Below are 247,329 nucleotides of genomic sequence, written 5' to 3'. Positions count from 1 at the left end.
AAATATAGTCTCCCATCATGTTTTCGTTATATGCTCCCAGGTCATAAAAGTAAAGTTTGAAGAGAAAAATAGGTCTTTTTTATTCACTTTAGGCATAAGCAATAGGGAAATAACACTCTCCATCCAGGAACAAAAAAAAAGTAAAAATTTTGTTACATAGTGTTATAAATCTGTCAATGATTCTTAATGGTAAACATAATTAAATTATTGTTTATAAATATATTAAACTTATTATTCCACGAATAGGAAGCTAAGTACTGTTATACGTTCATGATTTCAGACTGCAAGTTAAATTAAAACATCAATTAGCCGCCACGTACTCTGTCAACTAACATGCTCGCCCCTTTTAGCTGTTATAATGTGATGGTCAGTCCCATTATTCACAGCTCACTTAGGGACGGATTGTTTAAATAGTTCTCGAAATTTGTGTAAAATTCCAAATAAACAAAACTGAATCATTTATTACGGGTTAAAACACGAGACTTCGAAACTCTACTCCCACTATTGGTGTTGCACAAATAACGCATTGTGTATAACTAGCTAGCCACATTGTTTCATTGATCAAATTTTCATTTTTGTGTTACCTCGTGTTGACATATTCATATTATAATATTGGTATATTTTTAAAACAGCTTCCCTTTTCTTTGCGGAACCTCTTATTTAAAATAGATAATGTTAACTGACATTTTTATTGTTGCTTGTTATATTTCCAAATAAAATAAAGATAATAAACATATTAAGGTAAATCTAATGTTGAGCCTCAACATGCAGAAACAAGTCATCATTGTGAAGTCGTAACATTTTTAATCGTTGCTCAACAAGCAACTCGAACTAAACTTTTAGGCTTAGAACTTAGTTTTGATTTTCTTAATTAGATAATAATATGACACGTTAAAGCAGGGGTCACTACTTGGTAAATTGTGGCCAACGAAAATATTGAGTCAAATTTTAACGTTGATTTTAATTTTTGGAATCACAACAGTGATGGCTGAAAAATGCAAGTTCGAAATGCAATTATTTGATTACACATAAATGGATTTTTACATATTGGAAACATATTTTTGAAATACATTTAAAAAAATTAAATTCATTTTCAAAGGATATTATCCTGTTTGCTTAGTTATTTACTATTTATACCCTTTGATTGCAATTCCAAGATATCTTTACCGAATAAAGGTTAGCGATAGTAGTCTAAATTTGGAACTGTTGCATAAAGCTGGATTTGGGCCAATACAACTAGTAAACCCAGACAATTTTTTTTTCAAGTTTACATTACTCAAAATATGTCTCTAAACAACCTCTAAAAATATTAGTTTATAAATTATTTTTGAGAAAATAATAAATTACAGTTTCTAATATTTTTTAAACATGCAGACTTTTGACTCAGAATGAATATTTGATTTTTTTAATTGTTAAATAAATATTGTAGTATTGTCTCAAAATATGAATTATCCACACAAATCGCGGTGCCACTTATGATAGTGTGTTTTCTTACAGCAAAGCCAGATTGGGCTATTTGCCGAGTCCACGGAGGGAATCGAATCCCTGATTTCAGCATTGTAAATCTGTAGACGTACCGCTGTCCCAGCAGACTTCGTGACAGGTTTGGATATTTAAAAATTGTAATTGTACGATTAACTACCTATTTAAGAGTATGAGTGGAAATGCTGTTGATATTTTCATAACTATGAATAAAACTCTGCAACTAATTAATTTTATAATCTTTTATAACTCAAATGATATAACCTGTTCTGTTTCTCGCTTTACTTATAAATATATCAGTTGTGACCGGAATACAAGTATGAATATTTGGTTCATTCATTAACGCCCATATTATCAAAGTCATTGATATAGTTACAGGTTCTAAAGTTAAGAGTTTGCCATAAATCAGATCCTTCTCTCAAAATTATGATACATGTTTAATTAATTCCAGTATTTTGTTTGTTTTGAATTTCGCGCAAAGCAACACGAGGGCTGTCTGCGTTTCCAGCATCAGTACTTTATATTTTTCATACCCGATTTTATGATCATGGTGTAGAACAAATCTGACTCCAAACTATTTCGAATCACAAATGTAAACATATCTGAACAGTGAACCTACATAAACTGGATACAGAACAGATATGGAAAAAAGATTTGACCATATCCACAATCACCACTGGAAGAACAAATGCAAAGACTAAGTAAACAGCTTGTTTCATAAGCTTAAGCAGAATAAAACCCGACTCTATGCTGAAGGGACATTCACAGTTTATTAGAACATGGCTATTAGAGGTATTTACTCTTAATAAGAATTGTGACTAATGAGGTATACACATTTTGTATATTTGACTACTGTGGGCAATTAACCTAACCTTAATTTAAACTGTATTTCAGGTTCCCTACTGTCCTGTGAAGTATTTCTTTCATTATTTATCGTGCTCATTGTGATGGTCATTATTGTCCGATGCCAAAACTTCCACGAAACATAGTGACGTCATTCTTATACCATAGAGTTTGACAAACGTTTTACACACTTTTTAAAATCCACGTTTAAGCAGACCAAAACCACAGAAGTTCACTACAGCTGAATTAAAGGACTTGACAGGTGTGTGATATAATGAATTGTTGTACTCTGTTCCTTTAGCCACGTTTCTCCTGAAAACAGACAATTTCTAGCTGTGGTTGTAAGTTTATGAACCTTTCTCAACTTCAAACACTGCTTAATTTATCTGGTTAAAGATACTAGAAATTAAGCTAAATGCATCACATGGTCTGAGTCCCCTGTTTACAGTTAGAATGATTTCTTTGTGAATATGGTTACAGAGTTAGTTTGCGAATTAAACGCCCTCCACAATAGTTTTACAATCTTCATGGAAGAAAAGGAAAAACAAGTTTCCCAAAATTTAGTTCTTTTATAGTTGTACAGTTTTGAACAGTCTTACTGTATAAATGTTCTTTACTTGAAAGTTGTGTAGATATGCAGGAAATAATGTTACTAATCCAATATCTGATAATTGTAAAATGTGTTTTCTTATAGCCAAGCCACATTGGGCTATCTGCTGAGTCCACCGAGGGGAATCGAACCCCTGATTTTAGCGTTGTAAATCCGGAGACATACCCCTGTACCAGCAGGGGGGCAATTGTAAAATAACAAACAGGTGGCATTGTTGTTACTTCTTAGGAAATGCTCATTACACATCCTGCAAGCCACAAATTTATCTGTAGCAGCATTAAATGTTGAATGACCAGAATTTTGTGTGAAAACACACACACACACACACACATATATATATATATATATATAAACAATAACCATATCACTCATGGTGTCAGAACTCTCATCTACTGCAATCTGCCACTTAACTTTTCTAAAGTTAAATATATTATTCATATACAAGTACCACTTTATATTTTTAGGAGAAATCTATTTTAGAAGTTGGTCTTTTATTTCATAAGTAGATTTTCCCTTTTTATTAGGTTTTTATAAACGTGTAAACCTTTTAACCTGCAGATACTTTCTAAAAAAAAAAAAAAAACTTAAAACTCCTATAAAATGAGATTAGTCCGTAGCATACTAGCATTATATCAGTTGGTGTTGAGTAGCGACTTCAATTCCAAGTTCATTTTAATGTAAGCCATAGGTTATCAAAAGTTTCTCTATTCTAACCTATAAAGAAAGTTTGACCATGGACTAATATTATTATTTCTCAGAGGAAAAGTGTTTGTACTTTTATTATGTTTGAGCAATAGAAACTGATGTAGAATGAAACATAACCAGAATTTATATAACAATATGTCTACCATGACTAATATTTCTGTATTATTTTACAAAATGTTACTACAGTAAACAATGCTGAATATAGCTTTACTACATTAACATTGATCTACTGTCGTATATTACATTAACTAAATTAATAAACCTCTGGTTAATTAATAAGGTTAGTTCAGTCCTTTGACAAAATTATACTGTAAAAATAACTGTAAACATGTCTATAGAAGCAAAATATAGTATAATAAAAACAAACTTCACAGAAATCATTTCCTTGACTGTCAAATAAGAAAATGGAAGAGAGCTCGCAAAGCTTATAACATCAATTTATTTTTATGAATACAATGTACAAAACTTTCTTTCCAACACAAGTTTGCTGAATCTTCTGTTGTTGTTGGATGAAATTGTACGTATATAACAACAATGAAAGCATAGAAAATTAACAAATAAAAAATAACAAAATTAACATTTGAAGAATGATTTACAATTAAATCATGATTACTGTTTATTTCTTTTATAAACATTATGTCACAAACTAGGCTCAAGGAAATAGTTTTTATTTATTTATTTCAATTAAAATTAAAACCAACTGGTATTTCTAACAAATTATGAGTTACCTCTAAACAGTCTCTTCTAATTAAGAAAAAATTCCCTTTTGAATTTAAAAAAATAATTCGTACAAGAGTCGACACTTTGTAATTTCTGGCACCAAGGTATAGGTATGTATTGTCAGAGCACTTTTAATCAACTTCCAAGAACTTTCTTTCACAATAATCCTTTATTTTCTCTCTTCCTTCCATAGAAAAACTAGATACTTATTTCATAGTATACTTACCTTTCTACTTAAAACAAATTACAAAAACTAAAAAAAAAAACTCTTTTTATGATATTAGGATAACTCTTTTAAAATCCTAGTATTGTTTATCGTTCTTTTTGTATTCCATTTTCAGATGTTTTTACTGTTTGCTTTTACTTTTAGACTTTAATGGTGGTAACAAACAAGAAAACTTATAACCACAGTTCCTTATTCCAGTGATCTCTCACTAACTAAACTGCCAAACTCTGTCAGTGAATCTCGTTTTTAATACAAATATTTTTCTTTTAGCAACAAAACATGATGCTGAATAGATGAAACCACAACTATCCAGTAACTGAACTTAGTGATCAAGTGAACAATATTTCATTCAGGGATCAAAATATTACGTTCATACATTCTCGAGGAATTTTGTTTTGTTTGATGAAATGGATCTTTCTAGTTAGCTTTCCCAATCAGGAATGCAGGGTACGCCCATATTCCTTCAGTTATGACGATGAAAGTGAACATATTGCACGAATGAAATAAAAAAACAATGAGGAAACGCAGCTTTACCATAGCTCTCCCTCGAGTGAGTGTAATTTTATTATTTTAATTACTGTCAATAGGAGATGCTAAAAACAAAACTCACATTCATTTCTCTCTAAGTTTAGGATCAACTAATCAACACAGTAATGTCATAGGATTAGGTGATTATTTTGGACAGTGCTCTATGATTGATTTTACTGTGGTTGAAAGCCAAGATCCAATTTGGATTTTACTACTGTAAAATTAAATGGACCATCCAACAATAGAATTTACTAGAAACAGAGAGGGGAATAAATACTGTTACTAGTTGGGACTTATGGAACACATCTATTATCTTAGCTGCTCTGATAAAAATAAACTTAGCTTTTGCAATTTTTCCTTTAAATATTCTTTGTAAATGAAAGATGTAGATCTGTAAATTAATTTTGTATTAGTTTAGTTGTTGCTTTATAAACTGCAATAAAAACAGTTAAACAAACCTCATAACAATGATGACTACACAATGGATCTATCTATAAATTAACTGTGAAAGTTTTAGATGTATTAGGTAGCTATTAAAAAAAAAACACTTGAAAGGAGGACCATATATAAAACAACAAATACTAAACTCCTAATTACAGAATAACTTGCAGAACTAAAAACAAAAGGTGGGTAAAAAGAACAAGACTTGTAAGAGAAAAACTGTGGATACATTATTGTTAAAATTGTCTCCAGAAATGAAGTGGTTTAAAGTTCAACAAAGAGAAATGTTGAAAAGTGCCTTCACTTCTGGAAACTTTTCTATGTAACATGATGTCTGAGGAATTGGTACTAAGGAAGACAGTATCTTGGGAACTGACACTGTGCAGAAACAAAGATGTGAAGCCAAACTTGCTTCAAAACCTTTAATTAAAAAATCTCTATGGTTTATTCAACACTAACATCACCAATGATTGATGTATGTGGTTGGTTAGTTTGGTGTTTTATGGTACAAAGCAACTAGGCTATCTGTGCCTGATGCATGTGAAACCAAATAGATACTCTTTCAAACAGTTTCACAGTCCGTAATAAGAAGATCTCTGTGGCCTACTCAACGCTAATATCACCACAGATTAAATTTCTAGCAAAAATAACAGAAGCATAAGTTAGTAACAACAATAAACTAAAACGCAATAGACAAGAATTCAAAAAGATCTAAGCCAAAGGCCAATCACCATAATCCATGAACTATAATTTTGAAGAAAACACACCCCACTGAAATTATAGCAAATTATGATAAAGGACCAGATATCATCTCATTTTTTTATCACTGGTCATGGAAAAGAAAATTAACAAAAAATATTTTGGTGACAGAATAGCAGAAGAACAACGAGCATGTGTTTATTTAACCAGAACTGTATATAATTCAATATTGATTTAGTGATTGTAATGTATAGATATAAATTAATATCAAATGTTGTTAATTTTCAAGAACTACTTTATTGTTAATTATGAAAACTCAAATTTAATGCCATTGTTTTTCTTCAGTAATCTGATTATTCAAGAAGCCTTAAAATTCAGGAAGGGTGCAGTAGAATGTTGTGGGGCATTTTGTAAAAAGTGATTTCTTGAAAAATTTATGTTGTTTAATTAGAAGGAAGTTTAATTAACTGACAGACAATCTGTTGACTAAAACGCTACTGAAATGTTAGGAAAATGTTATTTGAGACACGGAAATTAATAGAACTTGCTTTTTTAAGATAAATAAGTCCATTGAATGATCTCACAATTTGCTAAAATCAATATATAGGTGACTAAAATATACTTTAGTTTATATAAACTATAAAACATATACATAGAAATGTATTTCACTCTTTATACGTCAGTAGTCAGTTACAAAAGTTGTCATTTGTTACGGAACTAACGTTAGTACTTTAATATACGTGTTGTCATTTGTTACGGAACTAACGTTAGTACTTTAATATACGTGTTGTCATTTGTTACGGAACTAACGTTAGTACTTTAATATACGTGTTGTCATTTGTTAAGGAACTAACGTTAGTACTTTAATATACGTGTTGTCATTTGTTAAGGAACTAACGTTAGTACTTTAATATATGTGTCCAGACAGCATCTGAGATGCAAAAAACTCAAAAGAGCTGTAGTTAAATATAGAACATTTTTAACAGTTGCTTTTGTTGTGGTTCTAGTATACTCACAATGTACTTGGTTTACAATAAAGCTGATTTATATGGGTAAATATAATCTTACTACAAGTTATTAATCTTAGAATCAAGAATACCTTAAAAGAAAGCCTTATGTGACAGACATAGTTCTTTCAAGTTCAGCAAATGAGATACACAATTTTCTTAACTTTCCTTTCATTCCAGTAAGTGGAAACAATCTGTGAATAACTCGAAGATCTACACAATACCATTTTGTAATTCTTTTCATTCTCTGTCTTCTGGTGCCAAGTTCTATTACTTTCTCCTTTGTATTCACTGCTCTCTAGTTATAAAATTGTGGAGATGTTACCGAATTTATTTCAAAATTTTATTCTTTAATGAAAATAACAACAACTAAGACATTAAAACAATCACCACCAGTAAAAAAGTAGGTAAAATGAATATTGACTGAGTACTGAAGCAATTCTCACCCTTAAACTTGCTTTATAATCATGACCAAGTTAATGATTAACAATCGTACAGTAAAAATGTCACATTTTCTCTTTTGAAGAACTGTGACACAGATTATACACACACATGTCAAGCTGTAGGTTAAATTCTCAACATTTGAAAATATGAAAAGCCTACTTCGTAGTTTGGAGGTTATTTTAAACAGGGTAAAAACGGGGGACATAATGGCAGGATTTGAAGTTAGACACAGTACTTGTAGGTAGATAAGTAGTAGATATAAACATAATGAACACTGAACGGGTTTCAAACTGGTGCCGATAAAGAGCTACAGGAGAGAAGGGGTAAAAAAGGACAAGAATGAAAAAAAAGAGGTTATAGTTATAGAAGGATCTTTAGTATAGCATATAAATAAACTACTCTGTGGAGTGAATAGGGAGAAAAGAGTTAAGCTTTGCTACCCAAGGGCAAGGTTGGAGAACATAACAGACAAAGGAAGTAATATAGTAGACAAATGACAATGCTAGCAATGACGCTGTCTCTAATGTGTAAAGGAGAATACTGAGTGAAGGTCAAGAAGCTAATTGATAAGTATGAGGGATTGGTGATGACATTCAAAGAAAAGGACCATAAAAACTCAATTCTGTAAGGGATAATACTGAAACTTTATTGTATAAATGAAAACACAGGTCGGTCGCTAGGAATGAATAATGGCCTTAGGTTAATTCGGAAGGAGGAATAGGTTGACTGATTCAATTTGTGGGATCAGTTTAATGGAAAAACTGTTTTGGAAATGGATGATTTACATTTAAATAGCATAGGTTTGCTAGGACTATTAATTAACATAACTCTAAGAGCAGCTTTAGAGTAAGACCAGAGAGTGGTGATGACCAGAACAATGAAGGATACATAACGTAAAGATTATTCATGTAAACACATTCACCCAATTCAGTCAGGTAAGAAAGGTTTACAACTAAATTATTCCCAGTTACAAAACTGAGGTAGAAATTCTTGTTCACAAATTATTAACTTAGGTGTTTTTCAGTATAAATGTAAAATATATGAAGATTAACATATGTTTACAAATTTGCCAGAATCCATAAATAAGTAATGTATGTATTATTTTAGATGTCTATAAGCTATAAAACTTACGTGAACCAAACCAGTTGTTCTGTTAAATTATTAAAAACGAATTTTACTGTGAGACTGAGTCTATCACAAAAACATGTACCAGTAATCTGATGTAGAAACTTTTAGTTCAACACCTAACTGTCTAGACCAGGTGTGGGCAAAAATATTTGCAGGCATCCACTCCACAAATTTTGGTAAGTCTTTGTGGGGCATACATTTCTACAATATTAATTAAATTACTTTAACATCAATTGTATAAATACTCTGTTATGTTTCTTCCACAAGTGCCAGCAGTCATGGCAGGCAGAAAGAAAATGTTAGATGGACCAAATCCTGCCCAATGGCAGTATTTGGCCTACTTCTGGTCTAAAAGAGTGATTAATGTGGTTAAAACTGAAAATATAATCGAAGTAAAATAAAGTTGATTCATATACATTTATAAATATATTTCTTTTACTTAAAAAAATAAATATTAAAGTGTATATATCTAAAAATATATAAATATTTAAAGCTAAAGTTTCCTTAAGTTACATAGTATTAAAAACAACAATTACTCCTTCTGTAGTCTTTTAAAATATTAATAATGATTTTTACTAATGGAATAAGCATGTATAATATATACCACAGTTTCCTGTAATTTATTTTAAAACTATCTAAATATTGTTTGACTTGGATAAAACTTGCATCACAAAAGCATCGTTACACAAGTACATGCTATCCAATTATCAAAAACGAGAAATTCACATAACGAGATATACCATAAAAAATTCATAAATATTATAAAAGCAAAATCTAAATTTTTATTACTTACACGTTTTTTAAATTGTATTTTATTTTTAGGTTTTTCCAAACTCATTGAACAATCCTTAAGGTATTGCAAGTATTCTGAACTTGAAATTTTCATAAGTTTAGGACAGACAATGGTGTTGCCACAATACCGGTATATAACCCTTCTCTTTGTTTTCCTTCTACTGCTCATCTGTTAAAAACAAATTAATGCATTCATTTCAACTGTTTTAATTTTTCCCAGTTTGGAAATTTTGAAGAAATTATTTTGGCCACTTAAAAAGAAAAAAAGAAGTGAAAACAAAAATAAACATAAATTTTTGACATTATTCCACAAACTAGCTACAATTTTTTCCAATACATTTAAGTAAAGTTCTCACAATTTTGGTAAATCAATATATTTCAAATATAAGGTCAATATTAAACACATTTCTAATCTATGAATACAAACTCAAATTATCATCACAGATACAAAAAAGAAAAAAGTTATATGTAAACAGATCTGGAAAACATCTTAGGAAATTGTTCTTTATGAACCTTACAAACAGTTGTGATTGTAATTACGATCTTAAATACATTGTAAAAATTGATAAAATGTCTGAGCCATTCTAGTAACAAAATCTGAACAATGAGCAAAAACACTTTAAAAACTGTGAATAATTTTTAAACGTAAACAAAAGTATACTTGTTGAACACTTATAACTAACAAACTGCTGGAATAACTCTCACCAAATCTGTCACGTATTTCTAGGGCCCTGGGGGATGGACACAGGTGTTCAAACCTGACTTCATTTATTTCTTGTGTGTGTTGAACTCTGACCACCATGACCTCTTCCAAATGTTCCAAATTTGACCCCCCCCCCTCATTCCAATCTTCCCCATGCATGTAATAAGTGTATCATGTAGCATAAGTTAATCAAATTTTAGTCTTAATGGGCTTTTAAGTAACTAACTTTCACTGATATTCACAACAGGCTTAACTTCACAAATATTGAAATAAATAGTCTCTTGTTTGTTCAATTTCTCTCAGCCTCCTCTAGCCAATAATAATCACAAATATCTACACAACAAAATTTTGCAAATCTAGCCAACAACAATATATATATATATATATATATATATATATATATATATGAGAAACAGTTATAAACATGTTCAGGGAAAACATTGGATTGTTAGTAAATAAATTTGTTTTGTTTTAAATCCAATCGGCAGAGATTTATTAATTTTGTTAATGCCAACTGACATTTCAAAAATTATTTATAACATGATGACAATATATAAGGAGAAAAGATGTGCTCCTTGAGTCAATGACTTAGATTGTGACTCATTTCTCCTATAAACACATTTTGAGTAATCTTCAAATTTAATCTGATTACGAGGTTGTACAGATGTTTCATTGCACTATTTATACCTTGTTTTCTCACTTTTTGGTGCACCCATTCTTACAGTTTCAATTTTATTTTAAACATTTTTTCCATTTATTCTTATTGATGAAGTGTGGGTATGATGTTGGAGATTGTTGAAACAAAAATCAGCAAAATGAAAAGCTTTGGATGTTGGAAGTAACATTCATAAGCCTCGCAAATGCATTTTATAATATCATTATACTGGTGATGAAATTTTATTTTCTCTTTTGATGAACTTAAAAAAACTGCAAAAGGTGGTTAAAAAATCTTTCACCTCACACGTATCTATTGTATAAAAACTACCTTAATATTAAAGGAGTATTACATAATACCTTAAGTTTTCAGGTAGAGCCATTTTAATTCATTTTATTAAGCTTGTAAAAAAATAATTCAGAGAAGAATTTTGTTAGAAAAATATAAAGAATATTAACTTTGTCAAAATTATCAAATTTATTAATTATGTCACATGAATGTGACACGTTTATGATGAAAATGTGTATATATAGAAAGATGCAGGACATACTTAAGATTTATTTCACTTACAAGCATGCGAATAATTTTATGAATATCTTGCACAGCAGCTTCAACACCCTGCTCGTATCCAGAAACAATGACTCTGTTGTCTTGTTCCTCGTTTTTTGGAATGTGTATGTGCACCTTACGTTTTCGTTGGATTCTGGATATCACATATCCTCTAGGTCCAATGATGTGTTTATACTTAACTTTGAAGGGCAAATTAATTCTATGTATCACCTGTATTACAAAAAACTTTACAAATAAGTTTAAGATAAACGTTATCTATTTATCTATACAGCAGAAACATCTTAAACCTAAATAATATAAAATAAGAAAACATTCCTGTCAGTTGATGCACTTTTACGTGTGCATACTTGACTTCAGTTTTTATGCTTATAAATCACTGAAAAAGTTAAACCATTTTACATAAAAAAAGACAGTTACCACTCAAATCACACAAATTATTTGCTTACACTTTAAAGCAGAAAAATTAATTACAATAGTCTGCTGTTACTTCATTATAAATGGAATCAATCTGGTATTTACAGTAAAGGGATTATTAGATGAACCTGTTTAATTTCATTAAAAAACCAAAGTTACTTTTATCTTATCAAACTAAGATCTATATTCCAACTATCAGTTGACTTCTTAAGGTTTGAAAACTAGTTGTAATATATATGTATTGAGATTCTTAAACCAATGATATTAGGATTAGAAGTCATGGAATGTTTTTATGAATTGGACTGTTTCTCACAATGCAATTTCAGAAAAAGTTCTTGTTAAAAGCAAGATTTTTTTTTTGAGAAATTGTTTTCTACACATTATTTTAAGTATAAACAAACACAAGAAAGATTCCAACATGGAAATGTTATTACATTTGATGCAATCAAATATTTAAACTACAAAGATTTAAGAAAATGAATAAAAAACTAAAAAATTGGACAAAAGTAATAATTATTCTTTAAGACACGTGAACATTAAAATATATCAAATTTTGGAATGTTTTTTTGAACAATAACGTTTAAGTGGAATAAATTATTCTAGAATTATTACAAATAATTAGATAAAATGTTTCCATTTTCTGTTAATCTTTCTGTTAATATTATCCTAATATCAAAACAAATAAAGCTTTATCAGACTATACTGATATTACAAGTTTTTTCATTCATAAATTTGATTACTTCTGTTATTCTGTTATATAAAGTCTCAAGGCAGTTTTTAATTTTCAGATGTTTCCCAGAGCTAAATGAAAAACCGAAATCTCATTAAAAGGAAACAAATAAATAGGACTAGAAATTAATTTATAATAATCTGAAATCCAAAATATTGTGTTGTTACTATCTATTTATTTATCCAATGATTTTTTAATTAACTTATCCAAGTTTATTATTCTTATTTAATATGCTACATAGCATGTGTCACAAATGTGTCAAAGTATGGTCCAGGGAGCATCTTAAATAATATTGAACATTCTGGAAGGATAATCTTTTAAGATTTTCTTTTGTTTTTGTACTACGATGCTTGGTTCCAAATAATTACATTTTGGAATCCATCACTACACTACATCTATAAGTGAACATCCGATAGAAATCTGTTGTCATGGTTAAAAAAAAAAAACATCAACATGACTTCCCATTTTGATGATTACATCCTTAGATACCTCTCCAATTCAGCAGTTCTTCCTAAAACCACAGTATAATTTTTATGCTCAGGACCATGAGGTGATACATAACCAGTGTAATATTAAAAATGTTAGTGAAAGACTAGAAAATGAGCTTTTACACCTGAACTGGTGTAATATCAAGAATGTTGATAATAAACCAGAAACAGAGATCCTGGACTGGTGTAATATCAAGAATGTTGATAATAAACCAGAAACAGAGATCCTGGACTGCCGTAATATTAAGAATATTGGTAATAAACTAGAAACAGAGATTCTAGACTGGTGTAATATCAAGAATGTTGATAATAAACCAGAAACAGAGATCCTGGACTGCCGTAATATTAAGAATATTGGTAATAAACTAGAAACAGAGATTCTAGACTGGTGTAATATCAAGAATGTTGATAATAAACCAGAAACAGAGATCCTGGACTGCCGTAATATTAAGAATATTGGTAATAAACTAGAAACAGAGATTCTAGACTGGTGTAATATTTAGAATGTTGATAATAAACCAAAAACAGAGATCCTGGACTGCCGTAATATTAAGAATATTGGTAATAAACTAAAAACAGAGATTCTAGACTAGTGTAATATTTAGAATGTTGATAATAAACCAGAAACAGAGATCCTGGCATAATATTAAGAATATTGGTAATAAACTAAAAACAGAGATTCTAGACTGGTGTAATATTAAGAATGTTGATAATAAACCAGAAACAGAGATCCTGGACTGCCGTAATATTAAGAATATTGGTAATAAACCAGAAACAGAGATCCTGGCATAATATTAAGAATATTGGTAATAAACCAGAAACAGAGATCCTGGCATATTATTAAGAATATTGGTAATAAACTAGAAACAGAGATTCTAGACTGGTGTAATATTAAGAATGTTGATAATAAACCAGAAACAGAGATCCTGGACTACCGTAATGTTAAGAATATTGGTAATAAACTAGAAACAGAGATCCTGGACTACCGTAATGTTAAGAATATTGGTAATAAACCAGAAACAGAGATCCTGGCATAATATTAAGAATATTGGTAATAAACTAGAAACAGAGATTCTAGACTGGTGTAATATTAAGAATGTTGATAATAAACTAGAAACAGAGATCCTGCCGTAATATTAAGAATATTGGTAATAAACCAGAAACAGAGATCCTGGCATAATATTAAGAATATTGGTAATAAACTAGAAACAGAGATTCTAGACTGGTGTAATATTAAGAATGTTGATAATAAACTAGAAACAGAGATTCTAGACTGGTGTAATATTAAGAATGTTGATAATAACCAGAAACAGAGATCCTGGACTACCGTAATGTTAAGAATATTGGTAATAAACCAGAAACAGAGATCCTGGACTACCGTAATATTAAGAATATTGGTAATAAACTAGAAACAGAGATTCTAGACTGGTGTAATATTAAGAATGTTGATAATAAACTAGAAACAGAGATCCTGGACTGCCGTAATATTAAGAATATTGGTAATAAACTAGAAACAGAGATTCTAGACTGGTGTAATATTAAGAATGTTGATAATAAACTAGAAACAGAGATCCTGGACTGCCGTAATATTAAGAATATTGGTAATAAACCAGAAACAGAGATCCTGGCATAATATTAAGAATATTGGTAATAAACTAGAAACAGAGATTCTAGACTGCCGTAATGTTAAGAATATTGGTAATAAACTAGAAACAGAGATTCTAGACTGCCGTAATGTTAAGAATATTGGTAATAAACTAGAAACAGAGATTCTAGACTGGTGTAATTTTAAGAATATTGGTAATAAACTAGAAACAGAGATCCTGGACTACCGTAATATTAAGAATATTGGTAATAAACTAGAAACAGAGATTCTAGACTGGTGTAATATTAAGAATGTTGATAATAAACTAGAAACAGAGATCCTGGACTGCCGTAATATTAAGAATATTGGTAATAAACCAGAAACAGAGATCCTGGCATAATATTAAGAATATTGGTAATAAACTAGAAACAGAGATCCTGGACTGCCGTAATATTAAGAATATTGGTAATAAACCAGAAACAGAGATCCTGGCATAATATTAAGAATATTGGTAATAAACCAGAAACAGAGATCCTGGCATAATATTAAGAATATTGGTAATAAACTAGAAACACAGATTCTAGACTGGTGTAATATTAAGAATGTTGATAATAAATTAGAAACAGAGATTCTAGACTGGTGTAATATTAAGAATGTTGATAATAACCAGAAACAGAGATCCTGGACTACCGTAATGTTAAGAATATTGGTAATAAACCAGAAACAGAGATCCTGGCATAATATTAAGAATATTGGTAATAAACCAGAAACAGAGATCCTGGCATAATATTAAGAATATTGGTAATAAACTAGAAACAGAGATTCTAGACTGGTGTAATATTAAGAATGTTGATAATAAACTAGAAACAGAGATTCTAGATTGCCGTAATGTTAAGAATATTGGTAATAAACTAGAAACAGAGATTCTAGACTGGTGTAATATTAAGAATGTTGATAATAACCAGAAACAGAGATCCTGGACTACCGTAATGTTAAGAATATTGGTAATAAACCAGAAACAGAGATCCTGGACTACCGTAATGTTAAGAATATTGGTAATAAACCAGAAACAGAGATCCTGGCATAATATTAAGAATATTGGTAATAAACCAGAAACAGAGATCCTGGCATAATATTAAGAATATTGGTAATAAACCAGAAACAGAGATCCTGGCATAATATTAAGAATATTGGTAATAAACTAGAAACAGAGATTCTAGACTGGTGTAATATTAAGAATGTTGATAATAAACTAGAAACAGAGATTCTAGACTGCCGTAATGTTAAGAATATTGGTAATAAACTAGAAACAGAGATTCTGGACTGCCGTAATATTAAGAATATTGGTAATAAACCAGAAACAGAGATCCTGGCATAATATTAAGAATATTGGTAATAAACTAGAAACAGAGATTCTAGACTGGTGTAATATTAAGAATGTTGATAATAACCAGAAACAGAGATCCTGGACTACCGTAATATTAAGAATATTGGTAATAAACTAGAAACAGAGATTCTAGACTGGTGTAATATTAAGAATGTTGATAATAAACTAGAAACAGAGATCCTGGACTGCCGTAATGTTAAGAATATTGGTAATAAATTAGAAACAGAGATCCTGGCATAATATTAAGAATATTGGTAATAAACTAGAAACAGAGATTCTAGACTGGTGTAATGTTAAGAATGTTGATAATAAACTAGAAACAGAGATTCTAGACTGCCGTAATGTTAAGAATATTGGTAATAAACTAGAAACAGAGATTCTGGACTGCCGTAATATTAAGAATATTGGTAATAAACCAGAAACAGAGATCCTGGCATAATATTAAGAATATTGGTAATAAACTAGAAACAGAGATTCTAGACTGGTGTAATATTAAGAATGTTGATAATAAACTAGACACAGAGATTCTAGACTGCCGTAATGTTAAGAATATTGGTAATAAATTAGAAACAGAGATTCTGGACTGCCGTAATATTAAGAATATTGGTAATAAACCAGAAACAGAGATCCTGGCATAATATTAAGAATATTGGTAATAAACTAGAAACAGAGATTCTAGACTGGTAATATTAAGAATGTTGATAATAACCAGAAACAGAGATCCTGGACTACCGTAATATTAAGAATATTGGTAATAAACTAGAAACAGAGATTCTAGACTGGTGTAATATTAAGAATGTTGATAATAAACTAGAAACAGAGATCCTGGACTGCCGTAATATTAAGAATATTGGTAATAAACCAGAAACAGAGATCCTGGCATAATATTAAGAATATTGGTAATAAACTAGAAACAGAGATTCTAGACTGGTGTAATATTAAGAATGTTGATAATAAACTAGAAACAGAGATTCTAGACTGCCGTAATGTTAAGAATATTGGTAATAAACTAGAAACAGAGATTCTGGACTGCCGTAATATTAAGAATATTGGTAATAAACCAGAAACAGAGATCCTGGCATAATATTAAGAATATTGGTAATAAACTAGAAACAGAGATTCTAGACTGGTGTAATATTAAGAATGTTGATAATAAACTAGACACAGAGATTCTAGACTGCCGTAATGTTAAGAATATTGGTAATAAATTAGAAACAGAGATTCTGGACTGCCGTAATATTAAGAATATTGGTAATAAACCAGAAACAGAGATCCTGGCATAATATTAAGAATATTGGTAATAAACTAGAAACAGAGATTCGAGACTAATGTAATATTAAAAATGTTGATAATAAACCAGAAACAGAGATCATGGACTACCGTAATGTTAAGAATATTGGTAATAAACTAGAAACAGAGATTCTAGACTGGTGTAATATTAAGAATGTTGATAATAACCAGAAACAGAGATCCTGGCATAATATTAAGAATATTGGTAATAAACTAGAAACAGAGATTCTAGACTGGTGTAATATTAAGAATGTTGATAATAAACTAGAAACAGAGATCCTGGACTGCCGTAATATTAAGAATATTGGTAATAAATTAGAAACAGAGATCCTGGCATAATATTAAGAATATTGGTAATAAACTAGAAACAGAGATTCTAGACTGGTGTAATATTAAGAATGTTGATAATAAACTAGAAACAGAGATTCTAGACTGCCGTAATGTTAAGAATATTGGTAATAAATTAGAAACAGAGATCCTGGCATAATATTAAGAATATTGGTAATAAACTAGAAACAGAGATTCTAGACTGGTGTAATATTAAGAATGTTGATAATAAACTAGAAACAGAGATTCTAGACTGCCGTAATGTTAAGAATATTGGTAATAAACTAGAAACAGAGATTCTAGACTGGTGTAATATTAAGAATGTTGATAATAACCAGAAACAGAGATCCTGGACTACCGTAATATTAAGAATATTGGTAATAAACTAGAAACAGAGATTCTAGACTGGTGTAATATTAAGAATGTTGATAATAAACTAGAAACAGAGATCCTGGACTGCCGTAATATTAAGAATATTGGTAATAAACCAGAAACAGAGATCCTGGCATAATATTAAGAATATTGGTAATAAACTAGAAACAGAGATTCTAGACTGCCGTAATGTTAAGAATATTGGTAATAAACTAGAAACAGAGATTCTAGACTGGTGTAATATTAAGAATGTTGATAATAAACTAGAAACAGAGATTCTAGACTGCCGTAATGTTAAGAATATTGGTAATAAACTAGAAACAGAGATCCTGGACTACCGTAATATTAAGAATATTGGTAATAAACTAGAAACAGAGATTCTAGACTGGTGTAATATTAAGAATGTTGATAATAAACTAGAAACAGAGATCCTGGACTGCCGTAATATTAAGAATATTGGTAATAAACCAGAAACAGAGATCCTGGCATAATATTAAGAATATTGGTAATAAACTAGAAACAGAGATTCTAGACTGGTGTAATATTAAGAATGTTGATAATAAACTAGAAACAGAGATTCTAGACTGCCGTAATGTTAAGAATATTGGTAATAAACTAGAAACAGAGATTCTGAACTGCCGTAATATTAAGAATATTGGTAATAAACCAGAAACAGAGATCCTGGCATAATATTAAGAATATTGGTAATAAACTAGAAACAGAGATTCTGAGACTAATGTAATATTAAAAATGTTGATAATAAACCAGAAACAGAGATCCTGGACTACCGTAATGTTAAGAATATTGGTAATAAACTAGAAACAGAGATTCTAGACTGGTGTAATATTAAGAATGTTGATAATAACCAGAAACAGAGATCCTGGCATAATATTAAGAATATTGGTAATAAACTAGAAACAGAGATTCTAGACTGGTGTAATATTAAGAATGTTGATAATAAACTAGAAACAGAGATCCTGGACTGCCGTAATATTAAGAATATTGGTAATAAATTAGAAACAGAGATCCTGGCATAATATTAAGAATATTGGTAATAAACTAGAAACAGAGATTCTAGACTGGTGTAATATTAAGAATGTTGATAATAAACTAGAAACAGAGATTCTAGACTGCCGTAATGTTAAGAATATTGGTAATAAACTAGAAACAGAGATTCTAGACTGGTGTAATATTAAGAATGTTGATAATAACCAGAAACAGAGATCCTGGACTACCGTAATATTAAGAATATTGGTAATAAACTAGAAACAGAGATTCTAGACTGGTGTAATATTAAGAATGTTGATAATAAACTAGAAACAGAGATCCTGGACTGCCGTAATATTAAGAATATTGGTAATAAACCAGAAACAGAGATCCTGGCATAATATTAAGAATATTGGTAATAAACTAGAAACAGAGATTCTAGACTGGTGTAATATTAAGAATGTTGATAATAAACTAGAAACAGAGATTCTGGACTGCCGTAATATTAAGAATATTGGTAATAAACCAGAAACAGAGATCCTGGCATAATATTAAGAATATTGGTAATAAACTAGAAACAGAGATTCTAGACTAATGTAATATTAAAAATGTTGATAATAAACCAGAAACAGAGATCCTGGACTACCGTAATGTTAAGAATATTGGTAATAAACTAGAAACAGAGATTCTAGACTGGTGTAATATTAAGAATGTTGATAATAAACTAGAAACAGAGATTCTAGACTGCCGTAATGTTAAGAATATTGGTAATTAATTAGAAACAGAGATTCTGGACTGCCGTAATATTAAGAATATTGGTAATAAACCAGAAACAGAGATCCTGGCATAGTATTAAGAATATTGGTAATAAACTAGAAACAGAGATTCTAGACTGGTGTAATATTAAGAATGTTGATAATAACCAGAAACAGAGATCCTGGACTACCGTAATATCAAGAATGTTGATAATAAACTAGAAACAGAGATTCTAGACTGCCGTAATGTTATGAATATTGGTAATAAACTAGAAACAGAGATTCTGGACTGCCGTAATATTAAGAATATTGGTAATAAACTAGAAACAGAGATTCTAGACTGCCGTAATGTTATGAATATTGGTAATAAACTAGAAACAGAGATTCTGGACTGCCGTAATATTAAGAATATTGGTAATAAACCAGAAACAGAGATCCTGGCATAATATTAAGAATATTGGTAATAAACTAGAAACAGAGATTCTAGACTAATGTAATATTAAAAATGTTGATAATAAACTAGAAACAGAGATCCTGGACTGCCGTAATATTAAGAATATTGGTAATAAATTAGAAACAGAGATCCTGGCATAATATTAAGAATATTGGTAATAAACTAGAAACAGAGATTCTAGACTGGTGTAATATTAAGAATGTTGATAATAAACTAGAAACAGAGATTCTAGACTGCCGTAATGTTAAGAATATTGGTAATAAATTAGAAACAGAGATCCTGGCATAATATTAAGAATATTGGTAATAAACTAGAAACAGAGATTCTAGACTGGTGTAATATTAAGAATGTTGATAATAAACTAGAAACAGAGATTCTAGACTGCCGTAATGTTAAGAATATTGGTAATAAACTAGAAACAGAGATTCTAGACTGGTGTAATATTAAGAATGTTGATAATAACCAGAAACAGAGATCCTGGACTACCGTAATATTAAGAATATTGGTAATAAACTAGAAACAGAGATTCTAGACTGGTGTAATATTAAGAATGTTGATAATAAACTAGAAACAGAGATCCTGGACTGCCGTAATATTAAGAATATTGGTAATAAACCAGAAACAGAGATCCTGGCATAATATTAAGAATATTGGTAATAAACTAGAAACAGAGATTCTAGACTGCCGTAATGTTAAGAATATTGGTAATAAACTAGAAACAGAGATTCTAGACTGGTGTAATATTAAGAATGTTGATAATAAACTAGAAACAGAGATTCTAGACTGCCGTAATGTTAAGAATATTGGTAATAAACTAGAAACAGAGATCCTGGACTACCGTAATATTAAGAATATTGGTAATAAACTAGAAACAGAGATTCTAGACTGGTGTAATATTAAGAATGTTGATAATAAACTAGAAACAGAGATCCTGGACTGCCGTAATATTAAGAATATTGGTAATAAACCAGAAACAGAGATCCTGGCATAATATTAAGAATATTGGTAATAAACTAGAAACAGAGATTCTAGACTGGTGTAATATTAAGAATGTTGATAATAAACTAGAAACAGAGATTCTAGACTGCCGTAATGTTAAGAATATTGGTAATAAACTAGAAACAGAGATTCTGAACTGCCGTAATATTAAGAATATTGGTAATAAACCAGAAACAGAGATCCTGGCATAATATTAAGAATATTGGTAATAAACTAGAAACAGAGATTCGAGACTAATGTAATATTAAAAATGTTGATAATAAACCAGAAACAGAGATCCTGGACTACCGTAATGTTAAGAATATTGGTAATAAACTAGAAACAGAGATTCTAGACTGGTGTAATATTAAGAATGTTGATAATAACCAGAAACAGAGATCCTGGCATAATATTAAGAATATTGGTAATAAACTAGAAACAGAGATTCTAGACTGGTGTAATATTAAGAATGTTGATAATAAACTAGAAACAGAGATCCTGGACTGCCGTAATATTAAGAATATTGGTAATAAATTAGAAACAGAGATCCTGGCATAATATTAAGAATATTGGTAATAAACTAGAAACAGAGATTCTAGACTGGTGTAATATTAAGAATGTTGATAATAAACTAGAAACAGAGATTCTAGACTGCCGTAATGTTAAGAATATTGGTAATAAACTAGAAACAGAGATTCTAGACTGGTGTAATATTAAGAATGTTGATAATAACCAGAAACAGAGATCCTGGACTACCGTAATATTAAGAATATTGGTAATAAACTAGAAACAGAGATTCTAGACTGGTGTAATATTAAGAATGTTGATAATAAACTAGAAACAGAGATCCTGGACTGCCGTAATATTAAGAATATTGGTAATAAACCAGAAACAGAGATCCTGGCATAATATTAAGAATATTGGTAATAAACTAGAAACAGAGATTCTAGACTGGTGTAATATTAAGAATGTTGATAATAAACTAGAAACAGAGATTCTGGACTGCCGTAATATTAAGAATATTGGTAATAAACCAGAAACAGAGATCCTGGCATAATATTAAGAATATTGGTAATAAACTAGAAACAGAGATTCTAGACTAATGTAATATTAAAAATGTTGATAATAAACCAGAAACAGAGATCCTGGACTACCGTAATGTTAAGAATATTGGTAATAAACTAGAAACAGAGATTCTAGACTGGTGTAATATTAAGAATGTTGATAATAAACTAGAAACAGAGATTCTAGACTGCCGTAATGTTAAGAATATTGGTAATAAATTAGAAACAGAGATTCTGGACTGCCGTAATATTAAGAATATTGGTAATAAACCAGAAACAGAGATCCTGGCATAGTATTAAGAATATTGGTAATAAACTAGAAACAGAGATTCTAGACTGGTGTAATATTAAGAATGTTGATAATAACCAGAAACAGAGATCCTGGACTACCGTAATATCAAGAATGTTGATAATAAACTAGAAACAGAGATTCTAGACTGCCGTAATGTTATGAATATTGGTAATAAACTAGAAACAGAGATTCTGGACTGCCGTAATATTAAGAATATTGGTAATAAACTAGAAACAGAGATTCTAGACTGCCGTAATGTTATGAATATTGGTAATAAACTAGAAACAGAGATTCTGGACTGCCGTAATATTAAGAATATTGGTAATAAACCAGAAACAGAGATCCTGGCATAATATTAAGAATATTGGTAATAAACTAGAAACAGAGATTCTAGACTAATGTAATATTAAAAATGTTGATAATAAACCAGAAACAGAGATCCTGGACTACCGTAATGTTAAGAATATTGGTAATAAACTAGAAACAGAGATTCTAGACTGGTGTAATATTAAGAATGTTGATAATAACCAGAAACAGAGATCCTGGACTACCGTAATATTAAGAATATTGGTAATAAACTAGAAACAGAGATTCTAGACTGGTGTAATATTTAGAATGTTGATAATAAACTAGAAACAGAGATCCTGGCATAATATTAAGAATGTGGTGAAACACTAGAGAAGGAGATCCTTGTAATTTCTTGTTATTAAACGTAAAGTTACAAAAATAAAACTTACCATATTTTCCACCATATCTTCAAGTATCTTTTTGGCTTCCATCACTGCATCTTCATTTCCAGTAATCCTGATTGTTTCTTTATTCTCATCCTCAATTGTCGGAAAAACAATCCTAGTTCTTGTGTTTCGTCTCACCTTCCATCAAGTAGTGCATCATTATTAACAGCATTGAAATTATTAGAAGCTTTATGAATGTGTTATCAGGAACTTCAATTTCTCATGTCCCTAATCAATAACCAATAATATTATATAATACAAGTCCAACTTAAGTGCTGATTTTTAAACAAATGTGTTACAGAAAACCACTTTGTACCTAAGAAAACTTCCTGATGAGACAAATGACAAAAGGAATGACATACAGAAAGCATAAGTTTAGATGCCATATTCCTAAAATTATTGATACAAAACACCACACTATAGAACATTTACCACAAAACATAACATCCTACATTGCATTTACTTGCATGAATATTAAGCTTTTCTTCACAACTTATTTCAATGAGAAATTGTCCAGGGGTTCAGTTTTCCATCAGTGCCCACAGAACATCAAGATATAAACATGTAGTAATAGTTTCTATCTCAGTGATGACGAGAAAACCCAGTTGTAGAGAAAAATATATATGGAAACCAGATTCACAGAATACAAAAAGTCACCTTCGCACGTTTTCGAACACTGCAAATCAAATAAACACGACATAACCAAAGAAAACATTCAAATACTAAATAAAGAAACAAACGTAAACAAACCCAAAATGAAAGAAGCCTTACTTATACAACAACTCAAACTCAAAATAAACCAATACAAAGGAACACCTTTATACCTATATTAAATATATATACATATACACACACACACACACACACAAACATCTAACCATGCCCTATACATTCCTACACTCAGTTACACAACCCCCTTAAAACATGTGGTCAGCTACCTCTTTCTTTCTTTGTGAACCTGATGATGACCGAAGAAGGTCAAAACATTGTTCGCTCCTCTATATAAAAATTTTCTCAACCCAAACAAACCATTTTTACATGTATAGTTTTCATCTGTACAAAACATGCTTGAATTTAAATTATAACAAAAAAATGTTTCTCTTTGTAACAGTTGAATTAGTTTCTAAAAATTTGTTAGCTGTAATTTATCAGTGTTTATGTGTATCACACCTTCCTGTGTATCAACTGTAGTTTACAGAAAGGTATACTTTCGTGTATTAAGCCTATCTATGGATAACACTAAGTCAGTCTTTAGGCCTTGCTTTCAGTGGGTTTTATTTCACTATGACCTAAAACATTTAAAATTTTTGCTTTATGCATGTGAAGAAGAAGAAAAATATTTATTTTCTCTCAGAAGATCACAAAAATTCTCTAAGTTAGAAGGTTCATTTTCTTCAAACTCAACAAAATAAGAAAGACCAGAACTGACTTAATAGAAAGAGTCAACAATGATTCAGTTTTCACACTTGGCAAACAATTTTTACATTGATACAAGTGTTGACTTTATTTTGTTTATTTATTTTAAATATGAATGTTTAGAATGTATGCTTATAAAAGTAAACTAACATCCAGGGAGGTCAATCTGCTCAACGATACACATGTGCATTTTGTTTTTCTTTCATTTCATTTAATCTTTCATAATGAAACATTATTTCTTTACTTTAATTTTAGGTATTTTACTTTCAATAATAGTGTTGTGGTATTGCTGTCTGATATCTAGATGTCCATCAAAGGCAGCAAAAGCATGTAATTAAGACAAACTTCTAAAAACGTATTCTTACTCTCAACTGAGAAAAGATGTTTAAAAAGAAACAAGTCTAAAGAAAAACAGAACAGAAGAGGAATTAACCTTCAGGTGTGGGACAGGCACTGAAAACCAGGTCTGATGTTTATCTATCCATAAATCAGTCAGTATGTACGTGTAATTAATTTAAATACCAAATTTTTAAGTCTCAGAGAGAAAAAACTAAAACTGTAAAATATATACTTGTGAATACAAAATCTGTTTTTAAAATATCTAACTTAAGATTAAAATAGTGTTAAACAAATAACAAAAAAAAAAAAACACTGAATGAAGACATTGTCTGGACATGAATAAATGAGGAAACTGCATGAAGTATACTGAAGATTGGCTATAATCATTTTTTTATTTACCTTTTTAATAGTAAGCCCTTTTCTTCCAATCAAAAATCTGTGGTACTCGGGTTTGACTTTCAGTTCTACTGTGCATCTAGACTGTTGCTGTAAGAAAAACACCAGCTGATCTTCAGATAAATGTTTATTTCTTTACTCTGATACACAAACTTCACTGCATTCTTACTTCTATTTCACAGATTCATTAATTATCACAATATTGTCATACTAACTCTCATTACCAATCTTATCTCTTTCACTGTAACATATACAGGGTGAGCCAAAAGTAGGTGGACAGCATTTGGAATAGGTTTATGTATCGGTTATATTAATGCAATTGTATATTATAACTATGTTGCAACTATATTATTTGTGTTATATAATTACAATTTTATAATTACATTTGTTTTAATTTAATCTGTTTTCTTTTTTTTTTTTTAGATTGTTAATAGAACCCATAATGTCAAATACTTTAAATATAGATAAAAGAATATGGGTGTTAAAAGAGTATTGGAAATCTCTTTTAGGAAGGAAAACAATTTGAGCATTTGCATTAATAAATAACATTTTATTTTCATTAATATAATTGTCTTATTACATATAGTTGTACGTATATGTGATCTCTAAATAAATGTTTTTTTACTGTCCACCTACTTTTGGCTCACCCTGTATAAACAAACAACCTTTAAAGTATTAAGCCTATTTTTACATACACATAGGATGTATACAGTGTTTTACATAACATTTATAACATGTCCTATAAAAAAGAAAATAAGAGAGAAAATTGAGATAACCATCCAAGAAATATTTCTAACTAGCTTGCATTTTACAAGAAAAAAACAAATTTTATTTTACACAATCAAAACAAATTTATTTATTTTATTCACAAATGATATGTTTGTTTTTGACAGAAGAGCAATGAGATAATTAAGAGGAGGTAATTAATACCCAATTCTACATAAAATATCTTGAATCACAGCTTTTCAAGATATCTAAACACAAATTACTTAACATACAATTACAACCAAAATATAAAATGTATTCATAACTTATAAAAACCTATAGCTTGTGGTAACTAAATGAACTTTAGAGAGCTACTTAACATAAGCATCAATCAACTTTGAATAACTTATTTCACACAAGAAAAATGAATGATGATCTAAAGTTTGGAAAATCCAGAGCATTAAATGAAGAGATTATTATATTCTTTTTTTAAAAAACAGTATCCTCACTATAGATGTAACAATACTGTTAAGTTTTATGTGTTTTATTTAGGGACTCTGAACACTTAAGAGACAGATTCAAAAGTATCCTCTCATTCTGAATTTGTCAAGTGTTTAAAACAAACAGTTCAACACTAGCTATTCCTTGTGTTAGTTAAGGTTTCGAATCACTGTTTACAAACTTAACTGTAGAAAAAACATTTATCTCTGCCATACTTTTTCATTTATAGAGAATGAAACTAGACAGATGTTTTTAAACCATTTTTACATTGTTTGATGATAAAATCTCATTTTATATGCACAACATGAAAATCTATCAGCAGACTGATGAAATGAATGTATGTTCTAGCTTTGCTTCATAGTGTGCTAACCTGTTTCTGTGGTTCTACAAAACAAGTTAGTTACAGTCCTGTTCAGATTGTTTTTAGTCAATGTTTTACAGAAGATACATTTATAACACTTTTGTGTTGTTTAACAGTGTTGAATTGGTTAATGAATCTATCCAGTTTTTAAATGGTAAACATCTCAATACAAAATTTACAGTTGAAGATTTAAAAAAAATCACAAACTATCCTTCTCAGATATTCCTGTCCTAAATAATCACAGTCTACTCTCCACAAAAGTATATCAGAAACTGACATTCACTGGACTTTATTAACATTCCACTCCTTCAATCCATAAAGAAAACTCTGCTACAGAAAGCCTTCAAAAATATCAGGAAATCAAAACGTTTCAAAACATGAAATACAACAATCAGAAAAAGTTGCTTTCTGTTATCCTTCCTAAACAGAACAATCCACACAAAAACTAAATATCCAATCTGTTGCTACTCCAAAGAAAACTGTTACTTTAATCATATCCTACTCGAACACTATTTCACACGATTATGAGAAAGATTAAAACAGCTGTATCCAGAAGTTTAGTTTAAAATGTCTTAAAACAATCTTAGCTAAAAGGACTATTCAATTTTAAATGGCCAGGTGGTTAAGGCCCTCTACTCTTAATCCAAGGATCACGGGTTTGAATCCCCATCACACCAAATATGCTTGCCCTTTCAGCCGTGGGGCATTATAATGATACAGTTAATCCCACTATTCATTAGTAAAAGAGTAGCCCAAGAGTTGGCAGTGAATGGTGATGACTAGCTGCCTTCCCTCTAGTCCTACATTGCTAAATTATGGATGGATAGTGCAGATAGCCTTCGAGTAGCGTTGAGCGAAATTCAAATCAAACCAATTTTAAACACAAACAACATTCCTTAAACACCTCATTAATGGTATATGAATCTGGTGTGATACTGTAAAGCTAAAACCTATAATGCTAGTAGCATTACCAGCCACTCTTTAAATTATGAGAGATTGAGTCCACTGCCATTTTCTTCCATATCATCTCCTAAATCCCTGAAGAATTCTGATTTACAATGGTAGAATTTTTTGCCATTAAACTAAGAAAGTCGTTTCTTAATGAGAAGCATCTTTGATTGTGAAAATGTAATGAAAGAATAAAAAAATAAAGTTTGACCACTGAAGATGAAGATAAAATTTAGTGAATATAAACCTAAATTAATCAAGTCCAAGTCTCTTTTAAAAACTCTTTCAAACAAGTATGTGTAGCAGATACATACAAGAGAAAATTACCAATAAGAACTGATATAGTAAGTTTCAATAATAAAATATTGAAATATTGGTCTGATAACATTCATAAAACTAATCAGAATTATTACAAAACCAATTTGAATAAACTTCAGTTTCATATGTACGGTAATATTAAAATCACACTAAATAAATTCTTTCATAGTTCACAAACAATACAAAATTTAAACAGAAACTAGGTCTGACATTTCACACATAAAAATCAATCCAACAGAAAAGGATGTGTGAAATGTTGAAACTAGTTTCTGTTTAAACTTGACATTGTTCTGTTAGTGTGGATCTAAACTTTGTTACAAGTTACTTTAAACAATATTGTGTATTTTCCTTCATAGTTTGTCTAAACATTAAAAATGGTTTATTTATCCTGAAACCCTCTACAAAACTAATAAGTTTATTAGTGAACATATAACATTTTAAGTAAATACTTGTGTGTGTGTGTGTATTAAATACCAGCAACAGTATTCACACAAAAAAAAAACAACTTATTTACACAATTAAATACAATTTATTTACAAAATGTATTCTACATGTATTATTTAACTTATTTAAAACCACTGGAGAACATTTATGGTTGGAAATGTCATTAATACTGAGTAATTCCAACTGTTCTAATAACTCATTTTGTTCTTTATTGGCAAGGACATAAGAAATGTATATTTAACTAGTTCAAAGCCAGATTGATTTTTTAAAAATTTTGCTCCATTCAGTAGTTACTGATAATTAAAAGTAAAAAGAAACCCGTGTTACTTACAAATTGTTCTCTTACATTATCTTCTATGTTTTCTGTATCATTCACTGTTTCCACAGTTTCGAGATGGGAGTTAAATCCTACAGTGAGAGGAGACCGGACTGAAGAAGACTGATAGCAGCCAATGAACATGTTTTCGTTACCTCTTCTCATCATAATCTGTCAAGATTAAACGAGTAACTATCTGTTTCTGGTTTAAAAAATAATAAAAACCAGAAATATTATTGTGCAAGAAATTATAATTTCTCAATCTAGTAAAGTAGAATCTCACAGTTTTTGCATAATATACTTGAAGTACAAATTAAATAAGACAAAACACAATCCTCTTATAATAAGATTAAGCCTGATGTTATACTTACAATAAAAATTACAATTGTATACATAATTACCACATAAACAACTTTTTTTTATTATATCAGTTACTATTGTTACAAAACAAGTTAATATATTCTTAAGAAATACGTTTTATAAAAATGGGAATTAACTGTAGCCAAAAAGACACATTAGACATCAAACCCTGGATTTTAGTATTGTAAGTTCACAAACTTGCCACTGTCCAACCAGATACAACCCAGAAATAGCATTCAGAGCAAGAGTACCCAAGTGATGAACTAATGTTTTCTCATTTTTACATCATTTTCTGCTTTTGAACAATGGTATATTCGAGTCATAGCACTGTATTAACCATCTGAATTATTTCTTTGGTTATTTTTATGTAACTTACTTTTATTACAAACTAAGTGAAGAAAATAGTGAGAAATGAATAATACGACAAATAAGTTCTGTTACGAGTTTGAAGTTGTGCATTCGAATCCTTAGATTTGTCTTTCAATCATGACCAAATTACTTACTGGAGATCTGACCATTTATATAAACACACTTTCTTTCGTTTTGAAACATATGCAGTGTAGGTTACATGGTAGAAATTGTTGTATCATATTTCATAATTCAAGAAGTCAAATACTTTCTTAAGTATTTCCAAATTTTGTATTTTATAGCTGGACAAACAACTATTAAAATATCAGCCAATTATTATGTTTTTTAAATCCTAAAATGCTTGGTATCCAAAACATGGAAAAGAAAAATACTTCTCTTTTAAAACAAAAGTCTCCTGCTATGACAAATGCATAAACTTCTCACACACACACACACACACATATATATTACACAACTTAATGATAGGTAGGTATGGGTGTTAAACAATGAAATATCAGTCATAAAAACTACCTGTTGTACTCTGCATAATTTTCATTTAATGTTAAACTCTGAACATAATTCCAAAGGATAATAATACAAGATACTTGCTGCTATCACTTCAGAGACACAGAGGTGGACTCAACAAAATACTGGGGTGGGCTAGGTGGTATCAGTACTATACCTCCTGAAACATACATACTACTAAATTTAGGAAGTGAACCAATTCATCCAGCATTTTTTGTTGGCTGAAGGAGCTATAGTTGAGATTAACATAATTTTGAAGTAGATCCAGTCCCAGTAAGCATCTTCCCTCTACTACCTCTCTTGATTGACACTTAGCTTCCTCTATACATCTCTTAAACACATATACTGAACATTAATTTGAGAAACAATTTGTTTTACGTGTATTTAAGATTAGAGGAATTTTAAAAACTGATCCCCTAAAGACTAAAACCTAATTTTAAAATTTCGTTACTTACATGCTTTTGTCTGAAGTTCAGCAAGTAATCCTTACAGCTTTTGACATTATCTTTCATTCCGATTATTGTTACCACATTAGGTCTGAAGTCAGTGATGCTACCAAACTCGAGATCCACATCAAACTCCTCCATGATTTTCTTCATGATGCACCTTCTGGTGCCAATCAGTCGAAAATGGAAGCGAAAGTTAATTATTACTTCCTCTGTAGCCATCTCTTCCTAGATTTAAAAAAAATTGAATACATACATTATTAAATTTAACAGGAGAAAGAAAAGATGTCATTAAAATAAATGTCAATAATGATTTTCTTTGACAGCAATTTTCAATCAAACATTAATACAAACTTTCAGCCTGTCTAAGTACAATTCCCATGTATATTATTAGGTAAATAAAGAAATACAAAGTATGTACTTAATATTATTTCATGATTCTGATTTATGAGTTTGGAGATGAACACAATGTACCATCATCAGCTAAAGTTTTATGATACAACTATTTTCTCTATTATATATTATTATTCTGGAAATAAACGTTAACAGAGGTCTGAAAAACTCCCAGAACCCACATCTCCATGGCAACTAAAATATTATATATCTAGTATTAGCTCCCATTTTATTCGTGTATAGGGCCATGCTAAATAGAATTTAAGTCAAGAACAATTTTATTGTTCTTCAGGACCTAAATCAAACATTGTTTCAAAGATTCTAATGTTGATTTGTTTGAACTTTGCACAAAGCTACACAAGGGTTATATGCACTAGTTATCCCTAACTTAGCAGTGAAAGACAAGAGGAAAAGCAGCTAGTCATCACAACCCACTGCCAACTCTTGGGATACTCTTTTACCAAAGAATAGTGTAATTGACCATCACATTATAATGCTCCCAAAGTTTAAAGGGCAAGCATGTTTAGTGAGATGAAGAGTCACCCTCAGATTGCAAGTCAATCACCCTGGCCATCTGGCCATACTGGCGCTCTTTAATGGTGGATTAAACACTTCGTATTTTTTTGGGAATGAAGTGCTGAGATTGCACTTCGTACCATTAACTTTACACCATTTTGTTTATCTTCTTTCTCTCAATTTAACCAATCACTGCACATGTTTAGAATTAATTAGACAAAACCAAAGGCAGTTAGTTCATTCAATACTATTAAGTCATTGTTGATATCATGTAATTATTTAGGAATCACTCATTGCTGTGAAAGTAAATAAATACACACTAATTCCTTGGTTATCCATGATTGTCCAAGAAAAGCAAAAAATCTTGGATAACGGAAACAGCAGATAACTGAAGCACAAATATACATCACTAATTAGACCACTGTTTAAATTAAATTTTTCAGTACACTTAAGTTATCTATTTTAAAATATCTTTTTTTTACCAACATTAAATCCATTTTCATGAAAAATTATGAAGGTTGTCCCAATTTGATAAAAAAAAAAAGACAATAGTCAGTTATCACACTCGATTTCACTAACTTTTGCGAATTATACAATTCCAAATCTACTTTTTCTCCAATGACATATCATTTTTTGATTGCCAATTTCTGTTTTAGAAAGTTAATTGCTAATAGTGGTTAATTTCTCCTAAATTTTGACACTTTTTCCACTATAGACACAAAAGTGCATTCACAAAATGTCAACACCTGTGAAAAAGTGCAAATCTGTGCTTAAGAACTATTACAAAAGTATTTGTTAACACAGACAGAAGATACCAGTTACCTGTTGGGAAGAGAACAATACTTAACTAAGTGACACCATAACACAACCTGAATGTTCGTCTGTGGTTACAAGGAATCAGTCATGCAGCAGAGAATGGTAGATGTAAACCAAATTTGATTGAATTGTTTAAGAAATATTAATGTCTGTTTTACAAGTTTTTGTATACTATGTCTTTAATCACTAGTCAAATAAAGTTAACCAATCTATAAGTATTTTATATTCCTGTTTTAAAAGCAGGTAAGACTAGGTTTGAGCCAGCCAACTTAAAATTTGATTGCATGCCAAATCCTGGACTCGAAATCCACAGATATCATGCAACACCTGAACTGTTGCAACTAAAATTATGAGCAACAACTTATCAAAAGCATGTAAATTATTGTCTAGCATTGTAGTGGCACAATTATTTTGAGAAAATTTGGGGAAAAGAAAAACTGCAAATAATAATGGATCATGGATAACAAGGGTGCAGATAAGAGAGGCACTAAAGTAAGTCCCTTTTTCTGGCACAAACAGTAATTATGTTAGGTTAGGCACACCTGGTTCCTAGATATTTGTTAAGGCTTAACTGATGAGTACAATTTTCAACACTTTAAAAAAAAAGATATGAAAACAGCTACCAGTGTAGAATAAATAATATGGCAATTGTAAACTGGCTAGTAGTTACGGTTTAATCAAAACTTACTCTTTTCTTTAAATTACAAGTATACTAATTACACAACCATGTACAAAAGTTTTGTCACTCTGAGACAAATATGAAGAATACATAACAAAAACAATGGTTTAAGTAAAAATACTTAGAAAAATTATGAGGTTTAAAAGGTTTAAGATTTTTTGAAGCTTATCTGACCATAATAAAGATAACAATGTTTTGGGACAACATGGGGCTTGTTGGTTCATATCAGCTGCCCCACTTAAACTATTAATATATTTACAAAAACAACCTTACAGCCAGCCCTTAGCATTCAGTATGTATCAACCTTTTTCTTGAACTCACTTAAATTTACTGTCTCTACAAACATCTGTAGGCAATTCATTCTAAAGGCCAACCACCCTATTAGAAAACTAAAACTGTTTTAGCTGAAGATGACTCCTACCCTGCCAAAATTTATATTTGTGTCCCCTAGTCATATTGTTCTCACAGTGTTTTAACATTATCATTTCCCTTTACACCTCAATCAGATCCCCTCTAATTCTTCTTATATGACAATCCCTCTATCTTGGACACCATTCTTGTAACCCTTTCTAACAATTTGATATCTTTCCCAAATTAAGGAGCCCAAAACTGAACAGAATAGTCTAAATAGTCCTTCATAACATTGTTAAGGTTAATTCCATCCAAATTATATTTATAATTCAAATTATGGTAACCTGTATGCATTATCTTACACTGATTGTAATTAAAACCCAACCCACTAAATGATCTAAATCCTTTTTTTTCTCACCAGAATCCTCCTCACAGCAAGCAATGCCCACAACCTTAATATAATAAGCAAATTTAAATAATGTATTGACCACTTATGTCATTGGTCTAAATCAGAAAGTGCAAAGGTCCTAAGACTGAGCCCTGAAGTACCCCACTTGTAACACATTAATCCAGTTTGACTTAACTTTTTTATAACAATATTCTTCACTTCCATCAAAACATTCTTCTATCCAATTTTTTAACTTATCCCCCGCATGTGTATACATAATTTTCTACAAGCCTTTGATGTGACACCTTGTTAAATTCTTTCTGAAAATCCATCAAATGTAAACCCTTTCCACTCATTGTCTACGTAAACAATAACCTTTTCAAAGAACATCAAAAGATTTGTAAAGCAAGATTTTCCTCTAGTCTAATAAAGTTGTAAACTTCATTAAATGACTTTGCAAAGCTTATCTTACCAGACTTTCATAAACTTTTCCCACAACTTACATATGACTAATGGCCCTCTAATTACTTGGATAATTTTTCTCATCTACCATGAAAAAAGAAATAACATTAACTAACTTCCAATCCTCTGGCACCTGACCACTATTCAAAGAAAACACTAGCAGATGGCTCTCACATCCAATCCTTAACTTCCTTCAAAATCCTTGGGGAAATATGTGGCCCAGGAGCTTTATGACTATTTAAAACTTCCCAATTTTGTTTCTTCACAAGCTCAGAATTAATGCAGTCAACTCATTCCTGTCTACCAACTGTTTCAAGAAATAGAATACTCTTCCATTTTTCATAAGTAAAAAATGAAGAAAAAGTAAAATTTAATAATCTGGCTATCTCATCATCATCCAATACAAGCCTTACTCTATCATCCCCCAAGGGTCCTCTTCCAATTCGAAAATTTTGTTTTCCTTGACGTATTTAAATAAAATGTAAGATTACTAAAAGTATTAACACTGAAGTGTTGAGACATCACTCTTGAAATGAGTGAAATCAGAGAAATTTATTTATTCATCACTTGAAGAGATTACATTTCCTAGAAACTAAGACCTCTTCCAATTCGAAAATTTTGTTTTCCTTGACGTATTTAAATAAAATGTAAGATTACTAAAAGTATTAACACTGAAGTGTTGAGACATCACTACCTTGAAATCAGTGAAATCAGAGAAATTTATTTATTCATCATACAAGTTGATTACATTTCCTAGAAACTAAGACGTTTTCTCGTGTACAGAAGTACATTTTGCTAATATAACAGTATATTAATAACTGATGATTTCAAGCACCACAGCAAAGGTAAATTACGTCCACTCTAGCTCCAAGCTTTTAGCAAATGGACAATGCTAAATGGTTGACATTTGTTAAAAATACATTGAAACTAACATAAAATAATTTTAAATTGAATGAAGAGAAACTGTTGTAACACTTATGCTCTAACATCCTATATCAGAAACATTAACCATTCATGGATACTATTGCATAGTTATATTCCTATGGTTTGTTGTTTAACTCATTGTTTAACAGATCGTCTTAAGAAAGATAGAATTAGAGGCAATTTGTAGAACTACCTATAATTTATGTAATATGAACTTCCACTAAAATTTTCAACTATGCATTTTAAAAACATTTTTCTCAGTAATAAGTGTAGAAAAGTTCAGCTTGGGTTTTCCACATTTGTTTATTTATTGAATTTCACATAAAAGCCAGACCACCTGTGTAGCCATCCTTGGGTTTTCATTTGTTTATTTATTGAATTTCAGATACCTGTGCTCATCCTTGGGTTTTCCACATTTGTTTATTTATTGAATTTCATATAAAAGCCAGACCACCTGTGCTAGCCATCCTTGGGTTTTCCACATTTGTTTATTTATTGAATTTCAGATAAAAGCCAGACCACCTGTGCTAGCCATCCTTGGGTTTTCCACATTTGTTTATTTATTGAATTTCATATAAAAGCCAGACCACCTGTGCTAGCCATTCTTAGTTCTTAAGGGATAAACAAGAGTTGAAATGGCTAATCAATACCACCAACTATTGGGCTACGTTTCACCAATAAAAAGAAAGACTGACAGTCACATTGCAATACTTCATGGGTGGAAGAACAAGCATTTTCTCGATGAGATATGATCCTAAGACCCATACAATGTAAGCTGAGGACTATAACAATCAGGTCAAGCAAATCTAACATTCCAGGATGCAAAGTGCAAATATAAAAAATAACATCCCTATGAAAAGTTAAATTTCTCTAAGTTCCATAACATAATACTTTAAATAGGTGGTTATAGTCCTGTATTACAGCAAGTCCTTAAATGTTTTTTGCAATATGGTTTGGACAAAGCCTGTAAGTGTAACTTCAACAAAATTAACGTAAAACACAATCAACTCTTATTACTTGACATAACACAACACTTCGCCCCCAGCTAGTACAGCAGTATGTTTCCGGATTTACAACGCTAAAATCAGGGGTTCGATTCCCCTCGGTGGGCTGAGCAGATAGCCCTTTGTGGCTTTGCTATAAGAAAAACACAAAAACACACAACACTTCAGTCTAGACAACTTTTGTGTTTTCACAGGCAAAAACACTATTTCAAATGACACTGGTTACAATATTTATGAAATATCTAAATCATCTTTTAAAATAACATGTTAGAAAATCCTCATGAAAAACGTACCAGTGTTGTTAGAACACTGTTTTCATAACTCAAAATAAAATTTAACATCACATTTTGTTTATTTAGTTTTGGTCCATCAGTGAGGAAGGTTAATCCATGAAAATAACAGTCAGAGTCACAGTTATCTTCATATACTTTATCATATTTACCTTATGTTTCACCCATTCGTATATAGCATAGAAAATTAAAATTATACATATATGTATTCAGATGACGTTTTTTGTTTCTAATTTTTTGCAAGTTGCTCTGCACAAAGTTGAACTATTCGTTAAAACTAGGTGTACAAAATATACAAGCTAGTATTAATTCTCTACTTTGAAAAGATCAAACAACAACAATTTTTTGCAAGTTGCTCTGCATAAAGTTAAACTATTCGTTAAAACTAGGTGTACAAAATATACAAGCTAGTATTAATTCTCTACTTTGAAAAAGATCAAACAACAACAATTTTTTGCAAGTTGCTCTGCATAAAGTTAAACTATTCGTTAAAACTAGGTGTACAAAATATACAAGCTAGTATTAATTCTCTACTTTGAAAAAGATCAAACAACAACAATTTTTTGCAAGTTGCTCTGCATAAAGTTAAACTATTCGTTAAAACTAGGTGTACAAAATATACAAGCTAGTATTAATTCTCTACTTTGAAAAAGATCAAACAACAACATAATTACGTCATATTTCAGCTTATTCAAGTTCTCACAATTTTAGATAAATATACAGAAAACCATTTATCATACAATACGTTACAAATATTATTATAAGTTAAAGTTATCATATAGAAAGGTTCAACGTGAACAGTTTTATATCTTAGAAAAGTGTTAATACATTCTCAAAACACATTACACTGTATAAAACAACTATCTACTAAAATTCCTTAAAACACTGTAAAATACGAACAGTTAGAGTCATGCCCCTCTTTGTACAAAGAGCAGCCAAATCCAGATCAAAATATTTTGAATTAAAACGTCGAAAAAAATTCCAAACATTAAGTCATGAAAAAAAATTTTTTCCTGCAACGAAAGTATTTAATCCATATAAATTTTTCTTTACTACCACTTGTAAAAAAAATATCACATTAAGCAGCACAATAATTCTCAAGTCCAACACAAATTCTAATAGATTTAACACACTGTCTTGTGATTTTTGTACTAATAATGAAACTTTCTTTTGAATTTTAATGTAATAAAAATTACCATAAATTAGAAAAACCTCTTTTTCATTTCACATTCTTGTTTACAGAAACTGCTTTTATGTAAAAGTAATCTATCAATCACTCAGTTCAATAAAAAATGATACATGGGTTTTGAGGTAGAGAAGAGCCGTTTTAATTAAGTCTCTCAAGTTTTTAAAAATAAATCACTGAAGAATATAGTTTGAAAAATATAGAGAATACTGACGTAACCAAAATCACCAAATTTTATTAATATTATATATGCTTGATGAAAATGTGTGTGCTTTAAACAGCATATATTTAAAGTTATTTTTTCACTTACTCGTCTGCAAATAATCTTATAAATATCTTCCATGGCAGCTTCAGCGCACTGCTTATATCCAGTAATGGTCAGGATTCTGTTGCCTGGATCTTCATTTTTTGGAATGTAGATATGCACCTTATGTCTTTGTTTGATTCTGGATATCACAGATTCTTTCAGACGAACGATGTGTCTATAATGATTGTCACTGAATTTCTTGTGCAGCTGAAAACTACGTAACATCTACATCATAAAGTACAATACATCAAGTTATTATACCCAAAAATATCCGATTTAAAAAAATAAAAGAGGCAAAACAACAAAATATTAGAGAACATAAATATATGCATGTACAGCCTAATCAGACCTAAAGATGAGAAACTAATGAAATTGCCATAGAACTTGAAATAAAAGAAATGCAAATTGTAAAGGTTAAGTCATTTAGATTAAAAAGGGGTTAAATCTTTATCACTGATGGTTAAGCTTCTGTAATTAACTCAGGATTTTACCTCATGTTCAAAGTAATAACTAATATTATAAATATATTTCTAAGTACATTAGTATTACCTTCAAATAAAAGTACAAACAAAACAAGACTGGTTAGTACTGAGAATGTTAGTGAAGGACCAGAAACATAGTTCCAAGAAATTGCTTGTCATCAAACATAGAACTACTTTACAAAAAGAGCACCTACTATATCTTCCACCATGTCTTCAAGTATCTTTTTGGCTTCCATCGCTGCATTCTTGTGGCCAGTAATCCTAATTGTCTCTTTATCCTTGTCCTTGTTTGTCGGAAAAACAATTCGAGCTCCCGTCTTTTGTTGTACCTAACACAAAGCAATAAAGTTCTTTGCAATATTAAAACTATCACAAGTTATGTACATGTTATACAAAGTCGAAATTACTCGTTGTTTATAAATGAAAATAAAAAGAATATTAAACTAATGCATCTGAATAGTTTTTAAAGCATTAATTTAACAGTGAAACTACTGTAGAGTTAGAAACAAAGATAAAAATTTTCTAAGTAGATTATTTACATGAAATACTAACCATGTAGACTTTGGTACATGAATGATGTAATCCGTTTTTTTCTTTTACTTACCTTTTTAACATTAGCTCCTTTTACTCCAATTAATAACTTGTGATACTCAGACTTGGCTTTCAGTTCCACTGTGAATCTAAATTTCTGCTTTAAAATAAAAAAACGAGATGATATTTTAATGATTATCCACATTTATATAAACATAAAATGTTATAAAGGATTAACATATGATGGTATTGTTTTTGATAAAACTTTGGAAAATGGACGACAACTGCCTGTTGTGGAGACACAAGTGTAGAGGACGACGTTTCGAAAGTCTTGTGCCTTTCGTCTTCAAGACTTAAAAAAAAACTCGCAAGATTAATGACCAAAAGTTAGTATCAGACCAATTAATATTCAGTTTCCCTCTCACTGAAAATATATATTAAAAATGTAACTTTTGACAATAAATTTTGGTCAATAGAGACAAAAAAAATTTAATGACATTCTTACCAGAAAGGGCACTATTGTGTGCAAAAATGATTTTTGCACATAAAAATGATTAATTATAAGTCATTTTTGCATGTTTGACTACAAATATAAGAGAATTTGAAATAGATTATTATTCTATCACAATTTTTTTACAGTTTTATTTTGGAAACCAAACAAAAATTAAAATATAATAAAAATTAAAGTATTTTCCCAATGTCTACCACAATGTTTGTTACATATACACAACTGTTTGTTTTATTTCTAATACAAGAACATTATTTAGTATATATTTTGTGAGTATTAAAGTTAGTTACTTTTCTAAGTGACAGTCACAACAAATTTTGTTACATAACTCTGTATGAGATGGACATTGTGTATGTATTTTGATTGTTGTATTAAGCTTCTGTAACACATTATTGATGTCATCTTACTTGAAACTAAGTTTTCCTTGCTACATCCAATGTTGTTGTTACCAGAGAACTAGATATTTCTAGATTTTTCTGTTGCATGTTATAAATAATGCAAATACAGTTAAGTTAATAAAAGTAAAAGTAAAATTAGACTGTTATTGTCAGTTTAGATGTAACAGCTGGTTTCTAGAGTGACTTTCACAGCTTATATAGTAATAACAGAGATATGGAAGAAAAATTTGTCTTATCAATTGGATTCCAAAGTAACGACCAGCTTACGTGGATTTTTAATGAAAGAGAAAATTATTTAAATCTCTGGATACAATTCTGGTAACCCAAGTGTAACAAAGTTTTGTACATATGTTTGACTGGTTTTGAATATATTATCCTAAAATTAGTGAATTGGGTACTACTGTCCATTTATTATTGAAATTTACTGCTAAGAGTCATAGACTACTATGAAACGTGACAATGGTAAATCCATACTTTTTAGTGTTCAAACTATATTTTAACAGCATATCCATTCAGTATTTCATGACATATCAAAACATCTAAAGAATACAAGTTAAAATGGGTTGAAATGTGTGTGTTTGGGAAGAAAATCAATAAATCTATACAAATAAGATGAAGAAAAACCATATAGTACCATGAATGTAACTTACATGTAAATTTGATCTTTTGGACACAGTCAATTTGACTGACCTTGTAAACATCATGAAACAAGAAAGACAATAAATCTCAATTACTCGTTTTTCCTTTCTAAAATGACAGCAGATTGCAACAGAAAACTAAAACTGTTTATCCTAAATATCTCAAAGCTCATAACAGCCTACTTATGTTTATACTTAATGTTATTGCCTAATTTCCCTTTGAACTTTGTTTCACTAATAATCCTGCCACACAAGTTGTAAAATCAATAACCAAGTATGTTTCTCATTTTGAATGGCAGGACCTGCTCGCAACTGTATCGTGAAGAACTTTTATCATTGCCAGTTTTTATTATTTAATGGATGAGAAGAAAGGAAACAACAAACAGGATCACATATTTAACAAATTTATAATTATGTAAATAATGTGCGAGTTACCCGCACCCTGTCCACTGCAGAGAATCCATTCCAAGACCATCCATACAATGTATTCATTGTACTCATTACTAACTGAAGGTGTATTAAGGACAGTGCAAATGTTTTTGCATCTTTGAAGGATAGAATTTATATCTTACAAACAATGCCATCAATAATTAGTAGGATTTATTGTCAACAGGTTATGTTAGATGTAAAAAACAATAACAAAGAAATAGAAACACATCACAAGATAATATTACTACCTGTTAAAACAACCTACCTTTTTCTGTAAAAGCTCAGTTAACCGATGTTTAGCTTTATCTATATCCTCTTTTCGACCTCTGAGAATGACTTTCTCATTTACAGATCCTCTTTGAGGAATTGTAATTCTGACCTTCCCACTGGTAGCTGAAATAGAACGGATCTGTTTGCCTTTGGTATCAATAATAAACTGACAAAACTCAGCTGGAATGATAATATCCACTTCTTGAACATCATCCTGCACAATAAATATAATAATACCATACATTTTAAGTGCAAATATCTTAGGGAACTTTTGAAAAAATTAAATAGCAATAAAAGCTTGCTCTAAAACAAAATTTCTAGATTATGTCAATACTGATAGAATTAAGATACTACAGCAGTGTCAGTAATATCACTAATTAATTTTCAGAAGCAATGAATAGGCTGACAGTACATATTAGGTTATAAACGTTTAGAAAATTTAACAAATAATTTTTATACTATTTGTTCAATGTGGCTACTTTTAATTATTAATATTAAAATCATGTCTTTGATAACTGAAAATCAATCTAAGTAATTTATGTTAGAAAATACAGAAAAATTCTGGATTGTAAGATGTGTTTTTAATAATGGAATCTCCAATATTTTCGTAAGGAAAAAACAAACAAACTTGTATATGTTTACCAATTCATCCTGAACAGTTGTAGTACTTTTTTTCAATGCTCCACCATTTTCTTTTTGGTCAGTAATGATTAAAGTATTAGTTTTACTATTCTTTGTAGGCAGTACAGTTTTGGTCTCTGTTTCAGTTTCAATCTGAAAGAAAAATCTTAATTTAAAAAGAAAATATAAACCCCTATATATAAAAAAACATCTTAAAAAAACAAAACTGTAAGAGTAAAGAAAAACAAATATCACTCAATTAAATGTTTCTTTGAAATCTACCTTACTGAAAGGAATTTGAAAAAATACTCGTACATGCAATTTTAAAATACAGAAAAGAAAAACAACAAAGAACAAAGTATATCTCTTAAAATTTGAACTTGACTCTTAATTGTAAACATATATGATACACAAAAATACATAAATACTGTAAGGAAAATAACCTGATAATCAAATATGATATTCACCTAAAAAAAAAAAAAAAAGAGCATTTAGAAAATTTCTCCTTTAAATGAATATGGATTTAGAAATTAACTTTATTTTGTTTGTAATGTAAGATTTGTACATTAACAAATATTTTAACACTCAAATAGATAGTTTTTGTGCAGGTGATTTTTTTCTTTTCTAATTAATAAAATTAAATAATGTACATCAAATTATTTAATTTTGTTTGAAAAAGTAAACCCTCATAATGCACTTTTGAGTAAACAGTAGATGAAATTTGTTGAATCTGGCAAATTTAATGGTGAATTAAAAGAAGATATTTTGGGAAAATATGGTAAATTGACATAAACTAGATTTGAAAAAAATTAACGAACCTTAAAGTCCAATAAGTGAACATTAACCATATACTCAGGGATTTAACAAAATATTCATAATCAATTTGTATTAATCTACAAATTATTAATGATGTTCATTACCTTTATTCTATTTATCAAGTAAAAAAGAAAGAAAAATGCTAAGTTTATACTGTTTTCCATAATTATGCATAAAGTAGAAAACTAAAACAAGTCTGTAAAACACTTAAAATAATTCTCATTTTAAAATAATTATCTGGTTAAACTAATAATTTTATCAGAAAAACTATCGTACACTCTTTTGTAATTTCTTTGTTCTGTAAAAAAAAACAAAAAAACATCCATTTCTGAAAGCATTTTTATTTTTTTTTACAACAGATGTCCTCGACCTGTATCAGCAAGCATCTTGCCAATGTTAAAAAGTATTACATTGGTAGTAAAGCCGAGACTAATAAATCGAACGTTTTCCTGTTCATGTCACTTTTTCTCTACTTGTTGCAAGTAAGAAGGATTTAGGCTTACTACATCCTTAATCTTAACCAATAACTATAACTTACAAGTATTGATTTAGAAGGAATTTTGAAGATACGTAAAGTGCATCAAACTTTACAAACTTATTTTATTTCTAGAATAAACTACACATAAATCCATCACAAAATAAAGTGTCAAAACTTGTCAAGTTCACTAAATATTTCTACTTTTACCATTTCCTGAACCAGTCCAAGAAGTTCCTGCTTTACACGTGTCACATCAGCAAGATTTCCTTCAATCCTGATGAGATTTCCTTGCTCAGAATCAGAGGAAATACGAGGCAACATTAGAGTTTCCTCCTGAAGTCCATAAACTATCAGGGTGAGATTTTATTAATTACATGTTATCTACAGCAACTAAATAACAAAAGTGCAATGTTAGTTAAGATTCTTAGGTTTTCAGTCATGGCATTACTCTCTATCCATCATGATTCATTTTACATGATTTGAAAGAGCCAAGATTTGCCTATATAGTTTAGTCTTTTCCTTTCTGCATGTTTAATAAAGTGGTTATCAAACATAGATGGATTCTACTTTTACGATACTTGGTTTAATATTTTATTGCCTTATATTCAAATAAAAGATTTTTTTTCACTCCAACAGTCTTGCTATCATTGCAATCAGTCAGTTTGCATTTCATTATTCCATTTCATTCTATAAACAAACTGTTCACTTTTTGTTTCAACTTGGCACAGATTTATTTTCATTATCCTACCTGCAGAATCCCTGTGCCTTCCTTTCCACATACTTGGTCCTATACTGGTCCCAAATATCAAGTAACTGCGTGTCAGGTGTGTAGAGGTAATGAATTAACTTTACTTCTCTCAGTTTCTACTTTTTAAAAATATTTTATATTTTCAAATATCTTTACTCTAACTTAAGCAGTTTTCAGTAGAATTTCTTGTACATTCACTCAACTTTCATTTTAAACACTCCTTTACTATTCTTAAAATTCAAATTTGTGGCAGGTAGTTATGCATGGTCATAATATAACTGCAGCCACAGCACAGCTGCTAGAAGAGAGGCCTAGAGCTTTAGGTTTTTCCCCAGTCTACCTGATATAGCCATACATCTGAACATATCACTCTCCACCTCTGCTGCCTATTAGCATCTCTTCAGTGCTGGGCATGTTTTCAACCCTCTGCACACAAGGCTCGACTGTGGCAACTTTGAAAATCAGTTGCTTCTCAAATTGAATAAGAAATCATGTGTATAATGTAGCTTGCTGAATTCATACACGTGTTTTTTGTTTTATTTTAATTCCTTATATAGTTTATTCTAAAACAATATTCATTATTGCCATTGGTGTTGTAATAAGTTCATGCACAGTTACCTGTATGAGTTGGCCAAAACCCAAAGTGCAGTTGTGAATTCAGTGGTAATCACTTATATACAATAAACATGTTCTAGATAACTAAAATAATGACAAGTCTTACACAACTGGCAATTTACACAGTTTGACAGATCCTTTCCATACAGGGTTTTGTTGTTTAGACTTCACGACTGACAACTCGTGTAGGGTTTGAGAGATCTCCAGATGAGTGTACTTTTTACTTTTATTACTTTAATACTTATCCAGTAAATATTTTTTTACTGTAACTTAAGTAAACTTCACGATGGATACTTGTATTAGAGTAACGTTTTGACAAAGTATTCTTTATTTGAACCTGATTAACATATTTTAGTAATTTTTACATCTGTGCTGTGTGTTCAGGTTATCTTTAAATTACTAAACACAACTAAGTTTGACTTACACATTAGTGGTGCATTTTGATATACTAACTCATTGTCTTTATTTTTGTTTTTGTTTTTTTCAAGAGGAGTAACTAGCTGTATAAAACTGATGTGGCCCAAGAACAATCATTTGTTCCTTATTTTAAAATATAATGTATGTGATTCTTGGAAACCAAATTAATGGTATATTCTCATCTTGTGTACATAATATTTAATAAACCCCTTAATAAGAAAACTTTTTTAAATAGTAAAGAAAAACTAAGTTTGTAATACAAAGGAAAAATTGACATATTTTTAAGCAAAAAATAAGCATATCTGTACGGTACCACTACTAATCTAGAAGTGGTTAACGGATGGTAATGTGAAGAGAGTGCTGGTTAAAACAAGGGTTGTGTCACACTCCTATTGGTGGAAACCTGCTGCATAATCATTTACATGTGGATATGTAGAAACTGGAGGTAGAAGACTATTGGTGAGTGTTGAAAAATTTGTGCTGATAGAGGGCAGTACTAATCAAGAAAGTTCTGTTGTGTAAGGAGAGGTATGATAAAGAATTAGCTTTTGCACCAGAACCAATTTCACTGTTCCAATTCTGTAACCTTTGCCTTGGTTACATTTATTTGCCCTACATATGTGACATAGTCTTCTGGGATGGTTTTATACATTTAACATCTTTAAATCAATTATTTATAAAACTGTCCTGAAAAGTAATAATCTTTACCATTGTCTCTATATTTCTCTGCCACATGCATATGGTATTTTGGATCCACGAAAATTTCTTCACATGAAAAGGATGCCTTCAAGTCTGCAATCATGTTTTCCAAAGTCTTACTAGCTCTCTCAAGTGCACCTTGAGGTCCTTCCAACTTGATTTTGTTTGCCCCAATGTTGAACTCTACAATAATCTAAAGAAAACAAAGATTTTAGAAAATTATAGATACATATCAATGCTTATTTCATAATTTTTCACCTTATGGTAACTATTACGATTGTAATGAAAGTCAAATGGTCCACTTCACAATAACCAAATGTTATTTGAATATTTGTCAGTGAGGTAGAAATACAGCTGAAAGAAGGTTGTGAATAACATTAACTTCAGTGATAACAATTCCAAGCATTATTCAGTATTCTTACTATTAACTGTAAGTTGCCATAAAACAGTCTATATGAATCACTGAAGTTGGTTTTTGAGGAGTTATAAGTGCAAATAAATAATGGAATGCTGTAAACAACTGTGGTTTTCTGACCCTTGGATACACTTACACTCAAATGTGAGATTTCTCTTATATAAACACTGTTCAAAGGGAACACAGAGAAAATACAGAAAGCTCTGTAGATGTTTACTTGTTTCATGGCCAACTGTTTTGTTTTGATTCTTTACCATAAGTAAGTCTTCTGAATGTTATTTAACTTATTTTAGCAACACCAATGTCTCATACAAAAGATACTATCTAGATCCTTGGCTATGTTTAAATTTTGTTTATTTATTTGAATTTTATATATATATATAAACAGCAACTACAAACCTGACTAATTATACAATTTATTTTAACTCAAAACAAGCCAAAACAAAATCAAATCAAACAAAAACACTGCAACAATCTCACATTGTAGATCATATCCTGGGATCTTTTCAGTTGATGCAGCATTTTTTGTTTCAGATTGTTTTTGTTTCGGATTGTTTTTGAGTTAAAATAACAAATTATGTATATTACTCTAGTATAAGTATTGCTGCAAAAAATTCAACATTTTCTGTTACTAACAGAAACATTGGCTTCAAAACCAGCTTTAAAATAATTTTAAACTTTAAAAATTCATAACAAAAATAAATAAATTGCTATTTTTGTGATTAAAATTTCTTTCATTTACACGTTGCCATACATTATGCTCATAGAATTCTATTAGCAGAAAAGAAAATTTACAGAAACCAAAGATGTCTAAGTTGCTGCAATTACAACGTAACTTCCTGTATTTTCACATATTAAAATTCTAGAATTTGATTTTGGCAGAAAAGGACTATTGTATTTTCTCAGATACTAAACATGAGATGCACTATTCAATTAAACCCTGTTTCCACTCCCCATTACCATCAGTTCCAATTTTGTTTTTGAAATAATGTAACTAGACTTAAAGATTAAAAAGTCTGACATAAAAGGAGTGAAGCTCAAGACTGTATTAACATTAATTTCCAAGTTCAAGTGACAAAACTTCAAAAAAGTTCTACAGGGAATGTTTCTTGCTACCTTAATTTTGAACCCCCTGATTGATTCACATCACACAAAATGGGTGAGTGACAACGGTACAAATTTAGTGATTTACTGCATGATGTAATGAAGTGTGAGCTACAAATACCCTGGATTTTTATATTTTGATTTCTTAAATGTAGAACAGCAGGTAAAATATTTAGTCTTTTCAAATTGTGAGACTTAAATGAGTAGATGTGAATATAAAAAAAAAAGTAAAATCTGAACTTTTTTTTAAATTCTGTAAACTTTTTTTATTTTACTTAGCAAACCTATTTTAAATCATTTTTCTAAAACATTATATACTATTAACCCTAAAAAGCCAACATAACATTTTCAATCATGGTGGAATTTTAGGGTTAACAAGGGTATACTTGCCAATGTGGAACACACTTAATATTTATATGCAAAAATGGCTCGTTTGGGTTGAGAAAATATTTTACATAGAAGAGCGAACAACGTTTCGACCTTCTTCGGTCATCGTCAGGTTCACACACACACAAACAAAAAAAAATTTTGTGAAACTGACGATGACCGAAGAAGGTCGAAACGTTGTTCGCTCTTCTATGTAAAATATTTTCTCAACCCAAACGAGCCGTTTTTGCATATAAATTTCTCAACAAGTGGGTTTCTCGACATCACTGATTACACTTAATATTGTTCGTTTTAGGCTTTCCTTACTGTAAATCAATAAAAATAAGATTCTTACCATAGGGAAACCTTGAATCACGTGTTTAACACTTGCTCCTTTCCTTCCTACGATATGTTTATGAAGCCAACCAGGTGCACTTAGTTCAGCCATCACCACTTTAGTAGCCTATTGGCCAAATTACAAGACACATCAAATATTGTCCATTTATGTGCCTGCATCAATATTTCATAAAGTAACAAATAACTATTTTGTTGATAACAATTAAGTGCAAACTTTAATTTGATAAATAAATAATCACAAAATAACATATTTCTTGTTATTATTTTTAAATAACATAATACACAATTATTTATAAAAATACACACAATACTTTAACATGGCCAGGCTTCCAGAAAAAAAAAAGCATATAATGAGACAATTTTCACATAAAACACACATTTTATCGTGTAATTACCTTAACATGCTATGGTACGCTTCCCATAAAAAAATGAGTAATCATTTTCAAATCCCATCTTCATTGTAAGTACAGATAGAAATGTTTTACTTCATCAATATATTCAAAAGGTATGATAACTTGCATACTGATATACATACACTGCAGTAAAAGTTCAGCACAAGTGAACACTTGTTTCTTTGTTTTTGAATTTCGTGCAAAGCTACATGAGAGCACATGTATTTCTACCATAAATACCTGGGTATGAAGTTTAATTTTACTGTTGGAAAAGTAGGTTAAAAAACAAATATCACGACCACATTACAACCAATAACAAGTTACAAGTATCCTGCTAGTTAAAACCTGGTAACAAACACTTGGTGTTATTAAACAGTCACACCTTTTCAATTAAAAGAGATGGTGTTGCTCCTAATTTATCACATCTTCGCCAGATGGTAGTTTCAGACGGACTTCGTAAGGAAGGTACTTCAACTGACACACCTGTCTGAGATAAGACCTATTGTTTAGCTTATCTAACATCAATATACATGATCAGAAATTTCTGATGCTAAAAAACAATTCCAACTAATATTAAAAATTCACTCTTAGAATAAAACTCTGGTATGAAGTGTTCTTGAGAACAAGCATGAATGATAGTTCAAGATATTTTTGCATGCAAGTGCGTGTGTGTTCTCTGGATTACTTCGAGCTGTGCAGCTAAACGAATATGCAAATTTATATTATTTCATCAAGGGAAGAGTACATGCAAAATATAAATTATTATTGCTGTACAAGGAAAATATACAGATGATATTCCAAATTAATACAATCTGACATCACAAATGAATTTCTCAGCCCAAACTCTGTTACATGTGCCAATTTAGTTGTAGTATATTCTTGAGTAAACAAACACCCCTACATCTGATAAAGCCAATTACATAACAGATTAGTAATGTAACATTAAGTTTATAACAGACAGCACTTTAATATATACACACACACACACAGTCTTATCACAGCATGTTCATGAAATGTTTTTGCTGCCTAACATTTTCCTTCATTATGACTCAGCAGTTCAATAAGTCACATTTGAGTTACACTTGAAAACTACTGTTGTGGTGAAACAAGGGAGATGCTTTTCACTGAATTTGGAAACTTTTCTAAGTTCTCTAAATCAGCCATGAATCAGACAAGATTGACAAATCTGGCTTTACTTTCAACTGAACACGTAAAGAAGGTGAATTTTGAAGAGATCATTGATTAATATACAAAAATTAAGGCTCAGGAGCAAAAACTGTGAATCCTCTCTATTTACCTTTGAAGAACAGGCTGAGCATTGAGACTGACTTTCCTGGAATTTTTTTATAAAATAAAATGCAGTATTACCTGTTCACTGAATTTTTAATATCCTGCACTTTTCTTGTTTCCAATTTGCTTGTGACAGCACTGTACTGTTTAAAACTCTTCTTGCAAACATAATATATTTCTCTCTGTGTTTAAATTTTAAAATCATTCATTAGGAAGAGGGGGGGGAGGTCCAAAGGAAGGATTCACCCTGAGTGCCAAATACTTTACATGTGCCACTGAAATACATTTTATCCACCACAAGGAAACACTGTTAACTGCATAATCTATGATACTTTTAAACCTCTTATATAAATCTTTCTTACATTTATTTTATGAATTAAACAAATTTTTACAAAGCAGTTAAAACTGAACTCATATAAGAATTACTGGTCTTTGGCTACTGTCTTTTCTAAGGTTTATGAATTTTGTCCTGTCTCAGCAGTAAAAACAAATACAAAATCTAATCTAAATACAGAAGAATAAAGATATATTTCACAGACCGATAGATTAGAACACACATAATGAAGCTACTGAGAACATTAAGTCACACAACATAGCACACGACAAGTTCTGACCAATACCGTGTCTTTTTGTTAAAGTTTAATCTAAATGTCACAGTTTCATTGACAGGAAGCCAAAGAAAGTTTTAATAAGTAATCCACATAAATGTAATCCACATAACAAATCCACATAAATGAGACTGGCCACATTAATCTCTGATTTTAGAGTTAGATATGAGATGAAAGGGACAGACCAGAATGCCACCATCCAGGTGGTTCTGAGGTTTGGTAACAATCAGCCCAGTGGTTTGCTGGTTATTAAAAGGCAGATACACACCTAAACTTTAAAAAAATAATGATTTAGATAATACTGTTAAAATGCTCTCCTTTAAGAACTATTTGTTCTTTTAACAATCAAGACAAAACATTGTACCTTAAAGCAATTGTCAAAATGTACATTATAAACCATTTTATTTTATAATATAACTATCTTTACTACCCTATTCTGGTTTCAATTATTTCATATAAAAACTAGTACTAGTTTCACAAATTTCCAATCCTAAGAGATTTCTTACTGTTTTATCAATAATAACTTGAATTTCACGTGCAGCCTTTTCAATGCCTTCTTTAGTCCCAGTGATTTTAATAATGTCACAAAGGTTTTCAGGTCTAGGAATGGAAATCTTAGTATTGGTGCCTCGCTCAAGTTTGACGAGTTTTTTGCCTTTGTTTCCCAAAATGAATCGATGATATTCTTTTGGAACGGACACGTTCACAACATCCTAATAAAAATTCAGTTCAGCATTACTTCCACCATAATTCTTTTCATTTTGAGAAAATACACAGTAATGTTTCTCAACACCAGTAATAAATACCCTGTGATCAAAGATAATATTGGAGAAAACTCAGTTTTCTCAAAATGCATCTGCCTGGAGTTTTCAAAATTAAGTATTCTTTTTTAAAGTAAGAAACATACAAGAATTAGAAAACATTAATAAGCATATTGGTTTATATACAATAATTTTAATGTTACCAGTAAACAAGACATTGTTTGATAGAAATCAATCAAAACAGTAATTTCTTCATAATTTTGTTTTAAAAACATACCTGAGATTTCAATTTATTCACAAACTTTCGCTGAGCTCTCAATACAGCATCACCTTTGCCCATCACTACCATAATTATGTAAAGGCTGCTTAAAGAAATAACCTCAATATGAACACCAGTCTTCTTTGTGATATCTTCACAAATAATCTTTAGTTTTCTCTGTTCATTAACACAATGACAGCTAATCTCTTGGTATTTTTGTTCTTCTATAGAAACACTAAAAATCTACAATAAATTTCATGGATATATTGTTTCAGGTATAAAAGTATAACAACAATAATTATTTTCATAGCATTTCATATGCTGCTACAAGTACACAGGATGCGATAGCATTGATGCAAATTCTTTGCATTTTCTAACAAAACTAAACAGTTAAGAAGCAAATTTGGCAACTCAAGTTATGCCTGCTTCACTCCTGCCATCATCTGTTATCCTTATTTTTAAATAAACAGTAATTCAAGAATAAACCTGCAAACAGTTTCAAGGATTTAAGATGTGAAAGGATGAGTGCAGTGGTCTATTGCAAGTGGACTGAAAAATAAACTTAGGTGAATGGACCATATTTAAACAACAGAAATAAAAAGGTTTCTAGTACCAAGTGGGTGGTTACATTCACAGTACCAAATGGGTGGATACATTCAGAGAAACAGATATAATCAAAGGCAAGTGCAGTAGAAGCACAAAGTACAGCAAAGACAGGACTTCAGAAGAGAATCTCAGCCCTCTTGGACATAAGTCTTTCTCATCAAAGTTCAACAAGAAGTTATTCAAGACCAATTCAGAAAGAATCTTCCTTTCTTTTACTGACCAATCAGAAAGGAGGAACTGTAATTAACATTACTGTACCAGTAGCTTTTGAAAAAAGAATAGCAGATAGTTTGTCTTTTTTTCCCATTTAACTTTACTGTTGTCATTTTACATCTTCACACATGTAACACAAGACTGTGCATTTCTTTAAAGCAAAACCACATCAGGCAAGCTGCTGTGTTTGGCAAGGAGAATCAAACCCCTGATTTTAGCTCTGTAAATCCATAAACTTACCACTATCCCAAAGCTGTTCTCAAACATCTTTAGACATTCCCGACATTAGACAGAGAGAAAATAAAAAACAAAACTTGAATATTTATTTTATTAATATTAGAAACAAAAGGCAAACAATCTTAACAGCCTGATGGTAATAAATTCTGGTATCATTCTTCAAGCTCTAAAAAGTCTCTATTAAATTTAACTCACAGAATTGTATTTTTTACAATATTTTACTTGTATCTTAAGAACAAGATCATAGTTCTTTCTTGTTTTAAATCTGAAACTTATAAGTATGTATACTTTTGTGGTACACCAACATTAGTGTCTGCATTATCACAATGATTCATTTATACCTCTTATTTCTCACTTTACTTGCACCCAAATAAAAAAATATTTAAAATATATGTCTTTGCTTTGTTCTAGTTCCTTAAAAGTTTTGAAAAATCAACAAGTGCACCTCTTTCTATAAGCATAACAAGAACTCATATCTAGTTCACTACATCAGTGAACAGGTCAGAACAGTCAGAACTAAAATACCCGTGTAACAAAAGAGCTTCCACATTTAACTTTTTTATTCCACTGTCTTGCAGAAGCTTGTGAAGTCACCTGGAGGAGACTCTTTTCTGGAAGAACTATGAGAAAGTTATCACAGTTGTAAACAGACTGAGAAATACTATCTTCACTGTTCTCGAATGACAATGTCTGCACATTCCAGTTAGGAATTGGTATTTCTGTGCCTTCAAAGAATGCTGGGGATTGAGATGCATTCATTTTGAAAATTTTCCACATGTACTATGTTCCACAATATACCTAAAAGACAAAAGAAATTTAATAATACAACCTAATTAATAATAAAATTTATTCCAAAACTTGTCTTTTTTATTCTTTTTTAATTAAGCAACCAAAAGTTTTAAAGGTAAAACTAGAAGGGAATTTGTTTTCCCATCAAAACTAGAATGACTTAGACTTTAGTACATTAAAAAACATTTCTTTAGCCTTCTTACTCCCAGTGTCCATGTTCATCCAGTTAAAATTAACTATAACATTAGACACCATTCTTTAATTCATACTTTATTATGAATCTCTTTATGCAAACTTTTACCACTGAGTTACCTTAATTTCTTTGAAGAACATGCAAATTGGGTAGAATATGATAAAAGGTTATTACAAATGGTCAATAAATTATTTAACATTTGCTGATGATATCAAGATCTTGGATGTTGCTGGCTGTGAAGAGGATACTGATGATGAACAAAAAAATTTAGATCATTTTGTGAGTTTAAAATATAAATGACAAATGGGTTTTAATTACAATAAATGGAAGATAATGCATGTGTGTTATAATCAATTTAATTATATTTTGGATGGAAATAACCTTAACAGTGTTACAAAGGAAGGGATCTTGGTGTAATAGTTGATCAGTCTCTAAGGCCATCCAACAGTGCTATTGCTAGTGCTATAAATTAAGGTTGCATCTACAGAAATATTGAATACTGAGCTAAATAGATTACAATTTCATTCTGCACACCACTGGTTAAGCCACATTTGGAATACTGTGTTTAGTCTTGGGCTCCTTACCTTAGGAAAGACACTGGCTTGTTGGTAAGGGTTCAGAGAAGAGTTACTAGATTGGTGCCTGGGATGGAGAGACTGAAATTTCAAATTTTCTCTTGGAAAATGTTAGCGAGGATCTGATTTGGGTGTTTTAAACTGTAATGAAAAATGTGTAGATGCTTCATTTTTAGTTCATATTTAACTGTGAGAACAATAGGACTAGGGGGACTCAAATATAAATTTTGGCAGGGTAGGAATCACCTTTAGCTAAGACAGTTTTATTTTCCTAACAGAGTGGTTAGCCTTTGGAATGGGTTGCCTTCAGATATTGTACAGACAGTAAAATAAAGTGAGTTTAAAAAAAAGCTTCATGAGTATATGAATGATAAGGGTTTTTAAAAATTATTTTAATTAATAGAATATAAAAACTGCCCCATGTTGTCCCAAGATGTTGTATCAAGATGACCTCTTACTCCACTTTGGTAGCCTTTCCTCAATAGATCAATACCATTCCTAAGATAAGTATACCAAAACCATGCATAGTATTCCAAGTGAAGTTTAACTGTTGATTTGTATAGAGATACGTACCACAATTTCCCAAATATGCATTATAATCTTCACAAATGAAGAGTCAAATTTGTCTGTCACCTTAAATAATACACAAAGACTTTTTTTCAATACTGTGGTTAAAGCAATCCTTTGATGAAAACAATGTTGAGTGTCTGTATAATTTCTAATTTTCATTAGTTAAATCAGTCTTTCTTAATATTATCACATCATATTTCACTAAATAATTTTGTACAAGTTGTTTTTTTTTTTAATATATATCAGACTGTATTGAATTTTCCATTATGGAAGGAAGATAAACTGGCCTATAATTTACAGAGTAACTCTAACATTTCCTGCATCTCTAAAAATTGGTATAACAAAAGAAATTCTCTAATTCTCAGTCAACCTAAGTACTCTAAATCAACCAACTTAAAGTGAGACACTCACACATCTGATATTTTACCTTCCATGGATAGTCAGTGCATTACTTTTATTATCTCTATCTTTGAAAAATGTGCTCAATAGTTCTTAATGAAAAGGTTTTTACTTTCTCTGTAAAATAATAGAAATAACTGTAATAATCACACTCCACACATGACTCACAGTCAAAACCATTTGTTAACATCATTTCATTGTCTTGAATACAATCTTGCCATCAATATCCTTAACAGGTCTCAATATCCATTTTAGCACTCTATCCATCTCTAATATCCTTAAAAGAATTTTTGTGGTTAATGTTCTCAGCCATCTGTTTGTTAGAAGTCCTTATTCTATTACTGGCCTGATCCTTATGTTTCATTTCCTACAAACCTTCTAACCTACACATAAATATAAATATCTAGAGCTTTATGCATTTATCCAAAACTTTCTTCTTTATTTAACCAATTGAGTTTTATTTTCCATGTTGTAATTTCCTTCTTTCATAAAAAAGTATACATTGAATTAAAAGCATCTTTTTTCTTTTCTTTTTTAATTCCAAAGAGGGTTCACCAAAGACTTATTCAAAAAAATTAAAGCTCTGGGTGTGGAAACAGGAAATTTAACTGAGTTTAAGAAAAACTGGATGAATACACAAGTATTAAGGGGTGGGTATAATTAGGAGCTGGAAGTGAAATCCGTGATGGGCTAACAAGTTCCTTTCTGTTCCATAAAAATTATGAATATCTGTTCTACATCACTTTTAACTTATTATTCAGATTCAATAGATCTTGCCTCATAGCCTTAAAATTGGTTTACAAAAATTATTTACTAGAATTTTTATTTCTACATCAACATGCACCAAAACATCAAACCTAATTATGCAATGATTAATAACATACTAATCTTCCTGTACTTCAGTTCTTGCAACCACACCTGCATCAGTAATAATGTCAAATCCAAAATAGTATCATCTTCCATATGGTTGTCTCTCTGACTGTTTGGTATAAATACCATCCTAAATCATTGCAAATATATCTCTCCCTCATTATTTTAATTCACACAGTTTGCAATCGATACATTTAAAATTAAAGTACCTCATAACTATCGTATCAGTGTTCTTACCTGTATAAATCTAAGTATATCCTTGACAATCTTTTAAGGCAAGTGATTCTTCACTCTGTCCACTATCTAGTTTGAAGTAACATTCTTCAAAGAGATACATTTCTATTTGCATCTTTAACATATGAATGAGTTCTACATACTTTTTAATACACTCTTCTGGTTTAGTTTTCCTGCAAAATCTGTTGCTACATACCTTACAAATAAGACTCAAGAGTATGTTCCTTGGTATCAGAAATTATGGTCATACTCTTACCATTTATACCAACACAAATAACTTGACCAATGTGCACATTTGAGCTTCTGATAAGTAGCTAACGGTTCAGCTCTAATCTATTAGAGTCACGTACTTGAACTACGCAAATAACTATGTTCTGTGTTGTCTCAGCCTTTTCAGTTGTTAAACCACCATATGTTAAATCATTCATATCTTCTGGTTTCATAACATTGTTTTTCAATTAACAATATAAACTTACTATCAGGTATTTGAGTTTATTTATCTCTACTTACTCCATAATAACGAGAAACACACTTGAAAGTAAAAATATATTGGAGAGATGAGTAGTATGGTTATTAAAAACTTTAATTAAAGTGAAATACAAAAATAACGTTCCAACCTCCTCGGGTCATCTACAAGTTAACAAAGACAAATTTTAATACGCACACCAACTATCTCTGCAATGCATTTTTATCCTTACTAGTTTCAGCGTATAGCAACAAGATTAAGCACAAAGCAACATAACGAGATACGTATTGTGCCTTACTGAGTGTGTTTTTAGTGTTTATTCTTATAAGCCCGCAAACTAGCGGTTAAGGTAATTTATTATGTTGAAAGAAATATTCTACGTGTAATATTAATCAAGTGTTAACTCACCTGATACCTATAACCCCAACTACTAATAGTGGTACTACGTATTGTTGTTATCTATCACTAACAGTAACAAAGTTCATCCAACTAAAGAACACGTTTTCAAACTTTCCACATTACACGTATAATTCACAAAACAGGATTTAAGTGTTACTTGTTTGTTTTTACTAATTTCATAATCTATACGAAATGTTTCTGTTAATTTAATAATCAAATAAACAACGACGTAAACTTAAATAGTAACACGGTCTTCTACAAAATACAAAACAAAGCTTGGGAACGGATGTCTAGATCATAAAGATAAAATTTTTATCTGTGGTCTCGACTCATATCGCTTCATTTACTGAAAATAAGAGTTTGTTTTAAACGTCACCAATTGTTTGGTGAACCATTTTAGATACTTAAAAGGAATACATTATGGATGTTGATTCTCTGATGTTAAACTTCATTTTCATTTTAAATACGTTAAATATTTGTACTACAGAATTTTTGACTCAGTAAATAAGTTGTAAAGAAATTTTCCGAGTTTATAATAGCATAAAATAGCTACAAATACATAAGGTTTCCATTATACAAAATTGTTGTAAAGTATATGTATTATATTGTAATTTGATTGCTAGCGAGAGAATACAAAAGAACGTAATGATGGCCTTAAGCTTTGTTTGTTAGTTGTCAAGCGCAAAGCCATACAGTGGACTAGCTCTGCTGTGCAACCATGGGTATCGAAACCCCGTTTCTAGCGTAATACTCCACAGACATATCGCTGTGTCACTGAGGAAAGGAGCAATAGAAATATTTAATTATATAAGCCAAGAAAATTCTACAGATTTGACGACAATTTTTCTTATAAATTACAGGGTAAGTTACAGAAACAATGTTCGAAGGACATAGTAAAAACGATATAGAGTTGCTTTCTAGCTCACATAGTTAATCATTGTTTATTATTTTTTTTTATTTGTGCTTTGTAAAATGCAGCGCATACTAAGTTTCTTTGTGCAGGTTAGTTTATTTTTCACATAGTGTTGTGCAGTTAGCGTCATTTATAAACGTTGCCTGAAAGCTAACGGCCTGGTATGGCCAGGTGGTTAAAGCACTCGATTCCTGATCTGAGGGTCGCAGGTTCAAATCCTCATCACATCAAACATGTGCGCCCTTTCAGCCGGGAGATGGGGTGTTATAATGTTACGGGATTCCCATAATCAATCCCACTATTTGTTGGTAAAAGAGTAGCCCAATACTTGGCGGGGGGTAGTGATGACTAGTTGTCTTTCCTCCAGTCTTACACTACTAAATTAGTGACGACAAGTGCAGATATCCCTTGTGTAGCACTACGCGAAGTGTGCTCACATCCCATATCCTCACAGAGTTTTTTTTTAGAAACGTTGTCTTCTGTGGCCGAGTTTTTATAAATTTCACCACTTTTAACCCACTTTTTAGGACTAGATTCCATGGAAGACTCAGGTACTTTGACGCAAGGCATTCCTGTGGAATATGCAGTGAATCCACAGTGCATCGAGAGCTTTGCTTCGTACGAGTGCCTGCCAACGCATTTACCCCAGTCTAAGTTGTTTTCACACATAAAAGTATCAAGGAACTCAAACAAGTCTTGAGCCTTTGTACCTGCAGTGATACTTTTACAAAAGAGAAGATCTTCTACATTTTTGTCACCATCCACGAACCGAGTGTAACAAATCAAATGAACATCCTTATTACTATCCGTCACCTCATCCAGCTGTTACCCGAATTCCTTCCCTTTTATTTTTTTTTTCAATTATCTAATTGTTGAGGCGTTTGACCATGTATTGGATTCTATAACTGATAGTATTGTTGGATAAAGGCAGATTTACCTACCATAATGTTCACCATATCCACTGCAGCTGGTAAAATAAGTTATTCTACGATGATGTGAAGTTTTTTGTTTTTTTTTACATTTCCCGATTCAACATTTACATGGATTCTATATGCCACCTTATAGGATGCTAGTAAAGCATTGCGTGATATTAATGCTTGTTTCAAAAATGTACCTTTTAGTTCTTTCAATTATTTTAACTTTCTGGTAAAAAATCACGAGATTTACTAGTCATGTTAGAATGATTGGTCTCAAAGTGGCATTTTAGTTTACTTGGAAGCATGCGTTCTGGAGCCAAAACTTTTAGACACAGTACACATTGCAGTCAATCTTCATGATTGACATCTACCGAAGTAAAACCAAAATCTAGATAACTATCATCATATTTCCATTTCTTCACAAGTTTACCACTGGTCTGTGGTTCGCCATCCTTTTCTTAACTCCCACACTTCTTATTAATGTTAAAAAATCTTTCCATTTTTATACACAAGGACTAAAAATAAACAAAATAATTCACTGAACTTCGCTAGATACTTGATCACAACACCCTTCAGTTATTTCGATTACTGACGGACACGGAGAATCGACAAGTATTTATACACTACGAAACTAAAAAGTTCGAAAAGTTACTGGTGTGGCCGAAAGTACAGGTAAACAAAAACATTCGAGAACGTCATCAAAAGTAATGTAGCGTAATGTAAGACAGATGTCGATATCGCTGTGTTTCCCTCGAAATTTTGAAATATCCAGCAATGCACAGTTTTGGAACCGCTGGTATAAGGGTCAGCAGCAGATGGAATCTAGAGTTCAATTTCCATTAGTCGTAGATCTTGAATGTAAAACTCGTCCATGTTAACCTGAAGATGACGTAAGAATATTCTGTACTTTATTTTAAATAAAGTGCTACAACGACACCAATCGTCTTGAGAATGCATCCATGTCAGCGTATTTTGTTATTGCATATAAAACCATATTTTATGTGATAAGAACGACTTTTAAGAGTTACAAAACTTTAAATAATCTTTTGAAAATTATGAATATTTCATAATTGAATAACTTTGAATCTTTTCCCTTGTGGAGTGCAGTGTTTTGATTTTTATTTGCTTGTTTGTTTGAACTTAATCTTTAAAACTTGGTTATCACTTTAAATGTGCTTGGTGAAAGCTAACAGTAACTTTAACCATAGACAAGTTCTGTTTAATTCACTGCATAGTGTAATGCTTAATAGACAATAATTATTGCTTTGCTATAATTTTACCTTGATGGTTTCATTATTGATTTAAACCGGGTTTTCAATTTTATTAAATTATAGGTGAGGCACACCGGATTAGTAGGCTTCACTGACTGGTGTACTGAAAATACACAAACACTTAATAGTACAGATTGAATAAGGATATATTATTTTTCTACCACTTTATAAGATTGTAAATAAACGTATCTGTTTGTTTTTTGCTTACTTTCTGCACTTTGTCCAACTTAGAATATTTAACTCCGAATTTTATTATTGTAAAATATTTGTGGTATGTTTATTTTTAAAAGTATTTTAACACTATACTTACAATTGTGCAGCTTTGTTCTTAACTTCAAACGAGAAACTGCCCCTCATAACAGTTATTGACCAGTAACATCTTATTAATTGTTCCCTACAATGTAACTTTATATGAGTTTAATATCAGATATAAATTATTGTTATCGTATTAAAGGTATCAAAAAGTAAGTCCAACTTCATTGTAAACGTTTTTAGATTGGAAAATAAACGAATTGTTTTTATTTGGTGATTGGATTGTCATCTTTAACGCTCTCGAGTGTAACGTTGTTCTTCAACGCAAGCCTTTGAATTGGATTGAAGTATTCTTTTGGATTTGGTGTACTTGTGCAACACATTGTCATCTTCAACGCATTATTCTACGAGTGTTTTCGTTCTCACTGAGTGCGTTGAAGATTTTTTTACTTCAAAACGTTATGTCCATTGACTGTAAATCATTATACAATCTCGTCCTATGGCTATTTTGCTTCGTTAAGAATTATCACATAACCTTTCAATCATAATTGTTTAATGTTATCACTGAACAATCAAATGGTCGTGTATTCGCCAAGAACCCAAAATATAATTATCAGACTTGCTTTCAAGGCGACACAACTGGTTTGGTTTCGATTTTTGAAATAATGCACAAAGCTACTCGAGGGCTATATGTGCTAGCCGTCCCTAATTAAGAAGTGTAAGACTAGAGGGAAGGCATCTAGTCCTCACCACCAACTCTTGGGCTATTATTTTACCAACGAAAAGTGGGATTGACCGTCACATTATAACGCCCCCACGGATGGAAGGGCGAGCATGTTTGGCGCGACGCAGACACGAACCCGCGACCCTCGGATTACAAGTCGCGCGCCTTACGGGCTTGGCCATGCAGGCGACACAACTAACCACTACAAGCTATTATTGTATAATGCAATCAACCCTTTGCTTGTAATAAATGTTTGCTTAACACTAAGTTCATTCAGAATTACGTATATTCATTCTCGTCTATATTTTAGAGCATATCTTCCCTGTTATAACGCCAGTATATTTAAAAAGTCACAATGCACCAGAATAGCTTTTAAAAGTCTTAAATTTTGACAGTGAGGTAAGATTATGACGAACAAACTCATACGCATCAGGTGATTTGTTTCACCAAAACATATTAAGAGTTTATTATTTGATAAAAAAATTGTTCAAGTATTTATAAAGAACTTGTGCTTAATTTAGAAATTTATATTTTAAATTATTCTGCATTATTTTCAGTTTTTGCTACATATATGTATGTAACATATATATATTAATTCTTGCATAATTTGATAGTTAGGGCACTCGACTCTCTGTCACAAAACATGCTTACCCTTTTCTGTATTGATAACATAATAACCAGTTTCACTATTCGTTGGTAAAAGCGTAGCCTAAAAGGTGGATGGTGTTAAGCTAACTGCCTATCACTGTTAAATTAGGGACAACAAGTGCAGATAGCCCTCAAGTAGTTTTGCTCGAAATATAAAACAAACAAACAATCTTTATTCATAAAACTTTTGTTCACCTTTGCTCTCAAACTTTAACAAACCGTGAATCTTACATTTAATTTAAAAAAAAAATATTCACAAACAATCATTTATTTTAGCTTTCTTTTGATTTTTGAAACTGTTTTTGTTTGTTATTATTAAGCGCAAAGCTACACATAAGGTATTCTTTACTAAGCTCACCGTGGGTATCGAAACCCCGTTTCTAGCAGTAAAAAGCTGCAACATTACCACTGGGCTACTGGAGGGGTGCTTTCGAAACTGTCAGTTGTAATCACACCAATCATATGTCGATCTGAGACAGATTTGCCCCAGTGTCTATTATTGTAGCAGGTTTAATTTACTTGGGTCTTTTTACCTTTCAGTTATATTGTTATAATTATCAATCACTTTTTGTATTTCCTACACTTAGGTGTGTTTGCTTACTGTATATCTGAAAGATGTAAAAACTGGAAGTATAGAGACCTCTAAGCTACTTTTAATTGAATCTGTCCTGTAATACCACCTTTAAATTATTTCTGCAAACTTTTTCTTGTTCCTGGGCAGAAAGTGTTATTTCCCATTTGCTTATGCATAAAGTGAATGGAAATGACCTATTTTTCTCTTCAAACTTCGCTTTTGTGACCTGGGTAATGAAATTTTCAAATCTACCAATTTTCTAGAACATTCCAAATAAATTCAGTGCTGAGTAGCTGACAGAGAATTTTCTCAAACTTACAAGAATTTTCTAGAACCTATTAGAATTTTCTTGAACTTTCCATAGTAATATATATACAGGGGCTCACCACTTCAGTTTAGTTCTAGCTGCTTAAATGAACACATATACCTATCTGATTTTATCAGAGTTGGAATTAAGAAGATGCAAGCATTCTCCAGACTCATTCTGCTATGTATATGTTCAATTTATCAAGACAAGAGCGAAAAGTACTCTGTCACAACATCTGCTAAAATATGTTCAAAATGAAAGGTATATTTCGGCATGCCTGTCGGGGATCACAACAAACCCTGGGTATTTTACCTGTAAGCATTGCAAAAAACTCTAGAAGGTAAGATGGACAATTTTTACTTGTTGAATAGTAATATTTTATATTATACAAATTTTAGACCTTTACAATTTAAATATCTTTCAGTGCACCTCAAAGAGGAATACAACAGTGTTAAGACCTTGCTAGAAACCTTGAAGAATTATGAGTATGGCTGGGAGGTTATTGGAGACTTCAAAATGGTGGCATTCCTGATGGGTCTCCAAGGATGCTTATCAAGTTTTCCTGTTATCTTTGCCTTTGGGACACCACAGTGCACTGGCCACAACAGACCGAGTTCTCTTTGTGAAGGCACAATATCAAGTGTGAGCATAGTGGACCTCCAGAAAGTGTTGTTAACTTTTAATTGGGTCTCATGAAATAATTTCTCACAGCTCTTGATAAGGAGTCTGCAGCCTTCATGTACCTTCGAGACTTCTTCCCTAAGCTGTCTGAGGCAAAGGTCAAAGCTGGTGTTGGACAACACATAAAGAAGTTCCTGGAGTGCATAAAATTCCTGAAGACGTTCAGTGGGAAGGAAAAAAAGCTTGGGGCAGCTTTGTCGCAGTAGTTCGGGGCTTCTTGGGCAATCACAAGGCAGAAAATTATGTGGAACTGGTTGAGGCTCTGGTGAAGAACTATAGCAAAATGGGCTGCAGGATGTCCCTGAAAGTCCATATCCTTGACGTTCATCTTGATAAATTCAAGGATAACATAGGAGGATACTCAGAGGAGCAAGGCGAGTGCTTCCACCAAGATATACTGGACTTTGAACGCCGCTACCAAAGAGCGTATAACGAAAACATGATGGGAGACTATAACTAGGGCCTGATACGTGAAAGTGATTTACATTACAGTCGCAATCTCGAAAAGTTACTCACTTCTAAACATTTTTGTTCATATTTGCATAACTTTAATATAAATACATGTAAATCTTCATTCATATTATTTATTCAGACCTTATACAAATGAAAATGTGCAAATTTGCCCGTTTTTACATAGAAAATAGGTTAATTTCTAAATTTCATTATCCAGGTCACAAAAGCAAAGCTTAAAAGGAATAATGGCCATTTTCTGTACTTTTACAACATAAGCAATTAAGAAATAACACATACTATCCAGGAACAAAATTTGTGTTACATACTGTTATCAAGATTTCAATTTGGACACAATCCATTTGTACAGAAGTTGTTTATGGCACTAAATACCCAATAAACCTTTGCATACCTCATGTAGATGGTTTGTTTTGTTTTTTGAATTTCGCGCAAAGCTACTCGAGGGCTATCTGTACTAGCCGTCCCTAATTTAACAGTGTAAGACTAGAGGGAATGCAGCAAGTCATCACCACCTACCGCCAATTCTTGGGTTACTCTTTTACCAACGAATAGTGGGATTGACATTCACATTACAATGCCCCCACGGCTGAAAGGGCGAGCATGTTTGGTGCGAACTCGCGACCCTCAGATTACGACTTGAATGCTTTAACGTGCTTGGCCATGCCGGGCCTTAAACAAACGGTTATTTATTTTTTCCCTTTTTATTTCAGCCTTATAATTTGTTACAGTTTAAACATTTAAACAAATTAAAACTAAAACACAGCACAAAAAAAAAAGAATCCCAGAAGTAATAGGTTATACATGTTTTTAAAATATTTAGGTTAAGTGTATTTGTAACCTTTACCATCGAGTTCTCATATGTTGCGTGCCTAATTTTTTCATTTCAATGTTTCTTGTTAAAATTATATTGGGTTGAGGAATAATTCGTGAGCGTTTTGTCAAGTTAAAAAAATATATTCATAAATGAAACGCCTTCGCAAAATATTTCATGTCATTTGGTAGATAATTTTTTGCTCTAATAGATGGTGTGTTTGATTTTCATATGTCTTTAATTTTTGCTTTCATTTTCAGCTCATTAAATGGAATGTCAAGTGGACAAAATCGAGCATTTTCGACACCATCTGCTTTTCGCATTTAATTTCTTGCAATTTCGTTTAAAACAATGCATACTATATACCTAGGTATTACATGAAATAAAGTATCATAATAAATGTTTTGGGTGTAATGTGTTCATGCATTGAAGTATTGTATAGTCTTGCATGTAATGCTTGAATGAAATTATTTAAAAACGCTCACGAATTATTCCTCAACCTTATAGTTTAAAAAAATCTCAGAAAACACCAGTGTATTTCAAGACAACGTTACAGTATCTCATTGCTGAATAATACACTAATTTCAAAAATGTATTTACTTTCAGCAAACATTTATTATACAGGAGTAACAAACCAGTTAACCATCTAACAGTTCTACACTGTCAATCAGTTTAAAGGGCTATCAGGTGTGAATGTACATTTTGTACATCTCAAGTCTCTCTTACAAAAACAAAACAGAGAGAGAGAGAGTTGGCTATCAATCTAGACATTTGTTTTAATTGGCCATTCAAAATCACTATAGGAAATAAATATATTATTACATTTACTAACATAGAAAACCACATTTTAATCAAGTGTTCTGTTTAGTTTACAAATGAGAATTATTTTATTTATAAAAACAAAATATCCAGTTCCTTACATTTTACTTTTACTTACACGATGTCATTTTAAAGGTCTGTCCACAGCTTACAAAACACAATTTTGTTTACTACGTGTAAAATGAGTTATTAACAAGGAAGCACTTGAAATAAACAAAGGCAACAGAACTTTAGTTTTCTAAATTATTTGAATCATCACAACTTTGGAGCACTTTCTTATTGTTGTAATAACTGTTACACATTACCTGTGACCACTACAAAACTATAAACACAACCAGAACTCTCTCAAAACGTTTTAAAACTGTTCCATACCAAAACCTTACTGACATCAACATTACTGTGTCAACTGTAAAAATTGAGAAATTCAATATAATTGCAGTGTTCAACAAATAATATATAAATTATTAGTTTTGGTTGTTGAACATAAAGCTACACAATGGACTATCAGTGCTCTGTCCACAACAGATATCAGAAATCCAGTTTAAACAAGAAAACAAAACCTGCATATTTACTGCCAAGATACAGGTGGTTGCATTACTGATATGCACCAGTGTGTGTATTAAAATGGGATAATGTTATGGTGAGCTCCACATTATTAAGTAATTTCTAAGATAATGATAATTACATAAGAACTACATGCATCACTTACAACAAGTTCATTCACATACTTAATGTTTTTTTTTGGAGGGGAGTCCATAAAAAAAGTTTCTTAATAGTTCCCTACATGAAAATCATGATAGTTATTTGTTCATACAAATCATTTCTCGTTTTATAAAAACTTTCAAAAGAACAAAGCAGTTACCTTTTTTCTTAAAAAAACAACAAAACAAACTAAAACATCCATCGATTTTGGTAAAAAGAAACCACGGAGTTACAGTGAAAGAAGTTCATAATTATTAATACTCCTGTTGTATTTCCTTCAGCTGCATACCACTACCATAATAACAATCTACCAAAAACATAGAGAAGTTAAAAAAAAAGTCAAACCTGAAAACAATTTCCCCAAATTCCTCAGATTAAAAAAATGCATTAACATCACATTGGAATATTAAAGATTTTAAAAGAATCCAGTTTTCAATTCTTTTCAGGTATTAATAAGAAAACAGTGCGTACAAATTCACATTTGAAAGGTGAAAGAACAATAAGGAATGTTTGATCTGGGTGTCAGATTTGATGTAATTTCACTTTGCAATAAACCCTGTTCAAGATGCCATCAAACACAACCCAAAAAGACTGGTAGAAGATGCTATTCTTTTCACAAGAATATCTCTGACCAAAACTTTACTAGAATTACTACATTTCTGTCTGAATTTAATAATTTTATATACAGCAACATTGTTACTAGTGTTATGCCAAATTAACATGGACATGTTCAAAAGTATACCAAGAAGTGATTTTAGCTCCACCTTTTGACTTTGCTACATCAGCAACACAATTCTCACCTGACAGATAAAAACCCTACTAATTTCTTTTCTAATGTTAACTATCAAAACAGAAACATACAATTCACTGAAGAAGATGGCACCATTAAAGATCTTAGATGCACTGATACATAAATATATGATTACTATTAAAGTCTATAAAAAAGTTACACACACAGACCCTCACACCCACTATTACTTAAATCAGGAATTTGAAATGTCTTATAAGAAAAGTAAAGCTTGTGGTTTGACCAAGATCACCTACAGCCCAAACCTAAGAAACTACACTCTATCTTCCAGATTCAAACTTTAATAGATTAGTAGAACAAAGAAACAGTGCTACTGAAAAAACTAATCAATGTGTAGTTTGTATATATACATGTTTCAGGACTCCGTGAGAGATTTCAACACGTTAAAAACAACAAGGTTAACATTATACATACACCAATTATAACATTACTTCTAAACTCAGACATCACTTGTCGGTGTATATTTGATGCAAGGAACTCACAAAACCTTCTTCAATACCTGTCAGATTAATGTACCTGCTCTATTCACTGCAAAGAAAGTAACTCCAGATTTAGAATTGTAAGACTATAAGTTACCCTGCCAGATTAATGTACCTGCTCTATTCACTGCAAAGAAAGTAACTCCAGATTTAGAATTGTAAGACTATAAGTTACCCTGCCAGATTAATGTACCTGCTCTATTCACTGCAAAGAAAGTAACTCCAGATTTAGAATTGTAAGACTATAAGTTACCCTGCCAGATTAATGTACCTGCTCTATTCACTGCAAAGAAAGTAACTCCAGATTTAGAATTGTAAGACTATAAGTTACCCTGCCAGATTAATGTACCTGCTCTATTCACTGCAAAGAAAGTAACTCCAAATTTAGAATTGTAAGACTATAAGTTACCCTGCCTGATTAATGTACCTGCTCTATTCACTGCAAAGAAAGTAACTCCAGATTTAGAATTGTAAGACTATAAGTTACCCTGCCAGATTAATGTACCTGCTCTATTCACTGCAAAGAAAGTAACTCCAGATTTAGAATTGTAAGACTATAAGTTACCCTGCCAGATTAATGTACCTGCTCTATTCACTGCAAAGAAAGTAACTCCAGATTTAGAATTGTAAGACTATAAGTTACCCTGCCAGATTAATGTACCTGATCTATTCACTGCAAAGAAAGTAACTCCAGGTTTAGAATTGTAAGACTATACGTTACCCTGCCAGATTAATGTACCTGCTCTATTCACTGCAAAGAAAGTAACTCCAGATTTAGAATTGTAAGACTATAAGTTACCCTGCCAGATTAATGTACCTGCTCTATTCACTGCAAAGAAAGTAACTCCAAATTTAGAATTGTAAGACTATAAGTTACCCTGCCAGATTAATGTACCTGCTCTATTCACTGCAAAGAAAGTAACTCCAGATTTAGAATTGTAAGACTATAAGTTACCCTGCCAGATTAATGTACCTGCTCTATTCACTGCAAAGAAAGTAACTCCAGATTTAGAATTGTAAGACTATAAGTTACCCTGCCAGATTAATGTACCTGATCTATTCACTGCAAAGAAAGTAACTCAGGTTTAGAATTGTAAGACTATAAGTTACCCTGCCAGATTAATGTACCTGCTCTATTCACTGCAAAGAAAGTAACTCCAGATTTAGAATTGTAAGACTATAAGTTACCCTGCCAGATTAATGTACCTGATCTATTCACTGCAAAGAAAGTAACTCCAGATTTAGAATTGTAAGACTATAAGTTACCCTGCCAGATTAATGTACCTGCTCTATTCACTGCAAAGAAAGTAACTCCAGATTTAGAATTGTAAGACTATAAGTTACCCTGCCAGATTAATGTACCTGCTCTATTCACTGCAAAGAAAGTAACTCCAGATTTAGAATTGTAAGACTATAAGTTACCCTGCCAGATTAATGTACCTGCTCTATTCACTGCAAAGAAAGTAACTCCAGATTTAGAATTGCAAGACTATAAGTTACCCTGCCAGATTAATGTACCTGCTCTATTCACTGCAAAGAAAGTAACTCCAGATTTAGAATTGTAAGACTATACGTTACCCTGCCAGATTAATGTACCTGCTCTATTCACTGCAAAGAAAGTAACTCCAGATTTAGAATTGTAAGACTATAAGTTACCCTGCCAGATTAATGTACCTGCTCTATTCACTGCAAAGAAAGTAACTCCAAATTTAGAATTGTAAGACTATAAGTTACCCTGCCTGATTAATGTACCTGCTCTATTCACTGCAAAGAAAGTAACTCCAGATTTAGAATTGTAAGACTATAAGTTACCCTGCCAGATTAATGTACCTGCTCTATTCACTGCAAAGAAAGTAACTCCAGATTTAGAATTGTAAGACTATAAGTTACCCTGCCAGATTAATGTACCTGCTCTATTCACTGCAAAGAAAGTAACTCCAGATTTAGAATTGTAAGACTATAAGTTACCCTGCCAGATTAATGTACCTGATCTATTCACTGCAAAGAAAGTAACTCCAGATTTAGAATTGTAAGACTATAAGTTACCCTGCCAGATTAATGTACCTGCTCTATTCACTGCAAAGAAAGTAACTCCAGATTTAGAATTGTAAGACTATAAGTTACCCTGCCAGATTAATGTACCTACTCTATTCACTGCAAAGAAAGTAACTCCAGATTTAGAATTGTAAGACTATAAGTTACCCTGCCAGATTAATGTACCTGCTCTATTCACTGCAAAGAAAGTAACTCCAGATTTAGAATTGTAAGACTATAAGTTACCCTGCCAGATTAATGTACCTGCTCTATTCACTGCAAAGAAAGTAACTCCAGATTTAGAATTGTAAGACTATAAGTTACCCTGCCAGATTAATGTACCTGCTCTATTCACTGCAAAGAAAGTAACTCCAGATTTAGAATTGTAAGACTATAAGTTACCCTGCCAGATTAATGTACCTGCTCTATTCACTGCAAAGAAAGTAACTCCAGATTTAGAATTGTAAGACTATAAGTTACCCTGCCAGATTAATGTACCTGCTCTATTCACTGCAAAGAAAGTAACTCCAGATTTAGAATTGTAAGATTATAAGTTACCCTGCCAGATTAATGTACCTGCTCTATTCACTGCAAAGAAAGTAACTCCAGATTTAGAATTGTAAGACTATAAGTCACCCTGATGATCCACTGGAGGAGATATTTAGAAAAGAAGAATCAAAGAGACTACTTATATCCAAAGAAACTCCAAAGTGAACTGTGTAAAAGAATCAACAGAGATTGTGACTTAGATACAAGACCTACAAAAAACACTTTACAATTGTTTCAGGTGTTTATTATTTTTACCACCATTAGTCAATGTTATAATGGCTATCATTATTATAATCTTCACATCTCTTTAACAATCTTGTTTGTTTTACCCCTTTGAGAGTAATTACAATTGTTAAATGTCAATTTCATGCCATGAATTTTAATCTATTTACTACATTTTTATTTCTAGCCCTCTGCTTTCGTTGTTTTGTCTCAATGGTACTACGTACGCTGTACCAGAAAAGGATGTTCAAAATGCATTTAGCATCATTGGCTTCACCTTCTCAGTACAAATTTGTGTAAAGCATTGTTCATTAGTCCTGAAAAGAATTGAAAGCTAACTGCTATTAACATCTTCAACATGGTGCTACCAGCTTTTAACAATGTGTATCAACAAAACATATTGTGATAAAATTCTGTTAAACACAACTAATAATCATTATAAAAATATTTCTGTTACTCGTAATTTAATATATAAACTGGTTGATATGTGGTAGTAAGTGAAGGAAGAGCATTAGCTGAATATCATTCGTACAAAATCCTTATCTAACAACCAGGCAACAACTGGTATTTATTAGCCAATCACCCTGGTAATCATTAACAGTTGACTTGTATGTTGTTTCTCAATTCATTGTATGTACATGCAAAATCAGAAAAAAACAACAAAACCTTTGCTCTTGTAAACAGTTTAAAATTAGTGACAGCAGCACATGACCCTTCTTGGTTTTCTACAACAAAGACAAGGTGAGTTTAGTTACAGGATTTTGGTTACTTGGATGTTAATAAAACAGTAATAATCAGAAGACCTGATTTTGGTCATCTGGACATTAATAAAACAGTAATAATCAGACCTGATTTTGGTTACCTGGACATTAATAAAATGGTAATAATCAGAAGACCTGATTTTGGTTACTTGAACATTAATAAAACAGTAATAATCAGAAGACCTGATTTTGGTTACTTGAACATTAATAAAACAGTAATAATCAAAAGACCTGATTTTGGTTACTCAATTATTTTTGTAACAATAAATTTAATTGTAATTTCAATTAATAAATTCTTGGAATAATCAAATAATTGATGAGTTCATTATTTTCATGTCAATTAATATAATTAGAACTTTGCTTAATAAATCATTGAAATAACCTAAAACTGTAATAATTGGACAAACTAATTTCAATTAACTGATTAGTTTATGCGACATTAAATGGCGTAACTGCCACTTATAAGTGGTCAGTTATATCAATTAATTAAATGATGTATGATGACAATTAAAATGAAGCTTTCTCACAATTTTAGTTCTATATGTAATGTAGTTTTAAAAAAAATATTCCACTATTAAGTTAGAGATAAATTCAATGATTTCCAAAACGCATCAGTTGGGTTACAAAATCCATTTTACTAAAAGCAAAAAAAACTGATTCTCAAAACATCTTAAATATTTTTGTATATAGGTGTGAAGACTATTGGGGGGTTAATTACCAATAGAATAAACAAAATGGGGGGAAGAATTGCTGCTCCCTTTTATCATAGCAGAAAAATTAGTTTTCAAACGTTACATTACGTGATGCATATGAAAATAAAACTATTGGGCTGATTACAGAGTAGCAAGCACTCCAAGTATTTTTTTTTCTTTTTTCAGAATGGTTTGGTGAAGTTCAGTGTTAACACAAGTGGAATAAAACAACATAATTTCTATAATTCTTTTTTACTATTATTCTTATAAATCTTTAGTTTAATATGGAACATAATTTCTATAATTCTCTTTTACTATTATTCTTATAAATCTTTAGTTTAAAATGGACCTTTTCAACCATATAAAAAAAATATATTTTTAGATTTAGTAAAATTCCGTAGGTCTTGACTTCATCAAAACACGTTATTCATCATTACTCCTATAGAAGTTTACATTTTCTTGTTTTAATCCTTTAGGTTGTGACATTATGACTGTAGACTACACAGAACACTTGGAGACCTATACATCACATGCAACTTTAGCTAGCTTAACAATCCAACAAAGAATAAAAACTGCAAATATATACCACAAATGGTACAAGAATGCCATGATTTTCCCTTGTATTGCTAAAAAACGTACATTATATACAAACTAAAACAACTACTACTTTTGTACAATTGCCTGAGGGAGCTGTACTCTGCAGTATTTACAAATGTTTCTGAATCAAGATGGAGGACAGACAAATGTGGTCCAACTCTTCCTCTCATTTAATCCTACAAATATTATATACAATACATGAAGTATGACAGTGATCATGACTGGTATGACTCCCCTTTGAACTCCTCTTCCAACTACTATCATTTTATTTTGTAACCACAGTCTATTACCATTTTTATTTTTTACTTCACTGGGTGAGACTTTTTTGTCACTATTAAAAACATGTATCTCAGCATTAACCTGTTCAGTGCCGTAGACGAGATAACTCGTCCAAGCCAATCGGTAACACAGTGCCACAAATGAGTTAATTCGTTCTCAATGATACCTAACTTCAACGCTAGATGTCAGCACCATACATACATTTGACCTACTTACAAATTGTTTCACTTTCGATCCAAAATGGCGTCACGAAAAAAGTTACAAAATGAAGAAGTATTAGAGTTGTATTGTAGCAGCTGAAATATTTGGAAGTCAACAGGTTAATGTTATTAAGTGTTCACTGAGTTTTAACTGCACCTTAGAGCTTGTTTTACTCTTCTCCATCATTCGTTAGAACTACGTGCTCGGGTTTGCCAGAAGACCATCTTCAATCAGGTGAAACTTTTCAACTTGGTTTTTTCTTTCTTCATCACTGTTCAGCATCATTAAATGGCTTCTTCATAGGAAATTCAAAATAAGACTTGTGTTGATGTATCAAAGGAGATCCATCCTACCCTTCCTGTTTTGTAAGTACAAATAAGACATGGAAACTTTCGACATCTTTGATATGCTACATCTAACAGGATGGATAGTCATTTTGAGTATAAAGATCCATGACAAAGCTCAGATCTTTGTTTCTATGTTTTCAGCCTACAAGGAAAGAATAATTACAAACATCAGTTCACAAGAAATTTACTGGAATACAATTTTCTGTGTCAATTTTCAGACTTGAAAAGATATGGAATCTACATTACATATGATTACAACCCTTCTGCAATTGTTGTAAATTAACAGTTATTAACTAGTGTAACAAGAATATAGCTTAGTTGAAAATACTAGGAAGAACTGTACAACTGCTTCTTACACATAAAAAAAAAAGAACTTACTTCAACAGCAGCATCATTTCATCAACAAATCATCTACTTCTGAACCTAACACTTTACAACAGACTAAAAACTAGATGTTTACACTACTGTTTACCATGAATCAACAATGTCCGAACACCTAATAATGTTGTTTACCATGAATCATCAATGACTGAACACCTAATAATGTTGTCCATCTGGAATAACCAACAACTGAATACCTAATAATGTTGTCTACCACAGATCATCATTGATTCAATACTTAACAATGTTGCCTACCATAGATCTTCAGTGATCGAATACTTAATGTTGTCCACCACAGATCATCAGCGTGATTAAACACATGAGAATGTTGTCTACCACAGATCATCAGTGATTGAACACTTAACAAATTTGTCTACCACAGATCATCAGTGATTGAACACTTAACAAATTTGTCTACCATGGATTATCAGTGATTGAACACTTAACAAAGTTGTCTACCATGGATCATTAGTGATTGAACAGTTAGCAATGTTGTCTATTATGGAACACCAGTGATTGAACACTTAATAATGTTGTCTACCATGGAACACCAGTGATTGAACACTTAATAATGTTGTCTATTATGGATTATCAATAATTTGATATTTAACAACGTTGTTGTCTATCAAGGACCACCAACAAATAGATATTTTACCATTTTCTACCATGCAATATCATATGGATGGATATTTAACATTGCTGTCTACAATGGACCATCTATAATTACATATTTAACAATGCTTTACCAAGGACCATTAATGAATGGATAATTCAGTGTCATTTATCATGGATAATCAATGAATGAAGTTCTCTACCATGGATCTACAGTACTATTAGCTATCTTAGATCCTCAAATGTGTACTTGTATACAACTTTTTTCCTCCTAATCACAGATTACCAAGTGATATTTAAGTATTTTGTCTTTAATTCATAAAATCTTGAAAATATAACTAAAAAAGAAAAACACTTTTCAAAGCACTTACTACAAATTATTAAATTACATAAAAAGTGCTTAACACAGGTTATCTTATTTTACATTTTGTCAATTTAATATCCCAAGCTTCTATTATGCATGTATATCATGATTGCTCTGTATCCATAATCTCAAGTACCATTCTATAGAACTCTCACATTTGTTTAAGAACTGGACCGATGAGGGCTACCACATGTGGTGTAGATGTAAGTTTCGACTTAAAACTGATCGAACGTCACTGGTAAACCTCAAAGCGTCAAGGATAGGTAATAGATTCAGCAGAGCTATATCCGTAGGATCAGAAAACCAGGATCTTATTGGGATGGCATTATCTTAAAAAAGGAGAAACTTGCAATAAACAAATCACAATATACATTTTTTTTTCCAAAAAACAAACTACCTGTAGAAATGGATGTTTTCATTGTGGGATATACAAGTTACTGAAATCAATGGTTGCTTTAACAATTTGTCTTGTGATGCCAATGTAAATGATTAATTATGATTTATTTTTTATGATTTCTATATTAATAATATGAAAACTGTTTCAGTAATATATAGTATAGATAGCTGTGTGTTTTCTTATAGCAAAGCAACATGGGGCTATCTGCTGAGCCCCCCCGAGGGTAATCAAACCCGATTTTAGCGTTGTAAATCCGTAGACATACCGCTGTAGTAGCGGGGGGGCTTGTATAGATAACTAAACCAGATTGTAATTTTTATTATTTGGAAGTTAATCATATTAGAGTTATAAACCAGCATTTCTCAATCCCTGGCCTGTAGAACAGTGCAGATCTGTCACAATTACTCTGTGAAATTTCAAGAAAACAAACAAAAATATTACTTGCATTTTAGCAGTCTGTAACAGTTTGAGGAGGTGGTGAACCAGTTGCTGGTATTGAAATGGTAAACAACGAAATGCTGTAAGTTCATCATAAACATACTTATATGACTGGTAAGAGTTTTAATTCTGCTTTATCACCATGTTGTACTTACTACAATGTTCAGTTGCTGGATTACAAGAAATAAAGATAGTCAACACAGTGTCTTGTAAGGTATGTTATAGTAACAAAAATGTAGGCAGAAACTCAACTTGTTAGGCATGAAAACAGTGTTAATAAACAGTACAAGTCTAGTATTTCCAAACTAGGAACTGGAATTTTTCAGTCTGATGTATTTAATTTGAGCAGTACAAGTAATGATTCATCTCAACATAAACATTATATGACAAAGTTTAAACATAAAAACTTTACATATCAATAAATTTTATTACCCAGAAAGATTTTTATTAAATAAAGAAACATTTTTCTTTTGATCAACAAAATTAACTTCAACTTTCACTGATAACAGCTCTTTAAGGAATAATTTGTTAATTGATAGTAGACTAGAAAAGGCACATAGTTTAAAACCATCAGTCTAAAAATAAAAACACCAACCTTTTAATTAAAAGGTTTTATATATTCATATCAAGAATTATACAATTATTTTTACGATAACTGCAAACAATTCTACATAAACATTTGTACAACCTTCCTCCCTATGTCATCAGTGCTGGCGACTCTTAATCCAAGAAAACCTAACAGTGTTAAGCCTCATTTGTGATATTAACAAGTGTCGAAACTTAACTATTACATATAAGAGTTCTTGCTCTATGTCTATTACATTTGGTCATCTTGATTATTACTACTTAAAAAACTTAATGTTATATATTAATCTAGCCAACTAATAAATAACTAACATATATATTGAATTATTTAAATTGAATAAACTTGTATAAATTACTAAAACAGTTTACTTTCTAAAAAATTATAAAATTCACCTAGATGATGCTCAAAAGTAATTTTATTTCTTAAGTAGAATAAAGGTTGAAACATGCACTACAATAAGTCAATCAAAATTAGAATTTATATAAAATTTGCAATTGTTAAAATTAGATAGTTAAATCAACTAGGACCCATGCTTATTTAAATTAGAAGGTCGAGGGTCATGTTACTTTCACCATAAAATATTTCTTTGCCCAAAATAATAAACCCAATTTTTTACTCTACATAATGTTTTAGTATCATGAATGTGAAATGAAAAGTTTTGGATAGTTTGACTATTAATCAAAATTATGTAGCATATAAAAGAAAAATTAACAGGGAAAACATAGGAGCTTAAATAATTCTGAAACCTTGGTCAAGAACTTAGAATAATCTACCAACATAAAGTGTAACAGAGAATGAAAAGATTTTGATAGTAATAAAATGTTAAATTGCTAAACTGACATGTAGAATACTTAAAGAAAGCATCTTTCTTATACTTTCTACCTTAAGGCCACGTAACAAAGGCACTCAAATTGTAATCCGAGGGCTGCGGGTTCGAATCTCCGTTATACCAAACATACTCGCCCTTTCAGCCATGGGGGCATTATAAAGAGATGGACAATCCCACTATTTATTAGTAAAAGAGTAGCCCAAGAGTTGGCAGTGGGTGGTGATGACCAGTTGCCTTCCCTCTAGTCTTACACGGTTAAATTAAAGACAGCTAGCACAGATAACCCTCGTATAGCTTTGCATGAAATTCAAACCAAACCAAATTTTCTACCTTGGTGTCACATTTCCGTGACCATTTTTCATGAAGTTTTACTTCACCATTTCCACCCTTTGAAGTGAAAAAGGAAAGTAAATATATACAAAACTGTGTTGAGGAAAAATGTAGTTATATTAGAAACGAAAAGTGAATACCTGGATAAGCCCTGTATGCTCCAGGAGAATTATCTAAAATAAAAATATTGGATAAATCTTCGGTTATCGCTAACAACTCTTTCGTGTAGCTACCATATTCCACAGTACAATGCTGCAAGTAAAAATAAATAGAACAGAAATAACCATGACTAAAGGATTTTAATACTCAAGTCAATGGTTTTACACCTTAGTCATTCAGATAGGTGTTAAAAAACATATTTTATTATTGTATGTACACACATAAAATATGCAATTAAATCACTTATACCCAAATAATAAGAGACAACAAAGTTTCAAATAATAGGAGACATATTATACAACAACAAAGTTCCAAATAATAAGAAACATATCATACAACAACAAAGTTCCAAATAACAAGAGACATATTATACAACAACAAAGTTCCAAATAATAAGCAACACATCATACAACAACAAATTTCCAAATAATAAGAGACATATCATACAACAACAAAGTTCCAAATGATAAGAAACATATCATACAACAACAAAGTTCCAAATAATAAGAGACATATCATACAACAACAAAGTTCCAAATGAATAAGAAACATATCATACAACAACAAAGTTCCAAATAATAAGACATATTATACAACAACAAAGTTCCAAATAATTAGTCATATCATACAACAACAAATTTCCAAATAATAAGAGACATATCATACAACAACAAAGTTCCAAATAATAAGATACATATTATACAACAACAAAGTTCCAAATAATAAGATACATATTATACAACAACAAAGTTCCAAATAATGAGGCATATTATACAACAACAAAGTCCCAAATAATAAGAGACATATTATACAACAACAAAGTTCCAAATAATAAGAGACATTATACAACAACAAAGTTCCAAATAATAAGAGACATATCATACAACAACAAAGTTCCAAATAATAAGAGACATATTATACAATAACAAAGTTCCAAATAATAAGAGACATATCATACAACAACAAAGTTTGATAAGTGAATTGCATATTACATATTTAAATCTTTACAAATGTCTATCAGATTTCATTCAAGTTTTACAGAAATATATTTTAAATTCTGGTAATAAACAAATTTTACAGTAAGATAACAAGCCAACAAGAAATTAAAATACAGATATACACGTAGTGTGAGAAACTATAATTAGAATAGAAATAACTATTTGATCTTAAAAGTCAATAATGTAAAACAGCCAAGACATTTAAATTAAACAAAAATAAATCAGTTCTTAAAGTTGTCATTACTTCCCTCAAAATAAATATTTCACAATTAATTTAAGGTCATCTGCATCTTCTGAACTGTTTATATAAATAAATAATTAATTAACAAAAAAACAGTATCAACCTCATAAATTGATATTTTTCCATTTTCTTCTTACAACTATCTACCACTATAAACTTTTCAGTACAATTAATTATTTTCCATGACATTCATTACATTAATTCACAAAAGCATACCACAACTACTAACTGGAAAGTAACAGTGTAAATAATCTGGTTATTTCTACAAAATAAACTGGAAATGTTTTTATACTTGTCTATAGTATCTTTTTCTTAAAATTCCTCTGTTGTTGTCTAGCTTGTCTGCTACTGCTGCTCCATAGATTTCCATGCTGGCCGTGAAAACTACCAATTCATACCACTGGCTAACCTAGAAAACTCAAATATTTCATCCAATACTTTATTTGAGGAAAAAAAAAACATTATAGTAAAATGAATGTCATTTAAATAAACACAAACTTTTTACAATACAAACAGACTGCAAATAAACATTAGTAAAACCCTGGTATTTCAATTATAATTAGTTTGTTTTCAGGTAATTAAGCAAAGCCACAAGGGGTTACCTGCTATGTCAATCATGGGGAATTAAACCTTGGATATATGCACTATCAGCCAACAAATTTACAGCTGTCCCACAAGGTAACATTTTTTTTTATCTGAACAACCATTTTTTAGATAAAATTTATGATGTGAACAATAAAATCAGAATATCAATTATTTGCTTTTATAAAGCACTGAAATTATTCAAGTTTAACCTGTTGACTGCCAAGTATTTCAGCTGCTACAATACAACTCTAATGATTCTTAATTTTTTAACTTTTTTCGTGACGCCATTTAGGATCGAAAGTGAAACAATTTGTAAGTAGGTCAAATATATGTATGGTGCTGACATCTAGCGTTGAAGTTAGGTATTACTGAGTACGAATTAACTCGTCCATGGAACTGTGTTAAATTGCTCACCAGTTATACGAGTGATTTTTGATTGCCATGCCACACATAATTATATTTAAGTAAAAATGTTCCTTTGTGTGATAATTTCCTCATAAATGACATTTTCTTCTTGTTTTTTAACCTTTAACTTAAAAATATTTTATAGCCCCAAAAAGAATTATGTGAATAATTTTCTGATGAAGTTCACTGAATATATAGCTCAAATAAACATGAAATATTTCTTGTATCATTCCAAAAGTGGAATTGTCATCTGAACAGTAAAGTCACAGAACATGGCATAACATAAGCCTAACTGTCATTAAAACTCATTGTGCAGTATCATATTTAAACACATTCACAGCTCTATCCAAAAAGGTTTTTTATTCCTTAGTGTAGCCTAAACTTTATTACACCTTGCTGCATCTATGTGAAACATCTGTCAGAAAACAAGTTACTGGATGAAACAGCTTGAAACTAGAGAAGATATGGTATTTGTACGAATCTACAGCTTTCAAATTTCAAAATTATTTCATCATTATATAATTTTTAACAAACAATTAGAATTCCTTATCTTTCTTGTATATTTTGATTACTGTTTTTTATATCTTCATACCTTCGTTTAAAATTTTCTATACTTTTTTTTATCTTTGTTTTATTTCCTAAAACACTGCACACATTTTTACTCTGTTTATGATCACTGTTATACAATAAAAATAACTTTTAACATTCTAACATTTCAATCAAACCAGCTTTTTTTACTGTTAATCAGAAGGTTTCATGTAACACATTAAACTCATTTTGTATTTGAATATACCTGTATTTCTTCCCAGCAATTTCCTTTACCCATTCTATCAGTGATTTAGACTAATTTGACCTAATGTAAACAAGGCTTAACATAGTGGCCTTATCAGCAAAACATATCTTGAAGTGAACAGGTGCAAAATATTCAATTCTGCCTTCTTTATAACGCTTAAAAATCTTTTCCTGTTACATTTTAACACTGTAGTTCAGCTGAAATATTAAAATCAGTTCTAAACAACAACTTTGAAATGTAGCTTTAATAATACAGGGTGTTCGCAAAGTCACTGTGCACTTATATATTTATCAACATACAAAACTGCACAGTGACTTCCCGAACACCCTGTACTTTGAAATCAGTAGTTAATCATTTCTCACAGCCAAGACACCACTGATAATCACTGTTAAGAAACAGTGACTGGCTATATATATAAAAGTTGTATTCAAGTTACTAGGACAAATTAGCCCTAATTTGTTTAAAACTATTATTATTTCCTTCCTAGGGGACTTCGAGTGCCATATGACATTAACAGCAAATTCATAAACACTATATAAAATAAAAATTGAGGATTAGGTTAGGTCTTTTTACTGAACAAATCCAAACTCCATGATGCTTCACATTATTATGTACAGAAGAAATAACAAGTTATATTCCTCAACTTTTAAAATTCAATGAAGCATGATGTGTCAAAATTATTCAAACAAAAAATAAAAGACATAAAACAAAAAGTACAGTAACAATGGAGTTAAAACTTGGTATAGTTGTAACTAACAGTATCAGGTTGCTGCAAACATGGTTACAACTCACGATGATCAGAACTGTCTGTGCGACACACGTCAAAGATATAACATGCTTTCACTTTTGAAACTCAATACAGAGGGTCGCACACATTCCCTTCTACTGCATGAATGCCACACAGTGACAAGAAATATAATACTCTCAGCACCAGTGATCTTGCGATTTTTGTTGTTGAAGTTTTTATTACTTCTGGACACACAATTTTCAACTGTCCTATATGATTACATATCTGATTAAAAGAAAAACGTTACTTACAATATCAAGGAAATAATCAACGTGTGGTCTCTTGTGTACAAAGAACCGGACAGGATGTCTGTCTATCGTGACCTTGAAAAAGAAGAAAAAAACAACACTATCCTTAAATTCAAAACTACAAAGGTTTTCTCCATATTTTTACTTTTTAAGGGAATAAATTATAGTCTATTTATATGTAAATATTTTTATTTGAAAACAAACATACTCAAACCTTAACTAGAATAAAAAGTATTTGTGAATGAAAGTCAATATGAAATAAAATACAGGATTTTGTGTCTGACATATTTCACAAAAATGACTTTCAGACAATTCTTAATAATGTTGTGTTGCCAAAGTGAATGGAGGAGAGCAGTGAGGGGCTCGGACTTCTTCATCCAAATCGCAAATGAACTTGTGTTCATTTGTTAAACCGGCACAGAGTACACTTTAAAAAAAAGGTCTCTTATGTATATGAACACACACACACACACTACCTACCTTGGTGTCTGGCCATTTATCATGAAGTTTTATTTCACTCTTTCCACCCTTTGAAATAGAAAAACAAAACTAAAACTTTACTCAGTCACTCTTCAAATTAAACATCTGTCGATGCAAACTAGCATAAGTTTCAAATGTTGAATATTCTAGTTTACCATCAAGATCTGTATCTATATGCTATGTGTTTTTGAAAACATTTTATTGAAAAACAAAACAACCAAAATAAACATAGCAGTTTTCAAAAATACTTTACATTTCAGTATTGGATTTAAAAAAAAATCACATTAAGGTCATTCTTTTCATGTGAAGTTGCAGGCAGTAAGATCAGAGTACACAATTTTATTATTTGGAAAACTCGGACATGAATCCAATTAAGACAGTATTACTTTTCTAACGGTCAGCCGTGGAATAGTTTGCCTTCGGATGTGGTAGAAGATACAACATTAAAAAGAGTTTAAGAATAAACCAGATGAGTAGTTTGGTAAAGTTTTGGTCACTGGATATAAATTATTGTGGTCAGTAGCCTATATAATCACTAATTAGTTATTAATTTTTTACCACATTACAAACCAGTACTTATCTATCTGCTTAACTGCTGCCATCGGTAAAGGACTATCTCTGTGGTGGTTTTGGTTGTGGTTCAATTCTGGGTAATCTTGATATGGAGACTTGTGTTCAATGTGTCCTCTAATTGTTTTGGGTGGTGAGAGTTATTTTTAAACTATTGACCCTGTAGAGGTTTTGCGTGAACCTATTAGTGTCACGTGACCACAACGAGGTTTGTAAACATACCACCATATTTGGTGGCAAGTGTCCCGCACGACTGAACGAGTTAACAACTGCTGTATTCAGTACTATTCACATGTAAATGGTTGCCACTGGCTTTTCAGGCAAAATAAAATTTAAGATATGAATTTCTAGCATACATTACGTATTATTTAAGATTTCCAGAAGTACAATTTTTTTAACAAGGTAGTTTTAAACTATGCAAAAGTGTAACTCTTAAACAAGCACCCATGAATGAATACTGAAATGTAAACAAAATGAAGGTGTGTCTTATGTACAATAAATATATATAGGACAATGTCAATCAAATGGCACAACAGATGGAGAGATGTTTGTTAGAGCACATGCCACTCTTACTATTTTGTCTAATGTTGTTAAATTACAACTTTGATCAGTTTGTAACAGTGTAATTGGAATATTACTTTCAAGCATAGAATACTTTTGGCGTACCATGCCGATCACCCTCTCAACATGTATTCTCGCAGAAGCAAGGACATGTGAAGTTTCAACATCCAGTGCACTAAGCTGTTGTTTTCCTTTTGTAAAAGCTGGTATTTTAAGTTCTGCATTACAGAAAGCAACAGATTCAGATACAGTGAACCCACAGTCTGCCAGTATAACATCATCAGGAATTATATTGGCTAAAAACCCACAGTTTTCGGTAAGATGGACATCACTTGTTCGTCCTTCCCATCCCTTTGAGATAAAAATTATAACTCCTTGCGGAGCAATACCTATGAGGTATTATGGGACTTGTAACTTGAATAGGTGTCTGCTCGTGCCTGGAGGTCTGACGGCCGCTGTATGAATATTTCGAAACAATCAATGATGCAGGCACACTTTGAAAACTTCTCACAAAAACACACGAACAACGTCATTCTTGGTTCCTCTCTCTCAGGCCAGAAAACAAATGTTGGTACCAGTCGAATATTCATGACATTTATGACCTCCTGAAATATGCATGATACTGTTGAGGTGTGCAATCCAAATATATATCCTAAGAGCTGCAGTGGCACATCCAATCGCAGTCTCATGAGTGTCAATATGAATTGTTGAAATTTAGAGACTGACAGTGTATCTCAGAAATATCTGTAAATTTGGTTGAATATAATTATCATCACTGCATATGACGGCAGACCTGTACAGTATTTGACTTTCTCGTCGTCATTTGCAAAAGTAGCATCTTCGGAAACAGTTCGCTTTTGCTATACTTTTATAGTGGAGGACTTCATTCCGCAACTGTTGGCATTCAGGTTCAAGTCTAACTAAGTCTGTGAATGATATTTCCATCTGCATACATGTCTCAGTTGTATATTGTGATGTACACAAGTCAAAATTATCACATGTAGCTTCAAGTTCATCAGCAGAATCAGTACAGCTGCTATCAGTGGCAGCAGTGCCAGCAGATTCTATGAAAGCAAGGTCAAGCAGCCCAGCAGCAACTTCATGTCTCTTTTGTTGTTCTTTTCTCCTTTTGGTCACTTCTTTCCTGTTTCATATTTACACAATTCAGCAGCTTTCCTTCTCTTAAGAGGAGAACGTGTAAAATGAAATATGGAAGGTACATAGTCAGGTGATAGGGGATCATCACTCTTCTAGCCTGAAACAGAGTACAATAATTTAGTTAAGATATAAATCTACAGGCATCATCAGATAATATTTATATATATAACAGATACACTGTACACTTTTAATTGAATATATATATATATATATATATATATATATAACTGAATATGCTGAACATTGTTTAACAACTGAATGTACAGCCAACAAAGTAATTATTTGCACACTTTTTAATCTTGTGCCAGTTGTGGTTTTCTGATGAATCACTTAAATTGGTCATTTAAGAGATATTAACATTTTGTCTTAATGTACAAATGGCTATATAACCTATTCATCATGAATGATATTGTTCCTTCAGTAAATTTACTATTCAGTTATTTAAAAGTAAAAGAAAAGCATGCGAAAAAATTTCTTTGACTAATGCTGCAGTGTGTTCTGCCATACATATATCATGCATGTAAGTTTCAATTTATTCAGCCTGGCTATAGATGAATTATACATACCTGACACAAAATGTTTACTACAAAGTCTGGTGTGCTCTGTGGGTGTCCAGTTTTTCCTATTGACAGCTGCAATCCATCGTCTTCTTCGGTCGGGATCTTTAGAAAATCTGTAGTATGACACATTTTCCACCTGTCCATGTCGATTTGAACAGTTAAATGCACAACACGAGTGTACCATCGCGCACTTTTGACTATGAATCACCCTTGTGTTGGAATATAAACACGCCGAGCGTGCCACCCATCATGGCAGTCAGCAGTAACTAGGTCAAGAGTAACGTCACACGCAAAACCTCTATTGGATCATCAAGCTGCTTTGCAATGCAACCAGATGGTTATTTGGGCTTTAGGCCTATTGACTCCCAGGATCATTATGCCCATCAACATGTTGAGACTCCTAACCACTACTGAGTAGGTACATGGCTGGCATGATTAGTTTTTTAGCATTTGATTGGTTCTTGTGTGACCAGACAGCTTAGAGGGAACACTGCTGGTGTTCCTCTCATTAAAACTTGAAACCACCAACACACATGAGTGCTGTCAAAAAGTGGTATCCATGCTTTTCTGACTTTAGCTCTAAGTTGAGTAAATGCGTTATCAATTAGATGGATATTATTTATCTACTAACTATGATTTAACAAGAAATGTAATTTCTATGTGTAATTTGGAGTAGAATTGTTGTAGAAAGTACATTAACCCTGACAGGTCAAAGGCTCTTTCTTATCCTCTGTTAACAGAAAGAAAGAAATCTTGACTAAAAACCCACCTTTAAAACAAAATCAGGTGGGGTCCCTGGCTTGACCATATTTCTTATAACTCCATCGTGTTGAGAATGTATTAATGTCTCGTCCAAATCTAAAACCATGATTTTTCTCTTCACTAGGTCTGCAAAATGGGTTTAAACATTAGAACAAAAAAAAGGATACAATAATAAGTGCCACAGAGGCAAAATTATATTTTTTACAATGACTGCAAATGCAAATAAACAGTGATTTTAAACACAGTAAGAGGAAAGGAATAAGAAAAAGGGTATAATGAACAGCATTAGACTAAAAGCAAAAACCACTGTTCATCAGGCTAAAACTGATTAAATATGACAAAAAGCGGTTGCTCAAAAGATGGTTTAATAATTGTTTTTCTGTTAAATTTGGTATTGCATCATAACAACCATTCTAGTGAAAACTAACGTTTTAATAGTCATGTGGATTTTACTGTCAATTATTATCACAGTAACTTTCAACCCATTATGTATTCATACTTTCCATTTAATCTGAAAAAATGTAACACCTCTTTATATCTTCAACTTCACATCTGGAAATAAACTTATTAAATGTATGTCAATCAGAATTCACAGTACAAATAAGGGTAATTGGCCATATAAAAATTAGGTCGAGACCTTAGAGGCAATAAGCCTTGTAAGAAAACGATTCTGTGAGCTGCTTGGCAGTTACTCAAAGAAACAGCATACCTGAAACATGGTTAGATATTATATTCACTTAGAATTGATAACCTAAAGTTCATTTTAGCTTCAAAAAGGGAAACAGAATGTTTCAATAATGCCATTCAATAAAGTATCCGATTCTTCTCACTGCTCCCTGGTGTACTGTTTACAAGCACCAACATCAACCCCTGCTATGACCGTAAAAGCTGCTAAGTTTATGGTATTCCATCGATTATTAATTTAGGCTTGTATCCATAGCACTTCACTTTAAAACCCTTGGGCAGGCAGTTATTAAATGCTGGCTAACAACATGCTTTTGAATACTTACTTTAATTTCATTGCAACTTGTTCTTTGAGAACAAAATGCATAAATAATGTACCATGGTGTATAGTTATGTTTATTGCAATAATAAAACCCTAGTTGAAAATACTGTTTTGGCATGTGGAGGAAGGTTTTACAGAGACTACATCCACTCATACTGAGGTTTTTTGATATTTCACAGATCTTGTTTGGCAGCCAAACAAAACCACCCAATTGTTTTCTTTCCACGTATTTTTTCATTTAACTAGTTAGATATAAATCACATAATACTACTGATACACACACACACACACACAAAGATGTTAACAACAAATATACATTCAATCAATTAATAAGAATGAAAAGACACACAAGTGTTTCTATTAATTTAACATCCAGTTATTTTTCCTTTTTCAAAAATTATTCACTTGTAATAAAAATGTGTCTCCAACCAAGATGTTTTGGTAATGAAAAAAATATAAACATTAGAGTAGTTGCACAGGGCTGTGATGGTTTTACTGTCTTGAAATTTTTACATGTCCTTCGGCAATTCCTGTACGACCAATCCAAAATGACATCCATTTTTCTCCATCACATGTAGATTTTTCACAAAACGTCGCATGTACTTTCACACGAGTGAATAATTTTCTTTAAAACTGAGTCACATTTTGTTATGCTTAAAATGTTGACAACAACTGGCTACAGATTTCTTTAGACTAATCACAACTAGTCTTATTGATCATTCTAGAACCCACAAGTGACACACCACTAGGATATAAACTGTTAAAGGCTGCATGATGTGTCATTTCTGGATTATTTGTTAGTATGTGCACTGTGACATTACATTTTTCTTTTCACTATTATTTATTCATCACTATGGCAACAAGATGTTGTGTAAATTACCCAAACGTATTCTGTTATATACATCATAAGTTTGATGTAAGTGTTTTTTTTAATTTGTAACAAAAAACTTGTATGATAAAAAACAAGGAATATTATTTTCAAAATTACTGCATCACTGAATTTCCAAGCCTATGTAGCTTACATTTTAATTTATAAAGATTAGAATATATTTCTTTCAGATAGTCATACTTAAATTGGTGCTTACAAAAATAATAAAGGCATGAATGTACATAGACACATACATACATACATATAAATCCACATAATTAGGGGAAAAAAAATGTAATAGATGTATGATAAAATAGACACAAGCATAGGATTACATATTTAGCTCCATAGTGCTATCATCATCAAAATATTAGAACTGCTTAGCAACCACGAACATTTTTTAAACACAGTTTTGTGCGAAATTTCTCGCTTACAAAATATGGATGTGGATCTCCACTCAAAGATTGAAAATACACTTTAAATAATAGCAAAAAATTAACAGCTTGAATGAAGGATGTGTTAGTACAAGTATAAAATAATTGATTTAGTGTCTCCCATGGAACAATTCCAATGTGATGACAGTGATAACCATAATGAAATACATATTTACCCCTTTTCCAGGACTTTACATTGCAATCTGAAGTGGACTGCAAAGTAGATTTTAAACCAACTTATGTGTATCTATACATAAAAATGATTTATTCATATACTGCACATTTCCAGAACTCTTCCATAGTTTATACAACCTCTGCCACTTGTTACACCATCCCATCTCACAACCATCCCAATCTTAGTCCTCATTGTGTTTAACAACACGTCACGTAACAAAGAAACAATAAAGCTATGGAAATTGTGAAATTTATTTATAAGTACTCAGTTAGCAGTAACACACTTGATTTCATTAGTCCTGTATATAGAGTAAGTTACATAAATAAAACCATTTGATCTTAGAAGAAACTAATTTTGTGTAATATCTTTGTTGCCCATTCATTAAGAGGTACTAGTGTGCCATTTCAGCACATTATGCCAAACAAAAAACACTATTCATATGCATAAATGACAACTTACTTAGTCTATGTCTGGATAAAGGTGAAAAGGGTATGATATCATATCTCACAGTCTGATGCTGAATTATCTGAAGAAAAAATACATTGTAACCACCATTAGATCAAACATCTTTTTTTTTTTCTCTATTAGTCTTTACAATAAAAGAAATGAAACTATAAAACTATTACAAAGAAGTACATTGTATTCACAGTGACTCAGGTGTTACAAAGAGACTATTAAAATTGTTACAAATGAAAAGTTGTAGACAAGGGTTAGGTCAAAATACAAAATCTTAATATCAGATAGATAAGATGGAATATAATTTAAAGCATAAAAGACATCTCTACCTGTCTTGAAATTCTTTACTAGCAAATGGTTTATGTTATTAAGAATCCTAAGTTAATACAATCAACAGTCTACAACATAATTATTAATAACAATCTTTTCTTGTTAGAATTTAAATATTCAGAAATTAACATTGCACCAAAGTTTACTTAACAGTTATAAAATGTTCAGTTAAACCACACTTTTATTTCAAATAATGCAAATGTTATTTAAAAAATGATTTCTATTCAGGTTTTTAATTATTTTAATAAATATCTTTTTGACTGTTGCACATAAAATAATTCTGACTTCTAACTCTCACACAAATATAATTTACAAATGTTACAATAATTAGTGACAAAGTCATCATCAGTTATACCAGCTTTTATTTATAAGAAAGCGATAAATTAATAGGCTGTAAACAAGTACCTGAGGACTGGAAGGTTGCTAATGTCACTAATGATTACAAGGAGGTGATAAGAGTTGCCAGTTAGTCTTAATTTTGTAGTTGTAAAAAAAAATCAAAACTGATTAAAGAAGCTACGTAACATAATTTATTGAAATAAATCATAAAAGAAAATCAGTACAGTTTTCACAAAAGGAAATCTTGTCCTATAAATCTGTTAACCGTGCTTTTGAGGTCGCTACTTATCATCTGATGGAATATGTATAGACTTGGTATTCTTAGATTTTTCAAAAAGGTGCAGCATACAACATGAGCTAAGAAAATCACATTAATATGGGTTGGAAAAAGACAAGTGGGTTGTAATATAGTTGCATATGAGAAGACAGAAGTTGGTTAATAATAGCTCACTAACACTGAACCCTTGCAAGAATCAGTGCTCGAGTCTTTACATTTTTTTTAACTTAACATAATTGATGTTGATAGCATCATGATTAGTGAGGTTTGTCAATAACATTTAATTCTTGGATATATTCTGGTTATCATGAAGTACTACAGAATAACTTGGACAAACATCAAGTAAATTACATTTAATTACAGCAAGTGAAAAGGTTATTATGATTTGCTTCACGTCTTTAATATAAACGGAAACCTATTAAATGATATGACCAAAGAAAAGGAAGTCAACACAGTAATAGGTATATCACTCAAGCCAATGAAGAAGTGTTATATTTCTAGCAATAAAACTGACAGAAATTTAATGCATTGGATGGAAAAAACAAATGAAGGGTAAGAGATGATCTTATTGAGGTTCAAGATATTAGTTAAGAATTCATACAATAAAAGTCTGATTTCTTTGTACTCAATTCTGGTAACAACAGGACAAAAAAGATGCAAATTTAAGATTTGGAAGTGAAAGGCTAGATCCTAGTTAAGTGTTATTTTTATAATAGGGTGAGTTGAAGAGGGCAATAGGTGATTTCCAGAAAAATAAGTACTTGATCAATTTTTTTTTTCAGGGGCTCACAGGTGGCAGCCTAGATATAGTGTTATTTTTTTATAAACTAATTAGTTATATCTGATGGCAGGTTGATCTAAGCCTTGGCATAATGACATAATAGAGATGTTACACTTCTAAATCTTATTATTATTAAGCTCTTTAAACTTAATTACTTCCTATTTCCCGGTTTATGTATTTTGTTAAGTGATAAAGGCTAGTTAACATAACAGTAGTTGTGTTAGACAACCTCACAAAATTAATCTGTTTTTATGTAGATTCTGTAAAAAGAAGTTCATTTAAAAACATTTTTAAAAATAGTTCAATATGCTCCCAAGATACATGACTGCTAGTTGGTGATTTTTATATGATAATCTCTGTTTCTTTTCTTGTTTAAAATCTTTTGTGTGTGTGTGTGTGTGCAGCTGTCATCTATTATATTGTAGCTAGTTTAGTGCAAGCACCTGAAGAAACTTAGGGCCAAAATCTGTGCTACTAATAAATCACAGTTTTTATCTTACTGAGCGTACTGATTGCTATATCTCTATTTTGAAATGACATAATGTCATATGTAGATAACTAAACATAATAAAGCTTCAATTAACAAGACGTACAACTGATGATGGTCAATATACTAAAGAGTTCACTATTACCCTAACAAATTAAAATGTAACTGTGAAAGTTTTTAAAAACATTTGGTATGCTCTAAAACTTCTAAACGTATAATTGATAGCAAGAACATTGTTGAAAGTCTTGCAGAACTGAATAAATAGTGTTTAAAAAGAAATGGTTGAAACATCGTATGAGTAAAATAAGAGAAAGTCTATGAGGTATATCCAAGAAGTTCAACATTATTTGACACATTGTAGCATACATAATAAGGTGCGATCAGAAAATATTTCAAATAAGTTATTTTGTAAACACATTTTAATTACAGAACCAGTGTTCTATCTAATTAATGGATGATTCAGGTATTCATTTAATTTCTTACTTTATACGTTGTATGTTTATAAATAATATTTTCTGGCTGTACTATTGGAAATACGCTGCTACTTAACTCCACATTTAATGCGACATAAATAGTAAAAATTGTCATAGTAGCTTATCTCAGATACTACGTTTCTTTAAATGAACACTATTAGGGATGTTTAAAGAGTTTTCAGTGGTCACCCAAACATTTTAAAGAAAGGACAATGTAAACTTTTGCTTATATACAGTAATACTGATGTTACATTGCTCAGAAACTATTAAATCTATAATGGCACTTAAAACTTATAGCTAGTGTTTGCATGATCCACAAGTGAGATACAGTGTATTTTTTATTACCATTAATTAATGATATGGTTATAATTTTAATATACACGTGTGAAAAAAGCAAAAACTCAAGCACTGATCCCTCAGGCACTCCACTAGTAACAAATGTCGAACTTAACTGGTCTCCATAAAAACATTTTGCTCTCTCTCATCCAAGCACCTTATATTCCAATTGCACCCATGTAAATATAATAATAATTTTCTCAGGTTTGTAGTCATTCCTACAAATAAAAAAAAAGGTGAAATGAATGTTGAAAAGTAACTTTAATTGTTAAAGTATTAATGTTTGTTGAGGAATCTGTTGTAACTCAAAATCACAGCTCTTAATCAGTTTTTTTTTATTTTTGTACTAATAATAGTACTACCATAAATTAGAAAAAAATTTAAATTGAAAATACATAATAAAATGAATTAATAGTAATAAACTTAACCTTTTGGTCTCCCCACAGCAACGCAACTATCACAGTTGTAACACCAATATTTTTAAATATCTTTCATCTCCTTCTCTTATAGCTTTATTTTAGAAAGTAAAGTGAACTTACAGGCGTAACTCACTAATGTATATGTTCCAATCAATATAATATTTTCCAAAAAAATTATTCATAATACGTATAACACTTTACGGTTAACAAATTATACTTATAGTTACTGAACTGTTAAAGTATAAAATACAAAAAAATAATAGTAGTAAAACTTCGAAAGTATACATTTAGTTGTTTCTGATTATGTATACATACATATACACACACATACACAGCTGATTACTAAATTTTAAAACTTTAACATCCTCTAGTAAGTGTAACTGTTACTAGTGTTAGCCCTAGGCTTACCGTTCTTATTTGCTTTCGCAAAACATAGCAAATAAAATTCCAAATCTTCGATGCCAACAACAAAAACGCACGAAGTCCCATCTGAATTTGCTTCAACATTGATCTGAATTTAGTTTATTCTGTTTTTACTTTAAAACAAGGAAGGTAACTTACATTTTTAAAACACATTCACATTTACAATTTTCAAATGTTATCCGACCGCCATGAAACCATATCCTTTCGCTATTTTTAGACAGTAGTTCCCCCTGCTGTGTAATAACTATATATTTTTTTTTCATTTTAAAACATTTCTTAATTTTTTTTAAGTATGCCGCACAATAACTGAAGTACCACATAGCCTTTTTTATCATCCTTAAAACACCCCCAGAAACACAGCGACATGTCTGCAGACTTAGAACACTAAATATCGGCAGTACAGATAGCCTGTTGTGTAGCTTTGTGCTTAACTACAAACATGCTAACAAAAGCATCCTTAAAAATTTGTTGTTAAAAACCTGTTTAGCATCAGTTAAATTTAAAGCATCAGTACCATTATTGGTACCTTAATGGATTAATACCTTAACAATAATCAGTATCATAACTCTATTTTTTCATGTTTTAACACTGTAGTTTATATTTAAAAAAAATATCTTTATGTCTTATTTCCATATCATGGATAACATTATTAATTAATATGAACCGATTTCCCGAATGGAAAACCACATACGCACAGTTTCTTCTTTTTTTACATGTAAAAACAAATAAAGGATAAAGTGATTTTGCTACGTACCTGTCATTAAGTTATTTTAACTAAATCTAAATCATTTGATAATTAATAATTTCTGACTTTTTTACAGTTTCTTTTCCTTCCCCAAATTAGATTTACAATAATTGTTTGTTTTTTAATTTCGAGCAAATCTATACTTGGGCTATCCGTGCTAGCCGCCTCTAATTTAGCAGTGTAAGACTAGAAGGAAAGCAGCTAGTCATCAACACCCACCCACCACCAACTCTTAGGTTACTCTTTTACCGACGAATAGTGAGATTGACCACCACATTACAACGTACCCATGGCTGAAATGGCAAGCATGCTTGGTACGACGGGGATTCGAACCCGTGACCCTCAGATTACTAATCAAGCGCCCTAACCCCTTGTTCATGTCAGGCCTTATTGTGTCGACTAATAATTTATAGCTGGATATGGTTTAAAGATGCAATGCCATTTTGGTTTGCCATTGAACTTTGATAAATATTAAATTAAGTATTTCAAATCTACAATAAAGTACGATTAAAACTGCAAAGGAAGAGGTGAAAACAAAAATAATTTGTATTTATTGTTAGATTTCCGCTGCCTCATTATTCATGTGTTTATTAACAGTAAAATAAGTCGCATACATTAAAATTAAGTTGTTGGAAAGTTTATCGAATACCACTGTTTTCATTTTTATTTTTTATTGTATCATATGTATTTGTGGCGAAACCTTTCCTTTGTAGTCACAAAATAAAATAAGTTACATACATTAAAATTAAGTTGTTGGAACGTTTATCGAACAGCACTGTTTTCATTTTTATTTTTTATTGTATCATATGTATTTGTGGTGAAACATTTCCTTTGTAGTCACAAGATAATATAAGAAGTTATGATTGACCAATTATTTCAGTGATATGGGTTTCGAGTAGAGTTTTCATCAGTGGTCTTGTAACCTATATGGTGTTAATAAAATGATATTTCAGGACTTACGTGTACAGCTTATTTCACTTAATTTTGAACTTTTTGTTATAAAGTTTTTTGCTATTATTAAGTTCAGCATTCATTTGCCCATATCTGTTATTTGTGACTTTTGTGTAGGTGCCGCTTGTGTGAATATATATACACACATAAAAGAATGAAGAGGCATCTAAATGAATATTATATTTAATAGCAGTCAGTAGGAGCGCTTTCCCGACAATAAAGATGCTCTTTAGATAACAACGATCCGAATTAATATTTAATTCCTAGGTTAAATGTACATGTAGACTGACAATTAGACTTTTTACTTCTAACAATATTTGGGAAAACAATTGAGATCTGATATGAGCTTATAAGTGTTTTTTCGTAAAAGAACCATACATATATACACCACATTTAAACGTTTCATACAAACTACATACGGAAGTAGGAATTCCACTCTATGAAAAGTTTCTACACAATTGTAAGTTTGTAAAACACTGTACTAATTGTTTCTAAAATTCATTACTCGATATTATTAAATCTGATGTAGACATATTTATTTTACCTTCAGCACTTGTTCTTCAGAGGCATCGGAACCCCACATTTACATATTTGACTTATATTAGTTTTCTGGGAGACATGTCCCCAGATCCCTCTCTCGACTGAGGTGACTTTTACCGAAGGAGCTGCCAAATCAGCTACTTATACTTTCAAACTATCAATGTAAAGCCTTCATGTCTTATCAAACTCTCAATGTAAAGCCTTCATGTCTTATCAAACTCTCAATGTAAAGCCTTCATGTCTTATCAAACTCTCAATGTAAAGCCTTCATGTCTTATCAAACTCTCAATGTAAAGCCTTCATGTCTTATCAAACTCTCAATGTAAAGCCTTCATGTCTTATCAAACTCTCAATGTAAAACCTTCATGTCTTACCAAACTCTCAATGTAAAACCTCCATGTCTTACCAACTCCTCTACTTTGCAACTCTTCCCTGAACTACTGTTGTTGTTATTTGTTTCAACAGGTTTTCAGTACGACTTCCAAGAACAGCTATGGCCTGGTAGTTACGACGCTCGACACACAATCTGCATGTCGTAGGTTTAAATCTCGTCACTAAACATATTTGTTCTTTCAAACGACTGGTCGTTATAATGTGACAAACAGTAGTTCGAGAGTTGTCAGTGACTAATATTGACTAGCTGCCTTCCCTATAGTCTGTCATTTCAAAACCACAAATGGTTTTTTTGTTTGTTCCAGAACAAATCAACATTGGACGATTCGTAGTATCCATAGCAATGAATCAAACCCTAAATGTTAGCGTTGTAAGTCAGTAGAATTACTACTGTCCCGTAGGGAGACTACGGGATGGCTAGTGAAGATAGCCATCGAAAAGATTTTCACTTAATAGAACAGAGAAATGGAAAGATTGAAAAACGAAGTAATACTTCCATATTTTGTAAAACTGATAAGTTCTTTGTCACAAAAAAATTCCTCATAAAATTAACTTGTGGAAAGTGAAATTAGTTTGTTTGAAATTAATCACAAAGCTGAAAAATGGGCTATCTGTGCTCTGTCCACGATGGGTATCAAACGCAAGTTTCTAGCGTTATTTTTAGAAGAAACCACATTGTGTATACTAAAAACTATAGTGCCAAAACTTTGAAGTGTCATTTAAATACATAACTGAGCTTTTCCGTCTGCAGTGAAACTATATTGGAATTAAATCATTTCCTTCGTTGAAATATATGTAAAACTACTTTAAATCTATTCTTGAAACTAGTTCTATACTTTTGTTGAGATCTTTGAGTTATTTTAGAATAACATTTTTGAAATACATTTTAAAGGTTTTTTTCCCATTATGACATTCATATTTTCTGTGAATGGTTTGTTTCTTCAAGATAAGAGTTTATAATAAAAATTGTACCAACGGTAATCAATTTAAAAAGAACGAATTAGAACTGACTGACAATAAAAAAGTTAACGATTTTCTATAAAGAAAGTGAGATGTCACTACAACACTTTTAGACTGCTTCATTTTGTTTTTTGTTTTAAAGTTGGATTTGTAATCTGTGAATCAGTGTTAACTACTGTTGTGTTATTCAGGTATACTGTTGTTAAATATTCAAGGTTAAGCTTTACAATAAGCCAGATGGTCGGTAATTGTTTAGCAAAGAAATAAAATGGGTAAATAGGAATGGGAAAAGGACCTGAAAAATGCGTACAGGTGATAACAAAACTAGTTACTCCATACAGTCTTAAATCAACAGTTATTATTAAAAGTGATAACAAAACTAGTTACTCCACACAGTCTTAAATCAACAGTTATTATTACAAGTGATAACAAAACAAGATACTCCACACAGTCTTAAATCAACAGTTATTATTACAAGTGATAACAAAACTAGTTATTCCACACAGTCTTAAATCAACAGATATTATTACAAGTGATAACAAAACTAGTTACTCCACACAGTCTTAAATCAACAGTTATTATTACAAGTGATAACAAAAGTAGTTACTCCACACAGTCTTAAATCAACAGTTATTATTACAAGTAATAACAAAACTAGTTACTCCATACAGTCTTAAATTAACAGTTATTATTGCAAGTAATAACAAAACTAATTACTCCATACAGTCTTAAATCAACAGTTATTATTACAAGTGATAACAAAACTAGTTACTCCACACAGTCTTAAATCAACAGTTATTATTACAAGTAATAACAAAACTAGTTACTCCACACAGTCTTAAATCAACAGTTATTATTTCAAGTAATAACAAAACTAGTTACTCCATACAGTCTTAAATCAACAGTTATTATTACAAGTGATAACAAAACTAGTTACTCCACACAGTCTTAAATCAACAGTTATTATTACAAGTGATAACAAAACTAGTTACTCCACACAGTCTTAAATCAACAGTTATTATTACAAGTGATAACAAAACTAGTTACTCCATACAATCTTAAATCAACAGTTATTATTACAAGTGATAACAAAACTAGTTACTCCACACAGTCTTAAATCAACAGTAATTATTACAAGTTATAATAAAACTAGTTACTCCATACAGTCTTAAATCAACAGTTATTATTACAAGTGATAACAAAACTAGTTACTCCACACAGTCTTAAATCAATAGTTATTATTACAAGTGATAACAAAACTAGTTACTCCATACAGTCTTAAATCAACAGTTATTATTACAAGTGATAACAAAACTAGTTACTCCACACAGTCTTAAATCAACAGTTATTATTACAAGTTATAATAAAACTAGTTACTCCATACAGTCTTAAATCAACAGTTATTATTACAAGTGATAACAAAACTAGTTGCTCCACACAGTCTTAAATCAACAGTTATTATTACAAGTGATAACAAAACAAGATACTCCACACAGTCTTAAATCAACAGTTATTATTACAAGTGATAACAAAACTAGTTACTCCACACAGTCTTAAATCAACAGATATTATTACAAGTGATAACAAAACTAGTTACTCCACGCAGTCTTAAATCAACAGTTATTATTACAAGTGATAACAAAAGTAGTTACTCCACACAGTCTTAAATCAACAGTTATTATTACAAGTAATAACAAAACTAGTTTCTCCATACAGTCTTAAATTAACAGTTATTATTGCAAGTAATAACAAAACTAGTTACTCCATACAGTCTTAAATCAACAGTTATTATTACAAGTGATAACAAAACTAGTTACTCCATACAGTCTTAAATCAACAGTTATTATTACAAGTGATAACAAAACTAGTTACTCCATACAGTCTTAAATCAATAGTTATTATTACAAGTAATAACAAAACTAGTTACTCCATACAGTCTTAAATCAATAGTTATTATTACAAGTAATAACAAAACTAGTTACTCCATACAGTCTTAAATCAATAGTTATTATTACAAATGATAACAAAACTAGTTACTCCATACAGTCCTAAATCAACAGTTATTATTACAAGTAATATAAAAACTAGTTACTCCATACAGTCTTAAATTAACAGTTATTAATACAAGTGATAACAAAACTAGTTACTCCATACAGTCTTAAATCAACAGTTATTATTGCAAGTAATAACAAAACTAGTTACTCCATACAGTCTCAAATCAACAGTTATTATTACAAGTGATAACAAAACTAGTTACTCCACACAGTCTTAAATCAACAGTTATTATTACAAGTGATAACAAAACTAGTTACTCCATGCAGTCTTAAATCAACAGTTATTATTACAAGTGATAACAAAACTAGTTACTCCACACAATCTTAAATCAACAGTTATTATTACAAGTTATAATAAAACTAGTTACTCCATACAGTCTTAAATCAACAGTTATTATTACAAGTGATAACAAAACTAGTTACTCCACACAGTCTTAAATCAACAGTTATTATTACAAGTGATAACAAAACTAGTTACTCCACACAGTCTTAAATCAACAGTTATTATTACAAGTGATAACAAAACTAGTTACTCCATACAGTCTTAAATCAACAGTTATTATTACAAGTGATAACAAAACTAGTTACTCCATAGTCTTAAATCAACAGTTATTATTACAAGTGATAACAAAACTAGTTACTCCATAGTCTTAAATCAATAGTTATTATTACAAGTGATAACAAAACTAGTTACTCCATACAGTCTTAAATCAACAGTTATTATTACAAGTGATAACAAAACTAGTTACTCCATACAGTCTTAAATCAACAGTTATTATTACAAGTAATAACAAAACTAGTTACTCCACACAGTCTTAAATCAACAGTTATTATTACAAGTGACAACAAAACTAGTTACTCCATACAGTCTTAAATCAACAGCTATTATTACAAGTGATAACAAAACTAATTACTCCACACAGTCTTAAATCAACAGTTATTATTACAAGTGATAACAAAACTAGTTACTCCATACAGTCTTAAATCAATAGTTATTATTACAAGTAATAACAAAACTAGTTACTCCATACAGTCTTAAATCAACAGTTATTATTACAAGTGATAACAAAACTAGTTACTCCATACAGTCTTAAATCAACAGTTATTATCACAAGTATTATCAAAACTAGTTACTCCATACAGTCTTAAATTAACAGTTATTATTACAAGTGATAACAAAACTAGTTACTCCACACAGTCTTAAATCAACAGTTATTATTACAAGTGATAACAAAACTAGTTACTCCACACAGTCTTAAATCAACAGTTATTATTACAAGTGATAACAAAACTAATTACTCCACACAGTCTTAAATCAACAGTTATTATTACAAGTGATAACAAAACTAGTTACTCCATACAGTCTTAAATCAATAGTTATTATTACAAGTAATAACAAAACTAGTTACTCCATACAGTCTTAAATCAACAGTTATTATTACAAGTGATAACAAAACTAGTTACTCCATACAGTCTTAAATCAACAGTTATTATCACAAGTATTATCAAAACTAGTTACTCCATACAGTCTTAAATTAACAGTTATTATTACAAGTGATAACAAAACTAGTTACTCCACACAGTCTTAAATCAACAGTTATTATTACAAGTGATAACAAAACTAGTTACTCCACACAGTCTTAAATCAATAGTTATTATTACAAGTGATAACAAAACTAATTACTCCACACAGTCTTAAATCAACAGTTATTATTACAAGTGATAACAAAACTAGTTACTCCATACAGTCTTAAATCAATAGTTATTATTACAAGTAATAACAAAATTAGTTACTCCATACAGTCTTAAATCAATAGTTATTATTACAAGTGATAACAAAACTAGTTACTCCATACAGTCTTAAATCAACAGTTATTATTACAAGTAATATCAAAACTAGTTACTCCATACAGTCTTAAATTAACAGTTATTATTACAAGTGATAACAAAACTAGTTACTCCATACAGTCTTAAATCAATAGTTATTATTACAAGTAATAACAAAACTAGTTACTCCATACAGTCTTAAATCAATAGTTATTATTACAAGTAATAACAAAACTAGTTACTCCATACAGTCTTAAATCAATAGTTATTATTACAAATGATAACAAAACTAGTTACTCCATACAGTCCTAAATCAACAGTTATTATTACAAGTAATATAAAAACTAGTTACTCCATACAGTCTTAAATTAACAGTTATTAATACAAGTGATAACAAAACTAGTTACTCCATACAGTCTTAAATCAACAGTTATTATTGCAAGTAATAACAAAACTAGTTACTCCATACAGTCTCAAATCAACAGTTATTATTACAAGTGATAACAAAAGTAGTTACTCCACACAGTCTTAAATCAACAGTTATTATTACAAGTAATAACAAAACTAGTTACTCCACACAGTCTTAAATCAACAGTTATTATTACAAGTGATAACAAAACTAGTTACTCCATGCAGTCTTAAATCAACAGTTATTATTACAAGTGATAACAAAACTAGTTACTCCATACAGTCTTAAATCAACAGTTATTATTGCAAGTAATAACAAAACTAGTTACTCCATACAGTCTCAAATCAACAGTTATTATTACAAGTGATAACAAAAGTAGTTACTCCACACAGTCTTAAATCAGCAGTTATTATTACAAGTAATAACAAAACTAGTTACTCCACACAGTCTTAAATCAACAGTTATTATTACAAGTGATAACAAAACTAGTTACTCCATGCAGTCTTAAATCAACAGTTATTATTACAAGTGATAACAAAACTAGTTACTCCACACAATCTTAAATCAACAGTTATTATTACAAGTTATAATAAAACTAGTTACTCCATACAGTCTTAAATCAACAGTTATTATTACAAGTGATAACAAAACTAGTTACTCCACACAGTCTTAAATCAACAGTTATTATTACAAGTGATAACAAAACTAGTTACTCCACACAGTCTTAAATCAACAGTTATTATTACAAGTGATAACAAAACTAGTTACTCCATACAGTCTTAAATCAATAGTTATTATTACAAGTGATAACAAAACTAGTTACTCCATACAGTCTTAAATCAACAGTTATTATTACAAGTGATAACAAAACTAGTTACTCCATAGTCTTAAATCAACAGTTATTATTACAAGTAATAACAAAACTAGTTACTCCACACAGTCTTAAATCAACAGTTATTATTACAAGTGATAACAAAACTAGTTACTCCATACAGTCTTAAATCAATAGTTATTATTACAAGTGATAACAAAACTAGTTACTCCATACAGTCTTAAATCAACAGTTATTATTACAAGTAATATCAAAACTAGTTACTCCATACAGTCTTAAATTAACAGTTATTATTACAAGTGATAACAAAACTAGTTACTCCATACAGTCTTAAATTAACAGTTATTATTACAAGTGATAACAAAACTAGTTACTCCATACAGTCTTAAATCAACAGTTATTATTACAAGTGATAACAAAACTAGTTACTCCACGCAGTCTTAAATCAACAGTTATTATTACAAGTGATAACAAAACTAGTTACTCCACACAGTCTTAAATCAACAGTTATTATTACAAGTGATAACAAAACTAGTTACTCCACACAGTCTTAAATCAACAGTTATTATTACAAGTGATAACAAAACTAGTTACTCCACACAGTCTTAAATCAACAGTTATTATTACAAGTTATAATAAAACTAGTTACTCCATACAGTCTTAAATCAACAGTTATTATTACAAGTGATAACAAAACTAGTTACTCCACACAGTCTTAAATCAACAGTTATTATTATAAGTGATAACAAAACTAGTTACTCCACATAGTCTAAAATCAACAGTTATTATTACAAGTGATAACAAGACTAGTTACTCCATACAGTCTTAAATCAACAGTTATTATTACAAGTAATAACAAAACTAGTTACTCCACACAGTCGTAAATCAACAGTTATTATGATAGTTGTTCATCAACTACTGATCAGCTTCTCTGGCTTCTGAAGTTACAGAAAAAAAATCCATATTGTCTTAAAGTTAATACAATAATCATTGTATGTTGTTTGTCTTAAAGTTAATACAATAATCATTGTATGTTGTTTGTCTTAAAGTTAATACAATAATCATTGTATGTTGCATGTCTTAAAGTTAATACAATAATCATTGTATGTTGCTTGTCTTGAAGTTAATACAATAATCATTGTGTGTTGCTTGTCTTAAAGTTAATAAAATAATCATTGTACGTTGCTTGTCTTGAAGTTAATACAATAATCATTGTATGTTGCTTGTCTTAAAGTTAATAAAATAATCATTGTACGTTGCACTGGTAAGTAAGAACCGAAATATTCCCAATTTTAAATTACCGACGTTTGTTACTTTTGAATAGTATACATTCAAACAAAGACAAACCTTCCTCAATTTATATTAAATTGTGCGATACCGACCTTAGAGTCGGGTATGAAACAACCCCTGTCCACTATTGAATAAGCAGTGAGTTTACAGACGTACAACACCAAAATCGGGGTTAGATTCCTTGCAATGAACAGTCAGCATGTGGTCCATTGAATAACTTTGGACTAAAACACAAACAAACAAAACAAAAGAAAACACAGAGGGGAGCGATAAATAGACATAGTCAGGCAAGTATAAACACCAAACAACAGTTGGTTTGGGAAACAATTAGCCAATGGCAAGATTACTTCAAGTTTACCATCGTTCACGAGAGTACGGCCTAAATACAGAACATCTACACAGAAAATTGATAAATTAACCATAATAACCACATATGTTTTGTGTTATAAAAGTGTAAAGAAATGTCAGTTTTCCAATTTATAAATTTGGTTTAGTTGTGGGCTATCCGTGCTTTGCCCAATATGGGTAGCTAAACTCGAATTTCAGCATCATAAGTTTGCAGGCTGACCACAAAGTCACTGAGTTTATAATTTTAGAGTTACTGTATTTTCAGTCAAATTATTGAGATGAGAAATTTATAAGACATCATAAAAACTATATTTGAGAAAATTAAAACAATCTGTTAGTTTCGTTCTAACACCTTTGTACAGATTACTATTTCCAAGATGATATATGTCTTTTCTATATACTTTTCAACAAGTATAAATTTGTTTTGCTTACCTTTACAGCTCTTAATGAGCTCTTATCTATGCTACGTATATGATTTGTTTGTTTTGAAGTTCGCGCAAAGCTACACAAGGACTATCTGCATCAGCCGTCCATAATTTAGCAGTGTAAGACTAGAGACAAGACAGCTAGTCATCACCATCCACCACCAACTCTTGGGTTACTCTTTTACCAACGAATAGTGGGACTGATCGTAACATTATAACGCCTCCACGGCTGAAAGGGCGAGCATGTTTGTGTCACGGAGGTTCAAACCTGCGGGTTACGATTCGAGTGTCTTACCCACCTGACCATGCCAGGCCACATATACGAACACAATGTACAACGTCACTTAAGATTTGTTTGTTTTGAATTTCTTGCAAAGCTACACGAGGGCTATCTGCGCTAGCCATCCCTAATTTAGTAAAGTAAGACTAGAGGGAAGGCAACTAGTAATTACCACCCACCGCCAACTATGGGGTTACTCTTTTGTTAACGAAGATAGGGATTGACCGTCACATAATAACGTACCCACGGCTGAAAGGGCAAGCATGTTTCGTATGACGGGGATTCGAACCCACAACCCTCAAACTCACCTAAGAAATGATACTTCTTTAGTCTGTATTTCATGTGTATTTTAATAGTTTTTATTATTCCTAATTACCGTAGCTTTTTGGTCAGATGCGTGTTTTCAAATATTAAAATTCTATGAAAAACAAAAACAACTACAACAATAAAACGGCAAATATTTCATTAATTCGACTTGTTTTTGAAATCATAAAACAGAAACTGTTTCAACTTTCTTTTATTTGACTAAAGTTACGAAATGAATACAATAATTTATGGGCACAAATCAAAATAATTGCTTATTTCCAACTGCATAATCAAACACATGGCGTCTGCTAGACCAACCGATTGCTTAGGTAAATATACGTAATATGGCCACAATATACGTTGAGGATTAACTTTGTTGACAATCGTTGACAAGTTTCTTCATGTAGTTTTATTCTCCTGTCATCATCTCCATAAACTCTGGTGAAAGGAAAGAAAATATGAAAAAAGACAATTTGGTTTGTTTTGAATTTCACGCAAAGCTACAAGAGGGCTATCTGCGCTAGCCGTCCCTAATTTATTAGTGGACTAGAGGGGAGGCAGCTAGTCACCACCACCCAAGACCAGCTCTTGGGCTACTCTTTTTCCAACGAATTGTGGGATTGATCGTCACATTATAACGTACCCACGGCTAAAAGGGGCGAGCATGTTTGGTGTAACGGGGATTCAAACCCGTGACCCTCGGATTACGAGTCGAGTGCTTTAACCACCTGGCCCTGCCGGGCCAAGTGAGACGAAGCAGTAAAAACAGAAAGTGCCCTGTGCATGAAAAAGTGGTAGAAACAGAACGTTTTAATCTGTTAGAGGTTAATACTAAATGTGTGTGTGGCTTACACTGAGAAACTGTTAACGTAGTTAAAATGGAAACACTTTAGACAACAATCGTTGTCATGTGCATATCAAACTTTAACAATTATACAATACAACTATGTTTCTGAAATATAAACGTTACTCCACGTGAGACAACGGTAAGTCTGAAGACTTGAAACGTTAAATTCCAGTGTTCCGACGTATCTACCCTCCACTAGTACAGCGGTAAGTCTACGGATTTACAACGCTAAAATCAAGGGTTCGATTCCCCTCGGTAAGCTCAGCAGACAGCCCGATGTGGCTTTGCTATAAGAAATACACACAAATACACACGCCCTTTGCATCGATAGATGATTATTGCGGGTATAGAAGTTTACTATACGAATGCAATTCCCTGATTAATTAAGTTACAATTCTTTAATAGGGTGAAAGTTAACAACTACACCTACCGTCGAAGTCAACGGTACCGCTTCCATCTGTGTCAATTTCAGCAATCATTTCGTCCAATTCATCTTCTGTCAACTTGTCATCCAAGGCCCTCAAGATGTCCCGCAGATCAGACACATTAATATAACCTTGTCCTTGTTTGTCATACAACCGAAACGCTTCACGCAGTTCCTCTTGCATAGCCTCAGCGTCCTCTTCAACCAAAAATCTAGCTGCCAGAGCCATGAATTCTTCGAATTCAAGTTCGCCACTTCCTGTAGAAACGTTATGCAAATCTAGTTAAAACTTTCACTACCAGGATATTATGTTATGTAATAACATAAGTAGGATGATTGCATACAATGTATTTCAAATGTAAAAGCATAAGTAGGATGATTACATACAATGTATTTCAAATGTAAAAGCATAAGTAGGATGATTACATACAATGTATTTCAAATGTAATAACATAAGTAGAATGATTACATACAATGTATTTCAAATGTAATAACATAAATAGGATGATTACATACAATGTATTTCAAATGTAATAACATAAGTAGGATGATTACATACAATGTATTTCAAATGTAATAACATAAATAGGATGATTACATACAATGTATTTCAAATGTAATAACATAAATAGGATGATTACATACAATGTATTTCAAATGTAATGACATAAGTAGGATGATTACATACAATGTATTTCAAATGTAAGTAGGATGATTACATACAATGTATTTCAAATGTAAGTAGGATGATTACATACAATGTATTTCAAATGTAATGACGTAAATAGGATGATTACATACAATGTATTTTATATGTAATAACATAAGTAGGATGATTACATACAATGTATTTCAAATGTAATAACATAAGTAGGATGATTACATACAATGTATTTCAAATGTAATAACATAAATAGGATGATTACATACAATGTATTTCAAATGTAATAACATAAGTAGGATGATTACATACAGTGTATTTCAAATGTAATAACATAAGTAGGATGATTACATACAATGTATTTCAAATGTAATAACATAAGTAGGATGATTACATACAATGTATTTCAAATGTAATAACATAAATAGGATGATTACATACAATGTATTTCAAATGTAATAACATAAATAGGATGATTACATACAGTGTACTTCAAATGTAATGACATAAATAGGATGATTACATACAGTGTACTTCAAATGTAATTACACTATTTATTCTCGTTTTTTATTTTTTTATAAATACTTTATGATATTCATGATGGCGCTATGAAACATCTAACACTAGTTTAAACACAAATTAATTCATCAATCATTCTTCAAATAACGACAGATTAATCTCATCGACAACAATCTAATTATGCAAAACAGTTTGCATAATAGCTGCATCAGTTTGTTAAGTCCTTTGGAAACACTAGCCTACTGACAGTAACAGCGAACTTAAAGGATTAGGCCTGTGCTGCACTCGTAGATTAGTTCATCTGTTCATCGTTGTCACAGTTTCAGGAGAAAAAACAACATAATTTATAGTAAACATTCTTGTACAATGGTCGTATATTTCTTAGTGTTGCAATAATAACAAATACATTTAAAATGGCATATTTCTACAACGACACTTCCTAGAAAGCTCTCTCTTTCGTGATTAGCGGCCCGACATGGCCAGGTGGGTTGAGGCGTTGGACTCTTAATCCGAGGGTCGCGGGTTCGAATCCCCTTCGCGCCAAACATGCTCGCCTTTTCAGCCGTGAGGATGTTATAATGTGACGGTCAATCCCACTATTCGTTGGTAGAAGATGAGCTCAAAAGTTGGCGGTGGGTGGTGATGACTAGCTGCCTTCCCTCTAGTCTTACACTGCTAAATTAGGGACGGCTAGCGCAGATAGCCCTCGAGTAGCTTTGTGCGAAATTCCCAAACAAACAAACAAACAAACAAAAAAGTATCAATTTCATGCGCAGTTTTTTAACGCAAATTAAGAATTGTTTTCTGCCATGGAGAGTACTTTAGTTATATTTCGTATTTCTGTAGAAAGATGTTGTGCTAATTACATGAGGTTTTTAACTGTCTTGGATTACAGTAAATCAAGAATCATCTTTCTTAGTTTATACGTTGTATTATTTTTTAATTCAGACATCTATGAATATAAAGTTATCCAAGTTAAAATACATTGTATGTAATCATCCTATTTATGTTATTACATTTGAAATACATTGTATGTAATCATCCTACTTACATTTGAAATACATTGTATGTAATCATCCTGCTTACATTTGAAATACATTGTATGTAATCATCCTGCTTACATTTGAAATACATTGTATGTAATCATCCTACTTATGTTATTACATTTGAAATACATTGTATGTAATCATCCTACTTATGTTATTACATTTGAAATACATTGCATGTAATCATCCTATTTATGTTATTACATTTGAAATACATTGTATGTAATCATCCTATTTATGTTATTACATTTGAAATACATTGCATGTAATCATCCTACTTATGTTATTACATTTGAAATACATTGTATGTAATCATCCTATTTATGTTATTACATTTGAAATACATTGTATGTAATCATCCTACTTATGTTATTACATATAAAATACATTGTATGTAATCATCCTAGTTACGTCATTACATTTGAAATACATTGTATCTAATCATCCTACTTACATTTGAAATACATTGTATGTAATCATCCTACTTATGTCATTACATTTGAAATACATTGTATGTAATCATCCTACTTATGTCATTACATTTGAAATACATTGTATGTAATCATCTTATTTATGTTATTACATTTGAAATATATTGTATGTAATCATCCTATTTATGTTATTACATTTGAAATACATTGTATGTAATCATCCTACTTATGTTATTACATTTGAAATACATTGTATGTAATCATCCTACTTATGTTATTACATTTGAAATACATTGCATGTAATCATCTTACTTACATTTGAAATACATTGTATGTAATCATCCTACTTATGTTATTACATTTGAAATACATTGCATGTAATCATCTTACTTACATTTGAAATACATTGTATGTAATCATCCTATTTATGTCATTACATTTGAAATACATTGCATGTAATCATCCTACTTACATTTGAAATACATTGTATGTAATCATCCTACTTATGTCATTACATTTGAAATACATTGTATGTAATCATCCTATTTATGTTATTACATTTGAAATACATTGTATGTAATCATCCTACTTATGTTATTACATTTGAAATACATTGTATGTAATCATCCTATTTATGTCATTACATTTGAAATACATTGTATGTAATCATCCTATTTATGTCATTACATTTGAAATACATTGTATGTAATCATCCTACTTATGTTATTACATTTGAAATACATTGTATGTAATCATCCTATTTATGTTATTACATTTGAAATACATTGTATGTAATCATCCTATTTATGTTACATCAGCGTTTTATCAAACCTTCTTAATATATATTTTTTCCCTTAAACGAGAAAATTATAACTTTATTTCTAAACACAAACCATCTTGATCGATTTCGCTTATCAGGTCTTTCAAATCCTTTTCTTCAAAGGTTTGGCCCAAGGTTCTAAGAATGGTGGACACCATGTTGGTGTGGATGACTCCTTTCTTTTCTCTGTCAAACATGTCAAAGGCTTTCCTCAGCACTGTATGAAAGAAGTTTTAAAGATATTAGAAAACAAAAGAATGTTGAAACAGTTTGTGCTATTATTTTTTAATGTCAGTTTGTTCGGAAGGTAATTTTATACAAAGGTTTTGTTGACATGATGTTATGTTTCTTCAGAGAAAGATCAGTGTATCAGGGGCGTAGATTTTTGCTACCACTTATGTGGACTGTTCAATTTACAAATTGGTAATCTCTGATTACGTGAACCTGGAAGCTGTAAACATGCAGTCACAGAGTAATCTTGTTGCCACGATACTTGCATGTATACTTAGGCTTACTGCCTGATACTTATGAACTATCGCTTAGATCGAAAAGCTTAGAAGCACGCCTATATTAAAGATGTACATTTCGGCTACTGAAAGAGCCTACATCTAGGCCTAATTATGTAATTCGATTGGTAAGAACACGAGAATCACAAGAACAAACACACAATTTGTAGGCCTGTGATGCAATAAAACAATTCAACAGACCAAACTGTAAGGGGGGTGATTGTATGCACCATAACACTACTTAAAATGAAGGGAGAGATGTATACCCCATTCCCCAAGGATCTACGCCCCTGGAGAGTATTATGTATTTATATAAATATTTATATGAAAACTCACAAATATACTGGTGTAGAATATTTAATTGTTTTTATACGTTTGGGATGGACGATCAGACTTTATGAATAACACAGGTGCTAACGTAGCAGGAGTTTGAAAAGCTTTGGAGTTGCGTCAGATTGGAGCAACGCTAAATGCAGACTATAAACACCTTAAGATTTGCCTTAGCCACCCCAGTCAGCATATTGGGCACACCTATACATCTCGAAAGCAAAGTCCCTAAACATTCTGTTTGGCCCGCCACTTATCTGGGAAAAGCTGGCACCAGACGATAACCTATCACAGAGGAGAATAACTAATTCAATATTTATTATAAAATATAATGATTTCTTAATAACGCTTATGAAAGGCTATGTTAAATAATATTACACAGGCTAACTCACTCCACAAAATTATTCTTTCAAAACCGTGTTAGTTCTGCTCTGGTGTGGGCGCTCGTTATAAGACAAGATTTCATTAAAATCAAATTAGGCCTATTGATTTCCAAACTTTATCCAGCTTCCAACACTCAACGTCTAAGTAATGTTGGATGCATAGTTGGGAAAAAATCATTGAAGTTTCATATTTTGATACCTGTCCTTCTTTGGAAGTTGGAGGTCAGCGCAACCCTGGATTAAGGCATGGCCAAAGACCAGGAATTCACACTAATTAGGAGGCCTCAATAAGTTGAAAAGCCTAGGGCCAATAAAACCTTTAATCTGGCCTTGGAGGTCAGGCATGGACACTATGGTTAGTTTACAAGAATGCGTTTCGTAAAGTCTAAAGTGAGATTTGCCAAACAACATTTAACTCATCTTAGGATATATATAACAGTGACAGTCCATGAAATGTGGTTGCATGTGCTGGCTAATTTAACAGGATATCGGTAGTAATATGTTCGTTGTTGTTGTTGATTTGAATTTCAGTAACTGATAGATTCGTTTTATATAGTAGCAACATTCCTCTGTTTTTATCTTGTTTAGTTAGTCGGTCTTTCCTTATAGTTGTGTAGTATGGTATTTTATATCTATTGGTTTTGTATAGCAAGGTTTCATTTAATATTACAATTTCTGGGTTAGTTTGTTGAATTACGTCTTCGACCTCATGTTTCTTGGAAGCCAGTGCACCTTGGATGTTGATATATACAACAGTGAATTTAAGTTGATAGCAGGTATCCTGTAAGTGTTGTTAATATTTGTGGTACGTAAGGTATGATGTGTTTTGTTTTGTTTTGCTGTGTCAAGGCAATTTGTTGTTTGTGAGGGTTTTGTGCATTCGGCTAAAACGTTTGTCATGAAATTTGTAATTATATTTACAAATAAGTTTATTTGTGGTGTTCCTAAACTGTTCGGTTTGTTTGTTTTTAAATTTCTCGAAACGCTACACGAGGGTTATATGCGTTAGCCATCCCTAATTTAGTAGTGTAAGACTAGAGGGAAGGCGATTAATCATCACCACCTACCGCTAACTATTGGAATACTCTTTTACCAACGAATAGTGGGATTGACTGTAACATTATAATGCCCCCACGGCTGAAACGGTGACCATGTTTAGTGTGACGGGGATTTGAACCCGCGACCCTCAGATTACGAGTCGAGCGTCCTAACTATCTGGTCATGCCGGCCCCTCCTAAACTGTTACACAGTAGAACATAAATATTCCCCGTGGTGCAGCGGTAAGTTTACAGACACAAAAATCTATGGTTCGATTCCCCACGACAGAAATAGTCCCATGTGGCTTTGTTGTAAAACAAACAACTATAACGTACGTTATACCCATTCCTCACTAAGCCAGTTTTACCAGAAAATTATCCGTCCATGAACTCATAATACAAGTACTGTAAACAAAATAAGGGGGTGAACATGAACTCATCACACAAGTACTGTAAACAAGAGAAGGGGTGAACATGAACTCATAACACAAGTACTGTGAACAAGAGAAGGGGTGAACATGAACTCATAACACAAGTATTGTGAACAAGAGAAGGGGTGAAGAGCTTGTATAACCATGGCGCGTATGTTCTGAAAGGTTCGACACGTTGTTTTTGTCACTTTGTTATCGTACTGACTCTACAAATTAATTAAATAATTGGGAGGTAATATATTTTAATATAAAATTCTTTAACTCAATGAACACGTTAAATATAAATGTAACGCTACATAATAGCTAGTACAAGCTCATAATACAGTTATGTTCCGAAGTAATTTTTCGCTAACCAAACACTAAATAGTGTTTTGTCGGTGGGGGGTGGGAAGAGTCTTGTACAGTTGCCTTATAACTGAAAATGTTGTACTGGGGAACGTACTTTTTATTAAATGCTTTAGGGAAAGCACACAACTTTCAGAGAAGGAGGTTACATTCCACTTACTGTCATTACTGTATAAACACTTGAGCATATTTTGGGGCTCCCCAGTGGTACAACGGTATGTCTACAAACTCACAATACTGGAAATCGCATTTCGATACCCACGATGGGCAGAGCACAGATAATCCTCTGTATAAGTTTGTGTTTAGTAAGAAACAACAGCATATTTTGGGCAAGATACAACAAACAGATAGATATAAAAAAAGGTTTATTTACACACCTGCTAAAACTTTCAATTTGCTGTGCTCATTTTCAGCCGTGGTATAGCGGTTCAAGGAACGGTTTTGAGATTTTGGTTTTGTTTTTTTCCCAAGTACAAACTTTAGCTTTTAGCGCCATCTCTTGACCGATTTGAGATTTAATTACAGCCGCAGCTGTTGAGGATTCCTTTTTGTCATAGTTTCGACAGTTCACTGCTAGATTCTTGTAATGAATTAAATTTCAGCTACATTTAAAAAATAAAGTAAAATATGTTTCTGAACAAATGTCTTTTATTAATGGGTTAGATTTTTTTTTCCCAAAGATTGGTATAATTCGTAAATATCCTTATACTATCTTCCGCCATCTCTAATTTTGAACTACTAACCATCCCGTGAATAGAGCCCTACAGACACTTTCGACACTAAAAAGACTGACTACCACATTGAATTTTAACATAACTATCACTTAAAGTGCGGGTAATATTTGGCGACATTGCATGGAATCGAACCCGATTCACCAGCTTCGAGCTCTATCGCAGGACACGTGCCAACTGGTCTCCTTTTTTTTTTTAAATGTCGAGTCACGATTAGTTGATAATAAAAAGTGCTCACGTGTCATGAGATAATTTCAGAACCTGTGAGGTGACCTATTTCGCATTGTATTTGATCCGCATCAGTTTTATTTTTCAATCCATGAAGAGTCCCAGGAAAACGTGTCAACTCATGTCTAAAACTGGTACAGTAAACGAACGAGTGCTTTCTTTTCCAAGCCTTGTACTGCTTTATTTAACTACCCATTGTCATTTAAACAATGGCATGATTGCTCAAATAAACGCGACTAAAACGAGTGTAGCACGTTCACTGTTACTAGCGGTTTATTATCATCACAGGAGCTCCCCGGTGGAACAGCGGTAAACTTATGGACTTAGCAACGCTAAAATAGCCCGGCATGGCCAAGCGCGTAAGGCGTGCGACTCGTAATCCGAGGGTCGCGGGTTCGCGCCCGCGTCGCGCTAAACATGCTCGCCCTCCCAGCCGTGGGGGCGTATAATGTGACGGTCAATCCCACTTTTCGTTGGTAAAAGAGTATCCCAAGAGTTGGCGGTGGGTGGTGATGACTAGCTGCCTTCCCTCTAGTCTTACACTGCTAAATTAGGGACGGCTAGCACAGATAGCCCTCGAGTAGCTTTGTGCGAAATTCCAAACAAACAAAAAAAAGCAACGCTAAAATCGGGGGTTCAAAACACGTCTTAATAGGATGACAATTTTAAAAAGTTGTTATTACGTTTTATGAGTCTGAAGATTGTAAATCAAAATTTAATAGGCACATAAAAGCACGAGAACTGCTCTGAGGTTCGGACAAGCGGACATCTTCAAACTGGAGGTTTAATATACATATTATGTCTTCATTCTCCAGGTCCCATTGTTCTTGTGACAGAGACAAACGTTGAAACAAACTAAGTTTATTGGAGATTTTTTTCCAGATTGGTCCTATGACTTGATCAAAATACAAAAAATCACTGGTCACGTGGTACACACTGTAAATCATTTTGATATATTGAGAATCCGTTGCTCCTTTGGGCAAATACTTGGGTTTTGGGCCCCGTCCCCACCTAACATTGCATTCCCAAGGTCTGTCTGCCACACACACCAAACATGCTCGCTCTTTCAGCCGTGGGGACGTTACAATGTTACGGTCAATCCCACTATTCGTTGGTAAAAGAGTAGCCCAAAAGTTGGCGGTGGGTGGTGATGACTAGCTGCCTTCCCTCTAGTCTTATATTGCTAAATTAAGGACGGCTAGCGCAGATAGCCCTCTTGTAGCTTTGCGCGAAATTAAAACACAACCAACCCAAGGTCCATGAATGTATACTTAAGTATTAATGTGAAAATACGTAGATTGCAGGTTTCTGAACTTCACTAATATCTTTTAATAACGTGTTTGTACAAGTAAATATAGAGCAGTGTTTGTTTGGTGTGTTAACTTCACAAGATGTTGTAAGGAAACTGACTCAACTAATTGTGGCAGAATTTCACAGAGAAACTCAAACGAACCCACCAAAAACTGGTCTCTAAAGAGGCACATAATCGGACAAACGGTTCAAGTTTGGTGTCTATTTCAAATTTTATCACGTGAAGCCAATGTCACGCGAAGTAATGTTTGATGCCACGCGTAGCACAGGCGCTTTTTTTTTTTAAAACCCTATTAAGTAAACTGTATAATGCGTGCACACGTACACTGTTTCGTCAGCTGGATGTCAAGAAGTATTTATATATTTAGTATATATGTATGTGTGAGGATATATATATATGTTTCATTAAATATTTAAAGCTTTATGTGAGGGTATATTTTAAAATTGTTAGCACTATAGTAAACGTTTGGGTTGAGAACTAGCTTTATAATCTTCAATTTTAGTAGTAACGTGTGTAACGCAACATCCCAAGAATAGTGCTTAAGATTTTTAGTAGTAACGTGTCTAACACAACATTCCAAGAATAGTGCTAATGATTTTTAGTAGTAACGTGTGTGACACAACATTCCAAGAATAGTGCTAATGATTTTTAGTAGTAACATGTGTGACACAACATCCCAAGAATAGTGTTAATGATTTTTAGTAGTAACGTGTGTAACTTAAAACTCCAAGGATAGTATTAATGATTTTTAGTATTAACGTGTGTAACTTAAAACTGCAAGAATAGTGCTAATGATCTCAAACTCACCAGTCTTTACTTGTTAAATAGGGACCAACTGGGTCAACCAAGGTTGATGTGAAATAGGTTATTAATCTTTGTCGTGATGCTATTACCACTGGCATTTTGAACCTCAACGGCACCTTATGCGACACAAGGACTAAACAGCCAATCATAATCCCCTGAGGTTCAGGCAAACTCATTCTTAACTTTGAGCTGCTAACCATATAGAGGAAAGCCACTCAGAAAACACTGATGCTTACGCAGCAACTATAAATAAAAAATGGAACTGTTGCAGTTATAACACTTTCACTTCACGGTTTAAAAAGAAGAGCATGCTCAGTGATACATAGCGGCGAGAGTTTTGTACTCTTTTGAACCACAGTTATTTGTGATATAAAATCACGCATATATTTGCTAGAAAATTTCATCTTTCACCAGCTAAAGCGTTATTTTATTCTAAGATTATTAATACTTTCATAAGCTATATTTACAGTGGTTTAAATTAGACGTTTGGTAGAGCGCGCAAGAGTTTAAGGTCTATAATAATTCAGACTTAGATCGTAGGTGTACACACAGACTCGGCTCGGCTGGCCATATTATTCCACTTTATTTTGACGAGTAAATAAACGTTGCTTTTGACTGCGTACGGTGAAGGTGGTTAAAATGTTAAATTCCCATCTGTATGCCTTCAAGTCAGTGTGTTGTGTTAAATTATTTTTAAAAATGTTATTTTTTAATTAACTTTATAGAGTAGTTATAATAACAAAGCATTGAAGCCAATAATCACCAGTTACACCATATTATCATCCAGCAATTATAGGCCTATTAGTCTTATATTATGTGTGGGAAAAGTTTTGGAATGTATGATTGAATCATTAACGTGGTTTCACTGATGGAAAATCTTTCTTTACAAATCTTTCAACGTTTTTTGAAAAAATTTCTGCTTATGTAGATGAGAGTAAGGGTGTACATTTGTTGTATTTGAATTTTCAGAAAGAATTTGACAAGGTGTCACATAAAAGGCTTGTAAAATTATCTCTAAGTCTGGGGGATAAGTTAGAAAATTGGAAAGATGAATGGCTGTAGAGAATAAAATAGAATATTGTAATAAATGGAGTTCAGTCAAGCTGGTTTAATATCACAAGTGGGGTACCTCAGAGTTCAGTCAAACTGGTATAATCTCACAAGTGGGGTACCTCAGAGTTCAGTCAAACTGGTATAATGTCACAAGTGGGGTACCTCAGAGTTCAGTCAAACTGGTATAATGTCACAAGTGGGGTACCTCAGAGTTCAGTCAAACTGGTATAATGTCACAAGTGGGGTACCTCATAGTTCAGTCAAACTGGTATAATGTCACAAGTGGGGTACCTCATAGTTCAGTCAAACTGGTATAATGTCACAAGTGGGGTACCTCAGAGTTCAGTCAAACTGGTATAATGTCACAAGTGGGGTACCTCAGAGTTCAGTCAAACTGGTATAATGTCACAAGTGGGGTACCTCAGAGTTCAGTCAAACTGGTATAATGTCACAAGTGGGGTACCTCAGAGTTCAGTCAAACTGGTATAATGTCACAAGTGGGTACCTCATAGTTCAGTCAAACTGGTATAATGTCACAAGTGGGTACCTCATAGTTCAGTCAAACTGGTATAATGTCACAAGTGGGTACCTCAGAGTTCAGTCAAACTGGTATAATGTCACAAGTGGGTACCTCAGAGTTCAGTCAAACTGGTATAATGTCACAAGTGTGGTACCTCAGAGTTCAGTCAAACTGGTATAATGTCACAAGTGGGGTACCTCATAGTTCAGTCAAACTGGTATAATGTCACAAGTGGGGTACCTCATAGTTCAGTCAAACTGGTATAATGTCACAAGTGGGGTACCTCAGAGTTCAGTCAAACTGGTATAATGTCACAAGTGGGGTACCTCAGAGTTCAGTCAAACTGGTATAATGTCACAAGTGGGGTACCTCAGAGTTCAGTCAAACTGGTATAATGTCACAAGTGGGTACCTCAGAGTTCAGTCAAACTGGTATAATGTCACAAGTGGGGTACCTCAGAGTTCAGTCAAACTGGTATAATGTCACAAGTGTGGTACCTCAGAATTCAGTCAAACTGGTATAATATCACAAGTGTGGTACCTCAGAGTTCAGTCAAACTGGTATAATATCACAAGTGGGATACCTCAGAGTTCAGTCAAGCTGGTATAATATCACAAGTGGGGTACCTCAGAGTTCAGTCAAACTGGTATAATGTCACAAGTGGGGTACCTCATAGTTCAGTCAAACTGGTATAATGTCACAAGTGGGTACCTCATAGTTCAGTCAAACTGGTATAATGTCACAAGTGGGGTACCTCAGAGTTCAGTCAAACTGGTATAATGTCACAAGTGGGTACCTCAGAGTTCAGTCAAACTGGTATAATGTCACAAGTGGGTACCTCAGAGTTCAGTCAAACTGGTATAATGTCACAAGTGGGTACCTCAGAGTTCAGTCAAACTGGTATAATGTCACAAGTGGGGTACCTCAGAGTTCAGTCAAACTGGTATAATGTCACAAGTGGGGTACCTCAGAGTTCAGTCAAACTGGTATAATGTCACAAGTGGGGTACCTCAGAGTTCAGTCAAACTGGTATAATGTCACAAGTGGGGTACCTCAGAGTTCAGTCAAACTGGTATAATGTCACAAGTGGGGTACCTCAGAGTTCAGTCAAACTGGTATAATGTCACAAGTGGGGTACCTCAGAGTTCAGTCAAACTGGTATAATGTCACAAGTGGGGTACCTCAGAGTTCAGTCAAACTGGTATAATGTCACAAGTGGGTACCTCAGAGTTCAGTCAAACTGGTATAATGTCACAAGTGGGTACCTCAGAGTTCAGTCAAACTGGTATAATGTCACAAGTGGGTACCTCAGAGTTCAGTCAAACTGGTATAATCTCACAAGTGGGTACCTCAGAGTTCAGTCAAACTGGTATAATATCACAAGTGGGTACCTCAGAGTTCAGTCAAACTGGTATAATGTCACAAGTGGGTACCTCAGAGTTCAGTCAAACTGGTATAATGTCACAAGTGGGTACCTCAGAGTTCAGTCAAACTGGTATAATGTCACAAGTGGGGTACCTCAGAGTTCAGTCAAACTGGTATAATGTCACAAGTAGGGTACCTCAGAGTTCAGTCAAACTGGTATAATATCACAAGTGGGGTACCTCAGAGTTCAGTCAAGCTGGTATAATATCACAAGTGTGGTACCTCAGAGTTCAGTCAAGCTGGTATAATATCACAAGTGGGGTACCTCAGAGTTCAGTCAAACTGGTATAATGTCACAAGTGGGGTACCTCAGAGTTCAGTCAAACTGGTATAATGTCACAAGTGGGGTACCTCAGAGTTCAGTCAAACTGGTATAATGTCACAAGTGGGGTACCTCAGAGTTCAGTCAAACTGGTATAATATCACAAGTGGGGTACCTCAGAGTTCAGTCAAACTGGTATAATGTCACAAGTGGGGTACCTCAGAGTTCAGTCAAACTGGTATAATGTCACAAGTGTGGTACCTCAGAGTTCAGTCAAACTGGTATAATATCACAAGTGTGGTACCTCAGAGTTCAGTCAAACTGGTATAATATCACAAGTGGGATACCTCAGAGTTCAGTCAAGCTGGTATAATATCACAAGTGGGGTACCTCAGAGTTCAGTCAAACTGGTATAATATCACAAGTGGGGTACCTCAGAGTTCAGTCAAGCTGGTATAATATCACAAGTGGGGTACCTCAGAGTTCAGTCAAGCTGGTATAATATCACAAGTGGGGTACCTCAGAGTTCAGTCAAACTGGTATAATATCACAAGTGTGGTACCTCAGAGTTCAGTCAAACTGGTATAATGTCACAAGTGGGGTACCTCAGAGTTCAGTCAAACTGGTATAATGTCACAAGTGGGTACCTCAGAGTTCAGTCAAACTGGTATAATATCACAAGTGGGTACCTCAGAGTTCAGTCAAACTGGTATAATGTCACAAGTGGGGTACCTCAGAGTTCAGTCAAACTGGTATAATGTCACAAGTGGGGTACCTCAGAGTTCAGTCAAACTGGTATAATGTCACAAGTGGGGTACCTCAGAGTTCAGTCAAACTGGTATAATGTCACAAATGTGGTACCTCAGAGTTCAGTCAAACTGGTAAAATGTCACAAGTGGGGTACCTCAGAGTTCAGTCAAACTGGTATAATGTCACAAGTGGGGTACCTCAGAGTTCAGTCAAACTGGTATAATGTCACAAGTGGGGTACCTCAGAGTTCAGTCAAACTGGTATAATGTCACAAGTGGGGTACCTCAGAGTTCAGTCTAGGACCTTTGCTCTTTTTGATTTACATCAGTGACATAGATGAAAGAATGGTCAATAAATTAATTACATTTATAGATAACATCAAGACCTTGGATGTTGCTGGCTGTGAAAAGGATGCTGCTGATATACAAAAGGATTTAGATCATTTAGTGAATTGGACAAATAAACGCTATATGGGTTTAAACTACAATAAATGTAAGATAATGCACGTGGATTATCATATTTAAATATCAAGTATAATTCGATGGGAATAACCTTAACAGTGTTATGAAAGAAAGGTACCTTGATGTAATAACCGATCAGCTTCTAAAGCCATCTAAGCAGTGTGTTGTTGCTAACAGTAGGGAACGAGGAGTGTGGGTTGTAAATACAGAATACGAATCTGATTCTATCATTTTCATTATGCACCAATCGTAAACACCTTAGTTAGACCTCCTCTAGCTATTTATTTTCAAAAGAAAACAATTTAAGATATCTTTACCTTTCCTCGTACGATAACCCCTCCATCCCAGATACCATTCTAGTAACCCTCCTCTGAACCCTTTCCAACAATCCAATGTCTTTCCTATGGTAAGAAGCCCAAGACAGAACATAATACTCCTAATGTGGCCTAACCAGTTACTTATACAATGAAATTATAACCTAATTAGACTTGTGTTCCACTTGTGACATTAATCCAGTATGACTGAACTCCATTTATAATAACCCTCTGTTGTTGTTGTCTTTTATCCATCCACTCTTCTGACCATCTTAGGTAACGTATCTCCCACGCTTATAGAGACAATTTTTTTGTGCAAGGTTTTTATGTGACACGTTGTCAAGTGATTTCTGAAAATTTAGAAACACCAAATTTACGCTGTTGCCCTAATCTACGTAGGTAGTAACATTTTCCTATATTTATATTTGATTTTGTTTTAAGTCCTAGAAATTGTCAATATATTCTGAAACATAAACATCAGAATATAATGAGAACGAACAGCTTGAAGTTATATGGAATAGATATGTTTATATACAGCGAGAGTTGATTGTTAACTACAATATAATCCTAAATAAACTTCGATTATCGCCTGTGCTTATTCTACTTACTTTCCTATTAAAAGAAACGAATGCACTATTAAGCCTTACCTCTGAAAGGAGTGAAGTTTGATAAATTATATTTGTGTGTGGATTTGAATAATCTATATTGACTGGCACTCTACTAAGTGAATACTTAACTCAATATTTCACTAATTTTCTAACTTATACTGCAACTTGTTTCTAGATATTTCGCATAGTATTTCGATCATTAACATTCACAAACATGTTAGGTATTCTAGAATTACTTTTATAAGCTTACTTGATTTTAACTTCATGCGCCTTCTAGCAAAGATCTAAAAAAATATAGCCTACCACAATATTTATACATTTTGTAAACACCTATGACCTCCACGAGCAAATCTAATATTGTTTAAACATGTTTCTAAGAACATAAACAAAAAAGTCATTAAAACTAGTTTATGTTAACTGTTGTCGGTTAAGGTGCACATCTCGTAATTTGAGAGTTGAGGATTCGAATCCCCGTCATCGAACATGCTCGCCCTTTCAGTTGTGGGAGCATTATAATGTAACGGTCCATCCTATAATTTGTTGGTAAAGAAGTAGTCAAAGAGTTGGCTGTGAACGGTTTTGACCAGCTGCCTTCCGACTTGTCTATCACTAAATGAATTACAGACGGGTAGCGTATATAACCCTCGTTTAATGCTGTACGAATTCCAAACAAACCAAACTAAGTGTTGTCTACACTCCAAACAAACCAAACTAAGTGTTGTCTACACTCCTTTCGACAAACCCGTCATCGATATTTTGTATCATTCTGGTGCGTTGAAAATTACTAGAGGCTATAAAAATAACATTAACTCCACAACACTAAGCTCACTACACCACAATAACAAGCGTAGACTGACCGATATGACATTGTGATAACTGACCATATCTACGTTGTTTGGGTATGCGACATCATAATCATCAAAAACAGATATCTTAAAGAACATTACTGTCAATGCTATTGATTTCACATTGTTTTCTCTCCTCCGTGAGCAAATAAAATACAGCAACGTTATTATTGGATTCTACTAATGGAACTTCGGGTTTTGAAGCAAACAATACGAAGTTTTCCCTGAAATCTTGTATATAGTTCTTGCCAGATTGTAGTTAAACTTAAACGCAATTAACATACAGAGAGGAAAAAGCTGTTAAGATGTAGCTAATGTATGTTAGCTGAGTGATCAAATTTTCTGCAAGAGTTTCTCTATGGGATCAGACAAGACCAAGGTTCGAACCGTGATACACTAATGAAAACGCAGTGCACGTTCAGCTTTACAAATGTGGCATTCAACTCCACTACTCGCTTAAAAGTAACTGTGTAGACGATGGATGTTGCTCACAGTTCGCACTCCATCTGATAAAACTTCACATAGGGATAGCCATGACTAAGTCTTAGAAGTCTGTCGCATGGCCGCTTAGCTAAATATTTAGCATCAAGCAGCATTCTGATTGAAAACACAAAAAGACAGTTTATAGAAAAGTTCATGATTTAGGGCAGTTTCAGACTAAAACACACAACACCATAACTAGAGAATATATAAAGTTATTAATTGTTCACCGTAGAGAATCAAACTCCATATTTTAGCGTTTTAAATCAGTAGACTTATTGTCATCCGCACACTAAAATATATATTTGTAAGTTTCAGTAGCTACAGAAAGACACAAACGATGTTTTTTAACTTACTTTGTACTTGTTCTTTAGTTAAACCTACAGATACAAACGATGTTTTTTGACTTACTTTAGACTTGTTCTTTAGTTAAACATATAGACACAAACGATGTTTTTAACTTACTTTGTACTTGTTCTTTAGTTAAACCTGTAGACACAAACGATGTTTTTTAACTTACTTTGTACTTGTTCTTTAGTTAAACCTGTAGACACAAACGATGTTTTTTAACTTACTTTGTACTTGTTCTTTAGTTAAACCTGTAGACACAAACGATGTTTTTTAACTTACTTTGGACTTGTTCTTTAGTTAAACCTGTAGACACAAATGATGTTTTCTAACTTACTTTGGACTTGTTCTTTAGTTAAGTCTTCGGCCTGTTAGAAAGACGAAAAAATAAAAATATAGATCTGTTCACAAGTATACTTTATTAAAACTAAATCTACTACACAATCTGTATGTTTAAATACTTTTGTTTATTCATTGCATACCATTTCAGATATTCCTGTTCAACTTTCAAGCAAGCGAACAAGTAAATCTCACAAACAACTCTGTTCCAGAGAAAAATATTTCAGGGAATAACTTGTCCCGGTGGCTTGGTTTTATTCTAGTTGATGTAGTCGCTAGTTGAGAAAACTCGCTACTAGAGGGTGTTGGGAAGAAGAAAAAGCCTTGGCGTTAAAATCTGATACGGGAATTCAGATGAGAACTATTTTCGGCGAAATCATACGCTCACTCATTGTTGTAGAACCATTTGGTGTACTCAGATGTGTGTGTATTTTTAGATTTTTTTTTTCTATGACACCAAACTTTGCTTTATGGTTTGCAACAGTAAACAACAACATTCGAGCTTTGCTTGAAACATGGGTCCAAGAAGAAGAGAAATTATTTTTAACCCTTAAACAGCGAGGATGTTGTAGGGTAACAGCATCAATCAATGAAGGCCCCTGGTTAAAGGTTAAAGTTCATAGAGAAAAGTAGAAAACGTATACTGAAAAAGTTATTACTCTGTCTTTGTTCTCATTCATGGTGATCTAAAAAAATTATAAACGTTCTTTGTTTTGCTGGATTTCGCACAAAGTTATTCGAAGGTTAGAAAAAATGCAGCTAATCACCACCATCCTTCGCCAACCCCTGAAATATTCGTAGTCTGAGGGTCGCGGGTTCGAATCCCCGTCATACCAAACATACTCACCCTTTCAGTCGTAGGAGCGTTATAATATTACGGTCAATCCCACTATTCGTTGGTAAAAGAGTATCCCAAGAGTTGGCGGTGGGTGGTGATAACTAGCTGTCTTACACTGCTAAATTAGGGATAGCTAGCGCAGATAGCCCTCGTGTAGCTTTGCGTGAAATTCAAAAAACAAATAAACCTAAAGTCTTTATATAGTATGAATTAGCTAGGTAGTATTTAAAAACGTTGGCTGTTTTGATAGGTTGTTCTATCTCTTAGCGTTTACCGATAGACTATTGGAAGACAGGAAGAAATCTCATTTATGGTATAATCTAAACGACACTGGATCTATACCTTCTCTCTGGAGTGTTGATTTATTATGTCTTATTTATCAAATTAACCACAATGACTAGGCAAATTTATCTCTTCCTTTTTAATGTGATTTCAATAAAAATACAATAATTATATGTTCATGGAAATATTGTAGGTTCTCTCAACTGACTAAGTGGAATTTCCAGAATAGCTTTTTATTAATAATTATAATAGAGTCTTGATGAAATCAATAGTGTCCTACAAACACGTTAAAGGCATCCTTCTACAGTAAATAAAATTGAAGTACAAGGCTAACCAATAAAAAACGCGCAATGTGTATGACGTCAGTTTCGCGCAGCATCTTATTATCAGTTTATACGTTTTATTTGTAATAATTTGCAGGTTCATCATTGTACTTCTGAACTAATACTAACAAGTTTAGTAGCATATTTCAACGGTAGTAACGGTGGACGTTAAGTAGTTTTATTCAAATGGAGGTTATTAGGCACAAGTGTGTAATTACTTGTTTAATTTTACTGATATATTAAATAAAATAACAATTACAAATTTATTGGAGTGTCACTAAGCCTAACCAGTATGGCAAGTGCAATGAAATTTGTTAAGCTCTCCCTGGATAAACTGTGCCCGAAAATTCTAAGTCTTAGAAGCAAAACTAGTTCAAAGGTAACGTGTAAACTTCATTGTTACGTAAGCCTTTTATGCATAGACAAAGGTTATACTTATGATTAATTTCGCTGGTGGATGATTTCCAGTAATTGTTGTTGTTGCTTTTCCTTGTAATATATAGTTTCAAAAACATTGTGATCGACAGATTGTTTTTATTAATGTCCGTTTTCACAATCCGATGATGTCTTGCATGTCCTGATAGAACATAGTTTTTATTTAAGACGTAACTTTGTGGTCTTTTTGTAACTAAGTATCATTAAAAACAAATAAAAATACATAATAGAGTATTATGTAAGAATAACACAAGCCACGATACTGCAAACGAGGGTTAGATAATTATCACCAGAATTTTATAAAGTTTAAATAGCATACACCATTTGACTTGGTATCTAAAAATACAGTTCTCCAAAACTTATTGAAAAACCTATTGAACGGGGTTGGTGCTTTGTTAAAATGACTCAATATATATTTAAACAAAAAATGCGTTTTCAAGTTTCTTTACTTGTTTTGTGTTTGTTGGAGGGTCGCGTGTCACACACATACTGTGTACTAACAATCAAACATAATTTTCTAATTTTTGTAAATAATAACCGTGTGCAGGTGGTTATAAAAATTATATAATCTTTATTCCGCCCCACTTCTTTAATGTTGATACAATCATTTAAACTATAATCGTGAGATTTTCTTTACATATATTGTGAGATATTGTAATACCTTATTCTTTAGTAATAATATATTTTATACCTGTGTGGCAGATGGGAAATTAATATTAAGTTAGTTGTTGATTATTGTATAATAATTCACGACCAGGAAAACTAAGAAGATTGAAGTGTTTCAGTTTTAACCAGATGAACGTCTATCATACGATTACTTTGTGTAATCTTCAATGGGAATTGTTATTGTTTCAGAACGTAAGGCTATCATACGATTCCCAGCCGTGGGGTGTATTGTGTCCCAATATTCGTTGGTAAAAGAGTAGCCCAAGAATGGGGAATCTAGTCTTATTGCTTTAGGGACGGCAGACAGATAGCCCTCGAGTAGCTTTGTGCGAAATTTCCAAACAAACAAACAAAAAAACAGATCTGGCATAGCCATGGACTAGGGCGCTCGACTCGCAATCCGAGTGGAGGTCGCGGATCCGAATCCCCGTCATACCAAACATGCCCTTTCAATCGTAGGGGCGTTATAATGTGACGGTCAGTCCTACTATTCGTTGGTAAAAGAGTAGCCCAAGAGTTGGCGGTGGGTGGTGATGACTAGCTGCATTCCCTCTAGTCTTACACTGCTGAACTAAGGACGGCTAGCGCAGATAGCCCTCGTGTAACTTTGCACAAAATTCAAAACAAATCAAACCAAGCATCCCTCGCAATTACGGGTGGTTTCCAAGTCAGAAAGAGGATCTACAATGTAACCACATAACTACAATTACAGAGTAATAAATTTATTGGGGATCTAATTACTTTTTCTGTGGTGAGTGCATATTTTGTAGTTACTCCAACGTTAGCAATTAACTGTATTTTCAGAGGGTCAAAAAGTTGGATGAGAAATGACCAGTAGATGTTTTCATAGCTCACCCTTCTGCACCAATGACCAGACAAAGAAGTGTTTTCATGGCTCACCTGTTTACACCAGTGACTAGGCTACCAGACAAAGGAAGTGTTTTCATGGCTCACCTGTTTACACCAGTGACTAGGCTACCAGACAAAGGAGGTGTTTTCATGGCTCAGCTGTTTACACCAGTGACCAGGTTACCAGATAAGGAAGTGTTTTCTTGCAAGATAGGGTGTATGCTCAATTATGCCCGAGTCATAAAACGAATGCAGGCTTGAATATTAGAGCATTACCGCTCCTTCGTGGTCAAATACGAACTCAGTAGAAAAGTGTAATTCATCCTTGACTGTTCCTTTAGAAAGTGTCCCAAACAAACAACTTCTAGGAACAGCTTCATCCACGCTCTTCACAAAAAGCGGCGGAGTGCAATCCCACAGATATGAATTTCAAATCTTGTAAATAAAATGCGCAGTTATCTTGCATATTGTAAAAGGCAGAACCAACAAATATCCATGAACTTGTACCAGTGGATTCATGTTTGACCGTTTAATAAAACTGCATTATGTTTGGAGTATATGTCTACTCGTTGACGGTAGTATGTGTGTAACACTACAGACCTGTGCTAAGAAAAACCAAACCTTGTACTATACAAAACATTTTCCCCCCACGCACAGTGGCACAGCGGTATGTCTGCGGACTTCAATGTGCAAATCCGGGTTTCGATACCCGTGTTGATCAGAGCACAGAAGGCCTGACATGGCCAGGTGGGTTAAGACGTTCGACTCGTAATCTGAGGGTCGCGGGTTCGAATACCGGTCGCATCAAAGTTCTTCGCCCTTTCAGCCGTGGGGGTGTTATAATGTTACGGTCAATCCCACTATTCGTTGGTAAAAGAATAGCCCAAGAATTGGCGGTGAGTGGTGATGACTAGCTGCCTTCCCTCTGGCCTTACACTGCTAAATTAGGGACGACTAGCGCAGATAGCCCTCGTGTAGCTTTGCGCGAAATTAAAAAAAAAGCCCATTGTGTTGCTTTGTGCTTCAAACAAGCAACAAAAGTCAGTTTAAACAGTCACACATCATGTCACTTTACTAAAATGTACTATTTACTAAAAACAAAATTGATAAAAAATATTATGGAACCACATCTCATTTCCAACAAGAACACAACGAAATTGTTTCCTGATACAAAAAAAAGGAATAAAAAAGATAATTGATTCAGTCCATGACCCAGGTGGCAGTAATATGGCGGGGAAGTGAATGAAATCTTATCCACGATTTATTTACTGTATGCATAACCGTCGTTCAACAGGACAACCCGCGCGTTATAGAATATCATATAAAAAGTATGATTTGTTTGTCATAAAGCACAAACAAAACTACACAAAAAAAACTGTACTTTGCACGCCGGAAGTATAGAAACCAGAATTTTATAGTTATAAAACCCACTGACTTACCGTTAAGCCACCAGAATTTCGAACGTAAGGATAGCGTTTCTGACACAAAACCTTTACATGGTTACTTCGTTTACGACCCAATACAGAAACATATAAGGTATTACGCGTGTGTATTTTTTCTGCAGTAATAAACATGCAAGTCAGTTTATTCGTAGTTGTGTCACAATCATTAAGTGGCCTTGTATTAAAATATAATTTCTTCACGCGTCACGTTCTGTCATTAGTAATGGTGTTTATACAACCAACCACGGAGATACTAGACGAACCTGTGCAATAAAAAATAATGAAAGTGAAACAGCATAAATGTTCTTCCAAGGTTGCACGCGCATAACATAGACACCCGTATAACTGTTCTTATTACATCAGAAATCTGTTGTGCATAAGTTAGTTTGCAATAGTAACTTAAGGAAATTAAAATTAATACAAAAACAATTATGTAACTACTGACACTTGTAAACTGATTTATGTTCAAGTGATGGTGACCACAAACTGGTTAAGAATTCGATTAGTTTATGGAGATCTCATGAGGACATTGAAGTAAGCAACACATTTATTCACCCCCTGATAAATCGTTTATTTGCAGTGAAGCAGTTTTTTCTTTACATTTGACAAAATTCTTAAAATTACCTTACTTGACTATTGTACCACTATTACCATACAAACATTATAAATGTCAGCCTTATCACCCCGAATAGCAAATAAACTGTAATGTGGGGCAATGCGAATATATAAACCAGAAATCTTTTAGATTATCAACATTTTAAAAACATACTATCTTTAGTGTGGTGCACCTCTGCAGAGTTCGAAACTTGTTTGAAGAACTGATTGTTTGTTTGTCTTATAGCAAAGCCACATTAGGCTATCTGTTGAGTCCACCTATGGGAATCGAACCCCTAATTTTAGTGTTGTAAATCTGTAGACTTACCGCTGTACTAGCGGGATACTTGAAGAACTGAAACCAAACTGGATGCGAAACCTAGTTTTAGTCTTTACTTCAGTGGATATAACTTTGCAGAACTATTGGTCTATGTCAATGGGATTATAAAATTCAAAATCGTTCATTCATTTTTTTCGTGGTTGTAAATGGTGGTTTAAAGTATTATACTAGTATATATATATATTTTTTTTTTGATGTTGTAATGCTGCCTCTAAGTTTTGAAAAAGGCAGTTAAACTACTTAACACTTGTGGCTTTAAAATATCATTTTGGGATTCGTTTTCCTTCTTATATCAATGTAAGAATTGGAAAGGATTACCGCAGGATTTCTGAAAAACTAATAACTACGTATCTTTGGATATTTGACAAACTCAAGTATGTATATGCAGACACCAAGAGAGAAATGTAGATCCGTGGGAAACATATAGTCTCAGTGAGTTTCGGCTGCACATACATTCAGAATTCGGTACTATCACGTGAAACAAAACATAATATTCGGAAAGCTGATAAGAGTTAATAAAACATTTTGTTTTTAAAGACTAGATAAAACAAAAACCGGTTTTCATATTTCTTGATGACAAGAAACCCACTTGAAATAAAAATGTATCCCAGAACAGCTGGTATGGGTATTGAAACTTTTATTGATAAGGAGAGAAAAACATTTTGACCTTTCTAGGTCATCTTCAGCCGTTCTGAGATACAGGTTTTCATATTTGTTTGCCTTTTTCGTTGTAGATCTTTTCGTGTTGTTTTTTAAATATTACTTTTTCTTTCGTCACGGGTGGTTTGTCCTGACTACACTTTTTTCTGATCAGTATTACATTTTTGATATTATATAAACCTCATCTTCTTTCATAGATGTTATTAACACAAGATAAAAAGACCACTTGAGGACGAAGTTACATTTGTTTGTTTTAACAATAAAATAATGTTTATTTGTTTTCTTGCTTAACCATTGATTCAGTTTTATAAATATTAATTTTATAAACAGTTCAAGGTCTAAACATATGACAACTGGAAGAGATAGCGAATACAATCGAATATCTCATGTTTTTTGTTTACACGATATCTTTTTGGCCTGGACTTTATAGCGCTGGACTTGCAGTCTGTATGTTCGAGTCCCATTATCAAACATGCGCTTTTAGCCGGGAGGACATTATAATGTTACGGTCAATCTCACTAGTCCAGTGGAATAGTCCAGACGTTAACAGTGAGTAATACTGACAAGTTACCTTCGTCGTTGTGTATCCCTTTTGAAATTAGGAAAGACTGGTACACTATAGACCCAAAGTGAGTTAGCACAAAATTCAGCTAACAAACATGGCTTTTTTAATTGTTTAATGAAAACTGGAAAGAAAACAAACGCGAAAACTAACATGTTCTAAGTAAAAAAGAAATAACTACCGCCCATATACATGGAAACGCTTATTGGGTTCGTCACTTTTTTTTAATCACATGTAATATAGGGGTACTGCCCTATTATTATTTATATGGTGACTGTTGTTATCAATAAAGGTAGAAAAGTAGAACTTCAAGACAGTCAAACTTGCTAAATTTACGTGAATAATGTGCATTTATTTAATGTTGGAAAATTTAAGAAAAACTTTAATTATGTGTTGTTGTTTTTTTTTTACTTAGTCTTGGAGATGTTTACGTATATATATCTCAGTCAAGTTTGAAAAAATAATTTAAAATCAGTATTTTACCATCGGCTTCTTTTGAAAGTTGTGCAATACCGTTATTTTAAAAGTCATTACATATACGATAAAATAAAATAACCAAACTTCGCAACCCACGTATGATAATATGTGTTTGTAATAATACACTGGCTAAAAATTATTGATGTAAGTCTAAATTATTCAATCTGTGTGATAATAATAAAAAACACGTGTGAACAGTGTCTAAAAAGGAACATTTTAAGAAGCATCAATAAGTATTAGAAAAATACAAATCAACGCTTTGTGCGATATTTTAAGAATTATAAAATTCTGTATGCGTGATAAGTTTCACTGGTGCCTGATGAAAAATCCCAGTGCCAATAATTTGTGGATCCTCTTTGAATAGTGTTGTCACTACATTACAAAGTTGTTGGTAAAATAAAATATGTCATATTTTACAATATAGAGTTGAACAATTAACTTACCTTTTCTTTATAGCAGATAGAGCACGGGCTTACAGAGGAACAAATAGCAGGTAAGAAGTAGGCCTAAGGCTAATAATGAAATCCATTTAATTAAACAAAACTTGTTGGTGGATAAATAAATATGAATTAAATTACACATTAACAGAAATTCAGTTGATGCTCTTCCCATTTTTTTCTCCATTGTGTTAACGTATACTACAATGATAAAAAAATACAGGTTTTTGTTAAAAATAATTTTATCTGCAATAGTGCGAAAATGCTACCTGCCATCATTAATTATAATAGATAAATAAAAATTAATTGCTATATTTACTAATTCATTTGTTCTGTATAACACTATAAGTATGTACACATTTATAAGATAACAATAAAATAAACTAAAACACAAGTAAAGAAAACCAAGTTAACGAAATCTTAAGATTCCGTTTTATTTTAAAATAATATTAACTTTTCACTTTATTCAAATTCGCCACCCTTTGTGGCTTTCGCTAGTCAAATTTTTTTGAAAATATCAGAAATTTTGAATTCATGCACGTTTATTTAAGGATTTTTTTACCTTATTAATATCTTGTACAACATTATGGCAATAAGTAACTTTTTGAAGTTTGATTACAACATAATTTAAAATAATCTATGGACAGAATGTAATATAACACATTTCGCAAGTTAGACCAAGTTAGACTTAAAATCTGTTTGCTGTTGGTCACTCATCACTCTAAGGGTTAGGTAGGTAGGCATTGCCTCCTTATTTATTTATTGTTTTAACGTAACCGTTACTGCCGATAATTCCTCTGTGTACAAAGTACGTATGTATTTGTATGTGTATGCAGAGGGTTGCTGGGAGGGGTGGACTGTCGAATGACAGTCCCAATATTATAAAAGGTCCATTATCTTAAGATTTTTTGTAAGTTCCCAACTTTCACCTAAATAATTTAAATTCTTTGTGTGTTTCTTTTTAAAGATTCCTCATATATCTTGTAGTATTGGTTAAACCCTTGGTATGATGTATGTATATGCACGCACTCATACATAGTGTGGTTGTAGTGCTTTATTCGTGTATATTTGCGTATATTTTTCATTTCAGTCTTTTCTTTTAAACTTAGTACTGTCCTTTTACTTTTTCAAGCTTCTATAATAGTAAGTCAATACTTTGCTTCTTGCTGAATATTTCAACATATAACACTGTCTTCTTTGGTGGTTATAAGCTGTACCTTATGTATACTAACGTTTAATTAATATGCAAGTTTTGAAATTTCTATTTTACTCCAGTTCAGATTAGACACAGAGAATGATTCAAGTAAATGACTCAGGTTTTACTTACTCTATTGTGCACGAGACAATAATCCACCAATTGGTCATTACGCATGTTCTCTTCAAGAAAATATAACTGTGATATTACTCACGATGTACAAAATTATACAATTGTCTTTTCTTTACGCGATTCACCTGAAGATGCTGGGACGGAGGAGTGACTTGAAGTCATCTAGACAAGGTGAATGTCATGAGAAGCCTGTATTAAGTAGCATTATTGTATTTTGGTACTTAAAGCCAGGTTCTCCAGTGTCAGGTGGAGCAGAATATATTTGGATTTTATTGTACGTTTTCAATTGGATTTGTAAATATTGGGTTTTGTGAGACTTGTTGACATAGAATGTATTTCAGTGACGTTTTTAAGAGTTTATTCTATTTTAAAATTGTAAATTTTATTTTTATAATTTAACTTTTTAGTGTAATTTATAGGAATGGAGGATCACACTGAACCAAAGAAGCTGTAAAGCGAAATGTTGAATGTCCAATTAAAGAAATATAACAAATCTAATGTTCCAGAGTCGTTTATTACTAGCTAAACTTAAAAACTATACGTAGTATTTTCTCAGTCTGAAAAATCACCTTTTTATATATCTTTGCACACTAAGTCTGATATTTCTTATGAACAATTTTCATTTATATTTTAAAAACATGCAGAATTTCACTATTCATATATTTAGTGCTTTCAAACTTCTGATATTTGTTATTATGCCTTGCACTTTTGGGTTTATTTGTAACCGGAATTGGGTTTGGAGAGACAATGCCTAGATTTCTTTTTCGTCTTCAAGCAAATTCATATTATATCCGCTGAACAAGGAGACAAAGTGAATTGGCGTTGGCTAATAAGAAACAAACATTTTTATTTTAGGCCTTACACTCTGTCGTCCATGCATGAATAGTTTGAAAAAAAGAGGAAAGACAGACCAAGAAATGCGTGAATGAATAATAGGTAGGAACATCATATAGTAACTGTGTTAGAACGGTATAAAGAAGAGAACAATGGCGCCCATGACAGTCAATCTGCTTCAAGCAGATATCACACAATGATGATGATGTTTACAGTTTTTTAAAACATGTCCTTTGTATTTGTACTTACAGAATTACTTGGATTAGTCCATTATGTTCAACTGCTGCATATCTTAGAAAAATCGAGTCAAGAAGATTTAAAGCTTGAGGTTTCAATGAGAGGGAAACTTTATGGTGCAAACGGTCTTTTCTTTGAATGATATATTCGTATTTCTGTGTGTATCAGTTATTGAGCTCAAAGCTACACAATGTGCTATATATTCTGTGCTTACAATTGGTATCGAAACCCAATTTTTAGCTTTATAAACCTGTAAATTTACTGCCGAACCACTGCGGTGTGTCTTAGAAGAAAAATGATTGAAACTAATGTTTTCCGTGGAATGAGTCTGTAGTTTCAGAGATATAAGTGTAAAAAAAAAACAACACTTTGAAACCCGCCTTAGTAATTACAGACGTTACTATCAGTAGACTTAATATAAGAATGCGGGACTTAGGTTTCTGTGTTAGATAAATAGTTGATTTACACTTTTTTGTTTTACATTTTATTTGACAATTCACGATAAGTTATGTTGGTGTAAGTGGATTTGTTTTAATACATAGATTAAGTAAATATATATTTTACTAGTCTTGTATCGCCATTACACTTTAGTAATAGCAGTCTACTGTAAGCAAATATGACGTCAACCATTTAGGGAAAAAAGCTTCTTTTAAATATTGGAGTTAAAAATTTGCAGTGTAAAGTCGAATGGTTTTCTTTTCGTTTGTTTGCTTTCAATGTCTTACATTAAGCACGCCGTTAAACATCCTAGTGGAATCTGTTGTCAACGCATTTTTCATTTACGGCTTTGTGTTAGTAACATGCTCTCATAGTTACCGAGTGCACAGTTTTCATCATATATTCTGCTCAGTGATTTTCAGCACCCTAGTAAAAGAAATGTTTCAGTGGTATGATACTGTACATATTTCATTTAAAAAAATAAACAACTAAGCCTCGATTAAGTAATAATTTAAATCCTTGCATATAAAAATCTGGTTTACTCTTTTTATTTTAAACAGGATAGTCTAACGTGATATGTTTCATGTTATTGTAATGCTCTGATTGTAAGCGTACAATAATGATTTAATATTTTTTCTTATTTTTTTAAAGAATTTAAAGAAGCCTTTATGACATTTGACAAAGATTCAGATGGCGCTATTACAGCGGCAGAACTAGGAATAGTGATGAGATCATTAGGGCAACAGCCGACAGAGAAAGAGTTGCGTAACATGATGTTTATGGTGGATCTAGACGGTAGGTGGTGGTAAAACCATTTCTTTTCTATTTTATCAAACATCTGAATTCAAAATTGTGTTGAACGCTTAAAGTTTTAAGAAGATCGGTTGAAGAAAAAGTAGTGTATTTGTTAATCAGTGATGTCGAGAAAACCCACTTGTAGAGAAATATATATACGTAAAAACGGCTCGTTTGGTTTGAAAAAATATTTTACGTAAAGGAGCGAACAACGTTTCGACCTTCTTCGGTCTCAGGTTCACAAAGAAAGAAAGAGGTAACTGACCGGAAGCTGACCTTACTTATACAACAACTTAAACCCAAAATAAACCAATACAAAGGAACACCTTTATACCTATATTAAATATAATAAAATAAATAATATAAAATTATATATTCAAACATCTAACACCGCCCTCTACATTCCGACACTCACTTACACAACCCCTTTGAAAGATGCGGTCAGAAGTAAAAGCAAAAATAGCATATATTAATAAAGCTAATTCTAATATCTATATATCAAAGTGGATGAGACAAGATGGAACCACCGAACCATGCTTTATTGGTTCCTTTTTCTTACACCCTAACGGCCCGGTATGACCAGGTGGTTAGGGCGCTCGACTCAGTAAGCAATTTTATTCTCACTAGAAACCCGATGAATTATTTGATGAACTTTAAATTTTGTTCTACATTTTTTAAAAATCTATCCATTCACGCATTTCTGTTTTAATCACGGACCACAATAATGGTTCATAACAGGTATCGCATGGAACTGCATAAAACCCTAATACAACTTCCAGGCAAAAAGCACCTTAAACAGTAAAGATTCCGTTAAAACTATACTTTATTACCTTTACTATTGACTACTAAGGCTGTACACGTGTAACATTTTCCAAAAAAAAAAAAAAGCACATATGTTAGACTTGCAAGGAAAACAAAATTCACTCAAAGTGGGCCACTAATTATTATTATTTTCTTGTCAGCCTTGATGAAAACAGCTTGGTATATTATCGAGTAAAAAAATAAAGTATCGCAAAGTCCGTAGTGCATTTAAAAGTCGATTTATTTAGTATGTATTTGTACATAAGCTAAAAACATCATAATTGTAGTGTAAACGATGCTATAATTATTCCTCAAAGAGGCTAAAGTACACAGTGACACAGAAATTACGAACCAAAATAGGTGAACATCAGATAACTGTAACATTTATACACTCAATGCTTTGTACACTATACAACAAATAACTTTAGGCAGCCAACACCCGTATTATGTATGAAACGTAGAAGTAAAAGAAATCACTCTATATAATTTTAAACTTTATTACACACATTCACAAAATAATTATCTTAAGACATGAAAATGTATTCAGAGCGATGTTTTAGACGTATGTTCCATTTCAAAAGACTGCTTTTCCACAGATAAATTTTTATACGCGTTTACTGGTGTCGTGTCTCCGTCTAGGCGCATATATTTGCTTGTTATTATCCATTTTATATAGAGCATTTGGTTACACAGGAACTATAAATGCTCGCTGTATTCTCAAACAAATTTTCGTGACAGTCTTCATCTGCAACTTCACCTGCGATCAAATACTCAATAGCTACAGTAAATCATCACGAACCTTATCAGTTAGCTACCAGTAACGTTTATTATCATTACACTGTATAAGACTACCCACTATATCAAGTAATACTTTACCCTTAGTTGAACACACAAAAAAAAAAACACCAAACAATACAAATAAAGATCTGGAAATTCAAAAATTTGCAAGTAACAGAGTAGCACGGCTTTAAACGTAGGCCTACAACAAGTTATATAACGTACAAGGGTGTAAAGAAACATTAAGGTGGAAGTTAATTATTTTGTTATCCACGAGCCGAACTCTCAATTATTTTCATCAATTTTTTTTTAGAGAACTCGATCATGAAAGAACAACGTATTGATACTTTATGGTCACTATTAAATCTGATGCTTAGTTTGTGCAACTATATACAGTGTGTGTGTCTGTTTCTTTAATATTTATTAGTTTCAAGGAAAAGCCAGATTAAGTTATCTTCTATGTCCACCACTGGGAATGGAACCCCCAGATTGTAATATTGGAAGTCTGTAAACTTACCGCTGTACCAACAAGGAACACTTTTTTTTTTTTTTATATATGCGAGTGTGTTAGGTTTAATATAAAGTTCCTTAGTCACTATGGGATTTTTCTTTTTCTCACTGAAAGTAGATGTTTTGGTAAAGAAACAATAACTTACGTATCTGTTAAGGATAGTTTAGGCTTGTATTTGTTTTGTTTTTTAATACTTCTCAAGAATAAGCAATAACATAGAAGACTAGATTTGTTTCGACATTATGACAGCGTTTAGAGGCAAGACTTTAACAGTTAGTGCCTAAAATGATCCAGTCTTAAAACGAAAATAAAAATAAATAAAGAAGCTCCTCAGTTACATATACATATATATATAAGAACAATAAACAAAACTGCCATCTCAAAAATGCATTTTAAAAACATCTACACCATTTCATGTACATAACTAGTGTATTTAGTGTGGATTTACAGGGTGTTAGATATTTGTTTTTACATTCATTAAGCTATTTATATTTCACAGGCAATGGAACAATTGAGTTCCACGAATTTCTTTTCATGATGACAAAGAAAATAAAGGAGTCAGGAAGGGAAGAGGCCCTTCGGGAAGCCTTTACAGTTTTAGACAGAAATAATGACGGATACATCAGTTTTTCAGACCTGAGGTATTCGATGATAAATCTTGGTGAAAACCTTACTGACGAAGAACTGGAAAACATGATGGAAGAAGCTGATTTGGATGGTGATGGTTTAGTGAGTTTTGACGGTGGGTGAAAAATATTTTACGTATTATATTTCTCAATTGCCTGATTTAAATAATATAGAGAAAACTTACTAATGAACGTTTTTATAGTTTTTTTAATACTTTCTGCAACGCTAAGCCTAACAACGTAGTGAAAGTAACACTAAATTTGCAATGCATAATATATATATAACTAACACTTTAATGTTAAATTAAAAGTTACGTTAAACTTAAATTAATTTATTTTCAACTTAACTAAGATTTCGTAAAAAAAAGGTGGTAAGCTTTATAAGAAAATGATTTTATATTAAGTTTGTTTTCGGTTGTTTTTAAATTATATAGTGAAAATAAATTTAGTTTTAAACAAGTTGGTTTGGTTTTGAATTTTCGCGCAAAGCTACACAAGGGCTATCTGCGCTAGCCGTCCCTAATTTAGCAGTGTAAGACTAGAGGGAAGGCAGCTAGTCATCACCACCCACCGCCAACTCTTGGGCTACTCTTTTACTAACAAATAGTGGGATTGATCGTCACATTATAACGCCCCCACGGCTGAGAGGGCGAGCATGTTTGGTGTGACGGGGATTCGAACCCGCGACCCTCGGATTGCGAGTCGAGTGCCTTAACCACCAACACCTCAAATTTTAAACAAAAACACTCTCTGTTGCTCCCCGCTTGTACAGCGGTATGTCTACGGATTTACAACTGTACGATCAGCGGTTCGATTTCTCTTGGTGGGCTTAGTAAATAGCCTAATGTGGCTATGCAATAAGAAAACACAAACAGACACATTCTCTGTTAATTCAAACGTTATTAAATATACTTTTATTACTTTCATTTGTAGGTCAGTATATAATTACTTTATTTACAAACAGCTAAACACATTTAATTAGTTATGTAGAACACCAGTAGGGAAATTACTGCTTAAAACATAATGCGAATTGAGGTAAGTTCATCCTCAAATAAATATTTTCTAAAACTGTAACTATCGAATAATGTAGCATGTGTTCAGGTATAAATATAGTGTTATAACTTTGTTCTCTAGGAGACGAGTTATTTCAAATTTGGTAAAAATAATTCAACATCCTGTCCACGTCATGATTACAAATAATTTCCTTCTTCAATGTCCTCAAGTGGCACAGCGGCATGTCTGCAGACTTACAACGGTAAAATACGGGTTTCGATACCCGTGGTGTGCTTAACTCCAAACAAACCTCCTTCAACGTTTCTACAATTTAAACACTTTCACACTGTCAGAAGTTGCTGTAGGCCTACCTTTCAAGTGGCATTAGCTAACGAAAAACAAATCAAATCACTGGTAAAAATTAACCGTGACAGTTAACACAATGACTATTCACTCTATATATTGACGTAACCTTATCTGCTATTCTCTTCACTGTGTCTCAACTCTCCCTGTAATTAACTTAACGGTTCTTCCTGCGAGTTATTTGTAATCTACGTTCGAACACGCCAGAGCAAATCTTGAAACCACACCAGACGTTCTATGCTCTGTGCCAAATCACTTACAGCATTAAAAATATACCAACAGATAAAATAAGAAGTCGCTGGTGAAACCCCTAATTCAAAATTAAAACTAACAGTTAGTTGGGCGAATTTAAGTCTTGAAAAAAAGGTGTGTATATTTGTATTAAATATCAAGTAAAAACAAATAAGTGGATATATAGTTTGAGTCAGGGATCAATCAGTTCATTATGAGCGGAAACCATTTAATGAATCATGAAGTTTTACTTGGACAGTTCGATCTAAGTTAATATATTTATTGTACAATGTTTTATGAAGTTATTGGGGGATATTCACGGTTTCTTTGCACATGACATGACCATGATCTAAGTATTACTTAACTTATTTTAAACGAATTTTTATTTGTTTCAACAACGCCCTCTCACGGATTATCAGCTGTGCAGAGCAACCGACTGAAAATTCTCATTTTAAGGACAGACGTTTGGGTTTGAAAACTAACACACCAATAACATCAAAACATTCTTGAAGTATTTGGTCTGTGTGACTAACTGGAGTGCATGAGTTTTAATAATATGCTCATGCTAAAAATTTAAAGAGATTTTGAATTTTTGTATGTCCGTACGAGAACATTAATTGTTTAGCTGTGCGTATTTGTGTGTTAGTAACGAATAGTTGCAGCGCTTAGCGATGGGTTTAGTGATATTTTGTGACACTTCTATAATTTAACAAAGTGTTTCTCTTCTAATGCTTTAAACCTTTTATTATAGATTGAATTTCAGAAGATTCTTTGATAAGTTCGACATTTCACGGTTGATAGCGCCACAAAAATGACTTACATATATCTTCCCTCCTCCTTCCAGATACACAATAGTAAACTCTAGAACTTTACAAATCTAAAACCAGAGATTCAATATTTTCAGTGACCACAGTATTCTTCTCATTTGAACGTAATGACAAACAAACACACCAGTCTAATTTATCGAGAGGCCCGGCACGGCCAGGTGGTAGGGCGCTTGACTCCCAGTCTTCGTTCCACCAAACATGCTCGCTCTATCAGCCGTGGGGGCGTTATAATGTGACGGTCAATCCCACTATTCGTTGGTAAAAGAGAAGCTCAAGAGTTGGCTGCTGATGTTTGTTTTTGAATTTCGCACAAAGCTACTCAAGGGCTATCTGCGCTAACCGTCCCTAATTTAGCAGTGTAAGACTAGACGGAAGGCAGATAGTCATCACCACCCACCGCCAACTCTTGGGCTACTCTTTTATAAACGAACAGTGGGATTGACCGTCACATTATAACGCCCCCACGGCTGAAAGGGCGAGCATGTTGGGCGCGACGGGGATTCGAACCCGCGACCCTCAGATTGCGAGTCGCACGCCTTAACACGCTTGACCATGCCGGGCCCGCTGCGAATGGAGATGACTAGTTTTCTTTCCTCTAATCTTTCACTACTGACTTACGGACTGTTATCATAGATAACCCTAATGTAGCTTTAAGCGAAATTCAAACCATACCAAACTTTCTGATGGGGTGATATAAGTATACAACATAATACTGTGTGTGCATTAGAAGAAAGTTTGTGATTGTTATATAGACTTTCCTCTCTCCTACTTTTTATGCACAGAATTTGTAAAGGTCGTGACACCAGCTAAACGAGGCTTCCCATAGCACGAAACTTGCATGTTGCACATTTCACGAACATTGCCCCATTATTCGTTACGAAGAAGGAGTTACTTCAGCAACAGATACGAGATAATGACCAAGTGATGCGACGCCCTCTGTGATATTGTACTTCTCCATCCAGTTATAAAGTTTTGTTTTCTGTCGTTGAAAATGTTCATACTTATTTGAAGGACATATATGAAACGAATGTTGTTGTTTTAACGAATTTAGATATTTATAATATGAATATAATATTAAGTTCTTGTATAATCATTTTATATTTATTTTTATTAATGTGTAGTTTGGAAATAGTCGTTCGACTTCACGTGTTGATACGTGTTAGTTTGTTTGAATGAACTATATTAGCCTGTAGTCTTTCGAACCTAATCTTTAAGTAAACTATATAATAACAAATGCAAGAAAACATGAAAATTTTATTGACCTTGGTGATTCGTTATTTTATTGTTAGAACCTATATTCTGGGCCTCGGCATGGCCAGGTGGATAAGTCATTCGACTCGTAATATGAAGGTCACGGGTTTGAATCCCCATCACACCAAACATGCTCGCCCTTTCAGTCGTGGAGGCGTTATAATATGACGTTCAATCCCACTGTTCGTTTATAAAAGAGTAGCCCAAGAGTTGGCGTTGGTAATGATGACTAGCTACCTTCCCTCTAGTCTTACACTGCAAAATTATGGACAGCTAGTCCTTGCGTAGCTTTGCGCGAAATTCAAATCAAAACCAAACCCATATTCTGTTGGCTATAAATAAACAAATTAAAACTCTACCAATCTTCATAACTCTTTTAACCTTTATATTTCATTTCATTGTTTCGCTCTTCTGTTACTGGAAATACGTGTCATGATGTTACAAATACTGCGTTAAAGAGAAACAATAACAAATATTTCTTTCTGTTATAATAGAAATTTTGTTTTTTTATGTTCTTGGTTTGTTTTGAATTTAGCGCAAAGCTGCACGAGGACTATTTGCGCTAGCCGTCCCTAATTTAGCAGTGTAAGACTAGAGGGAAGGCAGCTAGTCATCATCACCCACCGCCAACTCGTGGGCTACTCTTTTACCAACAAATAGTGGGATTGGCCGTCACATTATAACGCCCCCACGGCTGAAAGGGCGAGCATGTTTGGACGACGGAGATTCGAACCCGTGACTCTCGGTTACGAATCGAATGCCTTAACCACCTGGCCGTGCCAAGCCATTTGAAATAAAAAGTGTAATAATTGAAAATGAAATGTCAGATGACCTCTGATTTCTCAAAAAAAAAAAAAAAGGTCAAGGTGTGGGTTAAAGCTGTAACAGTCCATTTATATTCAAACTCACTGTCCTAAAATTCCCGTTGGGAGAAAGGTGTTAAGATTACTGCTGTGGTCAAATGACATTAATGTTTATGTATATTTATATTTTGCCTCTAAAACGTATCTTTAACACATATGGACATCGTGACCCACTCAGGATTCATTGAGCTTGACTACAGTTTAGCTATGCTCTCCAAGGTCGCCATAACAAGGGTCCACAACTGTCCTGAAGCCGATCTACATTTGTCTTACTGCTGTATAGTTATACAAAACAGAACGTTGGTTCAGCAGGAAGATAAATGGGGTAACACAAGAATATAAATTCTGGTACCTGCACGAGTTACTAACTACAGAAATTCATTAATGACGCCATCTTGCTTCTCATTATGATGCCTCCCGATGACGTAGCTGTATGTCTACAAACACTAGAAACTGGATTTCGACACAAACATACAAGTTCTTTTTGTCTATTTTCAGATACAAGTCAGTCTAGTTAAAGACGAGTACAAAACAATACTACAAGGGTAATACTTCCTGCCGCCAGGGCACAGTCTGTTTTCTAGTGTATTACAACTTTGGTTCATGTATAAGATGTTTAAAAATGTGTATTCTTTCAGGAATATTTTAACCTTCATAATTGAAAAACGTCTACTTAGAGTCAAATAAAGCATTAAGTACATCAAACTTAACTTTGTCGTGACACCTGCTATCATTTCACCTGGTCCCAAATAACTCAGTTTGTTAGAAGTGAAAAGTCTGTTTGTATGTCTTTTTATAGCAAAGCCACATCGGGCTATCTGCTAAGTTTACCAGGGGGAATCGAATCCCGGTCAAGTGAAAAGTTCTTAGTTACTACCGCCAAAACAAGTGAAACTGTGTTTTATGGTTACTGTATCATGAGTATAACCACTACTCTTATCTTTTCCATGAAAATTAACTAGATGGCAAACATTTTAGAGTAAGGTCCAAAGTATTCCACATTAATTAAAATAAGACTCATTGTCTCTTTAAAGAAAATTTTCTTTCTTCGAGATCTCAACTATTGTAACAGCTTATGAATGTGACTGTTGTATTTCATTCGTCAACAGACCTATTTATCAGGGAACTTAGTATGGCCCCATCCAGCCAGAGCCAAGTGACTTTTGTATCATTGGCATAATTTATAATATTGACCAGTTCCAAGCTTTCTAAATCAACTTATTTCAATTTTCTAATGTGTATTTAATAATATGTGTATGTATATATATTGTAAAATATAATTTGGGTTATATTTTTCTTCTTTGTTTTAAATTTTGCGCAAAGCTACTCGAGGGCTATCTGCGCTAGCCGTCCCTAATTTAGCAGTGTAAGACTAGAGGGAAGGCAGCTAGTCATCACCACCCACCGCCAACTCTTGGGCAACTCTTTTACCAACGAATAGTGGAATTGATCGTCACTTATAACGCCCTCACAGCTGAAAGGTGCGACCGGGATTCGAACTCGCAACCTTCGGATTACAAGTCGAACGTCTTAACACACTTGGCTATTCTCCTCGTTGATTCGTATTGTTTATATTTAGAATAAAATGCAGAACAAAATGAAATACACGAAACAAACTGAAAAATAATAACAACAAGCAATATCATTGTGTCTGTTATGACGTGGCCAACAACAACAACAACTATTATGACGCTTGATTACCAATTTGCACGTCACTATTTCGGATCTCCGTCACTGAACATGTTCAGCCTTTTTGTGTGGTTGTAATAGCGTGACAGTGAATTCCATTATTCGATGGTAAAGGAGAGGCCCAAGAGTTGGCGGCGAGTGGTGTTGAGTTACTGCCTTCCGTCTGGTTTATCCATGTTAAACTATGAACGGCTAGCACAGGTAACCTTCGAGTAGCTTTACGCGAAATCCAGAAACGAAATAAACAAACATTATTATCAGTTAGTTTAAAAGTAATGTGAACAACATTTTATTCTTATAAGTAGTACTTTAATATATTTATAGAATATAGTTTTAGCAAAGGTTTTATGTAGCTAATAAGAGTAACAAATAATAAGATAAAAATATGCATAAGCATATCTCTCTTAGTTGTGTTATAATTCAATATTTTATTTAGGGCCCGGCATGGCCAGGTGGGTTTAGGCGTTTGACTCGTAATCTGAGGGCCGCGAGTTCAAATACTCGTCACACCAAACATTCTCGTCCTTTGAGCGATGGGGTGTTGTTATGTGACGGTTAATCCCATTACTTGTTGGTAAAAGAGTAGCTCAAGAGTTGGTGGTGATGACTAGCTGTCTTTCCTTTAGTCTTACACTGCTAAATTAGGGACGACTAGCGCAGATAGCCCTCGTGTAGCTTTGCGCGAAATTCAAAAACAAAACAACCGTTATAACTATTGAAGCCTCCAAGTGGCACAGTGGTATGTATGCGAACTTACACATTAAAAACCGGGTTTCGATACCCGTGGTGGGCAGAGCACAGATAGCTCACTGTGTAGCTTTGTGCTTAATTCTAAACAAACAAACAAATTAAGTGTTTAAATTTTAAGGATAAGGCTACAATACCATGATAATTATTTGTTGTGTATTATTTAGCTGGATAAGCTGTACAACTTTCCAAGAAATAAACCTTTGGTCTAGTTTGTCATCCATTCTACCACTTTTCGCGGAGTTGTGCTTGTTTCACTAATTTGCAGCGCTTTTTATTGATCTCAGAGAGTATATAACATTTATATATCTGTTCAACTGTATTAAAACATTACAAATATTGTCATACCTACGTTATTTAGATGTTATCGTGGAATCAGTTTTTGTTTAAATGTCTCTAATTATTTTAAAATCTCTTATCTGTAACATTTGATTTTGTGTTAGTTATAAAAAAGTTTAGCGTGAGAAAAACAATAAATGTTTACAAACTGTTATTAAAGAGTTGAAGCAGTATATTTTCACTAAACCTAAGCATGTTCAGTAAACAATAGTCAAGCTCTGTTTCGTTGCATGGTCCACCATAACAACGTACGGTAACACCATAACAACGTTGTGTGTATCTATGCTACATTCCTCAATTTGTAGGGTCACAGTCACTGTGGCATATTGGTTTTTACTTCTGCATGGTGTCGTGGGTCAAGACGATCAATGAATGGACAGGATTTTCCTTGTTGGAAAGGCAGCCTGTCTGCATTACAGGGTTGTGTCCCTGGATAAAACCAAACGAGTCTGTAATGCTCGTGCAGTATTGTAGTCCATCATGATTTCAATGGTTTCTGAATTCTTAAAGCTCATTAGTCATTTCAGTTTTACGTGAACCACTCAAAGGGTAGACTCTTTGCTCTGGAAATAATGTCAAAAGTAAAGACAACAAATGTAAGCCGTTCTTTGTCCTTCATGCAATATCTGCATCCATGGGCAAAGGGTATGAGACTCACACATTTAATTCCATTCCATACTACAACAGGGAGAGCACTTCTCCAGTTCCACTATCACTAACATCAGTATCCAACAATAACTCACAGTTTTATCATTGACAGGCTATCGTGTAAGCTTCCACTAAAGCATATGCAGGGACACAAATGTTTGCTTGCATATCTCAATCCACTTAAAATGCATATCAGCTCTAGACAATGGTGTAGCAATCTTGAAGAAACTGGCCACAAAGTATCGATAATATAAGACAAAGCCAAAACAAATTTCCTATTTATTGCTATGTCGCAGGTATATACCAGTCTCAAAACACTATGATACTTGGAGGATCCATTAAGACAGGGTCTCTCCCGCAACATTTTAGAGAAATTCTGTTTTCATGCACATGAGCATGTACTTACAAGTTTCAACTTCAAACGTTCTAGTTGTATCAACAGTAATACCCAGGACAGGTTCCAAACAGAAACTGACATGTGTGATAAGACATCAAGAGATTATACAAATACACAAACCATTTGTCCCATTGCAAGTTCTTAAATGTAATCTCTGTTAACCTCTCATAAATGATTTGTAACATTATGCAAGCCAAATAGTGTGTTCAAAACCTCAAACAGACTACTTCTTACGCCGAGTGAAGTTTAAGTCCTTCAGTGCATCCAAACAATCATCTGTTTGTGGTAATTGGAAAGCATAAACAACCATCATTGTGTCCATTCATTAAAACTCAATAAAGAACTTTACAACCCATCTTTTTTTTCTGATAATCTCTACTGCAGATGACCAGGTACTCTCCGAGGATGTATAATACCCTTTTACATCATCTGTATCTTAATGCTGACTGTATGTATGGATGGTGCGATGAGATAGCCTGTTTGTTTAATTGGACGGGAATACCCCGTATATATGTGGTAGTGAATGATTTCTATCTCATCCAGTGACTCATTTGATCCCACAAATATATTAGATATTTAACCAACAGGTAATTGAGAACTAGCCTCAGAGTTAAATCCAGGTTGTTTGCACAATCCTTAACCAGTGATGGTGAGTGACCTCAAATGTATCAGTGCCAAAGTATTTTCTCATGAACATTTTACAACACACAGAACCATAAGAGCTGAAGAAGGTTTTTATAAAGCAAGAAGCTTTTGTCAATGTATGTATTTTCCTCTTATAAACTAAACCAAGTAAAGAAAATAAAATGCTAAGTGAAACACGCTCTAAATCCAATGAGTTGGATACCACATTATGTTAATTTGTACAAACACCAAGTGAAATCCAAGCAAGATCTTGGATTTCACCAATTAAGTTTAAACAAACACTTTAAACTTTAAATTGTGTAGCCAAATGCTATATTCTAACTGTTCATAGTTATTGTGAACAAATCGAACAACAACACGTGTTTTTTTTTTTTTAAACATTACATGCTTAAGGCAAGGACGAGAATAACGATATGAGGTATATTTACCATTCACACGAGTTTTAAGAACTAAAATGAACGTATTAAAAATACGTTAGAAATTAAGGTTTATGATAAATACTTACTGACTTACAACTGTTAAAACAATAAAAAAAGGAAAAGGAGAACTTACAACTGTGTAATTTTGCCTTCAAAACCCGAACAAAAATATGAAATAAACTCTTAATACAAGAAAGGGGTAATTGATTCTTAATAAATCAGATGGCCAACATGCAGTGAAGATAAGGGAAATACTATCTCATATCACCAAAAAGAGTATCGTTTGTTTCTGTTTTGTTTTTGAATTTCGTGCAAAGCTACACGAGGGCTATCTGCGCTAGCCGTCCCTAATTTAGTAATGTAAGACTAGAGGGAAGGCAGCTAGTCATCACCACCCACTCTTAGGTTACTCTTTTACCAACGAATAGTGGGATTGAGCGTAACATAATAACGCCTCCACGGCTGAATGGGCAAGCATGTTTGATGTGACGAGGATTCGAATCTGCAACCCTCAGATTACGAGTCGAACGCCTTAACTGACATTGGTCATGTCGGGCCACCAACAAAAGTAACTAATTTCATTAATAATTAAAACACAATGTTATTATTTCTCTAATATGACCAAAAAATAGACTTTCACCTTACTTTGTTTGCCATTAAAAGAAAATGAAAGCTAGTGATCTACTTGAGCGCTTCTTTGTGTCCAGTAGGGTACTACAAAAAAACAACATAATGTAGAAAAATTCAGTTTTTAAGTAAAGAGGTGGAGAACGTATAGTACATCCCTGTATTACAGTATTTTTTCAAAACATAATTATTTTTTCGTTAGTAAATTTTATTTGTGATAGTCTAGTGCCTGTACAAATTCTAAAATACACGTCCTTTAATATAGATATTATGTATTAGTGTATCTCATCGAAAACCTTATTTTATAATAGTTTTGAAGTTTAGAACAGCGGTATGTCTCCGGATTTACAACGCTAAAATCAGAGGTTCGATTCCCCTCGGTGGGCTGAGCAGATAGCCCTATGTGGCTTTTCTATAAGAAAAACACACACAAGTTTAGGAATGAAATCTTTTTTTTTTAAGTATAAGCTTCGCTAGATGGCAGTGAAGGTAGTATGGCGGAAGTTAAGGAAAGTAGGGTTAATCAGGTAATGGCTTGAAGTTTATCGTAGCTTTGCCTAATCTTGGACAAGTTTGGTGACAGAAATTTCAGTGAAGAACGGAACCATCAGATATGTGGTGGATTAAAATAATACGAATACAGTCCATTTAAGTTTTATTAATACTAATTCATAAAATATTTATCATGGTTACGTATATGTAAAGGAAACAGGAGAAAAATGGAACACTTCATGGAGACAGGAACTGATTGTTGATTGACTGGGCAAAAAACAGTCGTATGGCAAATATATACAAATAAAATGTTTTGTTAGCATTATAGTGTATCTTATAAATTAAATGGAGTCGGTGAGACGAGATTGTAGCATAAACCACGAAATCTCATTATGTTATACTCCTAGCTCCAATAAATTTAAAGCACACGGAAGACATGCATAAGGTATTTCAGGGCATTAAACTTACCTCAAGTAATAATAAGATATCGCAAAATTTTGAAACATACGTTATTTTAACTCACAAATAAACTTAATGCTAGATATTGCAAGTATGTAAATATTCTTTGTAATGTTCCAAATTTGATGAACATGACTGGATTTTTATTTCTAAAGTTCATGTATAGCAATGTATCTAAAGCATTACAAATTTGTCATTGTCCAAATAGAGTTAATGGATAAAAATGTATAACTTTCATCTTTGGAACTGAATTATTCCAACTTCAAATGAAGTTTGTTCCTTTAGTGTAATTGAACTACATCAGAAATTCCAATAAATTGTTGAAATCATGTGATGAACTCTTCAGTATTTTTTTTTTTTTTATTATTATTTATGTTAAAATGGAAGGGCTATGAGTGATGACTCCTGTGAATATATCCTCCTCATCAGGAATATCCATGAGGAAACTGATTTTTCTCCCAGGTCAATTATTCAGTTTTCATTTCTTTTAGTTTTTATCATGTTATGTTTTATGGCATTGTAGCCATCTTGCATTACTTATATTTATGTATAATTATTTATATACAAATAGTTATAATAAATTGTATGGGATTGAGGAGCATTGCCTCAGTGCTCTTCAGGCTACGTTGGTGATGGATGCTCATAATAAACGTAAAGCAGTACTACCCATCAGAAACCAGATTTTGAAGAGCTATCTGACATAGTTGGTTTATCTTTGATATATATGCTACTTTTCAGTTATCCAGAGCATTTTAAAGTAAAAAAAACTGCGTTTCCTCAACTGAGATTTTGTATTTTCCTTCATCATCATTTTTCTTCAGTAGTCCTAGCATCAACCTACCTCCAGCAATAACTATCATTTTATTGTCATTCAGTAGTGGAAAAGTCTTCACAATCCTTTACTACCTATTATATTATTTTTTCATAATTTATAATGTTTTAGAATACACTCTATAATCTGGTAACCCATATGTACCATCTTGTGAAAAAAAGTAAATAAATATGTGTGTGTAAAAAATAAGTCACTATATAATAAAGCTGTGTGGGGCTGGCTACTGATGTTTTAATGAAGCAGGGTAGTTGGAAGTGTACATATCACTTAATCTGTCCCAAGTTTATATTACTGGCTTCCTCACTGGAAAACAACAAATAGAACCAGAATTTCTAATTGTTAAATGCTACTCTATTATAAAATAATTGTAAAAGTAGTAATCTAAAGTTAAATTAAGGAGAGGTGTAATGATGAGAACTGAGGTTCTATTCAAACACAAAACTCTCAAAGTGGGAAAGCCAGTAATGTAGAGGTTTTATTATCTGTGTAAAGTTATGATATAGGCTGCCATGTGATCATTAATTGGATCAAGGAATATGTCCATTTCTATCCCTATCTTGTTTGGTTCCTTTTTTTAAGCTCAGTAACCAGTCCCACATAGTTTTCTTATTTAGCAATAAATGGTTTTCTTAGTACTTGATTGTTCATTTAATAATGATAGTTATAATATAGCTGTACAGTATTGCTGTGGATATACTATTTAGTATTAAAAAGATAGAGATGAGTGACTTTATATTTAAAATATGAGTAACATCCTGTTGAAGTAAAGGATATCAGTTGTATATTAAGTGGATGTTTAGTAGAATCTCTTAATGCCATATGAGAGAAACCTTTTAACTTGAATTTGTTACAAATCACCAAATTAAAGTAATGAAAATGGAAATGATAAAGAAATTTGTCATTGATATAAATATTTTATGTATTAATAAGGACATAATTGTACAAGATATTAATTTCAAGCATATAGATAATAAATTTCAAAGTCAGTCATAAGTGAGACATTGGATTTACACAAGTATTGATTATAAATTAAGTATGAGATAGGTTAGAGTTTCAATGTATAGTCCACATTTGTCATATTGTGTTCACACTTGGGCTCTTAACTTGGGAAGGGCATTGAATAATTAGAAAAGGTTCAGAAGAGGGCAACTAGAATGGTGTCTAAGATGAAGGGGCTGTTATACAAAGAGAGGTTAAGATTTCTGGAATTGTTTTCTCTTGAAAAAATAAAGAGTTAAAGGGGATGTGATAAAAGTTTTTAAGATTATTAAGGGCATTCACAGTGTTGATGCATTCTCTGTTCTGTTTTTGTTTTGTACTTAATGGTGAAAATATTAGGAACAACAAACATAAGTACAAGTATGGCAGGTTGGAAGTTATGTTTGGCTAGGACAGTTTTAGTTTTCTAATGGGATGGTTGGCCTTTGGATTGAGTTGTCTTCAGAAGTAACAGTAACAGTAACAGTAGATTTGAGGAACTTCAATGGAAGACTTGATAGATTTCTTTATTATTTTTATGTGCAATTTTTACTAGTTATCTGATAGAAACTAAAGATTGTACCTCGATTGAGGTTTTGTCTGCAGAATGCTAACTCTTCAGTATCACTGTAATCTGACATTTATATTCTTTTTTACTATAAAGTGCTATAATATTAAAACTATCTCTTAATAAGTTTGTAAAAATCAAGGTTTTTGAAACATTTCATTAGTCATGACTGATGAAATAAGCAGTTTATGGTTATGTAGATATTTTAATGTAAACTGTTAATAATTTGAGTGTTCTTAGAATATGATATTGTTTTTCAACACTATTATAAAATGTTTTGATCTTTCACCAGTTGGATGCTGCAGCGTTAGATGAACAGCTGCTTTCGATACTATATGGACGAGTAAATGAAGCTTTGAAATATTTTAAGGTAAGTAGACGTTGAGCCAAATGAATTAAATGCCTCACCTACAAACTAGTTAAACTGTTCTCACTTTACCCTAAATTCAGTATTTTTGTGGATGGATACAATACCAGTTTGATATTTACAGTTGTGATGATCTACACATAAACTGTGAAAATGAACATTTAAATTTATTTAAAGAACCACATCTGATGAGTCCATTGATTACATTTTTATTTTCAAGATTAGGTAACAAGCATCTTAAGTGTACCTTGTATTCATAATGTAAGTAATAGTGATTCATTTTATGTAACAAATCTTAAATGCAATGTTTTGGTGCTAAAAGGTTGTTGATAATTGTTTTTGCTTTTATAGGCTGGACTTTTTACCAGAATAAGACCAGAACTGCAAGCCTTGTTGAAGCTTGTGGTTTGGAAGGTAACTAATAACATTGTTTTCATTTTGACTTGAAGAAAACATTCAACTTTTTTGTTTTAACTTTTAATCAACATCCTGATTAACAATTGAATATTGTTTCCATTACCACATTAGTTAGTGATTATTATACTGATGTGTGGTTACTTATTGAACAAAAACATGATTCATGCATGTATCTTACAGCTGACTCTGTATTCCAATGGCTCCACTATTGGTCAAAACCTGTTAAATCTGGAATATAAACATGCTGACTCTGCCTGTTCTTTGTCACCTAGAAGAGCTGTTTTGTTTGCATTTCTCAATGTTGGACTACCATGGCTAAAAGAGAGACTTGAAGATTTAGTGAGACCATTTGCGACATCTGAACACATGAGCAAGGTTAATTGAGTTATAAAACAATAATACAAAAGTGTTAGTTTTCTACACATGTTTCAGTTTAATATGGTTAACAAAAAAAACAACTTGACTGTATTGCTCTTAAAAATAATGGAGTACAACTTTCACCAAAATTGATATTAGCTCATCAGCTCTGTTTTTATAAATCTCATAAATGAGTATTTTGTTTGTTGTTGTCAATACAGTGCTGTAAGGATGTTTAACTTATTGGTACTACCAAGCTTTAACTTTACTTATTTGGATATTTTTTTACCCCAGTAATTAATTATGTTAATAATCTTGATACGTACGTACTACTGATACTATATTAACAAGCTTGTTTGAGAACTTCTTGAGAGTATTGTCCTTTTGGCTAACCATCTTGAATATTTCTCAAGTCTGGATCCCACAACCAATTTAGAGCATAAACAGTTTAGGAAAATGTGTTTCAAAATCTGATTTGGTCCATGTGGAACATCCAAAAGTAATTCAAAGGTTAACTTAGTAATATGATACAGTGACAACTGTAAAAGAACTAGTCATAATGGGGTAACATACTGTAACTTGTTTGGGTAGATGTTTTTATCACTATACAACAGTAATTGGTTTTATTGTAGACAAACAATTTATTTCCAACTTTATAATTTAATAAAAAGTGATGTAATTTAAATTGAACTTAAATAATTTGTAAGTAATCACAAAGTTTTGTAGTTTAAAATTACTGTCGGGGAAGATTTAATAAGTTTACAACAGGTGAATAATAGCTGGATTTATTTTTGTAATTTTAAGTACCTTGCAGTTTGGAGAGTTGCTATAAAATTAATTAAACACTAAAACAGAACTTTGTATAAGTACATCAGGTAAGGAAGGATTAAAGTTATAAAAGTACAAGTAGCTCTTTTATAAAAACCAAACATTTGTTAAAAACAATTACAGTTATTCAGAGGGAAGTTTGTTTATTTGGTTTTTCCTATAAGACTTCCATAAGTTTTCCAAGTGTTTTGAATGCAGTTATTATGAATTGCATGTAGTATTTGCTGGTGTTTTTTTTTATTTTTTTTTGGCACCTTGAAAACTTTACATTTTGAGAGCAAGTTTAAAATACCAAAAGAGAACCAGTTTTAAACTATACAAGCTACAATAGTAGAACCAGTTTCAAACTGTACAAACTGCAATAATAAAACCAGTTTTAAACTGTACAAGGTACAATAACAGAACCAGTTTCAAATTGTACAAACTGCAATAATAAAACCAGTGTTTAAACTGTACAAACTACAATAACAGAACCAGTTTTAAACTGTACAAACTGCAATAACAGAACCAGTTTCAAACTGTACAAACTGCAATAATAAAACCAGTTTCAAATTGTAAAACCAGTGTTTAAACTGTACAAAGTACAATAACAGAACCAGTTTCAAACTGTACAAACTGCAATAACAGAACCAGTTTCAAACTGTACAAACTGCAATAATAAAACCAGTTTCAAACTGTACAAACTACAATAATACAACCAGTTTTAAACTGTACAAACTACAATAATACAAACAGTTTCAAACTGTACAAACTACAATAATACAACCAGTTTCAAACTGTACAAACTGCAATAATGGAACCAGTTTCAAACTGTACAAACTGCAATAATGGAACTAGTTTTAAACTGTACAAACTACAATAATGGAACTAGTTTTAAACTGTACAAACTACAATAATACAACCAGTTTCAAACTGTATAAACTACAATAATAGAACCAGTTTTAAACTATATAAACTACAATATCTCTCCTTCGGATGATATGTTTATGCTTGTGCTGGTTCTAGTGAAAGACAAAGTGAGGCGATTATTGAGTCACAAGACATGAAAAGTTCTGTTGAAGTAAATTCTATCATCAAATTAGATAATTTGACATTTATTACACAGGTGACCCTGATCAAATGTTTGGAACATGGGATCACATGGAGAGGATATTTTTTAGTTTTTTTCAAATTTGATAAAACATCATAGGTTTCAGCTAGGTTTTCTTGTTACAAGTGCTGTTAAAAATTGTTTATCAAAGCTGCAGGTATAATATTAATACTTAATTTTGGAGATAATTTGTCACAACTTAGGTTCGAAACGGAGTAGAATGGATAGAAACAACTATAAAAATTGGAAACATGGTCAACTTTCTGATCTTTCTTCAGCAAGGAAAGTACTGTTTGCTAAGCGAGCGTGTTCTTCGTATTCGTAACATGAGCTCCACTGTCCAACCCTTACGACAGGTAAATATTAATGTTTTCTTACAAAAACAACAAACTTCCTGAGATTCATGCAAGACACATGGTAATTCATTACTTTAGTGTATTTTTCTTTCAATCAGAATAATTATCTTTGGAAAGGTGGGACAACTGAGCACTTTCCATCTGTATAACAATATATAGATCTTATTTTTATGACTATATTTGGGATACAAAATTTTTTATATAACATGCTGTGATTAAGTATCATAGTAATTAAAGTTTATCTTTAACAGCCTATTACAGTTAAAAATTAAAGTCAGTTTATCTTTAACAGCCTATTAGAGTTCAAAACTAAAGTCAGTTTATCTTTAACAGCCTATTACAGTTAAAAACTAAAGTTGTTTTCAGCTTATCTCATTTGATTTAATCCTAACACAACTGTGTGGTTATCAGTGAATCAGTTCACTAACAAATGCAGTTTGGCTGTTGTTAGAAACATGCTGTTAGAAGTACTTTAATGGGATTTTTTAATAGTTTTCTTTTGAACAGTTTAAGTAGTTCATTTAGCAAAAAAAACCTCAAGGAGATCCATTTTGATTGTATGAATCCTAAACAGCTAATTAAAGAAGAATTTAATGAGTAACCTACCCTTACTGATTTTTTTAAATTTTCTTTATTTACATATAAAATTGATACTTTTGTGAACAGTTGATCAATTTTCCGTTTTAGGTGCAGAATGAATATATGAATCGTGAACTTTTATGGCATGGATTTGCTGTAAGTATTACTTTATATCCATGTTAGAGATGATTATTTGAAATTCCCAGAAAAGCTTGTTTTTTTCATGTTGTCTGTCAGCTATTAAAAATTATGAAATTAAACTTCATTGAAGCACCAAGTAATTATCATCACAATACTGAAGGAAGCTTGCTATTTGCAGGATAAATTAGTTATTTCATTCTGTGAGGAAAGTTCTATCAGTGTGACTTTGTTTGTAAACAAAACTTGTTTTTTTATGCTTGTAACTAATGTTTATAATTATGGTATATTGAAAGAAAAAAAATGTTTGCCATCTCTTTCTTTGTCAGTTGTTAAAAACAAGTGAGTCTTTGCATTAAATATATATCTTCAGAACAGTATCTTTGTTTCCTCAGGAATTCTTGACTTTTGTTTTGCCTCTCATCAATGTTCATCCCATAAAAAACATGTTGTGGCGACTTATATTTTCCTGGAAAGCAACTCCTACATCAGTGGAAGCTAGGACTTATGCAGATGCAACTCATTGTGCTGTTTGTGGGAAATGGCCTATTATACCTTATGATATTGGATGTAAACATGTTTATTGCTATTACTGTATATCTGTAAGTAGCTATATTACTGCTATTGGGTGGTTATGAAGATGTCTAGAGTGGTCATATCTTAAACTGTTCATCCTAAGAAAGCAAAACTTATTAATACCACATTAAGAATCACAAGTCCAGATATAATAGACCAGTTTATTTAATTACAATAGAGATTAACTGAATTTTTCAAATTTCTGTGATATTTTAACTAAAATAATAAAAATTACAAATTTTCATTCATTTACATCTGTTTTCTTTATGAACAGTATTGCACATGACTTATTTTGAATAACAGTTTTAAACAAAGAAAAGTTTCTGTTCTTTACTATCAAGTTTTCTTTTATTTGCAAAATACTTTAATTCTTCTACGGTCAGTTACCTTCATAGTCTTATTGTGTTATTATACACTTTACAAATTATATGTTTAGAGTAACGTTTTGGCTGAAGAACGGTTTAGGTGTCCATCTTGTGGAGTTAGGGCCAATGGAATAAACAGCTTACGACCAGTTAGTGTAATTTCAAACCCATTGCTGACTGGATGAAGGAAGAATTATAAGCAGTTGGTGACAGAAGACGAAAAGGTTACGTGTATATATATTTATATGTATTTGCTTCTTCCCCCCACCACCATAAATAGGAAACAAGGTGTAAGACTCAACAGAAACCAGTGTAAACAATTATTAATTAGAATGGTAATGTATATTTATTTGTTATGTGAATTTTTATCTGCTTTATGAGCAATGATGTAATAGTGTTGAGTGTCTTTGTATATTATGTATCACATCAAATAATAAACATAATTGTTTCATTTCATAATAAAAAGGATAAAGATACTTAACGGGAACAACAATTTTCTCTTATAACAAAAAGTGATTCAAGTAAATGTTTTGTATGGATTTCATCTTTAGTATCTAAAACAAAAACACAAAGAATTATATTAAATATATTGCAACATTGAGGATAATTTAATTAAGACTAAAACACTTAGAAAGTAGAGGACCGACATACATCAATATTGTACATATTAAAGAACGTGCAATTTAAAGTTAGACCATGTGTTATTGAAGGTCAGATAATGCTGTTTTGTGTGGAGGATTTCTTTGATCACTAATTCTAAATCGTTGTTTGTTGCACAATGGATGTTTAACTTTGATAAGATCTTGCTCTGTTTCTTCGTTGTGTTAATGTATAGAGAAAGCACAGAGTTTACTAAACTTTTTTTATGTTTTCAATATAGAAATTCACTTACGCTCATTGGCTTTAACTCGTGTTTGGAATTTGGTTTTGTGAGTATAGTAGGTGTTATAATCTCAACACATGTAGACATATACAACTGTGAGCAATGGGAAATTGGGAGAAGATGGTACAGTAAAATTTTGCACCAGATTTCCTGTCGAGATATATCATAGCTTATGAAGGTGATAAAACTTAACTGGGTAACTTTTTATTTGTTTTACAGAGGTCAAAATAATTTAATAACAGTTTAAAAAATTACTACCTGAAGTTTTGTTTTCTGTCTTGCAGATTGAAAAATAATTAATTTTGAAAGAAAAGGTTTACCAACAAGTACCCCTCGGTGTGGACAGCAAGTACCCCTCGGTGTGGACAGCAAGTACCCCTCGGTGTGGATTCCTGTACGTGATGAGGGGACCTCCCAGGGAAGGTTCCGTTCTTTCAAGTACCCCTCGGTGTGGATTCCTGTACGTGATGAGGGGACCTCCCAGGGAAGGTTCCGTTCTTTCAAGTACCCCTCGGTGTGGATTCCTGTACGTGATGAGGGGACCTCCCAGGGAAGGTTCCGTTCTTTCAAGTACCCCTCGGTGTGGATTCCTGTACGTGATGAGGGAGCCTCCCAGGGAAGGTTCCGTTCTTTCAAGTACCCCTCGGTGTGGATTCCTGTACGTGATGAGGGGACCTCCCAGGGAAGGTTCCGTTCTTTCAAGTACCCCTCGGTGTGGATTCCTGTGCGTGTGAGGGGGGACCTGGAGGTTCCGTTCTTTCAAGTACCCCTCGGTGTGGATTCCTGATGATGGGGGACCTCCCAGGGAAGGTTCCGTTCTTTCAAGTACCCCTCGGTGTGGATTCCTGTGCGTGATGAGGGGACCTGTTCTTTCAGTGATGATGAGGGGACCTCCCAGGGAAGGTTCCGTTCTTTCAAGTACCCCTCGGTGTGGATTCCTGTATGCGTGATGAGGGACCTCCCAGGGAAGGTTCCGTTCTTTCAAGTACCCCTCGGTGTGGATTCCTGCATGCGTGATGAGGGGACCTCCCAGGGAAGGTTCCGTTCTTTCAAGTACCCCTCGGTGTGGATTCCTGTACGTGATGAGGGAGCCTCCCAGGGAAGGTTCCGTTCTTTCAAGTACCCCGGTGTGGATTCCTGCATGGTGTGGATTCCTGTGCGTGATGAGGGAGCCTCCCAGGGAAGGTTCCGTTCTTTCAAGTACCCCTGGGGTGTGGATTCCTGTGCGTGATGAGGGAGCCTCCCAGGGAAGGTTCGTTCTTTCAAGTACCCCTCGGGTGTGGATTCCTGTGCGGATGAGGGAGCCTCCCAGGGAAGGTTCCGTTCTTTCAAGTACCCCTCGGTGTGGATTCCTGTACGTGATGAGGGAGCCTCCCAGGGAAGGTTCCGTTCTTTCAAGTACCCCTCGGTGTGGATTCCTGTACGTGATGAGGGAGCCTCCCAGGGAAGGTTCCGTTCTTTCAAGTACCCCTCGGTGTGGATTCCTGTACGTGATGAGGGAGCCTCCCAGGGAAGGTTCCGTTCTTTCAAGTACCCCTCGGTGTGGATTCCTGTACGTGATGAGGGAGCCTCCCAGGGAAGGTTCCGTTCTTTCAAGTACCCCTCGGTGTGTGGATTCCTGTACTGCGTGATGAGGGAGCCTCCCAGGGAAGGTTCCGTTCTTTCAAGTACCCCTACGTGTGTGGATTCCTGCACGTGATGAGGGAGCCTCCCAGGGAAGGTTCCGCCTCCCAGGGAAGGTTCCAGGGAAGGTTCCGTTCTTTCAGTTTACCTCCTCTGGGATCTAAACATCCACCCGCATGTTTGCTGTGCATGGTGACCCATGAAGGGGAGGAGAGGATCCTGGTGGTTGAGGGGTCCAAACCTAACACCACTTTGGCCTTAAATTCCTGTTGAATCGGCTGGTACACTTGGACCAGTGTCAATCAAGTACCAGTGTTGGATGTTCTCAACAGGTGTTGTGAACATTGTATCTGATGCTGGTATTAGTGCTCACGAAACCCTGGCGTTGCTGCAGTGTCCTTATTTGGCAATGTAGTGCATCCCATTGTAGGGCTCCATGCTGAGTGGGGTCAGTGGGCAGTGAAATATTCCTTTTTTATTATGGATTCTCGAAATAAAAATTTAAATAAAATAGCAATAAACAGTCCATAGGTAAATGACCACATCTTGTAGATTCTGAGCGGCAATCTTCAACATCTGTAACACCTGTTGTACCTCATTTTATTATACTACATTCTCTTTCAGACAAACCTTCAGGGCAAATGTCTCCATTTTTCATTCAGAAGAGACTAGAGGAACTTGCTGGCTCTCCAAAGTCACTAAAGAAGCTTCATTTTGGTGACATATTGGTGGAAACATCCACATCTCAACACTGTGAACTCCTCTTGCATTCAAAGACAAATGTCCTCATTCTGACATTTACATCATCACGTCCACCTGCCACCATCAAGGCAGGTTGTCTTAATTGCAGGGTATGGCTATACATTCCACACTCTCTCAGATGTTTCTGCCTGTTCACCTACACATAAATAAAAATGGCCACCTTGATACAATGGAACTGTCGAGGTTTACGTTCTAATCTGGATGACATTAAAAATACTGATTGCTTCCTACCATCCTGTATGTCTCTCCGTACAGGAAACATTTTTGAAAGCTGCCAATACAGTCACCTTTTGGCAGTTTTCTTTATACAGAAATGACAGGTTGTGTGATGGACGAGTGCATGGAGGAATGGCACTGTTGGTTGATCAGTATGTGCCCACCCTGTCTTTGCCACTTGACACGCCTTTGGAGGCTGTAGCCATCTGTGTTTCCTTGGGTCGAACCATCACTGTTTGTTCTCTCTACCTGTCATGTGGAGAGACATATGATCAATCAGACCTTGATGTTCTCATTGAATAACTGCCATTTCCTTTTTAATCCTGGGGGACTTTAATGGACATCATTTTCTCTGGGGAAGTGCTGATATTGATAGGAGGGGTTGCTCTGTAGAGCGTATGCTCTCTGATCACAACCTTTCTCTTTTCAATAGCGGTTCTTCAACTGATTTTCATGCACCAAGTCAGTCCTTTACTGCTATTGATCTCTCAATTTGCTCCCCTTCATTATTCTCCCATTTTCATGGAGGATTAACAATAATCCACTAGGCAGTGATCATTTTCCTATAATTGAGAGAGAGACTGGCCATTGTCGATGCCACCTGACCTGCATACCCCAGTGGAAGCTGGATCAAGCAAACTGGCCCTCTTTCACTGCTCTCACAGAACTCAATCCTGCCATCTTCTATAAACCACCAATAGATGACTGTGTGCCAGCACTAACTGACTGTATCATAAAAGCTCAATGTATTTCTAAAACCTTGACATGTTTTCCATGATATTTTCATCCTTGGTGTAATTCTGCCTGCCATATGGCATGGAAGGCTCAAAAACAAGCCTGGGATACTTTTCATAGGTATCCCACACTCTCTCACTGCATTGCTTTCCAGCAAGCCTGTGCACATGCTCAGTGGGTAAGACGTCAAAGCGAGAAGGAATCTTGGATTAAGTTCACAAACAGTATATCTTCTACCACTAGTTCCAAAGTAATATGGGACAAGATTCGAAAGGTCAGTGGGCAATATAATTTTATCCCCTCTCAATCTTGTTCTCTGATGGCCAAGAAGAAGCTGATACCCAGAACATCACCAATACTCTAGGTGAAAGCTTTTGCCACTTATCTAGCACTTCTGCCTTTTCCTCTACTTTCTTGGCCATCAAGACTCGGGCAGAGCGATCACATCTTTCCTTTCGAGCTGATTGCCTCTATGACTATAATCGTCCCTTTACCCTGATGAAACTCATACTGGCCCTTTATCGGTCTGGCAGTGCATTGGTTGGACCTGATGATGTACACTATGAAATGCTGTGCCATCTATCTTTTGCTTCTCTTGCTATTCTTCTGACCAGATCTGGCAGGAAAATGTTTTTCTGATGCCTGGCTACAGACTATTGTTCTATCTTTCTCTAAGCCTGGGAAGGATCCCAAGATTCCTTGAAACTACTGTCCAATTGCTTTGATGAGCTGTTTCTGTAAGACCTTAGAGATGATGGTTATTGCCTTTCTGGTTTGTTTCCTCGAATCAAACAACCTCCTCTCGTCCACCTTGTGTGGTATCCAACGACAGCACTCCACCAGGGACCACCTGATTCGACTTGAAACGTCAATCAGAGAATTCTTTCTCAAACGACATCTTGTATCAATATTCTTTGACATTGAGAAGACTTATGATACAGTATGAAGCTTTGGCATTTTTTGAGACCTCTATATATGTGGGTTACTTGGCCATTTATCCATTTTTATTAAAATTTTTTTAATGAACAGGAGATTCCAATTTTGAGTGGGTTTGACACTTTTTCATTCTTTTCTACATGAACTTGGAGTCCTTCAGGGCTGTGTTTTGAGTGTCATACTTTTCAGTGTAAAGATTAATGCCATCACTGAACATCATCTTATTGTTGCAAACGGGCTCTATGGTAACGACTTTCACATCTCATGTCAGTTGTCGAGCATAAGGCATATTGAGTGGAAGCTACAGACTGCGCTCAATCATTTATTGAAGTGGACCACAGCAAAGGGATTTAACTTCTCTCTCTCTAAAACCGTTTGCATGCACTTTTGCCACCAACGGGGTTTTATCCTGTTCCTGCAGTCCGTATCAGTGAATTTGTGTTGCCTGTGGTCCCTGAGACAAAGTTCTTGGGACTTATCTTTGACTGTAAGCTGACCTTTATACCACACATCAAGCAGCTATGGGTCAAATGTACAAGAGTACTGAACATCCTCCATGTCCTCTTTCACCACTTGGGGAGCAGATTGATGTTCTATGCTAAAGATATATCGTGCTCTTATTTGATCAAAACTTGACTATGGATCACTGGTCTATGGCTCTGCCAGACCATTGGCCTTAAAGATGCTGGACCCTATTCATCATCGAGAACTTTGGCTCTGCACTGGGGCTTTCCACACTTCACCAGTTCAGAGCTTATACATAAAGTCTCATGAAACTTCATTCCTTACCAAAGCATCGCACCTGGGGTTGTGTTTCCTTCCTAGGTGGGTCATACTTTTCAGAATAGATGATCTGCCATTGCTCCTTTTGGCCTTTGTATCCAAGTGCAGTTGGATGAATTGGGTCTGCCTTTTAATAACATTGCTGTATCCACTGGTCAGCCCATCTCACCATGGCTTTTGACAGTCCCCAAATGTAACCTATCTTTAAGTCATCTGAGAAAAGCAGACACTCCTGATTGGAAATACTGTTTGTTATTTGCTGAACATCTTTTGAACCATTCTATCCATTCCTATTTATACAGATGGTTCGAAATAAGTTGACTGTGTGGGCTCTGCCATGGTTTGTTATGGTTCAGTGGTTGCGCACAGAATCCCCTCTACAGCTTCTGTGTTCACTGCTGAACTATATGCCATTTCTCTTGCCCTGGATCACATAGAAGCTAAGCAGTACTCAAATTGCACTATTTATATTGACTCACTTAGTTATTTACTGGCTCTGGAATTGCTTCACGTTAGTTCACACCCTATTCTCTCCAATATTTAAAACTAATTGGCCCATTTCTCTTTGACATCTATTTCTATCCAGTTTTTATGGATACTGGGCCACTGCAGCTAAATCTATCTGCTCTGGCACTATCACCACTATGCCTGTTCCATACATGGACTGTGATCCTGTATTCAAGGCTCGGCTCTGTGCCAGCTGGCAGTCGACTTGTGCTGAGCAACATGAAAACAAGCTCTTCCAAATAAAACCCTGTATTGGACTTTGGCTGTCTTGCTTCCATAAGGATCAGGAAAAGGAAGTTGTTCTAACTGGACAACACATGGGTCACAGTTTTTTAACTCATCGTTTTCTCTTATCTTGGACTGGCACCAATGTATTGTCCGTGTAACACTCAGGTCACAGTAAGCCACATTTTACTGTCTTGCTGTCGTTATGACTCTCAATGACGGCACCATTTTAAACATGTTCTGTCCCAAGGTTTGTCCATAACGTTAGACAGTGTTATTGGTGATTGGGACCCTGTCCACCTTGGAAATGTTTTAAGTTTTTTGAAGGCCATTAATCTTTTTAATGCCATTTAAGTTTTTTAATATATACATTACACCTTTTTAATGTGGCTCCATTTTAAAAATCACAGTTCATTTAGTTCGATTTGAAATTAGAAACTAGTCGTAACATTAAATAACTTGAAACCAGGGTGGAAAGGCCAACTTCAGGTGACAAATGCTGCTGTTTGAACTACCCGTTAGTCATCCTGACGAGTTATAATTAAAATTTTGTAACAAATCTTTTAAAACTTTTATTACTTTTTGAAAATGACCATAACGTCAAATAACTCAGAACCAGGACCAGAAAGGCCAACTTCAGGTGACTAACTGTGGTTTTTGTACTTACCTGTTAGCTTTCCTGGCGAGCTAAGATAATTACGATTATGCTACAGGAAGTCCTTTACAACTTGTATTACTGTAGTTTTTCTCTTACTGCTGTAGACTAGATGTAAACTTTGGTTTTATGCTATTTATGTTGTCTTTTTAAACTTTGTTTTGTTTTATCTTAATTTCATTTTATGAATTTTACTAAATTCACTCTAATTTTAACTTTTTACTGGATGTTTTCCACAGCTAGCCTAGTTGCTTTGTGCCATAAAACACCAAATCAACCAACCAACCAGCAAGTAGTTGTATTAATTAGTTATTCAGTTGCAATACAGATCATGCATGACCTAATGATTAGTGTCCTCAGATGTGAATACGAGGGTTCATAGCTTTCGTCCTACTTTTGTAAAACAAAATGAATCTTCTTTACTTTGGGGCTGTGATATATAATGAAAGTGATTGTCATATCTCATTACATGATTAGTTGATAGTGGGTGGCTTTGACTGACAAGACTTTTTTTTTTTTTTTTCATTTGTCAGTTCAGAATTAAGGGCAGTAAGTGCAGATAGTCCTTGTGTAGTTGTGTGGAAATATCCAATACAGCCTTTTATCTCTGTTTCCTATGAATCCTTATTACACAATCAGTCTTCCCAATCCTATTTGGTTCCCCCACCCCAGTTGGTCTGCATCTCGGAGATTCCCACTGACCCACATACTGGCTTGAGTTTCTTGCATGACTTTTTGGCCATGGGTCTTCATTCTCCTTGTTATTGGGTTATCAGTTTTGCTTCCTCTGTTTTTACCATGTTTATGCATTTTTGTCTCAACTTTCCCTTAAAATGTATTTCCTTCTCCTCTTAGCCTATGGATGTTGAAGGTGTGATTTGTATGCCATTGACGTTTCATATACACTTTCCCATCCTACCTGTCTCTTCCTCCATCTGGATTGTGCCTTTCTTCCAAAGGCAGCTAGTTATCACCACCTACCGCCAACTCTTGGGCTGTTCTTTTACCAACGAATAGTGGGATTGACCGTTGCATTATAACGCCCCCACGGCTGAAAGGGCGAGCATGTTTGGTGCGACGGTAATTCGAACCTTAAAAATTTAATATATTTAAAAAATATATAGTTTGAAAAAAGACATCTGAAACAAGCTGTGGTTGCCACGTACCTGAGAGTTTAACACAATACTACCTTGCATATTTTTGTTTGTTTGTAAAACCTTGATCTTAGTAAAATTATTTGCATTTCTGGCCATATTAAAAAAAAAAAAGAAATATTTGGTTAAAATTGTTTTGAGTTATTCCCAGGGACAAATATCTATGCATGAAAGCCCAAATACATAAACAATAAATGTTAGTTATTTGTACTTACAAAAGGGTGAGGAATAGATTATACAAAACCAAAGTACAGAAATGATCGTTAATGAAGAAAACTGAAAAATATACTCCACGATTATTGCAGTTATTAAATATTACGTTGAAACAAGTTTGGTAATATTGGATAAAAATCATGCACTGATGAGCTGAGTGCTGTGTTTCAAGTTAATGAATCAATGCTCATCAGTTTAGTTAGAACACTGATGGAGAATTCTATTAACAAAATAGATTTGGAAAAGGACAAAGTGGAAAAGATTCCCCTTAGTGCGACGGGAATTCAAACCAGCAACCCTCAGATACGAGTCGAGCGCCCCCTAACCACATTATGCGGGGCCATTTTTAATTTACGAATTCTGGTATCCTTAGATTATGAGTGGGGTGCCTTAACCCCCTAGCCATGCCGGGCCTTTTCAGTTTATACCAAGTTACTATTTTAAGTTTGCATATATTAGTTACTGCAAAAGAAGCCTAGAAGAATTAATAAAATAGTTAAGAAATTGTTTTATCTACAACAAGACTTATACTCGTTGAAGTATAAGTTCTCGTGAACAGTTTGAGAACAGATGATTTATACATCTGTTGAGGATACTGCACAACATTGAGTAATACCCATATAATTCATCTTCAAGTGTTATATTCTTCATGTTGTAAGTGTTGCAGCGATTGTATATTTTGGTCTGTATGTATTGTGTAAAAATAATAATAAAATTCTGATTTAAGTCTGAATGTGCTCAGTTTGTACCCGATGTGTATATATATTTTGTCTGTTTTTAAGAATAAAGATTCACAATGAGCTATCTGTGCTGTAATAACGACGGGTATCAAAACCTTTTTTTTTCTGTATAGTATGCAAGCATGCTAGTTGTTTTATACTCCGTCCATTCTGACACAAAAAAAAAATCAAAATTTAGTACATGTAATTGTACGTAGTTTTGACATAAAACTTTGGTCAATGAAATTGGTAAGTTCCTTTCACTCAAGCTTCCTATTAAATTGGGTCATTTACCTGTGGTGTCATTGACTTGCGCTCTTTCATGGGGAAGATTTCCGTGGAATCAAATACAATGTCGAAGTGAACAACGATCTTATTTTTTGATGGAAATGACCAACAGTGACATGAGTAATTTACGCGCCAACTAACAGAATGTCATTATTACATGTTTGTTTTTAATTGTTTATTTATACGGTGAACTTAAATTTATTTAGGATTTGAAGAACATGCAGCATTGTCTTTATTTAATGTTAGTGATGATGAGCAGAATTTCCCCAACTCAGTGATAAGTTGTGAATGTAATGATAGATTTGTTTTTAATAATAGTAATAACTTGTAAGTCATTCTGCTGAATAATTGAGAAGAATAAATTAGCAGCATGAATACTACAAATTATGTATTGATATAGGTTCACTGAGGTATATAAAACACAATTCAAAATACTATGTTACAAGAAGCTCGGTATTATTCTTTTAATTTGCTTTTGTTCGGGGTTGCTCATCAGATACAGAATTCCCTAAAAGCAGTTTAACTGAACTGTCAAGTGGTAAATTGAATGATAGAACAGGCTTCAAACTAAGATTTAAAAATGGTGTTGTTATTTTATTTTAATAACACTGTTTTCTCATTTTTGAACAGTTCTTCTTAGAGATGTAGAGAGATTTACTTCTGCATGTGGCCAAGCGTGTTAAGGCGTGCGACTCGTAATCTGAGGGTCACGGGTTCGCATCTCCGTCGCCCCAAACATGCTCGCCATTTCAGCCGTGGGGCGTTATAATGTGACGATCAATCCCACTATTTGTTGGTAAAAGAGTATCCCAAGAGTTGGCGGTGGATGGTGGTAACTAGCTGCCTTCTCTCCAGTCTTACAATACTAAATTAATGACGGCTGGCACAGATAGCCCTCGAGTAGCTTTGTGCGAAATTCAAAAAACAAACTTCTGCATGTATAGTTCTGAAACCACTATTTGAAGAGTCATAAACACAGTTATTTTGTATCTCGGGACGTATGGTTTGAGTGTTAACACTTTTACTAATAAAGCAGAGAACAACGTTTCTACCTTTTTCGGTCATCTTCAGGTTAACAAGGAGAAAGTTTGAAAACGTTCTCTGCTTTATTAGTAAAAGTGTTAATACCCATACCATCCGTCCTGAGATACATTTTTACTTCAAGTAAGTTTCTCGTCATCAAGAAATACTTATTTTGTGTTTGAAAGATAAAAAAAATATATATTTTAGTTATTTTTCTTTGTGCAATCTATTTTTTGTCGAACTCAGTTAGGAAATTCAGATTAACTATTGCAGAATATTTTTGTGAATCCAACCCCGGATATTAGCGTTACAAATAAATGAACTTATCGCTAATTCACTCAAAGGTCTCTTAGAAGGAATAAGAACACATGAAAATAATACAACTGGTGTGCTTGCTTTTCTTTGAACACTTTATTTACTTTTTTATTGAATAAACGTAAAAAACAAAACATTCGTTTAAATACTGGACCATTCATAACTTATAGAATATACAGTATTCGACTTTCATTTATATTGTGGATGAATAAAGCAAAAAAATAAGTTTTATGCGTTATGTTTGAAAAGTAACTGAATTATTTATTCATTTCAATAAAAAGATAAATTATTTAATAATTTACTCAACTATGTTTAAAATTAATATAACAACAAAAAAGTTCATTTTTTTTTTTATTCTATACATTTAAAATAATATATATATATATGTATTTTACCACGTGTTTTTATATATTCGTCTACGCTTATTCACGTTGTCTTTTGAGGTAGTGGTTATCGAAAGTACTTATTTTACGCATCGTAATAACAGCATAAAAGAAATTGTAAGTATCATCTTTTTGTGCAAAATTTAGTATGGACATTGTTAAACGATACGTTATCGTAAAAAATATATGTAACTCGAAATTTACTTTTAAATGCATTTAGCCTATTATTATAGGATTTATAGTCTTGTAGTGAAAAGTGAATGATTTTGAGTTGTGGCGCCAGATACTGAGTTAATAGTTCTTGTTTCTGTTACTTGTTCGGAAATGTGGCTAGGCCTGAAGCATATGTTTGTCAGCGCGGAAAATATACAACCAAATTAATGTCTTGTTTTAAGTTATTAGTATTATTACTGCATTAAATATATAACTATAAATAACTGGTTGACGTATTTTACTTTAAGTATTAAATTTCTAACGTTACTGAATGTTTTCAACAGCTGTTAGTGTTAATTACAGTGTACACTTGGTGTTAAAGCAACGTTATTGTAGTACTTGTACGGGTAGTAGTACAACTGTGTATTGTACAAACTTTAGCTTTTCAAGTTATTGGGTGTGTATTGAAAGAAAGGTAATTTTATGTTGCAAAGTGTAAATATTTCAACAGAATGACTTCATATACTTATATCGACTATTTAAAAAAAAATCAATGTAAGTGTATTTTGATTTTGCATCATAATTTAGTATTTGGTGATATGTTGTTAGACAATGACATTTTTTAAATTCAAAACCTAGCAATATTTTTCATGCTCAAATATAAAACATAGTAAAAACTAGTATATGCATACTGTTTTGCATTTAACTAATGTATGATATTAAAAATGTGAAGTAAACATTAACAATTAATGGTGGTACTTATTTTAAAATATTTGCATGACTTCAAAAATAAGATATCAATACAAATATTAGATTTTTGTCAGTTCTTGCAGAAGTTTATAGTCTAACCTCCATACTTGATTTCTAAATATACACATATATCCCAAAGTACAATTTCATGGATGTGATCGTTGCTTTCTAACTAATAATTTACATTCATAATGTTTTTTGTCCATTTAATAGGTACTTTTGAGTTCAGATGTGGAATATTGTGACAGGTTGAAGTTTTGGTATCAAAATTGTATATAATAAGGATATATTAGTGGACTGTTTGAGTTTATGTACTTTTAAAAGACAGGTCAAAATTGGTTACATATAATTAGTTACTATGTTTGTGTGTGAGGGGAAGCAAATGAAAAATACCAACAGGGCCATGAATAAATATTAATTTATTAAGCACTAATGTGAATTATTTGATATGTTGATAGAAATGGTTGGACTTGAAGGAGCAAGTAATTTGTATGCTTATGAATTCTTTTATGTTTATTTATTGGATCTTTTATTTTAAAGTCATATTTTTAGAACACAGCATGTTTACTAATTGACTTGAAATTGTAAAAAGTGGGAGTTAAAGTTTTAGGACAATATTGCTTGATCTCACCTGAATGATCTTTTGTCACAAGATGGCTCTCATGTTGTTGAAACAGTTAAACATTAACCTCTTAAAATTTCTTTAAGAAACAGTTTTTATTCTTACAACAACAACAAAAGATCAAGTTCTGGCACCTCAGGAGTTGACTGATATAGCTTACACTGAATACCTTGTAAAAATTCAAACTTTACAAACCAGTGATATGGGAAGTAACTCTTAATTTTGAAACATTTTGTATGATAAAGTGTAATTAAAATCATGAAAAGTTTAGGTGTATATTAAATTCATTGTTAAATATCAGGTTTTGAGATAATATTTGAATAGATATTGTTGAGTGCATTCTTAAAACAGCTTTTTAATAACATATTTTTCTGTTATCTACTGAAAGATATAATGATCTAACAACATTTTCAAGGGGGACTACTTTTTCTATCCCTATATATATATTTTACATTTAAGAGCACAGAGGCCTCATGATTACTGATACTGTTTTACTCACTAAAGTTTAAAAAAGTTATATAATTACAGTAATAGAAAGGAAAAAAAACAAACACAAAACACCTGCAGCTAGCCCTTATCATGTACAAATTTGTAGAGTATTCCCTAAAACTCCCTTTGCCAGATCTGAATCTGAAGACAATCTGTTCTTTAAGTAAACTTCTCTGTCATTTTTTTGGTTAAACAGAGTTGTGGTTTGAAATTTGTCACAACTATATTTACAACCTTTGTAAGTAGTGATCATTCCATAAATTTATATCTAACTAAAGTTTAGTTTTTTTTTCATAGATTGAATTTACATGTGTGCTTTTTAATTTCTAATACTCTGACCACAAATATTTGAGTTTATATTATAGACCTTTTTATCTCTCTATTGAAACAGACCATCTTTGTAAGCATAGGAAAATTGTCCAGACCTCTACTAACCATGCTTATTCAGATTAAACCTTCTTTACTTTATCACTCTTTCACAATGTTAACTTTTCTTTGACGTAAAGAAACCAAATCTGAATACATTTCATCACGAAAAAGTCTCATCCTTTTAATTTGGATTTTTGTAGATAGAACCAAGAATTTTGTATCTTCTCTTTATAACGGCAAAAAAGTCGTGTATATGTTTAAAGGTTTCATTAGTCATTACAAATAAACATTTGTTGTTCTCCACTTCCCCGTGGCTCGGTGGTACGTCTGCATACTTACAACACAGAGTCAGGTTTTGATATCTGCGTGGGCAGCACGTGGGAAGCCCATTGTGTAGTTTTATGCTTAAAAACGTACCTTTTTTTTTCACAACATGTAAATACTAAAGTACTCTTTAATGAATGGCTCAGGTGCATTTCTGATAATTTAAATTTATTATTCATGTCATGGTTCACTCGGAATACCAAGTTCCCTTTGAATTAGAAATGCATTTTCAGAAGAATGTTTTTCTCAGCATAACCAGTGCAGATTATTTGATAAGTAAGAAAGGACTTGAAGAAAGACAAATTGTTAGGCTTTATGTTTACACTAAATATGCATGCAACCTCTACCTCCAGAACACTTTTTTTGTTACAAAACGCTTCACGTTATGGTTTTCGGACTTTCTCTTCATGTAAATACACTAATAAGAATTATTGTAAGATGGAATGTATTTATTGGCAAGCAAAAATGTTTTGTTGTGCAGGAATAACAGGAATTACAATAACAGTATCAAACATTATCATTGTTTAATGTTCTGCTATTACAACAAGAAGTCAACTTAAATTATTAATAAAATTTAACAGGTGTGTGTGTGTGTATATACATATATAAAAACAGCAAAGCCAAACCTCTGACTAATTATATTGGTTTGTTATAACTTAAAAAACAAGCTGCCACAAAAATAAAATTTTAAACAAAAAATGCTGCACGAATTGAAAATATCTTTGGTACAAAATATAATGTGGGATTATAAAATGTACCCTAGGTTTTGGAGGTGACTGATAAAGTAGTTCTCATGTTGTAGTGGGGATACACCATCTATCAGCCTTAACCTCCATCTGTCAGTTTCACATAAGAAATAAATGAGTAGCAATTGAAATAGAAATTAGGAGAGCGAGATGTGGGAGTTAGTTCCACTGGTAGCTGACTATTCTATTAGTTTACCAAATTTATATCTTTACTATTATGAGAATATTTTTATTGAAAAACTACACAAATCCGAATGTTTAACCTAAAGATATATGGATTATTTAATTAGTATAAATAATGTTATCAACACTATTTATCCAGCAGAATTAGAAATTGAAAATACTTCAATATCTAATACAGAAATACATTATTGAGATTTAGAAATTAAAGTAATTTATAAGGATATTAATGTAAATATTTTTGATAAAAGAATATATTTTGCCTTTCCAATTTATGATTTTCTCTCATTTAATAGTAATGTACCATACTCTTTTGTTATACATTTAGACTTTCTTCGGTCATCGTCAGATTCACAAAGAAAGAAAGGGTGACCGACCAGTAGCTGACCACATGTTTGAAGGAGTTTGTGTAATTGAGTGTAGGAATGTAGAGGGCATGCTGAGATGTTTTATTATATTTATTAATATAGGTATAAAGGTGTTCCTTTGTATTGGTTTATTTTGGGCTTGAGCTGTTGTATAAATATGGCTTCTTTAATTTTGCATTTGTTTATGTTTGTTTCTTTATTTAGTATTTGGGTGTTTTCTATGGTTATGTTGTGTTTGAAAATGTGTGAAGGTGACTTTTTATGTTCTTTGAACCTGATTTCCATTTTCTACTTATTTCTCCAATGTTGAAGCCATGGCAGTTATTACATTGTGTTTTATAATTAATGTTGGTGTTGTGTTTGTCAGTGTAGTGTTTACACAGTACAGACCTTAGTTTTGTGCCTGGGTTTTGAATAAATTTGGTATAAACTGAAATATCATATTTTGTTACTACTTTTTGCCAAGATTGCCTTAAAACTCTATATCTGAATCCCTAACCTATCAATAGACATTCCCAGCAACTAATTAGTAACCCTCATAGAATTCACCATAATGAAGACAAACTTCATGTTCAACGATCACAACTGTATACAAACAAACGGCCTAAGCATGGGCAATCCAGTATCACCAGTTCTAGCCAATATTTTTATGACACAAGTTGAAACACAAGCAATTAACACAGCATTACATCCACTACTATACTGGTACAGATATGTAGATAACACAGTTGTAGGATTCACATCTACAGAACACACACTTAATTTTTTCAATCACATTAATGCTACACATCCCAACATCAACTTCATATGTGAACAAGAAGAAAGCAATCAAATATCATTCCTTAACCTCAAAATTACAAGAACCGATACATAATTTAAAACAGAAATCCACTGAAAAATTGCCCATTCCTTGGGACTTAGCACATGAAACAAAAACTCAACATACTAAGAAATAAAATAAACACAGCCATAAAACTATGCTCACCATATAAATTAGATAATTAATGACAAATTAGACAAAATAAAACAATACTTCATCAACATCAAGAAGTTTCCTTCACAACTCGTAGGAAACATTATATGTACACACCTAGACAAAAAGCAAAATCAACCAACAAAAGTAAATATATCCCATGATTTAAACCATATACTGCTGTATACCATATATTCCTGACATCAGCAGAAAAATAACCAACATTTGGCAAAAATTAGTAACAAAATATGACATTCCAGTTAATACCAAATTTATTCAAAAACCAGGCACAAAACTGAGGTCTATACAATGTAAAAACAACACTGACAAACACAACACCAACATTATTTATAAAATACAATGTGATAACTGCCACGACTTCTATATTGGAGAAACAAGTAGAAAAATGGAAACCAGATTCAAAGAACACAAAAAGTCACCTTCACATGTTTTCAAACACTGCAAATCAAATAAACACAACATAACCATAGAAAACACCCAAATACTAAATATAGAAACAAACATAAACAAACCCAAAATTAAAGAAGCCTCACTTATACAACAGCTCAAACCCAAAATAAATGAATACAAAGGAATACCTTTATACCTATATTAATAAATATAATCAAACATCTAAGCATGCCCTCAACATTTCTACACTCAATTACACAACTGCCTCCAAACATGTGGTCAGCTACTGGTCAGTTACCTCTTTCTTTCTCTGTGAACCTGGCGATGACTGAAGAAGGTCGAAACGTTGTTTGCTCCTCTCTTAGTGCTTTCTCTACCCAAACCAGCCATTTTTAAATATATAATTTCTCTACAATTGGGTTTTCTCGTCATCACAGACTTGTCAAGCTTGTTTAATTGCAGCTTTTGTTCAATACAGATGTGAGTTTCTTGTAATTCTGAGAGCAACCTCTTGGTTCTGTGCTAATAGGTGTACTGTAATTAATGTTACCCTCCTACAAATGAACATGTACAAAATCTAGTTGTTTCATTCTCAATGCTGGAAAAGTTGTAGTAGCTTTGGATATTTTAAAAATTTAAAGACTTAAAACTGTTACTTGCTGACATGTGTTGCTTGTTCCTTTGTATCATATTAATCTGTGTTGTATGATATCTTAATTTCAACTCCTCATTCAGTTCACTTCCAACACTATTACTTTATCAATAACTCCACATGTAGTTCAACTCCAATGCACTGTTAATTTATCAGTAACTTCACTTGCAGTTCAACTCCATTGCTCTGTTACTTTATCAGTAACTCTACATACAGTTCAACACACTGTTACTTTATCAATAACTCCATGTGTAGTTCAACTTCAATACATTTCAACTGCATCAATAACTCTAGTTCATCTTCAACACACTTCGACTGTATCAATAACTCCTGTTCAGATCTAACGAAATAAGTCTTTCATGTTATCTGTTTTGTTACTAGGGGTGTGTATGGTTGGATTGATTAAGAACATATTGTGAAGTTTTGAGTACAAACCTATATCCCTTGGACTTAGATCCTGGGAATAAATCTTGTAGAGTGTTGGATTCAGAATATGTTGTGTTCTGGTAGCAGAACTAGAACACTGATCTCGCAACATGTGATTTCTGATGGTAAAACTGGTGAAAGAAAAACAAAAAAACTTGTCATACCACTGTTGTGTTCAAGTAGTAAAGCTGGTAGAAAACTGGTATCAGACAACTATTTTGTCCTAATAGCAAAGTTGGTAGAACATTGGTTCCAAAACACTTATCTTCACTGGCAATATAACTGTTTCTCAATCTCTAGGGTTTTCACTCCTCTCCAATCTAAGCATTTAAATTGCTTGTTTCAGTCTTTTATACCCCACTCAAATGACCAAAGCAAATTCTCCACCATCTTCAATGTTCCTTCTGTTTAGGTACTGAATATAAGCAACTTTAGATGATACAGTCAATTTTTTCTTTTTTTTGACAAAGCATTCTGTGCAGGTTTCTATCAATAGAAATACTGTGGTTATTCACTATTTATGTTGTGACTTTGAAAACCTTTGACATTTCAACAGTTATCTTTCTGTGTACATCTCTAAATTACTTTTAAAAAAAAGTACCAAAAATAATAAATTCTTGAGTTAAAGTTTCAGCTATAGAGGCCGACCAGACCATGTTTTACCATATGGTTTGTTCTACTCCTTATTGAGTTCTTTTAACTTCACCATATTGACTAGCTTAAATATGGTTTCATCTTCTTCAATATCTACAGGAATGTCCACCTCAGCCTCTTCCACATTGACAGTCTTGATCAGACATTCTCCAACCACATTTTGGAAACTCAATTTTGATGCTTGGAAGTTATGCAGTTTTTGCCAGACATAAGGGTTTAACTTCTAAGGTTTTGCTGTATGTAACTAATTTCTCCATATGTAAAACATGATTGTTTATCACATAAATTAATATTAATCATTCAATGGTATATTAAAAGGAATTAAACCCTTTCATTATACGCTCAACTGATTTGACCAACCATGTGATGACATTGTACTTGTTTAAAGTCTTTTCAGATTTAATGGTTTCAACTTTCAATATATTATCTCTTGAGGAAATTTTTTCAGTCTCAGTCAGTAAGTCTTTCACATACAAAAAATTACATTTTTTGGTGGAGTAATTTTGATAAAATAAATATTTTTCTATCAGTTTTTTATTATTTGTTTAAATTAGTCTTTTTGAAAAGTAATTTTCATTTTAGAGTTTCATTTTACTTTCCTTACATCAAAAATCTCAAATTTCTTTCATGTAATCCATGAAAACTTCTCAAATGCATTTCTAATGTTGTTGTTTTCTTTCAGAAAACTTTATTTTCTCCACTCTATCTCAAAACAGAATCATTTTGACTAACCTCATAACCACAAAGCGTAAAATAAATCTAAATTAACCTTTGTTTCTTTCCAAAATGACTTCATGTGTATATTATTATATTCTAATTGCTATAACATTAACAAAAAGAAGGTTAATGGAATTATGAATGTAAGATACTAGAACCTTGTGTCATGCACAATGAAGGATACATATGGTGATAGGGTTAAACTCTCTCCATCTGAAAGTGTCTGTCATATCCAATTTTATGACTTGGATATTTAAGGGTCTTGCTTCGTTTATAGTAGCTTTATATAAGGCATCATTGCCCACTAATTTTAAGTATTCCAAGCATCAGAAGATTTTTGGATCTTCAGTTATATCAAGTTTACTAAAATCTTTTTGTTTTCTTCAGACCAAAAACCTTTTCAATTACCAAATATAGTTGTTTTAAATCCTTTGTTCTTTTTCTTCTTTTGAGCCCTTAGCTTCATGTTCTCCATTTCATCTTCCCCATAAATTGGAATTTTTTGTTGGCTTGTGAATGCCGTTCAGTATTGTATGCAATCCATGTATGTCGGATGTTTTATCATTCCAAGTTTCTCCTGCTTTACCCTAACAGGTCCTTTCTTCCCAAGACTATGACACCCAGGGAAGGAGAAAGATCCTTTTCCCCTTTATGATCATTCCAATTCTGATTATTTTTTATATCTTGTCAGAATCCTCAAGTGTTGTGTGGCTCATACTAACTCATTTTGTGGTACTAGGAACTGATTGTTCATTCATTGGAATCCTTTGTCTTCCATAACTTATCTCCCATTACCCTTACAAGATGGCTTCATAAATTGATTTCAAACAGCCTATAATGAAGAGTATTCTTTAACATATCACATCTTACCAGATTTATCGTGTTTCTGTCATTACCTTCCTGGTTTAATTGCTTTCTGGAAGACATTGTACAGGCTGGTGTGTGAACTACAACTAATATTTTCCTATCTTATTATTTACATGGTCTAGCTGTTTCCTCTTCTGAGTTTTTTTTAACTATCCCCTTTAGCTATTTTGACCACATCTGTTAGACCTGAACCAGAGGTGAGTATTTTCCTCAATCATGTAATCTTTTATTTACAGGATTCCTTTACTTTTCACTGGATCCTACTTTGTGGTGCATATTGCCCAGGTAGAGTATGCTTTCGGTTTTCAAATTTGCATTATCAACCACTTTTGCTATAATTATTGCAGGTTGTAACAAGCTGTGGCAGAATGAGGTGATCCATAGGATCATATAGGTGCCTGCTGGATGGTATTACTTTGTTATTATGGACTATCATGACTAAAGCTAAAGAGGATCCTTTCCATCTCTGGTGATCTTCAGGTTCAATAAACTGGGATAAGTTTACTTTTAAAAATGTAGCATACTTGGTTTGTCTATTGCAAAGTTTCCAGAGTAGTGTTGTTTTTCGGGACTCCCCAGTGTGTATTCCCCCCATGATGCTACTAGTGGAGCTTGAGAGCCCTTACAACCCCGACTTTTCAGTTGCTGGTGGGGCATACAGAGGCTTTTCCTCCAGAGTGCTTAAGTGTTCCTCCACTTTTATAGAAAAGAGTGAAGTTGGAGCTCTCCTATTATGGTCCTTGGATGATTTTTCCAGATGTCTGTAGGAGTTACTCCAGCCTTTGCAGGAGTGCAGTTGTATTTCTGGATCAGATTTAAAACAAAGCTGTTTGGTTGGGGATGTATGGCCCTTCTCTTTGATCAATGTTAGTTTTGTATATTATTCATAGAAAGAGGTCCACTATCTCTTCATCAATAGAAATGTTCCTATCCTAGGTTCTTGATTGAGCACAATTTCCACATTCTCTCCATAATTCCATGAACAAGTGAAATATTCCTGGTGTACTTGGTTGGGGAATAAGGATGAATGTTTATAATTCCAAATTGGATAGATGACTTCTGTTTGTTTGGTTCTGTACATCAAATGGTCCCATCATTCCAAGCTTGGTGGATTGTCTTTTGGACTTCTCCAGGTGGAGTAGAAAGTTTGACCAACTAGGTGTTGTGACTTTCTTGTTGTGATTCTGACCCGAAATTGAGACCGGCCTATACTGTTGATTACTCGTATTCTATGCCACCTTTGATGTAGTAACTAAGTTTGAGGTGAAGATCATCCCTGTTTTAGTGTGGCTCCTCCATTCTTGTACAGTCTTTACCTTGAAACACTCCTGTTCTGTGCAGATCATATGAATGATCCCTGCATTGGCATCTCCACCTTCTCAATGTGGTTTTATAGCTTTATTGTCAACTGAGGTAAAGATGTTTTTAAGGTTAACACTTTCCTAAACTGAAAATGTATTTCCAATTGTACTTACTTCCTCTAACAGTCTTGTACCCTATCTTCCCACTAACAGCTGGTGGCTTATGTTTTGAAAGAGTGATTATATTATCTGAATAGGGTACTTATGTACAGTGCCTAGGTAAAGGGTGCATTGAAGTTAGTGGAGGACTTTTGCAAATTAGAATTTTCTAAGGTATCTAAGTGCAGTATAAAATACTGGAGCAAGTAGTTTCAAACCTTAGATGAGAAACCCTGGAGATGGAGAAATAGCTATAGTGTCAGTGGAAGTAAGTATTATTGAAAATACATTTATAGTTTAAAAAAATTGTAAATTTTCAGAACACCGTTGTGTCCTGGTAGTGAAACTGGTTCAAACCATTGTTGTGTTCTAGAAGTAAAGCTGGTACAATACTAGTATTGGATCACTGTTGTGTCCTAATAGTGAAATTGATAAAAAAAGAAAAAAAGGTATCGTACATCTGTTGTGACCTGCTTGTAAAGCTGGTAGAAAACATTTTTTTCAAACATTTTTGTGACGTTTTTCTTGTTTTTATGCTACTATGCACCGCTTTGCTTTTGAATTTACAACAATGTTGGTTACAGGGACTCTAATAATATAAGAGTCACTCAAGAATGATAGTTAAAAACTATGAATATTGTGCTGGTAATGAATAAAACACATGAAGAGTGTGAAACAATAAGAAGTACAGTCTTAGATAAATTGTTTTAGTGCATCCTCTGTAGTTTTACATTGTCGTTTGGCACGAAAATGGTCAACTTCAAACTCTCTTAAGAACACATGGCTAGAAAGTGCTTATCTTGAGGTGTCCTTGGTAGATGTTAAAACAAACTTTTGATTAGGTAACTTGTGGCATTTTTTTATACAGCTATCCATTTTATATTCAAGAAACAAAATTGTGTTATTTTGTCATTAATTCTCTTAATTGCTAGTGGAATATATAATATAATTCACAATGAGAGTGGGTGGTTCACCCAGTTTTGGGTCATTTCTTTGCACTCTGTGTTTTGGTAATTGCAAAATGACACTTGGTACTGAACAATATAAATACAAACTGCTAATTTGAGTTTTTTTTTGTTTTTTTTTGTACAATTAGTAAGTAACCTGTGAAAACCAACCAACAATCGTTTTGGGAAGTGACAACTAGTTTGCTTTTTAGTTTCTTTCAGTAGGGTTAAGTAAAAGTTTTCTGAACAAAATTGGATAGGTTAGAATATCAAATGAAGTTAATTGCAGAATTTTTAAAATGTTTTTTTTCATTTCTAACATAATTTTCTTTTTACGTACATCTGGAATTGATGTATTTAGAAAGCAGACTCATGGTACCTTAACTTCTCTGTTATAAACTGTATTTGTCAGTCTTTGTGCTTCCTGCATCCTTAGTAGGAAAGTATATTTTAATTTAACCAAGATTCCAACTGTATATATTAATGTCAGTTCTTATGATTTGTAGAATTTGTTACATGTAGTTTAAAATAAGTAACCACACGTTTAAAAAGAAAATCTTACCATAAAAAAAAAGCCAGAAGCAGTAAAATTAGTTGGTCTGCCACAAACACCTTTATTCTAAAAAATAAAAATGAAGTGAACCTGAAACGCTTAATGTTCACATTCACCACGTTTTCAACTTTGTTTAGCAAAAAATAAAAAAAATCCCTGAAGACTGATGTTTTACATCAGTTATGAGTAAGAAAGTGTGTGTGTGAGAACCACAATGGACATGTTTACAGTAACGTGATGCTCTCGGTTGTGAAGTGGTAACATGTAAAGGGTGGCCTTGGAGTTTTATAACATTTTTTTTTAAAGAGACTATTGACTCGTGACAGTTGTAGAATATCTAAAGTTCGTGCATCGATCTCGCTGACTGCTGCCCCTTTCAGTTGTACGTGCTTTTTAAAAGTTATGGTCCATCCTGTCAGTGAGTTGAAAGTTCTGATTGGCTGTCACTCTTCTGGTCAATAGGTCAAAGTTAGAGACGACTGCAAGCAAACCCAAGAGGAAAATATATATGTAAAAACAGCTGGTATGGGTAGAGAAAGCTCCCTGTGGAGGATCGAACAACGTTTCGACCTTCTTTGGTCATCGTCACTTGTATTTTTCTCTACAAGTGGGTTTTCTCGTCATCACGAACCCAAGAGGACTCTAAACCTGACCGTATAGCCTATGAGCTCGTGTTGTACCAGTCAGGTTGAAAATACCATCACTGGTTGTCACGTGCGTTCAACGGTCGATGCTATTTATAAAAGCATCAATACTAACGTGCGTGTCGATCGTGTTACACCTTGTAGATCTTTGTTGGTTTATTACTGTGGGCTTATGGTAGTTTCAGACTGTCATGAACGATAAATTGTCTGGAAGAAATTTAAATAATTTTGTTCAAAAATAATTCAAATGTTCGATCGGAAGAGAGCAGTAAAAAAAAAACAACCCACAAACACACCTGCATATAAAGCCAGTTAAGCAAGTTGGTAGTAGTTTATCTTAAGTACTTCATATAAAAGTCAAGACAAAGACTTGAATTATAAAAATACACAATTCAACATGTGCTACACAGCAACTATAAATTTGAGATTTTCTAATCGAAAGTTTTGTGTATTTTACTTTTATGCGCATCCCACGTTGTTACATAATTTAAATTAAGAAATTAATTAATTACAACAAAGCTAACTTTATCATTATTACGAAAAAAAATCCGACTTGAGGTAATTATTTCTGATAATCCTTGAGGCCCTGGGTTCGTTTCCCTTCGGTGGACTCAGCAGATGTCCCGATGTGGCTGTGCTCTAAGTAAACACACACACCTTGAGGCCCGACTGCGGGCGAGTTGTGTTACCCTGGTCTATTATGAATCTCAGACTGCAAATTTCATATCCTGTTACCGCTTGTCATTCTGGGACAGTGGTTCTGACAGACAAGGCAAATCTCATTGTTCAATGTAACAATAATAGTCCAAGAGTTACGGTGAATGGTGTTTATTAATTGCTTTCCCTTAAGCGTGTCACTTCAAAAGTATTCAACAAAACTTTATTTAGCTTTATCCAGTTTATTGGACTTATTAGAAAGTAAAGGTACTTAAATTTATTTATTTGGTAGGTACTGTTAGTAATTGAAAGTTCTGGTCACTTCGAATGTTTTATCTGTCGTATCTCGTAACGCCCAAGATACCTACTTGCGATGCTACGTTGTATTATGTAAGTAATTCACGTGAATGATTGTGTTCTACGTCACTAGCCTCTTGTTGTGTAGGAAAACCGGAAGTGGATTCCACTAGCAGTCAGTGGTGTTTACGTGTCACGTGCTCTTGTCTCTCTTCGCCACAGAAAATTAACGTTTTGGTTGGTAATTTGCGAAGTTGGGTGTCATACTTTTGTTGTTTTACTAAGAAATATCTGTTTGAAAAGAGCGCGAAATTGGGATAGTTTATAAAGTTAGTTACGATTGTTTGGTATGATTTTTTTTAGGTCAAATCTGATCGTGAGAGGGTTTATGTTATTTTGTTATTTCAGTCTATATCACGTGTATGTTGTGATATTTGATACAGGATCCAGAATTTGTTATTAACGAAATTTATTCTGTTGTTCTCCCCCCCTCTGTTTTTGGTATAGTTATCAATTACTTTAGTAATTTGATAGTTTTTGGTTGGTGTTATAAATTGGTTTGTTATGTATACTTAAAAACTTGTAAGCATTAGACGATATTGATAGATCAACCGAAAACGTTCTATACTTTTGGGATGAAAAAAAAAGTGCTTAAGATACTAGTTTAACGGATTTTTAAGAGTTTATCTTGGAAAAATTAAGTGTCACAGAAACATTTTGTTTTATACAATGTTTTGTAGTCTTTTTTTTTTTTTTTAATAAAAAAAATGGAAGCTATTGTAAATAACTCCTAAATATAAATAGAAATAATTTGAAAACGTGTTAAACCTAAATGATCTGATTATTAATGAACTTAGTGAATGTCAGTACTTAAGTATTTATTAAAATCTAGACAAAACAGTTAAACAACATGAAAAATGAGTAAATGGATCTACAACATTAACGATACTCTAAGAAATATAAAACAAAAAGGTTTAACATTTTATGTATATGTATTTTATATGCTTAAATTCAAGGTTGTTTCTAATATTGACTTTAAAAAAAAACATAGCGGTAGAATTAAAGTTTTAATGAGTGACAGTGTTAATGAACAACAGAAGATATTTAAAAAAAATTAAACTTAAATTGGAAAATAAGTTATCTTTTTAGAATTTGGTAATATTTGTTCATAGTTTTATCTAATATTGAACAGGTAGCCTGTATCTTAATCAAGTTTGTTTTTGAAAGATAAGAAGAAAAGCTAGATTAAACTACAAATATTTACAAACATGTTGCTTAAGTCACATTTATAAGCCCAAAAAGAACTATTAATACTTTTCAAAATGAGAAATAGTTGAGTGTTTATAAGTTCATACTGTTACTGTAAGGTTAGATTGGTGGTTAATACTTCTGGTCGACATTGTTGCAACTGAGTATTGGTGAACTACCTAGAACAAGCTACCAAAGGTACACAGTTTTAGAAAATTTCTTAAAACTTGTATGTCGTAGTTAAGATAGAATTATTCAATGATGACTAACAAATGAATTAATTTACATTTAGTATTGTAGTAGTTACAAAGACACTTTTATATATACATTGAAAACAAGGTGTAACTGGCTGAATAAAGCCAAGATACCTCTATAATTGAACAACCAATAAGTGTATCATCAGATGACATTTCTGTATTTTAAAAAAGGGAATTTAAAATAGACAGTTAACTTAATTTCATTAATTATAAACACAGGGTATGGAAAAATAATTATAATAGTTTCTCTCTCTTTGTTTTTTTTTTTTTGCATGGTATGTTAATTTTAATGTCCAAAAAGTATAAGTTGGTTTGTTAAATTCATGGTGTCTTTATTAGTTCTGTAGTCCAGGAACCTTAAAGTTTGATATTCCACTAACATGGTTAAATTTTGACAATCTTGTATAATGATTTGTTGTTCTGTTACTCTTTGGGTTGTCTCTCTAAATATCTAAATATTCTTATTTCAACTGTTTGCTAGTTTGAAGTGTTTAGAATATCCTTGTTTAAATTAAGAAAATTGGATCTTTTGTAGTTCTTTTATGGTATGGAATTATAAGGTAATTTTTCAATTTTCTTAAGAACCACATTATATCAGTGAAGAAGTATAGTGCCCATAAGAAACATCAAATTATTGTAGATCTTAAGCATCTGTTTTATTAAGTCTCAAACATTGATGTACCTTTTTCAAGTTTGTTTAAAGTTTTAACATTTTGTAATAATGAGAATGAACAAGTTTTTTTCCACTTGTTTGTACTGAATACTGTTGTTTAAACACATACAGGTTTTTATCTTACCTGAAACACTTGGCAACCTTGCACGTCCATCAACTACCACTTAACTGATGATACTGACACAGTTTTCTCTGTGTGCTTTATTAAGTCACTTAGGTGAAGGTAGGCTGCCAAGATATAAAGTACAGGTTTTTTTGTGTTAATAGAAAATACTTGAAAAGAGAAACGGTATTTTACCAAAAACAAAATGGCTTTTCAAATCCTCAACTTAAAAGCTAGAGTATTAAACGTATGATTCAAACAGTTGATGTTTTTAATTCAACTGTTTATATGAATTTTAATCTGTATAAAAGCTCATGTAGTTCCTGTGTCTTTTTATAAAGTTTTAAATTTCAACATAGTTTGAGTAAAGTAATTAGATAGCATGACTTAAACAGTGGTGAGTAGCATATTTGAAGTAAAATGTTGCTTGAAAATTTGTCATGCACTGACAAATACTTGTCAGTATTTATATACTGTAAATATATACAGTATTTATATATATAAATAGAATTTATATTTATAAATAAATATTTATAATTTATTATAAATAATAATAATAATTTTATTAAAATTTATTATTATTAACGAATAATATAAGCCACTATATTATTATAGTGATTTATACAGATTGTGACTTAATCTGTATAAAGAATACAGAATAATTCTTCTGTATTATAACATTATTATAATAATAATGGTATTATTATTACCATGGTTTTAATTTATCTATATATAACTAAACTTGGTCATAAATTGTTTTATTTTGAGGATTTGAGTTTTATTTCTGGAAGGCTGCTATTAATAACCTTGTATACAATAAAAGCTTTGATATCGGACAACTTCACACCTGGAAACTCTTGTAACTTGAAACTTCATTCTCTTCAAGTATAAATGCTCGTTGCAGCTTATTGGCACTGCTGTTGCTTTATAGTTTTTCTTGTTGACAAGCGTTAATTGTTAACCATCTGTACTGTGATTCACATTTGAAATGTTGTACTTGTAATTTTTTCTTTTTTTCCACAGTTTAAGGTTTTTTTTACAACATTGAGTTTTGTTTAATAAGACTGTTATTGTTATAGATGTAGAAATATTGTACTTTAGAGCATTAATAAGGTATCAAATTTTTTCCTGTAAAATATTGAGGGAAGCTGTTTTATAATTGGAATTTTCACATGTCTGGCACTGTGCAGGTATTTCAGATTCCAACAATAAAGATTTTACTTTATGTTGTAGTATAATAATAATAAAATGTGTATATGTCCTAATAAGTATTGACATCACAAACTGTTTCCATGAGTTTGACCCCATGTCTGTATATTTCTTTAAACAATATTACATGTAACATACAACAGTTGTGTGTTACTGATTATGTTAATAATCAGTTTCTGAAACATAATTTGAAGAATTTTGTATGTGAATAAAACAACACCTTTGTTTATCCTAAAAAAAATTTCATAGAAAACAATTTTAACTTGTTTTTCTGATTAGACATTTGCTGGATGTGTGTGTGTAAATTGTAGCGTTACTGCAGCAGAAAGAATTGTAACACTATTTATGTTCATGTCTAACCTGTTGTGAATTGTTAGTACTTTTCTTTCTCGATTCAGCCTTGTGAACTTTAACAGTTTTTTCCCAGATAAACGTCATCATCGTTTTCAAGTGCTCATGACATGAGTAAACCTGGTCCCCTGCCCCAGCAAAGTGTGTCAATGGCAGGGCTACAGCACTCCCAACAACCTCAAATGATCATGCCAAAACCAACTGTTAGCGGAGCTGGGACTGGACCTCACCAACAGCTTTCTGGACCTCAGACTGCAATCACGGCAAGTTGACAAAACAAAAATACAATTCTTTGAATATCATACAACATGCACATGTTTATCACATGCATTTGTCCTTAAAACGTGTAGTAAGTACGAACTACAGACTACAGTAAAAATAGAGGCTTCCTTTAAACTTATGAGTTCAATACTGTAGGATTCTGATTAGTATATGACATTTTAATTTTTTTAATGTTATCATATTTGACCATTCAATTACAAAGTTGAGTGAGTCCTTGTAAGAATAATATAAATTTATCCTACACATGTGCTCGTATTTTTACTGTTTGGACAAAGCTTGTAAAATGAAAACTTTAATTGTGGAGCTATAATGGGCAATGTGTTTGTGACTTAAAAGAAAATGTGTATAGGTGGTTCCTTAATACCTGACATAAGATTCAAAATTATTTTTAAGTATTTCATGTGATTTCTACAAAAGTGAATCCAAATTAAGACAGCATTTGGATAATTTAAAATGAACAAAAACATCCTTTACTTTCTTACAGTCATTCTACCCACCATCGGCACAAAGTATGCATAACGTGCACCCACCGAACCTGTCTTCAATGAATACAAATCCATCTGCCCTGAACCATGCCTCCCAGTATCAGACACAGATGGGTGTTATATACCCAGGAAATCGTACGTTCGGAGCCCACATGGCTCCACAGCCAGTGCTGATACCAGGTTCAGTACCAACTGTTTCTGTAAGTATTGACAGCTGAATAAAGAGGTAAAGCTCGTGTTAATACCAAATGTTCAGTACCAACTGTTTCTGTAAGTATTGACAGCTGAATAAAGAGGTAAAGCTCGTGTTAATACCAGATGTTCAGTACCAACTGTTTCTGTAAGTATTGACAGCTGAATAAAGAGGTAAAGCTCGTGTTAATACCAGATGTTCAGTACCAACTGTTTCTGTAAGTATTGACAGCTGAATAAAGAGGTAAAGCTCGTGTTAATACCAGATGTTCAGTACCAACTGTTTCTGTAAGTATTGACAGCTGAATAAAGAGGTAAAGCTCGTGTTAATACCAGATGTTCAGTACCAACTGTTTCTGTAAGTATTGACAGCTGAATAAAGAGGTAAAGCTCGTGTTAATACCAAATGTTCAGTACCAACTGTTTCTGTAAGTATTGACAGCTGAATAAAGAGGTAAAGCTCGTGTTAATACCAAATGTTCAGTACCAACTGTTTCTGTAAGTATTGACAGCTGAATAAAGAGGTAAAGCTTGTGTTAATACCAGATGTTCAGTACCAACTGTTTCTGTAAGTATTGACAGCTGAATAAAGAGGTAAAGCTCGTGTTAATACCAAATGTTCAGTACCAACTGTTTCTGTAAGTATTGACAGCTGAATAAAGAGGTAAAGCTCGTGTTAATACCAAATGTTCAGTACCAACTGTTTCTGTAAGTATTGACAGCTGAATAAAGAGGTAAAGCTCGTGTTGATACCAAATGTTCAGTACCAACTGTTTCTGTAAGTATTGACAGCTGAATAAAGAGGTAAAGCTCGTGTTAATACCAAATGTTGTTATCTTACTTGAAGATAAGGGTCTGGCATGACCTGATGGTTTGAATGCTCAACTCTCACTTTGGAGGTTGGGAGGTCATATGATCCCTATCACAAAATATGCCCATGCCAACAACTCATCTATAAGAATTATTAGCTTACAAAAGTACCAGGTAACCACAAACTAGTTAGGATTACGGTCATAAGCGGGGGAAAAAAAATGTCCCTGTAGATTTGAGTGTTTTTTTTCTCATTTACTAACCACCCAGTTTAGGAAAATATTATAAACCATATTAATGCATTTTCTTCTAATTTGAATGTGGTGGTAGCTTTCTGACCAATTTTTGGGCCCTGTTCTTTTATTTGTTGTTAATCACTCGAAGTATTTAATTATTAAATATTGGATTAACTGTATACTGTTATTTCTTATCTATTTATTTTTCAGTTGGTCCTTAAGCGGTGGCACATTTATTATCATTTTAAGCTTCAGAAGTTTTTAGCATCAAAGAATTATCAAGTATTTATAGTGAGCAACAAGTAGTAACTGGTCAAAGTTTTAGCTTTTTACCAAATACACCATATAAACTTGTTTAATCTCCATATGATTTATTAAGTTTTAACTTATTTAGCATTACTGAGCATTCTACTATTCCCATGTTATTAATTTCTACTTAGGCACTTTTTAAACAAATATTGTAAATAAACTTTGAAAATCAAAGATAAATTTTTGTTTATGGTGTGTCAAAAATTCTAAACTTGTATGGCAGTGTTTCATAGGGAAAACATTTTTATATTTCTGCAGTAAAATAACTAAAGTAGTTGTTAAACCATTAAACCTTTTACATGTCATGGTTTGACCTTGGTGGTTCTTATTGATTTGTTTTTTTTTCATAAATGTTAGTTAGTTATTCAGAACTGAGAGCTATTTCCCTATGGCATTGGCAAAAAGATATTTTACAAATATGCTTAGTCTTGAATAAAACTTCCACCCCCACATACATTAATGTGTACTGATGCAGTGAGTATTAGGTTACAGTCAGTATCCAACATGATCATCACTTGCCTGATGGCAAAATAGCTGTTGACCTATTATAAATTGGTGTTTTACTTCAACCACTTATTTTTTAAATATAATTAATTCTATCACTAAGTAATTGAAAACATCTTGTATTTTACTGCACATCTGTATCTATGAAATCTTTGTGTGTGTGTTGTTATGTGACAAATATGTTAACATGTTCTCCACAATTTTGATTATGACATCCTGTTGGACATCACTAGACTAGCTTGCCACCAGTAGGAGGCTGACACATCGTACATGTGCACAAGTTCCATTAAACGCATCGTGTTTTACCACAAGCGTATTTCTTTTCTCAATACTGCTTGGCTTAAGACATTTTTCTTCCTTAGGAATTGCCAGCTTTTTTGTTCATGGTTTTAAGATGTTTGGTTATAATTTATAGTCTTTGTTATCTTTATTTTCTTTTTTGAGTTGATTTCTTTTTTTCATCAAATTACAAAATTTTGACATCTTCTAGAGTGTATTCTGTGGTTTCTTTAATATTACAGTTCTTCATCATTAGTTTGGTGTGTGAGTTTCAGTAATTTATATCCAGTTTCATCATAACAATAATAGCTGAGGCCAACATACCAGAACAACTTTAAAAAATAGTTATGTATATTTGAATATACATAATATTCTTATTGAATATGAATTCAGATGTCCACATTTTTGATGTCTCCTGAAGTCCTGATATTCCAGAACAGGTGTTGTCTGTTATTGTTTACAGTTGTCATTGGAAGAACTCTTGAAAACAGTGTGCACCATTTTAATCGTGTATCCAGAATGTCTAACCAATTACTCCCGTTTCTTCAGCAGAACATGCCTCATCTTGTGACATTCATCTGCTGTTCCTACAACCTTCAATCCCTGATTTTACTTCTGGGTTTTCTCTTCTTGACAAGTACAGGGAACCCTGTTTTCATCCTTTTACTAAATTGTTTCTACAGGGATGCAGCATTTTGGTTTTCTTCAATTGTTTCTTGCTGAACCTTCGGCTACTTCATTGCATTAGTATCCTTCTAACTCCCCCTCCCCCCTCCCCTAACATTTGTTGTGTTCATGCTGATACTTCATTTTTTATATGGACTTTGTACTGAATCCCAAGTGCCTTAACCACCTAGGGTTCAATAGGGTTCAAGAATCTTCTTAGAGGACATTTGGTCATGATTGTTCTTCATTCCTTTGGATCTTTTCTTCCAGTTTGGGGTTTCGTCCTTCTAGTCATTTTTATTTACTTTTCTTTTGCTCAACTTCTTTACTTTGTATTCCACCTTGCATCAGAGGATCTATATTGCAACCCCAACCGGTTCCCTTGGGAAAGATTGCACCAATCTGTTCTCCACTTTGGCCTAAGTTTCTGAAATATTTTGCAGATCCCACTTAACTCTTTTATTTGTTGTTGATGATGTTTCTGAGATTTTCTAGGTTGAGATGTCTTGCTTTCCAGAGTTACCTTCCTCAGTGATACCCTTCCTTCCTGATGTTGTGGTAGAGATTCTTAATCTTTGGAATTTTAAGCTATATGGCATCTTGGAAGCAGCATTATCTGCACACATTATACATCCTCAAAAGCATAATAGTTTATCTATCTGCTCCTCTCATCATCTCTATACTTTCCAATATCCCTCCATCCCTATCTTGGAAGGCTGGGTGTCACAGGTCAGAGAGCATTTATGTCTATAGCCATCCCTCACCATTAGGTCAGTGGGATTTCCATTCTTCCACACTGTGCATCTTTGTGTGGACTTCCTTTTCAGTTGATCTTGAATCACACGAGTATTTTGTGAGAGACTTTCCGTCTTTCAACAGTTAATCTTCTCTTTCCACCTCCACACCTTCAATTCCATCTTCATTGCCCAAGGAGGAGGCTATACTTTTTTCTCCAGGTTATAAGTGTTGTGGTGTTTTCCTTCCATTTCTTTGCCATTTTCACAGTGACAGATATCACTGCACAACAATTCTTTTGAAAAGTTTGTGACAGGTATCTGGTAGGTATGCACAAATATAGTTTTGGTTTTGCTTCATCACGTAGGAACTCTGTGAAACAGAGAGCTAACTTTTTACCAGCAATGACGTATTTAATTGTGTTTATGTTTCTAATACTCTTAATTAAGTTCAACATAATTAAAAGTGTTTTGCTCCTGATTTTCGTTTGTATTCAATGTCCTGTGCATCACGTTGCAGTGTCCAACAATAGTCAGGAAGCATTGGCGGATTCCAGTTGCCCTGATATCATTTTTCCATTGTAGCAATGTTCTGGTAAAACTGGAGATTTCGATGAAACGGTACGTGATGGGCAAATTTGGATGTGATTTTTATGATCAGCAGCCACAAATCTATAAGAAACACCCAACAGTGTTCACGAAGCAAAATCTTTGTTGTGTAGTGTATTTGATTCTGAGGCATTTGTTATCAAGAATACATTTATTTTGCCTATTTTTCTGTATTGTCTGAACCTTCCTTATACTTTAGGAATTATTTTGTTAGAGTCTCTTTTCAAGATTTTCAAACCCATCTTGACCCCATCAAGTATCTGATTCACTTAGAGATGTAACGTAGTGAATTAACAGCCAATTTATGGACTTATAATTCTCCAGTCTGGAGCATGATTTCCCATAGTAAATGAAATGCCAGTGGCCCATTGTATAGTTTTGGTGTTAAACAATAATATAATTTTCTTGATATCACAGTATGTCATTATTTTTAAAGGGATTCTCTGAAATTAATTTGTAGGACAGGCTTTGCTTTCTTTACATCTTTGAGTTATGAAACCCCAGGTTACTATCGCTCTGTTTCCTTCTTTTCCTTTGTGAAATAGATTGCCTTTTTTTACTCTTTTGTTTTTCTTTTACATACCTATATATGTGTGTGTGGACTGGCTGATTGCTGGAATATATCCAGAGACCTGAGATTCACTGTTTTTGTTGTATTGTATTTTTTGCCATTTCCTATATCTTTTTATCTCTTATCATGTCTCAGTTGACCCAGCATGACCTTGAGTATCACTTCCCCCCTTCATCTTGACCGTGCTTACATCTGTTCAGGTGGACTGTGGATATTGAACACTTGAACTCTTTATGAAGCTTTGTTCTTTTGTTGTCAGACAACTCTACAGTTGTTTTTCTTGCATCAACCAACAGGAAGATGTTTGTTTTGATATCTCTCCTTTCAATCTGTAGACTTTCAGTTTTGGACATGACCACCAAATTCAGTTGTCAGCTTATCATGTACTAGGATTTATAAACTAAGAGGCAGACTGGCTGTCTTGACTGTACCAGGTCTTTCTCACAATATGATTTCTACATTCTTCATTGTTTCATAGCTTTTATGAGCACTCTAATAAATATTTTTTCCAGTTTTCTGATCACCAGAGTTGAGGGCTTTTGCTGTTGATGCTATAAATCAGGATTGGTGTAATCCCTTTCTGTATGTTTGTTAATAGCCTTCTCTCTATTCGTTCTTTTCTTTTTCCAGTTCTTATAAACCACTTTTGAGTCTTTCTCCTCAGTGGACCTCTTTCCCTGGTATCTTTACTGTATTCTCTATTTCAAACCTTTGTCCATCTACTTCATGTTACCACCTTTATCTGAAGACATGTTTTCTTCTTTTCTCTCTTTCTTACTTTGAAAGATGTTGCTTTGTCGTGTTTCTTTGGACACCTGTTTAATCAGTTGGGTGGTTAAAGTGCTCATCTCACCGTCTGAGGGTTGTGGGTTTGAATCCCCACCCCATCAAACATAATTGCTCTTTCAACTGTACGAGCATTACAATGTGATGATCAATCCCACTATTCATTGGTAAAAAAGTAGCTTGAGAGTTAGCCAAAGGTGGTGTTACACTGCTAAATTTAGAACATGCAGCCTTCATGGAGCTTTGTGCAAAATTCAGAAAAAATGAAACAAACCCCCTTAACTTGTTACTGAAGGAAGAGGTTAATATGGTGTTATTCCCACACCACTTCTTTTTCTCTGAGACTGGTTACCTGTGAAGGGTGGTCGGGTGTTTTCTTCAATATTCTCTCTTTTTCTTGATCATTTGCTTTTTTCCGTGATGACGAGAAAACCCACTTGTAGAGAAAATTATATATTTATAAACAGCTGGTATGGGTAGAGAAGGCACGAATATTAATAAATATATCCAATATTTAAGCACGCCCTCTACATTCCTACACTCAATTACACAACCGCCTTCAAACGTGATCAGCTACCGGTCTGTAACCCTTTCTTCCTTTGTGAACCTGACGATGACCAAAGAAGATCGAAATGTTGTTCGCAGCTCTATTAGTGCCTTCTCTACCCATACCAGCTGTTTTTAAATATATAATTTGCTTTTTCTCATATGAACAGTTTATCTCGCCTCTAGTGCCCCTATTGAAGCAATTGATATATTTTTTTTGCTGTGTGTTTCCTCTTTTTTCTTGTGACTATCATCTTTTACCATAACCAGTTTAGTTATGCTCTGTCAGCTAAGTAACAAGGTAAACCAATATTGTGTGTAACAGTTAAAATTTTTAGTGAAAGATTACTGACGATGAAATAAATTACCAAAAGACTTGAAAGTAAAAAAACTAGTTTCCACACATTTGTCTGTTCTCTCTGGAATACAACATGAGACTGAATATGTCCATATTAATTTCTATAATTTCAAGTCTTCTGATAGTTAGTTCTGTTAACTATAATTTGCCCTCTGGCTTTTCATCCAAATTTTCTTAAGTGACTCTATCAGGTGTTTTTTGTCATCTACCTTAAAGCACACCACAAGAAAGATTGTTTTGTACCTGTGGTGGTAGAGCACAGATAGCCCATTGTGTAGCTTTGTGCTTAATTTCCAAACAAACCTATCAAAAATTATTCTTGAATTTCCAAACAAACCTATCAAAAGTGTATAGTTTCCAACACCTTTATGAATCTGACCATTGGCATCACTTCTAGGAGGATGGAAGATAATATATATTCCAATCCCTTTTTCTGAAAGTTAGGTTACAATATGACAACACCAGGTTTGATCCTGGCTGGAGGCTGCTGTTCTTATCTGCCAAAACCCAATGCACAGTCTGTCAGATATACAGGCAGGTTGGAAATTCATTACTGTTTCCTCACTTATATGAAATATGAAAATAACTTCCTGCATGGCATCTTTTGCTTTACCACTTCTTGGACAAACGGTATTCTTTGTAGGAGATGGATGCAGTATAACTCATCAAGAGATGTCTCCATAGGTTTCCCTCTTTCTTTCTTCATTGGATGATACACATGATTTCTCCTTTTCTGTCACTCTTTTTTGATAAAGAAGCTAATATATTTAAATTTACTTTTCCACACCATCTTGTGTAATATTCTATTTCTCAATTCCATGGAGAGATAAGCAGTGTTCCTGAAATTAACCTTATTCCTAGCTGAAAATCTATTTCAGATAAATATTGACCTCTCCATATAATTATCATCCTTTCTTCCAACTTTGTGTCTTTTTTTGTTGCCTCGTTCAGAAAGGGGAGGTACTACACACGGAGGATGTATTGTCCTCCCATTGGTGGAGGGCTTTAGTCTACTGCCAACTGTATCACAGACTTGCACATTACATGTTATTACCTGTAGGGCTCGGATATTCTTTCAAAGTTTTGATGCATGCAGAAAGTTTTTTTTCAACAGTGGTTGAAGATAATTGTTCTCAGCTCTCAGTATCTATCTGAAATACATTTTTAGGTAAGGAAAATGTTAGCATTAAAATATTTAGTTTAATGTAACTTGTCTAGAAACTAAAGGTCATTTTATAAAGGGCTTTGCATAGCCAGGTGGCTTAAGGTGTTTGACTCGTAATATGAGGGTTGCAGATTTGAATCCCTGTCACACCAAAAATGCTCCCCCTTTCAGCCATGGGGGGCATTATAATGTTAGAGTCAATCCCACTATTCGTTGGCAAAAGAGTAGCACAAGAGTTGGTGGTGGGTGGTGATGACCAGCTGCCTTTCCTCTAGTCTTACATTGCTAAATTAGGGACAGCTAGTGCAGATAGCCCTCGTGTAGCTTTGCGCAAAATTAAAAAAACAAAACATTTTATAGAAGGTGTATGTTAAATTTCTACTTTATTTGGGTATAAAAGCGTTTGTAATGTGGTGATTTGATCTTTATCTTTCAGTATCATCGGCCTCAACCATATGGGACCAGTTCGCAGCATTCCTTGTCTACCACTCATCCACATATGTTTTTGACAGCACAAAACCGTCATTATGGTTTTAACCCACAGGTGCAACAACAATGTAAGTTTTAAGCATGAGAGTGTGTAAGTATTGACAAAATGTGTTCACATGAAAAATGTTTTTAAGCTTGTAAAGTTATATTACATCATGATTGTCTGATACATTCTCTCAAACTTTGTTTTATTAACCATAGCTTTCTTATGAAGTAATTGTCTGTACATTCAGTGATAATACTTTTACATGCTGACAGTAATTATATACACATCATAACTTCCTCACACACAACCTAAACGTCACACTGTTTCTTCATGTGAGGATTCTCAGGGCTCAACACTGTCATAGTTTGTACATATTGTGCATTCTCACAAGTCCAACAGTTGCATTATTTGTACTTATAACAACATTTTTTCATGCTGGGAGTTTAGTTTCTTGTTTGCACAACTTTTTTACATGCTAACAAGTTAAATATTTTGTAGATATAAAGTTCCTGTACTTTAATTGCCAGAATGTAAACATGACATTCATATAAGTTAACTAATAGATCATTAAAAGTAACATCTTATTAAAGCAAGATCAGAACTAACAATGAAACTAATAAATATAGTAATTTTATTAATCTGAACACATTTGTCACAGATTATTCATCCAGATAATTAAGACAATGAATTCCCAAATCAATAATTTTAAATACAGTGAACACTAATAATAACACGTCATTGATTAATAAATGTAGGTTTAAACTGCTGAAGATGGGGATGCTACTGATAAACAAAAAAACTATGAAATACATTTATCAGTTTACTGTTCTGTACATCACTAATAATAAAATAAATTGCACACTTAAAGCATCATTTCATTATTTTAACATAGAATATCATTTATTTAAATGATAAAGAATTTACATACAAAACACGATATATTGATTTAATATACAATGTACAATAGACTACTCCCCAAAGAAGGATGTAATCATAGCCTGGTTTTGAACTTATATTATTTTCTTCTTGAAGTGTCTGAACAGCTTTAAAAAAGTAAAATGTTACATTGTCATCTTCGTATAAGTTGCTGTTTTCTTTGAACCACGTGATGACATTTTTAAGGCCAGATTGTGTTTTATTGAAACTGGTTGAACTGGTTGGTAGATCATCTTTGATGTCAGATACACTGTCAACACATGCTTGAAGAAACCTGCAATAATTGGTTTCATCTGACAAATTCACTGTCATTACTCTCTTGAAGAAATACGATACAAATGATTCTGTTGAGCCACTAATTAGCAAACGTAGCATCATTGCTACTTGAGATTAAAATGTGAATTCCATAAGCAATCTCACTGGTGACATCTGACATCTCATTATAGTGGCCTGCTTGAATCAGTTTTTCATATTTCCCATGGTAATACTGGAATCAGGCAAATCACACCATCTGTAAATACCTCATGGGCACTTATAGCTTCCATTGAGTTATTTTCAGCATATTCTATGTACTTTCTAGTTAGCTGAAAGTAGTAGTAAGCTTTCAATAACCTGATTATTCAACGTTACTGTATTACATGGTGTTTAGTTGGGAAGTGGTACAATGGTACTTCAGACAGCCATTGATTTGGTGCAACAGTACTTTTCATAAAGAGAATTTTTTTCTCATCTTTGAGTGCATCCTTTTGATCAATCCTCTTGTCACACCTGAGAACAAAACTGACATCAGCTAGGTTTTCTTATTCCTCCTGTACCTTTCATGTAGAATAGGGCACTCGGTGCAAGTTTAGGTCATTCTCATAAAAATTGTTGTTAATCAGTATCCACCAGGTAGTGCTGGTGATTTGCAGTCAGCATTTTCTCCACCTCATTTTGTGTTTAGGTCTAATCCAACTTCATGTCACAGAGTTATGTAAAGATTGCTGAATTACATAGCCAAAGAATATGCAAGAGCGTTATAAGAAATAGCTGTTTGGATTTACAATTATTGAGTTACTTTTCCATTGTGAACATTTGTTCTATATCTAAAATCGTGAGGACTGAACAAATGGAAATGTCGATATCCAAACTAACAAGGACACAAATTAATTAATATGTGATTCTAACTGGGAATATACATTCTCATGAAACAGACAAATAATGATTAGAATGCATTAATTCACTTGTCATGTGTGACTTGTAGGTTTATGTTATTCGTAAGTACGTATACTAAGTTAGCTAATCAAAATAATCTTCATGATAAAAAAATGTATAGATAAATCAGTTAATTAAAAAGTAATAAATATTTGCATGTATGTATGCATTTTGTTAATTATAATGAAACCATAATAATAACCTAAATGAAACTATTATTAAAATAAGAATGAAATACAACTTTCAAGACACAAAACTAGTTTTATGTTGCCATCTTGTTAAGATATGTTTTTGGTTTTCCAATAGACTATTATTCAGTTGTTCCTCCTATGATGGGTCCTCCAGCAATGCCTCCACTTTCTCAGAACGTAATCTCCAATACATTTGTAAGGGAAAAGAAGATTCTTAGAGTTCAAGACCCAAAAACGGGGCAGGATGTAACTGAAACAGTTTTGAATAGTAAAGATTCAAGTAGTAATGCTGCCAATGTAAGTTTGTGTTGAGAATGGTTTCATTGTATTTTTGACTTATTAGCTAAATTACTCAGATATCTGTGATTTACTACTGGATAACATTTAAAGTGATCAAAAATTTGAAAAGTATGGAGCAATAAAGACAGTGGTTATTGTAGTACACAAATTACCTGATGACCTCTTTACTGAGGACAGATGTCATCAGCAATGGACTTGGGTGACATGGTTGTTAAAATACTATTATATGCTTTTATTATTCTTGAAAACCTCTAGTGGACTGAATAAAGAATGTTAGTGTAAAAAAAATATATATAATAAACCTAATACCAGTATCTTGTGACAATTATAATCATACTATGCCAGCTTTAAAAGTGTTCGCACCATAACCAAGCATGGGCATTCTCCAAATATGTAACATCAGCCAGCTCATTCATCAAAGATTCTTTTAATTTCAAGTCCAATCTTAATCAACTTAATCATAAACCCTTAATGGCTAGTTTTGATGTTACATCCCTCTTTACAGAAGTTCCAACCACTGAAGCCTGCAAGATTGCCTTGGAACTCTATATCCGAGACCCTAATCCATCTAGACATTCCCAGCAACCAATTAGCAACCATTATAGAATTCACCACGATGAAGACAAACTTCATGTTCAACAACCACAACTATATACAAACAAATGGTCTAAGCATGGGCAACCCAGTATCACCAGTTCCAGCCAATATTTTTATGACACAAGTTGAAACGCAAGCAATTAACACAGCATTACATCCACCACTATACTGGTACAGATTTGTAGATAACACTGTTGTAGGATTCACATCTACAGAACACACACTTAATTTTTTCAATCACATTAATGCTACACATCCCAACATCAACTTCACATGTGAACAGAAAGAAAGCAATCAAATATCATTTCTTAACCTCAAAATTACAAGAACTGATACACAATTTAAAACAGGAATCCACCGAAAAAATCGCCCATACTGTACTATACATACCTTGGGACTCAGCACATGAAACAAAACAAAAACTCAACATACTAAGAAACCAAATAAACACAGCCATAATACTACGCTCACCAGATAAAATTAATGACGAAATAGACAAAATAAAACAATACTTCATCAGCATCAATAAGTTTCCTCCACAAACCATAGAAAGCATTATACACACACACCTAGACAAAAAGCAAAATCAACTAACAAAATTAAATATATCCCACGAATTAAAAAATCATGAAACCATATACTGCTGCATACCATATATTCCCAACATCAGCAGAAAAATAACCCACATTAGGCAAAAACATGTAACAAAATATGACATTACAGTTAATACCAAATTTATTCAAAAACCAGGCACAAAACTGAGGTCTATCCTATGTAAAAACTACACTGACAAACACCACACCAACATTATTTATAAAATACAATGTGATAACTGCCACGACTTCTATATTGGAGAAGCAAGCATATAAATAGAAACCAGATTCCAATAACACAGAAAGTCACCTTCACATGTTTTCGAACACTGCAAGTCAAATAAACACAACATAACCATAGAAAACGCCCAAATACTAAATAAAGAAACAAACATAAACAAATGCAAAATTAAAGAAGCCTTACTAATACAACAACTCAAGCCCAAAATAAACCAATACAAAATAACAACTTTATACCTATATTAAAAATAACATAAAATTATATATTCAAACATCTAAGCACACCCTCTACCTTCCGACACTCAGTTACACAACCCCTTTCAAACATGTGGTCAGCTTTCGATCAGTTTCCTCTTACTTTCTTTGTGAACCTGACGATCACCGAAGAAGGTCGAAATGTTGTTCGCTCCTCTACGTAAAATAAATTTCTCAACCCAAACAAATCGTTTTTACATATATATTTTTCTCTACAAGTGGGTTTTCTCGACATCACTGAGAGATATGCATTCTTGACAGTGGCTATGGCAGAAATGTAGCACTGTTGGAATACTGTTTTTCACATCAGCTTCTCAATAAATCCTAAGAAATCTAATAAAGAGCATAGTATTAAAAATGATAGACCTGACACTGATGTCTTGTAAAAAGTACAATTGAGAATAGGAATCCAATCTTCATCAGTGTTTCTGCTAAGAATTGGTCAACCTAAAATGGGAGTATTGAGTTGAATAACTTCAAACATAGTTGATTTGGTTTAGGTGTTCACTTAACTTACCGCTAACAACCAAAAATATTTTAGGTATTTTAGTAACATGTAACATGCCATTACAATTAATTATTCATTATTATTTAGTGGACTAACTGGTTGTTTGCTTAATATTTTAATTTTGTTTCTTTGATTTACTCTTCTGTTCTAACAAATTATATCTAAATCAAACAATTTGCCTGCAGTGATTAGTTGCTCATGAGTTGTGAATTAGGTAAAACTAGTTTTCAGCAAAAGTAATGGCTAAATAATAAGTTAGGCCTTATGTGCCTCATTTCTTTAAAATTTGCATTTCAACTCAGGATATTGACTTTTAATTGTTATTCATGTGTTAAACTTGATAGACTCGTGTGTCAAAGCAGCAAATATTGGTCAGAAATTGAGAAGACATTTTAAATATATTTACCATGTCAACTTAAATTGAGAAAACTACAGAAAGAACCCAGATTTGACACAAATTTAAACAAATAAAGTAATAGTTATTTTGTTTTGTGCAAAGCTACACGAGGGCTCTGAGCTAGCCATCCCTAATTTAGCAGTGTAGGACTAGAGGGATGGCAACTAGTCATCACCACCCATTGCCAACTCTTGGGTTTCTCTTTTACCAATGAATAGTGGGATTGACTGTCACATTATAATGTGCCCCATGGCTGAAAGGGCGAGCATATTTTGTACAATGAGGATTTGAACCTGTGACCCTCAGATTACGAGTTGAACGCCTTAACCCACCTGGCCATGCCAGGTTTAAGTAATAATCAACAGATTAAAACTTTTCTTTCTAAATGTAGAAACATTATGCATGCTCTGTTATCTTCAAACTGAACGAAGTTTGTAGAGAATTTATCAAATGGAAGTCGTATTATCTACTAAAGGATATTGGGACATAGAAAATTTATTTTTGGAAAACTTGTGCAACTGCCATAAACTCAAGGTTCCATATCTCCTCCTCTTTTTTTTTATGCTTGTAAACCAAATTTATTTACCAGGATGCTTCATTTATTGTAGTGATCTGTTATCTTCTATTTAATATTTTACTCTTTATATGTTATATGGCTGGTTAAAACTTGAACTTGACTATAATCTTTAACATATAGAAGGTTCTGACCTGATTGCTATGCTTTCCATTAGCAAATGAATTGCTGTGTGCGTGATAAGAGCTACTGTGTATAATATACATCAAGCATAGCAATTTTGAAAAAGGATTTGATTTAATATTTATTGTTTGTACATTTAATTGTACTAAGAATGCTAAGTGCAAGTAGGAGGGTGAATTCATGATGACGAGAAACCCACTTGAAGGAAAAATGTATCTTGAGACAGCCAGTATGAGTATTGAAACTTTACTTTAATTAAAGTAGAGAACAACATTTTGACCTTCTTAGGTCATCTTCAGGCTAACAAAGAATATGAATATTTATAGACTTTTATCTGTGTGTATGTACATGTATGTGCTGCTTGCCTTACAAACAAATGCGGTGTATCTTATATTCACTAAATAAGCTTGTGATGCAACCTGTGTGTGGTGACACACACACAGACAAAGGTGTGATCATAAAACAAATGAAAATAAGTGAATAAGTGTCTCTGGTTATAATTAATTTGTATGCTAAAAAAAGCACATGTAATCTTCACTTTACACTTCAGTTTGTGGCTGTTTAAAGCTAGCTTTTTCAACATGTTTTTTTTGTTGTAGAAGTAACTAGAAGGTAATAATGTTTCATAGGAAAATAGTCAGAAATTGGTGAAATAAAATTTATTATTCAGAAATAATTGAATTTATATTCACATTTTCAAACCTAATTTACACATTACTTTGAAACTACAAATTTAAGATAAGTATTATTTCTGTTGAATTTTATGAGTCAAAATAAATAAAGAAGTAAAAATACTTCAGGCAGAGAGGAGCGTGACTGATTGTTCAGAACCATACTTGGTACAGGAAGTCAAGTTATGGAATTAAGTTCCTGGAATGTCCATAATTTTTTGTAAAGAATTACCAATTTAAAAAATGAGATACAAGGTCTTCATTGGATCTGTTTGTATTTCTATAATTTAAATTGCAAAATTATAGGTTGATTATTTATGTCATGATTTGTGGAACTTTAACCAGATCTAAAACCTTAAATTACTTGTTGTGAAGCAATAGTTTTAATATAGCATGTTAAGTTAAAAGGGCCGAGTATTTTAAATTTTAAATTTATCAGTTAAACAAGGTTACTACAATTGTTTTAAATTTATCAGTTAAACAAGGTTACTACAATTGTTTTTGTTTCTTTTAGGATAATACAGGAAAGGAGATCATTGCACAGTTTGCTACCCAAGTGGCTGCTGCTGCTACTTCGATAACCTCTAAGAAAGAACCAAATTCAGGAGAAACTCTACCACCGACCACCGCCCCGTTAGTTTCAACGTCATCCATAGTGAGTCCCAGCACTTCTAGTAATATAACTGTGTTAAACAATCAATCTTTGCAAGCAGAGACAAACCACGTTAGTGAAAAAGACGTCTCTGTTGAAACCTCCTTGGAGATAGATGAAGTAGCTGAAGTTTCCAGTAAAGCCAGTATTGATGATGTTGCTTGTAGACTGCCAAGTGAAACGTCTGTGGGAGCTCAGGATGGGGAGTTAGAGATGTTAGCTCCTTCCAAGTCCATTGCTAATGTTCCAAAACTTGACATTTTCCCTGAGAAATTTACTGTGTTTAATTCTGCTGATGAAGAGGATGAATGTATTTCTTCTGGGAAAACTGACATTCTTGAGACCACAATGAGCAATCTGCCAAATGAAAGTACTTCTGATATTTCTGCTCCTACGTGTTCTAGTAATACTGAAGATTGTAGTGAACTTTGTGTCAGTGAGACAGTGGATATTATTGCTCCAACATCTGTTACATCCCAAGTAGGAGTGGAATATTCAAATGATAAAGTTGTCCCACTAGTTGCACAGGAAGTTTGCACTGAAATAGAAACACAAGATCAGCAGAAAATTCCAGAAGATATCCATTATGTTACTGATGATAAACCACCTACAAAACCTAAATCAGAGATGAAGATTGACAAAAAGGAAGAGCAGCTAGATTCCAGCTGTTCCTCCTCAATAGAACCTTATGAAATTCAAGGATCCCAAAATGTTGGAAGCACAATGTCCACTGAAGAAGAAAAGAGAATTAGTGGTATGTATTTTTTTTTATCCACATAAGCTTTGTTTAATTTAAAGACAGTGTTTGTTGTTTTCCTTCCTATGGGGATTTCCATCTATTTATCTCAGGCAATTGGCTGTCTCTTGGGATCTTCACACTTACTAGTTGGGTCTATTGTTTAATCCAGTTAGTTTATTTCTCCTTGTCACCTTTCCTATTTGTTATTCTGTGTTACTTCCCATAAGATCTGTCACATAACCTTTTTCATTGCTTACTATCTTGATCAGCCTTTGTAAGATGTTCTGCATTTGAACATGTGGACCACCTCTTAGACATTCATCACCCATTATATCCATTTTATTGCTCTTTCTACGTGTATGGAGTACTGCCTACAATCTGTACCTGTACTTTAGTCTTCTGTGTGGCTAGGATATTGGGTAAGTTTCTAAAATGCTTTTAAAGGCCCTTGCTTCAAATTTAGTTTCTTGGATCCCACTCTGTGGAGAGTGGGCCTAACCAGATATTCTTTTTGCACAAATTTGCACTGTATGCCATATTTGTTCATGCCCTCTTTTGGTGGCTCTGCATGCTCAGCTTTGAGATGGGGCCCCTTGGTGTGAATTCCTGTACGTGGTGAGGGAACCTCCCAGGGAAGGTTCTGTTCCGTCTGGTTACCTTCTCTGGGATCTAAACATCCACCCACATGTTTGCCGTGCGTGGCGACCTGTGAAGGGGAGGAGAGGATCCTGGTGGTTGAGGGGTCCAACCCTAACACACCACTTTGACCTTGAATTCCTGTAGACGGGCAGTCTTTGGGTGGCCCCCCTTGGGTCAATCAGCTGGTCCACTTGGACTAGAGTCAACCAAGTACTGGTGTTGAAAGTTCTCAACGGGTGTTGTAGACATTGTGCCCTATGCTGGTGTTTGGGTATAGTGCTCACGAAACCCTGGCGTTGCTGCATTGTCCTTGCATGACATTGTAGTGCGTCCCCTCGTAGGGCTCCATGGTAGGTGGGGTCAGTGGGTACTGAAATTTTTCTTTTTTCCTATGGACCCTCCTTCAAAAATTTTAAATAAAATAGTGAAAAAACAGTCACTGGGTAAGCGACCACGTCTTGAAGACTCTGAGCTGCAATCTTCAACATCCGTAACACACGTACCTCATTTTCTTATATTACATTCTCTTTCAGAAACAACTTTAGGGCAATTGTCCCCCTTTTTTATTCAGAAGGGACTAGAGGGTCTTGCTGGCTCTCCAAAGTCAGTAAAGAAGCTTCGATCCGGAGACATATTAGTTGAAACATCCACAACCTATCACAGTGAACTCCTCTTGAATTCAACGGCAATTGGGGATATACCTATTGAGGTTACCTATCATGCTACCTTGAATTTATCACGAGGAGTTATTGTTGAGAGGTTGATTTGAAGAACGTTCCCGAGTCAGAGATTCTCACTGGTCTCTCCATTCAAGGAGTTTCTGCAGTGAGGCACATCTCCACTCGCAAAGATGGAGTTACACTGCCAATAAATACCCTCGTTTTTGACATTTACATCATCATGTGCACCTCCCACCATCAAGGCAGGTTATCTAATTTGCAGGGTACGGCCATACATTCCAAACCCTCTCCGATGTTTCCAATGTCAGAGGTTTGGACACTCAAAAACATCATGTAGTGGTTCCCTGACATGTGCTCGTTGGCAAGGACCACGATGCCTATGAATGTGACATGGATCCACATTGCGTCAACTGCAATGGTTCTCACCCTTCCTACTTTTGTTTTTGCCCAAAATGGTTGGAGGAAAAAGAGGTGCAGCGTTTGAAAACGACTCATAACATTAGTTATCCTGAGGCTCGGAAATTGCTGCCCGCCACTCCATTTCGGACATATGCTGCTGCACTTTGTTCCACAACTACAGTGGGAGTGCAGACAGATCTCTCTGTGCCTCCAAGAGAATCGTTTTCAAAACAAATGAAAAACCTTTTGACCTCCATGGTTAAAAAGGTTGAATCGACTTCCACACCCATCTCTGTTCCTCCAACATTCCAACAAACCTCAAGATCCAAATCCTTCAGTTTCAAATACAGGCATTTCTTCTGATACATCTTTTTCTCCCACCCCAAGAGGCAAAACAATCAATCGTTCGTATCCTCAATCACTAAAATTCCCTTCCAATAACAAAGACCTGCCCAATCGACCCAGAGCAGGATCCATGGAGGTTGATAGACTTCCTCCGACTAAGGACAGTAAGGAAAAAAGACGTGATCGTAAACCGAAGGGTTCTCCAGCCACTTCACCTACCCGTTCTTAAAAATGGCCACCTTGATACAATGGAACTGTCGAGGTTTACGTTCTAATCTGGATGATATCAAAACGCTGATTGCTTCCTACCATCCTGTTTGTCTTTCTTTACAAGAAACATTTCTCAAAACTGCTGATACTGTCTCCATTCGGCAGTTTTCTCTGTACAGAAATGACAGGTTGTGTGATGGTCGAGTACATGGAGGGGTGGCACTGTTGGTTGATCAACACGTGCCCACTCTGTGTTTGTCACTCAACACACCCTTGGAGGCTGTAGCCATCCGTGTTTCCTTGGGTCATACCATCACTGTTTGTTCTCTGTACCTGTCATGTGGAGAGACATGATCAATCAGACCTTGATGCTCTCATTGAACAGTTGCCGTCTCCCTTTCTACTTCTGGGGGCTTTAGTGGACATCATCCCCTCTGGGGAAGTGCTGTTATTGAAGGGGGGGTCGCTCTGTAGAGCGTATGCTCTCTGATCACAACCTTTCTCTTTTCAATAGCAGTTCTTCAACTAATTTTCATGCACCTCGTCAGTCATTTACTGCTATTGATCTCTCAGTTTGCTTCCCTTCATTATTCTTCCATTTGTCATGGAGGGTTAATAATTATCCACTAGGCAGTGATCATTTTCCTATACTTTTGAGAGAGACTGGCCGTGGTCGATGCCACCCTACCCTTTCAAACTGACTGTCTCTTTAACTATAATTGTCCCTTTACACTGGTGGAACTGAAAATGGCCCTTCATTGGTCTGGCAGTACATCTGTTGGACCTGATGATGTACACTATGACATGCTGCACCATCTCTCTCCTGCTTAATTTGCTATTATTCTGATTGTTTTTAACCTGATCTGGCAGGAGAATGTTTTTCCTAATGCCTGGCGCTAGGCTATTATTTTACCTTTCTTTAAGCCAGGGAAAGATCCCAAGATTCCTTCAAACTACCGTCCAATTGCTCTGACGAGCTGTCTCTGTAAGACCTTAGAAAGGATGGTTAATGCTCGTTTGTTTAGTTCCTTGAATCAAACAATCTCCTCTCGCCCACCCAGTGTGGGTTCCGACAATATCACTCCACCACAGACCACCTAATTGGACTTGAAACATCAATCAGAGAAGCTTTTCTCAAATGCCAACATCTTGTATCAATATTCTTTAACATTGAGAAGACTTATGACACAACATGGAGGTATGGCATTTTGCGAGACCTCCATACATATGGGTTACGTGGTCATTTACCCATGTTTATTAACAATTTTTTAATGGACAGGAGATTCCAAGTTCATGTAGGTTCGACACTTTCCCGTTCTTTTGTATATCACACTTTTCAGTATAAAGATAAATGCCATCACTGAACAACTCCCTCTCACTATTGCGAATGGGCTGTATGTTGACGACTTTCACATCTCTTGTCAGTCGTCGAACATGAGATATATTGAGCGGCAACTACAAACTGCCCTCAATCATGTACTGAAGTGGACTATGGCGAACAGCTTTAATTTCTCTCTCTCTAAAACCGTTTGCATGCACTTTTGCTGCCAACAGGGTATTCACCCTGATCCTGAACTTCATATCGGTGAAGCTTTGCTGCAAGTGGTCTCGGAGACCAAGTTCTTGAGGCTTATCTTTGACCGTAAGCTGACCTTTATACTACACTTAAAGCAGCTACAGGTCAAATGCACAAGAGCACTGAACGTCCTCTGTGTCCTCTCTACTACCAGTTGGGGAGCAGATCGATGTTCTATGTTAAAGGTATATCGCACTCTTATTCAATCAAAACTCGACTATGGATCAATGGTCTATGGCTCTGTCAGACACTCTGCCTTAAAGATGCTAGACCCCATTCATCACCAAGGACTTTGACACTGCACTGGGGCTTTCTGCAACTCTCCAGTTCAAAGCTTGTATGTTGAATCTCATGAACCTTCTCTGCACCTTCGCCGTTTGCAACTATCTTTACTATATTCTTCGAAACTTTGTTCCTTACCAAAGCATTCCACCTGGGGATGTGTTTTCCTTCCTCAGTGGGTCGTACTTTTTCAGAACAGATGATCTGCTATTGTTCCGTTTGGCCTTCGCATCCAGGCGCAATTAGATGACTTGAGTCTGTCCTTGGATAACATTGCAGATTTCACAGGTCAGCCCATCCCACCATGGCTTATTACAGCCCCCAAATGTGACCTTTCTTTCAGTCATCTGAAAAAGGCAGATACTCCAGATTGGAAGTACCATCTTTTATTCAATGAATATCTTTCAAACAATCATTCAGTTCCCATTTATACAGATGGTTCCAAATCAGGTAATTCAGTGGGCTCTGCTATGGTTTGCTGCAGTTCGGTGTTTGCGAGCAAAATCCCCTCTACATCTTCTGTGTTCACTGCTGAACTGTATGCCATATCTCTTGCCCTGGATCATATTGAAGTTGAGCAGTACTCCAACTGCACTATTTATACTGACTTGCTTAGTTCTCTACTGGCCCTGGAATTTTAATACATTTACTTTACTTTTACCTTTTTACTGGACATTTGGCTACTCGTTATTACGATTTTCCTATATGTCTTTTAAAACTTCTATTATTTTACATTTTGATACTGGTTGCTATGACACATAACCCGGAACCAGGACTGGAAAGTCCAACTTCAGGTGACTGACGGTGGTTCTTGAATTTACCTGTTAGTCTTGGCGGGTTATGATCATTAACATTTTGATAGAGTAAGTACTTTACAACTTCTTTTACTCTGCTTTCTCTCTTAACATTGTAAACAAGGTGTCAACATTGGTTTTATGCTTTTTCTGTTTTTCAATGATGTTTTGTTTTACCTTCATTTCCTTTTCTGTATTTTACTACATTTAATTTATTTTTACCTTTTTACCAGACAGGGTCAATAACCTTATGATATATGCTTCATAAAGAAACCCATTCCAGACTAATACTCGTGGACTTTATGCATAAAAGAGAAGGGAATAGCTGCTCACTCCTCTCGTACTTTGACTGAATGACTTGTATGTTCTGTTTTTTAAAATAGGGTTTGATGATTACCCATTTGCACTGTTATGGGTGTAGCAGTCCCTCTGAACTTCCCAACACTCCTTCCCTCAATTCTTCCGGCTGAGTATGGGATTCCAGTCTGCTGGGGTGGTTGATCATGAAAGCATCCTACTGAATGGGTTCCACACAGATGGCTGTGACCATTCAGCTCAAAATAGGGCAGTGATGTTCTTCTGATGTAGAAAGTATACAGTCCTCTGGATTTAATGATACATGCAACGGAGTGTGGCTTCTCGGTGCAGTTCACCCCTTCATTTGAGAGCCCTCATCCTACCCTCACATGGTTGTCAGTAACCCGTGAGTTAGTTTGGGATATCGAGTGAGCTAATCAACACAAGTTCTCACATAGGTTTTGGGTTGTCCATTTTCCTCCCTCGTTTCTCTCTCTGGGTTTTACCATCTCTATCCTCAGCATTCCCACATTTTCTCTTGCACTGGGGATATTAATGACCTTTAGACATTTTGTACTAGGCTTACACTTGTGAGAGTTAATTGAATGTGATGAACTTCCCTCAGATACTGGATACCATATTCTTGGATCTCTGGCTCAATGCCATGCCTATGTCATGCCTTGAAACCAGTTATTTCTTCACATCCGTTATTTTAGGGCTTGAGGTGAAGACAGTGGGATCTTGATCCTACTCTTGTAAAGTTATCAGTAAGAAGGTTTTGGAAGTAGCTGACTTATGACTGCCGTGCCCTAACCATTCTACACTACAGATTACATCCTCCATTACTCACTTTCCTTCTATGGGATTGTATTATTTATTTGATGGGGATCACTTTCCTGACTTATCCTTTCCTGCTAAGACATACTCCCTTCCTCTTCTGCCATGTTTCTTCATAACTGTTCATGGCAAGATAGCAGATCCAGAAGTACCCCTCCTCAGATCATCTGATCTGTTTATCTTATATACAGAGATATTCTTCAGACACTTTCAGAGTGTATGCCTGTACTTCCATTGCACTGGCCCCTCTTCCTTCTCAGTGTGGGATTCTAGCTAATCCTGTGAGTGATAGGAAGTACTGTACCAGAAGTTATACTTTTTATAAGCTGGAAATGTATTTCCAATAGATACTTCCCTCTTCTTCACTTTATTCAGGTGCTCTTGCCTTCTGCTCACCTTCAAAGTGGTGGTTTGGTAATAGTGCATAGAGGGAGTCGCATGCATCACGTGATGATGGTGCTCTTCTGTTTGTGGAGAGAAGATGCATGTTGATTTACATGAGAGATATATTGGAATCTTTGATTCCAGTATGGAAGATTCAGAAAGCTTGTGGCATGCATTATGTGTATATATATATATACAAGTATTCATATAGAAGGGAGCACAAAATGGGAAAAAAAAATTAACTTGTGAGAGTAAGGAAGTACTTATCATAAATACATTTTTAATTTTGGAAAATTTGTTAGTTTACTTGCAAACAGTTTGTTTTGTCACGCAGGTCGATCTAGAAACCTGTAGGAAAAACAAGTTTCATTGATTGAAAAAGATATGGGTGATTTTTTTTTTCCCATTCTCTTGCTATGAGTTTGCTCCCTGTACAGAATGAAGTTTAAACATTTTGATAGTTTTAATATTTTGCATTTGATTGGGATAATTTGTATTTTATTTAATTAATGAAAGATGAAAATGAAATTTATATGCAAACGTGTAATGAAAATGCAGTATGGGATCTGAAAAACAAAACATTTATTTGAATTGAACCACTAGTGGCTATTTACTGTGTGAACAGAATGTCAGAGTGCAAATAACTGTTATGTCTACTCAGAGTTTATTTATTTTATGTGACCTTTTGGAGTGTAATACATAAAAAATTTTAAAAACACCACAAGATTTGAAATACTGTATTTTTTAACATCTTTAGGTGGTTGGAAGCACTTTCACAGCTTACATGACTTTTGATCCAACCTTATTAGATACAATACTTAATACTTTAACAAATTTAGAATTCATATTTAATATCCATTAAAATAACATGCAAGTAAAACATGACTAAAGTATAATACTTGAGAAATTCATAAGTTATTTACATAAAATTATAATTGCTTTCAACCTTTGTTACAAAATAATTTTCATACAACAATTTTTTGTTTGATTAATACAAGACCAAAATGTAAAACAAACAAAAAATGCTTCTTGTAATATATCATGGGCACTTGCATATAACTGTGAAGATTTTCTGGGCATCTTAATGAACACTGATGTGGGTTTTTAACAGGACACTTGTGTTGATTCATTCTATATTTTTAGCTGTAAGTTTGATCAATGTAACATTCACAACATACTATACATTTTAACACGGATACAGCTCTTAGAATTGTGAGAGACATATCTTATGATTTTAAACATAATGGATTTATTTATCTTTTATAATACTGGTCTTACTAAACTGTAATCTAAGTTATATTATTACACTGATTGGTACCTTCTTGTTTTCACATTTTCAGTTTTATATTGAAAGTAAAGTAGCTGTTTTGGATGTCTATAGGCTACAATAACATTGGTGTTACTTACGGCTATAGATGTACGAGAATTGGTGATATTATTACGCCTTGATATTATGGGCATAGGTGGTGACAACTGGCAAAATGTTTCTTATAAATATCTTTTGGTTCATATAATTTTGTACAAAATATACAGTTGTCAATTACACCCTCTGAATAATTTCTATTTAACTAAAACACTTTTAATTCAGATATTTGTCTTTTATTGCTAACAATTTGTATGATTCCCTTTGCTAACATTAGTGGTAAATAATAACACAACCATGAGATAGTCTGTGGGTTAGTGATGAGTAATTATATGACCCCTTGATAGCCCTTGGGTTATGGAGTATTAACCACATGACACCTTTATAGCGCATTTATAGCCATGACCAGTGGATAGCCATTGGTTAGTAGTTAATGAGTATGTGACATCTGATAACCATACGTTAGTGATTATATGACAGTTATATATACCATGAGTAAATAACAAGTAATTGTGTGGCCAGTGGACATCACATGGGTGAGTGAGGAATGATTATATTACCACTCATTACCAATAGGTTTGTGGTGAGAAATTGTCTACAGTATATCTCATGTATCAGTAATGATTGATTATATCACCTCTGTATATCCAATGAGGAGCTACTGGTGAGTGGTTATGATCACTGTTTAGTTTGTGTAGATATATGTTGAATATATTTTATATCTTTCAAACCTTTATTTGCAATGACTAAAATAATAATCAAATAAATATAAATGAAAATGTTTCAATTCAATACAAATTATTTAAGAGGAAATTTTAGCTCATTAACCTGTTCACAGTAACACTGTGCTAAGGACGAGTTAATTCGTTCTCAATAATACCTAACTTCAACGCTAGATGTCAGCACCATACATGCATTTGACCTACTTACAAATTGTTTCACTTTCGATCCAAAATGGCGTCACGAAAAAAGTTACAAAATGAAGAAGCATCAGAGTTGTATTGTAGCAGCTGAAATACTTGGCAGTCAACAGGTTAAACATGTTAAAAAGTTGGAACTTGGTAAATGTTACTTCTCTTCAAGGAAGATGATAAAAAGTGTTCTGGTAACTATAGGCCTGTTAATTTTGCATCAGTGGTTAGAGAAGTTTTTTTAAGAGTCTGATAACACATGCTTTGCAAAGTACTGTAACAAAGTTTAAAATTTTGGAATAAGTTACTGGTAGTGTGAGTAAGGGTATGGATATGAAGTTTATGTATCTGGATTTTCAACAAGCATTTGACAAGATGAAACATAAAAGGCTTGTTGAAGATATAATCTGTAGATGTGTGGGATAGGTTGACTTAAATGGATATAAATCAGATGATTATTTTATATGAAGTTCAGCTAAACAGGATTGTTAGAATTAAATTAACAGTTTGAGAGAAATAAGAATAATTTGTTTGGTCAATCAGTGTTCTAAATTAATTGTGAACTTTGACAAAAGGCAGAGAGTTATTAGAAGTACAAAAAACAGATGGTTATGGGAAGCTCAGAATACAACTACAGTAACTTGCATGACAGCACAAGTGAATTATATACTGTTGTGATAAAAAGAGAAAAATAGTTTGGCTTGTCAACTGAATTCTGAAACAATTGAATTGGCCGATGTGTACTTTTGACAAAAGAAAACTGTGGTGTTTGAGTAACTCTTCATAGTTTAAAGAATGTTTGTACATATGTTTAAGTTGTTTCAGGTACGTGTTACTTAAAAAACAATGCATGCTGTTCATTTATTCTCAAATTTATTGTCAACAAAGAGACATCTACCACAGAATCATCCTTAGACCAACACATCTATACATTTACATCACTATATATACTACTAATAAGTAGTTTCTGACATTGTACGAGGATAAGATTTTTTAAATGTTTTCTAAAAGGAAAGAGGATATGATTAAGATGTTTAATATTGTTCATGCCTCTTTTATCTTTGTTTTAATATTTAATGGTGAGAATTGTAAGACTAGGAAACACAAATATAAATGTTGACAATATAAGAGATAATATCTTTAGCTAAGGCAGTTTTTTCAGAGAAGGTGGTCAGCCTGTGAAATAGTTTACCATCTAGATGTGGTGGAGGATTTCCACATTAACTTAGTACATGAACCTGTCAATAATACACCCATGATACAGGAATTATAGTCATTTATATTGCAAAACATTAAGTACAAAAGGATTTGATAACACTATGTAATAAAATTTTTACTTGTTTCTATTATTTCCCAATTGCTTATGCCTAAAGTTAATGGAAATGACCTATTTGTCTCTTTGCTTTTGTGACCTGGGAACGTATAAGGAAAACATGATGGGGGCTGATACCTGAAAGTGATTTACATTACAGTTGCAAATCTCAAAAAACTACTCACTTCTAAACATTTTTGTGTAACTTTAGTATAAATAAATGTAAATCTTGATTCATATGTTGTTTTATTCAGACCATATGTAAATGAAAATGTGCAAATTTGCCTGTTTTTACATAGAAAATAGGTTAATTTCTAAACTTCATTATCCAGGTCACAAAAGCAAAGTTTGAAGAGAATAATGGCCATTTTCTGTACTTTTACAACATAAGAAATTAAGAAATAACACACACTATCCAGGAACAAAATTTGTGTTACATAGTGTTATTGTAGTTAAAGAAATTATTTCCTTTCGTGCCAGCTTTGTGATTATCATGAGTCATATGGTACATTCAGGTGTCTGGAAATTTACACAAATATCATAAATATTGGCTTTTATATCTATGCTCGAAACCCTTTGATAGCGTGAGAGCTCTCAAACAGGATTGCTTGTCATGTTTTGATTATGAACAATCAGTAAAAAGGAAAAACTTTAACACTGATTATAAACATGTAGATAGCAAAAAACAAGTTTTCTTTCAATCGTGATAGTTGAAAACTACCACTCTCACAGGCATTTAAAAGTAGAAACGCAGGTGCCCCTCGCACCACGTTTTACAGTTAGTGTACATACACCATTATACAGCTGAGTAAGGTACTAAGCTTTTTTGACCCCATCCACATACACTTTCCAACAAAGTTAAACAGTTCTGACCTCTGTCTCAAAGGTCGGCAGTCTAAAAGGGTGAGGTGAAACAGAAGCTATTAAATTCAAGTCCCTTACTACTTCGAAATTAGTGAAGAAAATAAATATTTAGGTTTAGTCTGATCACAGTCACGACTGAAAATTGAAATTTTAATTTTTGTTTAAACCAATACCTACGACTGCCATTATAATTAAACTGATGTTGAGGTTAAACGAATATATGCAGAGAGTAATATCTGTGTAACGTAATTGGCGTAAATTGCGAGTTTAAGTTACGAGGCCACGAAGTGAAAATAAACTTTAGAACACTTAAACATCGTTCCCTGAAGTGCTTTCAGATAGTATTCTTATCTTGTACAACTTTCGTTATACGAAAATATTTCTCTTGCATATGGTAACTGACCTTTTGGATAGCGACCTTCGATTTTACTTATGGACTAGGAATTACAAAAGCACGTGACATGACACTTAATTTTGAAATAGTAACTTCAGTAAACATTTCTCTGAAATTGTTCACGCCCTGCACGTTGTGACGTTTTTGTTCTGTTCGACACACAAAAATATTGGTAACTTTGAGTATTGTCGTCGATTTAGGCTAGATTCAAACCATGACTGAAATAAAAGCCAATAAGATACCCTTGTCGTTAGTGGTATCGCTAAACTGTTTTTGCATGATGGCACAGTATTTTGCTTCACGGTACCACAGGATGCTAGGTGTTCGATGTGCTACTATTTAAAGTAATCAAACACTCGTTTGATTTTAAAATATATATTAGTTCTTTTTATTCAATCGTACATGAACTTAAATATCACTATGTTCTTTCATATTTTATAGCAAACTAAGCCTTTTTTTGGCATTCAGAAATTAAATCGCAGCATTTCTGAAGAAATGGAAATATTTAACATTAAACACCCTTGTTTTCGGATTGATGTGTTATCTGCTCAGCTGAAAAATGTACTACATAATTAATGTTTTCAAATTGTCAATATCCTGTTTTTTTGAGAAACTGGTGAAATTAATTTTACGTATATATTTCACATATACACATATAATAAATTATTTTAATTTTAAAATGAAATCCTAGTTATTTATATTTATATAAAAATAATAATACATTTGGGACCCATCGTAAAAGTTTTCGTGTAATAATGTTTTGTGATGTCGTTTCTTAAATATGGGTGCTGTTGTAGAGTTAGGTATTGGTTTAGCCGAAACTCGGAGAAGTAACTGATATGTGCATTTTCGCGTGAGTTGTGACGAGCAGATTCGTCCCGTGCTGCTTGAGTGTGCTGAAATTGTAGGTTGCGGGCTGAGGCTAGTATTCTCGTGTGCTCCTGGGAAGGACTGAGTGAATCTTCCAGCAGCCATGATGAGAGCATTCCTTCGCTTTAGCGGTCGGTCAAGGAATGCACAGAATGTTGTTCTAATGCTTTATTAATTGTTGAAGTTAATACATTGCATGTCATACACGATAGGAAAAGATGTCAAATGCTAAGCCTAGTTGTAATGGCTTTCGCCGTAACAGAGGTAAGGATATCGTTACGCAATAACCTGCCCTAAGACTTAAAGTAAGTCTTGAAGTTAAGAATAACCTCGACTCTTAAGTTAAAATTAGGCACAAAAGTGATAGGTGTAATTCTGAGTTGAAAACAAGAGTTTTTTAACGATATAATATAAAATATAATAAGGAATGGAGTGTAACTAATAACAAAGGTGTTCGTGAAGCGTGAAAATTGTGCTATTTTGATGATACAGTGGTTTCGAGTTACTTATCAGTAGTTATTGGTTGTCAGCCATGAGGACTACAGCAAATTAAACTGTATAATACACGTGTTTCTTGAGTAGGTCTAGATTGCATAACTTCTGTTGTATAGATAATACGTTTTCATATCGGCATTAGGAATAATATTATAAGTAATTAATAAATTAATTAAAAAGAATGGGAAGAAATAGGTAACTCATCCGTACGTTAGCAATACTTAATGTGTGTGTATCTGTGTAATAAAAAACTTTATGAATGTGTTTTTATTAAAAATGTACTTCATTTTTTACATGGTTTTAAGTAGTTTCATTTTTATAACTTTCTCTAGGAAACAAACTCAACTAGAAAAAATTATTATTAGAAATTTGAAAATAACAGTTCTCATAAAATAAATACTAATGTTTAACAATTGTGCTGAATTAAAATTTTTGTATTTTCTTAAAATATTTAGTGATTATACTGATATCAGCTGTTTTTTGTTGAATTATTGATGTTTGTTGACTCACTGATTTTATAAATATTAAAGGTGAAATAATTTTACAACTATTTTACTGGGTTGTCTGGTAAAATATAATTCATTTCAAACTGATGTTGGAAGAAGTATTTTTGAGCATTCTTATGGATTTGGGTGATAATTAAGATACCCAACACAAACTGACCAGGTTTCCATGATAGTTCGTGGGCTAACATTAACCTCAACAAACCACATAGCTTGATAATAAACATAGATAAATCAATATAATTAATTAGTATAACAGAGACGTTTAATTTCTTTATGCTGTAATACACAAAAAGTAGGATGAATGGTTAATAGTTTGAGACAAGAGGCTAGGTTCCAGTCAAGATAACTTTATATTTTTAAAAGGGTATATAACTTGAGGACTGAGTTTTCAGCAGTGCCAACCACAGTGATGTAACAGGAATTTAAAAGGTATGTTGATGAATTCCTGAGAAATTGAGGGTGGGCTTCAAGTTATTTTTCTTGGTGATGTTTGTCTAAGACTTTCTGAACAGTCCTTTGTTGTCCACATTTTATTAAATCTATGGAACAAGTAATTTGAGGATTACCAAAGATGCACTAGGCAGCTTCATCCATTCAGATACCTGATTAAACTGACACCTACGTTTTATGATGATAAAGTTTTTTAATTGTCAAAAGAAAGAAAGAAAATGAAACTTGTTTATATGTTTGTTATTTCTTCATACATATGCCCTGAAACTATTTATAGGTACTTTTACAGATTTTTGGAAAACATAAAAGAATTTACCTTTAAACCAAGTTTTCTTTAATTGTATAACACATGCATGAATGAGCCTTTTGTTCCTTCATGGATCTTCTTGCACAGCTGTTTTGTAATAAATGTAATCATCGGTTCCCATCGTAAATGCACATTCTGTGTGATGGTCACTGTTAAAAATGAAATTCTTAATTGGGGCCTGTTCTGTCTTATGTCAAATTTAAACTTGTATCTTCTCATACTGTAATCCTGAACATAGTGTAAAGAAATGGGGACTTTATGCTCTTAATACCTCAGATAATCTTAAACTTTACATGAATAACTGTATCCTTGGTTGTGTAAGGATGGCCTTGAAGGTCTAAATGTTCTGTTGTTTGTGGGTAATGTTAAATACATGGTAAAAGTAAATTATTCACATGTTGAATTTCTTTTTATAAAATTATAACTTGCATGGAGCACATACAGTTAATATTGGACTTTTAATTTTTTAGGCATAGTTTTAATGAATTGTTTCTAAAAGAGCTACAGTCAAGGGTTTCTTTGAAGATAGTTCCGAAGGTTAAAAGTTTCTTTAGGTGGCATTTATTCTTGTTAACAGAAACTGCTGAACAATGTTTGAATAGTAATGTCACTCACATAGGAAACCTGACAGATTGGTTTGAAAGACACCCATTAATTAAATTTAAAAAAAAAAAAAAAGACTGGCTGCTCCTGTTCATTGGTGTAGACCATTATAGTAAAGCATGGGAGGGTGTGTTTAGAAGGTGAATTATTTTATTAAAGTTTACATAATGTATATGTAAGAGAAGTATTATAAGTAATAAAAATAATTTTAATTAATCAGTGGTGTTATATTAAAAGGACTGACTTGTATTAATTCAGTTTTATTTAGAATTGATAACAAAGGGTGCTCTTACAATAGTCTTAGTATATGTAGTCAAGTGAGTATCACATTTAACATCAAATATGTGTACATAAACAATTTTTGTTTTTAATATAAAAAATGGTTACTGTTTCAAGTAATGTTTTTAAACTACATTTGGATGGTTTCATTTCAGTTGTGTAGATTATCTGTGAAAGAAAATGATTTTTAGTCAAATATAAATTAGTAATTATTGGTGAAATCATCAGTAAATTATGCAAGTTAAAAATATCAAACTTTGTTTGGTGACATGTTCCAAACCTTTCAAGGTAACAAATTCTGACATCTGTTACAGCTCTAAATCCCTGTCACTTAAACTGCATCCCTAGATTGAATTGTATGCAATCATACACTGAAGGTAATTACTGGTCTTAATCTCTTAGTGTTTTAGTTTGTTTTACTAATTTTTTAGAAGGAAGAGAACCCACCTTGTTCTGATTGGTAGTTTAGTTTCAATTTTAGATTTTTTATTTTCTGGTTGAAGATAAGAAAGGCTGGGGCAAGAAGAAAAAGTTGAGAGAACTGAATAAAAAAGGAGAAATCAAAGATGGAGGAGATTTGGATGCTTTTGTGGACAAAGAAGAGGTGTGTGTATTATGAATTTTTTATTGTGAGAATATTGTAACAATTCTGTGTGATATAACACTTTGATAAACTGTTAGTTACAGGGCTGTAATAGGTTCATCCTTATCACTTTGTGATTGAACTGGAATATTATGTAATTAGTCCTGATTTGTTAAAATTTTCAGTCCCGTGATTTTTCTGTGATCATTTTAAATTTCTTTTTCACAGTTTTAAATTTAATACTTTTTTTAAAAAAAGGATAGCAAGTTAATTTACTGGCTATCATTAGTATATTTTCTAACAACACAAAATTTCCCATTCACCCTCATTCACAAAAGAATTTGTGCTTGTGTCTTGTCTCAAGGTTGTGGAATGAAAGTCAATTTCAATTTTTCTTGTGATAATTTTTGGGATGGGCGTGGCTTGTCACACTTCAGACAAGTGTTTTACTAACTGGGTTTAAACTACTCTACTGTTTTTTGCTAGCAAAGCATTTTTCTAATACTACTTTAATGATATTTTAACATGCACTGTTTCACAAAGATAATGAAGAAAAGTTTCATTTTTAATTTCTTCAGAGTCTCATGGAACCTTGCTTGTTTACAGACATGTTTATCACTCGTTTTTTATAAATAAGTGCATGACCCAATGCATAGGTACATATTTGCTCAGTAGCTATTGTCCTTTAAAAATATGTTTATCCATGTCTTTTTATGTCGTTTTCCCTTCCTCAGTTTTTGGTCAACCTTTTTTCGATGTTGCACACCATGTTGTATGAGCATTTATTAAAGAATCTAAGCTTTGAAGAAATACCTACTAAAGACAGCAGTATGACATTAATCTCTAAGTTTTGGTGCATCTCAACCTTTTCGATATCAGTTACCACTACAAGTTTTTCACAACAGTCTTACTTGCCCGAGTTTGGAAGAAAGAGAGAAAATACTAAATTAAAATGCAGGATTCTTTATTTTGACTTAAATATACATCAGACTTGCAACCAAAGTAAATAATTAGTGACTTGAATTTGCTGTGTAATTTGTAATACTCGCTTTCTGTGATTCTGATCTCGTTCACCCCTGGATGAACCATTCACCCAGTTGAGAAGCAATGCTGTTAAATACAAGGTAACTGTAGCAGTGGCTTGTGGTTTCTTTAAATGTATACCAAGAGCTCATACAGAGGTAAACAAAAGTTCCTAATATGAAGTTAATTTTTCTATGGTTTATTTTAATGTTATTTTCTGTTGTGATAATTTCATTTCAATTCTGTAGGAACATTCTTCTGTGGAATGATGAAAGAATATTTAGAGTTAGTGTGGTAATGTAGGATGTTTATGATGAAGTATTCAGTTAACATGAGACTATTTATGTCAGTATAGTTGGAAGAATGTTAATATGTCATACCTAACTTAGGTACAAGTGCTGTTCAAAGTTATAGGCTTGTAATATTATTCTTTGACATTGTCATACTATCTTCAGTGTTGTTTGGCAAACTTTGCTTCTGTTTTTAAATATAGTACATATTGCATAACAAAGGAATGTATGCAAGTGTTCCTTTGTCACGTGGAAACTTTTTTGCAGTGAGAATTATATTGATGAACTGAGTTGTAAAATATAACTTGTTCTTATTTGGGCCTTTATCAGTTGAAATGAGGAAGGTCCTTGAGTTTCTCATTTGTGTTGGCATCTCAAGTCCACTTGTAGAAACAGACCAAAGGAATCTCCTGAAATAGTGGACTACTTTCATTGCCTCTAGCTCAGCCTGTAGTTGTTTGCTGGTAATGTTGGTGCTCACTAACCTTCTCTGGATCTCTGCTAGTTGGTGATATTGCAGTGGGAAGTTCAGTAACTTTCTGTTGACCTCTGATCACTGATTATGCATAATAGGACTGTAAATTTCCTCTGGATCTTCAGGAGAAATTGGATCCTGGCAAGCCAGCTCTGGATAATGTCTTCTTTTTATAGTTAATTATTGAAATTTAACTAATAACAAATTTATACTGCTTTAATTACATGACATTGAAATCAAACTATATTCAAGTTTGTTAAACTTGAGGATCTTTGATTTTGTGGATGGGGAAACATTGTATGAGAAGCAGCTTACATTATCAGATTTGGTCCTTTGCATGAAAATTTTGATAAAGAAAAGATGTTTTTGGGTATTTAAAATTTTTTATAGAATCAAACTGATAGTCCCCTTAGATGATATGACTGGACTTTGAGCAGAAATATGTTAAGATATTCTCTTACTAGTTTTCTGTAATTCTTGGCAGTCTGTCAGTTTATCTTGGTCATGTCAATTTTTAGGTTTCTATTTTTTTTTCTACCTTGTACCTTTAACTTTTTTTTAGTTTTCTTTCAAAGAATGATACAACATGCACTTATCATGTGTCAGTTTTATTAACTTCAGATGGTCTCATGGTTACTGGTGTACAGTGCTCAGATGAAGTGTTTGTTACAATTTTATTGCAGTTTGGCTATCCCATTTTATACATATCTAAAACATATTGGGTTCTCTCGTTTGAAATTGCTAAGTAAATGACATTGGTAAACTATGTTTTACTGTGAAACATTGTAGAAGACAGCTACGTATTGATAAACATGCAACAGAATTATTACAAACTATTTTATTAAACACTTGTGTCCATTTCTGTTTTTGCTATTGTGCTAAAGTAAACAGTACATGCTGAATATCAGTATAGCATCTAACATTGACTTTAGGCCTGGTTGTTGCTGTTTTGTTTCTTGTTAGTGGTTCGTACCTGCTTCAGTAAATGAAGGTGAATAACAGATGTAACTAATTGAATATGAAACAATCTAGAACTCATTGAATACATGAAATGGAACTTTGCTTTCAATAAAAATAATAAATTCTTCATTTCATATTTCCCAGTAGTTATTTTTATTGTATGAATAAGCAAGAAAATTATGCTGTTATTAAAGAAAATCAGACAAAAATAATAGTTTTATTGAAATTATTTGACACATGCAACAAGAAAAGAAACTTTTAAAGTGGAAAGATGCTTTTTGTTTGTTTGTTCCAGAAGTATTTCTCACTAAAACTTCTGACATTTCACAACCTTAGGAATGATGCAGAGATTGAATTCAGTTATGTAATTTTTTTCAAGTACTTAACTATTCTAATACAAGATTTATGAGACCCTAGCTAGCCTGATAAAGGGTTGGATAAAGCTTAAAGTAGGAACTTATTTCATTACCAAATGGTTAAGACTATTCATCATCTTTTTTACAGCCAGTAGTTACAACACCAGTAACAGAAAGTGAGGTACCAGTAACAAATAAAACGTCTTCCGTAAAGCCTGTAAAACCCCCAACATCTGTTTCAACTGCTCAAGATGAGACTGAAGACTCTGAGAAGGAACAAAAGGTTGTTGAGAAAAATGAAGAGAATTCAAGGGTAATGGTTAATGGTGTAATAGAAACTGAAGAAAAGGAAGTGGTTGAAGTTGAACCTCAAAAACCACAAATAACTCTGAAGTACAACTATCCAGAAGGTTAGCAATGTGACATTTTAATGTTTTCTCACACTAAACTGACATTTGTAATATTAAAAAAACAAAAAAGCTGTGTGTAAAAAGTTGTTCAAATTTGGCTTTTGATTATGTGCTCTAACAGGTTAACTCTGCATTAGCTTTCTAGTCTTCACAAACCCCAAATGTTTGTAAACACTTGCTGACAGATGGCAGCAAGTTTAAATCTGTTCTCAGTAGCTTCAGTAATTAGCTAATTTTTGTTAACTCGTTACATTAAGTTTAGAAACTAAAAACAAGTTTTAGTACTTAATTCTCATTTATTGATTAATAAAAAAAAACATTGAGTTTTTTTTGTTTCAAAAATAACGGTTTATTATTATTATTATTTAGGTGTTCTTAAATTAACGTACAATGATGTCCACTTGAACCCTGAATGAGTGATTTATGATAATTTTCTTACGGAAGGACTAACAGGGTTAAAGCAACCAACAAGCAGTTTCTGTTCATTCCAATGTACTTTTTATCATTAAGCCAGTTGAAATGCAATAACCTTCTTAAAATGTGATGGGATAGTGATAATCCTCACCTGAACTTAATTTAATATTTTCTTTCAGTGAACATGAAAAACTGGGTGAAATGTACATACTTCTCAGTTTAATCATGTTGGTCCTGAGATAGTGTACTACTTTCATTGCCTCTAGCTCAATCTGTAGTTGTTTGGTGGTAATGTTGCAGTAGGGTGCTCACCAATCTTCTCTGGATCTCTGCTAATTGGTGGTGTTGCAGTGGGAAGTCCAGTAACTTTCTGTTGACCTCTGATCACTGATTATGTACATACTTCTCAGTTTAATTATGTTGGTCCTGAGATAGTGTACTACTTTCATTGCCTCTAGCTCAATCTGTAGTTGTTTGGTGGTAATGTTGCAGTAGGGTGCTCACCAACCTTCTCTGGATCTCTGCTAATTGGTGGTGTTGCAGTGGGAAGTCCAGTAACTTTCTGTTGACCTCTGATCACTGATTATGTACATACTTCTCAGTTTAATTATGTTGGTCCTGAGATAGTGTACTACTTTCATTGCCTCTAGCTCAATCTGTAGTTGTTTGGTGGTAATGTTGCAGTAGGGTGCTCACCAACCTTCTCTGGATCTCTGCTAATTGGTGGTGTTACAGTGGGAAGTCCAGTAACTTTCTGTTGACCTCTGATCACTGATTATGTACATACTTCTCAATTTAATTATGTTGGTCCTCTATGGCATAAGAACTTCTCAACATTTTTTTTTCTTACTTTAATTTTTTGTAAAATATAACAAAAATTGACTATTGGTTTAGTGTTTGTGAATGCTTGTCTTGTAGCTGGCTTTTTATTTAGAACTCCAGTAGTTAGGATAAAAACATTTTTCTCGGATTGTATAAATTCTTCTAACACCTTAAATTGGGCATGGGTGTTTTTCAGTGAGGACTTCTCTAATAGTTTTGTATCAGTGCACAGTTATTAGATAAATGTATATCAGTTTAATCAATTTGACTTTGATCTAACAAGCATACAGAAAAATATTCTGTCCTTTTGGTCTCTTAGATCAGTGGAGCCCTCTTAATCAAGAAGGAAAGAAGCAATATGATCGTGCCTTTCTACTTACGCTTCAGATACAACCCTATAAGAAGCCTCAAGGATTACCTGATTTAGATATTATCAAAGACAAGGTTTGATTTTGGTGTTTGTTCCCTCCTCTCTAAAGCTATAAAAAATTCCTTCAATATATTTTGTTTTGGAAATTGAAGTTTTTCTTCTGTAAATGCTTGTTAATATGTTTATTAGATATGTCATTTTAATTATTAAGAGTTAAGAAAATAATGCTGTTCATTTACATAATTTGACACTGATTTGTTTAAAACAACTGATGGTCTCTGTTTACATAATTTGTGACACTGAATAGTAGCTGTCAACAGTTTTACTTAAACTGATGCTGTTTGTTTACATAATTTGTGACACTGAATAGTGGATGTCCAAAAGTTTAAAAAGCAGATGATTCATACTTTTAAGAATTTTAAAATCTAATTTTTATAATCTGGTTCAAACTGTAGTGTTTGGCATTTAGTAAATATTTCAAACATTTTTCTATCATTGTTTATTAGACTGGTGAAACTGCCAAGCAGCTAGCAAATGAATTCAAGTTGACTAAATTTTTTTCATTTGTTCTATATTTATGTAGCCAAAGAATTTTGAGTGGCTGATATTTTAGTTGTGTCTTTTCATTTTCAGTATAAAACATGCCTACATTTCTATTTCCTTAGGGTGTTCAAACCAAAGTCACTGATATGAAGTCACGACCTCCCACTCTCCAAGCGAGGGATCATCCAGATCCGTTTGTACCAGCTTATGCACGGATGGGCACTCCTCGTCTTGTAAACATTTCTATAATTTTTAAACTAAAAATTGTGTGTTTGTGTTATACACAAATTTGTATATATCATGAATATGCTATACAATTCAGTGGGTGTGAATTCATAACTTTCAATAAATATTGTTAATTGATATGTACATACAAGTATACAATGTATAGATGTATTGGACTTGAGCTTAAAATAGAGTAAAAATATGCTGAATGTTTTTGTGATGTCTTGAAGGAAAGCCCTTTACTATGAAAAAAAAAATTGTTTTAAAATAAGTGTATCACTTTTGTTTCAGTTTTCCTTCAGAAGTTGTCTTTAAGTATTAATGTTCTAGAAAGTAGATGGAAAATCATTGAAGTAAGTGAAGAAACAAGTGTAACTAAAGATGTGTTATGTAGTGGTTAAACTTTACTGATCACTTACAAATGTGTCAAGTTGGAGTGACACGATTAAAATGTATCACTTACAAAGTTTAAGTTCAAATACTACTATTCAACCACTTATTGTTTTACTAAAAATTACTTCCTTCACTCAGCCTCCAGGTGGCATGAACCGAAGAATTAGCCAACCCAGTAGAGAAAAACCAAAAAAATATATAAACATCTCATCGTCTCTCAACAAGGATGTTAAACTTCATGAAGCTGAAAATGCTTGGAAATCAGTAACCAAATCATCTAAAGAAATTAGTGATGAAGAGTCCAAGACACAGGTAAAATAGAACATTTAGATTTGTTCTGTTTACTTCATTTTGGAACACCTGCTACTACAACATGTGTAATGTGGATGCTTTAGTGTGCTGGTCGAAATGCTTATTTAAGCTTTTTTGTATTTGAACATTGTTTTACAAGTTTTTGGTTGTGTAGCAGTAACTGTTATGATTAAACTTGTACTTGCTGTTTGATTTGGGTTTCAGTTTATTGGAGCTGAAAGCCCACAGTTAACAAAAGTTTCTGTATGATACAAAAGTGCAGAATTCTCTCATTTTATAGTTGTGTAACCAAAACTCGGAGCTTAAAACGGTCCTCTACTCTAATGTGCATTGTGTGTTCCTACTTGCCTAAAACGATTACCAGTTAACATTGCCACAGTATCCTGTCACTGGCTACATACAATTAATAAACGTGTATTTTTTAACAATAACAAATAAATTAGTACCTGAAATAAGTTTTGGCACTTCCACCACCATGTTTTCTCTTTTACACTCATTGTTTATATATACATGACTCAGTGGTGGGCAGAGCACAAACAGCACATTGTGCAGTTTTTTACTTTAACAACAATACAAACATGAATGGTGCTTCATGCCATCCGTATTAAACAAAGATTACTTTCTTTTTCATCCTGTGGCAACACTAATTTTTTTGGCAAAACGTTTTCCTTTAAATACATTAAAATATTAATTAGAATTTAAATTACAAAGTCTAGTACTTCTGCAGAATAATATGTGATTAAAAATGCTGGTTACACAATTATTATGAATGATTATTGTGTGTATCAAGTTTATTCACAACAAACAAACTGTACAAGAAAGTTGGTTCCACTTAAATTTTTTGTTTCTAACAAGTGCAAACAAGTGGCTCAATAGAACAGCATAGTTATATCATGTGGCAATATTTTTCCTTAGATTCAAAATTTACCAAAACTATTTTGAATATTATAACATTAACAGTTATAACTTTTATGATATATGAAGTGTTCGTGGTGAACACACAGTTCTATTTCTGAACTGTTTTAAATTTTATGACTACAAATAACCAAACATAAGTGGACAAAATCAAACTATGAGGCTAGATAGAGTTTAATTTTCTCGCAAATGTTTTACAGCTAATTTCATTATGTAATTCTTTGGGATATTCAAAATTTAGTTTTATACAATATCATTTCTTACAAGTATATTAATAACATGTTTGATGTGAGATGCTGTAAGTTGTTTTTTACAGATTTGTAACATGGAAAATACCATTTCATCAACCTGTACTTTTAATTTCTTTATTTTACAGGACCTGTATAAGCGGGTCAGGGGCATATTGAATAAGTTGACACCTCAGAAGTTCCAGATGTTGGCTACCCAAGTACTTGAACTGGAGATTGACACTGAAGAGAGGTTGAAGGGAGTGATTGATCTAGTCTTTCAAAAGGCAATACAAGAGCCTGCATTTAGTGTCACTTATGCTAACCTGTGCAAAACTCTGGTGTTGGTAAGTAAATCACAATTTAAATAACTTTATTCACTGCTTATGTCTCATTCCATATTCAATTACTTTACTACACATTGTAAAATATAAGCATACAGTACTTATTTGTACTTGATACCAGTTTTTTTCTGCTGGTATTTTTTACATTTATTAAACTTTCTCCCTGTTATTGATTTTATTTTTATTACATACATATTTTCCTTGAATTGTAAATGTCACATAGTAAATTGTAATTTTGTTTTCATTATTTCTTATGTTGCAAGAAACACGTTAGCAAAGTGACTGTTCTAATGTTTCAAAACATTTCTAGTTTCAAGTAACCTCTCCTGATGGTCAGCAGGTGAAGTTCAAGAAACTTTTGTTAGTCAAGTGTCAGCATGAGTTTGAAAAAGACATTGATGCTGATATCAACAAGGCTGAATACCTGAAGAAAATAGAAGAAGCAGAGACAGTAAGTTATAACTGATATTGTTTAATGTGTATTACAAATGACCATCACCTTGTTTAGTGATAGGGTGCTGGTATTTGTATTTAACCTAGGAAAGTGTATAAAACAGACAACTCACTATAATACTATAATTGTTCAGGCAATGTATAATTTTTATAGCCTTCAACCCTATTTTAATTTTTGGGCAGGAAGAAATAATCATACCCATTTTGTCAAACTGCCTGTTGCAAATTGTGAATAGTTCTGTCATTCAGTAACAACTAACCTATAACAAATAGAAGGCCAAAGTTTTCATATATCATATTACACTATATCACATTATTTTGTTTAAAAAGAATTCTCAGTTTTATTTTCAAGCTTGATAACCATGTGAAAATGCATCAACTAATTCATGATGACAAGAAACCCACTGCAAGTAAAAATGTATTATCAAAACAACTAGTATGGGTATTAAAATGTTAATTGAAATAAAGTACAGAACAACATTTTGATCTTCTTAAGTTGTATTCAAGTTAATCACATTACTTATTGGTTAAAGAGAAGTCCAGTAGTTGGTTTTGTTGTGATAACGACTAGCCGTCTCTTGTTTTTCACTGCTAAGTTAGGGGCAGGTAGTGCAGATAGGTAGCCCTCATGTAGCTTTGTGTATTATTTTACAAGAATGTATTTTATTTAAATAATGGAATAGAAAGTCTAATGACCACCAGTTTCAATACAAGAATGTTTATCTCATGATTTATTATACAAAACAACTGCAGCTATTAGTGGCAGTAATTTGTTAGTAGATAGAAACTTGTGGATGACACATTACAGACTAATTATTAAATGTACAAAAACAGTACGAAATAATTTTTTCTGTGTTTTTCATATAAATGTATTTGTTCCATAATTACTCCCCGTCACACCAACCATGTTCGCTTTTTCAGCTGTGGGGGTGTTAATAAGATGTTCAGTAATAATACATTTTGAACTTTTGTCTCTAAATATACCTGATACCTGTTTGGAATTGTTACAATATTACTATTAAAGTAATGTTTTACATCGTTGTCTAATTTGGTTTTTCATTATTTCATTTGAGTGGAGCTTACTTGAAATTAGTGTTTAAAAGTTTGATTGTGTGTATAAATCAAACATTAAATGTAAAATTTTGCAGGAGGAAAAGAAAAAGCAATTACGGGAAGAGTTGGAAGAAGTTGAGAAGAAAGCAAAGAGGCAATCTTTGGGAAATATTAGGTACATTAACCCTTTGTACACAGGACTGATTCTTTTAATCAACCTAGTAACCATCATATAATCATGAAACTGTATTGTGTTAATAAAAATGTGATTTCATCTTACAGTTTACACATTTCATTTGCATAGCCTCTAGAACTTTCTTAACATGTTAACTGCCAAGTATTTTAACTGCTGCGGCAGCTCCTATGCCGAGTTTTTTTTTTTGTGATGCCATTTTGGATCAAAAGTGAAACAATTTGTAAGTAGGTCAAATGCATGTATGGTGCTGACATCTAGCGTTGAAGTTAGGTATTATTGAGAACGAATTAACTCTCCCATGGCACAGTTACCGATCGGCTTGGATGAGTTATCTTGTCTACGGCACTGAACAGGTTAAAGAATATTAGAAGTTTTATTTTCAGTAAAGCTTTAAAATTGTAGCAAAATCAGAAAGCTGTTGTAAAATGAATTGTTGAAATATTGTTTTTCCTTGCTACATATATGACTACATAATAACATACAAATGCACGCTTTTCATTTAGTTTTATTGCTCTGTAGCTGCATTTAGAGTCAGATCCTGTTGGAGTAGGGTGAATGCTATTCATCACAGTGGGACAGCTTTTTTGTAACCAAAGGGTTGAGTTACCAACATGTACATGAAGCTGTACAATCATGCCTTGAGATTTCTTCAGTAATTTCTGTACTTTTTTTTTTTTCCATTTATATTTTCTTATCTAACCAAACAGGTTTCTAATTTTTAAATTCTAGTTCTTTTTCTAACAAAAACACAAATATATGTGAAACATGGTATTTATGTCTGTGATTACATGTTTTTGTACTCCTAAGAATGAGGTACCTAGATAACCTTTAAGTAGTGATATTGTTGTTTCACAAATTAACTTTTACAAGATTCAGAAATTCAGTTTGGAATATACAGTACTATTAAGCAGAATGTCCTAAAAGTCTTATAATTTAATTGGTTTTCTAGCTCAGCTATAAACGAATTAAAATTGTATTGATATTTCGCCAACCCGTACTCCTGTGATGGGAAAACAATGTAATTTGGAGCAAGATTTTTAAAAACCTGTAATCTGGATTACTCCAGCTTTGTAGAAATTAAATTACTCTCCTTCTGTTGGTTAGAAGTATTATAACAGCAAATGTAAGAAAGCATTTTTAAGACAGGATATAGTGACATGAGTGGGTTGTATAGTTTTCACTTTATATTCTTTATTTTTCTCTAAGGTTTAATTTTTCTCATTCTACAAACCTTGTAAACATACACATTGTATGAAACATATAATCTTTTAGATGTGAAAATATCAGTCAACAAGAATGCCGATGTCTTCATTTGCGAAATTCTTTGCTTGTGGGTGGAATTTTTCAACATATGTTGAGTGTATTTGTTGAATGTGTATTTAATGTTTAAACTGTTATCTATTTCATAACAAATGTAAATCTTCACCTTACTGACTATGCTCACTGCTCACATCTTAGATTTATCTTCATTGACACCTTAAGTTTATTTATATTAGGCAGCATACATCAAGAGTTCAGTGTGACAGTGTATTCAGTTCTTACCCATGCTTTACACTTAGTTACAGTTAAAATTTGTTACAATTATTAAACAGAAGAATGAATATACCAAGAATGGTAACACAGCTGATGTACGTTTTTGGGTAGTAATGGTGTTGTATTAAATTTCAAATTTGAAATGAACCAATATATAATTTACTTAACAGGAAATAAATATTTCATCATAAGAAAAGAAAGTAAACTGTCATGACAAATTGACAAGTGCAGTGTGTTTGTTAGAAATACTCAGGTATATATAACTGTAAAAATGTTTCAAAAGTCATTTCTATTGAAACAAAATATTTGGTTTTACATTTTTTTCAGTGTTATGGGAAAGTTAAATAAGTTGTACCATGTTTTAATAGGTTGTCCCAGTTTGTTGATTTAGATATTTTGTTTATATAAAAGAAAGAAAGCTTTAGAATAGTATTTATTTTATTTTTATATTAGAAATTCTGTAATATTAAATAATCTTACTGCTTATATTTATCTTTCTTTTTTTTTATCAAAACTTGTAAGGTTTATTGGAGAATTATTCAAGCTAAGTATGCTAACACCCAAGATCATGGATAGTTGTATACAAAAACTGTTATCTCAGAAAGATGAAGATTCTTTAGAATGTCTTTGTCGACTACTGACTACCGTTGGAAAGGAGCTAGAAGGAGATAGAGGAGAAAACAAAGTCTGGAGTCAACAGGTTAGCTGGGACCCCCCCTGACACTTGTATTGTTCCAGTTATAACTTTATAAATCACAGCTTTTTGAAATTAACACTTTAGATATAATCAATCCATTAGTTTGATGCTGTGTAAGTGAATTCACAACTTGAGTGGCTTAGCAAGGTTCAGTTATTAGCTTTTTTTTTTTGAGCTAAGATTCTCTACTAATGTGGGTTCTGAAAGAGTGAAATAGTATTAGAAATATTGCATTCTTTGAGTTTCTGGTTATGTCTGTATTTATGGAAAAATTAATTAGTTTTGAAAATGTTAATTTTTTTACCATGTTGCAGTTATTATTTCAACTTATGGTAGCCTTTGACATAACATTTTTGATATTATTAGTGTATATCTACTAGCCAAATTGCAGTATTATATATTACCATTATTGGCAAAAAAAAAAAGTGGTCATTATATCACACAAACACTACTTTAAAAACAAATGTAACTGGATTACAGAAATCATAATTATATGTGAGCTTTCATTAATTTACTTTGCTCGTAATGTTTCTGCTATAGTTTTTATTTTTTTCCAGATGGATAGCTACTTCAAAAATATGGAGAACATTGTGAAAAAACGACTTACTTCCTCTAGGATAAGATTTATGTTACAGGATGTAATAGATCTTCGTAAGGTGAGAATTGTTGGAAACATATTGATAATTTCACTGATAAAATTTGTAATATAGGATGAGCATTGCAAAACCAATGGTTATTGAAGCTCATTTCTGTCTGTGCATGGGCATTCTTCACTGCACATGAAGTTTTTTAGTGACTTGCATCTCAGATTTAAACTTTTTTGTTTTGTCGACTAAGTAAAATAGCATAAAATTGCAGCTAATGGTATAGTTTAATAGCAAACAAGTTTCAAGTTCTTAATTTTAAAGGCAATAATTTCAAAAAACCCTTCATTTCCCTAACTAATAAGGATTGACACTTTTTCTAGACATCCATCCTATTTTCCCTTTTTTATCATCCCTCCAAAATATTGTGAAATATAAGGTAAGTTACTCGTTATAATTTCGTAATTGTTCAGGCAAAGTATAATTTTTATAGCCTTCAGTCTTGTTGAGTTTACAGAGCCATCAAATAGAAAATCTGACCCCTTTACCATACCCATTTGTTAAATCTTCTCTCTTGGGATTTTTTAGGTTTAATGCTATATTTATAACCAATAGAATGCCAAGGTTTTCATCCATCAAGTGACATGTTTTTGAAAAGGATTGTCATTTTCTCTGAGTACAATATTCCTTATGGGAAGCCTTTTGACTGACTAGCTTGAATGAATTTGTAATGGCTCCTGTTTTGTATTTAGAAAGTTTTTGTTTCTCATTTGATTTTCCGTTCCTCTAATGACTGTTTCAACAGCCATGTACTCGGAGGCTTTTATAACAACTCAAAGTGGTCTGGGCAGTAACGGAAGTGACTGAATAGGAAACATTCTTGTCTCTATGTTACTGTAAAGAACATTGTAACTTATAGTTTAACTAGCAGAAGATCCCTTAGTGAAGAACAAAGAATTGTAATACAAGGCTTAACAACCCACAAGTCTTGGATTTGGTATTGTTTATTTTGATAATTTGATATTGTACAGTGTTATGCAAAAGTTGTGCCCCATGGGGATTTTGAATAATAGTAAAAAGTAATGAGTTGTTTGTTCATTAAAGTAGATGTTCAGTTTGATTTCTAATTGGTAAGTGCTACAAAGTTAACAGCCAGCAATTCAAACATCTGCTTTAATAAAAGTTTTTTTATTGTTAATCAAAATTCCTATGTAACATAGCTTTTGCATCACTTTGTATATTATGTGTCTTAAAACTATGGGAATATACTTTTGTGAGAATATATCGGTAAGTTAAGGATATTTAGGGTTGGTGAATTCTCTTAAAACTTGCTGAGTGTATAAAATGGAGCTTTCAATAATATAAAAGAAAGAAATCTGATTTTCTTTCATAGTTTTTTTTTTATTATTGGTTTCTTTGTGTGTAAGCATTTATGTGAACAAATCAATAAAATATATGCTGTTATTAGACAAGAGACAAAATAACTACACTTTCATTGAAAATGTCACTATTGGAAACTGAAAGTATTAGAGGTGTGGCTATCAAATAGAAGTATGAACCTCTTTGGGTTAAGATTCCTCTGGTGGAAGTCGAGAGAGGAAAATGATGCATGTGCAATAAGCTATAACTTGTTCCTGTGTCAACAAATCCTTTTGTCTTTATTATAGTTCTAAGCTATTTGTTCCAGAAGTAAATAAGAATATTACATGTATATTAACCCTTTTAGTCAGGATAAAAACTGCTGTCAGTCACATTATTTGCAGGTTATCGCACAGAGTGTTCACTGCTTACTCCTGTTCATCTTTAACTCTGCATGTGGAAAATCCTTAATTGTTTTATTAAGGTAACTTCTATTGTTTCCTTAAAACTCTTTGTTGATGTAGTAGACTTTGATATGGAGCACTGCAAGTATTGCTTATTGCAGTTAAACGTATAATTTTGCTGCAGTTTCCTTTAAACATATGCTTCACAATCAGTCCACCTGTGGAGAAGTTCCAGTGTCATGACACTTTTCATCGGTAATTAATTACTTTGTGTGGATAGATATGGACTCTTCTGTGGGTGAGAATGTAACTGATGCTTTCAGATGTTTAATAATAGCTTGCTAAGTTTCTTAGTGAATTCAAGGTTATGTTATACATAGCTCTTTATGCTTATATTTTGCACGATAAAGGTATTTTGATCATCTGAAAGAAATGGTTGTTAGTCATGGTTTTACTACTTATTAATTGAAATGGAAATTTTTAGAACAACTGGGTGCCAAGGAGGGATGAAAACAACCCCAAAACAATTGATCAGATTCATAAAGAAGCCAAGATGGAAGCTCAGGAGCAGGAGATGTTACTTCAGCAAGTTATTCCCCAGAAAAGACCTGAAGACAGGGATAGGAGAAAAAGTAAGTTAAGGAGAGCAGTAACTTAGTATTACTAGATAAATAAATATGAAGTAAAACATTCTGATGGTAATACCAGTAACACTACTTATATTTTCGTTGTTTTAGTCACTTCAAAAAAGTATTGTCACATCAGGAACCATTTCTTCACAGTACTAGTCCTTCATTATCTTTGTATATTTGTATGCTTGATGTCAAGCAGATGTTATTAGAAGAATCTTTGGATTAGTGACTGAAGCTGAACAAGAGCTAAAGATGACAAGTACAAATATGAAACTTTTTGAATTTTATTCCAACATCAAAACTGGTCTGTGAAAACAATTTTATTCCCATGTGAATGGGTGGGGGTTAACGTGCACAACGTTCGTGACATTTTTCAGTATGTACGTATTTGATGTCAGTTACCAACTCTTCACTCTACATAGCTAATTTAGTTGCATTTTATGGTAGAGGACTCTGGAGATACCAATAAAAACTGTATGCGTGAATTTTGGAACTTCTAAAAGTTAGGCAAGTTGTATGAAAGACAAAACCTATTCTTCACATGAACGTTCTGCCTTTTCAAAGTTTGAGTCAGACTAATATCTTGAGTGCAAATACTTTGTAGCTCATCTGATTTTTTGTGTTCAGCAGACTTGTACATTTTACTACGATACATTTAGTTAATTTGGGAGTTTAGATGGTATTCCTTTCCCAATATGGACCAGAGCTGTGCATAAAGGGTTAAACAACTTGTACAGGATATTTTTTAATTTCTGCTCCATACATTAACAAATGCTAGAAAAATGTTTGTGTGCAGCACAAATTAATTAAAAAATTTCAAAGTTTTTTAAGATATTTTTGTAACTTAATGTTCTGTTGATTTTAAAACAAGCTGTACCAATTATTTGGCATGGAAAACTATAAGTGTTAGAACTTTGACATACAAGATTTTAATCACTTCAGGTTTAAAGAACTATAAACCTGTCACAAAATATACAACTAATCAAATTTTTCTTTAGATTCTAATTCTCAGACATAGTACTGAAGCATGCTAAATTATGTTCTTAAGCAAACTTGAATATAAGGGTATTGATATAGTAGTACTTTAGTTAACCTCCAAACAGCAGGAATGTTGTAGGTAGCAGCATCAGTTAGTGATGGCTGCCTTTAAGGATTAATTCTAACTTGGTTAAATTTTTACTGGAAACATGAGGTTAGGACTACAGAAATGGCATTGTTTACAGTTACAGTAACTCCTGTCTACTGGTTATCTTTTTGAACATGTAATCAAGATATTGTGAATTGTTGTGTCTCACACAAATAATGTTTGTTTTTTTAATTTCAGTTTTCAAAATAAAAGAAAATTATTTCTTATTTCAGGCAGTTTAACCCTCATAGTAAGTGTGAAAAAGCAACATATGGATAAACTAAAGTTGAAATTGGCTGGATATATAAAAATGGAGTTACTGGTCAATTAAATGAAACATACTGTGGTCAAATGAAATGTTTTTACATTAAAGTCTTCCAATAAAAGTTTGGAAATTTCAAAGCTCAAACAATGTAAACATAAGAGTAAGTTGTATATATTTTTTTAAGAAGGAATAAGACACTATGTATAGTTTGTACCAAATTTCGTATTGTTAAAATATATTCTCTGTGAAAAGTAAAGAATCAAATACTATCATTAATACCTCTCAAGTGTTTATACTTCAACTTTACTGAGAGACATTTTCATTGACCAAAGCTGTGCATTTGGTAAATTTAGTAGCCAGTATGACAGCATATATCTCTTGATGACAGAAAAATCACTTGAAATAAAAATGTATCTCCGAATAGCTGTTGTGGATATTAACATTTATTGATGAAGAGAGAACAACATTTTGAACTTTCTAGGTCATCTTCAGGTTAAGAAAGAGTTTACAAGTGACCGTTGCAGGACACGTTTATACTCTTGTACCAAAGATGTGTCCTGCAATGGTCACTTGTAAACTCTTTCTTAACCTGAAAGTGATGTAGGAAAATTGAAACATTGTTCTCTCCTTAGCAATAAAAGTATTAATACCTGTACCAATTGTTCTGAGATACAGCATGTATTTCTATTAAGTCTTCCTAGTGTACATAATTATGATGGCTTTTTTACAGACCGGGGTAACACCTCATATTCAGAAGATGGCTGGAGCACAGTTTCAAACAAACACAGAACACAGATAGATCCTAATAAGATAAAGCAACTTTCTAAGGTAACGTTGAAACCATTTGAGTGAGTCAAATACAAATACAACAGCAGAGTACATGCTGTTATTTTGTAATTAACCAGTTAAAAAGGTTTTTGAAGTTAAAAATTGCATTTTGTATTATAATATATATTTCTCATTCAGAATTAAATAAAAAGGATTTTTAGAAATTGAAGGATCATTCTTAAGTGTAATATATGTTTTATGTGGACAAAGATATTTTTATTTTAGATGTCAGAAAAACCTGGAGTCAGTAATTGTGGATACAAAATGATAAAATCCTATAACCTGAGCTCTGTTGAAAGTGCTTATTTTTAATTTTTTTAATTTGGAAATGTTGCACTAAGCATATTGAGAAGTGTGAATAATATGTTCAATCTGTGTTTTCCAATTTTAATCACTTTTGCAGTAAATGAAGCTTTAAAAATATTTTCATTATAGTGTATTTAATATACTTAGTTGTACCAGGCATGATATTTTGTGGTATCAAGTCACTTAGCTCTAAACAGATTATGGTTCCTTTTGTTTATGCAGTATGTTTGACTTGGTGCAGACTACTGATTAATATGCCTAGGATGCTGTATTGTACAAATTTTCACTCCACATTCTAAGGCTGTGGGTACCTTGTAAGAATTCATGGAAAGTTCTCACTGTTCAGTTAGACAGCTAAAAAATTGGCATGAGGTTTTGGACTAGCTTCCTTCTCTAAATTGTCCAAGTTTAAGAAACGCTAGTGCAGGTAGCCCTTGTTTAATTTTGCATGAGTATGCTGAAAGGAAATTGTTACATTTATTTATTTGAAAGAATGACCCTTACAGTAATAAGAAGACGGTAACTGCTTTGTTTGTTGTATGTCTACTTTCCAAGTGATTAGGTCATTGTGTGCACTAGCGAGCATGCCTATGATGAAGTATAACATGTCAGACTATTGTGGTGAGGATAATGGAATTCCTCGTTACTGAGGCAGTAATTTCTGAAAGTCGTGTTTATTGGAATGTTCTTAGAATGTATACACTGAGTGTTTCACTGTAAACTTACCAGAACCAACAAGATACAGAAAGTATCCAGTTAGGCCCAGGAGGTCGGTCCTTCTCAAGTTGGGGACGAGGTAGTAGTGGTGGAACTAAACCAGCTGCTGTTGACAATGAACCTAAAGTTTCAGTGCCTTCAAATAGGTAAATGTGACTTTTGTAACCTTTTTGTACAGGATAAGTGTAGTAGGTAAAAATAGTAAAACATCAAACATAGAAACCTTGTTGCCAGATTTGTTTTGTCTTCTAATTAAAGAATATAAATGCATTTTCTAATGGAGTGAATGTTGTGAAAATCATGAAAATACTATTTTTTTTGTAAAGGTGATTTTACAAAATATTAAATAAGGAAATCATTTATACCCTGAAATAGTTAAAAATGTTTTCTTTATAACTGTTTAAGTTTTGTTTTTTTTACCCATAATACTTCTGTGTAATAGAAGAACAAATCTCAAATTTTGACATTTGTAAAATCTCACTAAAAAAAAAGTTGAATCTTGCATATTTTATCTACAAATAATATGGTGTTTGTGTGTATTTTTATGTATATCTATTCATACCAAAATGTGGGTTGCTTGCAATAAAACTATTGAAATTATCTTTTCACTTCTTTAGATTCTCAGCTTTAGCAACAGAGCAAAGTACACCTACGTATGAATCTAGAAGAGGTCCTCAGAGGTGAGAAAAGTTTCATGTCTGTTAATAATAATATGTTTTTGTAATAAGTTAAAATGTTTTACCCAAAATTCTGATACATCAAGTGTAGTTGGAACACAGTTACTGTACACAAAATTGTCTTAGCACCTGTTTAAAGTAAAATGATCTTGAATGAATTAAGTTTGACTAAAATGCTCCCTCTATAGGCATTTCTCTACTAGTATTGGGATTACAAGTTGTTTGAATACATCTTTGGCATTTTATGAAATGTACAAATTTTTGAAAAACATTATTTTACAAGTTATTAGTTTATAATCTCAACTTGTTCCACGTACGACCGTCAGAACTTAAAAAGTCTCGTATTTAACAGATCAACACCTTCAAGTAGAGAATCGAGCAGAGGCAGAGCCAGTCATTTTCCTCCCCCATCCATGAGAAAGACACCATCTCAAACATTGCCTAAAGAGAAGGAACAGTTGATTGAGACAGTCAAGTCTTTCACAAAAGAGAAACCAAAACCTGAACCTAAGAAGACAAAGGAACAAGGTCTGTGTAAATGTGCTCTGTTTTCAGTAGTTGTTAATAAGACTATTGCCTGAGTAATTTTGTTTCTTTTATGTTAACATGTAAAGATCTGTCCTTAGTATTACTCGCTAAATTAGATCTGTTAATTTATACTTTTTGATAACATTATTGATATTATGAAAATAAGATATTTATCCATCCAGTTCAACTTGTGTCCCTAAGTAAAATATTTAGTGAAAGATAACTTTATACATTTTAACCCAGAAATAAAGCAGCAATACAAATGATTTATGAGATGCAAATACTTGGCTTTTTGAAGAACTTTAACAAATGTGTCAGATTTTGAATATTAAAAGCTTAAGTTGAAGCTTTTATTTTGTTTTATAAAGTTTATAAAAGTCCATATAAACTTAGTCTTTTGGGTAACTGTGTGACTTTAGTAGTATGTTCCTTATTAGTACGTCGTAATTGTTTTTTAGGCTTAATGTCATAATAGTTTGTTTTTATATCCAATAATATCAGTCTGTTAGAGTACCAACATAAATGCAGTTAATATAATCTCATGATCGTGAGTGGTAATAGTGTAATTTTTAACTTGACATCAAGTATATAACACGCATTGCTTTAAACCCATCAGACTCGTGTGTTTGTCTGTTAAAGTGCAATATTTACATGTTTCACAGTTTTTTTTCATAAACATTTAAAGGTAAGTTTCATCCATTCCTCATCAGAGACTCTTATGTCTGTCGCTCCAGCATCTTACAGCTCACTTTATTTGTGTAGCTCTGACAACTGCCAATAACAGTGTGAAAGGTGGACATTTGACGGAGGAGGAAATAGATAACAAGACCAAACAACTGATTGATGAGTTCCTGCATATACAGGATTTTAAGGTGTGTTAATAGTTCTAGCTTTTCTCTCTCTCCTACTAAATACATTTTATTTTATCTTCTTGTGATTTATTTTTGGCTTTTAAAACAAACCATAATTGAAAGATTTAAATGCTGTGGTTTGTTTTGTATGATACTATTTGACATTGGCTAGTTTCAAAATCTGCATTATTGTACCTTGTATTTGATAGTGTAAATATAAATGTGTGTGCTTGTGATATTGTATTGTTTTTTTATGGAAGGACCAACACTGCAGGGAATTTTAATACTTAAATTTATGCCAAATTTATCTTTTAAACTAATCATGCTGTTTCATTTAAGACTGAGCTAGTTGAACTTAAAGTTTAAAATGTAACTGTTTTCATGGTGTATATTTTGTCAACTTACAATACTGATTTGATAGATTGGATTTCTTAACAGTAGAATGAAAATGAGTTTATTTTAAAAATATAAAATTTGAGCACTGTCTTAGTCTAGAATGCACAAAGGCTGTTCTTAGAAGCAAACATTTAACCTGTTTATCTTGTTGTAGCTGCCAATATTTGTATTGAAAATTATGTTCTGATCTCAAGTTGTTTAATTTTACTACTGTAAAGCATTTCTTATAAAGAAGCATATTACAATAAATGAAAAACTACATAAGTAACTGTTATTAAAAATTGCTAACTACGATATAATATTGATACAAAATACAACAAATTTACATTTGTAAACTAAATACTGCTGAGCTGCAACAGTGAAAATTTTAATGTTAGATATATGTCATCTCTTCAGGAGTTTGTAACAAGCTTTGCAGTGTGATGTATTAAATTTTATACATTAGGTGGTTAGAGTGCTCAGATCACCGTCTGAGGGTCATGGGTTTGAATCCCCATCGCAACAATGTTCGTTCTTTCGGCCATGGGAGCGTTGTAATGTGATGGTCAATCCCACAATTCATTGGTAAAATAGTATTCCAAGAGTTGGTGGTGGGTGGTGATGACTAGCAGTTTTCCTTCTAGTCTCACGCTTTTAAATTAGGGATGGTTAGCACAGGTAGCTCTAGTGTAGCTCTTCAAACCAAAACAAAAACCAATTTTATAGGTTAGAATAAAAATTAAAAATACAGGTTTGTATCAGCATTATTCCATTGTCACATTACCACAAAGCCAGATATGTGCATAGTAAATTTGGTTATGTTATTTTGATTTCTAGTTACAAATAAAAACAGCCATGGGCTTCAGCAGTGAATCTTTCAGTTTTTGTTACTTGCATAATTATTTTTACTTTCATCCTTTATCAAGAGTATATAATTTGTCAGTTTGTGAGATTCTGTGTAGTTCACAGTTATTACATTTATTTGTAGCGATGTGAACTGCTGTATTTCAGTTAGCATTAAGTAAGCCAAGATTTTAGTGTTAATTTAAATTGTATTATTTTCCTGGAACTTACTCTTTGTTTTGTTTTCACAGGAGGCAGTTCTTTGTGTTTCAGAGGTTTTTTCTCAGTCTACTATTTGTTCTTTCGTTTCTTCTGCTATTAATCAAGTTCTTGAGCGTTCTAGTCAGGCTCGACACTTAGTTGGTCAACTTTTTCATGATTTGGTTCGGAAAAATATTCTGTCTGTTGAGCAGTATGTCGAAGGGTAAGTAGTCTTTGCTTCTACTGAGTTAGAATATTAGAAATTGTAGTTTTTTGTGTTTTCTTATCCCTATGACTTAAAACGTGTGCTAGAGTTGAAAAGTTGTAAAATTGCGTGTGTACATGCTAAACATTGTTATAAAACAAATTTCTCTGAGGAAAATGTTTGTGTTGATCTTTGTTGTAAAGATGAAATACATATTCTGAAAATGTATCTTGAAGTTTTACAATGATGCTGCATTGTCCTTTTATGATCTGGATTTTTTTTATATAATAAAGCTTATTAGAACAGTATTCCATCTTTTAATTCTAATTCTTCAAACTAAAAGATTTTTCCATTTAGTGTGATTGAATGATCTTTTTTTAAGCTAGGATTAATATAAACTTATTCTTTGTGTTTTAGGCTAAAGTCTCTCTTAGAATTAGCTGATGATTTTGAAATAGATATTCCAAAGATTTGGCTGTATCTGGGGGAACTCATAGCCCCTATGATCCAAGATGGCAGTATACCCCTCATTTTCCTTAGAGATGCAGCTCAGCCTTGTATAGCCAATGGAACTGCTGGAAAACTTTTATCAGCAGTGCTTCATGTAGCTGCTGGGAAACTGGTAAGATTCATTACTGATAAGATTTAATCTGCCTGTTGTTTTCAGTGAACTTTCTAATGTTCAACTTCTTCAAGTATGCTTGACCATTTTGTTTCTTCTTATAAAGCATGCAATTGCATTATTTTATTACAATGTCTGTATTTATTACAGATAACGTGATGAGCAAAGCGTCTGCTCCTAGACTTTTGATACGGACACATTTATTGTAATTACTAACTTTCAAACTGTAAAAAAAATTGAATGCAAAATGATTTTCAATTTAAGTGTAAAAGGTTTTCTGTGCCTTATATTTATCGTATTTCATTTGCATAATCTTTTGAACCTCCTAAAAGGATATCAGTAAAGTTTGGGGTAAAATTTTATATTTAGTTTTTAATTTTTTCTATCATATCACTAACTGTAGTTATTAATGTATAAGGCAATGAAGTATTTAAACTTAAGAAATAGAAAACACAAGTTTAAATATTTTATAAAATATTGTTAAAAAGGTTTTGTTAATTTCATATGTTTTTTCTTTGTCTATAGTTAATATTTGTTTTATTTTCCTTTTTCTCTTTTACTACAATGTATTGTTAACCTTGACACAGGGCAAAGTTTCCCTCAATGCATATTACTGTTTGTTTGAGAGACAAAATTTCCGTAAGTGCTGTAGTCAGTCATGCAGTCAGTGATACTGTAATCAGTTTCATGTGTTTTGTGATGTAGGCTTGGCACCAATGTCAAAGTAACCAGTTATTTTATATTATTGATTGAGCTTTTTCTAATTGTTATATACAAGAATATGTAGCATTTACAATTGGAATAAAACTCAAACAAACCAGTTGAAGGTGGTGGGTGTGGCAGGAGCTGAGAAAATTTCACTTGTTTAACCTCTATTAATCATAGGACTTTGAAATAACCGAGTCAAAATGTCATGTAAGCTTCTTAGTGGTTAGAAGGACCTCCACTCTATTACTATTGCATCATTCAAGATACTGAGGGCCAAAGTGGAGGTCTTTCCAAGCTCATGGGTCACATGACAATATATCTGAAGTTTTTAAAGATTTATTTCATAATAAAAGAGTAAATACTTGAACAAAATAAAACTATCATAACACACATTGTAATATAAAATTCATTCATGTACGTTGATATTAAAGATGTTTAAATTTTGAATTTTGTCTAAAACGTAAATAAAGGTGCTTTTACCATGAAAGGGTTGGTACGTCTTGTTGGAGGTTTAAAGTGGCACACTACAATCTTTAGAATTAAATTTTTGTACATATCATTTTTCATGAGCAGTTGGATATTTAAACTGTTGGTTACAGAAACCAAAGAAAATAGTTTGATATACAACTATCCAAAAAATCCAAAATAAAGCAAGCAGCCATATTTCTTAAATTTAGGGATCCATCAAAGTGGGTGAGTTATGGAGGACATCTGGATTACAGTGGAAAGACTTGCTCGCACCAAGAGAGAACATTGATGAATTTATCCAAACTAATGTAAGTACTGTGGTGCAAATATGGAAATTCATTAGTGTAGCAGTGTTTATAGAAAAGTGTGTTATGTCTTACATTGAATTAGAATGAATCAGTAATGTGGTGTGTTGTGTTAGTAATATGAATTTCATAAGTAATCTGACGATAAATCTGAATAAAAATTAAATACGTTATCTGCTTCTGATCCTGAGTAGACATCCTGTATGATTTATATAAATAACACTATGTAACACAAATTTTGTTCCTGGATAGTATGTGTTATTTCTTAATTGCTTATGTTGTAAAAGTAGAGAAAATGGCTGTTATTCCCTTCAAACTTTGCTTTTGTGACCTGGATGGTGAAATTTAGAAATTAACCTATTTTCTATGTAAAAATGGGCAAATTTGTACATTTTCATTTACATAATGTCTGAATAAAACAAATATAAATCAGTAGTTAATGTATTTATACTAAAATTATACAAAAACGTCTAGAAGTGAATAGTTTTCGAGATTTGCAACTGTAATGTAAATCACTTTCGCGTATTAGCCTCCCAAGTATAGTCTCCCATCATGTTTTCATTATACACTCTCAGGTCACAAAAGGAAAGTTTGAAGAGAAAAATAGGTCTTTTCCATTCACTTTAGGTATAAGCAGTTGTGAAATAACACTTTCTGCCCAGGAACAAGAAAAAGTAAAAATGTTGTGATATAGTGTAATCTTTGTTAAATCTAGCATGAATTATATATACAGTCCAACCTTGTTTATCTAGTCAGCTATGGGGCTAAACAGTTAATGGCTGCACAGCATGATGGCCATATTACTAGGTATCCAACTCAGTCACAGTTCAAAAATGACTGAGCAACAGTAATCACAGTGGTAAATCAGTGCTTGTGCAGTATGGCAGAATGGACACGTGATTTGTTTGTGAAAACAGAGCTCCGTGTATTCTGAAATAAGGAAAAGTCAACAAAAGTTGAATGTGCGAATTTTCTCTTTTCAACAAATATTTTTATTATATTGACCTTCCAGTCATATCTGGCTAACATTACCTAACCTGCACTGGCTTGTTGCATGTGCACTCGTTATGTATCCTGTGATGTGAAACTGACCTTTAGTTTTCCCCGTCTTGGTTATGTTTTAGTGGACTAGTATTTTGTAATATAATCACATTTCAATTATTATACATTATATATGTATACAGCTTATTACTATTTAGTAATAAATTATTATTTTATTTAAACTACAAAACAGTAAATGAAGTAAAACCAGACAATTATCTCTTCTAGCTACGATCTCTGTAGTCGGATGCTACTGGACATAGGTTGCTAAGCCTAAGTGGATAAGAATATACAAGATTTTTTTATTGGTTTTAAAACCTACGTTAAATTTCTACAACATGCATAAATTTTTTGAATTTTTGTTATAAACTCAAAAACCTTTGTATTTTGTGTATTAGTGTAATTTATTTTAAAGTTATTAATTAAAAGTAAATTTGAAACAGTGTAACCAAGAATAATGTACTTTATAAATAGTTTAATCATGTGTATCACACAAAAATTTATTATCTTTGAGTAAGAAACTGTTTGAGGTTGTGCAACAGACAAACCATATGTTACACTCGAGTCTTTTGCTTTATACAGTTTAAAGTTTCAATGTGAAGTTGCACATTATAACACATGAGTGCAGGTAAATTTTAATTATCTTTCTTATCATTGAAATAATTTGATTTCATATTTAATTTCTAGAAACTACAGTTTACTGTGAATGACAGTGAACCACAGCCTGATACAAATCTCTCAAATGAAGCTATAAAGAAAGAACTGAACTTTCTTCTACAGAAAAAAAAAGCTAATAATGAGGAAATCTTGGACTGGATTGAGGTAAATTGTTATGTGGTGAAGGATTGCAAAAACATTACTTGTTTTGGTAATGTGTAAAACAGTTAATTCCATGTGTTTTATTCAATGTGTAATATTACTTAAAATGTAATATTTTGGATACTTTTATCTTACAACATTACACTTTTTACAATTTTTTGAATGTTAGAATGTTCAAATAAATATTTGTGATATTCAGTTTCATTCGTGTTTGTTTCACACATTTCACCTGACAGGCTCACATTGGTGAAGAAAGAAGTAAAGACCCTCAGTTTATTCGTGTGTTAGTCACTGCTCTCGTAGAAAGTGCCATTGAAGGTTTGTGTGGTCCTTTTTTTTTACACACCTACTTTAAATAGTTTCTTTTTACAATTTTTTTTTAGTGTTAGGCGAGTCATGTCATTTTCAATGTGTACTTTCTCTGCCAAAATCTCATTTGGACACTGGTTAAGAGAAGAGGTAACCATCATAAGTTTTGAAAAAAATGAATAATGAAATATTTGATTTCTTTAGTATCAAAAATACAAGTAAAATTACTTATTTTAAATATATTTAATGTTTTGTTTTCAAAATTGTGAAACTTTTCAACTATTCAAATTGAATGTGTGCAATGTTTTTGCATTCTTTTGTCATTGTCATGCCAAAACTATGTACGTCCAAAAGTTAAACTGAATGGATTCAGAAATATGAGATCTTCATAATGTGACAAACTGAATGATGTATGCTTTTTTGTTACACTGCTGAGTGACGTATTCTGCAAACACTTTCATATAAAACTCGATCTGTAAGAAAGTCGAATTTCATGGTTATGACTTCACAATGAAAAGTTTTCTTATTGTGTTAACTGTGTAAAATGTTCAGAGAAAAATATCTTAATATTGATACTCTCTGTTTAGAAAACCAGAACAGGTATGAATTGAATAAGAAAATTGTGGCTGCCAGAACACCCATCTTCCAACGCTTCTTAGATCACAAAGAACTTCTTGAACTGGAGGCACTCTATGCTTTACAACATTTGGTAAACAGATTAGAACACCCAAAAGGTGTGTAGTCCATCAAAATGTGTTGTCTGTCACGAGTAACTTATTGTATTAGGTGTACATTCTACACAGTGATGCACTGGAAGTCAATAGATTTGATATTTGTGATTAAAAATCCCAAATACTCAGAAATATAACATTATTATCGGTTACCACACAAAGGTGGCCCTGACTCTGTATCTTTTTAATTTTTGTCATCTTAGCTTCAGAAAAATATTGAACTAAAAAAAACATCTTCAACAGTATCCATATCTTATATAAAATGTCTGTTTTAATGTAAGAAAAATGCCTTAGAGTTACATATTTTTACTAGCTTTAGGACTAAATATCTAATAACTGGTTTCTGTTACTGTATTGGGTTATTTCCTCATGCATTTTTCAGGCTGGAGATTTGATTCAAACATGCTTTTTTCTTACCTCTCTCTTCAGGGCTTTTAAAAGAGATATTTGATGTAATGTACGATGAGGATTTGATATCGGACGATGCCTTCACTCAGTGGCAAAAGAGCGACGATCCAGCCGAAAAAGAAGGCAAGGGTGTTGCCCTAAAGTCCCTAACATCTTTCTTCACATGGTTAGAGGAAGCTGATCAGGAGTCTGGAGCCTCCGGCACAGAGTCTTGAAGTTATAGATAAGTTTATGAAACAATGAATTATGAAACTTTTTTTGTCCTTTAGGGATTGCCTTTTGTAATGAAAAAAAATGGGGGGAGGGGAACAATCAACAGTTATTGGACATATCTGAGACAACAAGTAATGCTACTAAATGGGGAAAAAAAATGTTTTATTTTAAAAACAGTTCTTGAAACTGTATACCTGAAACCACATTGTTTTGTGGTCAGTAGATAGTTGCCACGTGTAATTGAAATGTCCTGGATGCATTATTAATTTAAAATAAACGGATTATTTTTGTACCATTTCTTTTTTCCCCATGTCAGTTTTAGGTGTTTTAAAACGAACTTTATGTGCAACTATTTATATTATAACGTTTGTCTCAGGAAAATGATGGAAATTATTGTTAACAAATAAAAATTGTTCTGGAACATTCAACACTTAAATATGTAAATTGACACTTTAGTAGCATGTGAATTCTCTGTATATTATTTGTTGAATGGTTAACGTGTATTTTAAAATGTGAGAACATTAAGTAGACATGCTGTCTTTTCTTATGCATGCTTCACTACCTACATTTATTAGTTAACGTTGATAAAGAATTTATTTGATGTGAAATGAGACATCTCCAAGTACAGTTTGTTTGTTTAAACTTGCTCCATTTTTCTTACTGTTGTAGAACACTTTTACTGATACAATTTTTAATCAAATGGTCTTGTGCTAACTGAAAAGAAATTATGTTTGTTAATTGTTTATATTAGTAATACTACTTTTATGACAACTAATTGAAAGTGGGATTTGGTGACCATGTACTAATACTGTACATACGTTCTTCCCTCCAGTATAGTTATTGAAATAATAAATTTAGCATTCACGTGTAGTTATTTGTAACAGTATGAGTGTGTGTTTTATTTTCATATTTCTGTTTATATCTGGGTGTGCATCTGTTTATATTTTTATGTAAACTGTTATTTAAATATCTATAATGCATTATTCTGGCTTTAACCTATTAATGTACATGACAAACTGCTTCAGAAACACAACCTTATCCTAATAAGACCCAAAACGTGGAGGCAGTGAAATATTTGTTTGTGAACAACTTTTAATGTTTCAAAGTAGAAACTGAATTTATGTGGTGCTACTGTATTCACACGAGGAAAATTTGAATGACTAGTTTTTATGGGGTAGAGGTCATGAAAAACTTTAAAAACTATACATGTAATTACAGAGTAATAAATCCTGAATATATTTCAGTGATAATATAGTGGTTTACCATCCACTTCACATTGTGTCACAATTCAGCAGAGTTAGGTGATGAAACTTCTGAATTACTGTTTAAACAAATTATCACAACAAAAAACAGACCTAAGAATTTGACTTAAAATTTGCACTAGATGGGAGGTGAAAAAAACGAAAAGTTTATTGGGTTACGTATTAAAAAACTTAACATTGGTAGATAAGTTAAACAATGTCTTCTGTAGTTCATACAAAAAGTGAGACAATTAAATTTCAATATTATGACACGTAATACATTTTAATCAAAATATGAAAAGTGAATGAAAACAAACTTGTGAAAGATAATTTTTACGTAAATGAAGAAATTAACTAACTATGAACAATACACACTATTGTGATAAAGAATCTTTCAGCTTAACTCTTGTTAACCTGAAGGTGACCAAGGAAGTTCGAAACGTTCTCTCCTTATCAATAAAAGTGTTAATACCCATACCAGCCGTTCTGAGATATATTTTTATTTCAAGTAGGTTTCTCGTCATCAGAAAAGAATCATTCAATATTCTTTTTTAAACATTGTCACCTGTGAGTACACAGTACAAAATCACGCCGTTTTACAGTTTGTAGAGCCAAGTTATAGCAATTAGTGAAAATAATTTAAATTATGAAAGGAAAATGTTCTGCGTTTTATTTCGGTTATTGCAGAGCTCGTGCAACACGTACAAACTACGAACAAGAAGGTGTATTTGAACTGTATAGTTTAATCAAATGGATGGATTTATTCACTGGAAAAACAAAATCATATTGAAATTGTAACATTTAAAAAAAAAAAAATCTTTACCTGCTTGGTATTTAATCAACAATTTAAACTTTTTTTGTATCATAACTTGCTATATTTGTAAACTATAAAAAATAGAAATGTAGTTAAAACTTTAGTACCTGTTCTTCAAAGTTGCAGAAACCTGGTTCCTACCATGTTCTTAACACCCAGTAAGCTTTGTTCTGTGGTTCACAGACTGGGAATTTTTGACAAATATTAAATGGCACTGGAAGTTTATGTCACGAAGATGACACTTCGTTCACATCAGCCCCTGAATTATTGAAACGGATAATACAAGACGTGTGATAAAACAACATCTGTTGGTATTAAATAAAAACCTTTCTCCTGAACAGCGTTTCCTATTCATTCATAAAAAAAAGCTCTTTAAGTGATGTTGGGAGAGATGACACAAGCTGGCAGCATCCACAGGACTAGTTTTTGATGACGAAACTGATTATTAAGTGGTGTAGGAATATGAAATTGTTGACAAGGTTATCGGTGAGAAAGGTTGGTTTTTGACTTGGCTGTTGGGGTTGAAGTCCACAATTCTAGGACAAGCTAACTGGCAAGAAAGATGGTTCTGTCCCAGATTGTGTGGTGGAATCCCAAACTCCAGGTCTCATACACTGAAGCCTTCTGGCATAGCGCTTGCATGGCTATGTGTTACAACAACGTATCTTCTGCCCAAGTACGACTGGTTAGAAAATGAAAGAATTTAAAATAAGCAAGACGTTTTATTTTTTACGAGCGATAAATAGCACTTGTAAGGTGTGTGTGTGTGTATATATATGTATGAAGTACAATGTATGTGATTTGTAATTTTTATTTGGTTAACTGTATATTTACATATTGCACAGTCTCTGGAATAAAAGTTGCTTCAGAGTTGCACACATTTGCTTAGCCCACATCGAGGATTTATTATAGTTAATTTTGGTTATTAAAAAATTAGGAAAGTTTTAAAACGTGTAATTTTGATATATTAACACAAAGTTTTACTTTGATTTGATGCTTCTGATGTGAAGAAAAGTCACGAAGAAAACCTTGGTGATTCGATAATGTGTAATGTTAATTATTTCAGTATCCCCTTTTTTTAAATGTTTGATCATCCAATTAAAATATCGCAGCAATTACCACAACTTGTAGGTGAAAAGAATGGACGATTATTTGGAAGAAGGCTGAGTACGTTCTTGTATGACGTTAAAACGAATCGATTGCATTTTGATAAAATAAAATATACGTAATTAAAATTGCTTTAATGGTAACTGGACTTTTCAGCAAGTAAGCAATAAATCTGATGTAAAATGCCGAAACTCTTTACTGTTTACTTCATTCTGTAACTGCTCAATCAGAAAATTGATTTAAAAAAATGGGACTATATACGTTCCATGTGACAGTCGTGTATCAATCCTCTAGCCACAATGCAAAGTAGAATACATTAACAACTATCCCGTAAAACAGCGGAATAATGTTTCTGATTGGACCTCCCTACAAAGTAGTACACTTGGGTCTGTTCTACCCTTTTACTCGATTCCAGAATCAGTGAAGTAGATATGTTCCTTTTGCTACAGTTACCTATTGTTTCGGGTCATGCACATATTAGGATATACTATGTGAAGGTGATACCTAGAGGTTACATCCCCTCTTGTTTTTTATTATTATTTAGAATGAAGATAGTACAAGTACCCCGTGCAGGAAAATAATAGAACATTCGTTGTTTTAAATTATGAGGGGATAATTTCACTGTTACCTTGTAACCAACTTTTTTTTTTACTTTGAATTCTCCCAGAACCAAAATAATTCAACTTAATCGTAGTAGCGTTCCTCTTGTTACCTTGTGAATTTTGTCTAACTACTCAGAGTTGAACCTGAGAATATCACACATACACTTATATAATCTGATAAAAACTATTTTACATACACTGGAAAATTGTCATTTAATGTCTATTTTGATACTTCAAGCAATCGTGTCCAATATGAAACAATTTATTTTTTTGTAAACCAGGTTTTATATTGATTGAAAAAAAAATCTTCATGTGGAAATAAAGATTACAGTTATCGCTGGGTTTTAAGTGTCATTTTGGTAAGTAAATAATATTCGGTATGCTTCCGACAGATCAGAGAAAAACTAAAACTCGATGGCAAGGAAAGGTACGGTGCAGATAGCAAATTGTGCACTTGAAAAAAAAACCTTAATATTCATTAACACTAACAACTGTATTTTAGTAACGGGGTTGGGTACAAAACAGGTTGCCTATTTTGTAGCTTTATACTTAAAATTCAACAAGAAAATGACATCGCTTGTGGCACCTAGCGATACACAGAATGTGACAGTTGTAGCACTAAAATAAGCGCTATGTTTATAAAGTTTATTAATTTTGTGATTCTTTTAATTATTTACTCCAAGATTATATAAAATTAACACTTCGAAAACAAAATATTATTTTAAAGTTGTTTTTTTGCCGATAGTTAAGAATTTCGGATATCGCAACAATTGTTGTGTATTATTAGAATAATTTTGTAACTCTGATAAATATAATAAAACAATTTATTAAAAG

At 32.7% G+C, this 247,329-nt stretch overlaps 6 protein-coding genes and 1 long non-coding RNA gene across 23 annotated transcripts; 3 read left to right on the top strand and 4 right to left on the bottom strand.

Annotated features, from left to right (window-relative positions):
- Positions 1-4,060: 4,060 nt before the first annotated feature.
- LOC143254259 (vigilin-like) lies at positions 4,061-57,176 on the bottom strand. Of its 7 annotated transcripts, none has more exons than XM_076509120.1 (20): positions 56,912-57,175; positions 52,933-53,205; positions 51,370-51,594; positions 50,838-51,044; positions 48,816-48,920; positions 48,040-48,147; positions 45,809-45,992; positions 43,528-43,667; positions 42,048-42,179; positions 41,401-41,619; positions 39,236-39,322; positions 38,826-38,960; positions 38,153-38,374; positions 30,843-31,061; positions 29,170-29,325; positions 25,565-25,651; positions 23,414-23,548; positions 11,554-11,763; positions 9,627-9,794; positions 4,061-7,559 (listed from the first exon to the last, which is right to left on the bottom strand). In XM_076509120.1, the coding sequence occupies exons 2-20, from the start codon at positions 53,182-53,184 to the stop codon at positions 7,368-7,370; spliced, it is 3,183 nt and encodes a 1,060-aa protein (XP_076365235.1). In that variant the 5' UTR covers positions 53,185-53,205; positions 56,912-57,175; the 3' UTR covers positions 4,061-7,367. The 7 variants fall into 7 exon arrangements, with proteins under 7 accessions (XP_076365235.1, XP_076365239.1, XP_076365241.1 ...); XM_076509124.1 differs by having other exon boundaries at positions 39,236-39,319; XM_076509126.1 differs by having other exon boundaries at positions 52,749-53,205; positions 56,912-57,174.
- A 14,368-nt stretch (positions 57,177-71,544) lies between these two features.
- On the bottom strand, positions 71,545-92,227 carry LOC143254257 (CTD nuclear envelope phosphatase 1A-like). Of its 3 annotated transcripts, XM_076509117.1 has the most exons (9): positions 91,995-92,226; positions 91,284-91,385; positions 88,148-88,214; positions 85,213-85,331; positions 81,118-81,189; positions 78,589-78,705; positions 77,039-77,150; positions 74,474-74,647; positions 71,545-73,103 (listed from the first exon to the last, which is right to left on the bottom strand). In XM_076509117.1, the coding sequence occupies exons 2-8, from the start codon at positions 91,314-91,316 to the stop codon at positions 74,502-74,504; spliced, it is 666 nt and encodes a 221-aa protein (XP_076365232.1). In that variant the 5' UTR covers positions 91,317-91,385; positions 91,995-92,226; the 3' UTR covers positions 71,545-73,103; positions 74,474-74,501. The 3 variants fall into 3 exon arrangements, with proteins under 3 accessions (XP_076365232.1, XP_076365231.1, XP_076365234.1); XM_076509116.1 differs by lacking the exon at positions 91,284-91,385 and having other exon boundaries at positions 91,995-92,227; XM_076509119.1 differs by lacking the exon at positions 91,284-91,385 and having other exon boundaries at positions 92,148-92,208.
- On the bottom strand, positions 83,418-85,205 carry LOC143254258 (uncharacterized). Its single transcript, XR_013030117.1, has 2 exons — positions 84,450-85,205; positions 83,418-83,980 (listed from the first exon to the last, which is right to left on the bottom strand). It is a non-coding gene; the product is annotated as an uncharacterized LOC143254258 (long non-coding RNA).
- An 11,337-nt stretch (positions 92,228-103,564) lies between the features above and the next one.
- Positions 103,565-126,608, bottom strand: LOC143254254 (troponin C-like). 2 transcript variants are annotated; one of them, XM_076509110.1, is made up of 5 exons: positions 126,459-126,608; positions 121,625-121,655; positions 108,191-108,334; positions 104,647-104,898; positions 103,565-103,807 (listed from the first exon to the last, which is right to left on the bottom strand). In XM_076509110.1, the coding sequence occupies exons 1-5, from the start codon at positions 126,591-126,593 to the stop codon at positions 103,779-103,781; spliced, it is 591 nt and encodes a 196-aa protein (XP_076365225.1). In that variant the 5' UTR covers positions 126,594-126,608; the 3' UTR covers positions 103,565-103,778. The 2 variants fall into 2 exon arrangements, with proteins under 2 accessions (XP_076365225.1, XP_076365226.1); XM_076509111.1 differs by lacking the exon at positions 126,459-126,608 and adding an exon at positions 121,770-121,918.
- Positions 123,152-143,333, top strand: LOC143254255 (neo-calmodulin-like). 4 transcript variants are annotated; one of them, XM_076509114.1, is made up of 5 exons: positions 123,152-123,448; positions 129,551-129,587; positions 133,019-133,162; positions 135,751-135,993; positions 140,904-143,333. In XM_076509114.1, the coding sequence occupies exons 1-5, from the start codon at positions 123,362-123,364 to the stop codon at positions 140,921-140,923; spliced, it is 531 nt and encodes a 176-aa protein (XP_076365229.1). In that variant the 5' UTR covers positions 123,152-123,361; the 3' UTR covers positions 140,924-143,333. The 4 variants fall into 4 exon arrangements, with proteins under 4 accessions (XP_076365229.1, XP_076365228.1, XP_076365227.1 ...); XM_076509113.1 differs by lacking the exon at positions 140,904-143,333 and adding an exon at positions 139,074-139,553 and having other exon boundaries at positions 123,154-123,448; positions 129,554-129,587; XM_076509112.1 differs by lacking the exon at positions 140,904-143,333 and adding an exon at positions 139,074-139,553 and having other exon boundaries at positions 123,154-123,448.
- A 3,013-nt stretch (positions 143,334-146,346) lies between these two features.
- Pex2 (peroxisomal biogenesis factor 2) lies at positions 146,347-163,746 on the top strand. 3 transcript variants are annotated; one of them, XR_013030115.1, is made up of 12 exons: positions 146,347-146,443; positions 149,538-149,615; positions 149,964-150,026; positions 150,210-150,404; positions 152,508-152,660; positions 153,348-153,395; positions 153,773-153,979; positions 154,390-154,653; positions 155,486-155,888; positions 156,240-156,305; positions 156,519-156,782; positions 156,953-163,746. XR_013030115.1 is itself a non-coding variant. In XM_076509108.1 (8 exons), the coding sequence occupies exons 1-8, from the start codon at positions 146,411-146,413 to the stop codon at positions 154,501-154,503; spliced, it is 891 nt and encodes a 296-aa protein (XP_076365223.1). In that variant the 5' UTR covers positions 146,347-146,410; the 3' UTR covers positions 154,504-154,783. The 3 variants fall into 3 exon arrangements, 2 of the variants coding, with proteins under 2 accessions (XP_076365223.1, XP_076365224.1); XM_076509108.1 differs by lacking the exons at positions 155,486-155,888; positions 156,240-156,305; positions 156,519-156,782; positions 156,953-163,746 and having other exon boundaries at positions 154,390-154,783; XM_076509109.1 differs by lacking the exons at positions 155,486-155,888; positions 156,240-156,305; positions 156,519-156,782; positions 156,953-163,746 and having other exon boundaries at positions 146,400-146,853; positions 154,390-154,783.
- Positions 163,747-165,761: 2,015 nt separating this feature from the next.
- Positions 165,762-243,612, top strand: LOC143254249 (eukaryotic translation initiation factor 4 gamma 3-like). 3 transcript variants are annotated; one of them, XM_076509106.1, is made up of 29 exons: positions 165,762-165,855; positions 182,904-183,101; positions 183,605-183,805; positions 191,807-191,927; positions 194,282-194,463; positions 198,939-199,830; positions 215,116-215,212; positions 218,447-218,709; positions 220,265-220,389; positions 220,981-221,091; positions 221,615-221,788; positions 223,080-223,277; positions 223,585-223,725; positions 224,876-224,955; positions 227,032-227,209; positions 227,764-227,862; positions 230,038-230,185; positions 232,307-232,404; positions 233,440-233,573; positions 234,045-234,107; positions 234,457-234,632; positions 235,395-235,504; positions 236,953-237,125; positions 237,525-237,729; positions 239,115-239,213; positions 240,939-241,073; positions 241,307-241,388; positions 241,967-242,113; positions 242,540-243,612. In XM_076509106.1, the coding sequence occupies exons 2-29, from the start codon at positions 182,949-182,951 to the stop codon at positions 242,731-242,733; spliced, it is 4,779 nt and encodes a 1,592-aa protein (XP_076365221.1). In that variant the 5' UTR covers positions 165,762-165,855; positions 182,904-182,948; the 3' UTR covers positions 242,734-243,612. The 3 variants fall into 3 exon arrangements, with proteins under 3 accessions (XP_076365221.1, XP_076365219.1, XP_076365220.1); XM_076509104.1 differs by having other exon boundaries at positions 215,116-215,216; positions 218,448-218,709; XM_076509105.1 differs by having other exon boundaries at positions 165,772-165,855; positions 182,915-183,101; positions 215,116-215,216; positions 218,448-218,709.
- Positions 243,613-247,329: the final 3,717 nt, after the last annotated feature.

This window comes from Tachypleus tridentatus, chromosome 6 (assembly GCF_004210375.1).
Source record: "Tachypleus tridentatus isolate NWPU-2018 chromosome 6, ASM421037v1, whole genome shotgun sequence".
Lineage (NCBI taxonomy): Eukaryota > Metazoa > Arthropoda > Merostomata > Xiphosura > Limulidae > Tachypleus > Tachypleus tridentatus.
The sequence above is the reverse complement of the archived record's forward strand: the minus strand, read 5'-3'. Positions and strand labels throughout refer to the sequence as shown.

What these genes read in the sequence shown, in the direction of transcription:
- LOC143254259 (XM_076509120.1), bottom strand. Translation starts at nt 53,184, where the DNA reads ATGTGGAAAATTTTCAAAATGAATGCATCTCAATCCCCAGCATTCTTT. An exon ending in AAGATATGGTGGAAAATATG is followed by an intron (nt 11,764 to 23,413) that starts GTAAGTTTTATT and finishes TTTGTAATACAG; the next exon opens with GTGATACATAGAATTAATTT. An exon ending in AAATACAATTTAAAAAACGT is followed by an intron (nt 7,560 to 9,626) that starts GTAAGTAATAAA and finishes TTTTATAACTAG; the next exon opens with AGAGCAGTGAATACAAAGGA.
- LOC143254257 (XM_076509116.1), bottom strand. Translation starts at nt 92,093, where the DNA reads ATGTTGAAGCAAATTCAGATGGGACTTCGTGCGTTTTTGTTGTTGGCA. An exon ending in TTGATTATTTCCTTGATATT is followed by an intron (nt 78,706 to 81,117) that starts GTAAGTAACGTT and finishes TGAGTTTTCTAG; the next exon opens with GTTAGCCAGTGGTATGAATT. An exon ending in AGCATACAGGGCTTATCCAG is followed by an intron (nt 74,648 to 77,038) that starts GTATTCACTTTT and finishes TCCTTTTTTAAG; the next exon opens with ATAATGCCATCCCAATAAGA.
- LOC143254255 (XM_076509112.1), top strand. Translation starts at nt 123,362, where the DNA reads ATGGCAAGTGCAATGAAATTTGTTAAGCTCTCCCTGGATAAACTGTGC. An exon ending in TACAGAGGAACAAATAGCAG is followed by an intron (nt 129,588 to 133,018) that starts GTAAGAAGTAGG and finishes ATTTTTTTAAAG; the next exon opens with AATTTAAAGAAGCCTTTATG. An exon ending in GTTTATGGTGGATCTAGACG is followed by an intron (nt 133,163 to 135,750) that starts GTAGGTGGTGGT and finishes TATATTTCACAG; the next exon opens with GCAATGGAACAATTGAGTTC.
- LOC143254254 (XM_076509110.1), bottom strand. Translation starts at nt 126,593, where the DNA reads ATGTTTATTACTGCAGAAAAAATACACACGCGTAATACCTTATATGTT. An exon ending in GAAATTCTGGTGGCTTAACG is followed by an intron (nt 121,656 to 126,458) that starts GTAAGTCAGTGG and finishes TCTTTCTAACAG; the next exon opens with GCCGAAGACTTAACTAAAGA. An exon ending in AACTAAAGAACAAGTCCAAA is followed by an intron (nt 108,335 to 121,624) that starts GTAAGTTAGAAA and finishes TCTTTCATACAG; the next exon opens with TGCTGAGGAAAGCCTTTGAC.
- Pex2 (XM_076509108.1), top strand. Translation starts at nt 146,411, where the DNA reads ATGGCGGAAGTTAAGGAAAGTAGGGTTAATCAG. An exon ending in CTGTCCAACCCTTACGACAG is followed by an intron (nt 152,661 to 153,347) that starts GTAAATATTAAT and finishes TTTCCGTTTTAG; the next exon opens with GTGCAGAATGAATATATGAA. An exon ending in ATTGCTATTACTGTATATCT is followed by an intron (nt 153,980 to 154,389) that starts GTAAGTAGCTAT and finishes TTATATGTTTAG; the next exon opens with AGTAACGTTTTGGCTGAAGA.
- LOC143254249 (XM_076509104.1), top strand. Translation starts at nt 182,949, where the DNA reads ATGAGTAAACCTGGTCCCCTGCCCCAGCAAAGTGTGTCAATGGCAGGG. An exon ending in GACCTCAGACTGCAATCACG is followed by an intron (nt 183,102 to 183,604) that starts GCAAGTTGACAA and finishes ACTTTCTTACAG; the next exon opens with TCATTCTACCCACCATCGGC. An exon ending in TGTGCAAAACTCTGGTGTTG is followed by an intron (nt 223,278 to 223,584) that starts GTAAGTAAATCA and finishes AAACATTTCTAG; the next exon opens with TTTCAAGTAACCTCTCCTGA.